The sequence below is a fragment of the Erythrolamprus reginae genome, chromosome 6 (assembly GCF_031021105.1).
Source record: "Erythrolamprus reginae isolate rEryReg1 chromosome 6, rEryReg1.hap1, whole genome shotgun sequence".
Classification (NCBI taxonomy): domain Eukaryota; kingdom Metazoa; phylum Chordata; class Lepidosauria; order Squamata; family Dipsadidae; genus Erythrolamprus; species Erythrolamprus reginae.
In genome coordinates, this window is record NC_091955.1 from 55,024,204 (window position 1) to 55,312,561 (window position 288,358).

General features: G+C 38.5%; 4 protein-coding genes across 18 annotated transcripts; 2 read left to right on the forward strand and 2 right to left on the reverse strand.

Moving 5' to 3' along the window:
• Positions 1 to 45,213: 45,213 nt before the first annotated feature.
• On the reverse strand, positions 45,214 to 74,253 carry C6H12orf50 (chromosome 6 C12orf50 homolog). Of its 2 annotated transcripts, XM_070755780.1 has the most exons (12): positions 73,832 to 73,890; positions 67,536 to 67,655; positions 66,061 to 66,184; positions 59,216 to 59,374; positions 53,768 to 53,845; positions 53,561 to 53,671; positions 51,286 to 51,396; positions 49,339 to 49,446; positions 49,041 to 49,148; positions 48,536 to 48,739; positions 45,938 to 46,027; positions 45,214 to 45,510 (listed from the first exon to the last, which is right to left on the reverse strand). In XM_070755780.1, the coding sequence occupies exons 1-12, from the start codon at positions 73,883 to 73,885 to the stop codon at positions 45,485 to 45,487; spliced, it is 1,293 nt and encodes a 430-aa protein (XP_070611881.1). In that variant the 5' UTR covers positions 73,886 to 73,890; the 3' UTR covers positions 45,214 to 45,484. The 2 variants fall into 2 exon arrangements, with proteins under 2 accessions (XP_070611881.1, XP_070611880.1); XM_070755779.1 differs by lacking the exons at positions 45,214 to 45,510; positions 45,938 to 46,027; positions 53,561 to 53,671; positions 73,832 to 73,890 and adding an exon at positions 74,176 to 74,253 and having other exon boundaries at positions 46,999 to 48,739.
• Positions 74,254 to 78,700: 4,447 nt separating this feature from the next.
• RLIG1 (RNA 5'-phosphate and 3'-OH ligase 1) lies at positions 78,701 to 87,429 on the forward strand. Its single transcript, XM_070755798.1, has 7 exons — positions 78,701 to 78,883; positions 79,809 to 79,926; positions 83,978 to 84,073; positions 84,549 to 84,665; positions 85,965 to 86,162; positions 86,735 to 86,904; positions 87,213 to 87,429. The coding sequence occupies exons 1-7, from the start codon at positions 78,794 to 78,796 to the stop codon at positions 87,393 to 87,395; spliced, it is 972 nt and encodes a 323-aa protein (XP_070611899.1). The 5' UTR covers positions 78,701 to 78,793; the 3' UTR covers positions 87,396 to 87,429.
• On the reverse strand, positions 84,663 to 160,112 carry CEP290 (centrosomal protein 290). Of its 10 annotated transcripts, none has more exons than XM_070755783.1 (56): positions 160,019 to 160,099; positions 151,645 to 151,765; positions 151,481 to 151,558; positions 149,477 to 149,546; positions 148,775 to 148,821; positions 147,961 to 148,104; positions 145,467 to 145,520; positions 141,211 to 141,363; positions 140,514 to 140,696; positions 139,532 to 139,621; positions 139,319 to 139,441; positions 138,206 to 138,226; positions 137,993 to 138,116; positions 137,330 to 137,502; positions 136,585 to 136,747; positions 132,899 to 132,999; positions 132,734 to 132,821; positions 132,028 to 132,140; positions 130,509 to 130,601; positions 130,150 to 130,234; positions 128,881 to 129,023; positions 127,546 to 127,710; positions 126,535 to 126,684; positions 126,049 to 126,164; positions 122,708 to 122,810; positions 122,110 to 122,340; positions 120,794 to 120,967; positions 120,420 to 120,531; positions 119,636 to 119,838; positions 118,234 to 118,385; positions 117,233 to 117,344; positions 116,683 to 117,138; positions 116,154 to 116,318; positions 115,867 to 115,974; positions 115,640 to 115,774; positions 114,602 to 114,865; positions 114,004 to 114,111; positions 109,378 to 109,577; positions 108,084 to 108,297; positions 106,966 to 107,103; positions 104,651 to 104,872; positions 103,661 to 103,786; positions 103,286 to 103,431; positions 102,641 to 102,796; positions 101,402 to 101,525; positions 100,487 to 100,621; positions 99,824 to 99,910; positions 97,750 to 97,914; positions 97,190 to 97,312; positions 96,588 to 96,760; positions 95,083 to 95,227; positions 93,209 to 93,282; positions 93,017 to 93,117; positions 92,224 to 92,312; positions 91,558 to 91,726; positions 84,663 to 86,096 (listed from the first exon to the last, which is right to left on the reverse strand). In XM_070755783.1, exons 2-56 carry the CDS (start codon positions 151,744 to 151,746, stop codon positions 86,056 to 86,058), a joined length of 7,530 nt encoding a protein of 2,509 aa, XP_070611884.1. In that variant the 5' UTR covers positions 151,747 to 151,765; positions 160,019 to 160,099; the 3' UTR covers positions 84,663 to 86,055. The 10 variants fall into 10 exon arrangements, with proteins under 10 accessions (XP_070611884.1, XP_070611885.1, XP_070611883.1 ...); XM_070755784.1 differs by lacking the exon at positions 160,019 to 160,099 and adding an exon at positions 159,994 to 160,012; XM_070755782.1 differs by lacking the exon at positions 160,019 to 160,099 and adding an exon at positions 159,532 to 159,610.
• TMTC3 (transmembrane O-mannosyltransferase targeting cadherins 3) lies at positions 159,783 to 203,962 on the forward strand. 5 transcript variants are annotated; one of them, XM_070755794.1, is made up of 16 exons: positions 159,783 to 160,163; positions 160,512 to 160,597; positions 171,885 to 172,001; positions 174,899 to 175,112; positions 179,073 to 179,291; positions 181,251 to 181,350; positions 182,088 to 182,203; positions 184,389 to 184,561; positions 186,957 to 187,209; positions 192,986 to 193,134; positions 194,217 to 194,337; positions 195,661 to 195,772; positions 197,556 to 197,659; positions 197,878 to 198,047; positions 198,148 to 198,374; positions 200,485 to 203,962. In XM_070755794.1, the coding sequence occupies exons 4-16, from the start codon at positions 174,924 to 174,926 to the stop codon at positions 201,300 to 201,302; spliced, it is 2,751 nt and encodes a 916-aa protein (XP_070611895.1). In that variant the 5' UTR covers positions 159,783 to 160,163; positions 160,512 to 160,597; positions 171,885 to 172,001; positions 174,899 to 174,923; the 3' UTR covers positions 201,303 to 203,962. The 5 variants fall into 5 exon arrangements, with proteins under 5 accessions (XP_070611895.1, XP_070611894.1, XP_070611896.1 ...); XM_070755793.1 differs by having other exon boundaries at positions 160,060 to 160,376; XM_070755795.1 differs by lacking the exon at positions 160,512 to 160,597 and having other exon boundaries at positions 160,060 to 160,163.
• The last annotated feature ends 84,396 nt before the right edge of the window (positions 203,963 to 288,358 follow it).

The following is a 288,358-nucleotide window of genomic DNA, read 5'->3' on the forward strand; positions in this document are numbered from 1 at the left end:
AAAGGAAAAAAAACATGTTTTTTATGTTTTGTTAGAATGTTTTTTTAAGCTAGGTATTCATATATTCAATTTAAATATGGTTATATCTACATAATTAGAAATGACTTCAGCAAATTAAAACTAGACTGAACAGAAGAATCCATTTATTATGAAGTTTCACCTGATTTATAAATATTCATACATTTAAAAACTAGTTTTCAATAAAGAAAATCTCCCCTCAGTATGTAGTCTTTTTTATCCATCACCAACTGTTGCAACTTCAGGACTAATCATAGCAATACTGGGTAGCAATTATCAAGATTGACACACTAGAAAGATCAAATGGAGTTGCAGTGTTATGTTCTTGCCCTCTGTTTCTGATTTTTATAGATCCATCCATTGAATTTCTATTTCCTAAACTTTGGTATTTTTGTAGACAAACCATCCCTTCAGCGCAACTATTTTGGATACCTGTTTCACTATAATATTATTTCTTCATTATTCCAGATTATGTGCAAAACTGCAGAGAATCAAAAAAAATGAAGATGTATCTGGTAGAAATCAGATTGCACTCTTATGCTGACTAGATACCAAGTCAACTGTTGTGCCTTTGAGCCATTGTTGTTGGGCAACCAATGCAAAAAGGGCAAGTCACTGCCGTTTTCTTGGCAAGATTTCAAGGTCACCCAACTGGCTTTGTGTCAAAGACAGAATTAGAATTCACAATCTTGTAGTCTCTAGCTAATGTCCTAACTAATACGCCAATCTACCACCATCATATATCATCTCAAGACAAACCAGGAAACTAGTTTCAGCCTGTGAAAGAACAAAAAAAGATATGTGGCCACCATTGCATTCTCTAATTGCTATGGCTCTCTATAGCACGTAGAATGGTCTCTCCTAAACAATTTGTTGAAGTACCAATTCACAGAGACTATTTTCACAGAGACAATCACACGAAATGATCTCAGGCATGAAATTTGCCAGACAAAACTGCTGCTTCATTGTTGAAATGCCTACCATTGCAATGTTACATTTTTCTGCTGTCATTATTATGGGAAGAACATCTATAAAATTGTGACTGAATCCAGGAAAACCTTGGCACACAGGATTTGTTCTCAGTGTGAATGTATGATCCTGTCAGGTGTTTTGGCAGCTGCCTAAGCTGAAGGGAATTCTTTATTTTTATTTATTTTTCCAGACTTATAAATGGCTCCAATAGAAGTTGATTCATTTTCCATATTCATATATTTACATTAAATGCAAATATTTTACCAATGCAATGGAAGTATAACAAATGAATAGTGATGGGCGAACCCAACAGTGTTCGGGTTCGGCAAGTTCAGCCGAACTTTATGCAAAATTCGGCCAAACCCAAACCGAACCGGAACCCGAACGGGGAATCCCACCAAGAGATTCCGGGGGCAAAGCTTTGATGTCATGTATACCGGCAGGTTGCTAAGGACACCAAGGTGATCACTTCCAGGATTCCATGGAATCCAGGATGTGATCACCCTGGCGTCCTTAGCAACCTGCCGGTGACGTCAAGGCTCTGCCCCCGGAATATCTTCATGGGAGGGATTCCCCAGCTCCTTGAAAGGGAGGTCTTCACGTAAAAATAAACATTGTTATTTTTACAAAAAAAGGATGCCGCAGCGGCACAGCAAGCAAAGGGTGGTCCTTTCATGTAAAAATAACAATGTTTATTTTTATGTGAAGACCTCCCTTTGAAGGAGCTGGGGAATCCCTCCCACAAAGAGATTCCAGGGGCGGAGCCTTGACATCAATGGCAGGTTGCTAAGGACAGCAAGGTGATCACTTCCTGGATTCCATGGAATCCAGGAAGTGATCACCTTGGCGTCCTTAGCAACCTGCCATTGAGATCAAAGCTCCAAACGCCAAACGCAACCCCAAACTTTGCCGAAGTTTCAAAAAAATTCAGGTTCGTGTTCAGCATACTGAACACCGCAAAATTCTGTATGGAGCCGAATTGTGCGGGTTTGGTTCGCCCATCACTACAAATGAACAAAAAGAAAGAAAAAATGTTTAAAAACTGGAAATACTACAGTCAGTGGACTAAAAATTTAAAACTATTCCTCACTAGATGGAGCAGTCAGTCTTAACACTCAGTGATCGGCTCCTACGGCACTGTCAGGTATGCAGAACCGGTAGAAAAAAATGATTCCCCCCCCCCTTCTGGGCTCTGAGTATATTTTTCCTATCACAGTAAATGAGGTTGAATATGTATAATTTTAGAAGAGCTGTGCATGTGTGTAAATACACATACACTTTATATAGTAGATAATGTATATTTTTGTGTGCCTGTGTGTAATATGTATGTACACATATGGCATATATACATAGAATTAAATAGTATGTTTTGGATGTTCAGTAATGGTAAATAGATAGGAAAATTGTATTTCTTTGAGGCGAGGAGAGGCCAGGCACCCTAACCCTAACCCAAACCCTTGACATGAGTGACATGAAGTTGGCCAACTTTAAGCCAGTCACATGACCTTTAAGCCACCCCAGTCACATGATTGTTAAGCCACTCCCACCTGGTCACATGGCCAGCAAGCCACATCCACAAAATAAGCCATGCCCACAGTGTGGTAGTAAAAATTTTGCAACCCTTCACTGTTAACACTCCATATATGAGACCATATGGAGGACTCTTGTTCTAACTGACATGTTAAAAATCTAGAGGGAACGGATTATTTTGATCAAGCCAGGGTTTCTCAATTTTGACAAGTTAAAGATGTGTGGGCTTCAACTCCCAGAATTCTCCAGCTGGCTGGTTAGCTAGATCAAGCTATTCCAAAGCAGGCAAGCTGTTCCAATGATTAACTGTCAGGGAATGTCTCCTTAGTTCTAAGTTACTTCTCTCTTTATTTAGTTTCCACTCATTGCTTCTTGTTCTACCCTCAGGTGCTTTAGAGAATAGGTTGACTCCTTCTTCTTTGTGGCAACCCCATGTAGAACATGCCTTGATCTCCTTCAGTTCATTCACATACCTGAAGCGTGCTATCCTATCCTTTCTCTTGTTCCCAAACTAAGATTTTCTCCTGCTGATGCAGCCTAAAATTATATCTATTTTCCTCAATTATATTATATTGCTGATTTATATGTAATCTGAATAGTTTTCTAAGATCTTTTTCTCATATGATTACTAAGCCTGAAACATCCATTTTATAAAAGTGCATTCAATTTCTGTTTTCTGAATGTATGTTACTAAGACTTGCCTTTAATTTCATCCTATAATTTTCATTACCCATTCTATTATTTTATAACATCTTCTACAATATCAACATCTACAACTCTGGTATCCATCCTTTCCACTTCTTCATCGGGGGTATCAATAAAAATGTGAAAACATTGATAAGTGAGTAGTGTCAGTTGCTATCATTTCACGCCCATCTGTTCCTGCAACAATTCCAGTAAAATTCATGCTTTATGCTCCTTCTTCCAAAATTGTTCTGGCCATTTTTTCACGGCAGAACCTCAGTATTTTCATGTACTGTATTTTGTCTTCATCTTGGGACAAAGATTGTTTTTTAAAAGATCTGAATAGCTGTAATTACCATATGAAAGTAGGTCAGGACACTTTCCATTGGGGCTCTGTAATGTACAACATGCACAATAAAAGCAAAAAGCGCCATTGTGTTTTATACATTTTGCTGTATCAAATTCTTGCTCCTTAATATTTTATTTCTGCCTGTAAATGCAATCATTTCTAAAGTATGCTTTTATTGTTTGCCATATTTCAGATTCATTACTGTCAGTGTCAGCATATTAGATTTCTTGGCATATATACATATAAATTTATGGGAAAACAACATGAATAATAAATACATCTCAATCCTGCAAACTGTAAGTCACTGATCCCTGCTCACTTTTCCCTCCCTCCAAAATTTATACACTGCCTTTATCACTTTCTATATTTTAAATTCACCACTAAGAGCTGAAAAATACACTGCTACATAGAACTCAGACCAAGCTATTGGACTTATTAATAGCCACTTACTAGTGAGAGTACAGGCTCTCTGCAACTCCAACATCTCCGTTTTTAGTCATCCATATGTTTCATAAATAAGGAGACTTCGGTCCTCCCCCGATCTGTCTGTAAGATGTTACAAGAACAGATCTCTTCTATTCACTTCTAACAGTATGAATTTGTGATCTGCAGCTCCTTCAGATTCTGCAGGTTTATTTATTTATTTATTTGTTTGTTTGTTTGTTTGTTTGTTTGTTTGTTTGTTTGTTTGTTTTGTCCAATACACAATAATACACAGTGAAGGTTGTAGAGGATATATACGAGTAGAATGTATCAAAGAGAGTATAGAAGAGAAATATAGGAGTAAAATATAACTAGAGAGAATAGCAGAAAATATAAGAGATAAGAGAGATATAAAAGGTAGATGATGGATAGAAGAGATAGAGGAGATAGAAGAGAAGATATAGGAGATATAGGAGAGACTACAGGACAGGGGACGGTAGGCACTCTGGTGCACTTATGTACGCCCCTTACTGACCTCTTAGGAACCTGGTGAGGTCAACCATAGATAGTCTAAGGGTAAAGTGTTGGGGGTTAGGGGATGATACTACAGAGTCCGGTAGTGAGTTAGGACCATTGAAAACTTAATGTCAAAAATGTAGAATGAAAAGTAGCAAGAAAACCTGCAAATGATATATCTGGAAACAAAGTTATTATCAGGCAGCTCAGATTATTATCCCCAAATCTTGTATCTTATTTTTCTTTCTTAATTTCTAATAGAAACAGCATTTACTGTCTCATGATAGAAGAATTTTGGATTAGTTTGCAAAATGGAGCATGTTGTTGGCTTTATTGGAGAGAATTTTAATTTTTTAAAAAAAATTATATCAGTTCCCACATTTTTGTGAGTCAGTGAATTCCTGTTATAAGCACAGCCTATCCACATCATCTATAAGACCAAAAATGTGATAACTGTGGTTTCTGGTGGATTTAATCCAATTTCCCAAGTGCTGGTTTCCCAAGCTTTCTAAGTCCCTTGAGTCCCCTGAGTCCCATTTGTTGGGGTCCCTTGAGTCCCTTGAATACCATTTTTGGGGGGTCAAGGGAAAGGGAGGGTTTTGCCTTCTCTTTCTGCTCAAGATCCCCATGTACAATTGGTGGGCCACTGGACTCGATGGGCTTTGGCCTGATTCAGCATGGCTCTTATGTTCTTATGCTTTAAATAATAATTCTAATCACCACATCCAGCTTTACGTTTTGTTTGAGATTGTGGTGTCCAAATCTACTTTCTGATAGAAATTTAGGAACTAATAATCCCAAGCACTCTCATTTGCTATTTACTACAGGTAGTCCTTGATTTGTGACCCCAATTGGGACCATTCATTTTTAAGCAAAGAGGTTGTACAGTGAATCATGCTGGATTTTATAATCTTTTTTGCCATGGTTGTTAAGCGAATCACTCAGTTAAGTGAATCATGTGGCTGTTAAGCAAATTCAGCTTCTCTCATTGATTTGTCGGAAGGTGACTAGGAAGATCATGAATGGCAATCACATGATTCAAGAGTATAAGATGCACCCTTTTCCTCTCTAAAAGAGGCTGCAAATTTTGATGCATCTTATACACTGAATGTAGTTTTCAAAGGTTTTTTTCAGCCCTAACTAGGTGCTAACAATCTTCCCAGCTCTTACCTTGCAGGCTCCTTCATTGTTACTCTCTGCAAGGTATGTTTTTCAAGCCCTAAATCTTTGCAGATTTTTTTTCATTGCTTTATTTGCACCAAATGTTTTTTTCCCAGCCCTAACCAGATGCAAACAATGTTCTCAGATCTAACTGGCTTGCAAGCTCTTTCATTATGACTCTATCTAAATAAGGGTTTTTTTAAGCCCTAACCAGGGGATAAAATAATGTCTTGAAGCTAACCAGACTAAGGACGCTAGCCAAATGAATATCTTGTAGACAGATTTTTCCCCTATTTTCCTCCCCCAAAACTAAGGTGAGTCTTATACTCTGGTGCGTCTTATACACCGAAAATATGGTATATGCCATTTGCCAAATTGAATTTGGTTCACATGACCATGGAGATCCTGTAATGCTTGTAAATGTGAGTGCCAGTTGTAAGACATTTTTTTCAGTGCGGTTGTAACTTTGAACAAATGCTAAATGAATGGTTGTAATCAAGGACTAGCTGTAATTCATTGATAAGATTACTGAATAGTAAGGGATAATTTTTTTATTTATTATGTGAATCTGTCCAGCCAGTTATTTAATTTACAACATTGATACAGAAGTCCTAATGTTATGCTTGTTATGTTTACTAGAATCTTTATGCCAGATACTGTATGAAATAGAAAAGAAATAGAGCTATGTAGAAATGTATCATTGGAAAAGGCCATTTAGCCTGTTGAGTCCAATTTTGTCCCTCTTGTGTGCTAGAAATAAATTGAGAATATCCCTAACAGATGACTATTTAGCAAATAGAATAGAATAGAATAGAATAGAATAGAATAGGTTTTATTGGCCAAATGTGATTGGACACACAAGAAATTAGTCTTGGTTCATATGCTTTCAGTGTACATAAAAGGATAAGTTCATCAGAATCATAAGGTACAACACTTAATGGTAGTCCAGGTACAAATAAGCAATCAAATCATATTAGGAATCAGTCAATATAGAAACATAGAAACATAGAAGACTGACGGCAGAAAAAGACCTCATGATCCATCTAGTCTGCCTTTATACTATTTCCTGTATTTTTATCTTAGGATGGATATATGTTTATCCCAGGCATGTTTAAATTCAGTTACTGTGGATTTACCAACCACGTCTGCTGGAAGTTTGTTCCAAGGACCTACTACTCAATCAGTAAAATAATATTTTCTCATGTTGCTTTTGATCTTTTCCCCACTAACTTCAGATTGTGTCCCCTTGTTCTTGTGTTCACTTTCCTATTAAAAACACTTCCCTCCTGAACCTTATTTAACCCTTTAACATATTTAAATGTTTTGATCATGTCCCCCCTTTTCCTTCTGTCCTGCTGTTTCTAAATTGTAAGGATACGAGAAACAAGCTTACAGTCATATAGTCATTAGTGGGAAGAGATGGGTGATGGGAACAATGAGAAGATTAATAGTAGTGCAGACTCAGTAAATAGTTTGGCAGTGTTGAGGGAATTATTTGTTTAGCAGAGTGACATGTTTGGGGAAACTGTTCTTGTGTCTAGTAGTTCTGGTGTCCAGTGTTCTATAGCATCATTTTGGATAGGAGTTGAAACAGTTTGTGTCCAAGATGTGTCCTCTTTTTGACTCGCGCAGTATACAGGTCCTCAATGGAAGCAGTTAGGTAGCAATTGTTTTTTTCTGTGGTTCTGATTATCCTCTGAAGTCTCTGTCTGTCTTGTTGGGTTGCAGAACCAAACCAGACAATTATAGAGTTGCAGATGACAGACTCAATAATTCCTCTGTAGAACTGTGTCAGCAGCTCCTTGGGCAGTTTGAGCTTTCTGAATTGGTGCAGAAAAAACATTCTTTGTTGTGCTTACACTTTTTGTATTAGGTGTCCATTTTAGATCTTGCCATATGGTAAAACCTAGAAATTTGGAGGTATTTATTGTTGAGACTGTGTTGTCTAGTATTGTAAGAGTTGGAAGTATGGGCAGGTTTCTCCTAAAGCCTACCACCATTCCTGGTTTTGAGAGTATTCAGTTCCAGATTGTTCTGATCATACCATAAGGTTAGTTGTTCAACCTCTCATCAATTTCAGTAGTTTAACAGATGGACCATTAGAGATGCAGTCTTTGGTATATATAAAGAAGTGGAGAGGGCACACAGCCTTGGTGGGCCCCTGTGCTAATTGTACTGGCATCTAATGTGATTCTGTCAAACTGGCCTTAACATCAAAAAGTGTTTTTCTTTAAACTGCATCTTTTTGTAGCTTAAGTCTATTATTTCTCATCCTGCAGTCTAGGATATTGGAGAAAAAAAAATTTTTTGGCTTTTTTTCTATGTAACATCCTGGATTGGCCAGACATAAGCCAATAAGCCATTTAAAATTCAAAGACACCTACACCTGGGTGAAAAGCCAGAAGGATTTTATTGGATAACTATTAGCAATCTAATAGTTGCAGAGTTGCAGAGAAAAATACATACCAGTCCATCAGGGGTGGGTTCTAGCTTATCTCGCTGCTGGTTCACTTCCTTCCATGCTGTAAGGCCGCACCTCATGGGTGTGTGCATGCACAGTAGCAAAAAAAATTAAAAAATTAAAAAGCCAAAAACAAGATGGCAATGCATGTGCAGTGATGGAAACTCAGCTTAAGTATATGTGCAGAAGGAAAAAAACTGGATTTTTTTTAAAATTAAAAATATGGTGGCCTCCAAACCAGTTCTGTGACATCATTGTGATGTCACCAGCAGGTTGCTATAGGTTTGGGTGAACCAGTCTGAACTGGCTGAACCCACCTCTGCAGTCCATGTCCCTTTAGCTTTACAAGTACCCTAGAAATGGCAGTAGATAGATCTCTTGGAATCAGTAGTTATTCAATACAGTCCTAGGACTTTGGCTCTAGATTGAGTTTGAAAACCTCGAAGGCTTTTGCTACTTTGATACACTCTTCTTAAAGGACATGAACTGTAAACTATAACACCTGAAGATGGCTTGATAACACCTCTTAGCAGTGACTTGGTCACAACATCTGACAATTGACAGAGACATTTTTTAATAAGGCAGATCCTTAGCAAGCAACACCTGGAGATAGTCTGAGGACATATCTTGTCAAAAACTGCCAGCCAGACAATTGACCCTTCGCTAAAAATATTTTTAAGGGAAAATTCATTTCTAGTGTGTAGCAGCTGTCTTTACCCTCTCCTTAAACAGGTGTTAGACAATTCACATTATCTTCTATCTTTTTCCCCCAATTTGTTATTTTTCTCCACAAATTCCATTTTTATAAAACAACTTAGCTTTCGTTAGCCCATGGGAGACAATCACATTTATAAAGCATTACTCAGTCTGCTCATAGCCCGCGTCACTGGGCCACACCCTTCCCTCCCCTCTGCAGCAAGCCTAATTGTAGGCTTAATCATGCTGGTTAAAGGGGGAACTACCGCTTTTACTCGTGTCTGTTGCCTATTTCCCTCCCCAAGGGAGGAGGTGGAGTTACGAGGCAATGCTTTGGAGGTATTTGATATTTCTTTCTTCCCCCAATTATCGTTGTTACTTTCTATGGTGGTACATGTCTGCTCTTGCAATTTTTTTGCCCATGCCCTCGTCCTAGGTCTGCACTGTTCTAATCCCCCCTTGTCCCCTGCGTTAAACCTGCATTGTGCCCCTCCCCCTCTACCTCCGTGTTGCTCCAGTATGTTCCCTTGTTTCCCACTAGGGGTTGCTCCACCCTCATTTAGCTGGTTTCTATGCCTGACCTGGAGAATTCTGTTAGGGGCTTTATCCAATCCTAATGACCTATCTCCTTTAAGTCGTTGTTGGTGCCTTAAAGCCTGGTATGCTGATGGCATATCAATATGTCTATTTAAAGAATTTTCGTTGGAGAACCAGGCTTCTTTTAGGAGGCGACCTCCCTTGGTTTCATCTCGCGCCAGAATCTCAGTTCCCTGGAAATCGAAGCCATGATCCTGCTCCTCCATGTGTGTCCAAATCTGGGAGCGTTGTTCCTGACGTCGGACCGCCAATTTGTGTTCGTGTATACGAGTTCTCAATCTTTTAGCCGTTTCACCCACATAGTGGTGAGCACAATTATTGCAGTTTATACGGTAAATTACTGAGGAGGACTCCTCCTTCACTAAGGTTTCCTTCGGGCGCATTACTGATTTTCTCAAAGTTTGATCCGGCCTATGCGCTACTTTGACCCCATGGGGTGCCAGTATGCGTGCGGCTGTTTCGGATACCCCTTGTATGTACGGGAGTACCCTCCACGCTGATGTTTCGTTTGCGCTTTCAGTAGGTTGTCGGGGTCTGGGTGTGGTGCACCGTTGAATAAAAGCTCTCGAGTAGCCATGACGTATAAAAGTTTGGTAAAGATACGCTCGTTCTTTTTGTTTGGCTGCCCGTGTGCTACAGTGAGTATTGATTCTGTTAAATAATGTCCGTATACAGCTGACTTTATGTGCGTTGGGGTGATTGCTTTCGTTGTGTAACATGCGGTCCGTGCTGGTGGTCTTCCGGTATACCTCCGTGTCGATGCTTCCATCTGGGTTCCGGTTGATCTGTACATCCAGAAAGGCCAGCACGGATGACCTCATCCAGTTATTGAAATTCTGCCTAAAAACATACTTTACATTCAACGGCCAGATATACGAACAAGTAAAGGGCACACCGATGGGATCCCCAATTTCGGGCGTGATTGCAGAAGCAGTTCTCCAGCAATTGGAAAGAGAAGCCATGGAAATATACAAACCCAAGTTCTGGACACGCTACGTCGATGACACGTTTACCATCATTAAACAACGTGATAAAATTAGGTTCATGGGAATTCTCAATTCCATATATCCGGATATTCAGTTCACGATGGAGGAGGAGGCCAATGGTAAACTGGCCTTTCTGGATGTACAGATCAACCGGAACCCAGATGGAAGCATCGACACGGAGGTATACCGGAAGACCACCAGCACGGACCGCATGTTACACAATGAAAGCAATCACCCCAACGCACATAAAGTCAGCTGTATACGGACATTATTTAACAGAATCAATACTCACTGTAGCACACGGGCAGCCAAACAAAAAGAACGAGCGTATCTTTACCAAACTTTTATACGTCATGGCTACTCGAGAGCTTTTATTCAACGGTGCACCACACCCAGACCCCGACAACCTACTGAAAGCGCAAACGAAACATCAGCGTGGAGGGTACTCCCGTACATACAAGGGGTATCCGAAACAGCCGCACGCATACTGGCACCCCATGGGGTCAAAGTAGCGCATAGGCCGGATCAAACTTTGAGAAAATCAGTAATGCGCCCGAAGGAAACCTTAGTGAAGGAGGAGTCCTCCTCAGTAATTTACCGTATAAACTGCAATAATTGTGCTCACCACTATGTGGGTGAAACGGCTAAAAGATTGAGAACTCGTATACACGAACACAAATTGGCGGTCCGACGTCAGGAACAACGCTCCCAGATTTGGACACACATGGAGGAGCAGGATCATGGCTTCGATTTCCAGGGAACTGAGATTCTGGCGCGAGATGAAACCAAGGGAGGTCGCCTCCTAAAAGAAGCCTGGTTCTCCAACGAAAATTCTTTAAATAGACATATTGATATGCCATCAGCATACCAGGCTTTAAGGCACCAACAACGACTTAAAGGAGATAGGTCATTAGGATTGGATAAAGCCCCTAACAGATTTCTCCAGGTCAGGCATAGAAACCAGCTAAATGAGGGTGGAGCAACCCCTAGTGGGAAACAAGGGAACATACTGGAGCAACACGGAGGTAGAGGGGGAGGGGCACAATGCAGGTTTAACGCAGGGGACAAGGGGGGATTAGAACAGTGCAGACCTAGGACGAGGGCATGGGCAAAAAAATTGCAAGAGCAGACATGTACCACCATAGAAAGTAACAACGATAATTGGGGGAAGAAAGAAATATCAAATACCTCCAAAGCATTGCCTCGTAACTCCACCTCCTCCCTTGGGGAGGGAAATAGGCAACAGACACGAGTAAAAGCGGTAGTTCCCCCTTTAACCAGCATGATTAAGCCTACAATTAGGCTTGCTGCAGAGGGGAGGGAAGGGTGTGGCCCAGTGACACGGGCTATGAGCAGACTGAGTAATGCTTTATAAATGTGATTGTCTCCCATGGCATTTTAATACTCTGACGAAGTTAGCAGCACGCTAACGAAAGCTAAGTTGTTTTATTAAAGTTTTATGTTCCGGTGATCGAGATGGCTGCTGCCTCATCATTCACACATATACCTGGAACTCGCATTTTTAGGACTATTCTTGATATATATATATATATATATATATATATATATATATATATATATATATATATATATATATATACGGATCGAATCCCAGTAAGGAAGGGTGTGGCTAGCTGATGAGGCCAGAACAAGGCCGAAATGGTACCATCCTAGTCTCCCTTAATTTTAAAATTTCAGCTAAAAACATTTGATATATATATATACATTTTCAATATTTCATAAACTAATATTTTATTTTGAATCTTTTTCAACTCTTATTTTCCTCTATCCTCTATCTTAATTATTGCAAGTAGGAATACAGATAAAAGGCTGAAAGATGACAGTGATTTACAGTACAATGGTAGAATACACAAAGCTTGTTTGAGTAATTTTTTTTCTAGACAGAATTTACAGAGCAAAACTTGTTTAACCTCAGCTGCTAAGTAACTTTTTCTGCACAATTATGTCTTAACATATGCAAAGGAAAAAAGTAGTTCGCAGTGTAGCATTAAATACTCAACTTGTCATATATGTCCCCATTCTGACATAAATATAACAGAAGCTGTTGAATGCCTTCCAAGATTCTGTCTGTATGTGTGGGTGTACACTTTTGTCATGTATATATCTGCTGCCATGCAATCAAACTTTAGTAAAGCTATGATGGAACCTTTTCACCCTGAGGCAACAAGTAAGAAAATCAGATTCAATAAACGTACATATGTGGAGTTTTTAAAATACTTTATTGTCAGTTATAACATGCATGAATAACATTGAAGCCAGAAAGATAAATAAAGTTCTACTTATATCCCTTCGGCTTTGAGAAAACTTAGTGGTGACAATAAGGTTCTAGCTGCACCATTGGTACAGCACAATAGTGGGAACTAAAACCCTTTATTACTGATTCCTGTGCATGCTTGTGCACTTCTGTGCTTGTGCAGAAGTGTTCAAGGTTGTTGGGCGAAGCCTCTTGCCACTGGTGTTACTGGTTCTAAGAACCGGGCCGAACTGGGAGCAACCCACTGTTGGTGTAGTACCATTCTTGGATGACCCCATTGTATCCAGAGATTTAAGTTTCAATGTAAACTGCTGTATTTTTTGGAGTATAAGACCTGCATAGGAGCTGGGAACATCATTAGCACCTGGTTAGTGCTGGACAGAAACATTTGGAGCAACTTAGAGCAATGAAAAGAAACTGCAAAGACTTAGGGCTTAGAAAACATTCTTCACAGAGAGTAACAATCAGTGGTGGGTTCCTACCAGTGCAGTCCAGAAAGCCGCATCGGTAGGAACCCACTGATGATGCAATTTTCAGCATTTTTTTTCCCAGCCTCTCCTGAGAAGGAGCTTCTCAGCGGTGCTTCAGGTGAAGAATAAAGATCAGCATTAAGATGAGGGTGGGTGGGAGGGCTTTTGACATGGAGAAGCTGGAAAAAAAGTACCAAAAATTGCACCAACAGTGGTAACAATGAAAGTGCTTGCAAGCCGGTAAAACCTGGGAACATCATTAGCATCTTTTTAGGGCTGGAAAGAAACATATTTGGAGCAAGTAGAGCAATGAAAAAAACCCTGCAAATACTTAGGGCTGGAAAAGCATTCTTCGCAGAGAGTAGCAATGAAAGAGCTTGCAAGACGGTAAGAGCTGGGAACATCGTTAGCACCTTGTTAGGACTGGGGGGAAAAGCTTTGAAAAAAGCTACATTCAGAATATAAGATACACCCACATTTTCAGCCTCTTTTAGGGAGGAAAAAGATGTGTCTTATACTGAAAAATACAGTATTGCTTTCCTTTTTAACTATTCAGTTCTATCTTTTTAAAAATATCTATGTTTATACCACATACCGCATTCATTCCAACATACATGAATAAAGAAAGACCATTCCATTCTAATTCCTTATATAAGGTGGCTTTAAAACAAGCACTTATATAATGCTGTTTGTTTGTTTGTTTGTTTGTTTGTCTATTTGTTCAATTTCTATAGCTGCTCAAGTCAACCAAGTGATTCTGAATAGCTTACAATTCCAAAAGTTCTAAAACACAAAATAAATGTACAAACAGCAGCTTGATGATTAATCATAATCAGAATAGAGATGGAAGGGACCTTAGAGGTCTTCTAATCCAATCCCCTGCTCAATCAATAGATCCTATAACATTTCATACAAGTGACTGTATAGTCTCTTCTTAAAAATCTTCATTGATGAAGGCCCATAATGCCTGAAGGTAAGCTGTTCCACTGGTTAATTGTCCTCACTGTTAAAAAGTTTCTCCTCAATTTCAGATTGCTTTTCTCCTTGAGTAGTTTCCATCCATTGTTTCATATCCTGTCCCCTTGTGCTTTGGAAAATAAATTGACCCCTGTCCTCTTTGTGGCAGCCTCTCAAATACTGGATTACTGCTATCATGTCCCCCCTAGGCTTTCTTTTCTTTAGACTAGCCAAACCCAAATCCTGCAATCATTTGCGGAGAGGGGCGGCATACAAATCCAATAAATAAATAAATAAATAAATGAATGAATGAATGAATGAATGAATGAATGAATAAATAAATAAATAAATAAATAATAATATGTTTTAGTCTCCAGGCCTTTAATCATCTTAGTTTAATCAAATAATACCCTATTTCCCTCAAAATAAGGCATCCTCTGATAATAAGCCCTTTCTGGCTTTTGAGTGCATGGTAATAAGACTTATTTCAGGGTTCAAAAAATATAAGACAGTGTCTTATTTTGGGGGAAAACGAGCTAGTAAAGTCAAGTAATGGGGCCCTTAGCACATTCCAGACTCTAGGCCCGGGTACATAAACCAACTTTTTAAGGCTGTGCTGGTCAGGTGTCCAAAAAATAAAGGTATAGGAAATAAGATCCATTTTAATGCATCAAACAACTTGTTTACAGAATATATTATATGCACATCACCTAAAGCAAAAAAAATCCACATACAGTGGTACCTCTACTTAAGAATTTAATTCGTTCCGTGACCAGGTTCTTAAGTAGAAACATTCTTAAGTAGAAGCAATTTTTCCCATAGGAATCAATGTAAAAGCAAATAATGTGTGCAAACCCATTAGGAAAGAAATAAAAATTCGGAATTTGGGGAGGAGGAGGAGGAGGAGGAGGAGGAGGAGGAGGAGGAGGAGGAGGAGGGCAGTCGCTGCTGAAAGAAGAAGGTGAGGTGAGAGGAATAAAAAAAATCCAAAACTTTAAGCCTTTAAAAAAAAGAGGGACTCTGAGGCGGCGAGGTGGAGCATGTGCCTCCCATACACCCGGCGCGAGGCTGCCTCCCATACACTGCGCCAGAGAGAGAAACCCAGGGGTAATGACAGGAAACTGTCTGGGCCTCCATGCCGCTTCCAAATTTCCTAGGAATCTTTTCTGGGCTCATGCTCTTAAGTAGAAAATGGTTCTTAAGTAGAGGCAAAAAAGTCTTAAACACCCGGTTCCTATCTAGAAAAGTTCTTAAGTAGAGGCATTCTTAAGTAGAGGTACCACTATATATTAGAATAAGAGTACATACTATTAACTATAGGATTCTGCTATAATAAGGAATCTTTTTTCAGATCCATTTGTGGAAGCTATTATGCTAAAGATACGAATCTTTTCTTAAATTATGGACTGATGAGCAGAGATAAACTAGAAAAAACATCCTGTTTGAGATGAACACTCAATGCACATGGATGGAATTGAGCTAATTGATAACCCTTTCATGAAACACAGCAAGAAGTAAATATCCTTCAGTCTCTCAAAAATGCATAAGATAAATCAATAACAAAAATTAAAATCTAACCAAAAACAAAAAAATGCATCCCATCACTAGCACTCAAATACCTATTGAAACAGAACTGTTTTTATTTTTTATTGTTCTGAAATATCAACAAGATTAGGGCCAAATATATCTTGGGGTGGGGAGGAGTATGATAAGATGTGAAGAGAAGTCTGTGTCTGGTTCTTTCTTTCTCCTCTCCTCCCCCCCGCCATCCTCTCTTTCTCTCTCGCCATCTACCTAACTACCTACCTACCCAAAGAAATCACCCTTGGGAAATCTCTTCAGATCAGATGCATTTTTGCTGACTGAGACAATCTTGGAAAAAAGCAGAAGGCAAAAGTAGACCTTTATGGGTTAATACCAATACTTTGAATTGGATCTGGAAACCTGTTAGCAACCAACACAATGACTGTATCACAGATGTTATACAGAGTAAAGCAACTTATTCTCACCAGCAGTCTGGCCACTGCATTCTGAACCAACTGCAATTTCCAGATTGATTTCAAGGACGCCCCGTGCAGCATGTGTTACTGCAGTCTAAACATATATTGAAAATGCATGAGTCACACTCATACAAGCTTAAGGTGGATAATATATAATTTATCTTGAATCTTCAAAATTGTGTGTGTGTGTACGTGCGCACGCACCAAATTCCTGCCAGAATGTTTTACTGCATTGCTATCTGTATATGTAGGTTAGGCTTAGGGTAATACATCAAGGAGTGCAAAGGAACTGTATTCTGTTAAATTTACCCATAATTTCACACTGGCCTAGAAAATCTAAGAGAATTCTGCGAAACAACATATAATATATTAAAGTTGATAAGGAAAGTGAATTATTATCTATGTTATTAAATGCTCCATATAACCTAGTGTTTGCTTTTCTAACAATGCTAGATAAGAGTATGTCATTCCAACCACTGATTACATTTTAGCAAAGACAAAGTCAAAAAGCCATTAAGCAGAATAAATCTAATTGTTTTGCTTACTGACATTTTGTTAATTAATTTTATCTGACTGAATTCAAATGTTATTTTATTACGTAATGCCAAAATGTTCAGCGTTTGGGAATCTTCTAGGTCAAATAAATATGCAATTCCCACTGATAGGACAAAGACCCATTTAGCTGTGTTAATTGTGCCTTTTCCATATCACCATTTATGTATGTTGAAAATAATTCCTAGTGCTTTAAAAATCATTAAGGATTTTGAGATCAATAAATAATTAAAAGTGTTTTAATTCATTATTCAGATGTTTATTTTCCCTTTCTTTAATTAGATGTCTTAAGTAGCTTGTGTTCGTAACATATAAATATATTAAGGTTTAATCTATCTTTTGGCAAGAGGGAAGAGCCTTCAATTTGTGGCAGGTAATTGTGATGGTCTTTAGCTCTGCTACACTTCTCTCATACCTCTGTGACTAAAGTGTATTTCCTCTCATCTTTTTCAGGCTGATCATGAAGTCTGTGGTTTGAAAGACAACCACATGATCCCCCATTCAGGTCTCACAATAAAAATTAAAAAACAAAATACCCTACATCTCAGGTCACTGCCTTTCACAAAATATAAAATTATAGTCATTTTCTTTCTTTTTTTACCGAATTTGTCATTTAGTAGAATAGATGAGCGATTAATCCTAATGCATAATTATTTCACACCTGGACTTTAGGATGGTCCTCAAAAAGGTTTTCCTTGATAATATGGTAATTCCTATAATTGAAAAGGCAGCAGGTCTTATTTATATTAGACTAAAATATACTCTTACCTAATACCAAACACGGGATTTCCAGTTTTATTAGGAAAATAGGGCAAGATTTCACTTCGTTTCAAACTGGTATATTAGTTATTCCTTTGAACTGATGAGCACTGCTTGGTCTCTTACATGTTCAGGGCTGAAAAAATTCCATACCACATGGACTTCTAGAGCCTCATTTTTATAGGGCTTGGAGTTCCCCCATTCCAAATGGAAGTATTTGAATGTGACTATCAATCTATGTAGAGATGGGGGGAAATTTAGTGTAACGGCTAAGGTTGTGATGGCAAATCTATGGTCCAGAGGCTTCAGTGAGGTCTGTGCACATGCACGGAGGGGCAGCATGGGTGGTGGTGGTTGTGCACACACACAGAGTGGGAGGGCATTGCATTATGGGTGTTGTCATGCATGCTTTTGACTCCCAAGCAAAAAAAGGTTCACAATCACTGGGCTAAGGCATCAAACTAGAAACCAAAAGACTGTGATTTCTAGTCCCACCTTAGGCACAAAGCCAGCTGGGTGACTTTGGGTCAATCACCCTTTCTCAGCCATAGGAGCAGGCAATGGCAAATCACAAGAATCTCACCAAGAAGATTGTGGGGACTTGTCCAGGTAGTTGCCAAGAGGTAAGAGTGCTTGGGAATGAAGGAAACGGCTTAACTGAGTTTTGAGACTTAAAAAGATATGTAAGTAAATATTTAAAAATATGTAAACATATATCCATCCTAAGATAAAATACAGAAAATAGTATAAGGGCAGACTAGATGGACCATGAGGTCTTTTTCTGCCATCAGACTATGTTTCTATGTTTCTATGTAAGACATTCATTTTACAAAGAAATAATTTTTAAAAATAAAAAAAAATGCTTAACTTTGAAAACCACTCATACTCTGAATACTAAATTGGAAGTTTCTGCTTAGCATATCTGTGGTATGTTTCCTCCCTCCAGATATGGCCATCTTTGATATTATTTGTTTTTCTGATACAAAGTATCTATGAGCTTATGAAGGTTGATGATCCACTCTGGTTCACAGTCTTGGGGCAAGTTTGTGGATTGAAGGTATCAACAATTTTCCCTGTTTTATTTTGTGCAAATTTTTTCTACCGGTTCTGTGTACCTGACTGTACCAGTAAGAGCCCATCACTGCCAGGACCGCAACAGAGAAGGCTCATCCCCATAGACCCTCCAGTCAGCATTGTTTGTTATAATGTATGTATGCGTGTGTGTATTTATGTATATGCATGAATGTCTTTCTCAATCTTGGGTCCTTTATCAGAGATCTGTATTTTAGCAGTATTTTAGCTGTTCTGAATATTACACTCTTCTGGACAGAGAGCACTGTAGCTCTTGGGCTCTGTTGGAGCCACTCTACCAATTCCAAGTATTACTATCATCGCTGGAACCATGCTGGGCTTTACTTTCCACATCCTCTCTAGTTCCTTCTTCCGGCCAGGATACTTTTTCAGCTACTCATACTCCTTCTTTTGATGTAGCTATACCACTTTATCACTACCAATGTCTTTTGGTACTTTGTCTACTAACACAAAGTAAGATGGCATTCCAAGATTAACTGCTGCAATAGACATGGGAGAAAGATTAAGACGACCAAGTGCCATGGCAATATGAAACTCTACACGGCACTGGTGAAATCCAATTTTTTATACTACCTGTTTTCTGGTCATGGCTTGGTGGGCATTGTGAGGCTTGGTGGGCATGGCTTGGTGGGCATGGCAGAGGAAGGATACTGCAAAATCTCCATTCTCCTTTGGCCAGCTCACTATATCAGTGGATATCTGATGACTAACAGGGAAGGTGGTGGCATGGATTTTGTTCTTCTCATTAAGCTGTCTTTTTAGGGCCTGTCTTATCATTTGTTGATACTGAGATATTTCTGTCTTCCATGCTTCCTTCTCATTTCTCCATATGACTATGGGATACTAACATACTTACTTGTAAGTGATCTGCATGTCAACTATCTGGCCTGATCTAACATTGGTGGTTTAGTCTTAAACTACAACAACTACTATCAGGCCCCATTTCTCTAGCCTGACATCCTGTTATCTTCACTTCAGATCCATATCAGGTGGATCAGCAAGTCAAAATCTCATTCACTTTTAGCATATATCTTGATGTTATACATGTAGAGTAGTTCCACTCGTGAACGTGTCCTTTTTACTAGAATACAATAATATCCATATCACAAGAATATAAATAAGAACAAAATGTATGTGTGGTGGTGATGATGATGATGATTATGGCAATGATGATGATAATGATGATGTTTCTGATTCATACCACTATAAGCCGAGGTGGTGCAGCTGGTAGAGTGCAGTACTGTAGGCCACTAAAGCTGATTGTAGATCTACAGGTCAGCAGTTCAAATCTCATCACCGGCTCAAGGTTGACTCAGCCTTCCATCCTTCCAAGATGGGTAAAATGAGGACTCAGATTGTGGGGGCAATATACCCCATTAAAAAGTGCTATTGCTACATGTTGTAAGCCACCCTGAGTCTAAGGAGAAGGGCGGCATAAAGATAGAATAAATAAATAAGGTGAAGTATGACTGAAGGTTATGGACCATAACCCACCATATTGTTTCACTGCTAGTTAGTAGATAAATGTTTTGAATTTCACTGCCTAGGCTAAGAGAGAATTATTGACCTGAACAAAAACTGTCATTTTTAAAAAAAGAAGCAGCAGGGAAGAATGCTTTGCCAGTGATTTGATTCTTGCTGACAAATATTTCTGCCTATTATTTTCCAAGTTGCTTTGAAATGGATGGTGTTGATGATCTATCCGACCACCCTTTCTGAATAATTTTAGTATTGTCATGGACAGAAAGGAGAAAATGGAATTTGGCTCAGGAGATTGGATTAATGTATTAAATTTATTATTTTTTATGATTGGATTGACCTTTTAAAGAAGTGTTTATGTGCATGTATGTGCTTATTTAAAGACTTAAAGTTTAATTATAGTCACCTCTAAACTTTAATATTGTCAAATTTACTTTTTGATGTAATCCAAATTTCAATTTTTTTCAAGAACAAATGTGGAAACAAATTAATAAATGTTGGAAAAAATGAAAGATTCTGTAAACTTCTTTTTAAATGTCTTAATTAGTGATGAGTGAACCCAACGGTGTTCGGGTTCGGCAAGTTCGGACTAACTTTATGCAAAATTCGGCCGAACCCGAACCGAACCCGAACCTGAACAGAGAATCCCACCAAGAGATTCTGGGGGCGGAGCTTTGACATCACGTATACCGGCAGGTTGCTAAGGACGCCAAGGTGATCACTTCCTGGATTCCATGGAATCCAGGAAGGGATCACCTTGACGTCTTTAGCAACCTGCCGGTGACGTCAAGGCTCCGCCCCTGGAATCTCTTCATGGGAGGGATTCCTCAGCTATTTCAAAGGGAGGTCTTCACATAAAAATAAACATTGTTATTTTTACAAAAAAGGACACCGCAGCGGCGCTGCAAGCAAAGGGCAGTCCTTTCACCTAAAAATAAACATGTTTATTTTTACGTGAAAGGACCGCCCTTTGCTTGCAGCGCCGCTGTGGTGTCCTTTTTCATAAAAAATAACATTTATTTTTACGTGAAGACCTCCCCTTGAAGGAGCTGGGGAATCCCTCCCACAAAGAGAATGGAATCCAGGAAGTGATCATCTTGGCGTCCTTAGCAACCTGCCGGTGACGTCAAAGCTCCGAACGCCGAGCGCCACCCCAAACTTTGCCCGAAGTTTCAAAAAATTTCAGTTTCGGTTTCGGCGTACCGAACACCGCAAAATTGGGTATGGACCCAAATTGTGCGGGTTCGGTTTGCCCATCTTAATTGTTTGTTGAACTTTGCTTAGAGTCCTTAGAATTATAGAATCATAGGACTGCAAGCTCTTCTAGTAATCTAGTTCATCCTCTTCTCCAAGATAGGAATCCTTATTCCATCATGTACAAATGAATGTCCAGTCTTTTTTGAAAACCTCCAATGATGGAGCACCCACAACTCTGTGTGGCATATTGTTCCATTGGGTAATGAAATCCTAACAATGAGAGCAATTAATTTCTTCTTAATTCCAGTTTGGATGTCTCTTAAACATGCTTCTTATCCTGCCTTCAGGTGCTGTGGAGAATATGTCAATCCCCTCATCTCTGTGTTCAGTTTACTGTCTTCCAGATTCAATAATTTGGTTTTCAGAGACTAAATAGTATATTCTTTCTACTGTGCAAAGTTAGCCAGATGGCTTCCATACCTAAGCGAAGACTAGAAGAAAAACTTCCCCAGTTCTAATGAAACACCTTTGTTACTACACACTGGTTGTTGTTGTCTATGCATGAGTATATCAATACATATACACATGACTTATTCAAGTAACATGCCCAGTCATGAATTTATCTTAGCCCTTTTATTTTAGTAGTTGTTGGCTGTTCTTGTTTTTTGAGAAATATTTTTTTAAATGTTTAAAGTATGCTTGGCTTTGAGAAAAAAATATGATCACAAACTGAATAATGTTTTTACAACCACGATAAAAAAAGTCTTCTAAATGTCCAGTCTCAAGATAGTTTTGATTGTTTACAATGGGGCTTGTTTTCAATTAACTGGGTCTCAAGATAGTCTTCAGAATTTTGACTTAGTCTGACATTAACATGCCAATGGTTGTGGTGACATCTAGTGGTAAAATCTGCAGTACTTTGGAAATGTTTTCATGTCTATCCTTCTCTGTGAAAAGCCCTTTTCATTCAGAGCATTTAAATTTGATTTCCCTCATTTGCAGTCCAAAATAATGCAATCCACTTTTGAATTATCTCCAAAGAGCCATTCATGCAGCTTCAAAAGCAGCCTGGAATGTGGGTTGGGGAGATATGAGCTAGCCTCAGAGGTCACAGAGTTTGCTTCAGTGTAGAGTCAGTTTTTCAGCACAGCCAGTTTGTCATGACAACATGGAACCACTCTAAAAGCCTTTTGTGGATTTGAATCTCACAGTGATTTCTTCAAAAGTATTGCTAATAGCATTTTAATACATATATAACTAGCAGCTCTCAATTTCCAGTTTTTAATAAAAAGAGGTTTAGCTAGTGAAATGAAACACTGCTGCAAGCTTTTTATTATTTGGAACCAAGAGAGGAATGATTTTTTATAACTTTTTAATTTTAAATTACCTATTCATGTTCTCAACTGATTAGATTGGTTTATGTAACATCAGGTCAATATCATTCCTTAGCAACCCAATAAATAGACTTTTTCCATGTATTCTGTCCTTAGAATTTAAGCAAATGTTTCTTTATAAATATCATTTAAGTGAGTAATCTTTTTCATTTTTTTATTTGTATATAAAAAGTATCATTTTTTGAATACTTGTAATATAGTGACACCTAGTCTTACGAAATGAATTGGTTCCAGGACGAGGTTGGTAAGGTGAAAAATGTGTAAGACGAAACAATGTTTCCCATAGGAATCAATGGAAAAGCGATTAATGCATGCAAGCCCAAAACTCACCCCTTTTGCCAGCCTAAGCACCTGTTTTTGCACTGCTGGGATTCCCCTAAGGCTCCCCTCCATGGGAAACCCCACCTCCAGACTTCCATGTTTTTGTGATTCCCAGCAGTGCAAAAATGGGTGCTTCGCTGGCAATGGAAGTCTGGAGGTGGGGTTTCCCAGTGAGGGGAGCCTCAGCGAAATTGCAGCATTGCAAAAACACAGAAGTCCTCAAAACCCCACCTCCAGACTTCTGTGTTTTTGTGATGTTGCAATTTCGTTGAGGCTCCCCTCGCTGGGAAACCCCACCTCCGGACTTCCGTTGACAGCGAAGCACCCATTTTTGCACTGATGGGATTCCCCTGCAGCATCACAGAAACACAGAAGTCCGGAGGTGGTGTTTCCCATGGAGGGGAGCCTCAGGGGAATCCCAGCAGCGCAAAAACAGGTGCTTCGCTGGCAACAGAAGTCCGGAGGCAGGGCATCCCAGTGGTGGCAGCTTGGGTTTGTAAGGTGAAAATAGTTTGGAAGAAGAGGCAAAAAAATCTTAAACCCCGGGTTTGTATCTCGAAAGGTTTGTATGATGAGGGGTTTGTAAGACGAGGTATCACTGTATTTATTCTTAATTTATGTAATGATAGAATTATTCTTGTTTTATAAACCAAGTTGTGAAACTCTGAACATTTTCTGTTGTGAGACATAAAACCGTGGTTCATAAATTACACTAATCCACCTTAGTTGGAAGGTTTCACTATTCTGAGGTGGGTAAAATGAGAACCTAAATTATTGGAGGCAATATGCTGACTCTATAAACTGCTTAGAGAGGGCTGTATACCCCTGTGAAGCAGTATATATGTAAGTCTAAGGGCTAAGGACTATTGTGATTTGTTTAATTTTGAGATACCTCATTGTGTGAACCACCCCATTTATGACTGCATGAAGGAGAAATTCAGCCATGATTATCTTCTCTTTCTTCTTAATGCTTTGATCCAATTTTCTTTTCTCTCCTTTTTATTATCTTTCCTTTTCCCACTCTTTCCTATTTATGAAGCAATTTTAATTATTTGTGGCATGATTTTCTACCCATGCCAACCACAACTATTGAATATTCCAACCATCTGTTTAGGCAATGGACATACTGTATTGCAGTTCCCTGAGGTTATTGCTCTAAAGATGTTTTTGCATACTTTCCAGCCCACTTTCAGTAATTGTGGAACAAGAGGAGCACTCAACAATGATACTGGGATCATTTGAACATTGAACAAGCTATTATATTCCTGACTAGTGTTTAACGGGTAAAGATGCCTTTTCTCTTTCACCTTACAATTATGTTATAGAAATGACTTGAAATATTTAGAAAGGTAAAGCAAAAGGTTGAGGATATAACTTTTTATTCTGTTGCAATGGAAAAAAAGGCAGGTCACTAGATTTTCTCCCTTTTTCACTTCTTTTTATGCTTCTTTTTTAACTTTCTCAATTTTTGTTTCTATTTATATTTTATCATACAATAAACTTTAATAAAAGTGATCTAAACTTTATAGTTCAGGCAGTCACCAGGAGTTGGCACTTATATACCCACACCTGTGGTGGGTTCCTACCGGAATGGTCCGGAGAGCCTGTTGGAACCCACTGATGATACAATTTTGGGCATTTGTTTTGGGCATCTCCTGAGAAGGAGCTTCTCAGCTGTGTTTCAGATGAAGAATAAAGTTCAGTATTAAGACAAGGTGGGAGGACTTTTTCTGACACGGAGACACCGGAAAAAAATAGCTGAAAATTACATCATTGGTGGGTTCCTACCAGTGAGGCACTCTGAACTGCACTGATAGGAACTCACCACTGACCCACATCATGCACTCACACAATACGAAAGTTTAATGTACGGCACATGGCTCCCTGAACTCCAAATTAATAGAAATTAAAGAAATGTGGTAAACTCTGAATGCACCCAAGAAAACATAAGACAGAGAGGGATTATAGTCATTATTAATAAATGCTTCCTTATTTTTTTTTTTTGCTGGTTTATGACCAAATAAAAGTTAATTAATGCTTCTTTATTAATTAAAAAGACTCTAAAATGTTTACTTTTCAGAGTTTTGACCCAGATAGTTGTATGCAATCTAAGATCTGGAAGAAATGTTAAAATTATTTTTAATGGACCAGGAACATCTTATTGTGAGCATAGCAAATAACATCTGACTCCTTAACTTCTCACCGTGGGAACCAGTGTCTGAAGAATGAATTGTTGAATTTAGGCTCCACCCATCTGCCCAGATGTCCCTGCACATGCACAGAAGTGCTGTGTACACACATGTATGCACTCTGAAAGCGAACCAGTAGCAAAGGTAATTGAAACCCACTACTGGGCTATAGTACTCTTTATAGGAAGGGAAAGATGAAAAACCCTGTTAATTACAGCCCCATTACTTTTCTATCAATCTTGGAAAAATTCTATGCTTACATATTTAAATGAAAAATTAGCCTCCTACCTTGAGGAACACACTGTTTTAACAAATGTTCAAGCAGCTTTCAGATCAATAATTACCCTGTATTTTATATTAACCTTCCTGGTTTGAAAATATTATATTTTCCTGAAGGCAAATTACTTGCTGCTTTCATAGGTTTTTAAGGTTGCCTTTGATTCTGAGAATAGAAGCAAATTTCAGTTTAAATTAAAGACTTTAGTTCCTGACAGGCATCTTACATATTTAATATAGATATTATATCAAGACAGTATAATGCATGTAAGTAGCAGCACAATGGTTTATTTACCGGCAACACAAGTAATGAATAGGATGTGAGACAAGGTTGTATTTTGGCTCTAATGTCAAAATGTAATGTAATGATATAAATTTAGAGACTACATGATTCCAGGTTATTTATTGCCTATTATTAGGAAAATTTGTGTTTTATTATATAATTTATGCTATTCTTCTGAGATTGGACTTTAAACACCAACTTGAGCTACTAGCCAGATATTGCAAGTTAATACACTATAAACAAATTAGCTATGATAAAATTAAGTCTTGGTTTCTGAAAAACATTTTAAAAGTCAGATGAAATATGTTGCCATCAAATATTTATGCTAAAAGTGTCAAAAAGTTTCCCATTTCTCAGCATTTTGTCCCTATAATGGAACTGACCTTGAAACTGCAAACCATATTTTATTGCATAGTGAGTTTTACAAGAGTTTTACATAGGTTATTATCTATCCTAATTAAAATCAAGACAGGAAGTTATTTTTGATTGTTAAAATTATTACAGTAAAAATCTTAAAATTACAATAGTGACATTAAAAATTAATTAAAGCTATCAAAACAAGGTCTAAATAAATTGAGTTTGAGTTCTTAAATGTTTTATGTGATAAATAATATATACCAATTTATTTTATGTGGTAACCTGTTTTATATTAAAAATTATAATTACATTGTATTTTGTTAATCGGGACATTGAGTTATAAATAAATATATAATTATCTCAGTGACTTTTGCAGCTGTCCACATGTAGTCAGAGACACTACAACAAATTCATAGTACAGTATCTTATATATAATATATTTAGCATTCAAACTTACAGCAGTCTTTGTCATCAGCCAGAAGAATAAAGCAAGATGCAAGATGGTCAGGAATACAGGAATATTAGGAAGTAAGCTAAGCAGCATACAGAAAACATGGAAGAAGAAACAAAAGCAAAACTCCCCTTTTATACTTACAGCAACCAATCATAATATAGTTTGCATCATGCATGAGTCAGCACTCTCAATCTAACTACTCACCTACAACTGTGTATTCTGGCCAATTGTGCACCTTACTGTCCCAGGTACCTGTTTGTTTGTTTGTTTGTTTGTTTGCTTGCTTGCTTGCTTTTATTTGTCAAACATATACAAGATAGCAGGTATAAGTATGAACATGAACGAAGGAAACAAATACAAATTAATGGGGACAGTAGGACAAGGATGGTAGGTACACTGGTGCGCTTATGCATGCCCCCTTTACTTAGGAATGGAGTGAGATCCATTGTAGACTGTTTAAGGTTGAAGCTGTGAAGGTTATATGTCCATTTTTTGAATTCTATTACAGTTCCATATACATACCATCCTGTGTACCTAAAAAGGCAGCTACTGTAAGAAGCTTCCAGAATGTGGATGCTATAGCTATATTGAGTAATACTTCTATTAAGTTTCCTAAATCATATAAGATTTCCCTCACCACTACCCATTTTTGTTTAGTAAAACAGTTGCAACCAAAGTGGCTTTTGTTCATAATAAATTGGTGTAAAAAGACTAACTTGGCCAAGCACTAAATCATTATAAATAACTATGATTTAATTATCCCTCCTCCATATATCAGATTATCTTTCTTTCATTGGTTGAATATTGATTGAGAGGCTCTGTTTAATATTAGCTTTTGCATCACTTTAATATCCTTTGGGAACAGAAATACCCACATCTTACGGCACTTAAATCTGAATCAAAATTATATTTGTATCTTTCCATTATGCTATTTCAGATTTCCTATTTAATATTGATAAAATGCAATACGAGTATGAATAAGAAAATATTTTCTAATTTGGATAATCTGGTTTGCATGCCAATTAAAAATTCTATATTTAATATAATTCCTTGACGTTGCCATATTTGTAAGAGACGTTTGAAGAAAAAATGCTTTGTGTCACTTCTAAAACACTGCTAAAACTTCATTTCTCATAATTTTTTCCTTTGAACTGATTAAACATTTATGTTTCATTTCAGTCAGGCACAAGCAATTAAATTATATGCTCAACAGGTGAGCAGAGGTTTTGGGCATTTTTTGTTCCCAACATGGCATTGAGAAATGAATAACATTAAAGGTAGCTTGCTATTCAGAAATCCTGTCTTCATCTTGTGTTTCACTCTACTACTTTTGATGTTCCAGTTCCCATGTATTCTATGTTGTGTGCATTTTTTCCTTAGTTTTTGTCATCTCTGAGATGCATCTCAAACGGAATTAATGTCACTAATATGGGAGAGGTGTTATTTGAGATGATATTCACAAGTTGTGTAGACTTGTGAAGTGTAGACTTCTCTCAAAAATATAGTCAGGACAAAATACAAGCAAAAGAATTCTAAAATTTTATGGTAACGTGCATTCTTAATTGATTTATACTGCTGAAAGATATTTGTGTTCATTCTTAATTTTCTGAAGGAATTTGTTGGGTGGAATTTTCTGCTATGTTAAAACTATTTCTTTGCTTTTTAAATTATATTCCTTATGTCCTAGACATTTCATTAGGGGAAAAAATGACTCCTTTGTCTGTGTCCTTGCTTCTTGCTTTTTACTCAAACTGCTGGTCAGGTGTTCTGCTTTTAAAAGATTACATTGTGGTATTTTATCAAATATTTATTATTCCTTTTTATAACTTTAATCTGGGTATCTGACTTATATTTCCTCCTTGCCCTATCACAAGGCTAGGCCACCTGATATTTTGGAAGGATGAGAATAGATAATGTCATTGAACTACCTCTAGTCTGTTGAGAAAGTGACCTCTATCTGCCTCTCTTCAAGCACTGTTTCCCCCTTTCTGATGATACAAGCTGGGTAGGCAATCGAGTCCACTTGCTTTGCTTTATTTCTTTATTCCAACTTCTGCTAAACTGCCTGCTTTGAAAGATTGAGCCACAGTTGCTGTTATTTCTTTCTGTAGTCCATTAGCAAAACAATAAAATAAGGGGGGAGGGGTTGCAGCTGTTTCTCTATTGTTCTTTTAATGGGTATAGTTCAGTGGTGAAATCCTCCTGATGCTGTCCAGCATGAGCGAGCTGTTAGCAGTGGCGGCACGTGATTTGAGTAACTGGTAGCAACAGCAGCGTGAAGCTCCGCCTACCAGCCCAAACATCGGTTATTTCCATTTTTTACCCTTTGCGCATGTGCAAAGCCTTCTGCACATGTGCAGTCGATCAAAAATCCAACATAATGTTGGCATGTGCATGAGCATAGTGGCAACCAATGAGGGCACAAGCACTTCCAGACCAGTAGCAAAAGTAAGTAGATTTCACCCCAAGTGCAATTGACATCAGAGCTGCTGTTTCCCTTTAATGATAGAAATGACTGTCAAACTGTTATGATTGTGGTTTGGGTTTGTTTGTTTTAATCTTCATCAATCCTCAAAAGGTATGTCCAGAGAAAGAAAAGCAATTGGTACTTGCTTTCCTGCCATGGATTGGAGGAGAAAAGGGGGAGTTATAACTTGGGAGAGGGAGTTCAAATGTTACTATACTGTATGTGCTACTGTTTCATCATAAGGATGTCACAATATGCTGTTGAAGCAGTAAATAAAAAATATCTGGCTTCATAGAGACCCTTTATCGTTTCTATGGTAGTTTTGACATTTCATTCTATCTGAATTATTCCACTATGGATTAAATGTTGACTAACATGATTTTATGCCTATACAGTGAACCCTCGATCATCGCGAGGGTTCCGTTCCAGGACCCCAAGCGATGATCGATTTTTCGCGAAGTAGCGGTGCGGAAGTAAAAACACCATCTGCGCATGTGCAGATGGTGTTTTTACTTCCACCGCTGCAGCGCGTTGCTGGGGAGCGCGCGCGCGTTGCTGGGGCTGCTCCCCAGCTGGGGAGCGGATCTGGGGTTTCCCCAAGCGCGCGCGCGCCGCCCGCCCACGCTGTTGCCGGCTCCGCTTCCCAGCTGGGAAGCGAAGCTAGGCTGCCCCAAGTGCGCGCGCGTTGCTGGGGCTGCTCCCCAGCTGGGGAGCGGATCTGGGGTTTCCCCAAGCGCGCGCGCGTTGCCGGCTCCGCTTCCCAGCTGGGAAGCAAAGCTAGGCTGCCCCAAGCGCGCGCTCCAGCCCACCGCCGCTGGGGTCTTACCGGGGCAAGAGGGGGAAGACCCAGGGAAGCCTCTGCCCGGCGGGGAAACTCCACCATCTACCCATGCGTGGAAGGGCACGCATGCGCAGATGGTGGAGTTTACTTCCGGGTTGAAAACTAGCGAAATAGCCCTTTCGCGATCCTTGAGGACGCGAAACTCGAGGGTTCACTGTATATCATTCGAAAGGACTATTTTGAGAACCTTTGTAAATAATAAATTTAATACATTAAAATTTAATAAATAAATAAATACAAGAATGTCTATACTATAGTCTTTTCAAAAATCCCCCCATGACAATGTTTTTTTTTAAAAAACACTGAAAGTTTTGATAAACAGCTCTTTTCAGCAGCTTTAATTTATTGCTGTTGTTCTACATTAAACTAGATGCAAACTGAGGAATCAAATTATCTCTTCCTTTTCTCCTCAGAAATACTGAAGAATATTTGAGCAGAGACAGAAGATATATGAAGAAATGGAAAAAGGACTGAAAATGCAAAGTATTCTAAGTAAAGTCTATTTGTATAATCTTATATCTAGTAATTTGTCTGAACTACATACCTCCCTGATGTTTTTGGATAAATTGTATAATATAGGTAGACTTTGCTTAATGATTGCCTTGTTTAGTGAACATTCAAAGTTGCAATAACACTGAAAAAGTAATTTTACTACTTGTCCTCACACATGACCAGGGGTGGGCAGCAGGCAGGATAGGATGGAACGCAGTTCCACCGGCATTAATAAAGCTGCATGTACAGCTCCAGCTGACTGGCGGCAGTCACTTATTTATTATTTGGATTTGTATGCCGCCCCTCTCCGAAGACTCGGAGATTATCAGTTTCAGCTGGGCTCTCCTTTTTTCTCCTGCTGCTGTTGCTGTGTCTGTGCCAGCGTTCCCCGTAAGCTGCATGCGTGCGCACAGGCGCACCCCAAAATACCCCCCACGCACCCTTTTACATGGGCGCGCGCTCCCCATCCCCCTGCCAGCCCATGGGGGGTGGCGGGGAGGTGCCGGCAGTAGAAGGGAAGGGAGCTGCGGCCGCCCCTGCCTCCCCACGGTGCCTCCGGCCCACTCGCGCCCTTGGTCACACAAGGGGGGAGAACACAGGGATGGAAAAAGAGAAGAAGATAGTAATAATAGTAATAGATTTTGGTTTTGTTTTATTATTAATTTCTTTTAATAAAAAAGAAGGGAATTTATTTATTTATTTATTTGTTTGTTTGTTTATACTTCTATGCCGTCTAGTCCCAAAGGGACTGCCGCTCAGACCCTATACTTTTCCGCCCACACCAAAAAAAAAAATTAGAGGGAACATTGGTCTGCGCTCCTCTTTTTTTCCCTCTTTCCTCCTTCCTGGCCTTGGGCTAGCTTCCCTTTCCCCTGCCCAGCTCCCCTCTAGCCTCACACGGCCACCTTCCAAGGCAAGGAAGGAGGAAAGAGGAAAAAAGAAAGGGGCGCGCAGCAGCAGCAGTAGCAGCAGGGGAAAAAAGGAGAGCTGAGCCGAGCCATGCCAAAGCCCTTACTCTGCCCGCAGCTGAGATGAAAAGGCATTGTGTGGTAATAATAACCATGTAACTCTCCCTCAGCTTTCCGATATTTTTAAATCCCTCCCCACATCTTCCTCCTCCTCCTTGGAAAGTGGCAGGGAGATCAGCACCAGCAGGAGTTGTAGAGGCCCTTTTCCTCCCCCCTTTTTTCTCAACAGCTGATCGGCACCCATTCACCTAGCTACCCAGCCTGAGGCAGGTGGGGGGGGCAGGAAGGAAGATCGTTCAAACCACTCCCGCCTGGTCACATGGGCGGCAAGCAACTCCTACCCAATCACATGACCACCAAGCCACACCCACACCCACAAAGTAAGCCGCACCCACAGTATGGCAGTAAAAATTTTGGCAGCCCATTACTGCTTACGACTATCATAGTATCCCCATGATCACATAATCAAGGTTCAGGTGCTTCACAACCAGTGGGCATTTTCAACCATCATAGGATTATGTTGTCACATGTTTACTTCACAACTGACAAGCAGCAATAAAATTGCACATCACCATCATCGTCATTATCTCACTTACTGACTGAAGGTGGTTCCCTTAATGACTGCAGTGGAAATGAGGCTGTGGAAGTGAGGCACTGGAAGTGAGGCACTGGAAGTGAAGCTGTAAGTCTGTCACAGTTATGTCTCATCTGACACTTAGAAACAGAATGTCTCAGTTTTGGTCAAACAAGGACTACGTATAATTTTAAAATATTTCACTAATAGCAGCAATAAAAAATAGGACAGAAAAACAAGCATTTCAAATATAATATTCATAATATTTCAAATTATTAATAGTTTTTTTTTAAATAAACTTTATTAAACAATTAAAATAAACAAAATTAACAGACATATTTTTGTTTTTGGTAGCCTTTCTATAATAGCCCCAGAATAATTTTAGCCTGAAACCTGATAAACCTGATAGGGATCTCCTAAAATATTTTCTTCTTTTCCTTCCTCTTGAAAGTAAAACAAACCTGATATATTTCTTTCTTTCCAAAAGCTATCATTCCAGGTGAATCAGTTTTACATTCATATTGAATACAGTTGAAAATGAACAATAGCATCTCTTCATCTCCCATTTTTGAGCAACCTAGAGACATTTGGTTGGCCACTGTGAATACCAAAATGATGGACTAAGATGGAGCTTGGCCTGATCAAGCAGGCAGTTCCTATGTTCCTTGGTGCACATGTGTCCTCTATGAATGCACTATTGATTTTTTTTTTTTTGCTTGGGATACATTTAAAATATAGTTTCAATGTTGATTTTATCTAGGATTTTTTCACTTTGGAATACTGTATTTTTTGCTGAATGTTAATGTTATTCATGCAGTTAAAAAGCATTAGCAACCTTGGTTGATTTGTTTGTTTTGTTTTCAGAAGCCAGCAGCACCCTCACAGTATGTATAAGCATAAACATTAACAAAGAACAGCACATTTCTTTGGCAGGCAAAGTGAAAAGAAAATGTCAAAATCTGTTGAGTAATGAGGGGGAAATATAATTTCTTACAGACAAATTGGCTAAAGAATTATATTTTTTAGTTTTTTTCTTATCAGACAATCAAAGCATATTCTGGATATAAAAGTTGCTGTAGCTGAATAAAATGTATTATTATTGTTCTGCCGAGCTCTCTGATAGGAGCCTCCCGAAAATTCAAGGGTAAAAATTTCAGACACACACACGTTTGAAAATTCAAAACAATGTTCTTTATCACAAAAGTCAAAATAAACTAAGCACTCTTTTTGTATTGCAAAGAGCACTCTTCCCAAAGCAACCCCCTTTTTCTTCCAACGAAGTGAGACACACACACACGTTGCTCTGCTTTGGTTTCAAAGGCGTGAAAAAGCAACAAAGTCCAGCACACAAGATTCCTGATGAACTGCGAACAGATATTCTTCCACAATGGCCAAACCCACATGCTGCTATTTATAGCAGCAGCCCTAATTACTGGAGCCCCACCCAAACACAGGTGGCCTCCCTTATTTCCTGTAATATGTTCTTACTTGGTCTCTTCTACACATAATTCTGCGCTTGCGTGGGTCCAAAATGTCATCATCTGAAGCAATAGAAGATAAGGAAGATTGACTGTGTGCCAAGCCCTCCTCTACCGAGTCACTCCCACCTTCTTCTTCATCCGAGGAAACTAAACTCTGAACTGACTCTGTCGGCAATAACACAGGCCTGTGACATGTTGAAGTTTCCCCTGCATCCACCTCCCCATTCCCTAGGGCAGGAGCTGGGCCAGAGCCAACCACAACAATTATATACCGAATTATAATGTGTCATTGATCATTATGAAATTTCTATATCAAAGATGATTGATAGATTAGATTAGTCCGATGAACTGTCAGATTTCCTGGATAATTGTAATTAGTTTCATACACCTCTTATAAATTTTAAGATAGCTATGAAAGTCTGTAAAAATGTGCATTTAGTTGATGTTTTTATGATAGTGTACAAATAATATAAAAATAAGGATAGAAGAAAGTCATTGATTAGCTGCTCTAAAATATTATACTACAAGTGCAAAGGAAGCATGAGAACCAGGTGAGTTCAACTTTTGTAGATGTATGTTCTGTCATAGTTTCAATTTAGGCCATACAAAAAAATCTAATTAGCAAGTATCCATTGTCTCCAGATAAGAAATATTATAATAATAGAGCTGTTAGGTTTCAGATTTAGAATAGAATAATAGCTTTATTGTCACTTTGAATGTACACTAATCAGCATACATTAAAGTGAAATTGCATTACGTACAGCTCTCAAAGGGTCACCACTTTGAAACATTGATATAATTTTGTGGATAAATCCATTTTTAGCAACTGGCCTTTCCAGCATATTACAATAAATCACTGGTTTCTTCACATCTACTTCAGTGTAATGCTTTGTTTCCCTTGGCTACAGCCAGTGGTGGGATTCAGCCAGTTCATACCCATTTGGCAGAATTGATACCTTTTGTTGTTGTTTTGTTTTGTTTGATGAACCAGTTAAATCTGTGTTTTCTGGAACACATATGATTTTCATTCAACTTCCTTCCAGGTGGGGGGAATAAAAAGAAAACCCTCCCCAAAAGTCCAAGAGAGGAGCAATAGAAATCAAATGGAGACGCAGCACGTTCTATCACATTACTCAGGCGAAAACTACCGTGTTTCCCGCAAAATAAGACTGGGTCCCCATTTTCAGGAGTTATCTTTGAAGCAGGCAGCAGGGGAGGGGCTTGCGCATAAGGTGGCCACCCAAGGCCAAAGCACCAGTTGAGCACCAGAGGGTCAGGAGTAATGCTCCCTCTAATTTGTTTTCGGTGTGGGCGGAAAAGTATAGTGTCTGAGTGGCAGTCCCTTTGGGACTGAGTGGCATAGAAGTATAAATAAATAAATAAATAAATAAATAAATAAATAAATAAATAAATAAATAAATAAATAAATAAATAAATAAATAAATAAATAAATAAATAAATAAATAAATAAATAAATAAATAAATAAATAAATAAATAAATAAGAAAAAATTCCCTTATTTTTTTATTAAAAGAAATTAATAATAAAGCAAAACCATCTCTCTCTTTCTTTTTTACTCTCTCTCTTTCTCTCTCTCCCCTCTTGCTCTCTCTTTCTTTTTCTCACTTTCTCCCTCTTTCTTTCTATCTCACTCTGTTGATCTCTCTCTTTCTTTTGCTTTCTTTCTCTCTCTCTTGCTATCTCTCTTTCTCTCTCTTTCTCTCTCTCTCTCTTTCTCTCTCTCTTTCTCTCTCCCTCTCTCTTTCTTTCTACCTCGCTCTGTCTGTTTCTTTCAGATTTTGAAGTGAAGGAGGGGATCAGATCATGCAATTAATCTACTAAAGATGATGCCGGATAAAATATTTGTAACTTCTTGGGCAAATTATCAAATAATATATATTATGATTGCTGGAGCTACCAAGAATAGAAGCAAAGACGCCAAGATCAAACAGAGCCATTATCAAATTATGGTAGACATGCCATATGTTAGACATGCCACAGCTAAGGCTGAGAAGCAAACTAAGTCCATTACTATATAAAAGAACAAGAAATGTAGCTTAAGGCCATAGGCTGGATTGTCATACTTTGTGGTAATTGGTGATATTTATTGTTACTTTTCTTGTACTTCAATAAATGCAGTTTACCTGTATGATTATAGGGTTTTAATTTTTTTCTATTGTTAGCTACTGAAGACTGGCTATGCTTCATCTTTAAAATTTTGTAAAAAGTTAACTATCCATTGTATGAAACAACATATGTATACAAGCTTCACTGTAGATGGTAATCAGACTTACTATTCTTTTACTATTTCCCAGGCTACCAATGTCTTTATATGTGATACTATTGCCCTCTAATGGTTATTGTTAAGTAAAAAATAACATTCATTTAACTATGTATTTTTGTCACTTTATAGGCATTTACCAGACGATGCATTTTTAGAATGCTTATATTTTCAAAATGACCCAAATTTCATCATTCACAATTAATTTCAAAAGACAAAGCATTATATCATTTATTCTTTATAGAAATGTTATCTAGATAGAAAATTAATGCCTGTAATGGATCATGTAGGGCAGAGGTCACCAACTGATGGTTCACAAGAAAATTTTGGTGGTCCGCAGCACACCTAGGTGGAAGATTCTGGGATAGCCAATATGGGACCAGCCAGGCAGCTCATGGTGGGGCTGAAAATCGCCACCATAGAAAGAGGTACTATTAAATATTCATGAAGAAGGTTCCAGAGTTCAGAATCTGCATGAAGCCTCTTAAGCCGTCCTGATTGGTTGCTTCATTTGGCGGGAGACTTGTTACCATGTTAGATAGAGTTTGTTACTTTGTGAACCCTATAAATACAAAGCGCGGCACTTTTTTTTAGAGCAATTTTAACTGTAACCCGTTTGCATTAACCCTGTCAGCTCTAGCCGAATAAACAACTGCTAATTCTACCAGTTAACTCTCCGAGTATTTTTCATTGGCGACGAAGGTGGTTGAACCTCCATTCAACCTATCCACCATGGAGACTCCGACTGCCACCTCCATGGCAAAACCTTCTGCCTTGTTCAACCCAGAACATATGATTTGGAAAGCCTATATGGCCAAATTTGAAATTTTCTTAGAAGCGACAGGGATGAAAGATGCTGATGATGGCTGAAAAAGAACAATATTCTTGAACCACTGTGGCACACAGCTCTATGATCTCACTAAAACCCTGACTGACCCAGAGCCAGCTAACTTGGTGGCCTGGGACGTGCTGACCACTAAGCTAGCCAACCACTTCAAGCCGACCAAACCGGCACGCTTATACTGGCACCAATTCTCTAGAATGGCTCAGACGGGGAGACAATAAACCAATTCGCCACCCATCTCCGCACTGTTCTGTCACAGTGCAATTTTGACAACCCAGAAGCGCGCCTAGTCGATGCACTAATCTTCAGCATGCAAAATGTCAAAATCAGGAACAAACTCCTGACAGAAGACGAACCTTCCCTTCAGGACGTGATCAAAGCGGCTCAAACCACTGAAGTGGTCGAAGCTGCCGCTGCTGATCTTAAAAAGAATGATAAAGTCGCGACCGTACATCACCTTCACAACTCCCTGCCACTTGATGTGCCGCCCCCAGATGACAGCAACCTTCTCCATGATCTCCCTGAAGACGGCTGCCTCCAAATCCGAACTCCAGTTACCAGACCTCCACGTCTACAGCCTCAGATCTACTCCTGTGCCGGCTGCCGTGGAAACTACCCACACTCGAGATGCCCATTCCAAAATGCCTTCTGCTGCCGTTGCGACTGCAGAGGCCACATCACGGATGCCTGCAGAGCCATCCTGCCCAAGGACCAACCCGTCTATAAAAGGCCACCTCAACTACAAACCGCATCCTGGCTAAACCGAGACACCCAAATGCTGAGACCCCAATACCACCCACCTGCCAGGCTTCCACTGTTTCCACCACGAGACCAACACCGAGGTAAACCTTGCCCCAGGGAAACCAACAGACTGGAACTTGGCCCAAAAAAACTTTTAATTCCTATCCTTTTGAATAGCCAACCCTGCCAGATGGAAATGGATACTGGCTCAGGTTTTCCATAAGGCCTTGGCAGAAACTAAAACTCTACATGCCAGACTTACTGCCTTCCCAGCTAATGCCTGTACCTGTAATTATCAAAGACTTCCAAGGGAACCCCATTTCTATCTTGGGGAAGGCTATTGTACCTGTCACTTTTAAGGGCATTAACTGCAACTGCCCCCGATCATTGTCCAAGGGGCTAACCACTCCCTCATGCGTCTGGAATGGATGGGCCCATTGGGATTGGCTGTGACTGGGCTACATCAACTGAGGGTGGAGGAATCCCCTAATTTTGTGTCTGAATTTCCCAATGTCTTTGACAATTCCCTGGGTTCTTACAAAGGTCCTCCAATTTCCTTTTCCATAGATCCAGCTGTTCCCCCCATAAGATTGAAACCTCGAAGGGTCCCCTTACCCTTATTGCCAAAGCTGGATCACCAGCTAGACAAACTGATTGCACAGGGAATCTTAGTGCCCGTAGAGCACGCCCCCCTGGGAAATCCCAATTGTAACCCCCATGAAACCAGATGGTTCTCTAAGGGTATGTGCTGATTACAAATCAACCATAAATAAGGCACTGCAGCACAACTCCTACCCTATCCCTATTGTACAGCAGCTTTTGCATTCTCTAGGAAATGACAGATTCTTTGCAAAGCTGGACCTCGCCCAAGCTTACCAGCAACTGCTGGTTGATGAAGCCACCGCATTGGCACAGACACAATTGCATCAGTGAATCAGGGCGGTCCTCACTAGAATGCAGGTCAAAGGATTGAAATTAAGGGCAGTGTGTGGGGGGACAGACAGTGTAGAGTTTTTGGGGTACAAAATTGACAGTGAAGGCTTACACCCCACCTTAGAAAAGATAAGGGCCATCAGAGAAGCCCCTGAGCCAAGAAATAAGGCAGAGCTTCAGGCATTCCTAGGGCTCCTCAACTTCTACTCTGGTTTTTTTTAAACAGAAGGCTACCGCAGCTGAGCCATTGCAGACTACTACACAAGACTACTACACAAGCCTGGAGATGGGGAAGCAGTGAACGTGCAGCTTTCATGAGAATAAAATACCTTCTAACATCTCATAGCGTGGTAGTCCAATACAATAACACCCAACAATACAGCTCACATGTGATGCCTCCCCTTATGGGGTAGGTGCAGTATTGGCCCACCTCTTGCCCAATGGGGCTGAGGCTCCCATAGCTTATTTCTCCAGAACCCTCTCTAATGCTGAGATGAACTATAGCCAGCTTGACAGAGAAGCCCTGGCCTTAGTGGCAGGAGTTAGGAAATTCCATAATTATATCTTTGGAAGAGAATTCGAACTGGTGACTGACCATAAACCACTACTGGGCTTACTAGCCGACAACAAACCAACCCCACCATTCATGTCACCAAGGATGACCAGGTGGGCTATTTTTTTAGCTGCTTATCAGTACACACTGCAACATAGGGCAGGGTCTCAGATAAACTATGCTGATGCCCTGAGTCGTTGCCCCATAGCGCAACCAGTAGAAGACCCTGCACCAGCCAGTGAGGTGCTACTACTGGAGTTAGTAGACCAGCCCATTGTCATGGCCAAAGACATAGCCACTGAAACCAGGAGAGACCCAGTCTTACATACAGTCACGCAATACATTCTTAGAGGGTGGCCAGGAAAGGGCCAGGATCCTTACCTTAGAGAATTCACAGATAAACAGCAAGAGTTAACCATCATGAGGGATTGTATCCTGTGGGGCAGTGATTTTCAACCTTTTTTGAGCCGCGGCACACTTTTTACATTTACAAAATCCTGGGGCACACCACCAACCAAAATGACACAAAAAGACAGTAAATATTATTTATTTATTCAATTTTTATGCCCCCTTCTCTTTAGACTCAGGGCGGCTTACAACATGTTAGCAATAGCATTTTTTAACAGAGCCAGTATATTGCCCCCACAATCTGGGTCCTCATTTTACCCACCTCGGAAGGATGGAAGGCTGAGTCAACCTGGAGCTGGGGATGAGATTTTAACTGCTGACCTTCAGATCTACAGTATTTCTACATGTATTTATACATAGAACATACAATCCCATGTAACATCCCCTTATAAATACAGTCAATCATCAATCATCCCTCCTCAAATTTATACTACTGTCTCATTTCTGTCTCTCCCCCCGCCCCTTATATGTCTGTGTGTACTCAAACCATTTCCAAAACCAGGTGAGGGCTGGGGTTTTATTCTCTTTTATTCTTTTCAAAAACAGGTGAGGGCTGGGTTTTTTTTCTTATTATTTGGGTGCTTTTTACCATGCTTCAAGAATCACCTCTCTCTCTCTCTCTTGTTTCTCTCTCCTCTCATTCTCTGCCTCAATCATTTTCTCATTTCTCCTCCCCTTTTTGTTCTCCTTCTCTCTCTCTCCTTTCCTCTTCCTATCTGTCTCTCTTGCTTTCTTTTTTTCTCTCTCTCTCTTGCTTTCTTTCAGTATCTCTTGCTATCTCTCTTTTTCTCTCTTGCTTTTCTTCTCTCGTGCTTTTTCTTGTTCTTTCTCTCTCTCTGTTGCTCTCTCTCATTCTCTTATTTTCTCTCTCTCTCTTTTCTTTCTCTCTCTCTTAGTCTCTCTCTCTCTCTTGTTCTCTCTTATTTTCTTTCTCTCTCTTGTTTTTTCTCTCTCTCTCATGCTTTCTCTCTTGTTCTTTCTCACTCTCTCTCTCTCTCTGTTGCTCTCTCTCGTTCTCTCTCTTCCTTTCTTCTTTGTGGAGGCCAGCGAAGGTTTCCCTTAGTTTGAATGTTCCGAGCAAGCAGCCCCTTTACTGACAGCCCGGGACGGGACGGTGAGAGGGGTGGGCGTTCCCACAGCGCTTGGAGTGGCTAGCGGCCAGATCGCCAGCGCCGCTGCAGCCACCACTGTGGAAGTAGCCGCACCCCAAAAAAGCCGGAGAGAAGGAAGGATCGGGCGGGCGGGGACAGCCACAAGTGGAAGCCTCAGCCCTGGAGCCCCCTCGCGCCCATGGCTTCTCGTCGATGTCTCTGCCTGCCCGATCCGCGGGAGTGCTAATAGCGGCGGCGGCGGGAATAGGGGGGGCTCCTGCAAGTGGAAGCCTCAGCCCTGGAGCCCCCTCGCGCCCATGGCTTCTCGTCGATGTCTCTGCCTGCCCGATCTGCGGGAGTGCTAATAGAGGTGGCAGGAATAGTGGGGGGGGGCTCCTGCCCACCGCTGCTATTAGCACTCCCGCGGATCGGGCAGGCAGAGGCATCGACGAGAAGCCATGGGCGCGAGGGGGCTCCAGGGCTGAGGCTTCCACTTGCAGGAGCCCCCCCCCCCACTATTCCCACCACCGCCGCTATTAGCACTCCTGCGGATCAGGCAGGCAGAGGCATCGACGAGAAGCCATGGGCGCGAGGGGGCTCCAGGGCTGAGGCTTCCACTTGCAGGAGCCCCCCCCCGCTATTCCCGCCACCGCCGCTATTAGCACTCCCGATGCCACAAGTGAAAGCCTCAGCCGCTGCTATTGCCATCCCGCCGAGTCCCAAGCTCACCTGCTGCAAAGAAGGCACGAAGAAGAAAGGCGCGAAAATGAAGGTGTGAAGAAGCAAGCCGGGACACTCAACTTCCGGTTTGGAAGCGGAACTTCACGGCACACCTGACCTTGTCTCGCGGCACACCAGCGTGCCGCGGCACAGCAGTTGGGAAACGCTGCTGTGGGGAGACTGGGTAGTAGTGCCCAAGAGTTTAAGGGGGAAAGTAATGAACATGCTGCATAAAGGACACCCTGGAATCATTAGGATGAAGGCCCTAGCTAGAGGGCACCTTTGGTGGCCGGGATTAGACAAGGACATTGAGCAGTGGGTGGCCACCTGCTCCCCCTGCCAGGAGTCTAGGCCTAGCCCTCCTAAAACCAAGCCAACAGATTGGGAACTACCCAGGGGGCCCTGGTCACATGTCCATGTGGATTTTGCTGGGCCAGTAGATTCCCAGTCCTTCCTGGTAGTAGTGGATGCTTATTCTAAATGGGTGGACATTATCCTCATGGGAAGCACAACCTCCTGCGCCACTATCAAGGTTCTATGTAGACTCTTTGCTATCCATGGTTGCCCAGACATCTTTGTATCAGACAATGGGCCTCAGTTCACCTCAAGACAAATGGAGCTGTTCCTAGCTCAATTATGGGTCAGGCACGCCCTCATCTCACCCCATGCACCTTGGGCTAACAGATTGACAGAAAGGCTCGTAAGGGTGGCAAAAGAGGCTCTAAAGAGGTCTGAACCGGGGGAAATCCAAGAACGTTTGGATACTATCCTACTATTACAACACATCACACCCAATGCAATAACTAAGAAAAGCCCAGCAGAACTTCTGATGGGGAGAAAGTTAAGATTCCCATTAGATAGATTACACCCCGAATATGCCAACACCCAAGAAAAAACTCATAGGTCCCCTGAAAGGTCTTTGGAGTTGGGGCAAAAGGTTTATGCAAGGAATTTCTATGGGGGACTCAATTGGGCTATGAGAACCATCACTGAGAAACTAGCCCCTAAAACATACTCTGTAAAGTTAGAAGATGGCAGGACTTGGAGGCATCATATAGATCACCTCCGACAGCGCTTAGAGTCCTCAGCCCTACGAGAACAACATCCTAGCAAGTTGGCTAAAAACACTCACTTTTCGCTCCCAGCAGGGAGCACAGCCCAACAAACTCGCTCCCAGTCCCGCTCAGAAATGTTTGAAATGAACAGACTGTTAAATATTAACTGGACAATCACAAAAGAAATGGCAGTACTAGTAAAAAAGGGAGATTTAAGAGAATTTAGAGAAATAAAAGTAGCAGCACTGGAAAGCGCTCAAGCAGTAATTGTATTGGGTTGGAAAGAAGCAGCAAAATGGACGATACAGAATTGGTATCAGTACATGGTGTACCACATTCACTTTGAAATTATGGAGGTAAGGATGAATATGTACAATGAAAATAAATTGAAGAAACTGATGGAACGATGGGACATAGTGAGAGGTTATATGACAAGTAGAATTTGTGATCTAGCCACAAAGAATAAATTAGAATCACTCTTTGATATATAAATAAAATGCAGATCCTAGCTTAGAAGAATGTTAAAGAAGTTTGTACAAACCCTCCAATTGGTGGTGGGGTAGGTATGTTGTTAGGTGGTGGGTGCACCCTCACAGGGCACTGTTTTATGTTGTATGGTGTGCAGTGTGTGTGTGTAACATTTAAAAAAAACTAATAAAAAAATTTCTAAGAAATGTTCGAAATACCCTTGGACTTACCAGGTCTTCAACAGCATTCCAGCGGTGCGGGATCTGTTCCCCTGGTAGCCGGCAGCATGGCTGCAGACTCCTCGGATGGAGGAGCTCCACAGGCAAGGCCTGGAGCTCTCAGCAGCAGCTCAGAGGAGCCGACCTCCTCTTAGCCTGACATCCAAGTGTTGAATGATCTGCGCAGGTCTGAGCGTGAAAGTCGCAGACCCAGCAGATTGGAAGACTTCGTCACATGGTTAAGCTAACTGACCTTCTCCTAAACTAAGAGGGGAGGGGTGTTAAATATTCATGAAGAAGGTTCCAGAGTTCAGAATCTGCATGGAGCCTCCTAAGCCATCCTGATTGGTTGCTTCATTTGGCGGGAGACTTGTTACCATGTCAGATAGAGTTTGTTACTTTGTGAACCCTATAAATACAAAGCGCGGCACTTTCTTTTAGAGTAATTTTAACTGTAACCCGCTTGTGTTAACCCTGTCAGCTCTAGCCGAATAAACAACTGGTAATTCTATCAGTTAACTCTTCAAGTATTTTTCAGGTACATGCAACTTTGAGGTGATAGATGTGTAAGGAATAGGACAGCCTTCGACGAGCAGAATGAGGTAATGGTGCTGTTGCAGCAAGGGGTGTGGGGGTGTAGGCAGGCCAAAGTAATGGGTGTCGGCAACAGCTCTTTCATCCCCCTGCTGGAATATGGAGCGAATCTCTATCACTTGTCCTTCCCTTCTCAGGCCAGGTGACAAGTTGTTGTTGTTGTTGTTATTTATTAGATTTGTATGTCGCCCCTCTCCGAAGACTCAGGGCAGCTCACAGGATACAATATAAAACAGTAAATACAAAATAAATCTAATTAATTAAAAAACTACGCAAGCTAAAATCCCAGTATATTAAAATCAATCAAACAATTCAATCACAGCCATATATCACATTTATTGGCCAGGGGGTCTAGATCTAATTATCCCAAGCCTGGCGACATAAGTGAGTCTTGAGAATCTTGCGAAAGGCGAGGAGAGTGGGGGCAGTGCAAATATCTAGGGGGAGATGATTCCAGAGGACCAGAGCTCCCACAGAGAAGGCTCTTCCCCTAGGCCTCACTAAATGACATTGTCTGGTTGATGGGACCTGGAGAAGGCCAACTCTGTGGGACCAAACCGTCCACTGGGATTCATACGGCAGAAGGCAGTCCCATAAGATTTAAACTGCTTTGGGCTTTCAAAGTATAAAATATTTCTGTAAAGTTGTACAGTATAGAAACTAAAATGCACATTATCCAATTAGGAAGGTAAAACCAATTTTAACAATGTGTTGCCATGCCTGACAGTTAAAAAAATGCCCCCTTTCATTTTTCACATCTTTGTATTGATTTCACAACTGAGACAAATTGCAAGGATCTGTGTTATAGAATTATGAATTATTTCTTTTCATTTTGAAATACAAGATAAATTATTCAATATTACCTAGAAAATTGGAGATGATAAAGGAAGGCATATAAGAATAGGCATGTCTAGCTCAAAACAAGCCCATACCATATATTATTAAATTAACAAAAAAAAGTTAATACAATATATATTGTAAAATTACTGGTTAAGCTAGAACTGTTCTTATTTGTATGGATATTTTTGAAGGCTACACTATCACGTAATTTTGAAGGCTACACTATCACGTAAATTATTGTTGGCGCAACCCTTACACTGGTGATCAAGAAGAAAACTGAACAGAATATCACAGCACAAGCTTGTTTTAAGATGAAAGAACAGGCTCCAAGTATCAGTGGAGGAAACAATTACTCTACATTCTATAAGGGCCAAGGTAGAGCAGTGGTTAGAGTGCAGTACTGCAGGATAATTGAGCTGACTGCTAGCTGCAGTTCGGCAGTTCAAATCTCACAGGCTAAAGGTTGACTCAGCCTTCCATCCTTCCAAGGTGGATAAAATGAGGCTCTAGATTGTTGGGGGCAATATGCTGACTCTGTAAACCACTTAGAGAAGGCTGTAAACCACTGTGAAGTTGTATATGTCTAAGTACTATTGCTATTGTTGTGTAGTCATATATGATGACTTTGATTAAAGCACTTTGCACAGAGTGCACTTTAGATAAACATATCTTTACTTAATTGTTATAAAGTTTTCCACCAATAGCCATCCCTTCCAGTCTTCAGATGGCCACTTAATTCCAATATTCAGAAAATTGTTATTTAAATATGGTAAGAATTAAATATGCTGATTTATATATGCTGATTACTCTCTGGAACAACACAAAATATTAGTAGGATCTATAGTCATCTTTGCATCAGAGTGTTATTAGTAGCTCTACATTAAGAAAGAAGAAAAGACTGGTGTCCCTCTCATTAGTACCACTGTCATTAATATCATGCTAATCTCTATTGCAAAAAGAAAAGTATTCTAAACACCTTTTCTTGTGAGAGAACACACTCCACCATTGTGACAATGCTAAGCAGAACATTTCTGCATGCTTTGAAAAGTAATTAAGAAAGAGCCCAATATTCTCTGCTATTCAACAAATTAGTTCTGCTTTGTTCAGATTTTGACAAAAGTCTGGAAAATAAATGGCTTTATTGAATATTAGAGATGTGCTTGTCCATATCCAAAGCACTTATGAAGCATGCCTATACTTACTCTCAAATAGTAAAACTTTCAATCCAGGTGCATATTAAAATAATTGATTCAGAAATAGCTTGCTTACATATTTTAATGCAAATGTTTTAGCACATATACTTCCTGAATTTTAGAATGTTTTTGTCACCTTAGATCTCCAGTTGGATTTTTCTGATAACCAAATCATTTGAATTTGAATATTTTGTCGTCTTTTGATGGCGAACCATAGAAGAGCAATATACCATTTCTTTATTCCTTCTTTCCTCTCTTTAAAATTAACTTCCATTTTATCTACTTCCATTTCTTCTGGGCTCTGAAATGGAAGCATATGAAAATTTAAAAATGCAATAATATAAAATCTGAAAGTTATAGAGTCAAGGTGGCCTACAATAAACCATAGATTGTGACATCAATAATATAATCTGGATTCCTAGCTGTTCGTACATCTTATATTTTTGCCCTTGATTAATGGACCATTACTTCATGTGTTACTTGCATTATCCACTTATTTGTAAATTAAGTAACTTTCTTCCTTAGTCAGGTTTTAATTATTCATTTATATAAAAAAGGACTACAGACAAGACTGGTCTGTAGCTAAACTTTAGATAGCATTTTATTTCATGAATTCATCCTTTTTCCATTAGCTATTGGAAAAAAATTGATTTCTTAAAAAAAATCCCTCCATATTCTTTTGCTTCATTTTTAATACTTGCAGTATATTACTATCACCTTATAAATACCTGAATGCATTTTTTCAGGTTTAGTATATATTTTAGAATGCGGGCTTCTTTTTCTCCAGGCTGGTATATTATACGCTGAAGCACACCTCTCTTTAAAGAAAAAGAAAAGAAAGTTTTAATTTTTCTCTTTTATAACTTTTACTTCATCATTCACCTTAAGCACATGTACCATAATTGTTACCTTAACCTCTTCTGATATTACATAATAAAAAATCCAACTGAAAAAAGCTTTAATTCTATAAGAAAATATATTCTAGATTTAAGCTGAAATTGTGAACAAGATTTTTGAAGAAATCCTCTTGTGTACTTAATTCCTTTATTTTAATGCATTTTTGGTTAGATATATATTTTGTATATTCTTCAGGAATAAATGTGTGTCTTTCTTTTTTTTATCACTACAAGAATTCTATGTATGGCATAGATTGAGTTAAGAAAGAGCGATTGGTCCAGACTCCAAACCTACATTAATTGGTTTATGTCTCAGGGTTATAAATCTGGTCTGGAAACATCAGGTTGGTCTCTAGATGGCAGCAAAAACATATTGAATATGCAATTATGCATCCAAATGGAAACAAAGAACATAAAAGTTTTATGAACATGATGATAACTACCTGTTTTATGCAATTTATATTCTTTTTATAGTCTTACAAAAATTGTGAAAATTTCATTAACATACTTTTTGTCCATTTAACTTTAAAAAAAAAATTCTTCCTTTTTAAGTAAGGGGGTTTTATATCAGCAATTGTTCATGAGAGTTCAAATCAAATCAAAATTTATTTCCCAGTAGTGACCCAAACCAAACTACAGTGTTAAAAATATCATGGAATTTTTATTCTAACTGGAACAAGCATTTGCCAGGATTTCAAGGTTGACAAGTAATAATTCTTTAATAGGGCCTTCAGTATTAAGATTTCATGAAAAATATTTAGAAATGCACATACAGTATAGTATATGAATAAAATTCATTAGGTATGAAAAATAATTGTAAAGGATATTGTGCTACTGCACTAAGGCTGAACAAAAAAGCACAACAAATAAATCATATTAGGAGAATAAATCTGCTGCATTGAAAATGTTTATTAAGAAATTGTTACATTTCAGTATTCAAAATAACAAGTATTAAATTTAATGTAAGGGGCATTACAACATTAAAACAGAATTATGATATAAAGTATGGATGTAACAAAACTATTTCAAAATCTTTTTTAAACAATTGATATCTTCCGCTGAAAAATTTGCTTTTAACTTTATTAATAATATTTGGAGTAACTAATTTAACAAAGTGAAATAATGATTTATAAAGATAGCAAAATTTCTAAAATAACATGGATAGCATTTTTCTAGTTTGTACAAGGTAAAACTACCAACTTCTCAGATATATTTTGGAAATACACTTTTCAGAAAAGGTGATATTGCTGAGAGTTACAGAATATAAACTTCTAAAAGCTCACAGTAAAATTCAATCTTGGTATGATGGACTGTTACAGAGAAAATGTAAAAAAAAAAATACCTGAAAGTATGTTATAATTAGTCTGAATTATCCCAGTCTCCTATTACTAATCCTTTATGTTATCTACATATTTCTTCCTTCTAAATGTTATTTACCATTTTTAGACAAAAAAATTAAAAGATAAAAAATAAAAGTAGTGAATGGAGTAGCTAAATGAACAGGCAGAGTAGAGGCATGATAGAATTTAGATTAAAATCAGTTATATGAATAAATATTCAATAACAAAGCTAGAGGGGGGGTAAACCTGAATTGAAACTTTCCCTGTATTTTTTTTCCATTTCAAGAAAAAAGATGACCAGTATCAATGAAAAGTAATACTCAACATCCCTACATTAGCTAAAGAAGAGGTAAAAAAAATTCAGCTGATTTATATTTAAGTTACCTCTGATTTGTTTAACCCTGGCTTGTGGGCTAAGCCATAGACACAGTTTGCAAATCACAATTGCTGCATTTACATAACATACTAAGAATTGGGGCAAATATTTCATATACTGTACTAAGATTTAGAAACAAATCATAAATACTAGAGCAAGAAACAGAATTAATGACATATCATTAATGTAAAGTGAGATTTCAAAATAACCACAAACAAAATTAAAAAATAGTAATGATTGCTACAGGTTTCTTTCTTACTAAATATTCTCCAGTGAACAGCACTAACAGTTAAACATTTTAATAGAAAATTAACATTATTGCAGAATTTTTGAATGACCAGTTTCTTATAACCTTGTTCCTCATTGCAAAAACTGAATTGCATAGACACTGTATAAAACCTAGAATCATATTCGTTTAAGAAACAATTTACTTAAGTTATTTTAGCTAGATCTTTCTCAAAATTAATTCTAAAAGCAATTTATACAATTAATAAAATTTAAATGTTATTGTTTCAAATTTATTTGAAACAGACAGAAAATAGCTGTCTCTTCCTTGTAGAGACAAAGTAGCAATTTTGAAACCTTTAGGACACCGCATCACAGCTGAAAAACCTCTATTAATGAAACAATAGTATTATTTAATTAGCGTAGTATCTCATTAGGAGACAACTGATTCCCATAACACAAAGAGATCTTATAAAGCTAGATGCTCACCTGTAGATAAATTCATTTTGGATTCTTTTGCTACCCCAATTTTAGCATAGGTGAGATTTTGAGACCTTCCAGCCATTGGAGCACTCAAGGAAATACTTCTCCCATTGGCTCTCTGAGAAGGAACATAAGAGGCATTCTCAGCATTCTTGATTTGATCATTTTGTTGGCAATTCCCTTTATTTTTAGAGTTTGAAGTATGCATTGCTGCAAGAGATAATAAGACAATCAATATTTTCCCCCAACATGTAAGAAAGTACTCAGGACTCAACCTATACAGCAAGGATGGGAAATCCTTCCAGTTTAGTCATCCATGAACCCAGAACATCCCAGCTGGAAGAAAATCAGCACTCGTGGAGGACTTTATCCATCACTCATATTGAAAAAATAAATTAAATACTGGGTCCTAACAAAGAGCTTCATCTTAATAGAGTGTGCCTGATGACGGAAAATGCTAAAATTGTGCAGACTCTTATTTGGAATAATTCAAAAAGTTCCTTTGAAATACCTTTTGCTGTCAAAGGAGCAGAAAGATTTTTGGATTCCTCAGATAGCCATTTCTTTTTTTTTACTCCCTTAAAATGATGCTTCTTGATGCTTTCTGTATGACTTGTAACTGGAAAAAAATGTTAGGATTGTGTTGTTCAGTTCTAGAGTAATAATTACTAAGGAAGCCAACACTTCTAAAATTAGCAATTTCTCTCAGGTATATTTTAGCCAAAGCCCTTGCCAGAATGTTTTAAGACAGCACATATATTTATTTTTTCCATTGAGAAAAAGAAAGGTGAGACATGAGTTCTGAGTACCTTTAACGTTTAAACACTTTAGCATGGTAAATTGTTTCTCTCCATTGAACATTTTATTTTGTATCCCTTCAACAAATATATTTCTTTGTGACAAGTAACAATCACCTCCTACAGAGAAACAGATATATCACAGAATTATCAGAGAAAATGAAACAATAACAAGGAACATACAAAATAAAGAAATTTTAAAAATAGTATTCTAGATGTCTGTTCTTTTCCCTTTAAATATAAAGGCAATGAATGGCAAAATGTACACATGAAACAAAGTTGTTTAAACTAGCAAACTGAAATGTGATTCCATGGTATGAGAATCAATGGATCCTATGTAAAACCTAAATGGCAATAACTCTTCATATTTCTGATCATTGTAGTGATATTGAAAAACTGCAAGGAGTTGTTTTATTGCTTCTGTTCAAAGGCCTTATTTTTAACAAACTACAACCACATGCCATATCTAACATTAAAGGAAAAGTTTGAAAAATTTTGCAATCAGTAGCCATAGTCAGTTGATGTTACACCTAAAATGCTAACTCAAATCATTCTACTTCTTTTCTGCAATTGTATATTCAGAAGAATTGCCTACAGCAGGGGTGTCAAACCTATGTTGTCATGGCAAAGTCATGCGACATATCAGGACTTTCCCCCTTTTGACTGAACCTGGTGTAGGCGAGGCCAATGCATGATGCCTCTGGCCCACAGGCTGCGGGTTTGACACCCCTGGCCTACAGGGAAGAAATAACCCACCTCACAAGGTATTTTGGGGGAGGGGTAAAGTAAAACATGGGAACATGTTCTCATGATGTACACTGTCTTTAATTATACAGAAATAAAGGGAAGATATAATAATAATAATAATAACAACAACAACAACAACAACAACAACATAAAGTTGTCCTAATAAAGCAGGAACTTAGTTTATAAGGAAGCAGGGGTGAAACCCTTTGAAGTCTACTATTGGTTTACTTTGTGTACACACATGCGCACCACTGGTGCTACCGTGCAATGCTGGGGAAAAAAGCATTTTGAAGCCTTCAGAGTTTTCTAGCTAATCTAGGTTGCATGACACAGCTGATCATCAGATGCACCCATTCTCCATGCATTTTTTACTACCAGTTCGGATGAACCGGTCTGAACTGATAGCATTTCACCTATGTAAAGAAGCCTATGTACATATACTTTATGTAGCTATTTTTTTTACAAATAACTACAGTGAGCGTTTATAAAGGGCTGACATCCAAAATCAAGAATAAGAAATGATATGAGGTTTATCAGGAACGTTTACATATTAAGAAATTTTGGGCTAACGTTTCTTTCAGAACTGTATTGTTTGTCTGGGAAATAACACTGCAGTATTGTAGTAACTGATTCTGTACAAAGCACACGAGAACTCAGTTGCTTGGAAATAATTGAATGGACACTCTTCACCTCCATATTCCATTTTTTCTTACAGATGGTTACACCAATATCCTTGCTGGGGGCTCTTATTTCTCAAAGGTTTATTCAGCAGCTTCCCCCACCCAATATTATCTTGCTTGTTCTGATGTAGAATTCTTTTGTTCTGAAACCTGTGGCATCTCTATTCAGGAACAACAATCCAGGTGTTTTTGTAATATGTTGATTCAAATCCCAAGTCTCTCTCCCTCTCGTTTTCTCTCTTTGTTTCTATTGTTGGTGGTTTCAATAGAGGAAGGATTCAAAAATTGCAGTCTGAGAAGAGAAGGTAAATGTAGCTTGCAAACAATCCCAAAGCTTCTTTAAATAAAATTAAATAAAGACAGATGGCATTGCTTCATTAAATTGGAAAATGAAAAAAGACTGAGCAGAGTTTCTGCAAACTAGGTCATTTGTATATGCATGTGTGTGTGTGTGTGAAAGCAGGTTGCTGCACACTTATTTCATTGTCAGTTATAAGAATTTAAATGTAGAAATTGTTTTTTAAATAATTACCTCCATTTTCAAAGGCATTAAGTTCAGAGTTAGAGCAACTGTCCACTGAGGCTGTTATTTTTGTTTGCCTGTCTATAATGTTAAACTTTGATGGAACTGCAACACCATCACCTAGAATGGTGAGAGAGAGAAATCTGTGAAGAACAAAACTGCATGTAATAGGAATAGTGTTCTGTAGGGACAGCTATTATCATAGCATTACCTACTGTTCTATAAGCTTTAGACCACTACCTATTGACAATATGGGGATCAATATGGGTAACAACTTATTAGATGGATATTATTAGGAACAATTAATAACATACAACTAATGAATATTTTACTTAATTCCATGACTGACGTGTCTGAAATAAATGAATATAATAATAATGTACAGTGTTTTAATACTTTAAAAAGCCATCATGTAGCAAATTTCTACACATAATTAATTGCATAATGCTCAGTTGAACTTAGAGTAAGTAAGCTTCACATATTATGTAGTAAATTATAATAGGACTACTATAACTTTCCATCAACCCATCTAACTATTCAATATACTTTAACTGGAGAACAAAAAGGCTATACTGTATTTCTTTTTTACATACAAAGACACATAGAAAGCTGTCTTACACCTGATATTATTTATTCATGTAATTCAGAATTGGAAAAATAAAACATAGTCTATCAAATCCCCTTTCCTGGCTTCCAGAATACAATAATCAGAAGACCCAAAGCCTAATAGACAGAAGACTCTGAATCCTCTTTCAAATCTCCAGACTCTTCCCCTACTCCCTCAAAGAAAATCAGCCATTTTGAGCATTATCTACTTATTTTGAAATAACAAAATAAGCCAAAATAAGTTACACTCTTGGCACAACCCAATATTTTCAACTCTGACTAGCAGCAAGTTTTATACTTAAGACAGGTTTCTACTCAGATAACTGACAAATACCCCATTGTGAACTTAGAGTATGTTATTTGGTACTTTTAGTTGGCAAGCCCAGAGATTGAATTTGGGCTTATTCCTGTAGTCTACCTCTAAAGGATATGTTAATGTGGATGTTTAACCATGTGGGGTGCCTCAGGGGTCGGTCCTCTCCCCCCTGCTATTTAATATCTACATGAAACCGCTGGGTGAGATCATCCAAGGGCATAGGGTGAGGTATTATCAGTATGCCGATGATACCCAGTTATACATCTCCACCCCATGTCCAGTCAACGAAGCAGTGGAAGTGATGTGCCGGTGCCTGGAGGCTGTTGGGGTCTGGATGGGTGTCAACAAGCTCAAACTCAACCCAGACAAGACGGAGTGGCTGTGGGTCTTGCCTCCCAAGGACAATTCCATCTGTCTGTCCATTACCCTGGGGGGGAAATTACTGACCCCCTCAAAGAGGGTTTGCAACTTGGGCATCCTCCTTGGTCCACGGCTAACATTGTAACACCATCTTTCGGCTGTGGCGAGGAGGGCATTTGCCCAGGTTCACCTGGCGCACCAGTTGCGGCCCTATTTGGACAGGGAGTCATTGCTCACAGTCGCTCATGCCCTCATCACCTCGAGGTTCGATTACTGCAATGCTCTCTACATGGGGCTACCTTTGAAAAGTGTTCAGAAACTTCAGATCGTGCAGCATTCGGCTGCGAGAGCCATCGTGGGGCTTCCCAGATTCACCCATGTTTCTACAACACTCCATGGCCTGCACTGGCTGCCGATCAGTTTCCAGTCACAATTCAAAGTGTTGGTTATGACCTTTAAAGCCCTACATGGCATTGGACCAGAGTACCTCCAGAACCGCCTGCTACCGCACGAATCCCAGCGACCGATAAGGTCCCACAGAATTGGCCTTCTCCAGGTCCCGTCGACTAAACAATGTTGTTTGGCGGGCCCCAGGGAAAGAGCCTTCTCTGTGGCGGCCCCGGCTCTCTGGAATCAACTCCCCCCGGAGATTAGAACTGCCCCCAACCTCCTTGTCTTTCGTAAATTACTCAAGACCCACCTATATCACCAGGCATGGGGGAACTGAGATACCTTCCCCAGGCTTTTATATTTTATGTTTGGTATGTATGTGTTGTTTGGTTTTAAATGATAGGGTTTTATATGTCTTTTTTCTCTTTTAATATTAGACTTGTTCCACTGTAACATTGTTTTTATTATTGTTGTGAGCCGCCCCGAGACTTATTATTATTATTATTATTATTATTATTATTATTATTATTATTATTAATATTTCTTATCTTTAAAAAGATAAAACAACATTTAAGACCCAAAATTAAAAACTTTAACTGTTCTATTCCTTACCTTCTTGTAATTCTCTGCATGTTTCCATAGGTTTAATGAGCTCATTCTCCAGCACTGAAGAATTTTTTGTTAAATTATTTTCCTGAGAAGTCTGAGTTCTATAATATTCTCCTGTTTCATCCACAAAAAAGACAAAAATTGCTATTATTATATCAGCTAAAAAACATGCCCCAATGTTCTTAGTTGTTATAATAATAAGATTCTTACCAGATTTATAACACATTTCCTTTATTGCCTTTTCTTCTTCTATATCTTCTGGTGTCTTTGACAATAAATAAGATGCATCTGTATGGAACAGTTTTTAAAAGTTATTTCTAATAAAATTCTTTCCAGGCTTTTTCCTGTGCCATATAAAGCAAATCTGAATTGCATTTACATTTATAATACAAAATAAAATATTTCTTTTACTGACTGAATAGTTTAAAAGAAAAAGCTAGATGATTTTTTTTCTAAATAAGTCCTATTCCCCACTTTCATTCTTTCCTTCCCAATTGGGCATTAAAAAAAAATATGTAGAAGCTGAAACTATTCTTACCAAAAATATGTAAAGAGGATATTTTGCTGAGTTTATGAGCTTGAAAAGAGAGCCATATCTGACCAAAGTTGCAAAGGAAAATATTCCAGAAAAAAATAATCCCTCAAGTAACAAAAATGGTCTCCTGTGGATAAGGAGATGCACATTTGCTGGAATGATGCTAATTGTTCTAGTCTCAGCCCCATTTTATCCGAGTCCCAAGATAGAATGTAAGCAACCAACTCTAAGCTTTCCAATGCACACAAAGGCACAACATAAGCAAAAGGACATGCATGCACCATGTTATTTCATTACATGGAAAAACAGAGAGATCTTTTTAATAGCTATTGCTGAGAAGAACTTAGAAAGAATTCCCGAATCTATACTTTATGTGCTTTTTTGGAGAGAAATTATATAAAAGATCTTTGGACTCTGTTATTAGTTGAATAAGTCTCTGAAAGCTAGTAAATCAGAGTCAAATTTGGATTAATGGGACAAGATGACCAAAGAAAGTTCAAAGTAAAAAAGGATAAATTTTCCTGGGACTATGGACAAAATATAAAACATTTTTTTTCTTTTAATGACCTTGTAGTCCCTTGCACTGGAGACAGGGTGACTAAATGGAACTGAGTATTTACTGGCCAAATGCTGTTCCTCATGTCTATGCAGAGTTCACAGCAGATAATTACTCATTTTGCCCAAAAAAAGAGATATCTGCTTCTACACTGAACTCACAGCCTCGTGACTGTGAGATGAGAGCGGTACCTCTAAGTCACCATGCTGCTCACAAAATATAGAACAATAGTAATAGAAAAATCCTCATGCAACCCGTTGGAGAGCATTTGGAGAATCTTTTAAGAATGTTTCATTCTAAGTTATCTTCCTTCTTCTTTTCTAATATTTTCTAATAATTCAACCTCCTTCAGTATCCCACCTTCGTTGCCAGTTGTTGAGTCCTGGGACTGAAGAGGCTTCAGACAGGCTTAAGACCAGGGGTGGGCTATCAATTGCAGCCCTACTAGAATGCGCCAGGAACACGCCCCTGTGCGTGCCCACGTCCGGCATGTGATTCAGCTTCTGCACATGCGCAGAAGCCAAATATCATGCAAAGAGGCGTGTGCGTGCGATTTCTGGGAAATTGGAAACAAGACTTGTTGGTCGCTCGCAACAGGCAAAACAAGGTAAGAGCTGCCAGCCCCCACCGTGCTGCTTGCCCTCGCTCCCCCTGCCGTGCCACTGGCCCTTGCTCGCCCTACTGCACCCGTCACCCCTGCTTACCTGGATCACCTCCTGCAGGGGCCATGGCAGAGGGAGCAGGCTGGGTGGTGCCAATTCTGGCTGTGCGGCCTGTTCTGTGCTCTCCTACGCCACAGGCATCTCTCCTGTAGCCCAGGAAATCAAAGAGCAGGCCATGCGGCCGGAGCTTGGGCAGGCCACTTTTGCTGCTGGCCCCAGCTGCTGCTCTAGGCACAATAGCAAGATTCAGCTGCTGCATGTATGCAGCAGCTGAAATCTCTTTCCAGCAGGAAAAATTGCCAGTTTCTTTGCTTCCGCACATGCGCGGAAGCAAAAAACCTGGTAATTTTTACCGGAATCGTGCTGGTGCATGCCGGACGGCAATAGAGCAAACCTATGCACTCCATTTCCATCAACAGAACTGTGTTCCCCCGTTCCACCTAGTAGCCCACCCCTGCTTAAGACAAACAGCTTTGTATTGCAACACCGAGTAAGATCCTGCAGAGAGACAGGTTGACAGCTTCCCCTTTTATAGGGAGCCGTCAGATAGCTCAACCAATCAATAATCTCCATTTTCTCGCTCTAGCAGTGGACCTTGGAGTAAACTGTGCAATCTTAATACTTAACAGTTGCTTCAGAATTGAGCTCCTTTTAAGGGATTGGAAAATTTCCCAAACCATATTTTATTCTACATGAAATATACAGTATGTCATAGAAGTGAGTACACCCCTTCACGTTTTGTAAATATTTAAGTATATATTTTGATGTGAAAACACTGAAGAAATGACATTTGCCTATAATGTAAAGTACTGAGTATACAGATTGTGTAACAGTGTAAACGTGCTGTCTTCTCATAATAACACAACACACAGCCATTAATGCCTACACTGCTGGCAACAAAAGTGAGTACACCCCTAAGTGAAAATGTCCAAATGGGGCCCAAAGTGTCAATATTTTGTGTGGCCATTATTTTCCAGCACTGCCTTAACCCTCTTGTGCATAGAGTTCACAGGTTGTTTCACAGGTTGCCACTGAAGTCCTCTTCTACTCTTCCATGATGGCATCACAGAGCTAGTGGATGTTAGAAAACTTGCGCACCTCCACCTTCCATTTCAGAATGCCCCACAGATGCTCAATAGGGTTTAGGTCTAGAGATATGCTTGGTCAATTCATCCCCTTTACCCTCAGCTTCTTTAGCAAGTCACTGATCATTTTGGAGTGTGCTTGGCATTGTTATCATGTTAGAATACTTCCCTATGGCCATTGAAGGGCTAACAAAACTTTTGCCACCACACTGTGGGCATGGCTTATGCAGGACGCCCTGCATTTTCTTTCAACATCTTTCAGTACAAATTGGGTGCTATGGAGTGGAGCTCTATTTTCACTACCCCACTGCATCCCTCCCCCATCTGGGCAGTAGCCCACCCCTGCCTATGGCCCTATCTCCAAAGGGAGGAGATCAGGCTCTGCTGCAGTATGTCACAGTACATGTTGGCATTCATGGTTCCCTCAATGAACTGTAGCTCCCCAGTGCCAGCAGCATTCATGTAGCCCCAAACCATATTCTCACCACCATACTTGATAGTAGGCAAGGCACAATTGTCCTTGTACTCCTCATCTGGTTGCCGCCACACATACTTGACACAATCTGAACCAAATAACTTTATCATGGTCTCATAGGACCACAGGACATGGTTCAAACAAGTATCTTGGTCTCATTGGACCACAGGACATGGTTCCAGAAATTCATACCAATTTAAGGCAGCATGCGGCATATGATCTGAACAATGACAAGCTGATCCCCCCACCCCTTCAACCTTTGCAGCAATGCTCACTTTTGTTGCCACCAATTTAGACATTAATGGCTGTGTGTTGTGTTATTTTGAGGGGACAGCACATTTACACTGCTATACAAGCTGCATACTCACTACATTGTAGCCAAGTGCCATTTCTTCAGTGTTGAATATTAATAGTTAAATATTTACAAAATGTGAGAGAGTGTACTCATTTCTGTAACATACTCTATATAATAAGCTTTTATTTCTCAAAGTCTGGATTTACAGTAAAACAGACATTCCAAACCATTTATCCACTTTTTAAAGTAGTGGAGTGTTGTTGGTTTTTTTTAAAAAGAAGAGCATTCATCTCCTTTTTAAACTGTCTCCAAATTTAACTAAGCAGTCTTTTAGATCAGCGTTTCCCAACCGGTGTGCCGCGGCACAGTAGTGTGCCGCGAGACACTGCCAGGTGTGCCGCAGAGCTACGGAAGCTCCAGCTGGGCGGGGCGCTGCCGGTGCCGACCTGGAGCACCCGCTCGCAGCTGTCCCCCGGCTCCTGCCCGATGCCGCGGTTTCCGGCGCTCTCCTGCTGAGCCCCAAAGAAGGAAGGCAGGAAGAAGAAGGAGAGCTTCGTTCTTTACGCCTTTTTCCCGTCTTCCTTCTTTGGGGCCCAGCAGGAGAGCGCCGGAAACCACGACATCGGGCAGGAGAGGACAGGAGAGAGCGCGGGCCGGGCGGGGGTGCAGAGGCGGGCCGGGGCTGGGGAGCGCCCGGGGGTTGCCCTTTTGGTTTGCGGCTGCAAGCGCGGCTCCCCGAGGCAGGCGGGCAGGCAGCTTCCCTCCCTGCGCCTTTCCCAGCTGCAGCCGCACCCCCCCCCGGTCCCCCCGCCAGTGCCCTCCCGCCGGGCCCTGGCGTCGGCGGCAAGTGTCCTTTGGGGCCCGGCGGGAGGGCACTGGCGGGGGGAGCGGGGGGTGGTGGCTGCAGCGGCCGCAGGCAGTTGCGGGGAGATGGCGGCGGCGAGAGGGAGCTCCAGGCGGCGGGAGCTCTCTCTCTCTCTCTCTCAGCTGACTGCAAGTGGGAGCCCTGACGGTGGCGATTGGACGTGCTGCTGGACGCCGTACTGCTGGCGCTGCGGGCTTGGCATATACGGCGTCCAACAGCACGTCCAGCTGCCGTCAGGGCTCCCGCTTGCAGTCAGCTGAGAGAGAGAGAGAGAAAGAAAGAGAGACATATAAGAGAGGCAGAGAGAGAGGCAGCAAGAGAGGCAGAGAAAGAGACAGAGAGAGAAAGAGAGGCAGCAAGAGAGGCTGAGAAAGAGAGACATAGCAAGAGAGGCAGAGAGAGAGAGAAAGAAAGAGAGACATAGCAAGAGAGGCAGAGAGAGAGAGAAAGAAAGAGAGACATAGCAAGAGAGAAAGAGAGACATAGCAAGAGAGGCAGAGAGAGAAAGAGAAAGAAAGAGACATAGCAAGAGAGGCAGAGAGAGAAAGAGAAAGAAAGAGAGACATAGCAAGAGAGAAAGAGAGACATAGCAAGAGAGGCAGAGAGAGAAAGAGGAAGAAAGAGAGACATAGCAAGAGAGACATAGCAAGAGAGGCAGAGAGAGAGAAAGAAAGAAAGAGAGACATAGCAAGAGAGACAGAGAGATAGCAAGAGAGGCAAAGAAAGAGACATATAGCAAGAGACAGTGAAAGAGAGAGAGAGAGAGCAAGAAAGAGAGAAAAAAGCAAGAAAGAGATAGCAAGAGAGAAAGACAGAGGAAGGGAAGGAGGGAGAGAGAAAGAGCAAAAAAGAGAGGAAGAAAGAAAGAGGGATGGAGAGAGAGAAAGAAGGGAAGGAAGGAAAAGAGAGAAAGAGGGAGAAATAGAGCGAAAGGGAGGAAGAGAGAGGGTTTTTTTGTCCAAACTTTTCTTTAGCCCACCCCCCACCCCCACCCACCCTTTCAATGTTCCCCAGGATTTTGAAAATATGAATAATGTGCCGCGGCTCAAAAAAGGTTGGGAAACACTGTTTTAGATGTATGTAGATAAGCAAAGGGGGAAAAAAGTATTCATGTTGGAATTTAATTTTCATCTCTTTGAAAAAGACAATATGCAGACAAACATGAATGTTTGAAAAAATATTTACATTTTTCTTCTTGTTCTTCCTCTTCTTCCTCCTCAAGATTGATGGTAATAATAAGTGGAGGATGAATAGGCCTTAATGTATTGTCCTGACCTTTTGTGGAATCTTGATTTTGAGCAGCATGCAAAATTCCTTCCTGAACTTCCCCTTGCAATGTGGAATCTATTGAAAGTAACTTTAAATTCAGTATAAAACTTTTGAATTGAGACTTTGAAGAGTTTAACAGGCTTAACTCAAAACAAAATATAATAATTGTATTTGGAATGTACGTTATCACTTGAACCATTAATCAAATAAATAAATCAATAGCATGCAATCCTATTCACAATGACAGAGGATAAAATTCTTACATGTTCAAATTGGAATAATTTTCCAATTTCAGCCTTGGTTCTTTAAGTGTTCCAGACAGTTAATGTATATTATTCTAACTGGTTCCAGTGAAATTTATTGTGTCATATGTCTATGGCAGCAGCAAAGGAAATAAAATATACATTAACTCTGAAATAAAAGATGCTTTGAAGGAAATGTTTCTTTTAAGATGCTATTCACTCCCCAAAGTATACAAAATTAATTACACATTACAAAAGAGCAATATTAAAGAAAAGATTCCATATCGTGCTAAGTATAGATTTTCAAATACCCTATTTTTCAAAGTATAAGATGCACCTCCCCCCCCCCCAAAAAAAGAGGGCGAAAATCTGGGTGTATCTTATACTCTGAATGTAGCCTTGTCCGAACAGAGGTTTCAAAGGGTGAAAAAAGGTTCAGAAAAAAAGCCTCTAAAATGGAGGTTTCAGGGGCAGAAAAAAAAGCAAGGCTCAGAGCTCACAACCAATGAACCTGTTGCTAAAATTCACCTATGGGAACAGCTTATTGGGGGTATTCCGAGAGGCCAACCCACCCACGAATCAACTTTTAAAAAATTTTCCTTATACGTCTGCGCTTGATAGTCTGAAAAATATGGAATGTTCTGACCAATCATACATTGCACTAATCCATATTCCAGGGTTTATCATTTGTAATGACTAGGTCCATAATAAAGCCCCCAACTAAATGAACAAAGTCAGATTATTAATTTTGTAATAAGTGAAAGGTCTATTACCTTAGAGGCTAGTTATTTATTTGCCTGAAATGAAAACAGTCCTGAATTTAAGATGATCCCCGGTCCACGAAAAGGAATAAACCAAACTCACGCTGCTTGCAAAAATCTTGTGCAATGCCCAGATTTTTCATTTATATCTTTAAAATCCTATTTTTAGCTAAAAGTAATCCTCAAGCTATATACTCATGAACATAACAATTATGTTCATGAGTATGAAACAATTGGTCCATTGCAGGGAGAAAACAGCAAGAAGGTGATAAGCAGCAGGGAGAAGCAGACCTACTCAACATGTTTTTTGCATCTGTCTTTACAGTAAGGGAAAAAAACTGCCCAACCTATCAAAAACAGCACCACAAAAAACATATTAGGAACACAAGTTAAAATAGGGAAGAAAATGGTAAGGGAGCACCTGTCCACCCTAGACAAATTCAAATCACCAGGACCAGATGGATTACACCTCAAGGTTCTGAAGGAACTGGAAGATGAGATCTCAGAACCACTGAACTATATCTTTCAAAGATCCTGGAGCACCAGGGAAATTGCCAGTGGACTGGAAAACAGCTGATGTAGTTCCCATCTTCAAGAAAGGAAAAACAAAACAGATCCAGGAAACTACACCTATCAGCCTGACCAATATAGCAGGGAAGATTTTGGAAAAGATAATCAAGCAACGAGTCAACGAACACCTAGAAGCAAATAATAATAATAATAATAATAATAATAATAATAATAATAATAATAATAATAACAACAACAACAACAACAACAACAACAACAACAATATCCAAAAGCCAACATGAGTTTGTTAAAAACAGATCATGGCATACTAATCTTATAGCATTCTTTGACCAAGTGACAAAATTAGTGGACCAGGGGAATGCTGTCGATATGATTTACTTTGTCAAAAACCTTTGTCAAAGGTTTTTGAAAAAGTAGACCATAACCTTCTACTAAATAAAGTAAAAAAATATGAGATGGACAGCAACACCACCAGATGAATTCAAAACTGGCTAACTAACCACACTCAATGGAACTACATCTACATGGAGGGATATATGCAGTGGAGTACCCCAAGGCTCTGTTTTATATCCAGTACTCTTCAACATCTTCATTAATGACTTGGACGAGGGGATAGATGGGGAACTTATCAAATTTGCAGATGACACCAATTGTGTAGGACAAGGCATTCCTGCCCAGAGTTGATATGGACAAATATAAAACTTAAGTAAATAAGTAAATAAAATAAACTGACTTTAATAACCAACATGTAACAGAAAGAGTGAAAGAGAAAGATGCTGCAGGCATTGATCACAAAGTTACTTTTCCATCATTGCAACTTCCTCTAATATTATATAGGCGGTTACAACTTTAATTATTTATTTATTAAATTTGTAAGCTGGTTCACAAGCGAACAAGAGCGAAAAAGGAAAACATACAATTAGTTAAAACCAGAGTAGCAGAAAAAAATATATCTAAAAAGAATAGTGCTGTGGCAAAAAAAAAAAGCAGAGCTAGACCCCCCAAATAATCAATAATTAAAAGATATCGCGTAAACTATTCCTTCAAAATTGATTTCCCATCTTCACGTAAGCCTCTTTTTACATACATTAAACATGATCACCAATAGATCACCACACAAACCTGAATTCCTTCTTTTGAGACGAGACAAAACAAAGAAAGAAACATTTTATTACTATTTGCTTGTTTGTCAAACATGTACAGGTTTACAGATAGCAGGTATAGGTATAAACATAAACATAAGCAAAGAATGTACAGATAAATGAGAACAATAGGACAGTAAGGCACGGATGGTAGACACAATGGTGCGCCTATGTACGGAAGACAATTATTATGCTTATTATGGAAGACAACAAGGACAAAAGAACCAGGATGTAAGTGGTATCAGAGAAAGGAGTACAGATAATCCTTGACTTATGTTCACAATTGAGCCAAAAACGTTTGGCTCTAAATGAGACAGTTGTTAACTGAGTTTTGCCCCCTTTTACGACCTTTCCTGCCACAGTTGTTAAGTGACACACTACAGTTGTTAAGTGAGTATACAGTTGCTAAGTGAATCTGGCTTCCACCTTGATTTTGATTTTGTTGCAAAAGGTGATCACATGGTCATATGCAAGACATTGCAACCATCATAAATATGAACCTGTTACTAACCTCCCACATTCTGATTATATGACTATGGAGATGCTGCAATGGTTGTAACTGTGACAAATAGTTATAAGTCATTTTTTCCAGTGCTATTGTAATTTAAAACAGTTACTAACAGAGTGGTTGTAAGTCAAGGACTGCATCTAGTGGGAAACTAAAGGTGAGAACTAAACTAAAGCTGAAAAACTAAACTGTGTGGAGATGAGGCAAAAAGAAGGCATAAAAAGACAGCAAAGGGAAAGAATTACAATACTAGACCTAAACTCCCATTTTCTTACTAAGTTAACCTGCAAGTACATCCTTAGAAGTGAACTCTTATTCCCAGGGAAGGCAACGTGTCCCACTCTCCCTAATCAAAATGTGAAACTCTTCTTATCAAATAAATATGGCACACTTTTTGCAATCGGTTTTCTGAAATGTTTGCACACAATTAATATATGCATCAAAGTTTTCCTTTCCCTAAGCTTCTACAGCTCTGAAAATACTAACTCCTTTTGCCTTTATTGTAATCTTAACATGATTTATTTAGGCAAGGCATTTTTTCTCCACCTTTTTCTTATCTAGCTAAAGCTAATATGAAAGAAATTACCTTTCTTTCTAAAACAAAATTCACATGATTCCATTGAGAATAACAGTAAAAAAAGAATCTCATTAAATTTGCAGAAGACACACACGACTTATTCCATATGTAGATCTTTCTTGTAATATTCAATTGCCTTTTATTTTTAAAGCACTTTTTCCACATGTATTTTTCCATATAGAGAATAACTGTATATTGGAACCATACTTTTAGTATTGCCATAAAATGCACCATTTATCTTTTCACCATTTTATAAACATTTATGCCATTTTTTTAAAAAAAGGCAAAAAAGAAGTTCCTGCATTATGCAGTACATCAGTTATTCATATTGCCTCTCATCCCCACTTTTTCTGAATATTATCCAGGAAAGAGGGCTGAATACTTAATGTATCTTTGCAATACTTATTTTAGGCAGGAATTACAGAATATAAAAATGATGATCCAGACAACCTAATTCAACAATAATATGTAGAATATAAAAACTGTTTTTCTCCATAAACGTTTGGAGATCTGTACCAGAGCAGGCAAAATAAGTTTAGGCATTCTAGAGCCCTAGCAGATGGGTATGAATCAAAAAAGTGCTTCTCAAACCTTTTTCTTCATTACTCAAAATTGCTTATCAGAAAGACTTACTGAACTCTGAGGACCAGTCATAATTCCTTCCTGCAATACTTCAAACATAGAACAAATACTCATAAACTGAGGATTACCAGCATTATACAACCAGTATCCACTGAATGATTTTTATGTCATTTGATTGTGTATTATATTAGGGTTTTTAGTAGTTTTTTAAAATTATTAGATTTGTGCTACATGTTTATGTCTGTATCTACTCTGTGAGCTGCCCTGAGTCTTCAGAGAGGGGCAGCATACCAATCTAAATAATAATAATAATAATAATAATAATAATAATAATAATAACAATAATAACAACAACAACAACAACAACAACAACAACAATAATCCCCACTGATGGGTACGCCTTGTTGTGGTAGTGGGGCTTGTGAGCTTCAATGAAGCTGAGAGCTGTGCCAGTGGTAGTGTAAACTACTGGTAAGTGTAACCTTGTAGGAGTGGTCAAAGCAGAGGAGCCAGACTAAACGTACCTAACCCATTTAAACTAATGGAGAGACAAAACAAAAAGAAATCCATACTGGCTCGGTCGTCGCCCAGGATTAAAAGGACCACAGTGGCTGCTGTGGAATCTGGGCAGCCATCAACAAATTAGTTACAGGAACAAAACAAACAAAGCTGACAAATCAAAAAGCGGCAGAAATTCTCAATGTCAGAGAATTGCACAATCAAGAAGTGTTATTACAAATCAGCAAAGAGTACATCCAGAGGACCAGAAAAATTTTGAAGAGCAAACTGAATGGTGGCAACACTATCAAGGCTATAAATTCTTGGGCCATACCTGTCATTAGATACACAGCTGGCATAGCGAACTGGACTCAAGCGGAGCTGGACAACTTGGACAGGAAAACCAGAAAATTAATGATGATCCATCATGCACTACACCCCCGCAGTGACGTTGACAGGCTGTATTTACGAAGGAAAATAGGTGGCAGAGGACTTTTGCAAGTGAAGCAGACAGTGGAAGAAGAGAAGCATGCATTAGCTGACTATGTGAAGGAGAGCAACGAGTCAGCGTTGATGGAGGTCAACAATAGGAAGCTTCTCAAGGTGAAGCAAACTAAGGACCAGTACAGAAAAACTGTAACTGAATGTCGTATGGACAGTTGGCGGAACAAAGCATTGCATGGCCAGTTCTTGGAGAATATTGAAGGCAAAGTGGATAAAGAAAAGACCTGGTCATGGCTTACAAGTGGAACACTCAAAAAGGAGACAGAAGGACTAATACTGGCGGCACAAGAACAGGCCATTAGAACAAATGCTGTCAAAGCCAGAATTGAAAAATCAACAGACAATCCAAAATGCAGACTCTGTAAAGAAACAGATGAAATAATCGATCACATACTCAGCTGCTGCAAAAAGATCGTACAGACTCACTATAAGCATAGACACGATGCTGTGGCACAGATGATCCACTGGAACTTGTGCCAGAACTACCATCTACCAGTGGCAAAGAACAGGTGGGATCATAAGCCCGAAAAAGTGGTTGAAAATGAGCAAGCACTGTGGGACTTCCGACTTCTGACTAGCCAAATTCTGAAGGATAACACACCAGACATCCTGATTGTGGAGAAAAAGAAAGCATGGATCATCAACATCGCAATCCCAGGAGACAGCAGAATTGAGGAGAAGCAGCTAGAGAAATAAGTGAAATACGAAGATCTAAAAATTGAGCTGCAACAACTCTGGCATAAGCCAGTGAAACTGGTCCCAGTGGTACTTGGCACGCTGGGCGCAGTGCCAAAGGATCTCAGCGGACATTTGAAAACCATCAAAATTGACAAAATCTCCATCTGTCAATTGCAAAAGGCTGCTTTACTGGGATCGGCAAACATAATTCACCGCTACATCACGCAGTCCTAGGTGCTTGGGAAGCACCCGACTGATGATGAAATATGAAATCCAGCATAGTGATTTCGTTTGCTGTGTTGTATTGACATAAATAATAATAATAATAATAATAATAATAATAATAATAATAATAATAATTTGCAATTGGTAATTTCATTGATTTTCCTCTTGATAGGAATACTTTAGAGATTTTCAAATATAGTACTGTATATTTTAGCACACATGGCAATCTTTACATCAATTATATGTCTCTGTTGTGATGGCTAATGTATTTGTGGGTGTTGGTATTCAAAGGAAAAAAACACTTTTACCCAATTTTGAGTAATTTATTCAAAACAAGTGGTAATTTATTCAGGTTTGAGAAGCACTGGTTTTAAAATATCAGATTATGAATGAGAACTTTGACTCAATATCAAAAATCAATTTCTAGTATGATGTTGCTCATCAATGATAACAGAAGTGAAACATATATAATTGTCTCTATCTCACTTACTAGAACATGAAAAAGATACTCACCATTACTTGGGGGCAAAAAAAGTCCATTGATATTACGAGGTTTCCTGTGATGGAAGACACAACTGATCCTCACACAGCCTAAAGGTTGTGTTTCCCAGAAGCATGAGATGCTGTTGTATTTTTGCTATAGAAGAAAACATGGGTGGTTCCATACTTAATGATTCAATAGAAATTGTCAAGAATGAAATTTTGAAATTCATAATCTAAACTATGAAACAGAAATAGAACCAAGCATTCAAAAAAGACCACATTTTTCTCTAAAGGATTTGCAATAAACTCCCCTATTACTGTCTATATGACTTGCTGAAATAGTTTGGACTTGCTGAAATTATTAAAGATCTGATTGGCATTAAATTGGTATGAAACACCAATTAGGTTTTTTGTTTATAATATGTGCTATAGACCTGAAAAAAAGAGTCCTCCCTGTGGGGAAGGCTTTTTTATATTTCACACTAAATTGCATATTAAAATTTCAACCACATCCAAAAGTGTTTCACTTAAAGAACAGTCTAGTTCCAAACAGTGAGTATTGCTATAGAACCTTCTTTTCAATTGATGAAAATTTTAAAATAGGAAAACAGTATTAGTGCCTATTTTTCTTCTATTAATGTATTTGCATCAAGCTATAGAAAACATCTGAAAAGAAACTATTTTTTCTAATATTCTTGGAATCACAGTAAGCATAAGCCAGAATCTACAGATGTTGAAGAACAGTTTGGCATTAAATTTAATAAGGCAAGAAAGATAGTTCATTTTGTTTCTTGGCATTACTTCAATCTCAGCTTCAATTATACCTCAAAGCTACTAAATGATTTGGTTTCAAAGTTACATGACTGAATTTTGGGCACTTAGCAAATGCATTTATGGCTGTTGGCAGCATCCCTTAGTCACATGATTATGATTTACAACATTTTTGTTGGAAACCAAAGTTTACTTCTAGTTTCCATCAAAATCTTTTCCATTGAAATCAAGGGGTTTGCTTAATAACCATGGCACCATCACATTTGCTTAATGGCTGAGGCAAAAAAGATAATAAAATTTGGTGGGATCATGTGGTGACACGCTTAACCACCATAACAACTTACAATAAGAATTGTGACCTCAATTATTTTCTACTATCATTCTGAGCAGAACAGATTATGGGAACAGAAAACCCAATTAAAGTACAGATGGAGAGTTACTTAAAATTCAGTGTTTTTTATTGGTTTTCTAAACTTAGTGTAAAGTGTGAATGAGTGCAAATCACAGCTGATGAAATTTCTGTGTGACTGGGTGTCAGAAGAACACGGTATTTCTTAAATGTGAAAGTAAAATGTCAAAGTCCAATAGAAGAGATTTCAATGGAAAAAAATAGAAGAGGTGTGAAATTGACATGACATACTTTCAGTAACAATAGCAGAGGTTAGAAACAGGTAGTGAATTCTTATAATAGTTCTAGTTCAAGAGAGACCATTTAAAAAGCTTGTTATTTCTACCTGTATTTCCATATGTCTAAATTTGCAAAGTTGATGGGAACATTTTCCCTCTCTCCATAATGAGCACACAATATCACTGCCAATGGCTTTTTCACAGTGACGGAACTTGCACTTTGATCCCTGAATATAGAAAAATGAGAGGTTTGAAAACATTTCCTCTATTTAAATATTTTAAATATTTTTTCAGGTAATTAAACTATTGAAACAACTCTTTGAAATAAGAGTCAAGCAGACCAGAAAAACAGAAAAAAGCCAGCAGAACTAATACTTCTCAAAAAACAAAAATCCATTCTAATACCTGTGGAACTAAAGAGTTGATTTAGTGTTGGAAAATACTGGATTTGAATCAAGCAGGGCAATCAATAATCATATATCATCATTATACAAGATCTTTCTCCAATCATATCCATCCAATTTTAGAAAGCAGGGAAGATGATTATGTCAGGTATAAAGTCTGAATAAACCTTAGCCTATCAATTTATTATAGTTTGGCATTGTGATTTTGTTATTCCTGCAAAAATATAAACAGAAAGCCCACAGAATCTACAAATTAATTTATATATTGTCAAGTAAGCTCAGCTACTGTACAATTTTCACTAAAGTGAACTGAATAAAATTAAGTAGTAGCCAGAAGTTTCATCATGGATAATAACTAGAAGATAAACATCATTAACAACAAGGTGAGAGATACAGTACTTTATTGCTACATATGTAACATGTCATAGATATTTCAAAGTAAGCAAGTAAGTAGAAAAGTAAGCAAGTAAGTAGAAAATTTATTTAGGAATCTAAATATTTCAAAGTAAGCAAGTAAGTAGAAAATTTATTTAGGAATCTAGCACCAAGCACAAAATCATCTCTTCATCCTCCAATTTGGAAGTGGTGAAAATAATATAAAAAAATAGCAACATGGTGATATGATTTCATAATTGAGGAACTGGGTATGAACTTTTTTTGGATTAGCTACCAGAACCAGGTAACTTTGAACATTATGCTGTTGGTTTGAGCTCTGAGCTCGGCGATTTGGTTGCAAATGTTTTGGCACGATTCAAGGAGACATCTTCAGTGTGCTTTGGATTGTGCTTGTCTAGGGGAGTATTGTTTTTTAAATACCTTTCCAAGTCCTGGTCATTAAAAGGCCAGTACAAGCACAATTCAAAGCACACTGAAGATGTCTATTGAATTGGGATGAAATGTTTACAACCAAATTGCCAAGCTCAGAGCTTAAACCAAACAACAGAACTGCCAACCCAATCTACTAATATTCAAAGACATTGTTTAATACAGTACCTATTTTAAAAATATTACCATATATCCAGTTCTTTCTTCTGAAAAAGGTAGTCTCTCTTCATGAGCACTTATGAAGATAGATCCAGAGTTTGATCTAATGGTTAAGGCATCAGGCTAGAAATCATAACACTATAAATTCTACTCCTGCCTCGGGCACGAAAGTTGGCTGAGTGACTTTTGGTCAGTCACTTTCTCTCTCAACTCATCTCATGCGCTGGGCATGATGGCTGATCATGCTTGTTTGCGCAATCACCCCAGCTCCCTTGGACCTCACCGGCGATGGCCAGGTTGCCTGGCCCCGCCACAACCGTCAGCCAGCCTCAAGCGGCCGGCCTTCTATTTCTGATTGCTAAACCTCTCCCTAAAAGATATTCAATTTTATGTTCCTGAAGCATTTATCTACGCTATTTCTTTTTTACTGTCGCATTGTACCCCACTCCTTACCTTTGTTACCCTACTTGTCTATATAAACCAGAAAATTATCCTATGTTCAAAACAATCACCTATTCTGGAAATGATTAATATATAATCTGCAGTCTTAGAACAACTGTTTATAAACTTCTTTATTTCAGTCAGTAACTCTAGGATAATAGTATACTAAGTCATAGGAATTGACTCCAACAATATATTTTATTATTTATTATTCATACACCACCTAACTCATCTAGGTGACTCTGAATAGTTTGCAAATAAAAACCATGCAAAAATAAATGAAGTTGGGACTTCCAAGGAAGGTGTGGCAAACTGAAGATAGTGATACCAGGACTCACAACCATGGTAAAAGCCAAGGAATTTGTAAGATTCTTTGCAAACTTTTCAGATATGAAGAGAATGGGAAATTGTTCATATGTGCTCTGTATGGCTGTTACTCATAAGGAGACAATAGGACAATGGTCTGTTGTCAGTTTGAGCACAGAAACATGAAGGGATTAGCCATCTTGCTCAAACCACAGCAAAACCTTTAAAGCACACCAATTTTGCAAACCTCACTTTGTTAGTTTATCTTGTTAGTTTACTTTATTGATTAGTCCTTGGGCCCTTCTCAAAGTGCAGAGTTCCAGACACAAATTATTACTAAAATCTGAAAAAAATTCAATTTAAAGTGAAATTGGAATAAAATACTAATCATTTTTGGAAATTTCCTGATAACCATTTTAAGTATCAGGAATATTTGGAAGAACCAGTTTGAAAAGCCTTTATTAGGGAGTTTATCTTGAGCTCTGAACAAAAGGGGGGGGGAAGAAAAACTATAACATCATAAAACTAAATAATATTAAATAAACAGCAAAAAGCCAAATAAAATTTGGCAAATATAACTTAGAAAATTATAAATGAATTAAGGATCCAGATAAACTTGGAATATTAAAACTTTTGTGAATAATGTGTCATGGGAATACTGTGAATCTGTCTTATATACATATTGTATTTATCTATTTTATATTGCTTTATTCAATTCTATACAAAGGTAACCAATTTCATGATTTAAAAACTGGACAATAGAGAGGACTAAAGATTTTAGGTAGAGGAAAAATATTTAAGTCTATAAAATTCAAAATGCTATAACAATGAAAACACCAAAGGAGATTTTTGAAGAATGGAGTCAAAAATTAATAGTCACAATCTTTATAATGTCAGTAATGATGTCAACTTCCATGAACAGACTTTATTCAAAAGATGTCATTGAAGAAATAATAGATGTAGAACAAATAGATGTAAAGATGATGTTGAAAATAGATTTACAACTGACAGACCAAAAGACTTGGAAAAGGTTGTTTCACTGGATTTACCAAAGAAATTGGCTATTAAAATTCAAAATGGAAATTAAAATAACTCAGATTTACAAAAGCAGTTTATTAGAACCTGTGGCAGAATATGGTACAGAATTGCAGGAGAACACATTCTTTCCCAAGGAACAAAGAGGCAAATCATACAGGAAATGTTGATATACAAAAAGAGCCTTGGGGGTGTACTCTTCCTAACTTTTTTCAAGGTGTATCTATTAATTATGCAGTGTGTGCTTTAGTGTAACAAGATTCCTTGCTATGGGCAATCAGCAATAAAGAAATCATTCTGAGTAAAGAAATCATTCTGAGTAAATGACATTCTGTGTCATTCTTGATTTCTTGCACCTGACATTTAAATTGGGAGAAAGAAGAAATGAATAGTATTGTTGTCATAGATCCTATGACAACATTTGAATGAACCAAATATTAGAGGAAAGGAATATAAAGCTCGATTATTTGATCAAAGTTAAAACAAGATATGTTATTGCTTTTGGCAACCTTTTATGGACTTTCTGCTGATACTGATGATGCTTTATGGATTTTTCTAAAACAAGTGATGGCTTAAATGTGGTGAAGAGATAATTATTTGTAACCTTAAAGGTTACTAAATTTACTTATGCTTGTTGTGATGAAAGTTGGAAATTACCTCTTTGTATATTTCTCTCTTTATTATTTGTATGTTTTTCTCTACCATTCCCTTCCTTCTATTCATTCATTTTCTTGCTTTTCTAACCATATCAGTTGTGCTAGACTAGGGTTGTCAAAGTGGCGGCCCACAGGCTAAATGCTTCACACATAGGCCATAATATGTCACATGATGGCAACATGACACGGCAAGTTTGACACCCATGTGCTAGACAATAGTGTGTCTGCTTCCTTAGTGTCTCTGAGCAACTGCAGGAAAAGAATGGTAGTTATACACCTAATAAAAAGTCGTAGAAATGTTATCTATTTTTTTATTTAGAGTGAAGGGGGATAGTATAAATATATGCTGAAATTTAGTTTTTAGAATTCTGAATATCAGTATGTCATTCATGAAGATTAAATATGGCAAAATGGTTGAACAAACCAAATCACCACCATCCCAAAATAGGTGACCGATACATCGCCCTTTTGCTCTATGCAGATGACGCCGTGATCCTCTCCAGGACACCAGTAGGCCTTAAAAGAGCCTTGCGAGCCCTTCTTCAGTATTGTAATAACAATAACCTGAGTATAAATTATGAAAAAACAAAGATCATGGCCTTTGTAAAAAGGCCAAAAATTTACTCATGGTAACTTGATGGGCACAAAATAGAGCAGGTAACCACCTTTAAATACCTGGTGGTGGTCTTTCAGGCCAATGGCTCAAGGAAAGCACATGGAGAATATGCAGCTGCCTTGGGCCAAAGATCAGCGAGCTCCATTCTCACTTTTTTTCGCACAAAGGGAGGTTATTATGTTCCTGCTGCTATCAAGCTTTTTAAGGCCAAGTCGCTAGCTCAGCTTCTTTACGGGTCATTGCTTGGACCACCAGCTTCAGCTTTACACTTTACACCACTAGAATTAATTCAATCTAAATTTATTAGAGCAATTCTCCAGATGCCACGTTGCATCTCAAACGCACTTGTGTGCCTGGAGACTGGACTGATAAACGTCGAAGCAACAATCTGTATAGCGTCTCTAAATATGTGGTTAAAGCTTAATTTTTTTCCGCAAGGTCTTGCTCCATTAATCCTTCACAATGAATTTTCCTCCTCATGGATTAAGGCCATCGAATTCAATCTTCACAAATTAGGCTTCTCCCCAGATTTAATACTCAAGATGAACTATGATCTAGCACAGGGGTAGGGAACGTTGGCTCTTCTATGACTTATGGACTTCAACTCCCAGAATTCCTGAGCCAATCATGCTAGCTCAGGACTTCTGGGAGTTGAAGTCCTCATGTCATAGAAGAGCCAACGTTCCCTACCCCTGAATTCTAGCAGGACAGACGTTGCGACAAAGGGTGGAGGACATCGAGAGGCAGGAGGACTTGGGTAGAGCTCTGCTGTTTCTGGCCCCAGATGCCTCTAGATATGTTGTGACTCCTGCAAGATACCTGGGACAGCTAGAGTCAGCAAGCCATCAAAAGGCATTTGCTCTTGTACGGTGCCGTGCGCTTCCATCCGCTGTTTTGTACGGCAAGTACAAGGGAACTCCAGCCACTGAAAGATTTTGCCCTTGTGGCTCAGGAGAGGTGGAGACTGAGGGACACATGCTCCTGAGATGCTCCTTTTATTCTGACATTAGGAGAAAACATATTCTACCACTTATTGAGGGATATCCTGGCCGCTTGGACATTGCCTATCTCCGGTGATTGCTTGGGGATGAGCAGGCCAGGACTACGGCACAGGTGGCCAGATTCTGCGTGGCAGCAATGGGGATTCATCGCAAATGTGTGCCTTCATAGTGAGATATGTACATCTCTTGTATAGTTACAATGGGTCAATCTTGGTTGCTCAGCCAAAAGTCCTGTTTCCTGTTCTTTTTCCTTTTAATTATTATTAATATTATATTGATGGTCTTTGACCGTAAATAAAATTTATATAACTGCAGGAAAGGAATGGTAGTTATACACCTAATTAAAAGTCGTAGAAATGGTATCTATTTTTTTCTATTTAGAGTGAAGGGGGATAGTATAAATGTATGCTGAAATTTAGTTTTTAGAATTCTGAATATCAGTATGTCATTCATGAAGATTAAATATAAAAGAATTTTCAGGCTTAAAAAGGGATGAGAGAGAAAAACATGGAAATTATTGGCAGTTTTAAATATACGAGAAGCAGACAGAGGAAAATAGACTGGACTGAGAATTCAAAGAGAAATCTGTGGAATGCAGATGTAACTTTGGAAGAATAAAGGAAGGTTGCTGCAGCCATGACTCAATCTGAAATATTACTGATTGTTGAAGGAATTCCAGCTTCCTTTTGATGTGCCATAGAATTATTATTGAAAAATCTCCAATGATAATTCATTCCAAGGTAATTCAGGCTGCAATTTTATAAGATAACCTTTACTGTCACTTTTCTGTGTAGACAATGGAAATGTATACACAGTGAAAGTATTTGCAAATGATTTTCAATTAAAAAAGATTTTGATTGTGCCTGTGACAGTCTTCCTGGATTTTCTTACAAGTTGGAAAACTGGGAGGTACATGACAATATAGTAGATGCAATCCATTATAAATTATGCAGTATTTACCTTCGCACAGGTTGAATGAACATAGAAAAAACAGTCATCCCCAACTTCTGTCATTTCACCTCTTGTGCTTCCACTGCCTTTAGAAAGATCTCAGCATAAATGTTGGAATTATCAACATGTATGGGAAGAATATTCCCTTTTGTTCTGAGGACAGCTGAATTCAGGATCTAAGTTCTATTTCCTCTTAAAGGGAAACCTCCAGTTGATAGTTTTAACCAAAAAGCTTCTTATACTAATTGTAAAACAGACGGTACCTTCTTAAGGTTTGTTGAAGAGCTCACAAATTGAAAGTGGTTGCTAGACAGTGCACAAATTCAAACTTCCAGAATTTCTTTCATTGTTACCTTAGTTCTTATGACATCATCACAAAGGACATCATATGACCCCTCAAACTGGGAAAGCTCACTTATTTTCATTGTTCCTAAGTGCTGGAAAACAGGGAGAAGACAGCAATTTCCACTTGGTCTACTCATCTGATTATTCCAACATAACATAAATGTATGAAAGAGTTAGAACTCGGTTAAGAGAATTTCTGAAACTCATAATGGACAGAACTGAGAATGAGACAAGAAGGAGAATAAAGATTCTCATCCTTTCTATATCAGTAACTCCCAATTTGCCAGGATTTTAATTATTTAAATGATTTGATTCCTAAACTTATCATATACACTACTAACACATATATCAGTCAATCAAATCTTTATTATGGTCATAGCATAATACACACATATGTAGTACAGAGATCATTATTAATGGCGTGTGCATCAGTAAGTCTCTGAATAACTAGTAATATTGCTAGGAGTTGAATAATTACTAATATTGCCATTAGAACTACTAATATTCCCATCAATGCTTAATTGCATGAAAGTAACTGTAGTCCTTTGCATGTTGTTTCTTTGGCATAGTTTAAATGCAGATCCTGAATGGCTCTTTGTCTGGGGATATTTGGGTTGGTTGAAAAAAATAATCTGTTAGAGAGAAAAGCACAGAAACATTGGAAAAAATATTCTAAGAAGACCAATCAAAAGGGTTAGCTTTAATTTTTCTACTCTTGTGGGCGGGAGAAAGTCTTACTGAACAGTGGCAAAAACATTTACCATGGTTACAGGAACTCTTAAAGCAGATTCATTATAAAGATTCATGCAGTACAAAGAATGGGATGTTCATAAAAGAAACCATGATGTCATATGAAAGTAAACCAATTGATTTCATGGTATAATACATTAATATTTGCAGCTTGCATTAGTGCTACCTATGTCTAATAACAAAGCATCTATTTACTTAAATATTCATGCATTCATTTATAAAGCAATGGAATCAATCAGTTCTCAGTTGTACCAATTAAGAATTTACCATAAAGTTTTAGATACCATAAAGAAAAGATTTGTTACAATATATGGGACATGAATAAAATAACAGCAGTACATTATTTTTGCTGAGTAGGTGAAGGTCCCATCACAATATTTATGTTATTAATTTGTGAATTGACATTTCTTTAGAAATTTTATATTTAGAGTTCAAGAATTGGCTATTTTTTTTTCAAAGAAAGGAAAGCATTTTAAGAGCATATTAAAAATTTCAAGGAATCTGAAAATAATCATGAATGTGATTATTTACTAGCTTAAGTTATCAGACCAAAAACCAGGAGACTGTGAGTTCTAGGCCTGCCTTAAGCATTAAAGCTGGATGGATAACTTTGGGCCAGTCACTTTCTGAGCAAATCCACTTCAGAGGATTGTAGGGAAAACAGAGAACAGAGAGGATTAGGTATGTTTGTGCCTTGAGTTATTCACAAAAATAACTCAAGATAAAATTAATTAATTTAAAAAAAAACCAAATAATTCCTGATCTAAATGTAGCTAAGTAAGTATACAAGAGCTACACCAGAGATAAATGTTAGCAATGGTAACAATTAAACTTGTAAAATATTGTAAATATCTTTCTACCATATGGGAGTGGTAAGAAATGATGGTTTAATTAATTCTAATTATTTTCATTATTTTAAAGCAATTTGGGAAGCATGGTATTAATGCACAGACAGAAGCTTTACAAGCAATGTTTATGAATCAATGGTTTCCAGTGAAGGGCTACCAAAATTTTTACTACCACACTGTGGGAGTGGTTTATGCAGGATGCCCTGCATTTTTTTTCAACATCTTTCAGTGCAAATTGGGTGCTCGGGGTGGAGCTCTATTTTCGCTACCCCACTGTGTCCCCCACCCCCGTCCGGGCAATAGGCCACCCCCGATGGTTTTACACGACTGCTTTTATATCTTACAGACACCATCAGTGTTCCCTCTAATTTTTTGGGGGGGTGGGCGGAAAAGTATAGTGTCTGAGCGGCAGTCCCTTTGGGACTGGGCGACACAGAAATAATAAACAAATAAACAAACAAACAAACAAAAACCCCACCCTGTTTTGCCTCAGAGAATTTCAAAATAAAATACTGTACTGTGTGTCTATAACAGTGAGCTCATAATAGGGCAACTCTATCAATATCAAAATGCCACTTAAATAGTTGAGCTTGTTTCAAACTAGATTTTGATTTTCTTTCTCTCTTCCTTACTCCCATTCTTTTTCTTTCTCTTTTCCTTTCTCTCTTTTTTCTATCTGTTTCTCTCTCTTCCTCTCTTCCTCTCTCTCTCCTTCCCTCTCACTCTTTCCCTCTCGGCTTCTGGGCAGGTCTGGAAAACTCTGAGTTGATGATGATTTTTAAGTGAGCGATTGCTCACTGCTCAGCTTAGAGGGAACTATGGACACCATGCACAATTTATCAAAGGAGGCCTTTGTATAATGAATGCAGCATCTCTAAATGGCTCTTCAGATAAAGAGCAGCGTCACCCTGAAGATTTGGATGGCTACAATTCAGTTACACTTTGTAAGGTATTGAAGACTTGGCTGTTTCCCCAAGCATTTGAATCAGGTAAACAGATAAACTCAATGTGCTTTTTCCCTGTGCATGGGGCTATTTATCTTTGGGTGCCTGGGGTTATATGTGGTGAATTTTTCTTTTTAACCCTTAAGTGATTCAGTCATTTGTATAAAGCGATAAATCCTGACCTTAGGTAATATTGGCCATTTCTGACAATATAAAGAACAAGTGCAAAAGTGTACATTGCTGTTCCGAACTATATACAGTGATACCTCTACTTAAGAACTTAATTCATTCCGTGACCAGGTTCTTAAGTAGAAAAGTTTGTAAATAGAAGCAGTTTTTCCCATAGGAATCAATGTAAAAGCAAATAATGCGTGCAAACCCATTAGGAAAGAAATAAAATCTCGGAATTTGGGTGGGAGGAGGAGGAGGCAGAAAAGGAGGAGGATAGTCGCCCAGAGCGAAGGGAGCATTTCTTTTCTCTGGGCGCTGGCAGAGAAAGGAAAATGCTTTGTTCGCTCTGGACTGCCAAAGCTTCCTTAAGCGCCACTGAACATCTCCTCTGGCAGCCCAAAAAAGCCCAAGATGGCCGGGATTAAAGGGGGAATGGCAGGAAACTGGTTGGGCCTTCATGCCGCTCTCAAATTTCCTGGGAAATTTTTGTGGGCTCGGGTTCATAAGTAGATGCAAAAAAATCTTGAACACCTGGTTCTTATCTAGAAAAGTTCTTAAGTAGAGGTACCACTGTACAGTAGTCCCTCGCTATACCGCGCTTCACCTACTGCGGCTTCACTTCATCGCGGGTTTTCAAGAAATATTAATGAGAAAAATCATTCGCGGATCTTCGCTGGTTCGTGGGTTTCTGAGGAAGTCGATCGGCAGATTTAAACAGCCCGCCGAACTCGATCGGCAGGTTTTTCAAAAAATATATAGCTAAAATTGTAAATACTGTATTTAAATACTGTATCTAAAATAAATACTGTGTGGGAAGGGTTTATAAACACTTAAAACAATGAAAACTTACCAAACAATTACAATATAAATACTTAAATAAGTACTATCAGTCGATAAATTCCCCATCGCGGATTTCACCTATCGCGGCCAGGTCTGGAACGTAACTCCAGCAATAGGTGAGGGACTACAGTACTGTATAGCTCAACCACTGTAGACATGCCACCTTTGGGCTGAAAATATCTTAAGGACCACTAGATGGCATTAAAGAATTTGCTGCCACCTAATTTTGGATTTGGATTTTTTATTTGGTCTTATACAAATTGCCACCCTAAATTTCATTGTATGAAAGAACAATACAATGTAAATGCAAACAGGTAAATTCTAAAAATAATGTAAAGTTTTCACTGATAAACAAAAATAACTATTTTCAAATATTTAAAGCAAATGGAAAATGATTCTAAATGGCACAATATCTTGATTTCAGAACCAAAGTATTACAAGCTAAGTTAATTTTTCAGGATACAAAACGATAAACATTTTTTATTTTATCGCAAGATACATGATTTTTAATTGTTTTTCCCTCTTATTAAATATTAATAATCTCCGATTGCGTGAAATGCGCCTGTATGAATTCTTCATAGAACCATTTTAAAAAAAAATAATCTGTGAAATGTTTTAAGGGTTAAACCACAAAGATCGAGATCAGTTCTTAACGCTAACTCAACTTCTACAAAAAAGCTGTGATGAAGTAGTTATTTGGGGCGCGCATATTACGTATTATTTCCCCGTTTCAGATTAACATCCTAGTCATGCTGTCTGGGAGTTGTAGTTTTTAATACATCGGATGGGCACCTGGTTTGGTAAACGCTAATGGAGGGACAATGGATGAAAGCTGCGATCGAAACAATTTGCCGCCTCTAATTCAGCGAGTAGTTCACTCGGAAAGGCGTGGAGGCTGTCTCGATTCAGCCTTGGACTACATTTCCCAGAGATCTTTTCAGCGAGACTTACTCCCACCGCGTCTGTTGTCCGCTCAAGTAGGGCGGCCTCTGGGCTAGGAAGCGGCTTGCAAGGAGTTGAGAATTGGAGGCTTCCCACTTATAGGGGGAGCGAAGGGCCCTGTTCTTGGGGCCATGAGCCGCCTGGGCTCGGTGCAGCAGAAGGTGCCCTGCCTCTTCGTGACTCAAGTGAAGGAGGAGCCCTCGGCCAAGCGGGAGCGCCAGGTACTGGGGTCAGAGTTACCCGCCGGGGTGAAGGGGGAACCGTGCGCCTGTCAGGGAAGCAAAACAAACTAATCTGGGATGTCTGAATCGGATAATGACTTTTCCGGACCGGTCGCGGGTCTCAGTAGAATCGGACCCAAGCCTGGCTGCGCGAAAAACAACCTGCGGCATCTGCAGGGGGAATTTATTCGCGCCGGTTTCTCTCGCCCAGTTTTACAGCACGCCCACGTGAAACTGCCGTGGATGTGGGGCAAGGAACGACTTTGGATTAAGAGGTAGGAGTCCCTTCACCTCTTCCAAAATCTCTGCCACGTTTGCTTCGCGGAGGTATCAGAAACTGCTTTATACGCAGGACGGCATGCTTGTGAATCGCTTAGGTACTGATGGGCCTTTTTTTTTAAAGGTGCAAATACAAAATAGCGAAATGCAATGCGTGAAATAGTCTGGACACTTCAAAAGGAAGCTGGCACATTGGAACTCGCCTCCTAAGATTTTTACCTCCTTGTGGGGTTGTGTTTTTCTGGGAGAATAATGTATCCTGAGTTACTCTTTAGCTGGCAAAATATTGTTCCACCAAATATTTCTGCTGGTACAAAACTTTAATTAAACTTTAATTGAATTTTACTTCATTTCAAAATTTACTTCGTAAAAGCTCTTAGGACAAGTAGATTTTTCTGAAGATTTAAACTTTATCCAATCAGATTTCACTTCATTTCACTTCATTTCACTTCACTTTCATTTCACTTCACTTCGCTTCCATCTGTTTTTAATTTTCTGCTGGTTAAGTTTCTAATTTCAAACTCAGCTACTTTATTACTTACTGGGGTCATCCTTTTTGGGGAGTGGGGGGAAGGAACCCTTGTTAGAATTTTTTGAAGTAATAAAGAAGACTACAAAAAGTTTACAATGACCTCTTTTTTTCTAGACTTTTAAAGTGTTGGCCACCAACTCAATTAATAAGAAGGCTTTAGCTGCAGATATATACAGTGCAATCCCAACAGAAAAGGTGGATGGAACTTGCTGTTATATAACTACATACAAAGGTAATACAGATTAATGCTAGGTATTATGTATGGGAACAGATAGTATAAATATTTTTGTACAAGACTAATTCAAAATGTTAGGATGTTTCTCTTCCATGTACACAAAAATGCAGCTAAGTTCTGCTGCTCAACATGGTTGTTTCCTAGTAACACTTCAATTTGAGGAGTATAATGCAGATGTCAATCTACAGTCATGTGGAAGTATATGCTATTTTAGCCATAGAAGTTTGGCTATAAAGGTCCTGAATGTTAATACAGTCATACCTCGTCTTACGAACCTAATTGGTTCCAGGGGGAGGTTCGTAAGACGAAAGGTTCGTAAGACGAAACATTGTTTCCCATAGGAAACAATGTAAAGTCAATTAATCCGTGCAACCAAAAAAAACCCCCGCAAAAAAATGGCTGTCACCTTTTAAAACAGCTGGGGGGCTTCCCAGCAGCCTCCCCAACGCCGGTTCGTAACTCGAAAAAAGTTCGTAAGAAGAGGCAAAATTTTTCTGAACCCCGGGTTCGTATCACGAGTTGTTCGTAAGACGAGGGGTTCGTATCTTGAGGTGCCACTGTATTAGATGAGTACCTTGCCTGAAGAAATTCCAAATATAGCCATATCTGAGAGTTTTAACTTGCAGTTTTTTAGTTAAATACCATTATACTTCAACAGTACATCTTACAACCATTTCCCCCCTTCTTGATGTTTTCTCACAGGGTTATTAGAATTAGAATTTACCACAATTTGTTGTGATCCACACAATCAAAGGCTTTAACGTAGTCAATGAAGCAGAAGTAGATATTTTTCTAGAACTCCCTAGCTTCCTCTATGATCCAGCATATATTGACAATTTGATCTCTAGTTCCTATTTCTTCAATATCCTGTCTGTATTTCTGATCATTCTCGATACTGCTAGAGCCTAGTTTGTAGGAGTTTAAGCATAACTTTATTAGCATGCAAAATGAGTGCAATGGTACAGTAGTTTGAACATTCTTTGGCATTGCCTTTCTTTGGAATTGGAATGTAAACTAACCTTTTCCAATCCTGTGGCCACTGTTGAGCTTTCCTGATTTGCTGGCAAATTGACTGTAGCACTTTTACTGTATCGTCTTTTTAAGATTTTGAATAGCTCAGCTGAAATACAGTCACCTCCGTTAGTTTTATTGTTGCTCAGATTTCCTAAGGCCCATTTGATTTCACATTCTAGGATGTCTCGCTTGAGGTCAGTGACCACTCCATCGTGGTTATTAGGGACGCTAAGCTCATTCTTGTATAGTTCTTCTGTGTAATTTTTCCATAGCTTCTTAATCTCTTCTGCCTTTGTTAGGTCCCTGCCATTTTGGCCCTTTATCATGCCATCTTTGCATGAAATGGTCCCTTCCTATCTCCAACTTTTTTGGAGAGATCTCTGGTAGTCCCTATTCTATTGTTTTCTAGCTATTCTCTGGAATTCTGCATTCAGTTATGTGTATCTTTTTATCTTTTGCCTTTCGCTTTCATTCTTTCCTTAGCTATTTGTAAAGCTTCCTCAGATAACCATTTTGCTTTCTTGCATTCCCCCCCCCCCCCCTCTTTGGGATGGTTTTAGTTGCTACCTCTTGTACAGTGTTGCAAACCTCTGTCCATAGTTCTTCAGGCACTCTGTCTATCAGATCTAATTTCTTAATTTAAATCTATTTGTCATCTCTACTGTATATTCATCAGAGATATGATTTAATTCATAGCTGAGCGGCCTAGTGTTTTTCCCCATTGTCTTCAATTTAAGGTTAAATTTTGTAATGAGAAGATTATGATCTAAGCCAGTCAGCATCTGCTCTTGTTTTTACTGACTGCATAGAACAAGCATCCTCAAACTATGCCCCGCGGGACAGATCCGGCCCACCAAAGCCATTAAACTGGCCCGCACAGGATGGAATGGAATAGCAATAGCAATAGGATGGAGGAGGGATGGGAATGGAATGTGGTATCCCAGGGCACTGCCAGGATTGAAGGGGGTCTTGCAAGTAAATCCTGGTATCCTGGTTTCTCTTCCCCACCCCCACTTGCTAGCATACTTTTTTTCCTTTGATAAATAACAGGAAAGTCTTTGAACGTGGAATGGAATGGAAATAGGAGAGAATGGAATTGGAATCGGAATGGGAATAAAAACAGGAAGGGATGGGATGGGATAGAATAGCAATAAGATGGAATGGAAATGGGAATAGGGTGGAATAGAATGGAATTCAGCAAGGTTTCTCTTCTCCACCCTCATTTGCTATTGTAGAAGAGAGAGAGGGAGGGAAGGAAGGATTAGGTGATATGAGAGATGTTTATTGAGAAGAATTGTTGCAAAACTGAGTTTTCTGAAGTGGATCACTAGACTTGTAAACAACTTAACAAATGATTTAGCCCACCTAGCCAATCTGGCCCCCCAACCGTCTGAGGGATCATGAAATGGCCCCCTGTTCAAAAAGTTTGACGACCCCTTCTCCATCTTTGGCTGCAGAACACATAATCTGATTTCTGTGTTGACCATCTGGTGATGTCCATGTGTAGAATCGTCTCTTGGGTTGTTGGAAAAGAGTGTTTATTATGACCATAGTTTTCTCTTGACAAAATTGTATCAGCCTTTGGCCTGCTTCATTTTGTACTCCAAAGCCAAACTTGCCTGTAATTCCGGTTATCTTTTGGCTTTCTACTTAAGCAATCCAATACATAAGGATATAATTTTTTGGTGTGAATTCTATAACGCACTTTAGGGCTTTATAGAACCAGTCAACTCTATCCTCTTCAGCACCAGTGGTTGGGGCATAGACTTGGACTACTGTGGATGTTGAATGGTTTGCCTTGGATTCGAACCGAGATCATTCTGTCATTTTGGGGGTTGTATCCCAGTATTGCTTTTTCTATTATTTTATTGACTATGAAGGCCACTCCATTTCTCCTGAGGGATTCTTGCCCGCAATAGTATACCTGATGGTCATCTGAATTAAATTCACCCATTCCTGTCCATTTTAGTTCGCTGATTCTGATGTCGATGTTCAGTCTTGTCATCTCTTGTTTGACCATGTCCAGCTTGGCTTGATTCATGGAATTTACATTCCAGGTTCCTATGGAGTATAGATCTTAACAGCATCAGACTTTCCTTTTGCCACCCAATACATCCACAGTTGAGTGCCCTTTTGGCTTTAGCCCAATTGCTTCCATTAATTCTGGCGCTTGTACCAGCCTTCTGCTCTTCTCCAGTAGCATATTGGACACCTTCCTACCTGAGGGGCTCATCTTCCAGCGTCACATCTTTTTGCCTTTTGTCCATGGGATTTTCATGGCAAAGATACCGGAGTGGGTTGCCATTTCCTTCTCCAGTGGATTACGTTTTGTCATAGTACTCTACTATGACCTGTCTGTCTTGGGTGGCCCTGCACAGCATAACTCATAGTTTCATTGAACTATACAAGCCCCTTCACCACGACAAGGAAGGGAGATATATGCTAATCAATTGCACTTATTTCTGACATAGGCAAACTTTGTCAATATGTTACTAAGAAAAATAGCCATGCATGGAATATAGCTTAAGATAATGTAGAAAACAACATTAAATAGGTTTATATTTGTTACATTGGGTATAGCAAGATCTTTGATTTTGTGAATCATGATTGAATATGGAATATATTAAAATCAACAGAACATGTGATCATTCTTAGGACACTTTACTGTGAACAAATGAGGTACTACAAATTACTAAAATTGGAACTACAGCAATTGAGAATAAGAAAGGGTATGCATGCGATAAGGATTATTCTTGTTTCCATTTTCTTTATCTTGTCACTAAATATAAGAATGAGAAGACTGGAAGGCATGATAGCTATAAATCAAAACACTAACAATTGACAATGTGTAGATTACAATACAGAATTATAACACATTTACAAGACCCAGGAAAGCAAAAGTGTAGAGTGAAAAATCTGGATTATGCTTGATTGCTGTTATTTCAATTCAAAATGGTGCATCCAGTTACAGACTCTTAAGTATGAATTTTATGAAATAATTGAAAAAATAATCAAACTTTCAATCTCATTGTAGGCCATCCATACCTTTGGGCCCGACTGGATAGAAAACCAAACAAGCAAGCCGAGAAGAAGTTTAAGCAGTTTATGTACTCAGCAGAACACTCAAAAGGTAGGGGATTGTTCTGATATACATTGTAACAGGAAAAAAATGATAATAAAGGCATTTCATCTTAGATTTCCTTCTGTCCTTGAAGAATTATCTAGAGAATATCAATTCTTGATTAGCAATAAATTGAAATGTTTTGATCAAGTTCTGATTGTAGCTACAATGTAGTTTGTAGTACAATTGTAGTTTGAATGTATGATACGACATATGCTAAATAACTAAAGTAGCTTGAAGATACTTTGGTTGTCACTTTGTCAATGGCAGTAATGAAAATACACTTCAGAAACTTTAAATGGGACAGCAAAAGTAGATGCAAATCAGCAGTTGTCACATTTGCAACCTAACCAATGAAAAATACACACACACACACACAAATTCCCTTTGCTAAATTGTTTCTTGTTACCCTAAATTGTAAATCTATTTAAAGGCAGGAAATAGATGTTAATTTTTACAAAGGTGTTCATATTCTTGTCTACAGGATTTACATGGAATATTGAAGAAGATTTCAGGTCTGTCCCTGAATGCTGGATTCCAGCCAAGGACATAGAATACTACAATGGAAAGCCTTTTCCTGATGAAAACGGACACATTCCAGGTATATAAATATTTAATATGAGAAATTCTATTCTAAACATCTAAAGTCCTCTTTCATTTTAGAAAAGATTTCATTTACAGAGTTAGAAATTACTTCGAAAAACATATTTTTAGAAAAATATCTATGTGGTGATTTGTTCAGCATCAGATTGGAAAGTACAAAGTTAATTCTACCTACTTGATCAGAAGAAAAGGAACTGGGTGCTCTTTTTTATCTTTCTTAGGAAAATCTATTTCTTCCTGATCTTCAAAATATGTCATGAAAAATGTTTTCTTTCATTTTGAACTTTTCTTTCATGAACTTTCAAGTTTATTTTTCCCTCTTCCAAAAAGAAAATATTAGGCAAAAAACCCCTTTTGTTTTCTTTATCATTTTATCAGTGATGTTAACACCTCCCTTCTTAGGAATTGTTCACCACAACTTCAGAATGAAAATTGTTAATGGACTGAGGTCTGTACTATACTAAAAATAGAATTATTTCCAAATAATTTAATAATGCTGTCAACAAATATATCAATTACCCCAAATTGGTAGAGGCAATGCTATGGTTATTTACCATAACCATAAGATTAACCTTTTGCAGTCTGTGCATTCTTCAAGCCCCAAAATTCCCAGCACTGACTGCTGGTTGTGCATTCTGAAACGTGAAATCCACATGCTGTATCTGTAAATCATTCAAATTTCAACAGTTGCACTAGTTCTTATATGTTTAATGTTCTGTTGTGGTACTGTTTGAAAGAAAATTTCAGGTTAACAAATCATGCTTTAAATATTTCCTTGTTAAATTGACAGTAGAATATTACCATGAGAATCCTTTTTATACACACTCACATTCATTATTCAAGATGTTTTAAATTGTACACTAGCCAAGTTTAATTCTGATAGTGAGAGGATGGTTCCTAAAAAGTGCATTATAGTATGGTAGGCAGTTTCTTCTTAAATTATTGGTGGTGGTTTCTAAATTAGTTCGTTTTTGTGAGTCATGTAGTTCCTTGACTTCTGAGTTAGTGGGAATACTTAATCTTGAATATCTCTGTGCTCGAAGTGGAAAAAAACACGTTTCATGATTTTTTTGTATTAGAAAGCACAAGCAATGAAGTTTTTCCTTTTTGAATTGAAATAAAATTGGATCTTAGTAGAATCCCACTGTTGATTAGTGGTTATTTTTCAATCACTCATTTTTGTACAATAAAACTTACATTTATCTCATTAATATTTTTATTCATATATCAAGTCAAATCAATCTCAAGTCAATCAGTCTCTCAAGACAATACTAACATTGTGTTTCATAATAATCAGGTTGGGTGCCAGTAGAAAAAAACAGCAAACTTTATTGTTGGCATTATTCTGCTGTTGATTATGAATATGAACTTGCTCTCATTCTGAAGCATCATACTGAGGAACCTGATCTTCTAGAAATCTGTCCAGTACCTTTAAGTGAATTTACAGAGCAGACATTGGAACTTATTGGATCAAATATTAATGCAAATCCATATGGTAAGCACTTCAACTCATTTTTTTTTAAAAAATCAGACAATATAACAAAACCATTACACTAAAATTATTAATGTAATAATGTAGAAATGAAAAATGCACAGTAAAAGTATAATTAAGTTAATTAGAAAGGTAATGCAGTGTTTCATATTGTGAACATAGCATTTGTCTAGAATTGTTTAAAGCAGCATGGCCTTTGAAAGGGTTATCTATAAGAGTTACAGACATCACAAATGAATTAAGCAACAGGAATAATTTTCCCAATTAGTTTCCCTATTTTAGTATTTAGGTTATTTTCTGAATGTGTTCAATTGTAGATATAACATGTTGCTCTATGACTTTGATGAAATAAAGGATTGTAATAAACTACAATCCTGTAGTTATTACAGCTGTAATAATTGAATCCAAATGATCTCTTAGACAAAATAATTGAAAAACCTAGATACATATTGGTTGAAATAAATATATTATGGAAACACGTATTATAATATAATGGGATTTTAGAGAAGGAACAATTCAGATTGTGAGTTTCTGTAATAAAATAAAATATGCTAATGTTCTGAATGTTTTAATAGGTTTAGGAAATAAGAAACATCCTATACACCTTCTTGTGCCACATGGAACATTTAAGATTAAAAATGCACCATCAATAAATCACAATGATATATTGGCTTGGCTTGATGGATGCAAAGAAGGGAAAATTGAAGGAATTGTGTGGCATTGTCCTGATGGAAATTTAATCAAGGTAATCCTGCAAGTTTCATTAAGAAATTGTGACACACACACACCCTTCAGAAAGCCTAGTGTCCTGGAACTTTGGTTACTCTTACCTCCATATATGTGCCAAGACTGCCAGGAAAGGAAAATTTCTGTGTGTGTGTGTATTTATTTGTTTGTTGGACTTTTATGCGGCCCCTCTCCGAGGACTCAGGGAGGCTCACAAAATATGATAAAACCATGTATAACATCCTAAATCCAATTAATTAAGTTCTTTGCTTGTTTCTTCATAAACATTTCTGTATTTTAACTGTTTTTATTTCCTTTTTCATATAGCTTCACAGACATCATCTTGGCTTGTCCTGGCCAATTGCGGATCCTTCTTTGGCATCAAAACCAGTTACTGTCACTTTCAGTAGAGCAAAGTACAACTTTGAACCAAAGACTCTCTTTCATTATTTTTCAAAGTTGGATGGACAAAGATTTAGTAGTCTTAAAGATATAATAAGTGACTCATGACCAAGTCTGTTCAGAAAATACATTGAATCATCTATGTGTCTGCTTCTTCATTTATAATAATCTAAAGATATTTAAAATATTTTTTGAACTGTAATATAAATTGTACAGTATTATGTCTACATATCCTCGACTGTAAAATTAATTTTATATAGCACTTTTATTGTTTCAATCCCTAAAGATGAAATATGCAACATGTTTTTATTCAAGCAGTGAAAGTTAAGTATTAGTCTCACAGTTTAATTTTAAACATACAGATACCTCATTTTAAAAAAAACTAATAGTGCATGCATTTTTGCTGGCACTGTAATATTTTACTTTAGTAGATTTTATACAGTGAAGGCATAAAAAAGAAGGAAACTGATGGAAACTATAGTGGTACTAGTGGTAGTTTACATGCTACTACCAGCATTGGAAAACAACATTTCAATATTAATCAGTCATTTTACTTAAAATATATATAATCAGTCTGATTCTTTGCTTCCATGCATTTTTATAGAAAGGAACACCTGCACCAGGGGTGGAGTCTAACTTACTTCTCTACTGATTTGTTTTCTCCTGGGATGTGTGGGCATGCTTCATTCGAGATGTATTTATAAATGAAGAGGCAACAGCCATTGCAATCTCCGGAATGTTTAAAATGTATTTAAAATTACTAAAATTAACTAAGCTTTCGTTAATCCTCTACTAACATTGTCAGAGTGTTAAAATCCCCATTGAAGACAGTTGATTTTATATAATGCTGCTCAATTTGCTCATTGCCCAGGTCACAAGCCCACACCCATCCTTCCCTCCTGTAATTAGCTTTGTCGTTGCTAGCTTAGTCACTTAAACAGGTGAAATTGCTATTCCTTCTTTATCTTTTGCTTATGGCATCTTTCTCTCCCCAGGGGGTAGAGTAGGGTTATGAGGCATTACTTTGGGTGTACTAATCATTACTTTCTCCCCCTTGTTGTTATTCCTCCGTTCCTTAGGTACCCACATTGTCTTCTCTAACTTCTTTTTTGCCCATGATCATGCATTGGGTCTGCATTGTTCTACACACACACACACACCGGTCTCTGTGCTCTTCCAGTGTGCTCTCTTGCCTGCAGTTTGAGTTTGCCCCACTGAAAAACTACCAGCACGGATCGCATATTGCACAATGAGAGCAATCACCCTAATGCGCATAAAGTTAACTGCATACGGACATTGTTTGGCAGAACAGATATCCATTGCAGCACATGGCCGGCCAAACAACAGGAGCGTGCATACCTCTATCGAATTTGCATGTGCAGTGGTTACTCAGGGGATTTCATCCAACAATGTATTACACCCAGGGCCCAGCAGCCCATTGAAGGAGCAAGTGGAACATCAACGTGGAGGGTGCTCCCATACACACCAGGGGTATCCGAAACAGCTGCACATATACTTGCACCACATGGGGTTAAAGTGACACATAAACCTGACCAAACACTGAGGAAGAGAGTAATGCACCAAAGGAGGAAACTTCCTCAGTAATTTACCGTAAACTGTAGAAACTGTGCAAGCCACTATGTAGGAGAAACGGCTAAACAACTAGAAACCAGGGTGCACAAGCATAAATTAGTGATCTGACGCTAAGAACAGTGCTCCCAGACCTGGACCCATATGGAGCAGCAGGGCCATGATTTAACTTCCAGGAGACTGAGGTTCTGGCCCACGACGAAACAAAGGGAAGCCGTCTCCTGAAAAAAGCCTGGTTTTCAAATAAAAACTTACTTAATAGACACATTGAAATACCACCGGCGTATAATTGTTGGTGCCGGTGGATTATACGCCAACAACTTAACCAACACCATATTTATCTGATTATTCACATCACTACCGCAGGAAGACTAGCTTTTGCTGAAACGTGGAAAAAAGCAGAAATCCCCCAAGATGAATTGGTATTAGAAAAAAATAACTCAATGCGCAGAAATGTCAACTGACCCTAAAAATTAAAGGTAAAGATGACTCACAATTTTATGATTGTTGGAATTTACTCTATCACTGGTTAGAAAAAAGAAAAAATCCTTGCTAATTACAATATGAACATGTAAAATATTTTTATATATATATATATATAAGAGGCAAAAAAGGAGCTGTGATGTTCCTTCAATATACCAGGGTGATTCGACACAAAATGTAACCCTTCCCTGGTACAGAGCTGAAGGGATTGGATACTGTAGCCTAGAGGATAATTCTCTGCCTTACAAGGCAAAGGTTGCAGGTTCAAGTCCCAGTGGGTATGGCTAGCTGATGAGGCCAAAATAAGGCCGAAATAGATCTATCCTAGTCTCCCTTAATTTTCAAATTCAGCTTAAACATGTGACATATACATATATATATATATATATATATATATATATATATATATATATATATATATATATATATATATAATCTATCCCTGATTAAAACAAAAAGAGCAAGTAGGATAATGTTATGATTTACCAAATGAGTTGAATGTCTAAAAAAATCATTTTTTCTTTTTCGATAAAAAATGTTACTGAATCTAAAGAAATTTACATAGTTTTGGAAGAATATAGATACTGATTACACGCCTTTATTTTAATATATAGGAAGGGGTTTTTTGTGTGTTTCTTATGTAATGTTTTATGTATTCTATGTACCTTGTATTATATTTGTAAATAAACTTTTTTTTAAAAAAATGAAATACCACCGGCATACCAGGCGTTAAGACACCAGCAAAGGTCCAGGGAGGATGGATCATTAGGGTTAAATGGAGATCTGAAAAAAATCCCCCCTCATGCATAGGGAACAGCCTAATGAGGGTGGGGCAAACTCAAACTGCAGGCAAGAGAACACAGACAGGGATGCAGACCCAATACACGATCATAGATAAAAAAGATGTTAGAGGAGACAATGTGGGTACCTAGGGAAGGGAGGAATAACAACAAGGGGAGAAAGTAATAATTAGTACACCCGAAGTAATGCCTCATAACTCTACCCCCTGGGGAGAGAAAGGCAATACGCAAAAGATAAAGAAGGATCAACAATTTCACCTGTTTAAGTGACTAATCTTAGCAACAAAGCAGCTAATTTGTATGCCGCCCCGAGTCTTCGGAGAGGGGCGGCATACAAATCCAAATAATAAAATAAATAAATAAATAAATTACAGGAGGGAAGGAAGTGTGTGGGCCTGTGATGCGGGCAATGAGCAAATTGAGCAGCATTATATAAAAACTTTTTAACAGGACTAACTACAGCTTAGTTAATTTTAGTAACTTTTAAAACATTTAGTAAATTTTAAACATTCTGGAGATCTATATAGAGATATATATAGGGCACTGACTGAAACAGATCTGAGATGTCATTGTGACGTCACCAGTGGGCCACTTACCAGTTCCGGTGAAACAGACTGAATAGGGAGAAACCCACCCCAACCTGCACTACTTATGAACAGTTAAGGAACAACTCCCCATTCCGGCATCTCTTTTAAAATGTTTAGATAAGATTCCTCATTTATAGAGATGTTAATTATCTTAAATAACTATAATATTTGTAGAACTTTACTGACATTAGGATCATGAACAGATATCTGCTTATGCAGTGACTTATGCTATGGCCCCTTTGGGGCTCCTAAAATCTGATGTAGAACATCTAATTTTCTGGAACAGATATAAAGAAGCACAACTCTAATCCTGTCAAAATAAAGTAGCATTTTATCTTATTCAAGAATATCTAACTAATGAAAAATTAACTTGAAGTTTGTAACACTTTTATTCAACATAACTTGTCTTAAACATTTTAAATTAGGAATGTAGTATATTGTTTTATTCACAATTCATATATTATTCAAACAGAAAAATATACTAATAAATTAGCACCGTTTAAAAAACTAGAAATTTTACATTATTATAATTCCTTTCATCTTTCTTTTGTCTTTAAATTTATGGAATTACTAAGAAGATTAATGAGGCAGGCACTTTGTTAAGACTTGAAAGAAACTATGAGAGTTACATACAACAGAAATAATCTGTATTTTATTGACTTTAAAATAAGTGGGGAAAATACCTCACTAATGAGCATGGTTGTCTTCATTTTCCGTGTCAAATATTTCACTTATCACTTAAATGCACAGTATTTGCCAAGTTTCTTGGAAACGTTTCTTCAAGTATTATTTAGTCAATAGAAATTTTACCTGGAATGTCTACTTCAACTCCAAATTTTTCAGAAAGTGTTTTCAATTTCTCTTCTAAGACAATATTCTTTTTAACTTCTTCATTATAGTTATATTTTAAATCTTCAATTTCTTCAAAAAAGGCTGGATCAAAGTGGTCCAATTCATTTTTAAGCTTTTTGATTTCTTCCTAATAAGAAAAAAAACTTTATAGATTAATTATAACATATACACACTCACACAAACATAAGCATGTTCAGCACAATCAATTTCAACAAATATAATAAGCTATTATATTTTGTTACATTTTTCCTATTTTCAAAATTTATTCTTGTGTTTCTTTAATGCTCTATGAATAAAAACATACATATATCTTCAAATTCTAGTTCCAATCTGGAATTTTGAAAAATGGTTTTTAGTACAAAAGATCAATTTAACCAGGAATTAAAATTGTATTTAATATATTCCTCACAACATCAACTTAATTTTGTCTACTTTTTACAGTTACAATCCAATATAAGAAAAATTTGTCTTGAAAATTTTATTTTGCTTAAGTTGAAAAGTGACTGAATGTTTAGCAATGAAATGCTGTATAGTGATCTATTTCAATGCAACAATATTTTCTAAACCCGTAGGCCATATGGATAATGACCAATGACCAATGAAATGAAAAATTACTGTACTAACATGAAGTCGCTGCTGTTCCAAATCTGAAGATTTAAGCTGTGTCTTGAGACCTGTTACTTCTGCCATTAGTCTGTAGTCTCCAGTCTTCCCTAAGTATTCAAATAGAAGTTTACAGATAAAATGCAAATGAATACACAGCTGTGTGGTATTAGCTTTTTTATTCAAGGTTTATTCTGTACATAACTGATAATTGACTGGAAACAGTTATGCAAAAGAGCTACTGCATAACTACGGAGGGGACTTCAGAAACCTTATATGAACTTATCATAATTAACAAATATAGCAACACTGGCTATACAGTATAGGTAATATTTAATCACAGTTAACTGGTTCTATTTAATGTTTGCACAGGTAAGAGGTAAGAGGGTTTTATGTGCTATGGGAGAATCACAAAACCCCACGTCTCCTGATCTCAGCAGTAAGAGATTTAAGTACATTAGATCTAAACACCCACATAGATTATTAGGTTTTAAAACAATTTGGTAGAATATATTTGCAAAATCATTGAATTTAACTTTTATGTTCCAAAGAGTAAAAATTCCATTCATGTTATTTATTCCATTTTATTCTCATTAAAGACATTTTACTTAATAGTCTCTTATATGGATTTTGTCTCCCTCCTCCAAATATAAACATTCATCAGATCTTATCACATGCAGCAAAGTTTCTTGATTATCAGGAATAATTTGTTGGGAACTGTGCCGAGTATGCTGGCAGCCTTTGCCTATGGATGAAATTCTGCTAATGGTTCTTTGAAAGCTTTCTTTATTTAGAATATATAAGTATATATTACCAGATGCAAGGTCATCTCCTTTAAGTTTTCTTTGATTTTGAGAAGATTCCATCAAGTAAATTAGTTCTTCTTTTTCCTTTTTCAAATGATCATTAGTTAATCTATAAGAAGAAGAAAAAAGAGCAGAAGCTGATGCAGCTTTTGCTCATGTCTTTGTTTTGTTTTACCAAAGAAAAATTTTGCGTGCTTTACCTGAGAAGTTGATTTTCTCTGACATATTCTTGCTCTGTTTTTGTACCCTCAGGAACACTTTTGAGGACCTCCGCCTTTGCATGAAAAGAAAAGTTTCATTTTAATATTAAGAACTTCACAGTGAGAAAATTCTAAGTTAAACAATGGAATAGACTTCAGTGCAATGATTCAGATATTGGACTGAAGTGGAGGGAAGCCCTTCTAAAGTCCACATTGATAATGAAATGTACAAGATGATTTTGATACTCTGCCAGTTTAATACACCAAGTCAATTCAATTTTCATGTTTGCCACTTTCAGCTTACAAAAATAAAATAACAAATAAGCCACTTTTGCGGAAGAAATGTGTCATTTCTTTTTTCTGCCATTCTTTAACTTGTAGAGTTAGTTGATAAAAATAAAAGCTTACTGCAGAAGAAGAGCTTGTCCTGTTATGGGATCGCTATCCCTGTACTGTTATGGGATCTCATAAACTAATTTAAAAAGTATATAAAAGAATTAAGTGACAATTGTTTTGCGAAGTGAAGCAAGTGAGTACCGTATTTTTCGGAGTATAAGACATCTTTTTACCCCCCCCCCCCCCAAAGTGGGTGAAAATTTGGGTGCATCTTATTCGCTGAATGTAGCCACACCCATCCATCCCCACTTTGGTCTCAATTTACCTCCTTGCAGCAAACAGCAGCAGCGCCTGATTAGCACAAGCCACTGATTATCTGCCTCCTGACACTCAGCTGATTGATTGAAGTTGCCAGCAAGCCCATGTGGGAAAATGAATGAAACTAAAAATGCAAGGAGGCAAATTGCTGCAGGGAATACAGGGAATGCCTATAGAATGTTCAAATTATAGTAATTATTAGACTTATTTTAAAAAAACTTATTATTTCTCTAGACAACTTAACAAAATGAAGAAGCTTTTTAAAACAAATGCTTAATTAAAGAGGCCAAATGCTATTGTGCCTCCTTTTAAATAGCGGAGAATACTCCCAGAAAGCCACATCAATTTAAAAAATCTGTAAAAGTATTGTCTGAAATGTCCTGTTTTAGTATTAAGTATTAGTATTAATATAAGGCAGCTGAGTTAAACCCTGACTTAGTCAAGTTTGGAGTAAATTTATTTAAATAATCGGGAGGAGTTAGATTACATTTTTAAAAACTTTCTGGGATTAATATAGTGTCATAATGTACATTTCTCCAATTCTTTGCTATTCCTATGGGTCAGGCACACATGCACAGAAATACACAGCAAACAGTGTATATCATCTCTGCTGTTTGTTGTTTGACAAATTGCTCGGAGGCAGAGGCCTTTTTTCTTTGTTTTCTTCCCCCAAAACTAAAGTGCTCTGAAAAATATGGTAATTGTGAAGGAATGAGCTTTCAGATGTCCTCTGTGACTTGTATGTATGCCTCATCCCAATTCCATAGTAAACAATACTACGATATTAAAAGCAATATACAATAAAATAGCCCATGCCAATCAGGAACAATTAAAATGATAGGATTCTAAAAAGTTTAATAAAGCTTTAATCTCCTGATCAGAAATGTCCATTCTAAAAAGTTTTTTTCCCAGTAATCACAGAACCTGGAGTGGAATGGAATAACCTGCTCTCTAGACATCAATCAGAAAAAGAAGAACAATGCACTTGCAAAGAAACTGCATTAAAACATCTTATCAGTAAAATATAAATGCCACATTTCCCATTATGACCACACTAAATTTTACTTTAGTTTGGCATAGTACCTCAGGCACAAAGTTAGCTGGGTGACCTTGGGCAAATTACTTCTGAAAAAAAATGTACTAGGAAAACAACAGGGACTTACCAGGCAGCTGCCAGGAGCTGACCTGAAGTCACCAAATAAATAAAAATAAAATCTTACTTGTTCTTTAAGGTACTCTTCAATACAGTTTTCATTTTTATCTCCACTCTCTGTTGGCTTTTGTAATTTCTGTTTAAGATCACTAATGGTTTGGTTTTTTCTGGCAATTTCAGATTCCATTTCTTTGAGTTTATTTTCAAACATCCTGAAAGTAAAATAATAATACAGTGGTACTTCGTGATACGAACCCCTCGTGATATGAACCCGGGGTTTGGAAATTTTTTGCCTCTTCTTACGAACTGTTTTTGGCTTACGAACCCACCGCAGATCGCAAAATGGCGTTCCGCTGGGCGCCGCTGCCCGGCTGTCACCTTTTAAAACAGCCGGGGGGCTTCTCGGCATTCTCCCGAACCCGAACTTTTCGGGTTCAGGTTCGGGAGGCCGCCGAGAAGCGCCGCCGCCTGGCTGTCACCTTCTGAAACAGCCGGGGGGCTTTTCGGCATTCTCCCGAACGCTGTACCCGTGGCCTCCAGGAAGGACGTCTTCATGACGTCAAAGCTCCGCCCATGGAATTCCCTATTGGGATTCCCCACCTCCTTTCCAGCCTCCAGATCGGCCCGAAAACGCTGCCGGCGATCAGAAAAACGGTGCACCGCCGGGCAGCACCGCCCAGCTGTAACCTTCTGAAACAGCCGAGCACTTCTCAGTGGCCTCCAGAACCCGAACCCGAACTTCTGGGTTTGGTGTTCTGGAGAACGCCGAGAAGTCCCCTTGCTGCTGCAGAAGGTGACAACTGGGCAACGGCGCTTCTTGGCGGCCTCCCAAATCTGAACCCGAAAAGTTCGGGTTTGGGTTCAGGAGAACGCCGAGAAGCCCCCCGGTTGTTTCAAAAGGTGACAGCCGGGCAGCGGCGCCCAGCGGAGTGCCATTGCGATTTCCCCCCCCCCTTTGCATGCATTAATGGCTTTTACATTGTTTCCTATGGGAAACAATGTTTCGTCTTACAAACTTTTCGCCTTACGAACCTACTTCCGGAACCAATTAAGTTTGTAAGACAAGGTATTACTGTAATAATAATGGGCAGTACTGATTCCAACTAATCTTATTAAAAGAAAATATTATTCAAGTAAATAAGATTGTAGATGATGGTTTATGTCAGATATTCATGAACTGGGAGAGTCAATGGTAAGGTCAGCCAATGAATAGACATAGCAACTAAGTCAGCCAATGGGAGCTAAACAAATCTGAATCTGCAGAGAATCGAAAGTGAAGCTAGAAGACTAGGTTTAGCTCAGTCCACTCTGAACCGCTGAAATGAAACTAACTTCTCTCATGCCTGTAACTACTACAGTGTTACATTGAAGAACAATCTGTTGATATTGTCAAGTGTCTAATCACATATGATTATGGAGGTGCTGTAAAAACTGAAACTCCAAGGATTGGTTGTAACTACCACTCATTTAGTGCTTCCACAATTTAGATTGTTGAATAAGTGGTTGTTAACAGACAATCCTTGAGAAGGGCGGCATAGAAATCTAATAAACAAACAAACAAACAACCTGTACCTTGTTATAACTATGGATTTCCAATTCTTGGTGTCAACATCTTCAAGTTTTGGGATTCTGCTTTCTGCTAAGTTTAATTTCTTTGTTGTCTCTTCCAATTCCACATTCAGTTTCTCATTTATTATTTCAAGGTTATTCTTTGCCATTCGTAGTTTTGCTGCATTTTCTACTTCCTATTGACATAAAAAAATATTAATCAAATTGAACATTTCCAAATTACACTTGGAATGAGTCCCTTTCTTATCACTGATGCATGTGCCAAAACAAACCATATTTCTTGAAACTAATTTTCCATTAAATCTGAAAGATGTGGTTTAGTTTAATTATTCTAATTTACTCATCCTTATTAATCAGGAAGTCATGATTTGCTTGTATATCAAGATTAAGGGTTCTGTTTTCAAAATGGGAAAGACTAAGTCCTGCTTATCAATAATTTCAAGTATTATAAATAATATACAGTATATAAATAATATAGATTAATAACACTGCAATATTTTTAAAAAATATTCCTCAAAAATGCAATCAGCGTTGTCATCCAACCCTAGAGAGAATCAAACTATATTGAAAATTTGTCATACAATATTTATACATTATATATTTACCTTTTTCAGCTCTTTACGTATTCTATCATTTTCAGCAATGATTTTTTCTGTGCCTTTAGTTTTTAGTTCATATCGTGCACTTAGTTCACTTCCAAAGTTAAGTTTCAGTTTTTCCATTTCAGACTTAGTATTTTATAAATAAATGAAAAAAGGAATATGTCACAAATTGTGTATATTATCTGAAAAAGCATAGTATCTATTTGTATATGGTAACGCTCATCAATTTCTACAGAGCTGTATTGTAGTCACTTAAAATAGTTTTTTTTTAAATAATTTTTTCATGTACACTGTATTATCCAACCTTTAGAACAACTAGCATGATCCTAACTTGTATAATTTATAGAAGTTCTAAAAGTAGAACTAAAACAGTAAAAGAGAATAATAGATGAAAGGATATTAATAAGACAGCTACCTTATGAGTTCTGGGATCTCGAGGACCTCAACCAGGTCTTCAGGGACCTTTGTAAGCTCAGGAGTAATAAGACCACCTTCATAAAGCACTGTATGTTTTTCAGATTAAATATTAAAACAAAAAAGGCCTTTAAAATAGCATATGTTACCCTTAAGTCTTCGTTTTCTTGCTCAAGTCTGGCAACCTTTTCATTAGAGACTATTCCAGGGGCCCTTTTAAGCTCTTCATTTTCCCTTTGGACTCTCTCTACAACTTTTTTCATCAAGCCAATTGTTTTCTCTAATTCTGGAATTGTTTTCCCACTTCTTCCAGCCTACATGAAGAAATAACAGATGAATATATATACATTCACATACCTTCATTGACTTATATGTTAAGTTGATTATGTGGTTATATCAGGTCTATTAATCCAGAAATTATATTTTCATTATATAAAAAGCCCCCAATAAAATATTTTCTAACTACGGTATATTAATTTTCTTATTTGTGATATCTGCTTGCCATAGATATTTAGTTCAATATTAGATAGCATTGTTTAGAATACATGATTCTATCACTGTATAGTTACATAATACAAAAATATGAAGTATAATAATAAATGCAAACCAATTATTTAGCAGCATTTTTTTCTACTTTGTTCTTTATAACATTGCAGGATGTGAAGTACTTGTAGGAGCAATGTGAACAAATTCTTTTGCAGTGAAACACAGATGAAAGCAAACCTATTTTGGCTTCATGTTATGACAAAGAAAATCTATAAAGCATAACTTACACCCACCCGTATATTAATATCCCCATTAATCATCAGAGAAAATTGAATGTGCAGATGTTGCTTCATTCCCACATATTTCTAATATAGTTAAGATTTCTGGGTTCTTATTAAAATTTACAGTTAAATGCAACTATAAGGAAAAACACTTTACATGATTACGGTTAGAAATACTGCAGCCTGGACATCTGTGGGAAGACGATTTATCCCATGTGATAATATATGCTTATTCTGGAATCAGAGTGTATGCTGTCTGTTTGAAGAAACAGAATGCTGTCTACTTGAAGAAACAGAAGCTAAGGGTTACAAATAACTGCTCTATTATAATCAGATTCAATGTTCTGTAACTCATTTTGTATGTTTTATGGACTCAACTACAATAATTATACTGTGATTATGAAAATTTGCCTGAATCTTACAGGCTTATTTCCTCTAAAAACCTGGACACGACTAGCTACCTAAGAGCCAGGGTGGCGCAGTGGTTAGAATACAGTATTGCAGGATAATTCGGCTGACAGTTTGATTCTCACTGACTCAAGGTTGACTCAACCTTCTATCCTTCCAAGGTCAGTAAAATGAGGTCTCAGATTGCTGCAGGGCAATATGCTGATTCTGTAAACTTAGAGAGGGGCTGTAAAGCAATATAAGTGCTATTGCTACTACACCAACTCTGCTTGCTGTGAGATAATGATATACCACATAGAATTCAAAGGGTTTTTGGTTCTGGACTGTTAAGGTAAAGGTTCCCCTTGCACGTATGTGCTAGCTCTTCCTGATTCTAGAGGGCAGTGCTCATCTCTGTTTCAAAGCTGAAGAGCCAGTGCTGTTTGAAGATGTCTCCATGATCACGTGGCCAGCATGACTAAACACCAAAGGCATACAGAATGCTGTTATTTTCCCACCAATGGTGGCCCCTATTTTTCTATTTTTACATCTTTTCAAACTGCTAGGTTAGCTGAAGCTGGGACAAGTAATGGGAGCTCACTCCATTACGCTGCGCTTGGGATACAAACTGCCGAACTGCTGACCTTTCTGACTGACAAGCTCAGCGTCTTGGCCACTGAGCCAACACATTCTTTCTGGATTGTTACATTTAAATAAATGAATACTGGTGAATTTGGTGTGAATAGAATCTTCTGGTTTTGTTTGTTTTTTTGACATAATACAGTTCTTATGTACTAAGAATTGTAAAAACCAGCAAACAATATTTTTGTAACATATAACCAAATACAACTGATATAGTAATTGATACATTATTAAATTTGTCTCAGTTTTTAGTAAATCTTATGTTCTACTATTACAGGCAAACCAAATTATATCTCTACCTTGGGATAAGAAACTCTTCATTGCTGAAAGCCAAAGATCTTCTATATTTTAATGCAGTTAACTTCTAGTTCTTAGTATTTATAAAATTCATTCCTGTACCCTTTTATAAATTCACATATAATCTTACCCCTCTGACATTGCCTAATTTCCTCTCAGCTTCTCCCTTTTCTCGCTTCAGGAGCTCACACATTTCTTTTAAATCAGCTACTTGATTCTATTGAAAAAATAAATGATAATCTCATTCTACAGAATACTTCTAAAAATAAAAATGTACAGTAAAATGGAAAATTCAAAATATGCATGAATACAATGTTATTCTGTGTAATAATTCATAAGGGATTACTAGAGATTCCAATATTCCAAAGCTTTTGGAAAAAGGAGGAATCAGTGACAAAACCAGTTTATTATAATCACAGTAAAATAGTATGAAGACAAATGCCATAACTTAAGAGAACATGTACCCAGAAGATTTCTATATGTAAATTCATAATCTAATCAAAAATTGTATAAACATTTGATGTTAAAATGCATTGCCTGATCAAAATTAATTTCAATGAAATGATGAACATATGAATTTCTTTGAAAGAAAGGCTATTATACAATCTACAATCACAGTCATATCACATAAAACAATTTCATTGTGAAATAATTTATTTCTAACAACAATCTAAGATATATACAGAAATTCATCCATTGAGATATCTGAGCAGTTGTTACCGTTTATTTTTTTAAAAAATGTGAAACACAGTAATTTTCTGCAAATCATCAGATTTATAAAATAAAAATATACCTTTAATCTTGGCAAGTCTTTATTGGCTTGTTCTAACTGGAATCGTAACTCCATATTTTCAGATGATAATATTAGATTCTCCTTTTGAAGCTCTTGTTCTTTTTGATGTTGATCATCCGATCCTATCCCTGATGTCTCCAGAAAAAGTTACAATAAATGTTTAAAAGCATAATAATTGCATTTTAAGATATTTTACAAATAGCAATAGTATTAAAGAATACTTAAACCATTAAGTATTAATTAAAGAAATAATTTTTAATTAAGTATTTAACAATACTCAATGGAACCTTAATTATATTACCCATAATTTTGATGACAGGAAGCAAAGAAGCAACTGCTACTACAAAGAAAATGTATATACAATCCCTCCAAACGTATTTGCACTTTTTATTCAAAATATGATTTTGCCAAGGCAGCATACAAAACCTAAGATGTCTAAAAAGTAAATCTACAGTATAAAAGCCTGATATCTATTATTTAAAAGACTTCAGCAACCTGAATGGTTTACAGAAGCAACATAAATACAATAATATTTTCCTTCCATTCAATCATATCCAATGCTGGACAATTGCAGGACAATTTCCTGTACTTTTTTTGACAAACTTTTTCAAAAGTGGATGGCCACTGCCACTTTCCTAGGAGAAGTGAATAGGCCAAGATCACCCAGATGCTTTGTGCCTAAAGTGGCAAAGAACTCCTGGTTTCCAGCCTAATACCTGATCAATTATACAAGGTGGCTCTAAATAATAAATAGCATAAAATATATTATTATAATTATTGGTTCTATGGTCAAAAATATAACACAAAAATATTGTACTAAAATAATCATAAACTAATGACAAAATCACCAGAACTTATAATTTACTGTAGCAATGAATTTTATCTTGGAAAAGTATGATTATAAGCTTAACTTACTGATGGCCTTGAATAAGTGTCTCGGTGAAGCTGTTTCTCTAGTACTAGTAGTTTTTCTTGTAGATATCTGTTTTTTAAGTGCAAATCTTCTACAACAGTATCTCGAGGAACAGCATATTGTGTTCTTGATATACAAATGAAAAAATTATTTAAGAACTGCACAATTTGACATGTGATTCATATTTCATACAAAGAAATGGCTTATATTTGTATCATATATGCCTATGTAATAAGGTTGGTTTCTAGATTGCAAGAAAAAGTCTTCTTTGAGTTGAATTGGACTTCTGATTTACATACATTATAATGAATAATTATTGGCAAAAATACAAATTGCCATTCCTTTCAGTTGCTTCTCAACTGTCCTTAATCTATAGTCCTGAGATTTCATAAAAAGTGCTCCATTCAGATATTTATGCAGCGCTTTAGACCGCACCGATAGGAAACCACCACTGGTCACATGTTTTTCACTTAGTAATTGTTTTGCTTCACGACAAAGTCATCAGTCCCAATTTTGGTTGCTGAATGAAAACTCAATTTTCATGAACTATAGCTGACTTGCTCGGATGCAAGTTGCATCTGTTATTCCTTTTTTAGTAAAGGGGCTGTCTGAAAGAGATGCTTGCCAAAGAATGTCAGCTTCCTTTTTGTGGGCGGGTGGAAAAATGGATTCAGATCCTGATAATTTCAACTCCATTTCTGCACCCTACCGAAGGAGTTCTCTTCTATGCATTGAGAGGCTCCTAACTCCTTCAATGGGATAGAGAAACAGGACTCAGATCCTGAAGATCTGAGCTCAGTTCCTGCATCCTGCTGAAGCTTCCATCCAGGGAAAGATGCTGGTATCCTTTAGTAGCCAGTTCTTGTAGCCAGCCTCTAGACACAAGACAATCAGAAAGCAGACAGCTACCACCATAAGTAAGGCATGTGAAGTACCTTAGGTAGGGTATATTTAATTGGCTTGGTGCAGGCTGTGTATGAATGTTCCTCAGGGACTGAAAATCCTGCTTGATTTGGGCAGGGGGGGATTTTCAGCTACTGAACAGAACCTTCCAGAGTCTACCCCATCTTCCTGAGGCATCCCACACTCCTTACCAGGGATTTCACCTGGTGTGATCACTTAACATCAGCAACTAGAAGTGCCAGGATTGTGGTTATTGAGTAAAACAATTACATGGGCAGTCACATGACATCTTAACAACAGCTTTACTGTAAGATAATAACATTGATTTATTTTCTTACTTCAGGTGAACAATCTCATTCTCCAGATCCATATTTTGTTTACGAAGTTCTTCTAATTCTCGTTCTGATTCAGATGCTCTGACTCCCATAACATGATCAACAGTGACACTGCAGCTTTTGAGTTTCTTCTGCAAAGTATTTTTTTCTTTTTCAGCCCTGAAATATGTAATTTTTCTGAATGCAACAGAACATTTGCTTTCATGTTGATGAAGTAGGTAAAATTAAATGTGTGCATATATGTGTGTGTGTGTGATATCCATTAAAATAATTATATATTTGATATATATATATCCATTAACATAAACCTTTTACTTCCTCTTGTAGCTTTATTCATTTTTTCATGTGTGCTCTAGAAGCAATTTCTTTAAAAAATACATTGCTAGTCAAGTTAATATATTACTACTGAATGATATACATGAATGTTTTGCACCATATTTAATTTCATTTTTTTGCTAATGATTACTTTTAGTAGTTGCTTGTGATTTCTGATGAAGTAGTAAGATTGTAAAATGCATTTATTAATGTAGAAAACATATTATGGTTCAGAATACATTTTTCATAGGAGATCAATTCTTATCAAATATATTTAAATTACAATAAGTTTTGATATCATAAATAATAAAAATGGAAAAAAATCAAACTAACTTGGAAAAAAGTTCCTTTATTGTGTTAAGCTGTTTGCTTAAGGATTCAATCTCCTTTTCTTTTTCTTTCAGCTTGTTTCTCATCCCATCAGCTTTGGTCTGCCATTTTTTACCTTCCTCCCATTTAATTAATTCTTCCCTTGGGCTCTTATAAAGTGAAGAAAAACAAAATGAACAACTTTCCCCTTTAAAGGTTGGCAATTTATCTGTCTCTAATGAAGAATACATTTGTTGAAAATATTTGCCTCTGCATGTATAAACAAATATTATAAATAACATATCTTTCAATAAAAATTCCACATATAATTACAAAATATGGGAGGAGCATAACAAGTCAGAGATAAGTCATATTGGCTAAGGACATTTTATACCATACTTTTAACACCTTGTCTTCTCTTGGATTCTTTTTTTCTGATTCATCACTCTTCTTTCCAAGCTCCATTTCCATTCTTTTTATTTTTCTTTGAAGTTCATCTATTACAATTTTCTCATCAACCTTGCCCTGAAAAATAAGGAATAATTTAAATTATATAGTTTCTATACATCACAAGTGGCATAGTACTACAGCATTATATAAAGGCATTCATATAAATATAATCCTTTATATTAGTATAAAATGTGACGTATGAGTATTTCATAATAAGCAATTTTGCAAGTTTGTTTGAAAAAAGTGAATAACGCATAAATATTAATAGTTTGTGACTATAAATGTTGTTATATATGTAATTGGAATTTCACTTACTGAAATGACATAGAACAAGATGCAAAAAACACGTGAAAGCATTTGTCAACCCTGAAGTTGCCCATACTGTGGCCATTTTCTCTAGGGGGGGTTTCTCTGCTCATTGCTTCAGGGCTGACACAGCCTGGAGTGAAGGGGCCAGGGAGGTGGCCGTAGAGATAACTGGGGCATCGTAACCTAAATGAAATTCTTTCCTCTGAAAATCAAGGACATTATTGCAGGTGTTCGAAAGGTGAAGACTGAGGTCATCTAGCAACTGGATTGTATGCTGATTGGACCATGTGACTGGAGACTCTGGGGGAAAGTGACAAAGTTTTACTTTTAATTAAATGAAAAACAGGTGGGAACTTAGAGCCGTTTTTTTTACCAGGAACATGCCAGTTTGATATGTCCCAATAAAATGTTTTTGAGGAAATTGCCTGCCTTGGAGTTCTTATCGAATGGGATGTATTACTTGGAACCCTGACAGCATTCTTCAAGCTTAAAAAAGAAACCTAAATAATGTAACAAAGGTGCTCTAAGCAGTGACTTATTTCATGGCTGGATGATCAATTGCAGTGCTAAAAAAATCAAAATAGCTAACAAAACCTCAAAAAATGTCCTGTGACAAAAAGGACTATTTACCTCAATTGAACTGGTTAATCTTTTATTCTGCTTTTTCAGTTGTTCATTCTCTTTTTCCATATCATCTTTCTCCCTCAGAACTTTATTGTAGGCTTTCACTTTTTTCTGAAGTTCTTGCTTTAAATCATCCATGTCATCTAACAGAGAATTCTCTTTATTTTTGCTTAATTTAAGAGCATCTTTAAGTTTCAGCAGTTGGTCATTCAAATCTTCAGCCTGACTCTAAGAAATTAATACATATATTAGTATTATTTAGGACAACAAAAGAATGAATCATAGCATTAAATTCATGGGATGGGGAGTGGGGGGAGGTTGAAAACATTAATTTCTGGCAATAGAAGGTAGAGTTTTATCCTAATTGCAAAATACAGGAAAATTCAGTTGTATTTATGGCTCTCAATTCAAAGCCATTGCTTTTTATCACTGCATCCATTTTCTCAAAGTTATCTACTTTTGCTGACTGTGACTTTACAATTCTCTTTATCTGAGGGCTTTCTAGTTTCATGGTTCCTGCTTGAATAGAAAATGGACACCATGACCAGGAAAACCTCTGTCCAGATCTGTATCGAATGCAGCTATTCCTACAGTAGGAAGAAACAGGTAAAAACATTTGCTACAAGGCCAAGAGAAGAACATTGGGGGCAAATGTATACAAGTATCTGGTAATAATATTTTCTTTTATGGATTAATAATTACTTTATGAGTGTCTGTTTTGGTTATGTTTTTCTTATGACTTTATTGTTGTGGGCCAGGGGTATCAAACTAGCAGCCTGTGAGTCGGATGCATCATGCACAGACTGCACGCACCCCGGCTCCACAAAGGCAAAAAAAGTCATAATGCATCACGTGACATCACATGACACAATCGAGTTTGACGCTCATATTGTAGGCCATCCAAGATCAATGACTGAGGTGAAGAACTCTTATAGTGGTGCTTAAAAGTTTTTGAAACCTTTTGAATTTTCAATATTTCTGTGTAAGTATGATTTAAAATGATTTTTTTCCCTAAATCCTAAAACTAAATAAAGAGAACTCAGTTAAATGAACCAGTTAAAAATATTATACTGAAAAATTCAAAATGTTCACAAACTTTTAGGAACCATTATATTTGGGGGGGTTTAATTTACTTTTTCCCTCCTTCCTTTTGTTTTATTTTTTTGACTAAAGCTATAATGCAATTGAATTGAACTGCTAACCCATTGGAAAAACCGAACTGCAATATTCTAATTCAGGTAGATTTATTTAAACATTTGAGATATCTTGATATAGCAGAAATGTGTGCGACTGTGATTATTATATCATACTGATATATAATCTTTTGATACCGTTTTTCCTGTTTAATCTGATATAAATATGCTTCGATAAAATAAAATGATACTTCTGCCTCAAATAACCATCACACAATAAATACTGTTCATCTAAAACCCAGAAAGATGAATGCCCTTTGGAAAGGTTGATGAGATGTCCTTCAAAAACTGTATCAGATAGCTATTAATAATTTAAGCCGAAACTTTTGAATGAATAGTAATCACTCAGACCTTGCTTTCTTAATTTGAAGTTTCAGAAATTATCCAAATAATTGCCCATTCTTTTATTTTAGCATGCCTCTTTTATTAATGATTCCCTTTTATGAATAATTGCCATTAAGTTCTTAATTTTTGGCTAGAAAAACTTTTGACCAATAATTTTCCTAGCTTTCCCTCAATTATTTAAAAAAACAAAACAAAAACAACCATTGTGTTTTAGCAGATTGTAATATCCAATTTCAAAGATGTTGGGTAGGTAGATATGTAGGTGGGTAGTAGGTAGGCAGGCAGGCAGGCATATATATCCTACCCTATAAAGCAAATATATCCACATTTAATGAAAAAGTTCTGTTGCAGTGACTTGGTTGTTAGACAAAATAGTCGCTAAGTATTGTATACCATGCAGAGTCTCTTTGAGGGAAATGGGCAATACAATAAATTCAAAACATGTAACTGAAAGCCACTGAGAATTGCTGATTGCAACATCATTCAGATAAAGTTCTCATATAGCTACACCAATATTGCTTTCATCTTGGCATGTGTTGTTGACAGATGAACAAAATTTGGTAGTAGCATTAGTCAGAAAAAAAGAAATTACCATATTTGCAAATGGTCACTAACTAAGGTAGTTGATAAATGAGGAACAGGTATAGTTTTAGTTTGTATCCATTCCAATTGTGAATTTTTTTAAAAAAAATTAAAAATGCAATTTTCAAAGTGGGATATATTACTGCTAGATACTGTTTTGGTATGAAAACAAAACAAATAAAAATTCTGGTTCCTTTTTACCCTCAATTCATTTGTGTGCTTGTCAACAATTTGCTGAATGTTCATATGCGCCTCCTTTTGTGATGCTACAGAAATTATCTGTTGCTCTGCAGCTGATGTCATTTCTGCTCGGAGTTCCAGAAGTGCCTTACTCAAAGCCTAAAAATATCATTAAAAGATACAAATTAACTGCAAATTAAAAAAATAACTGTCATTGTATTTGTATATGTAAATAAACCTAGAATTTAACTTTCTGTAGAACTGAACTTGTAATTTTTTAGAGCTGGGTTTTTTGAGTGGTATCTTTGGAATAAACTCCAAAAATTAATAAACAAGGCTACAGAAAATATTATTTTATTTATAAGTAACTTTATATGTGTATGTATAACCCTGTGTGTATCCTCAACTTACAACTACAATTGAGCTCAAAATTTCTGTTCTTAAGTGAGACATTTGTTAACTGAGTTTTGTCCCATATTATGATCTTTCTTGTTTCAGTTGTTAAGTGAATCACTGCAGTTAATAAGTTAGTAACCCAGTTGTTAAGTGAATCTGGCTTCATTGATTTTGCTTGTCAGAATGTTGCAAAACCTTAGTCATATGATCACAGAAAGTCACATGACCTTGGTATACAGCAATGGCCATTAATATGAACCAGTTGCCAAACATGAGAATTTTGATCACGTTATCATGGGACTATTGCAAAGAGCATAATTGTGAAAAATGGTCATAAATCACTTTTTTTCAATGCTGTTGTAACTTTGATGGTCACTAAATGAACTACTGTAAGTTGAGGAGTGTGTGTGTCTATGTGTCTCTGTGTGACAGTCAGTAAGGCATTGCAGGCACTGGATAGTTTGGGATAGAAAGAAATGAAAGGGCTGGCTCTATTTTGCAACCAACATGCATCATGAAAACCAAGTAGGAGAACAAAGGGAAAAAATGCCACACCAGTTTTGAAATTCTGAAGTCTGCCAGATCTGTTAAAGAGTTGGGAGAGAGGTGGCTTTTAGTATGACTTCTAAAAGCCATTTGCCTGTCTTTGCATAATATACTGTACATCACCAAGAAACTTGTCAATGTTTGCACTTATCCCCTCCCTAGATCCAATCTCAAAAAAATGTGAAATAATTACTTACTTTTTGTTGCTTCTCTTTTAAAGCCAGTTGATTCTTTAGTCGTTCCACTAAATTCTTCATTGTAGTTGTTGGAGACCTGTTATTTGCTTGTCTTTGTATCTCCAATTCACTTTTTATATTCAGTAGTTCTTTTCCCATTTTTGACAATAAACTCCTTAATTCTTCTATTTCATCTTGCAGCTTTTTAACTCTACACTGATGCTTCTCCTCAAGCCTAGTGCAACAAAATAATATATAAAGCTATATTCACTATTCAGCTGAGCACAGCCAAGTAGACTAAGAAATATTCAAAATATTATTCATAAATATTTTTCACACTTGCCTAAATTGATATCAGAATTTACTAAACTAAACTAAAAATATTTAGCTCTAAAATGTTGTTCAACTGATTTTAAATTTATATACAGTGGTACCTCGGTACTCGAACGCTTCCTTTCTCGTACATTTCGGATAACGAACAAAATTTTCGGCAAAAAATTGCTTCGGTATCTGAACAAAAATTCAGATACCGAACAGCCAGAGAAAATTTTGTTCATTATCTGAAATGTAATCCCGGCAGCTTCAGGGGGCTGAGGAGCTCTCTAAGAGCTCCAAGCTGCAGGAAGGGTGGGGGCTGCTGCAATCTTGGCAGCTTCTGGGGGCTCCTTTCCTCATTGCTTCCTCTTATTACCTGTAAGCAGCTTCAAAAACTTTCTCCTTCCTTGTGGCTGCAACAGCGGCGGCTTCCCTTCCAGTAGCAACAGCGCCGGGAACGTCACGTGATGAAGGGAAGCCGCCGGAGCCATCTCAGCAGTTGCTGCCGCTCCAGCAGCTTCCCTTCATTACATGACTTCCCGGCGCTCTTGCTACTGGAAGGGAAGCCGCCGCTGTTGCAGCCACAGGGAAGGAGAAAGTTTTTGAAGCTGCTTACAGGTAATAAAAGGAAGCAATGAGGAAAAGAGCCCCCCAAAGCTGCCGGGATTGCAGCAGCCCCCACCTTTCCTGCAGCTTGGAGTAGCAAATTTATTTATCCCATTGGAAATAAAGAAAATAGATTTAATTGGTTCCCAGCGAGTTAACAGGGGCTGGGAACCAATTAAATCCATTTCCATTATTTCCTATGGGATAAATAAATTCGGTACTCGACCAAATCGGTTCTCGACCACACTTCTGGAACGAATTGTGGTCGAGTACCGAGGCACCACTGTAGTGATAATCAATTCAAAATTTAATTATTAATGCAATACAAGACTCGGTTATAAATCAAGAAAACAGGTAAAGAATTTATAATATCGTGACTTCAATCTAGACTTACTGGGCCCTGATGTTATCAAACTCATTGATTTTTACTGCAGTTATCTGCTTTTGCTTCTGTAAATCAGATGACGTTTTCTTTAATTTGTTGAGAAGGGAATTAAGGGAGCTGTCCTGTTCTGCTATAGTTTGTTCCAGTTCTGCCAGATGAATTAAATGTTTACTTGCCGAAACAGCTGAAGGTGGCTTTTGAATCAACTCCTGTAGAACAACAAAGATTGAAATAAATCTTTCTGTACTCATTTATTACATTTTAACGTCAAAAATCAAAGTTTTTGCCAATACATTTGTAAGAGGAGATTAATTTAGCTTGTATAATTCTCAATTCAGAACAAAATTAGGAACTTTCAAAGTCACAAGAATTTCAATAGTTGATTTAAATATTTTCCTTAAAGTCATCATTATGATGATATATTTTTTCCCAGATCACACATTTTACTCCTGACCCTAAAGAAAAAAACCCTTTAAGCTTTCTTGCTAGGTAAGATATATTAAGGAAGGCAACTTACCACCACAATTGGCCCGAAAATTTATGTTGCTAAGTGAGAAATTTGTAAAGTGAGTTTTGCCCCATTTTATGGCTTTTTGCCATACTTGTTAAGTGAATCATTGCAGTTGTTGAGTTAGTAACACAGTAAAGTGGTTCTGGTTTCTTAATTGACTTTGCTTGTCAGAAGGTTGCAAAAAAGTGATCACATGACCCCAGGGCACTGCTACCATTATAAAATAAATGTATTTATTTATTCATTCATTCATTCATTCATTCATTCATTTCTATGCTGCTTTTCTCCTGGGACTCAGGGCGGCTTACAACAAGTATAAATCTGCATAATATCACAACTAAAAATTCCCATAGTTAAAAAACCAACCAAACAGATTCAGACATCATGCTTCAAACATTCATTCAATGGGCAAGGCAAGATATAAAAATTTCAATGGCCCCAGGCCTGCCGGCAAAGGTGGGTCTTTAAAACTTTACGGAATCAGTTGTCAAGCATCCAAATGTAAATCACGTAACCATGTGGATGCTGCAATGGTGATAAGTATGAAAAATGGTCATACACCACTTTTTCAGTGCAATTGTAACTTTGTTCAATAAGCGAACTGTTGTAAGTCTAGGACTACAGTGATCCCCCGGTTATTGCGTCCCCGACCATTGCGAACAGGGTAATTCGCGATTTTTCAACCCGGAAGTAAACTCCACCATCTGCGCATGCGTGCCCTTCCACGCATGCGTAGATGGTGGAGTTTCCCCGCCGGGCAGAGGCTTCCCTGGGTCTTCCCCCTCTTTCTCTATGTTGCTTCTTCCTCTCTCACACTCTCTTCCTCCCTCTCTCATCTCTTTCTTTCCTTCTCTCTCTTTCTCTATCTCTCCCCCTCTTGCTCTCGAGCGGCCGCCTAGCAGCTGATCTGCTCGGCAGCGCAGCAGCAGCGAGGAGCCGAAGATCTTCGGCTCCTCGCTGGTGCTGCGCTGCCGAGCAGATCAGCTGCTAGGCGGACGAAGGAACCTTCCCTGGGTCTTCCCCGCCCGGATCTTCGGCTCCTCGCTGCAGCCGCGCGCCCCTCGCCTTCGCCTCACCTGGCGGGCGAAGGAGGGCGCAGCTCCGGCCGCTCGCCTCGGAGCCGGTCTGCCTCACTGCCTCCAGTCCGCGGCAATTCCCCTCAGCACGCTGCCGGATCCAGCGGGGGAGGGGGGGAAGCGAAGGCGCGGCGATGGGCAAGGGCTGCCAGTGAGCCTTCTCCGTCCCTTTCCTGCTGCACCGGTCTGGGGCCAAGTGGGCGGGGGGCGGCCGGGACCTCGCCTGTCTCCGCCGCCCGCATCGCCCCTCCGGCGGGCCGGCCTCCCCCGCCCGCCTCTGCTGCAGCCGCCACCGCCTCCCCGACTGGCACAAAAGGGCCCCGCCCGCCCCGCCCCGAAGCTTACCTTGCGGCGGGATTCCCTCCCCCCGCAGCCAAAACTAAAAGCCTGTCTCTTTTTTTTCTTGCGGCGAGCCCAAGCCGTTTCTCTCTGGACCGCAGCCGAGCTTCCCTCGGCCCCCTTTGGCCCCGTCGCCTCCTCCCCGCCTGCCTTTCCTCGCCAAGCGCACGAAAAAAAAGAGAGAAGGCTTCTACCAGAAGCGGGTGATGGCGGAGGAGCTCCGAAAGCTGGCTAGCGGCTTTTCCCCCGCAAGAGATCCTTCATGCCCCTGCCCGCCGTTCCCGGCTTCTGGTAGAAGCCTTCTCTCTTTTTTTTCGTGCGCTTGGCGAGGAAAGGCAGGCGGGGAGGAGGCGACGGGGCCAAAGGGGGCCGAGGGAAGCTCGGCTGCGGTCGAGAGGGGAACGGCTTGGGCTCGCCGCAAGAAAAAAAAGAGACAGGCTTTGAGTTTTGGCTGCGGGGGGAGGGAGTTAGGAAAGTCCTACTTCTCTCCCCGCAGCCAAAGGCGTGCCCCTCTCCCCGGCATCTTTTTGCCTGGGAGGGAAAGTGAAATGCCACTCGTAGCAGCTGCTAGAGCCGCCGGCATTTCACTTTGCCTCCCAGGCAAAAAGATGCCGGCATTCTGGGATGATGGGGCCGGACTTCCCAGGCGGAAGGCGTGCCCCTCTCCCCGGCATCTTTTTGCCTGGGAGGGAAAGTGAAATGTTGGCGGCTCTAGCAGCTGCTACGAGCGGCATTTCACTTTCCCTCCCAGGCAAAAAGATGCGGGGAGAGGGGCACGCCTTCCGCCTGGGAAGTCCGACCCCATCAACCCAGAATGCCGGCATCTTTTTGCCTGGGAGGGAAAGTGAAATGCCGCTCGTAGCAGCTGCTAGAGCCGCCGGCATTTCACTTTGCCTCCCAGGCAAAAAGATGCCGGCATTCTGGGATGATGGGGCCGGACTTCCCAGGCGGAAGGCGTGCCCCTCTCCCCGGCATCTTTTTGCCTGGGAGGGAAAGTGAAATGTCGGCGGCTCTAGCAGCTGCTACGAGCGGCATTTCACTTTCCCTCCCAGGCAAAAAGATGCGGGGAGAGGGGCACGCCTTCCGCCTGGGAAGTCCGACCCCATCAACCCAGAATGCCGGCATCTTTTTGCCTGGGAGGGAAAGTGAAATGCCGCTCGTAGCAGCTGCTAGAGCCGCCGGCATTTCACTTTGCCTCCCAGGCAAAAAGATGCCGGCATTCTGGGATGATGGGGCCGGACTTCCCAGGCGGAAGGTGTGCCCCTCTCCCCGGCATCTTTTTGCCTGGGAGGGAAAGTGAAATGTCGGCGGCTCTAGCAGCTGCTACGAGCGGCATTTCACTTTCCCTCCCAGGCAAAAAGATGCGGGGAGAGGGGCACACCTTCCGCCTGGGAAGTCCGACCCCATCAACCCAGAATGCCGGCATCTTTTTGCCTGGGAGGGAAAGTGAAATGCCGCTCGTAGCAGCTGCTAGAGCCGCCGGCATTTCACTTTGCCTCCCAGGCAAAAAGATGCCGGCATTCTGGGATGATGGGGCCGGACTTCCCAGGCGGAAGGCGTGCCCCTCTCCCCGGCATCTTTTTGCCTGGGAGGGAAAGTGAAATGTCGGCGGCTCTAGCAGCTGCTACGAGCGGCATTTCACTTTCCCTCCCAGGCAAAAAGATGCGGGGAGAGGGGCACGCCTTCCGCCTGGGAAGTCCGACCCCATCAACCCAGAATGCTGGCATCTTTTTGCCTGGGAGGGAAGGTGAAATGCCGCTCGTAGCGTGGGCGGGCGCGCGCGCGGGGACCCCAGCTTCGCTTCCCAGCTGGGAAGCGGCCCCAGCAATGGCGTGGGCGGGCAGGCGCGCGCGCGGGGAAACCCCAGGCGCGAGCAACGGGGTGGGCGGGCGAAGGGCGGTGGAAGTAAAAACACCATCTGCGCATGTGCAGATGGTGTTTTTACTTCCGCAGCGCTACTTCGCGAAAACCCGCTCGTTGCGGGGGGTCCTGGAACGGAACCCTCGCAACGAGCGGGGGATCACTGTACATGTACAAGTTATTGTTTATCTGCAGCATGAAATATCTTTTTTTTTGGTATTTCCTCACATGAATTGCTCAAATCAAAAGCTAATAGTGTCAGCTCAACTTGTTAGTTCCATCAATAGCTAGCCTAATAATAATAATAACAACGAACAAGTATGATAAAAGAAACCAGATAGTATCACCATCAGTTAATTGCAAAAGGCAGCTTCTTTTACCTGACGTCCTGCACTGATACTTGCACTACCAACCAACCTAGCACCCTTCCTTCCATTTAGGACCTGTATACTGCATGAGTCAAAGAAGGCTATGAAAATATTTATAGACACCTCACACCTGCTAAACAAATAATTCCCTCAACACTGTCAAACTATTTCCTAAGTCTGCACTAATATCTCATTGTTCCCATCACCCATCTCCTCCCACAAATAACTGTAACTTTGTGGCTTGTATCCTTACAATTTATATTAACTGTTAATATGATTTGATTGGTTATATGTACCCAGACTATCATTGACAAATTATCTTTTCTTTTATGTACATTGAGAGGGGCTCGATAGATGGACAAAAATGCAAAATCCAATCTAAACTTCTGGTTTGCTGCATGATTAACCATAATAATTTTCCCATTTTATCTTTCTGTCATAAGCATTTAGTTTAGAAACAAATAAAATGTATGATACTTACTAAAGCTGTTTGCTTGAATTTATTAAAGGAACTGTCAACATGTACATCTAATTTCTGATGCAGAACTCTGAGCTCTTCTTCATGTTTCTTTGCAATTTCTTCTTGTTCCTAAATAATACATTTATATTTCTTGTTATAATAACTTTATTGGTAATTTGCACTATTTTGTCTAATTAATAAAAACAAGTAATGGGAATACACACACATATATTCGTTCATTTGTTGATTTAGACTCATTTTGTTTCTGCAAGCTTATTCCTTCCAAATCTATTCAAACACTAAATCAGATTTAATACAAAATACAAAGAAACCCAAATTAACTCCATATTTTCCATTTTCAAAATAAGATTACTTATGTGACCTACTTACGTTTCTTTTTTCTTCTTTATCCATTACTTTCATTCTTTTGTATACCTATCTAAGAGTGTTTTCCATGAATGATACATAAAAATATTCAAGAAAAATAACTAAAATAATAGGAAGAAGGCAACAAAAAGTATTGGTATATAAAGTTTTTTCCCCCCATGCCTAGCCACAAATCCCATTATGAAACCTAAATATCCCATCATTTTTATTGAAGTGTTCTAAATTATAATACCTCTCGTGCTTTGGCCAAAAGATGTTGGTACTTTTTCAGAATTTCTTCTTTCTGATTTAATCTAGCTTGCATATTTGCAATGGTCTGGTGTGCAATTTTCAGAGCATGGGGGTGGGCATTATCATCAATTTGATCTAACTGTGCTACCAATTTCTCTCTCTCGGAAGATGCTGGCAATTGCAGTCTTAGTTCATTTATGACTTTGTCTCGTGACAAGATGTTTTGCTCTGCTTTCCACAAAGCAGCTTCTTTTTCTTTAAGCTTCTGAAACCAAGGAAATCCATATTATTAAAAAATTAGTTAGAATCAGTTTTAGCAATACATCCATTTTACATGACATTTCAATCAATTATGCTTCTATTGTGATATGATCAGCCTTAAATATAAAACGTGTGCAGATTAAAACAAACAAGAAAAACCCTGCAGCCTTATAACTTTAGGTTTAGGGTGGTATGGGTAAAAGTGGGGTGATAATGATAGTGGAGGCAACTGTAAGAGAAGAAACTCAGAAACAGAATATATAAAGCTGGTAAAGTTGCTAAGGACATTTAGTTTTATTTCACTGCTTAGATCCTGTACAATTATACCCAGTTACAACATTCAAAATACATGTATTTATTTATTGTCATCGTAGCTAAAAAGGAAGATTAATTTATTAACTAGTAAGTTGACAAGTTAAACTATCACAAATTAGTTTAAATCTGTAGATTAAGGCTTAAATGGTCAGAATTTGATCATCCTATTAGTTAAAGGTAATCACAAAAATGAAAATGCTTTCATCAAGAAATCAAATTAAATTGATACTTTATGCTAAATTTCATGAACAGTATTTTGAATTTTTCCATTTTCCTAAAATTTTGGTTTCAGTTAGCACTTCCAGGTTTGCAGTTTATATGCCATTTAAGTGATAATTATTGTTAATTATTTGTGAAAAGTCACTAAAAACTCAGTTCCTAAGCTGGCTTGAATAGAGATAGTTTTCTCCCTCTATTGGTCTGATAAGAGCAGAGTATTTAATTAGGTGAGTAGTTCTAATACCTCTTCCACAGATTTGCAGGTGGCTTGCATTTCCAGAATTGTTCGACTTTGTTCTCTCACTGTTTTAAGAGCTTGCTCAAGCTGATGTGGAAGAGACAAACTAGGATCTGGAACTATACCTGCAGCGTCATTAAACTGTAAAAGATAGAAATAAATGGAAGATAAAGAAAGCAGCTCCCCACCAAAAACTATGGCTCTGTTATATAGCATTAAATCAATGTAATTACCTTCTGAGCTGTACTTAATATGTCCTGTTTCTGACTGTCATATATATCCAGCTGACGTTCTAATTCTATTTCTCTTTTATCCCAGGCCATCTGTCGCTCCTCGTGGAACTACAATTAGATAAGAATTTCATATGAAGAATGACATCTAGGAACGACAGCACTATAGTACACTGGTATAAATAAACTTAAATGCAAAAAAATGTTTTTATGAAAGATTAACAACAGTAATATTCTTAAGAGTATATAATTTTTTGGGGAAAAAATTGACAGTGGTATTTTTTCTGTACCTGGCCCTGCTGAACAATTTCTTCTTCCAAATGATTGATTGTCTGTTCATATTCAAAGATGATATTTTTAAAATATTTAATCTCCTCATTTTTCCTGGATAATTCACGATTTAGTTTAAGTTCTTGGAGGCGAAGTTCTTCAATTTTCACATGCCACTCAATTACCTGATAATTTACAACAAGTCAAATCTCAATAGTAATTTAAACAATGCAATTAATTAATTCCAGCAAAGTAGCATAATAGTCAAGAATTGAACAAATGTTATAGCTTTTTAGAAATGAACAAAAGGCTTTGAAACAAGGAATTCTTAAAGTACCTATACAAAGTTTAGTGCACATCTAATCACCTCTTACCTTTTAGTCCTAACTAGCAAGATGACTTTATAAAAGAAATATAAATCAATGTGCATCACTAAGAAAACTAGAAAGATGCTCAAAGACAGGAGGGATTTGAATAATATCTAAACCCTGATCTGGCATATGCAGGATTACTGTAAAAGCTTTCAATTTAAGACTGAATTTATCAAACCTTTTGTGCTCCTCTTGCATCTTTTAAAGTGGCTATTAGTTCTTCAATTCCTTTTAATTTCATTTCCAATTCCACTGCTCTGTCCTCTGCATTTCGACGTTCCTGTTGAGCTTGTTGAATATCTTCCATAGTTTTAAGTTTGTCATTCTGCAGTTGAATCATAGTCTTGGAAAACTTCTCCTGTTGAGCTAGGGGCAAAGCACCACTAAATTGCCTCCGTAATGACTGAACAGTTTGGCGTAAATGTTTGACTCTATTCTTCCCTTCAAGTCTTGTATAATATAATGCTTGCTCCTTATCATCCAATTTTTGCTCCAAGCGCATGTTAGCAATCTCTGTCTTCTGAAGTTTTGATGTTGCAGCTGCCAACTTAGTTACAGCTGTAGCCTCACTAACCTGAAGGGCTACAATATGCTGATGTAATTTTGCAATAAGTGTTTTTTCATCTGATTGTACCTAAAATCCAATAAAATAAAAATAAATTAAATATGTTTAAAAGAATAATGCTACAAAGAATACTAAAAACTATGCTGAGTATCAGAAATCACACCTGATAGTCCAAAATCTGCATTCTGAGTGATTCCACTTCTTTATCTCTCGATTGCTGCCGATTCTCCAGTGCAGTAACTTGTGTCTTAGCAATATCAGAAAGCTCCTTTAGCCTTATAACAGAAGTAAAAGATACTATAAGAATTAGCAATGTTATAAAGAAAGGCCTAAGATTGGAGTATTTAAATATCGCGTTTCCCTAAAAATAGGACATGCCCTGATATTAAGCCCAATAGGGCTTGCATCGAAATAAGCCCCACTCTCAAAATAAGCCCCCAACTACTTTCTAGGGAAAGGGGGTATATGAAAGAGAGAGGGGGGGAGGGAGGGAGCGACGGAGGGGGAGAGAGAGAGAGAGTACCATGCTTTCTGCCTACTGCACCCCCAAAATAATCCATTCCCGATAATAAGGCCAAGGCCATATTTTGGGGGTCAAAAGAAAATAAGACCCTATCTTATTTTCAGGGAAACACAATAACATTATTATTATTATTATTATTATTATTATTATTATTAATTAGATTTCTATGCCGCCTTTCTCTGAAGACTCAGGACGGCTCAATATACCAGTATAATCATTCTATTCATAAACAAATGGCTCTCAGTTCACTGCAACATACAGAACGGAGAAAGTTGTAATAGTTCAATCTTGAATATATTATGTAAATAGTTTGAGTTAGCTTGCAATACTGATTTACTTTTATATTAAATTAAAAAGAATGAGAATGCTTGCTAAAGAGACATGAAGACTTCCTTTATAATAATCCCCAGCTTCCGAGAGGGGCGGCATACAAATCTAATAAATACAAATTTGTAAAACATCTTGGGAATAAAAAGAGGTTAATTTAACAATAAAACCCTGTCTTAATATTTTTCCATTAAAAAGATCCTGTGACATACACACACACACACACACACATACATATATATGAAAATGATCTGCTGGGTAAATATCAGCACACTTCCTCTTTTTTCAGCAAAGGGATACAGGTTAAAACTCACTTTGATATCTCAATCTTGAGTTCAGTTTCACTTTTCTCTAGCTCCATTATCCGACGTTTATCCACCTCACTTATTCCTTTACTCACACTGTTTGATAGTTCATCTCGCAAAGACTGTTCTACCTTCTGTGCTTCAAGGTTGATTTTTGTAACCTAAGAAAGACCAAATTGAAATGAATTTCACTGAGGTAATACATAACAACATCTAAACACACAGCTCCTTAATTTATATATATACATTTTTATGATATTGTTAAACATGAAGAATGAGATTTAAAACACAGACATCTGGCTTGGGTTTAGGATTTAAATGTAGCTTTGTTTTCCAGTTGCATTTGTAATTCCTTGTGACTTACTAAACTAGAAGGAAACACACTTCAAAACACAATCATTTTATATCAATTGCATATTTCACTCAGTGTTAAAAACATCTAGGTAAAGTGTTTTCATACAATTACATTACAGATTTCACAAGAATACTGTTTTACAACCGCCTGTCTAATTAAGGAATTATGTATGAAATCATCAAATACATTCTACATATACTGAAATAAAGATCTAGTGAAGTGTGTAGTACCTAGGCTAAATCTAATACTTCAGACAAGAAGTGAAAAGACATTATATATACATTTATGCTATTTATACTGTTAGAACTTACATTACATTACAGCATACCCCACTTCTCTTTGAAATACAAAGAGAGTATTTCAAAGGGCAGGGTGTATAATTTTATTTGTAATTTTGTATTGATTTTATGCTGTAAGCCACCCTAAGTCCCCTGGAGAAGGGCGGTCTAGAAATTAGATAGATAGATAGATAGATAGATAGATAGATAGATAGATAGATAGATAGATAGATAGATAGATAGATAGATAGATGCAGGAGTTTGACATTTTTATATCAAATGTAGCAAGCAGCATCATAAAAATAATTTATAATATATTAAATCTAATCTAAACGTAATGTTTGATGTTGCTGTTTGTTTTACAAGAGTTATAAGTTATTGCAATCAAAGCTGATGATACAAAGTTGTAATTCTTTCATCCATTCCATTATCAAAAAGGCAGGAATGAATGGCAGAAACCTGAAGCAGCAATGAAATCCACTTAGTTTACAAAAGCAAAACTCACTTAAAGTACAATCCTTTGCCTGTTTACTTGAAATACAGTTCACTGAATCAATGGAAGCTATTCACAGGTAAACATGTATATTATTGCATCTTTTACATCAGTATAGATTTTGAGCATGTATGTGCTCCCTATTTTAATCAATAGCCTCTAAAAGCCTTTTTCACCATGAATTTTTAAAAAACAAATTAATGACAGATAATTATAAATACAACTGTAATCTATAATTGTATCAAACACTTTATACAGGCTATGTAAATAAAGCTTAATAAATACCTCAGCAAATTTTGTTTCCAGTTCAAAATTACGTTCTTCTGCTTGTTTTAATGTATTTCGTAAGTGTTCATACATTCTCTGACAATGCTCTGCTCTCTGTCGTTCATTTAGTTCCTTCATTTCAAGCATAGTAATTTTCTTAGAAATAGAAACAATCTCATTGTTGGTTATGGCCTTTGTAGCTTTGTCTTTAACACTGTCTCCTAATAATAATAATAACAATAACAATAACAACAATAATAATAATAATAATAATAATAATATCATCATCATAATCATGTACAATAAAATGCTACTCAGATGCACTACATACCTTAAACATAAATAAAACATAATACTAGTGTTACAGAGGAATAATACGTTAAATTTTCCAAAATGTTTATTCTTTCGATATAAAAGAAAGCAGAAATATGACCCAGCAATCTAATCATTGTTTAATCATAGCAGATTAATAATCTGTTCTGTCTTAATCACATTTGTGTTTGAAATACTAATTTTTTTACTGAAAGCAGAAGAAACCAACTTTCCCAAATAGGACAAAGCATCTAACATGTTAATGTTCTAATACAAGAGAAAAGAAACCGAGATATCTAAATATGATGTTCTTTGTTCAACCCAATGCGGTGTAATTAAGAATCTTACTCTTGCACATTTAGAATGTAAAATTTGTATTCTATCACCTTCCACATAAAAAGAAAAAATATACAAACTTGTCAACTTTCTAGTTTTATAGAAAAAAAGTAAAACGCATTATCATATTGTTTTACTGTAACTATGCGCTTACCAAGTTTTGCTGTTTGTTCCCAGGCCTGTTCAATTATATGAAGTTTCTCCTTTGTAATTTCTAGTTCCTTATTTAAAGATTCTATTTGATTTTTCAGAGATGTGTTCTCATGCTGTGAAGGAATATGTAAAGGTATGTTATAGTTCTAATGTACATATAATTTGAATGGAACAACAGTACTGATGTTTCTATGTTGATCTGAATGAAATTGACTTTAACAGCAGTTTCAAGGGGCCATGTTATAAAGTTCCCTTTCTAATTCTTGATGATAATGAAGCATCCAATTGGATTTGCTAATAGCTTAAAAAGTAAATGAAGGGATGAAGGGAACAATATAAAATTTGTTCAAAGTAATATAATATAAATAATATCACCTCTAGGTGTTCCACATTATTAGTTCTTTGAATAAGCAAGTTATCTTTTTGAAGCATATCCCTGTATTTAGCAGTTAACTCATTATATTGTTTATTAGCCATTTCAAGGTCATTTAGAGGTACACTATCATCCAATGCTTTTTGCAATGCTGCTATCTTGAAAGTTGCCATTTCCTAAGTTGAAAAAGAAGAAAAGTTTTTTAGAATATAAAGGCTTAAAGACTGATTTCAGGAAAATTTTATAAATGGTCAGAAGGAAATTATTATTCCAAGAATTACTAGAAATATATCTGTAGGTGTGGTAGAGTTTGGGGGTGGAATCAAAAGAAGCAATGTAGAGTTTCTATGTTGCCAAAAGCTTAATAAATACCTCAGCAAGTCCAAACCTTCATGAAAGCCAGTTGGGTGACATTGGGCCAGATATTTTCTCAGTCCAATTCACCTCACAGGGTTATTATTGTAGGGAACATAGAAGGAGCAAGATGTGTTGGATATATTTGCCACCCTGAACTATTTATAAAAATAATAAAAATTAGATACATAGAATAGAGTGGAGTGGAATGGAACAGAATAGAATAGAATAGGACTTTGGAGGTCTTCTAATCAAATCCCTGCTTAGGCATGAAATCCTACATCATTTCAGACAAATGTTTATCCAACATCTTAAAAACTTCTAGTGTTGGAGCATTCACAACTTCTGGAAGCAAGTTGTTCCACTGATTAATTATTTTAACTGTCAGGAAATTTCTCCTCAGTTCTAAATTGCTTCTCTCCTTGCTTAGTTTCCACCCATTGCTTCTTGTTCTACCCTCAAGTGCTTTGGAAAACAGCTTGACTCCATCTTATTTGTGGCAGCCCCTGAGATATTGGAACATTGCTATCATGTCATAATAATTTATAAATAAATTAAATAAACTCTAATCTAGTGCCAAATTAGTGCTAAACATTAGTTTACTGCATTCTCATGTATAGGCATGAGCAATAAATCAATTTAATTGGAAATTAATGAGTGGCCCTGTCTTTTGCGCCTGATATTAATCTATTCAATTCCTCTCTCCAAACTTTTCAACGGACTGCAATAAAAACACCAGAATGGCATCTGAATTGCAGGCTGGAATAGCAGCTGAGCAAGTGACTTTGAATGCTGTTCTACACCACCAAGATGATTTGGAAACCAAGATATGCAATATGTTAGCCAAAATGCACAATGTCAGTTATGATGCTTCAAATTGGTCTAACAAATGCAGAATTTGCCTCAGTTTGTGCCTACGCCAATAGCTCCAGCACCAATACCTGCTCCGGAAAGTAACACATACTTTGAACCTTTGCAAAGATCCAATCTTCTCTCGAACTGTCACCTCCATTGATATCATCTCAGTCTTCATTTTCTCATTTTCTTTGCGAAGATGCCTTTCCATTTCAAGTAATGTTGTGTATTGTCTTGCTATTGATCTTTCATTGACTCTCAGAACAGTTATTTTTCTACTATAATCTGCAAATAGTTGTTTAGTATCATCAGTATCCTTTTCAAGTGTTTCCAATAAATCCTGTGGAAAGTTTCTAGCATTATCGACATTGTAGTCAACATTTGGTAAACATTTTAGTCATGCATAATTAACAGATTCAGGATTATGAAGCTTTATTTATACCATCAATCTACTCCACCTTTCCTCAGACCCAAGTGGTTTTTTAAAAAATCTATTTAGAGAATAAATAGCTAGGAAAACAGCTTTTCCTTCCTCTTTATGTATAGTGATAAATATGAGGCAAAGTGAAAACCTCAGCAAATCAGCCTTCTTGCTAATACTGTAGTGAAATAAATTAAATGATATTATTAGGATTATAGTTGATTAATATTTATTGTTTTCATGTAAATTAAAATTTACTATATCCAAATGAAAATAATTTCCTTACAGTATATTGCTTTATTTTTATATCATCTTCTTCCTTTTGATACTCCAATCTTTTATTTTCCTGTAGTATTTTCTCATTAGCAACTTTCCAGTGTTCTTTTTCACTAAAAAAAGAGAGAAGCTTTTCAATAAATGCATGCATACTTAAAGACATTCCTTTTTATCAGCCTGTACAATATATTTTTAATTAGGTGGGTGCTTCAGTTTGAAAGTTTATATAAAAAAGTTAAAAACAATTTCTCAAAAAGAACTGATGAACAAAATGGAACTTGTGAGAAAGATAATTACAGCATTAATTAAATGTTTTGGTATCACAAATTGTTTTGTTTTGCCTATCACATTTAGTCCAAAGAAGTTTACATTATTTTCTAAATAATCAATATTAGAATACCAGAGCACTATACAATGCAGATGGTCTAATTTTATAGATCCATAATTCAACACATTGTGTAAATTTAGCCAAAAAAATAAAAATAAAAATCCCACGTCATAAATCAAATGAAAAACACTATTTTATTTCAACAAGGAGAGTTAATGCTTTGTTTAATTAAATTTTTAAATGTTCAGGGTTACACCTTGGATCTAAAGAGACGAGAAAGGAATTCTTATTAGGTACTGTAATAATTGTGAACACATATGTTCAGAGAATATTTAATCCAGACAGAATTTGGAATCTTATCTAATGCTGAATATAGAAAGATACTGATTGTCCTGTTCATTTGCCTCTTCTTTTATATTCAACCAGAATAAATATTTCAAGTCTTAGGCAGAAAAAATTAGTATTATCATGATTTGAAAATGTTACTGTATTTTTTGGAGTAAAAGACGCACTTTAGTTTTGGGGGAGGAAAACAAGGAAAAAAGGCCTCTGCCTCCCAGCAATTTGCTAAACAGCAAACAGCACAGATGATATACACAGTTAGCTGTGCATTTCTGTGCATGTGTGCCTGACCCATAGAAATAGCAAAGAATTGGAGAAATGTACATTATGGCAATATATTAATCCTATAAAGTTTTTTTTTAAAGAAGATACAACAAGCACTGGGCCCCTTCAGATCAAGAACTTATTTTAAGAAGCTTCTTCATTTTGTTAAGTTAATAATATACTGTAGTAGTCTTTAAAAAATTAAGGATTGTAACCTCTGATGAAATGGACAAGGTCACAGGAGCGATGAACGCCTCCACTTGTTTGTTGGACCCGTGACCCTCCTGGCTTGTTTCGGCTAGTAGGGAGGTGACATGAGGCGGGTTCCAGGTATTAGTCATCACGGCTTTGAGCAAGGGGTCCTTTCCGCAACCTTTGAAGGAAGAGGTTGTGAGGCCTCTCCTCAAGAAGCCTTCCCTGGAGCCATTATATAGTTATCATCCGGTTTCCAACTTTCCCTTTGTAGGAAAGGTTGTTGAGAAAGTGGTGGGGCTCCAACTCCTGCAGACCTTGGAAGAAGCGGATTATCAAGACCCATTTCAATCTGGCTGCAGACCCTGTTACAGCACGGAAACCGCTTTGGTCACACTGACGGATGTTTTCTGGTGGACCCAGGAGAGGGGGCACTCCTCTATCCTGGTGCTTCTTAACCTCTCAATGGCTTTCAATACCATCGACCATGGTATCCTTCTGCGATGGCTGGAGGGGTTGGGAGTGGGAGGCACCATTTTACGGTGGTTCTTCTCCTACCTCTCTGGCCAATTGCAGTTAGTGTTAGTAGGAGAACAGAGATCGACCCCTAGGCCCCTCCTTTGTGGGGTTCCTCAGAGGTGGGTCCTCTCTCCTCTCCTATTCAATATCTACATGAAACCGCTGGGTGAGATCATCCAGGGTGGGTTACCAGCAATATGCTGACAATACTCAGCTGTAAACCTCTACCCCATGTCAGTTCAGTGAAGCGGTGGAAGTGATGTGCCGATGTCTTGAAGCTGTAAGGGTCCGGATGGGAATTAACAGGTTAAAACTCAGGTGGGTCCTTCCTCCTAAAGACGATTCCATCTGACCGTCTTTGGTCCTAGCGGGAGAAGCAGTTTCCCCCTTGGATAGGGCTCGCAACTTGGGTATCCTCTTAGATCCACAGCTGAGGCTAGAGCAACATCTCTCAGTTGTGGCTACGGGGGCTTTTGCACAAGTTTATCTTGTCTATCAGTTGCAGCCCTACCTCAACCAGGGGACACTCTGCACAGTCACTTACGCCCTCATCACCTCTCATCTTGACTATTGCAATGCGCTTTACATGGTACTACCCTTGAAGAGCATTTGGGGACTTAAGCTGGTGCAAAATGCAATGGTGCATACAATAACATGTGTACCAAGGTATACCTGTCTCCATCTTTAAGCAAGCTGCATTGGTTGCCAGTCGGTCTCCAAACTCAATTCATGATTTTGGTTATTACCTTTACAACCCGAAATAGCTCAGGGCCAGATTATTTACAGGATCGTCTCCGCCCTCATACTTCACTGCGGCCAGTAAGGACTTTCTCCAGGTCCCGTCTGCCAAGCAATGTCAGTTGGCAGAACCTCGGGGAAGAGCCTTCTCTATGGTGACTCCTCACTAACAGTCTTCCAGAAAGCCATTAAGATCTGGCTTTTCCGGCAGGCCTGGAACTAGATTGACTTTAATGTATGTTTGGTTCTTTTTATGATATTATTGGTTTATGATATTATTAATTTTATTGTTGTATTTTGATTGCATTGTACTATTGTTGTATTTATGTCTCTTTTTAGTCACTCTGAGTCCATTTTGGAATGAGCGGCATAGAAATACAATCAATCAGTCAATCAATCGATCAATCAATCAGTCTAATAATTTGAACATTCTATAGGCATTTATAGTTATTGATTTACTTCATTGCAGCAAAAAGCAAACAGCCAGTTTCAGCACAGTCTGATCCCGCTAGCAATTCGCCTCCATGCAGCTTTAGTTTCACTTTCATTTTAGCACGTGGTCTTGCCAGCAACTTCAATCAATCAGCTGTGTCAGGAGGCAGATAATCAGTGACTTGTGCTAAGCAGGCTCTGCTGCTGTTTGTTGCAATGAGGTAAATTACTAGCAGGCAGAGACCAAAGAGTAGGGGATGATGGGTGGGGCTGCATTGGGTGTATAAGACACACCCAGGTTTTCACCCTCTTTTGGGGGGCAAAAAGGTGCGTCTTATACTCCAAAAATACAGTAATTTTTTTTTGACACAAGAATATCAATTTTAACATTTGTAATTTGGCAATATGAATCCATAAAGGAGTAAAACTACTAAAAGCTGAATTGAATTCATTATAGGGCAACATTCTCATTTCTTCCATTAACAAAGATATCTTGACTTTCTAATCAGAAGAATCAGAAGGAAAAATCACTATACCCTTGATATTCTTTATACAGCAAGCCTTGTTGATGGCGAATAACTGCAAATTTTCTCTTATATTCTTCTATTGACGCTTCTAATTTTTTGAAGAGTTGTTCTTTGTTTTCAAATTCCTAATAATACACATAAATTAAAAATATGATACCTCTCTACTTCAATTCCAATATTAGTGCTTGGAACTTGACTTCTTGGAAGTTAAAGTTAGCGAATTAATATTTAACAGAAATGGATTTAATTGTATAAGCATATGTTAACAAAAAAACCTATGCTCATTTTATGTAGACATACTATTTGTGTGTGTGTGTGTGTGTGTAATATATATTATATAGTAAGCATACTTGTCTATAAATAGTTTTAGGAAAAAATATTAATTGAAAAGCTGATTAAGTTTAATTCTCATGAATGAAGAAACTATATGTGCATATTCTCCCTGAACAGATTGGACATATAGAAATACATATGCCACAGTTGAATGTTATTTACCTGCAAAAGGTGTATTAAATATTCATTCTGGGAATTAATTATGTTCACACTAGAAGGAGACATCCCTTCTGGAAGATTTGGTGATTTAAATATTATGTTGCCACCTTCAGATTTTTTCAGCATATCAATTTCATTTTCTAGATTTGCAATCTGAAAAATATACATTAGAAAATAACATTGCAGAGTGGAAAAAATCTCAGAAATCTCTGAAGTTTTATCTAGCCCATCTCACTAAAACTATTGTTCCATGGTTATAAACTAGAAAACATTCCCAAGAAGTCCATAATACCAATTCATATTATACTATATATAAAGCTTCATATATTTTAACAGCTTTCAAATACGTACAGCAGAAGAGCACTTGGACCATCACTCCTTCAATCACAACAGATATAATAATAAATAATAAAAAATTATTATTATTATTATTATTATTATTATTATTATTATTATTATTATAATTCACTAATGAAGTATTTGTATTTGTATTTATTAGATTTGTATGCCGCCCCTCTCCGAAGATTCGGGGCGGCTAACAACAGTATAAAAAGACAATGTAAACAAATCTAATATTAAAAACAATCTAAAAAACCCCAATTTAAAGAACCACTCATACATACAAGCATACCATGTATAAATTCTATAAGCCTAGGGGGAAGGGAAATTTCAATTCCCCCATGCCTGACGGCAGAGGTGGGTTTTAAGGAGCTTGCGAAAGGCAAGGAGGGTAGGGGCAACTCTGATATCTGGGGGGAGCTGGTTCCAGAGGGTCAAGGCCGCCACAGAGAAGGCTCTTCTCCTGGGTCCCACCAAACGACATTGCTTAGTCGACGGGACCCGGAGAAGGCCAACTCTGTGGGACCTAACAGGTCGCTGGGATTCATGCGGCAGGGACAAATAAGCAATTCCATTAAAAGCAACTTGAAACACAAATAGCTCTGAATGGGACCCCTCTTAACTTTTTTCCAATAGTAGCAGAGATAATTTTGAAAGCCAGGGTAACCTACATACCTTTGTACTTGCTTTAGCAAGCTGATTGGAAAAGTTTACTGCTTCTTTTCGAGATTCTCTCAATTCTTTGCGCAATTCTTCATTTCGGCCTGTCAGTTGATCCACTTGGACCTTCAAATGCAAACTGGCATCAAAAGGTCCTTCTGCATTCTTTAATTCAATCGCCTGTCAACAATTAATTAATGACAAAAATAAGTATTTTCAATTAAATTATGGAAAATTTTCAGTTCCTCCCAAATAATAGAACTCTATTAGTAGTCCAAGTACTCCACAAGACAATGGTCTCCAAAACTTTTGGGACTATGCTTCCTATCATTTGTAACTTCCTGGATTCATAGATTAAAATAAGTTCATTTAATGTTCTATAGAGCTTAATTTAAATGTAATTTAAATTTAATTTAAATGTAATTTAAATTTAATAGAGCTTAATTTAAAATCTTGAAGAATAATTTCTATGATGAAATGAAATATATCACTGAATTGCAATGAATAATATATGAAATCAGACACCAACATTATTCTATAACTCTCTTGGGAAAAAAATTATAAAGAATGAGGAAAACCAAAGGAATCAATTGGTTTGCAAACTGAAATACCAGCATTATCCTTTTCAAAAGATTACCATGAAAATTAAAAGAGAAAAACTCCAAGATAAGATATGGAGATCTGGCAGGTAATTGATTTTGGTCCCTTATGTAAGCTTTTTCGATTCATCTTTGTCTCTATCTCATCCCAAGCCATTATTACTTAACTTCATTAACAAAATAGCTAAAAATAGCTTAATAAGATTCCATCTATCGAGGTAGAGCAGCATATTAATAGTAATGATTAGGGTTATAGGCACATTCATGAAAGGCTGCTGAGGCACAACTCACTTACATAAACATTACAATAGCTAATTTACAATGCAAAGTATGATCAGTTTATATTTTTGCAGAATGGACCTCAACAGTCTCAGCAATTGCCCATTACCTCTTTTTTTTTTTTTTAGTCTCTTCTTATAAGAGTAAATGCTTGGCTCCTCCAGATAGATTCTAATGCCAAACTATTCAATATAGACAGGAAAAGATGGTACATGCCTTCTAGGTGACATTAGAGGAGAATCCTATTCTTAGGAATTCTGTCAGGAGGTTGTAAACACTTACAGGAGTTGTTGTCGCTATAATTAGTTTCACAGAATTTCTATATTCAGCTGGAGGCATAACTGATATTATCATATCAAAATATTTTCATATTTTCATATGCTATTTTTAACAAACTCATTAACATGAAATCCATTGAAAAATGAGAGAAATTTGACTAAACTAAATAATTAAAATCAAACAAGAGACTTACATTTACTAACCGTTCCAGACTAGGAATTATAAGAGCACTTTCTCCATCTTTCACACCTGGATCCTTTTGCAAATCCTTTATCGCTTGTAAAATTTCTTTCATGCCTTGTTGAAAGTGCTTGTTTTCTTGTACCAACTCTTTCACTACAATTATAAAGTATATTGTTCACATCAGGGCACCACAGAATGGAACAAGTTCACATTCATGTGCATTTTTATTAGATAGGCTTGAAACAGCAGCTTGACTCCTTATTGCCACTTAGGTGTACTATTCTATATTGGGATTTGAAATTCGTAGAGAAGTTTCAAATTAGTCCCAAAAGCAACAGCCCAATTGTTGGCAAGTTGTGAGGGCAATTCAGTTGCAACAAGTTAAAGGTTTGGAAGCTCACAACTGTTGTTTCTCTGTGGTAATGCAAATGCCATGGAACTCCCTGTCTCTTGAAATCTGACTAATTTTAGTAAGGCTTTAGAAAGTTGTTAAAAACATGATTGATTGGTTTAAAGATGACGCAATTTAGTTCTATTTTTTTGGTTGCTTTATGACTTTATCTGTGATTTCATTTTTGAGTTGCTTAGAACTTATTGTTATGTTTGTGGATATTTCTCATGACATCAAGTCCCTCAAGGCAGAGTTTGCCTTCCTCTAGTTTATGCAAAGGTTTGCCAGATTTAAAATAGAGACCAAGTTTAAATTGATTGATTCACTAACTGTTGAACAGTTTACACGTAGTTACATTTCTTATGAGAACTATAAACCCTTAGATATTCATTATCAAATTTACAGTTTCAATTTTCCTATCTTTCAGTTTTATCGATCAACAATTATTTTGACATTTATTTCTCTATTAAGCCTCAAACCTACAATTAGAAAGATTTAGATCTATACAGAATTAGAAAGCTATATTCAACTAATATCAAGACAGAAACTTGCTTCCCCTATTAGACAGAATTCTGTTATACTTTCAACATTAAAAGTTGCAAGACATATTTGGAAAACTTTGAGAAGCAAGTAGAATTCTGACCATTATTCATGCAATTGACTTACATTTTGGGATAACCCAGCTTACTATTATTGAAAAAAGGAAGGTGGGTTATAAATTAATACTTTTAGATTGCTAATATTCACTTTTTACTTGTGAAGTGACAATTGATATAATGAAAATATTTATCAATATTATTCAGAAAACTGAGCAATTTCCTCTATGTATTTTTTTTTAAACCATTTTTTAAACTTTAGACTAAAGCAATTTTAAAAAATTCAGCTTACAATTGGATTTCAATTTCATTATTGCAATCCTGTTTTGTTCCAAATCTTTTTCTCGTTCATTTAATTCTTTGGCAAGGTAGTCATTCTGTTAACAAAAATGACATAAGCATAAAAAATAGAATTCCAGTTTTAAAAATTGAATTAGTTAATAAATCATTCATTAAGAGATTGAAGAATCATAATTAAAACATACATGTCATACATTTTCAACAATGCACACGATCCAGTATATTTGAATATATGGATGATATAAATACCTCAGGCCAGGAAGTAATTACAGTCACAAAATATGAAATAATTTAATTGTTATCATGCTACAAACAGCAAGCTTTTGTATTATATTTGGAACCTTGAACTACCTCAAATTTCTGGCTCCTGCATCTTTCAAGCTCTACCTCTGCATTTTTATTCAGTGTGTTCTTGGCGAATATGCCTCTTAATATCTGCTCATTCTGAAGAATAAGTAATAATTAGTGCATAATTATCTATGTCTTAGCATAAATAAGCTTTAATATTACCTATGTCTTGTCAACCTACGGTTGCCTATCAACTGAATACTAAAGAATTTCTAGATTATCAACATTTGTTAATTGTAGGGCACATACAAGGAACAAAGAATTAGATATTTGGCTACAAGCTTAGCTATTCTTTATTAATAAGGTTATGAAGGCAGATCTATATGAATCTCTTTTTCCCAAAACATTTACTCGATAGATTAAGATAAGACTTGCTGGATAAGTCTAACACAGATTCTCCCATCTATAGAGAGATTTTTGTATATTCCCTTTCTTTCTTAGCCTCAGCACAATCTTATACAACAGTATTACAATTCTGCTATAAAAATAGGGAAATGCCCATTTGTCCACTTAAGATCAGTCGGGCAATGACAATTTATTCAAATAAATATTATGATCTACCCATTATTATGATAACTAGTGACTGTGACATAGTAATCTAAAAGTATATATGGAAGGTGTCTCACCTCTGACCTAAGGAACATTATTTCACTCCTCAGCTGTCTTATGAGATTTTCAACTCGATCTACCTGATATGCTTTCAATGACTGACCATATTCTCCTTCCAAGAATTCTACTGGCCATGATTCTGAAAAATACAGGTCTTTGCTGGTGTCTTGCAAATCTGTTCTCAAATCCATCAATTTTATTTCAGAATTGTCTTCCTCATTTTTTAACAGGATTTCCTGCACTATATAGGATGATATAGGCTTCCTGAGGAGAGAAGATGGCAACCCTTCCTGAAAGTCCAAGGGTTGTTTCTGTACAGAGCACAATGGCATTTGGGCATAACAAGAAGCTTCTGTTTTCTTCATCTCCCTTTCCTCTCTTTGTACATGATGCTTTTTATCAGCCCTTTCAGTTCTTTCCAGCACAGAAAATGAAAGTGGACAATCTACGCTGTTCGAATTCTTATTGCTGACTGAACATAACGCTGTCCCTAGAATTTCTGTGGATGTTTGCTCTAGTGAACTGTAAAACTCATCTACTGCAAAAGCCTTAGAACTATCACTGTTATCTTCCACTTGTACCTGTGGAGCAAGTTAAGAATGAGAAAAGAAACTTTTTTCACTTTTTCAGACAAACGTGGAAAAACTCAATTTAATTCCACAGGTCTTTCAGAAAAACAAATAAGTATTTCATCCTAAAGTATGCTTTCTTTTCCCTTTTAAATATATACTTTCATTCTCAATATGAGTAATGCTTAATACTCTACTCAGCCACACATGGAAATAACAAAGTATTACACATTATGAAAGAGTGTTTAAAATAATTTTCTTGTATACAGTGTGTGATAAATAGTATTTCTAAACTGTATACTTTCAGAAATTGAGTCAAATTGGAAGTTCAAAAGAATGGCTACCTTTGTTTTAAGTTTATCAAAGTTAGATGTACTCATTAATTCAGATCTCTCTCTTTTTATCTTTAAATCTTCAGTAAAATTGTCAATCAGCTGTAGATCATCTGCATCCAGTCCTATTTGGAACAAAATTTTCAGACAAAATTAACTTCAGGCAGATCTGAGAAGTAAAAGTTGAGAAATAGACTTTACCAAAGCAAATGTAAAAAAATCCTCAATGTTTTGCTCTCTTAGATTGATAGGAGATGTCAACATCATATTAAAAAAATAGCAGCTCAAACTTTTATCACACTGTACAAAGTAAGTGAAGAATCGCATAAAGCAAAGGCTAGAACTATCAACACTGATTAATCTGATGTAAATTATAGAACTAAAACTACTTAAATAAAAAAAACATGTAGCAACAGATCAGACACAGTACTAAGATTTAGCAAATTCTTTTACATATAGTTTAATGGAAAATACTGTGTTTGCAATGAAATACTACATTATACTTGTAACATGCAATAAAACTAAGAATTTATTTCTTTTTTATTAAATTTGTATGCCACCCTCTCACTATTCAAAGGTGACTTTATTATTATTAAATAATAGAATTATTCAGTCTGACTCCTAAATATTGGAAAATATTTTTAGATTGATCAAAGAATGATAATCAATTGTTTATCTCATTGCTAAATTATGTTTTAAAAAATAAGTACCAGCTTACCTAAAGTTGCAGCTCTTCTTCCTTTCTCCTGAGCCAATTTACGGATTTGTTGTTTCAGGGTAACTCTTTCTTCTTCTAATCTTTCAATCTGCATTGAAGTTACATGGCATTATTTCTTTGTACCTTAATTTTTATGAAAAGCATTAAGTGAACATTATGACTTGCCTCTTTCAGCAGAACTTGATTTTCAGCCTTGTATTGTTGTTGCTTTAATGCTTTGCTATTTTTCAGTTCAGTTAAATCAATCATTGTTTTTGGATCAAGCCCTAAAATGAAACAGATCATGCTTAGAGATTATCTGTAGATTTGATTATACTGTACACCGTAATCCCTCGCTACTTCACGGTTCAGCTTTCGCGGATTTGCTACTTCACAGGTTTTTTCAAAGGGGGCTTATGCCCACTCTATCGCGGATAACGGAGGAAAATCCAGGAAAACTGTGAAATATGAATATCGCCCCCCCCCCCTTCAATCCCCATTCCTGGCAGAGGCATTACGCCTTAGAACGGTGGTTTGTGTGTGGGGGGAGGAACTGCAGCTGCGGCTTCCTTCAGCCCGCGCGTCACGGGGAAGGCTCAGCTTGTCGTGTCCTCCAGTTCGTGGATGTTTCTCAACTCTCGGAAGGTCATCCGCTGCCGCCCAACTACAGGAAAGCCACTACCACCGCCATAGTTCCCTCTAAGCTGAGCAGTGAGCAATCGCTCACTTAAAAATCATCATCAACTCAGAGTTTTCCAAACCTGCCCAGAAGCGGAGAGGGAAAGACTGAGAGGGAAAGAGAGAGATAGGAAGAGAGAGAAACAGATAGAAAAAAGAGAGGAAGGAAAAGAGAAAGAAAAAGAATGGGAGTAAGGAAGAGAGAAAGAAAATCAAAATCTAGTTTGAAACTAGCTCAACTATTTAAGTGGCATTTTGATATTGATAGAGTTGCCCTATTATGAGCTCACTGTTATAGACACACAGTACAGTATTTTATTTTGAAATTCTCTGAGGCAAAACAGGGTGGGTTTTTTTATTTGTTTGTTTGTTTGTTTATTTATTTAATATTTTTGTGCCGCCCAGTCCCCCCCCCCCCCAAAAAAAAATTAGAGGGAACACTGACCACCGCTGCTGACCACTGAGAGAAGCTGGTCTCTCTCAGCAGTCAGCAGCGATGGGTTGTTAACAATACAGGGAGGGTTTTAAAAGCCCAAATAAAAGTTAAATACATAAAAAATATCTTTCCTCTACTTCACGGAAATTCGTTTTTCGTGGGTGGTCTTGGAACGCATCCCCTGCGAAAGATGAGGGATCACTGTAATTGCTGGACTGGGTGATATGGAAAGGTGTATTGAGGGAGATCAAGATCCCTTATAGCATCTTGTTGACGCTTTGCATGTTTCTTAGTTAAGTATTTATACTGAGCGTAAACCTCAGCCATTCGTTTTCTTTGTCCTCCAATATTCATTTCAGTTATGTTGAAAATGCAGGTTCTTATTAAATATGGCAAAAACAGACCATCTTTTGATAATAGTAGCAGCACTGTACTAATTCTTTTAAACTTAACTATTAGGTTCTTGGTTTTGTTGGAGCTTGGAAGTGCACTAATAATGTTATTTACTATAGTTTGGTAACAAAACATCTGAAAGAAAATCACCAAACTCGGACAGTACCAAAAACCCTGCAGTTAAACCCTGAGCTACAAATATTCTCTCAGTATTTCTGTGTAAAAACATATACTGGGGTGGAATATAATTTGGATTCCCATGATAGCAAGTGATAGCAAAGTTTAGATAGTTTGGTTGAGAGAAGGAGGATCAAGATAGCTCCTCCATACAACTTCTGAATATATCTTTAATGATGTAAGTAATTGTTTAGTTTGGTAAGATTTATTTCCATGGGTGAGGAATAATAAAGGGAACTGCTTAGAAGTAGTAACTCCATGTTGTTTTTCTTGGTTTTGAAGGCCACGTGTTCAGACATGCATAAACTAAAACAGCCATGACAGGCTTAGTTTTTTTCAGAAAGATTTCCTTACCCTAACACAGTGATGGTGAACCTTTTTTGGCTCAGATGCCAAAAGACTGCGCGCATGCACACTCTAGTATGCACACGGGTACCCACACCCATAATGCAATGCCCTCCCCCCATGCATGCGCACAAACCCCCCACTGCTCCTCTCCCACAGGTTCACAGCTTCACTGAAGCTATGGAGCTGCCCTACTATTTATCTTCAGTGGAGATGCCCTACTACTTACCTTCAGATAATTGCAACCAGGCCTTGCACATCTCAGCCCATTTTTTCTGCAGCCTGCAAGCTTTCCTTCTATCCAGAGCACTGTTATCAGCTGCAGAGGCCTTTCCTAAAGGCCCTTTCGGTAGCTGATAACAGAGGTCCAGATCGATCTGAAGCTCTGTTATCAACTGCAGAGGCCCTTAGGAAACCCTTGCTGGCTGCAGAAGAAATAGATCAAGGTATGACAGACCTGGCTGCAACTGTCCAAAGCCAAAGAAGTTCCTGAAGACCCTTGACAGTGAAAAGGAGGCTGGGGGTGACACACAAAAGTGAACTTTTGGTTGGCCCATTGGGCCATTTTTCACCATCCCCAAGCCTCTGGAAGCTTTCCTGAAGCCCAGGGAGAGCAAAAATGGCTGAAAAGACAATCAGAAAATCAGATGGCCAGTGTATGCATGCTGGAGCTGAGATAGGACAATGCCTCACTTGTCCTCAGATATGGCTCAGCCACCTGTAGCACGCATGCCATAGGTTCACCATCACTGCCCTAATAGAAAAACAGTGTGATCATGGATGGCAAAAAATCAGTGGGAGACAACGAGGTCAATTTGGACAAATCCAACTGACCTAGTTAACATAGAGCTCCTTAATATTAACAACTTAATATGTAAACTTAATAAAATGAAAATAAAGATCAAAAGCTAAAGAAAGAAATCCCTCTAAGTTAAAGAATTCCTCACTTTTCATTCTACTCCCAATTCCTATTATGTGTTCTGACCTAGGTTTCCTGAGACAGCATAAATCACCAATGTAGTCCCAAAAAGCCTTCGTTTTATTTCAGTGGCTGTGAATTATGTTCATTCGCAGCCATAATGAGTCCCAAACAGTTTTAATTGGTACAACAGAAGTCTGCCACAATCTTTCTGGGTGCTATTATCACAAGGCTGATAATAGCACCCATCTTTATCACTCTTGGCAAGCTGTCAAAGGCCAAACGGGAGCAGAGTGTCAAAACAAAGCTGATGAGTTAAACCAACCTGACTGAACCAAGTTGCTTCCTGCAATGGCTCATGTCTGCTTGCTCCTCTTTTATGTCTTATGAAAGGGGCCAATCATCTCTAAGCCTTACTCCCAAGTATCTCTTTTTTTCCTTAACTGCTCTTGCCTTATGGAAGCTCTGTGCATGTGCGCATTGGGAACAGGCTCTCCCTGTTTCTCTGCCTCACTGATGTCCGGCACAGAACTCTCAGTTGGCTCTGGACCCATCTCTGTCTCTGACACAGACCCCTCTCCAGACATGCCCATGTTCATCACCAGCCTCCTCACTGTCTTAACTCTGCTGCATCCACAATGTTTTATCGAATAACACTACCAATGTAATAAAAGTGTCATTTTACTAAACATCTTCTCAATGCTCTTAAACTCCAGATAAAAATTGCTTTAATTAGAATTGCTTTAATCATCCATTCTCTCTACGAAGAATCAGAAGACTTGTTGCTCAAATTTACCTACGAAGAATTTATCAGTTCTACTCAAGACAGCTAAAAAAAAAATCCCTGAAAAAACTAAGTAATGAAGACATGCTAAATATATTATTTAAATACCATGTTATCTAATCAATCTGATATGGTCATACCTAGCTGTTCCCGAAGATCTTCATTTTCATCAAGAAGATCATTGATTTTAAATTCAAGTTTATTAACTTCTTTAATTAATGTTTCAATTTCACTGTTTCTTATTTTGAGTTGCTTTTTTAAACCTTTTATTTCAGCAACAGCATCTTCCAGGCCGTATATTCCCTTGGAAAAGAAAAGATTAGAAAATATTATCAATATATCACAAATACATATAAAACATATAATAAAATATTTAAGAAACTGGAATTATGATCTTAAGTCCATTAATTATCTTTCAAACTCAGTTTTAGCATATTTTTCAGCCAACAAATAAAATATGGAAGGAGATAGAGAGAGAAAACCTGCAGGACAAAGACTCTTCCTTTGCTGGCGTATTTGCACATTCATTAAATTCAAAAATAACAAATTAAAAACAGATGAATGTAAATTGTGTATGTGCATGTTTGTAAGAGAAGTGATGGTATGCAAATTGTGACTGCATTAATACTACAATGAAATGAGTGAATTAATTAGCATGTGCAAGAATAATAAATGAACAATGGGTGCAGAACACAAAAAAGAAGAGAGAATAGCATAAGAAAATTATGTTTCTGAACTTTTGATTCTGGCCCAATACTTCCCCAGCTCCTGTCCCATCAGTTGCTGGCATACATTTCCCCCTACTAGTAAGGGAACACCTCTCTCAATTTTAAGGACATTGACTGCTTCTGCCTGGAAGATATTTTCTTCAATCAAAAGACATACAGTTTCATAATCTTTCACTCGTTTCAGAGTTTCAATAAGTTCTTTGTCCTTTTCTCTTGCATCGGCTTCTGCAAGTTCTGCTGTCCTTTCACTATCCTTGAATTTCTCTTCCAGCATCCGTAACTTTCCTTGCATTTCCTCAATACGATTCTGTTGAGTAATCGATAGCCCGCCTGAAATAAAAATAAATGTTTAATTAGTTAATATTTCTATAGAATTGAAAGGAGAAACATATTCAATACATGACATTAAAAGTAAAAATATAGTAGAAAATTAACAACCAGTAAATTATTTTTAAAAAAATAAGATCAGCTTCCTTTCCACTATAAAAATTTAATCCAAGAGAGTCAAGGACATTAAATCCAAGCTTAAAGTAGCAACAAGTCCTGAAAAATTTTGATATGTGGACAGCATAGTCTTTCAGTGGAAAATATCTTACTACTTCGTGTATGTATGTGTATATGTGTGTATTTGTGTGTGTGTGTTAAAATTCCACCTAATATTACTCAAAGTTAAGTGTCAGCATATGACCTGATTACTGAGGTGCTGCTTTCCTTCTTAACTACATTTAAGGCTATAATCAAACACTGCAAATTCAAACAGTACTTCATTGTTTATTGTTTACCTATTGACATTAGGACAGAAACACTTTCAAATATTTACTTTTATCTTTCTGGAGTTCTCTTTTCATATCCTCAATGATCGATACATTTTTCTCCATCTCCACTGTATATTGTTCAATCTGTTCAGTGAGCAATTTGATCTGGCTGTCTCTTTCTTGCACACCCTAAAGAGAGTTTTTTATTTAATAAATAATACATGGAACATGCTCTTAAAGTACACCAAAATGATCAACAGAAAGACAAATGTACTTACAACACAGAGTTCGGATATTATCTAGAAGGATGAGCAAAGGGAGCAAAAAAATAAATAAAGCAGAGAAATAAAAATAAAATAAATTGCTTACAACTTCATGACGTCAACTAAATTAATCACAACTAAATGCTATCTCCCAAATGGTTTCATTTTCTTCTAAACAGACATGAGGTACATACAGCAGTATTTCACGGGCGGATTCCCATTTGCTTCTCCTGTGTGCAAGCACACGTGTCCCAGCGAGATTTTGCTTCTGCATATGCGCAGGAAACAAAATCTTGTATGGGGATATGCATGCAAGAGTGATTTCGGTGGGTGTTTTTTCTTTTATGCAGAAGCAAAAAATTGCCAAAACCTCTCTCGCACGTGCATCCCATCACCAGATTTTGCTTCCTGCAAATGCACAGAAGCAAAATCTTGCCGGAATATGCACATGCGCACGCAGAAGATGCAAAATTGCATGCGCGACTCAACTTTTACTACTGGTGTGGGGTCTTTTACCATTTGGGTAGCAACCCACTACTGCAGTATTTCAGATTATCATAAATTCAGGATAAACTAATGCATTAATTACTACCATGAGCTCCCCTGTAGGCAAGAAGTAAGACTGCTAAAGGGAGAAAACCTGGCATGGGATTGAAGGGGAGAGGGCAAGAGTTGGGAATATATCATTATAAGAGGAACAACCAAATAAGCTTTGTTGAGCCCATGCAATTAAGCTGTTTTTCCTAGTTCTCCTTATTCAAAAAGGAACTATGCAATGCTCCATTCTCCCACCCCACCCCACTCCATTTCAAAATTTCAAAATGTATTGTGTTAAGGAACCAATTAACTTCCCAAACATATAATGACCTCCTCACCAAACATTTCTGTCCCTTCAAATCAACTATGTTAATAGATTTTAAAACTCATATAGTACATTTTATGGGGGGAAATGATTAAAAGTAATGAATTTAGTGGTAAAATATTCAAAATGCTGCATAAATACAGTTCTGTAAAACAGGTTTCTAGATACGGCCATACAAAAGTGGGTTTGAAGATAATTACTGCATTATATTTTCTAGTAATGTGCATATTTATTTCATAAATGTATGGATACAAACATGTGGATACCTGCTGGAGGGCAAGAACATTGCTCTTGTCAGCATCCATCTGGGCCATTTTCAGCTTCTCTTTTAGAGTCAACAACATTTCCTGATATTCAATTATTTCATCATCTTTGGAAGCCAAAATTCTCTGCAAGATAAAAGGAGACAAAAAGAATCTTAATTATGGCAAAACACAAAACAAATAGCTAAAACGCAGTTAATGTTAGTTGTGAAATACCTTCCACTCCTCCACTTTTTCATTTACAGCTGCAATAAGTGGGTCATCTTCTTCATTCTTTGCTTTAAGTTGCTCTGACAGCTCATGCACCTGCATTGAGATACAATTCATAATATAAGCCAGTGAAGGTGAACCTATGGCATGCGTGCCACAGGTGAAACACAGAGCCAAATCTGAGGGCAGGTGAGACTAGACAAAGTCTATTACCACAGACATGTGAATGATCCTTCTAAGCCAATGATGGTGAACCTGTGGCATGTGTGCTACTGGTGGCACATGTGAGGAGGGCATGTGAGATGCCGTCCTATGTCAGCTCCAGCGTGCATGCGCAGGCACAGGCCAGCTGATTTTCGGCCTTCTTTCTGGCCGTTTTCGGTCTCCCCAGGCTTCAGGAAAGCCTCCTGAACTCTGGAGATGGTGGGAAAATGGCCCAATGGCCCAACTGTTTGGCCTGCTAGGCCATCTTTTGCTCTCTCCAGGCTTCAGGAGGCTTTCCTGAGCCCTGGGGAGAGCAAAAAACAACCCAACGGTCCTGAGGTTTGAGTGAGATCTGTGCAAATGCATGGAGGGGCAGTGTAGGGGGGGTTGTGCATGCACATGGGGCAGCACAGGGATTGTGTGCATGTACAGGAGAGGGCATTGAATTACGAGTGTGGGCACATGGACAGTATCCGGCGTGCACATACCCTTTTGGTACCCAAGACAAAAAATGTTCACCATCACTGATATAAGCTATTGACAGACTAATTACCAATGGGAATTTTCCAGTACACATAATTGGACCTAGTTGCTTTCTTACGATTTACACATAAAAGATACTAATATCTTTTTCAAAGGATAAGGCCCTGACAAGTGCATTGCAGATAAACTTCAAATTTGGTACTATTTAGCTCTCTTAAAATCAACATAACTAACTTAATCCTTTGTATTCTAATTTTAATGCTTTGTGCATCTGCTTTCTTGTATGCAAGGTGCCTCATACCTGTAGTCTATATTGCTCTTTTTCCTTGCTTAGCTGGTCCATGGCAATATCAGACTGTTGCACCACAAATTTCATTTTATTGTATTCATCAGTCATATTCTCCATTTCTTGCACAGATTCTTCTAAATTCTTCCTCATTTCCTGGTTTTGTGCTTCTAACTTTTCATTAGCTTCTGTCAAATTCTACAAATGTAAAACAGACGTTTTCCCATGAAATGTATGTTTTGATATAAGAAGCAATTCTTAAATTGATCAAGCTATATTAAATTGTCCCCTAAGAAAGTCTAGAAGATAACAATATAATAATAAGCAAAGTTCTTAAATGCAGGGACATCCAACCATAAAATAAATCATTACAATTAGTTCACGAAACAACATATGGATTTTGGCAAGTTTTAGAATATCTGAAAAAATATATTCTCATTAGCATGATGGCTGACATGCAATGCTCTAATGAACAACCAAGCCCTTCATTTTATTTTAAAGTTTCTCCTGAGTTGCCCCATCATTAGTTTAATTTGATTGACTAAATTGGCAGGACTTTTCCTACTAGATTCATCATGGCTCGATTACTGCAATGCAGTCTACATGGGGCTACCGTTAAAGAACGTTCAGAGGCTTCATTTAGTCCAGAATGCAGCCGCGCGAGCTGTCATGGGTGTACCCATATAAACCTATATAACTCTCTGAATCTTACCTGAATTTCATCTAGGTATTCAACAAGCTCAAAATTCTTTTTTGATAACTGTGACCTGTAATCTGAGTCTTCTCCTCTTCTTGAGAGAAGTGTTTCCTTTTGTGTTTCTAACTGTCTCTGATAGTCAATAGCATCCTGATGAAGCTGCTCATTCTGCAGAAAAAGAAAATTAAAATATGAAACTGCTGAACATAAGATATTAATATTTTCTGCAGCTGAGAAATATGCTAATAGATCTAGAACTAGGAACTAGAAGTAATAAACTAGAGAGACTTCATTTCATTAGATCTATTTAAGTGGAGGCTAGATGGCCACTTGAAATTCTTTAATTTTTATTCGTGCACCAAGTAGGGCCAGGGATGGGATATGATAATTGGCCCTTTCACCTTTAAAGAATCTATTTTTTAAATTAAGCTATTAAAACAAGCTAATACACTGAACACAGAAACTAACACTAATCCTCACCTTTTTCTTCATTCTTTTTTTCTTAAAAAAAAATAAGGCCAAAACAAGAAAAAAGAAGAAAATTTAAGAGATCAAACTTAGCAGGCAAAAAGAGAAAAGAGAAAAATATAAAGGAAGAAATAATACAGCATTATCTTAACAAGCAAGCACATTAACAACTTAACATTAGGGTCATTCCGTGTGAAGTGGACCAGTGGTCCCCATTTTACCATCTCAGATTTTGATGAAATTTGGCTTATAGTTTCTTTGATATAAAACTATGCTGTGCAAAATTTTAGTTCAGAAGAATAAAAATTGGGAGTTCTAGGAGACCTCAAGTAAAGGGTTACAAAATGCTGAGTGGGCAAAAATGACATTTTGGGCCAACTTCCAGAAGCTGTAAACGCGGCAGTTTCAGTAGTATGTTGGAGATATTTGGAAAACCTGCACACCTTGGAAGGCTTTATAAACTGGCAAAACCCCATGGACCTAGTCCTCTTACTTTTTACATGGTTCAGGCTCAAACCTTCCAAAAAAAAACCTCTCAAAAATGAATTTACAGCAATCTTCAGGCTGCTGTAGTTTCAAAACTACTTGGCCTTTCAGACTGATTTTTGGCAGGTGTACTAAGTACACAGCTGCAATGAGGACTTCCAATTTGCACCACTTTCCTTCAAGTTGTTGAAAAAATATAAGAGTTCAAAGTTGGTACTTAACGCATTTTTGCCAAATTTTGGCTATCTTTGATGCCCTGATTGATCCTGTGGGACCACTTCAATCCTGTTCAATTTAGCACCATTAGAAAGAGCAGATTCTCTTCTTTAAGAATATATTGCATCTTACACGAGGTTCCCAAGCCTCTTTTGGGTGTCTTTGCCTAGGTTCCCAAGCCTAAAGGATGTGCCTGAATGGTTCCCAAGCTGTAGTAAAACATCAGTACTACAGAGACAAGAATTTTTCTCTTTTAGCTGGGTTTTTTGGTAATTTACATTGTCATCCAAGTGCTGTAGTTGCTGGTACTGGAAGAACTGCTAGAATATGCTGTTCAGGAATCCAACAGGAATCTCCTCTGCTAGGACAATGATATGATTGTGCATGTCCACAGGAATGCATAAAGTTGATCAAGGCATCATGTTTTACAAATGATGTGTCACATACTTTGCCAATCCACCATTCATTGTCATAAACACAGGCAACTTATTGACCAAGCTGAAGTTCAGGAACATTTATCCCAGGTTCACTCACTGCGTCTTCTGACTTACAAAGCTTGGCAACAGATGAGGAAGAATCATTTGACCCTCTACTTAATGAAATTTGGTTCAAGTCAATTGGAATAAACTGGTGATTTTCACGAGTCCCAGCAACTGTGGAAGCTTTACTGAATCCTTTCTCTTGCGCAGATCGTGAAGATTCAATTTCATCATTGGAAACAAAAATGAACTTGATTTCATTTATTTTTTGTTTGCAAAATTCAGACAAGCCTTTTGCTGTGAAAATTTGGCTTTTTTAGGTCGTTGCAAACTAGCCTGAGCAGCTAGTTGCTTTACTGGGTCTTTTCTCTTGCGCAGATTGGCCTAGCAGAAGAGATTCCTGTTGGATTCCTGACAGGATATTCTAGCAGTTCTTCCAGTACCAGCAACTACAGAACTTGGATGACAGTATAAATTACCAAAAAACCCAGCTAAAATTATCAGTGAAAAATTCTTGTCTCTGCAGCACTGATGTTTTACTACAGCTTGGGAACCATTAAGACACGTTGTTGCAGTATAGCATAAATGTTAGAATAGGATTTATAAATCTGGACCTCTAGCATAAAAATACTCTGCTTACCCTAATTCTATAACCCAGGACAGGAAGGGCACTAACCTGCCTAATCTGCATTTCTGGCAATTACTACAGGGAAACAAAAGGGCTCAAATAAACATCTCACAATAAACAAAGTTTTCATCACTCCAGACAGGACATTATAGGATCAAAGGGGGGGGGGGGGATTTACATTGCCTGAAGCATACAACAGGACGACAGGGTAATTAAGGAAGATTAGTGAGATATGAAGACTTCAGAGAAATTAGGTGTGAGAAACATCTGCTGTTAGGAAGTTTCTAGGAAATTGTTTCTTGATATCTATGGGAAAAGGAAGAACTCAAAAGATACGTTTGAAGTTATGTTATTGGATGTATCATTTGACATGTACTGTATATGTAATTATCCCCCATTTCCTTATGTTCCCAAATAAAAAGGGGTACATGGCTCTACACCATGTCACTTCATCCAGAGAGAGAATGTGTCCAGTTTTTCTTTCTAGGATTCGTGTTCGTGAGTGACCCCACACGGCTGGGTTGCTCTTAGCCCCTTATTGAGGACATTGTCTTCACTAGGGACTTTGACAGCATCCACAACACGTCCTTTAGGCTTGGGAACCTAGGCAAAGACACCCAAAAGAGGCTTGGGAACCTCGTGTAAGATGCCCACCTTCAGGCTTGGGAACCTATGCCAAGTGCCCCACCCGTGGCTGGACATGCCTGGCTATCAGGCGTGACCTCTTGCCGATGAGCCACCATGGACCAACACATCTTTAAAGCACTGATTGACTTATACATCAATGGGTCTGTTTCCTCTATCATGCAACAATGCTTATTTAAAACCTGGTCTCACCCTTCCATTTCCTAACAAACATTCGTTTTTTAGTTTTCTTGAACACAGTCTTATAACATAATGTGTTCTTTATTTTTAAAAAATGCTGCTTATTGAAAAAAAGAATCACTTTTACTGCACTTGTATCAAGGGTGCAGTGCAGAAATCACAGGCTGCCCGCAAACAGTTGAGGACATTTTTCCAATCCTTATATGAAGGGACACCAAAATTAAAACAATATATTCTTAAAGAAGAGAGTCTGCTAATGGTGCTAAATTGAAGAGAATTTAAGCTATCCCACAGGATCAAACAAAGCATCAAAGATAGCCAAAATTTGGCAAAAACATGCTAAATATCAACTTTGAACTTTTATATTTTTTCAACAACTTGAAGGAAAGTGGTGCAAATTGGAAGTCCTCATTGCAGCTGTGTACTTAGTGCACCTGCCAAAAATCAGTCTGAAAGGCCAAGTAGTTTTGAAACTACAGCAGCCTGAAGATTGCTGTAAATTCATTTTTGAGGGGTTTTTTTTGCAAAGTTTGAGCCTGAACCATGTAAAACGTAAGAGGACTAGGTACATGGTGTTTTGCCAGTTTATAAAGCCTTCCAAAGTGTGCAGGTTCTCCAAATATCTCCAACATACTACTGAAACTGCCACGTTTACAGCTTCTGGAAGTTGGCCCAAAATGTCATTTTTGCCGACTCAGCATTTTGCAACCCTTTACTTGAGGTCTCCTAGAACTCCCAATTTTTAGTCTTTTGAACTAAAAGTTTGCACAACATTGTTTTATATCATAAAGAAACTATGTGCCAAATTTCATCAAAATCTGAGGTGGTGAGGTGGGGATGATCTTTAAAATTGGTCCACTAGACACAGAACAACTTTATAATGAAGAAAATCCCTAAACTGAAGCAGAAATTACCTAGATTGAAAGAATAATCCTGTCTTTGCAGAATATTTTAATCATTTGTTATGACTGAATTAAACTAAATTAAATGGCCTTTCTTCTAAGAAATTGGAAATACTTAGGTCTAGTATACATGGCACAGATAACGAAAGATGGAAATAAGGAAGCACAATAGCAGTAGTAAATCAAAAGTATACCAGGTGCAACAAATAAGTAGGCACCAAGTACAAAAAATTATTTTGTGTCTAATTGTTATATTGACATACCAACCTCTCTTCTTAATTTGCTGTTTTCATTTTCTGTTTCTTCACTTCGAAGAGTAAGCTAGAATGACAAATTGGTTAGCTGAAAATATATAGTATGATCCTAATATAAGACATAAGCCTCTTTCTAGGAATGTCATCATTATTCATATTTGCAAAACCTATATATACTGTATATATAAATCATCAACTGAAAATAATAATCACCTCTACTTCAATCCAAACATTTGTTTAACCAGTTTTCTACTAAAACTATATAATGCTACATTTTCTCAGAAGTACGCAGCAACAGAAGTTATTACCTAGGTCTTCATAATTTACCAATTCCAAAATGTAGTGCAGTCAATCTGCAATGTATGGAATAAACTCTAATTAGTTCCAATCACATACAGTGGGGAAAAATAGTATTTAGTCAGACACCAATTGTGCAAGTTCTCCCACTTAAAAAGATGAGAGAGGCCTGTAATTGACATCATAGGTAGACTTCAACCATGAGAGACAACATGAGAAAACACATCCAGGAAATCACATTGTCTGATTTTTAATGAATTTATTTCCAAATTATTGTGGAAAATAAGTATTTGGTCAATAACAAAAGTTGATCTCAATACTTTGTTATATATCCTTTGTTGGCAATGACAGAGGTCAAACATTTTCTGTAAGTCCTCACAAGGTTGGCACACACTGTTGCTGGTATGTTGGCCCATTCTTCCATGCAGATCTCCTCAAGAGCAGTGATGTTTTGGGGCTGTCGCTGGGCAACACAGAATTTTAACACCCTCCAAATATTTTTTATAAGGTTGAGATCTGGAGACTGGCTAGGCCACTCCATGACCTTCAAATGCTTCTTACGAAGCCACTCCTTTGTTACCTTGGCGGTGTATTTGGGATCATTGTCATGCTGAAAGATCCAGCCACGTTTCATCTTCAGTGCCCTTGCTGATAGAAGGTGGTTTGCACTCAGAAGCTCACAATACATGGCCCCATTTATTCTTTCATGTACATGGATCAGTCGTCCTGGTCCCTTTGCAGAGAAACCACCCCAAAACATGACGTTGCCACCCCCATGCTTCACAGTAGGTATGGTGTTGTTTGGATGCAACTTAGCATTCTTCCTCCTCCAAACACGACGAGTTGTATTTCTATCAAACAGTTCTACTTTAGTTTCATCTGGCCATATGACATTCTCCCAATGCTCTCCTGGATCATCCAAAACTTCTCTAGCAAACTTCAGACGGCCCCGGACATATATTGGCTTAAGCAGGGGACATGTCTGGCACTGCAGAATCTTGAGTCCCTGGTGGCATAGTGTGGTAGCCTTTGTTACGTTGGTCCCAGCTCTCTGCAGGTCATTCACTAGGTTCCCATGTGGGTCTAGGATTTTTGCTCACCATTCTTGTGTTCATTTTGACCCCACAGGATGAGATCTTGCGTGTAGTCCCAGATCAAGGGAGATTATCAGTGGTCTTATATGTCTTCCATTTTCTAATTATTGCTCCCAGAGTGGATTTCTTCACACCAATCTGCTTGCCTATTGCTGATTCAGTCTTCCCAGCCTGGTGCAGGACTACAATTTTGTTTCTGATATCCTTCGACATCTCTTTGGTCTTCACCATAGTTGAGTTTGGAGTGTGACGGTTTGAGGTTCTGGACAGGTGTCTTTTATATTGATCACAAATTCAAACAGGTGCCATTACTACAGGTAATGAGTGGAGGACAGAGGAACCTCTTAAAGAAAAAGTTACAGGTCTGTGAGAGCCAAAAATTTTGCTTGTTTGTCGGTGACCAAATACTTATTTTCCACCATAATTTGGAAATAAATTCATTAAAAATCAGACAATGTGATTTCCTGGATGTGTTTTCTCATGTTGTCTCTCATTGTTGAGGTCTACCTATGTTGTCAACTACAGGCCTCTCTCATCTTTTTAAGTGGGAGAACTTGCACAATTGGTGTCTGACTAAATACTTTTTTCCCTACTGTATATATAGTGCTTCTTATAGATACATAATGCACTAAAAACAAGAAATTGTTAAACTAGACACAGGAACTACTGAAACTAGTAAATTTGAGAGCATCTCTTTCAGTTTACTATACATATTAGATTGTTTCTTATAATTTTACACTTTTGAAACAGTTCCAGGGCTTCATTTAAAAAAACACACACTTTATGATCAGATGTATTTTTAAATCAAATTTAGATAATATTCAGTATTGCCAATAACAGAAAGAATTTCAGATTTAAAAATCTTATATTTATTTATCTGTGAGTAAATTTATTTGACTCAATTGGATCTTCTTCTGTATAGATATGTTTACAATTTCATTAACAATTTTATTTTTCTAAATTTATAGTATTTATCACTACTATTATATTGAAATAAATTTGCATTATTTTTTTAAAAAATCTTGCATTATTAGGTCTTCTTTTTCCATTTCTATTGTTATTCTAACATTAATTTGTTCAGAATAAGCTTTTACTCTTTATAGAGATGTAATTTACCTGTTCATTAACTTTTTTCTCTTTGTCTAGGTCCTTTTCCATGTCTGCTAATTCTCTGTCTTTTTGTGACAACTGTTTTTCCAATTGGCGAATTTCATCACGCAGAAATCGTGTATCACGGCTTCCAGTGGATCGCTGTGCTTTCTTAGCAAGTATTAAAATAAAATTAGTTATATATATTTCATTATATTAAGTTATATAAAAAGTGCATATTCTAAACAATATAAAACTTATGGAAAGGTTTTAAAATATAGTAAATATGGAACTAAACAATGTAATATCAGATTTAGCTATTTATTCTGTGGAACTATCTGTTTGGAATCTAAATTAAATTTAGACTGACTATACTGAAAAATAATTACTAAATTAACAAATATTGAATTAATTCATTATTTCTACCAGTATAGCAGCACAAATCAAATTTCCAACTATTAAAATAGACTTATACTTTATGATTCAACATATTCTCTGCAAGTATACTTTTTATTATATTTATATTATATTTTAAAAATGCTTCAAAAATCTGATTTCTCAATTAATAATTAATGCAAGGAAATTTTCTAAAACATGTAGTAGGATCCTAACTTTTATATATTGCCCATATTTAAAATATTATGCAAATTAAACAGTTGCGGGATTTAAAATTACCGACAATAATATGTGAGTACCAAGCCTCACAACATGCTGTAACTTAGAGGATTCAGTGCCATACAAATTAAGCAGGTTTAGAATAAGATTCATAAAGCTATTTAAAGATAATATTTTATCTCAAAAAGGATATTCAATCTTTACATTAGGTGCAATTTAAACATACCTCTAATTCTTTTTCTAGCTTCATCACCTTAGTTTTTAATTGATTTTCTGTTTTCATAAAAAAGGACAAAGTTATCAAAATATGACCAAAACACTGAAATTAGACCTAGAATCACATGCTTTACTAGCATTGAAAACAGTTCCTTCTTTAAAAAAATGTAAATTATATCTTTGTGTAGTATAAATTATATTATATATAGAAATATCATATTTCCTAATCGAACGTTGCACATCCCATTTTAATACCTCTTCTTTCAGAGAATTAAAAATGAGTGAACTTAATTGACCATTAATATCTTTCCATTTATTTTAAAGAAACATTTTTCTTCAGTTCATAAACTGAAAATTCAATTCATTTTAAGTTGAAATTGTGTGATGCTTTGGGCCCAGTTTTAGAAGTTGGATCTCATTAGTCATCTTCATATGTATGCATTCAATGTTTCTGCATTTGACATAGAAGAACAGAATAAAAGAAACATATTTCTACTAAAACTAAATATAATCTCTATTCCAACTGAGTAAAAGGTAACAGTTCAACAGATAGCAGCAAAGTAAAAGCAAAATAGTGAAGCCTATAATATTGAATTCTGAATTCTAAATAGAGTTTCCTCTCTATGGAACTGGAAATTTCCTTTTATTGATACTTCAGTATTTTTCCCCAAGTGTCAAGATATTTACAAGTTGGTATCTATAGAAATGTTACCAAATTTAGCTTGCTCTTCTCCAGCTTTTTCAACTTCTTCTAGAGCCAGTTCTACTTCTTGATTTTTCATCTATTAGAAAAAATGCAAAATAAAACTAGTAACTGCTGCAAACAAAATAAAAACATGGATTGAAACATAATGTTTAAAATAATCTAGTTTATTACAGATAAACCCTAATATTAAGTTATATACGATCTAAGAATAAGCTTTATGTAATTATGCTCTTTTATCTAGAACAGTGGTTCTCAACCTGGGGGTCGGGACCCCTTTGGGGGTCGAATGACCATTTCACAGGGGTCGCCTAAGACCATAGAAAAAGAAAAATCCCCATGTTGTTAGGAACTAAAGCTTCTATTCTGGCGCCTTGGAACATATTTTTACAATCCGACCAACCAGGCATTTACTACTTTATCTTTCTAAAGTGCTGCAAAACTATTGATATACACCTGTAAATATTTTAGACATTCTAGGAATATTATAAACACAAACAGAATCTGTTCCAATGCTTACTTATGGGATTATAATGCAAGGGAAGAAGAGCCTATTCAACTCGCCTGTCCGGGCAACTGATGGATTTCATAAGCTTTCAGAGTGAACCAAGAGTTACTCCCAAAGCTCTAGTACATAGTTCAACTGAGTCCTTAGTCACAGCTTGGAATTAATGTGTGATGAAGAACTCAGATTGGATCATGCTAATGTGGACTCTCTCTTTATGGATTCCACAAACTTCACACCCCAATTCATAGTGAAGCTCTAAGAGATAAAATAATGCAATGGATGTCAAGAAGAGTAAGTCTAAAAAGCTACAAGTGATCATCTTTATTAGGACTTACCTTGTTATTATGTCTGCAGATAGCCCACCAGCGGCCTTGTTTTGAGTAACCAGTCTTTTTGGAGTTAATAAAGAGTCTGGAGTGCCTCTGAATGGCCACTGTGAGGGCTATTAGAAGATTCTGTCGGATAAAGTTATTTGGATTTGTTCTAAATTGCACTCTTGTTGGGCAGGTCCCATGGAAGCAAGTGGGGCACAATCTTGCTCCATTATGTGGGATGACTTTCAGGTCCTGAGGAAATGCACAAGGCCCTTGCAGTTGTGAGCTATGTGTAATGCTCTTCCTAGCTAGTTAAGATTTTTGGGAGATGGCATGTAGTTGGATATAAATACAGGTTAACACCTGTTTACAAGAGGGGATGAGTTAGCCTGCCTTAAAGAAAGCAATATGCCACTCAGTTCTCAAAAAGCTATCCTTGGATCTAACAGGGTTGAACAAATTTTATTGTCCCCAACTTTAAAATTATTAGGGAAAGTTCAAGCTTCAAAGGACTCTTGAAGAAAAGCAGATCAGGAGGACCCTTTTCAATCTGATTGTAAATGAGGTTATAATACAGAGATAGTGTTGACCTCACCTGGGAGCTTCAACTACTCCAGGATGCAGTGGCACATATAGTTCTGGGCTGTCTGAGGACTGTCTATGTTAGATTACTGGGAAATTAATTTATATTATCCGCCAGGTACAATTCTATTATAACACTTAAAGCCCTGAATGGCACAGAGCCAAATTATCCATAGGACTACTTTTCCCTGTGGTTCTGTCCATCCCGCGAGATCAGATAAGGCAGGTGCATTCAGATCCCTTTACTAAACGATATCATCTGCTGTGCCTTCTCTACAACAACCATCTATCTTATAGAACAGCCTTCCCCCTGAGGTCTGGAAGGCCCCTGCCCTATAAGCTTTCTGGAGGGCCATGAAGAGCTAGCTGTTCCCTCAAAAGCTATATCAGTATAGGAATAGAGCCCAGCACATATGTGCTTTAGTACAAAATTACTGTGACATCTTGGTGGCATGTGATGTATTTTTGAGGGAGGGGAGGATTTTTCCTCTATTAATATTGATGGTTGCTATACATTTAGGATTATATATATTGTATATATGTAAATGAAGTATAATAAAGGTTTATAAAGATGCTATTTAGAAATCTTAACGATATATCAGAACTGACCTTCATTAGAGATTGAGAAATTTTAAAAAGTTGAATTAAATGTGCAGGAGTCTCATCTTTCAAAGCATTACCATCAACCTAAAATAAATAAAACATAAATATTTGAGAAGTACACATTAAAATACCTTTAACTACTGACATATTGAAAACATCATACAAAATACCTTGGCCACAGTGTCAAGCAAACTATCTGCTAGTTCCTCCTGATGAGGCAAAGCATCAGGATCTACTCTCATAATTTTCTTCCATTCCAAAATAGGTGCCATCCTGAATATTCATTTACTTCTGTAAAAGAAAAAAAGTAGTCACGTTGAAAACGTTACATTACATTTACCATAAATATTTAATATAGCATTTGTAGTATTTTTATTTAGTAAGTTATTATATCTAAGAAAAGTACAGGAGTTTCCATATTAAAAGAAATTCTGTGAGGCAGGTTTAGTCTGAACGGTTATTGATTCACAGGCATTCACTAAGCTTGCATTAATCAAGGGTGGAATAGAACCTCATCTTGCCCTTCCTAGTCCAACCTCTTAACTACTACGCTGGTTCTCAAATGAAATGTTACTAAATACAAGGAGTCAAACAAATATTTTAAGACTAAAAACCAATTTTTTAAAAAAATTATGAACCCAAAATATTTCTCTTTATTTTTCTAGGCATAGTTCCTTAATGAACTCACTAAGAATTCCATAAGATGAGATGGGAGCTACTGTAAAAATTAATAATAAAGCATTTAAAACAGCTTTTACATTTGAAAATGAACCAATTTCAGTTTTTCTATGTATTCTACTCCTTGAACTTGATATTAGGTTAAGGAATTCCTTTACCATTTCCTTTTCAAATTCTGTTTTTAATCTTTATATTAATAAAATATTTGATTACGATAAGTTTGGGGAAGATTGTAAATGAATGCAAGCAATAACTACAATGTCTGAAATAACATTTCAGAACAATTATCATTAATATTTTGGAATTCTCTTGTTGGGAAGGCCATAAATTCAAAAATTTCATTGCACAAATTGGTTCTATGTCTGTATCTATGAAAACTAGGTTTGCCTATCTTGTTCCTCTCTAAACTAGTACTATTAAATTCAATTTGATTTACAAGAAACTGCATAAAATTATAACGAATTATATTACATATGGTTTTGTAACATGCTTAAACCTGTTAATCTTGCAGTGTAAGACTTTGAAATTACAGTGCTATTTTGAGACAAATATGTGTTACTTATCATGTTAAATTTAAATATAAATCAAATTTTTAGTTCACATCTTAAGTGCTCTACTAGTTTTTTGGGGATACAGTATAGGCAGCAGTACACTGGTCATCAAGTAATTGTAACCCTCAGCATAGGAAATGTTCTATAGCTCTAAATTATCAAACTATAGTTTCTGTTGGAATATTCTATTCAACTTCCTCCCTCCCGCTTTCTTCTGTTTTCATTTTTTTCTTCATATCAGTAAGCATTCCATAATCGAATGCATGCCTGAATAAATGAGTAAATAAATAGACTCCTCTTACATTAAGCAGCTTTGATTTTCTAGAAAGTTTTACAATGTGTGGAATATGTTGATAGTTTTCTCAAGCATATCAATTATAAAAATAGTAAATTTTATTTTTGGTTTGGGGGTTTTTTTCCCCACCATGACTAAAATTAACACACTATTAGTGCTCTTTTTTGTTTCATTTAGCTCCAACTGGATATCACAATACAGTACTTGTAGGAAAAAACAGATTTTTAATGGTTTTCCAGAAGATTAAGAGGATAGAAGTCTGCCAGATCTCAAAGGGAAGAGAGAGGGCAGGATCACTATGAAAAAGGAACATCTTCTAGATCAGTAGTGGGTTTCACTTCCCTTTGCTACTGGTTCGGGAACATAGGCGCAGAGGCAGAAGCTTCTGCACATGTGCAGAGAATTTTTGATAATATTCAGGTGCATGGGCGGAGCCCCCGCTGTCATCGCTACCACTTTTCCTGAACTGGTGCAAACTGGTAACAGCCTACCACCAATGTCCTCCATAATCTGCACGGTCATGTGGCTGCGCAGGCAACGAGGAATCTTAGCCACGGACTTTTCAGTGGGTGTGCAGTCATGACTTCCACCTGCCGCGGTCTGGTTCCTCCCCGCGCCACCCCTGCTGAGGGGGCAGGCCAATGCGCATAGCGGGGGTAGTCATCGTCCTCACCGGCAGCCAAGAAAGCCTCGGCGTTAAGGATGGGCCAGGGGAAAGTGCCGTGCTGTCCCCTGAGCCACCTGGCCTGGGCGCCAGAATGAACAGCTGGCATCAGGTGCAGACCAACGGAACAAGCAGGTGGTGAGTGGAGTCATCCCCCCCTGCACAAGGGGAATAAGGGAAAATCAGGGGGGTAGAGAGAGGAAATCCCGGGGGGAGGAGGAGTGAAGATCTTGCCCTTCTTGCCGCGTCCGCCAGCACTTCACCAGTGCCTCCCGCAGTGCCTCTATGGCCCTCCAGCCCCGGGACAGAAGGGGCCTGAAGGTCCATCCCCTGAGAGAGTCTGGGCAGCGGCACTTCCAGCCCACTTTGCTTGCCCGCCCGCCCGCTGAAGTTCAGCCGAGTCGCCTCTCCACCATTTGGGGTCTGCGGGGCTTCTTCCACCCCCTTGGTGCTGGGCCAGAAGCAGGGTCTTGGGGTAGGGGGGCTTCAGAAATAGGCTCCCTTCCCCAGCTGGCCCTCCTTCCGCCTTCTCCTCAGGCCCCAAGGCCCCCTCCGCAGCTGCTCTCCGCCTTTGCTGCCTCTGCTAACTTAGGTGGCATTCCCCCCTTGTTCCTGCCACCCAGAGGCCCCGTGCAGCTGCCTGGAAGGCAACATTTTGCTGCTGCGAAGAACCAGGCAAGGCATCTCCTTGGCACATCTTGGGAGTCCTGTGGGGGCAGAGCTCAGCCAAGAGAGATTTTGCAGAAGCAAGACTTCTGCCTTTTGCTTTTGCGAAATCTCTCTCTAGCCGGCTTGGTCCTGTACCTTGGACTCCCTTTCCAAGCCAGCCCCCAGCAAAGCCCAGGCTGGGGGAGTGGGCTCAGTAGCTTGTTTCCCACCCCCCAAAAGGTGAAGGTGAAAGCCTGGGGGAGCACAGGAGAGGAGTTGATCGTGCTCGGTTGGCTCGACTGGCTGTAAAACCAAGAAGTTCTGCGTGAAACCAGAGGATTAGCTCAGAAGAAGTGGGGTAGGCTGCTGGCTGTTTCCCAGAGAGACAGAGACAAAGGCAGAGAGATGAGAGGGGAAAGGAGAGGGGGGGACAGAAGATATGATGGAAAGAACGAGGGAGGGGAATAACAAACAAATGAGAGAGAGAAGGGGAGAGAAGTAAAAGGAGAGGGAAGAGAAAAACAAAAATGAAAGGGAGAGTGAGAGAGAAATGAGAGCAAAAAGGGGTGAAAAGAGAAAATGATTGAGGCAGAGAATTTGAGGAAAGAGAGAAACAAAAAAGAGAGAGAAGTGACTTGATTTAAAGCATATGGTAAAAAGCACCCAAAGAATAACAGAAAATCCCGCTAGGCCTCGCCTGTTTTTGGAAATGGTTCAAGAGTTCACACACACAGAGAAGGGGGAGGGAGACAAGGATGGAAAAAGATGAGAAGTTAGAGGGGGAAGGAATGAGAGAAAAAGGGAGGAAGAGGGAGAAATGAAATAAATGAGATAAAAGGGGGGAGAGAGGGAGGGGTACCCATAAATGAGACAGTAGTAGAAAATTGAGGAGGGATGATTATTAAATATGGACTGACTATGGAATGATGGTAAAATATATATTTAGGTGTTGTTTAATGTTAGGATGTATTAATTCGTAAAATTGGATTAAATTTTTTATAAATTGGAGTAAAATTTTTAAATGAGGGGTTTTAGATAATTCTTAATATTAGATTTGTTACATTGTATACTGTTATTATTATTGTTGTGAGCCACCCCGATCGGCATAGAAATCTAATAAATTATTATTATTATTATTATTATTATTATTATTATTATTATTATTAGAATTGTACATAGAATTACATAGGTAAAATTAATGGAAGATACATAGGATAAATAAGAGGTTTGTGATATGTACTGTATGATTTTATGACTTTGCATTATGAATTTAAAATATACTTGGAAATGTAGAAGATTGATGAAAGTTAATAATAATAAATGCTAAGTGCCTGAAAATTAATTGAGCTTGGAAATATTGAATAAAATTATAGAAAAGTAAATATGGAAATATATTAATTGATGCATTGGTGTTCAGATAGATTTTCATAGTATTATTAGATTACTATACTATGATAAATATTTAAGAAATGAAGATTTTAAAGCATGGATTTATTAATTGTTGTGGTTTTGGTTTTGCTGGTTGTTTTAGTTTTTATAGTAATAGATTTTGGTTTTGTTTTATTATTAATTTCTTTTAATAAAAAAGAAGGGAATTTTTTTTCCTATTAATTAGGAAAAAGTTGTATAAGAGTTTTTTGTTTCTTTTAAGAAGAATGTATAAGAAGGACGAGTAGGCATGACGGCATACAAATCTAAATAATAAATAAATAAATAAATAAATAATAAATTTATAAGAGGATAATGATATTAATTGAAATATAAAATAACAGAATAACATAGTGGGAAGGGACCTTATTCTGCCCTTGCACCGAGTCCCAAATAATTACACAACAAGTTGTCTTGGGTGACATCTGTAAAAAAAAATCAGGCGCTCAGGCATGGAAATTTATTTGTTTGTTTGTTTGTTTATACTTTTACGCCGCCAAGTCCCGAAGGGACTGCCACTCAGACACTATACTTTTCCGCCCACAACGAAAAAAAATGAGAGGGAACATTGCCTACCACTATCCAAGATCACAGAAGTGATACTTCAATATGAGCTCATTATCACCGTATGACTTAACAGAGAACCATTATACTGTACAGTTAATTTCACATAGATTACATATCGTGAGACAAACTTCAATTTCAAGACATTTATGGAATACAACCAACTGTATTGTTTTAATACTATATACCAGTGTTGGTGAACTTTTTTAACACTGAGTGCCAAAAGGGGAGTACTGCGTGCGGGAGCACCAGAAACCAGAAAAGTAGCTCTGGTTTCTAGCATGCATGCGAAGACTAGCTGGCCGGCTCACATGAGTACACCAGAACCCAGAAAAGCAAGGACCGATGGCTGACATGCCCAGAGAGATTGTTCTGCGTACCATAGGTTTGCCATCATGGTTATATACTAATTAAGAAAAAATACTTTGGACTTTTCAAATACACTACTCTCTAGGATTCAAAAATCAGCTTTTTGATCCTGGGAAGTAAGATCCACGTTTTTGTTGAAGAAGGGAAAGTTTATTTTTTCTTTTTCACCTTATCTTATTCTTCATTTCCTCAATTAAAGATTCACAATTTGGAGATAGGGTTCATACACTGAACTAAAACATGGTTAATGTAGCAGATAGCCAAGTACATAGAGTGGAAAGCTGAAGATCTCAAACTCCTTTCCCAGAGGCTCTCTAAGCATTCACATTGTGATTCTCTCTCCTACTATGAGGTTATCAGTTTGATTATACTTGCTGATATAACAATCTTCCAAGGGGCATCTCACCTGACAATGCTGTTATGTGAGAAAGATATAGCACTCATAACCTGTGTTGCCTACATGGCAATTAAAATGTAAAAAAATGAAAAAAGTCAATTTAAATAGTGCGATCTTCCATCATGTAATATTAAAATTCCATTCTATTCTGTCTACAAAGCATAGACTGTTCATTTATTTAAAACTTATTTTGTAAAATATACAATAGATTATACCAATAACAAATAATAATTAACATGATAATAATATAAATTGGTCTCTGAATCGCAGCATCTGGGTTCCCATATTATGAATAGCAAATACCAAAGCAATTTCATACTTTTAAGCTCCAATCATAGATCCGTTCGGTTATTGAATCCAACCTACCGTTTAGTATAGAAATCCAGTTTAAAGCATTCCAAAGAGGTCTGTTTTCCAGCCTCTACCTTAACACATTCAATGAAAGATATTTCCTAACATTTTTTTTAAAAAATCTACCTTTCTATAAAAGTTTTAAGACCATTATTTGGGATGACACAGCAAAAACATGGATCAATATTTTCCACTTCACAGGATTATGAGTTTCAAAATTTCAAAACCTGTTTCTTTTCAGGTATTTTTTATAAGCAATGGAGAAGCTAAAAGAATATTTTTCCACGTTATTTTATTTGCTGTTCCTCCATATGGCTTCTGTCATTCACCTTTTCTTCACAAATTTAATGTTTTTTCAGAATGGTCCACTTTCTCCAAAACACCAACATCAATCCCAACACTTGTGCAAGAAGGCAAGCAGGAAAACCTGAGATCACACTAGCAAGATGTGGTATTCTTCCTTTGGAGATATTGTCCATCCAATGCTTCTTTCTCTCCAAAGAACCTGGCTGGGCATTCAGGGGGGTGGGGGGAAACATTTTGCTGTTTTAGGATTATCTATACTAGGGGAGAGAGACCATTATGCTGAAAGCATTGTGGATTAGCGACTGTTTCACCAGAGGCCGAATACATGCAGGCTGTCATTTCACATGCACAGGCAGTCCTCAACATATGACCACAAATAGAAACATAGAAACATAGAAGACTGACGGCAGAAAAAGACCTCATGGTCCATCTAGTCTGCCCTTATACTATTTCCTGTATTTCATCTTACAATGGATATATGTTTATCCCAGGCATGTTTAAATTCACTTACTGTGGATTTACCAACCACGTCTGCTGGAAGTTTGTTCCAAGGATCTACCACTCTTTCAGTGAAATAATATTTTCTCGTGTTGCTTTTGATCTTTTCCCCAACTAACTTCAGATTGTGTCCCCTTGTTCTTGTGTTCACTTTCCTATTAAAAACACTTCCCTCCTGAACCTTATTTAACCCTTTAACATATTTAAATGTTTCGATCATGTCCCCCGTTCCTTCTGTCCTCCAGACTATACAGATTGAGTTCATTTAAGTCTTTCCTGATACGTTTTATGCTTAAGACCTTCCACCATTCTTGTAGCCCGTCTTTGGACCCGTTCAATTTTGTCAATATCTTTTTGTAGGTGAGGTCTCCAGAACTGAACACAGTATTCCAAATGTGGTCTCACCAGCGCTCTATATAAGGGGATCACAATCTCCCTCTTCCTGCTTGTTATACCTCTAGCTATGCAGCCAAGCATCCTACTTGCTTTTCCTACTGCCCGACCACACTGCTCACCCATTTTGAGACTGAGCTCGAACATTCTATTGTTAAGTGAGACATTTGTTAAATGAATTTTTCCTCATTTCATGAACTTTCTTGCCAGTTATTAAGTGAATCACTGCAGTTGATAATTTGCTAACATAGCTGTTCAATGAATCTGGCTTCCCCTTGATTTTGCTTGTTAAAAGGTTGCAAGAGGGGATTGCATGATCTTGGAACACTGCAACGGTCATTAATAAGTGTAAACTATTTGCAGAGCATCTTGAATGTTGATCACACAATCATGGGGACGGCTAGGAAGATTGTGTGAAAAATGTCATTTTCCCCCAATGCCTTGTAACTTTGAACGGTCACTAAATGAACTGTGGTAACCTGTATTTGGAACATTTGCGCTTCTAATCATGCAAAGTTTTATTTCACCAGAGGTCTGGACTGGATGACATAAACTGCAGGTTAGGCACATAAAGAACCATCCTAACTCGACCATGAAGGATTTGTTCCCCAAAGATTTTTAAGAAGTTTGTAAGGAGCGTGCATAAGCGCACCACTGCGCCTGCCGTCCCTGCCCTACTGTCTTCTTTTATCCTTACTACTACTTCCCTATACATGTTTGACAAACAAATAAATAAATAATAAAATAAAAATAAAATAAAATATGATTCAGTACCCCAAAGGATCAGTCAGAAAGCGGAGGATGCCAGGCATAATCCCAGCGTCCACTTGGTCCTCTTTCCCTCAACCCCGACTAGAAGTGGGAATGCTGCTGTCTCTCCCTGCTGCCCGCGCCGCCCTTTGCTGGCTCGCTTACTTTGCACCGCCTCTCCTCCCACCTTCAGCCTCTTTCCTTTGTCTTCCCTCGCGACTTCCGCAGTCGTTTAAGGTGGGGACGGTCGCTGCTAGGCAACGCGATCAAACAACCCTCGCCCACATTACAGAAGAGCCCGGATATGCTTCCAAATTTGCACCGAGCGCCCGGTCAAAACTCCCGCGGGACTACAATGCCCAGAGGGCAGTCCGCAAAGAAAACTCCAAATCCCAAAATGCTTTGCTCGACGAATCGTTGACAAACGCTCCGAGTCGGACAAAGCACTACCTAGCGCGGGTAGGAAAACGAATTGTAGGCAATAAGGAGAACCGCGCTCCTTTGGGAACGGAACTAACGGGACTCTCGCGCACACAGGACAGAAAAAAAGCACGGACAGCTCGACATTAAGGAGCGAAGTATTTCCCTTCCCAGGGAAAACGTCATAAGGAAAAAAAAACAAACTACACGCCCCAGTCAGCCCAACACCGACCTGGAGACAATCTCTTTTCGATATCCGCCGCTTGGAATGCTGGGAAGAGGGAGGTGGGGTAGCGGCCGAAAGCCGCCTCCACCAGCGCTCTACTGGGAGCAGAGAATGAATGTCTGCGCATGCGTAATTGAAGAGGGAGTCTCCGGTTCGTTCATTCGTTCTGATTTGAAGGGGTAGGGGGGTATTATGTCGAGTTAAGTCGGGAGCTGCTATGGAGTAAATCATGGCGGGGAAAGGAGTCCATCCACGGCAGTCCCAAGTAGAAGAACCTGCGGAGTGAAACACGCGGGGACAGAGTCTATCGGGATATTTTGGGAAGCTGGGTAACTTAAAGCGCGTGCTGATTTTCCGTGCGAAGGTAATGGGAAAAGAAAAAGGACGGGGAGGGTGGAGAAGGGAAAGCACTAGAACTTGTCCGTCAAATATGAAGTTTAAGCCCGAGGGACGATTTTGTTTCATCTTTTTGTAGGTTGCATTCATTTTCTCTTTTAAGGTGAACAAGTCCCCTCGCTTGCCTGTTATTGATTTCCAAAAAGGCTAGCAGGCTTCACACGTGACGTTTATAAAGACCTGAATTAGGTACTGTAATGGTATCTTTGTGGGCTTGGCAGAATCTGTAGGTACTGTATATTCAAGTTAAGTATTACCTAGCTGCATAATTCATATGGGCCCAACTTCATATAGTGTATAATGAAATACTGTTAGTGTTCACTTTGAAGGGCCAACGCTGGATATTGTTAATTAAAACCCTTCTGAAATTGACCTGTCTGCTTCATTTATAGTTTACTTCTTTGGCAAAAGTATGACTTTTTCTAGGTTTGGAGCATGCCGTCTTTGCAAACTTTGTGCATGGCTTATATTTTGTAAAGATTGTGTGAACTTACCCAAATTAAAAGAGTATGAAGTCTGCTAGTGTGATGCATGGTTCTTAATTTTGGGTAATTTGGAAATGGGATGAAGAAATACTTCTACATGCATTAATTTCTTACTGACATAGATAGTTGGGTGTCCTGAAGGGGTCATTTATAAGCAAAATTTAATTCTTGGATACAATTTAGATTTCAGTAGCATATATATTTTACAGTATTCATATTGGCATGAATCTGATATGTTTAGGTGAAAGTTATTCTGGCCACTGGGTTTCTTCCCCTCCCCACACACATTTTGTCTACTTTGGGCTCCTTATTTCATTCTGATATATTGGACTTCATTGTGCTAAAACAGTGTTTTAATTTTTTTGTAACATAGTTCTCTTTATTCATATTTATAAAGTTCTTTACTTCTTTGTAAGTCTGGAAAATATCAAAGCTGTGGTTATTAAGGCCTCAGCAAATTATTGCACCTGGCTGACTTTGTTCTTAACTCTAAGAAACCTCTAAAAAGATTGAGGTCTGAGTTGTATCTAAGTGGGAGAATCAGGAATGTAGTGTAGACTGGGAAGTTTGAGGGGGAAATCCCCAAAGAAACTAATGACTAACCAATTTTTTAATTGATGCCAAGTGAGCTACCTGGAAATAATCAGAGATAAAGTTCAGCAGAAAGAAGAATTTGGGTTTTTAGTGCAATGTTAGAGAGCCAGTTTGCTGTAATGGTTAAGGTACTAGGCTAGAAAACACTATCAACTCTAATTCCACTTTATGTATGAAGCCCATTCTGTGACTTTCAGCTAATGATTCTCTCTCAGCTCCAGGAAGAAGTCAAACCACTTCTAAAAACATTGCCAAGAAAATTGTAGAGACTTGTACAATCACCAGGAGTAACACTGATTTGAAGGCACAAAACTAAAAAATGATTCATTATATAATCAGGATGAGACATAAGTTTGTCTGTGCCATTGTCAACAATGAACCAAACACTAGAATTCATGTAGAACAGCATCACTGCTTTGTATAAATATTCTGGATACATCAGCCCTTCATTTTCTGTCCTAAATGCCAATAAGCAAATTACAGCTGCCACATCAGTACAATTTTTTTAAAAACAATCAGGCAGATGGTCACATAGCTAATTGCATGCATATGTAAATGTTGAAGCAATTAATGCAATTTAGAACACCTAGCAGTAAGTACAAAAATAGCATACAGTATTTCTCAATTCCAGTACTATAGAGTTGGTTGCCTTGAGGGCAGGGGTACTTTATAGCTGTGTAGAATATTCAAGATACAGTAAGAATCCGAGACCAAGCTACAAGAAATAAATTGGAATCACTCTATAATATGTAAACAGATATATTGCTCTTGGGTTAAGTGGACTATACAAGAAACACCCCCAATTTGGTGGTGGGGAATGTGTGTGTGTCGGGGTGGTGGGCACAATTCTCTATGCACTGTTTTATGTTGTGTGATATAAAAATTGTTAAAAATTTAAAAAATTATTAAAAAAAAAAAGAATATTCAAGATACAGTCTTCTACATATACCAAAGCTTTCATTTCCCTAGGTGGGGGGCGGACACGACACTTTATATCCCACATGAAAGATTGTTTTTAAGTTTATCAGAATTTTTTAAAGGAGAAATGTCATTTGGAAAGACGGCTCTGATAGGGATATCTTCTTGGAACAAGTACTGTACTGTAATCTGGCATGAATACACATCACTGCCCTTGTAGATACTTGCCATATATTTTGGAGCATAAAACACACCTGTTTCCTCTCTAAAAGAGGCTGATAATTTGAGTGCGTCTTTGAATGTAGCTTTTTTTCAGCCCTAAGCAGCTGCTAACATCTTCCCAGCTCTTACCTTGCAGGCTGTTTCATCGTTTCTCTCTGCAAAGAACATTTTCCAAGCCCTAATATTTTCCAGGATTTTTTTCATTGCTCTAACTTGCTCCAAATATGTTTCTTTCCAGCCCTAACTGGGTGCTAACAATGTTCCCAGCTCTTACCAGCTTGCAAACTTTTTCATTGTTACTCTCTGCGAAGAATGTGTTCAAAACTCTGTCTTGTAGGGGGGGGGGGGTCATTGCTTTACTTGTTCTGAATGTTTCTTTCCAGCCCTAACCAGGTACTAACAATGTTCACAGCTCTTATCGGCTTGCAAGCTCTTTCATTGTTATTCTCTGCAAAGAATGTTTTCCAAGCCCTAAGTCTTTGCAGGGTTTTTTCCATAGCCCTACTTGCTCTAAATGTTTCTTTCCAGGTGCTAATGATGTTCCAGCTCTTACTGACTTGCAAGCTCTTTCATTGTTACTCTCTCTGAATAAAGTTTTTTAAAAGCCCTAACCAGGGGATAAAATAATGTGCTGGCTAAGGATGCTAGCCAGATGAATACCTGGTAAGCAGATTCTTTTCCCTATTTTCCTCCCCAAAAACTAAGGTGCGTCTTATATTCCAGTGCGTCTTACACTCTGAAAAATACAGTATTACATGCTGCAAGACTCCCTACCCTATTTGATTTTATTGTTTACTATAAACAGAATTTGTGATGTTTGAAGTCCAAAAGCTTATCAGCATATTCTAATGCAAATTATTCTTGACTCATAGAAATTCTTAAAAATATAAATATAAATGATAGTTGGCCAATTAGTGGAAGTCACATGCCATGAATTCGGAACCTTAGGTTAGAAGGGGTAAAATGTGAAATCTAACTTTGCAATTACCTCTTGGTGACTTGTGAGATGTGATTTTTCATGTTGAAAAATAATATTGTATTATGCTTCCAAACTCCTCTTAATTGTTTCAAAGTTTTGAGGGTCATCTAGACCAGTGATGGTGAACCTATGGCATGGGTGCCATAGGTGGCAAGCAGGGCCATATCTGCTGGCACACAAGCCATTGCCCTAGCTTAGCTCCAATGTGCATGTGTGTGCCGGCCAGCTAATTTTTGGCTTGCACAGAGGCTCTGGAAGGGCATTTTTGGCTTCCAGAGAGCCTCCAGGTGGATGAAGAAGGGCGTTTTTTCCCTCCCCTGGCTCCATGGAAGTCTTTGGAACCTGGGGAGGGCATAACATGAGTCTACTGGGCCCACCAGAAGCTGGGAAACAGGCTTTTTCCGGCCTGGGGAAAGCGAAAGCTGTTTTTGCCCTCCTCAGGCATTATCATATTTTTCAGTGTATAACACGCACCTATTTACCTCAAAAAGGTGCTTTAAAAATTGGGTGTGTCTTATACACCAAATCCTGCCAACGCTGCATGGCAATAAGTCTGGGGAACCCTACCGCCAGCCCGGCTACCTCCTCGAGCAGCACAGGCAGGACTGTTGACATGCAGCTGGGAGGCAGGTACGTGAGCAACAAGCCCATCTGAACCCCTAAGTCCAACTTCACCAGGAGGGACTCACAACCCGCAATCTCGGGAGCAACTAGTCTACGCAGGCAAAGGCACTCTCTGGCTATAATAGCCACTCCTCCCCCCCCTTTCCTGGGGTTGAGGCTGATGCCATATCTGAAATCCGGCTGGGCAAATTTCAGAGTGAGGAACTCCTCCCTCTGGGCCCAGCCAGGTTTCAGTCACGCATGCCAGGTCGGCCTCCTCATCCGGGATCAAATCCCAGATGAGGAGAGCTTTATTTACCACCGACCTGATATTGAGTAGCAGCAGCCTGAGCCCAGGGCCAGAATTACACTCATCACCTACTGGTTGAGCTGGGTTGAGCTCACAGAGCCGGAAGAAGGGATCGCTATTAAGCAGCGATCTCTCCTTCCCCTGGAATGGCTACCTTATACACTGGTGTCTTATACACCAAAAAATACAGTAAGTTTTAGGTGTGGGCACTCGCGCATGCGTAATAGCATGCATGCATGCATGCTTTTTCAGTACCCGAGGAAAAAAGGTTCGCCATCACTGATCTAGACAGTACTGTGGGATTCAAGAAAATCCTTATGAATAACACCATCCAAGAAAACTGTATCCATGAGTTTTTCTGCCAAAGCATAGGGTTTCTTCCCTCTTATTGGAAAAGTTTTATGACAGTGTTCCATGGATTAACACTTCATGTTTATGTCATAATGAAGTGCCCATGTTTTGTTGGCTGTCGCAATGTTGTGTAGACATTCCTCACTCCCATTCTTGTAGTTTGAAAGCAATTATTGACAAATTTCATTTCTGGAAGCGTTCATCTTTATCATCAGCATATAAGGAACCCATCTAGCACAAACTTTCTAATATTAAGCAACACATAATCTGTGAAATGCCAAGCTTGACAGCAATTTCCCTTTCCATGATCTATTGATAGTTCTCAATCAGATCATCAACATTGCTCATATAAAACTTGTGGGTTGCTATTACAGGTTGCCCATTTGTTCTTGATTCACGCATATCGGCTCTTCCTAGTTCACCATCTTTACATTTTTGAGGGGCCAGCTCCGCACAGTACATATGTTAACAGTCATTGTCATAAATCTGCATTATGCAGTAAATTTTAATTATCTGTCAAAAATTCAAACACAATGCATTGCCTAAAGCCCACTGACCAGTACTCACTGCAGGTTTAGTTTCCGTGACAGCACAATTTTTTCTCATATGTAAAGGAAAAGAATGGAGATGTAAATCACATCAGGGTTTCTAGTTTGTTAATGCTGTCATTGTTGGTGATTTATAAAATTGAAGGCAATCTTCATTCATCCCTTGTCTGTCTGCCAGCAATTATAGTATAGTCATCTGGATTTTAGTGACTAGGTGAAGGATGGTACCATATGCCCACTTAGATCTAATATCCTATTTGAGCATTCAACAATATTGGATTACTTAAGGCAAATAGACATGGTTGGCTTAATATACCGTGTTTCCCCGATAGTAAGGCAGTGTCTTACTATCTTTTTACCCCCAAAAGCCCCACTGTGTCTTACTTTGGGGGTATGTGTTATATTGTCCCGGGCACCGGGGCCGGCTCGTCTTCGGGCTTCGGCCCGGGCGAGGCCTCTTCTCCTCCGGGTGGGCGGCGTTAGGCGGCGTTGCGCGGCAGGCGCGGCTGCCCGTCGGGCCCGGCCTCCATCCCTCCTGCGCCGTGGCGGGGCCGGTCCGCGATGCGCGTCCTGGGGGCACCCGGCTGGCCGGCTCCGGAGGCTGCGGCTCTTCCCGCTGCCGCCCAACGCCGAGGATGCCCCGCGCCCAGCCCGGCTACGGCAGCAGGCAGGCAGGTAGCCCCAGGCGCGGCGGGGAGAGCAAAGGCGGCTTCGGCCCGGGCGAGGCCTCTTCTCCTCCGGGCAGGCGGTGTTAGGCGGCGTTGCGCGGCAGGCGCGGCTGCCCGGAGGAGAAGAGGCCTCGCCCGGGCCGAAGCCGCCTTTGCTCTCCCCGCCGCGCCTGGGGCTGCCTGCCTGCCTGCTGCCGTAGCCGGGCTGGGCGCGGGGCATCCTCGGCGTTAGGCAGCAGGCAGGCAGGCAGCCCCAGGCGCGGCGGGGAGAGCAAAGGCGGCTTCGGCCCGAGCGAGGCGTCTTCTCCCTCCGGAGCCTGCCGCCGCCACCGCGCTTCCTCCGCCGGCCGAGGAGGCTTGAAGCTGGACTTGTCCTCGGCGCCGATGTCGCTGAGCTGCAAGCATCCGCCTTTGGACGTCTCTGTCGGCGTTGGGCTTGCGCAGGAAGCGCAGTCAGAGCTCCCGCTCATGCCGCAGGCAGAGCCGCGCTGTTTCGGCCAGGGCCGCCGCCTCGCCCGCCGAGGACAAGTCCAGCTTCAAGCCTCCTCGGCCGGCGGGGGAAGTGTGGCGGCGGCGGCAGGCTCCGGAGGGAGCTCGGGCGGTGGCCGCTCCGCCGCTTCGGCCAGGACCGCCGCCTCGCCCGCCGGGTGGCCCAAGCTGGCGGTGGCGCGAGCTTGGGCCACCCGGCGGGCGAGGCGGAGGCCCTGGCCGAAGCGGCGGAGCGGCCACCACCCGAGCTCCCTCCGGAGCCTGCCGCCGCCGCCACCGCGCTTCCTCCGCCAGCCGAGGAGGCTTGAAGCTGGACTTGTCCTCAGCGCCGATGTCGCTGAGCTTCAAGCGTCCGCCTTTGGACGTCTCTTTGTCAGCGTTGGGCTTACACAGGAAGCGCAGTCGGAGCTCCCGCTCGTGCCGCAGCCAGAGCCGCGCCGCTTCAGCCAGGGCCGCCGCCTCGCCCGCCGGGTGGCCCAAGCTCTGGGCGCAGCGCACCACCGCGCACAGCTCCCTCGCTTTTACGTAGTACCGTGTTTCCCCGAAAGTAAGACATATGTCTTACTTTCGGGGTATGGCTTATATTAGCCGACCCCCCTGAAACCCCCCATATGTCTTACAATCGGGGGGGTCTTACTATCGGGGAAACACGGTACCAGTTAAGCTGCAATTTAAGATTTCTGCCTCTGAATATTTAGCTTTGCATGTGGGCTTATATAAAAAAAGACCTTTCCTGGCCCCTTTTCTTCCCATCATAAATTTTATTATTTTATTATTAAATATATATGTCACTAATTTCATGAATTCAGGTTACATTTCTGTAGAGATTCCTGTGATAGAGGAGACAAACCAGGAATGCCTGGAAATTGGACATGATCATGTAGATGTCGAATTCAAGGCCCATGGGCTAAATCTGTTCCACGGGGCTATCAGGCAGACAGCGAATGACTGTTTGCCCAGTCAGCCTTAAATCCACAGGACCACCCTGAAGCTGGTGAGGAATTGCCCTGCTCCCTGGGCGCTCACTGCTTCCTGTGCGTATGCCCAGGTGGCAGGCTGAGATGGCAGGACTGACCCCCAGCTGGCTCCAGGAGAGCCTCGTGGATCTAAGGCTCACTGTGTTCCTGGCCGGATGGTCACCATCCAGTTATAGATCAGCACTGCACCTACCACCAGGGCCTGTTCTTGCAGCACATGTGCCTTCCCTTTCACTGGGATTGCCCCTGTGTCGCCCCATGTGAGAAAGCCACAGCTGTGGTAACCACGGCCATCAGCAATACTGTCATACCTCTCCTTGTCCCTTCCTGAATGTGGAGAAAGGAAGGAGATGGAAATTTGAAGGAGGGAAGCAGGAAAAGAAGGAGGGGAGGGAAGGTAGGCAGGAAGGCCAGAGAAAGTGAGGCAGCATTCCTTGACTAGGAAGCGGGCAAAGGCAGCAAACCTCAGTCTCCGCAAACCAAGTGCAATTTTGCTGCTCACGGGAAAGACACCATTTTCCTCCTTCTTTTCCCACAACAGCCCTGTGAGCTGGACTGGACTGCCCCTACTTATGTATTTCAGAACAAATCTAAAGAAAAAAAATGATTAATCCAGATAAGCTATACATTTATACAGAAATGTTACTTTTGGGAGGGAATTTATGAATAGTTTGATATTCAGGTAATTAAACAAGTTATAGTAATATACAGAAAAAAAATAATTATGTTTATTTGAGCATGTAGTATGCACATGAATGTCTTTCTGGTTCATTGTGAAGCAGTGAGAAGTTGATTAGCCTATGAATAGGAAATTCAGTTAAGCAGTGGAGTTTTATTTATTTTATTTATTTATTGGATTTGTATGCCGCCCCTCTCCGCAGACTCGGGGCGGCTAACAACAATGATAGAAAACAACATGTAACAATCCAATTTAATAAAACAACTAAAAACCCTTATTATAAAAACCAAACATACACACAAACATACCATACATAACTTGTAATGGCCTAGGGGAAGGAATATCCTAACTCCCCCATGCCTGGCGACAAAGGTGGGTCTTGAGTAATTTGCGAAAGACAAGCAGGGTGGGGGCCATTCTAATATCTGGGGAAAGTTGATTCCAGAGGGCCGGGGCCACCACAGAGAAGTTTTCCCTTTCTCTTTGCTGCCATCTAATGAATATCTAGATATTTGCAGTGTGGTAGCCTTACATCCAAATGGGGTATTACAGTCTCATTACATGGGAAAAATTAATGTATATTCTTCTGTGCTGCTATATTGATAAGATTTGTGGGCAGGAGAAAAGATAAAACTTTTTGAAAAATATATAAAATGAGGTAAGAATAATCACATTAACCTACACTTGCTGTAAGGAAGACCATTTAAAACAGGTCTACCCAGTACAAAGAGGAAAGATCAGGCCAACATAACTTCAACCAGTCTACTGAGTGTGAACAGGAAAGATCAGGCCAATGTGGCTTCGGCCCGGTCTACCCAATGTGAAGAGGAAAAATGCTAGAAGTTTTGGGACTGGCGTCAAGCTGGCCATGCCCACCAAGTTGGCCACACTCACCAAGTCAGTTATGCTCACCCCGCCCCCGGAGATCAACCACAACCCTGATGCGGCCTCAGTGAAATTGAGTTTGACACCCCTGATTTAGAAGAGGGTTTTATAATACCTTTATTCCTACTTGAAAACCACTTCTGGACTTTGTGCTTGAGGTGGAAAAAAATGAAACTTTGATTTTGGGTATTACTGATTAGACAGATTAGACACACACACACACATGGAGGGGTAGAAGGTAAGGATATACAGTGGTACCTCGACGTACGAGTTTAATTTGTGCCAGAGCTGTCCTCGTATGTCGATCAATTTGTATATCGAACGAATGCATTTAGATTTGGCTTTTCGCGCCAAGATAACTGGAAAAAAATGGAATTCTTGCGCCACCTAGTGGACGCTTGGCTCGTATCCCGAATTTGAGCTTGGGTGTCAAACAGAAATTTCGCTCTCGTCGCGGCTCGTAACTTGGAATACTCGCATGTGGAGCAGCTCGTATCTAGAGGTACTACTATACATCATACATACATAAGTGTTCGGAAACTTCAGATCGTGCAGAATGCAGCTGCAAGAGCTATCATGGGCTTTCCTAAATACGCCCATGTCACACCAACACTCCACAGTTTGCATTGGTTGCCGATCAGTTTCCGGTCACAATTCAAAGTGTTGGTTATGACCTATAAAGCCTTTCATGGCACCGGACCAGAATATCTCCGGGACCGCCTTCTGCCGCACGAATCCCAGCGACCAGTTAGGTCCCACAGAGTTGGCCTTCTCCGGGTTCCGTCAACTAAACAATGTCGTTTGGCGGGACCCAGGGGAAGAGCCTTCTCTGTGGCGGCCCCAACCCTTTGGAACCAACTCCCCCCAGATATCAGAGTTGCCCCCACCCTCCTAGCCTTTCGTAAGCTCCTTAAAACCCACCTCTGTAGTCAGGCATGGGGGAATTTATACTTCCCCTTCCCCTAGGCTTATAAAATTTATGCATGGTATGCTAGTATGTATGATTGGTTTCTAAATTGAGGTTTTAAATTAACTTAAATATTAGATTTGTTTACATTGTATTATTATTGCTGTGAGCCGCCCCGAGTCTGCGGAGAGGGGCGGCATACAAATCTGATTAATAAATAAATAAGTAAATAAATAAATACATACTGTACATGCATGCATGCATACATACATACATTTGCGACCTACACTTCCAGGTATATCTGCCTACATTTTTCCTTTCCATTGCCCAGAAATCCCCTATTCACATGCACAGTTACTCTCAGTGAGTAACTATGCAAAGATAATAGTGAAGAGTCTTACATAATTATTTGGGTTGGGGGAAAAGGTGTGCACCAAGAAAAACTCATTGTTTTAAGCCAAATTATATGTTTAAGTTGAACCATTTTTGCTTCTGTTACAAAATTTCTTACTTTTGCCACTCATTTTTTAACTTTACTTTTTTGTTTTTGTGATACGCAAGGGTGGTTTGGATCCTTTCGGAAAACATTTAGATTTGTTCATATTCTTACCTACTACCCTTTTTCAGCTAGTCATCACTGTGAATCACATTTAGAATATATCTGATAGTTCACCAGTTATATAAGAACATGACTTGCTGCTAATTCATTATTGTCTGACAATATACCTGACAACATTCTTATGGCTCCAAGAGAGAGTTTTTCCATGTCATCTACTACTTGAAAAAAGCAGACACTGAAATGTTTTGGGAGACTTTCGCATACAAATCTTATACTCTATTATGAATCACAGCCTTTTCACTAAGCATTCTTTCTTTATAAGCAACACTCTTTGAAATCATGTCATTATTTTGTCATTTTAAACAATGAATGAAGCAAATGGAGAGGAATGTGAGGAGCTGAGGTACTAAAGGTAGTTTCTGTTACTTTGACAGGGAAAAGTAGAGATGGGGATGGTGGTAGATGTGATACTTTGGATGTGCACGCAATATTTTTTTTCATGGTGAAATACAATACTGCTATCCCCACTTTTTCCTACCAAAGTAGCAGAAAATGCAAGGAATGATTAGTCCATCAATTTTTGCAGAAATAAGCAGAAAAATCATATCCCAGGCTTAACAATAAGCTTTGCAGATAGTAGAAACAGAAAGGAAGCCATTCTTAGCATGTATGCAAAATTGCTTCATGCTGAGCTTCTAATGAAAATCTGATACACTACTCTTATATTTGAACTGGACCAGTCTCTTCCACTTAGCAATTGGCTTAAGGTCTAATCAGTTTCAGGGAGCCATCCAGAAGGAGGGTTCTAAACATATTAAGGTCAGAGTTGAGCTTGTTAATTTATGGTTAGGAAAGGCTGAGCTGGGGAGAAAACAACTCGAGAAGTAATCTCTGCACTGTGAGGAGGAAAAAACAATGGGGAAAGGGGGTCAGGCAAAGGATGCTATATGAGAGAACTTTATCTGAGTGAGATTGTAGCAACCAGCAATCATTTCAGGATCTATGTATCTATCTCTACACAAAACCTCACGTGGTTTAGTTAGTGGTGTTAGCTCTGTGACCATTTTGCCAAAATCAATTGAAGTCACTAAATGATACTATATTAATATTAGAACTGGCTTAATCACATGTTTATATTTTTGGATAATCTTAATATTGTTATGCAATATTTTGCATATCTTAAGAATGTATATGTATTCTACAATTCCAACAGTTTAAGATAACTGAGTTAAGGTGACGTAAATGAAATTGACCTAAATATGTTTCCTAAGAATTTCTTATTTTTCTTTCCCTTTGTCCTAGGAACAATCCTTGTTACCAGATCACTTACTGGTAATACTACAGATTGGAAAAAAGATTTTTAGGAATGGCTTCTCTTGAAGAAAATACATAAATAAAAAATTATGCTTGACTGATAAGGTAAATATTTTAAAAATGTTGATTTTTGGACACTCATCCCAAATTCTTTAATCATTGCTTCTTTGTAAGATAAAATGCATGACTGAATTTTTGGCATTGTGCATTATAATTTTAATCTGGGCATAAAAAACTTGGTGAATAGATCAAATGTGTTAATTCAAAATTACTGATAAAATCAAATATTTGTACAATCCTTTTGAAAACTTTTTTTTTGTAATAGTGGTTGATCTCATTCAGTAAAAGAAAATGCCTTTTTCTCTATGTACATTTTGATATTCTGTTATTGCAAGATAGAAAAATTAGGTAGTAAATTTAAGAGACCATAATTGTCGCCTTGCTTTGGAGACTGAGTTTATATAACTTTACATAAGTCATTATCTCCTAGATAAGGCTCTGTCATAAAAAACATCCAGACTAATGTGATAAGTTTTAATTAAGGGATTATCTGACAAGATAAATATTTCCTACCAATTTCTTTTTCATGAGAAGAGTTGTTTTATTTTATTTGGTTAAACTCAGTACCACTAGTTCCAAGTACCCATATATTTTCAGCAATTGCTGATTCACTAAAGAGTCTTAAGGATTTTTATTTCAATATTACAGCCAGAAAGGATATTAACAATTGGTACCTTTCAGTGGATACCAAGATGTCAGCACTTGCTAGCAGGTTAAGATTTATATGGTCTGAAAAGATCCATCTATAGTATATAATATTATATTTTAATAAATCAATTTCAAGTTTTAATCTGTTTAATAAGACCTGTGAACTTTAAAAAATATTTATGGTATGGTATTTAGCTGAAAAGTAAAGACTTCAGAAATTAAGTCTTCTGAGGACTTAATCTAAGAAATTAAGGTATTATTATTATATTGGTAGATAGATACAATATCTTTCAGAATAAAATGTATTTCAAAGGAGACATTTTCATTGCAAATTATCTATTTTACTTTCTGATCAATAAGTAATATATTTGATTTTAATTTATCTATAATCACCTGTTACTCTTTGAAACATAGAAACATAGAAGACTGACGGCAGAAAAAGACCTCATGGTCCATCTAGTCTGCCCTTATACTATTTTCTGTATTTTATCTTAGGATGGATATGTGTTTATCCCAGGCATGTTTAAATTTAGTTACTGTCGATTTACCAACCACGTCTATTTTCCCCTTGCTATTTATTCCAATATATAGGAAGTGTGTTCTATATATTTGTGTACCCAGAGTTAAACTAGAAAACATAACTTAAATTCCTGATCAGTTTTAATCCATATGTATGGCCAGCAGCCTAGTAGGGAGACTGCTAATTTTAAGAAGATTAACTCTTAAAACAGAAAGTAATATTTGAAGGAAAGATACCTCAGTTCAAAGAAGGGCAACTCAGTTCAGAGTAGGTGATTTGGTCCCTAAGGATGACATGCTATTTCTTTTGAAGTCAAAGCTTTCTTTTCTTGTCATTGAAAGAGAAAGAAATGAGATATTATAATTCCTGGGACTAACAATACAAACCCACGTGTTTCTCTTTAAAAGTGAAGCTCAGTAGGTAGGCTTGTATAAGGTAGTAGCTTTCCTTCTTCCTACCCCCAAACCATTAGTGAAAGGATTGTTGGAATAGATGTGTCAGGCCGAAGCCATTTTATTTGGAGTCTTTTGCCTGCCACATCATATACTGTACTACTAGGCATTTTCTATTGGGGAAAAATGGGATGAGGGAGATTGGAATATGTAGTCATAACTCTGACCTGGGCTGGTTCACCCCAAAGCACTTAGGGTAACCTCCTTCTGGCTCTTGGCACCTCACTGGCTGGTAATTCCCAACAGCCTCCAACCGTGAGCTCAAGCTATCCATGCCAGTCTCAGCCTCCACACACGCTGTATTACAGGCTCATGCCACCAAGCCCAGCTGTAACCATTACAAAAATTCCTTTCTATAAAGTCAAGGTCTCTGCGGCCCTGTACCTGCACAGAAGGAGATGGGTGGATTCTGCCAGCCGGGTACTTGGTGATTGGAGAGCATGATGAACCTGGGGGCATGGGTTTTAACTTTCAACAGGGTGATTAAAACCTAGGGACTTCAGATTCGGATTTCACTCAGATGTACCAACATGGCTCTGAGAATAAATTGGGACTTTGAGGTTTTGACTTGGGCTGGATGTTATTGGGAACTTTGAGAAGCTGATTCTCTTCTAAGCAGTTATAAACCAGTCCAGGTTTTTGAATATATATTTTTTTTCAAAACCATAATTAGCAAAACACCAGATGTTATCACTTTTTGAAGTCTTGATGGACGCAAATGAGTGGAATAATTTGCTAGGATATAAAGCTGCAGCCTTTATGCTAAAACAGTGATGGCGAACCTATGGCACGGATGCTACAGGTGCCACGCGGAGTTATATCTGCTGGCACGCAAATCATTGCCCTAGCTCAGCTCCAATGTGCATGTGTGTGCCAGCCAACTGGCTTTTTTGGCTTCCAGAGAGCCTCCGGGGGGGGGATGGGGAGGGCATTTTTACCCTCCCCCAGCTCCAGGGAAGCCTTTGGAGCCCGGAGAGGGCAAAACACGAGCCTACTGGGCTCACCAGAAGTTGTGAAACAGGCCATTTCTGACCTCCAGAGGGTCTCTGGGGGTCGGGGGAAGCAGTTTTCACCCTCCTGAAGCATTGAATTATGGGTGTGGGCACTCACGCAAATGTGCAATAGCGCATGCCTAAAACCTTTCGGCACCCGAGGAAAAAAAGGTTTGCCATCACTGTGCTAAAATGTGTCCATTTTTTTGTGAAGAATTTTATTTACTTATAAAGATAACCAGCAGTCTTCTGGTTTTTGGTTAATCTTCACTGTATATATTTATGTTGACGAAAGCAGATGTTTAAAACATGCTGATATTTGTTTTACAGATAGTTTATATGAGTTCTGGAGAAAATGGCTTATGTTAGCCCAAAGGAATTTGCACTAATATTTGGAATAGTGGCCACTTGCTACTGGAACAGTCTCTTTTGTGGCTTTGTTTTTGATGATGTTTCTGCCATTTTGGACAATAAAGATTTGCATCCTTCAACTCCAATTAAGAATCTTTTTTTGAATGACTTCTGGGGTACACCCATGTCTGAGGTAATATCTCTACAGGACACTTAAAGCATTTTTATAAAGCATTGAGCCAATGTGTAAGAGCTAAAAAATGTCATTTCAGCTTTCAATGATACTTTACAAAATACTGATACAGTATTTTATTTTCCATTCATTTTAATTTACAACATATATGATGACCGGGATACAAATCAAAATACTAAAGATTATAGGAAAAATAACACTGTTCTACAGGTAAAAGGTTGTGAGCATGAAAACAGCTGTTCATACATAATTTTGGGGTTCTAAAATCGAAAATAACATTTAAAATGTGTATTGGCTCTAGTTTCCATGATATAAGCAATCAACTAATGAAGTAAGGTTTATAAAATGCATGATGCAACTTATACCATAGATTACATAGTCAGTATTAGTGACCAATAGAAAACCGCCACACGTACCAAGATGATTCAATATTAGCCAATAATCCGTCACCAAATTCTATAAAAGTCACAGTATCTGTTGCTTGGTGAGTTAGAAAGCGTCTTTAAACATTGTTTTATGTTAGTAAATTTAGTTGTGCCTTGAAGCAGATAAGATAATTTCTGCTATATTTGCAGTGAAGTTACTTTTGAATCCCAAAAACAAAGGAGCACAATTGTGATTAAGAAAGCCGACAACTTGTATTTTGGTTGCAAAATAGGAGACCAGGACCAAAACTGGGCGCCATGCATATCCTGTAATTCATGTGGATCGAGACTTCTCCAAAGGTTGAATGGGGGAAAAAAGCCTTCTATGCCTTTCGCAGTGCCAATGATTTGGAGAGAACCAACACATCATGTTAATAATTGTTATTTTTGTATGGTGCCTTCAATTTCTTACTAAGGAAAAAAAGTTGTTTGTGCAGTATCCAAACATTCCATCAGCAATAGGTATTGCTGCATAATGGCAATCGGCTATCATCTGTTCCAGTTGCTTATGCAGTTGCAATGAAAGAAACATATGAAAACCTGAAGAGCTCATAAGATGCATTAACTGCAGTCAACATCAATGATCAATCTGTGGTGACCTGAAAGTGGTTGCTATCTTACTTGGTGTTCAAGGTGGATATACTGAGTATTGCTGCTTTCTGTGTGAATGAGACAGTCATGCGAAATAATTGCTCTATATCATAAAACTGTAAAGCATCCAGCACTTGTAGATAGCAGCAAGATTTTACTACCTCCATTACACATCAAGTTGGGATTAATGAAAAACTTTGTGCAGGCAATGGACAGGAATAAAGCAGCTTTCACATACCTGATAAATAAATTTCCATCACTTGATGCTGCAAAAATAAATGAAGGAATTTTTGTTGGCCCACATATCCGTGACATGAAATTTTCTTGGAAACAATAAAGCAGCAAACTACAAGAAAGTGGTTGAAAAACTCATCCAGCCTACAAAAATCTTGGTTGTAACAAGTCCTTAAAAATGCATTTTCTGCACATCTGAATTTCTTTCCAACAAATTGTGGAGCAGTGAGTGACAACCATGGGGAGACATTGCAGCTATGGAAAAAAGATATCAAGATAAATGTAGCCCATCATTGCTTGCAGACTACTATAGGGCAATTGTAAGAGACAATCCTTTCCTTGAATACAAAAGAAAAGTCAAGGGAAGCAAGAGGGAAACAAACTAAAGGCAAGATTAATGAGAAATTTAAATTTTTGAACATTTTAAACTTGTTTACTGATTTAGTTTTTTCTTGATAAACCTATACAGTAGATTATTTCATGTATTCACTGTTGCAAATATAATTCACTTAATTTTAATAAAAATATATGGGTTTATCTACTGCAGCGTTTCCCAACCGGTGTGCCGTGGCACGAGACACAGTCAGGTGTGCCGCCAAGCTCCTAGGGAAGCTCCAGCTGGGCGGGGCGCTGCCGGTGCGTCCAAGCTCCCACTCGCAGCTGTCCCCCGGTTCCTGCCCGTTGCCGCGGTTTCTGGCGCTCTCCTGCTGGGCCCCAAAGAAGGAAGGCGGGAAAAAGGAGAGCTTGATTCTTCGTGCCTCCTTTTTCCTGCCTTCCTTCTTTGGGGCCCAGCAGGAGAGCGCCAGAAACCACGGCAACGGGCAGGAGCCGGGGGACAGCTGCGAGTGGGAGCTCGGAGGCACCGGCAGCGCCCCGCCCAGCTGGAGTTTCCTGGCGTCGGCGGCAAGTGTCCTTTGGGCCCGGCGGGAGGGCACTGGCGGTGGGAGCGGGAGCGTGCCGGCTGCAGCGGCCCCAGGCGGTCGCTGGGAGATGGGGGCGACGAGAGGGAGCATCAGCGCCACCCCTCTACGAGCAGCAAGAGCCTCAGCGACGGGGCACGCCGTTTGCCTTTCGGCTCTGTCGCTGAGGCTTTTGCTGCTCGTGGAGGGGAAGGCGCCGATGCCCAAAGCCTCAGCGACGTTTGGCTGCCGGGGGGGGGGAGGAGAAAATCCTCCCCCCCCCTCCAGGAGCAGCAAAAGCCTAAGTGACAGATCGCGCCATTTGCCTTTCGGCTCCGTCGCTGAGGCTTTTGCTGCTCGTGGAGGGGGGGTTGGCGGTGCCGATGCCAAATGCTTTCCCTCCGCGGTGGGGGGTAGAGGGCAGGCGCAGTCAGCCCCAGGAGACAAAGAGGGAATGAGAGAAAGGAAAGAGACAGAAAGGGAGGGAGAGAAAGAACAAGTGAGAGATAGAAAGGATAGAGAGAAAGGGAATGAGAGAAAGGAAAGAGAGAGAAAGGGAGGGAGAGAAGGAATGAGGGAAAAAGGGAGGAAGAGAGAGAAATGAGAAACATGAGAGAGAAAAGGGGGAAAGACAGGAGAAGTACCCAGAAATGAGACAGTGGTATAAATTTCAGGAGGGATGATTGATGATTGACTATACAGGTATTTATAAGGGGATGTTACATGGGATTGTATATATGAGGGGGTTATTTATGTATGTATGTATGTATGTATGTATGTATGTATGTACAGTATTTATTTATTTATTTATTTATTTATTTATTTATTTATTTATTTATTTATTTATTTATTTATTTATTTATTTATTTATTAGATTTGTGTCATTTTGGTTGGTGGTGTGCCCCAGAATTTTGTAAATGTAAAAAATGTGCCGCGGCTCAAAAAAGGTTGAAAATCACTGATCTACTGTATACGTATTAAATTTTGGTGCATTATTTGCCTTACTTGCAGTTGAAAAATGTAAAATGTCTGCTGCATGAAAACTAGAGTCAAGTAACAAATATTATATTTAAATTCAGCATATGAATTTCATTAAGAAATGGTACATTTCATTTCTGCAACTAAAAAAATTTAAAATTTGTAGAACTAATTATAATTCAAACTAGATTATCTGAAATTCATACTCCTTTGTTGTTCTTATAAACCCTCCTCATATATCAGAAAAAAATTGGAATGATACATACACAGAGAACTTGAGAGCGAAGATTTGATAATGTTTTTGAGCAAAGAAAACAAACAAACAAAGCAAACAAAATTGGCGAGTACCCCCAAAGCTCAGGGGGACATTGACAATTTTCCAAATCTCCTATTCATATTATTTTGAAGTTTGAAGAGAAAATACGATGTAATCTTGCATTCTTAGCAATGTACAAAGCATGAATTTGTGCAGTGTGCATATGATGAGAAGAAGAGATTGATTTGAACAAATTTTCCTACTTTGTCTATCGGGCTATTCATTTAGCATGATCTTTAAGGGGAAAGACACATATACAGTGGAACCTCTGCATAAATAATAATAATAATAATAATAATAATAATAATAATAATAATAATAATGGGTTTGCACACATTATTTTCTTTTACATTGATTTCTATGGGAAAAATTGCTTCTACTTATACACTTTTCTACTTAAGAACCTGACCACGGAACAAATTAAGTTCTTAAGTAGAAGTACCACTGTACTTCTTGTTTAGCTTTTATTCCTTTTAATCTGCGTGATGGTATTTATTTCTTTGTTTTGTCTTTTTAGGAGAGAAGTCATAAGTCGTATCGACCCTTCACTGTCTTCACATTTCGCTTGAACTATCTTTTCACCGAATTAAATGCTATTTCTTACCACTTCCTGAATGTCATCTTTCATGCAATTGTTTGCATCATCTTCCTCAAAGTCTGTAAGCTTTTCTTAGACAACAAAAGCAGTTTGGTTGCATCTTTACTGTTCGCAGTGCATCCCATACATACTGAAGCCGTAAGTAAATTTAAAATTCTTACTAGTTCTGTGGAAAGTTCTTAAACAGTGTAGGGAAACAATGCAGAGTGATGATAATGAGAAAACAATTTAAAGAAATGAGAGGAGGAATGTTAAAATAAGGTGTGTGTGTGTGTTGGGGGGGGGGGGGTTATTCTCAAATGCAACTACATTTAAACCTATCATTTACTTCCAGACATCACCTTTCCAGCTACCACACAATTGTGTTAATGCATTTGAAGTGTGCTTTAGGAAATGAATTGGCATAAGCAATGAATGTTCTCCCTTGTTAAAGCTGTGAGGCAGCTTGTCCTCTTGAAAGCTCTGTGCAATTGTGTCAAGAACGTTCCAAGGTCATCTATTTGGCAATGCTTCTGCTTCTAATGTACATACACAGTACTCAGATTACATCATGTCTTTTGAATCCAAAGAGCTTTTTCTAAGCACATATTCACAGAGCAATCAACATTTTCCTTCATTCTTGGTCTCGGAATGAGTCAGTCACTTTTTATTCTATTTTCTCTTTCCGACCTATTCATTTATGTCATGCAACCAAAAAAGAAAAAAAAAGTTTATTCTCAGTCACATTTGCTTGGAATAATGCACATTTTTCTCCAAAAATCATTCCTGATATGGCAACTTGCTTGCTTTCTAAGTTCTGCAAGTTAAAGCCAAGCAAATCAGCCATGATTGATCTGGGATGTGGGCTGAGGGTTGGAAAAGCATCCTGAAAAAAGGCAAGGGCAATATTATATATATACCAGTGATGGTGAACCTATGGCACGGGTGCCACAGGTGGCATGCGGAGCCATATCTGCTGGCCGATGAGTTGTTGCCCTAGCTCAGCTCCAGCGCGCATGTGTGCATTGGTCAGCTGATTTTTGACTCGCACAGAGGCTCTGGGAGGACATTTTTGGCTTCTGGAGTGCCTCCGGAAGGATGGGGCATTTTTGCCCTTCCTAGGCTTCAGGGAAACCTCTGAAGTCTGGGGAGGGTGAAAAATGGGCCTACTAGGCCCACCAGAAGTTGGGAAATGGGCTGTTTCTAGTCTCCAGAGGGCCTCGGAGGGCAGGGAAGCAATTTTCATTGTCTTCAGGCATTGAAATAAGGCTGTGGGCTCTGGCGCAGGCGTGATAGTGTGTGTGCACGCACTTTTGGCACCTGAGAGAAAAAACGGTTCGCCATCGCTGATATATGCTATATATAGTATCCTCAGGAAAAATTCATGGATGTGTTACAGCAGTTGGGCTTCACTTCAGCGCATCACTTCAGAGCATGTTTCTATGTTTCTATCTTCATTTATTTATAATACTAGAAGTCTGACGGCAGAAAAAGACCTCATGGTCCATCTAGTCTGCCCTTATACTATTTTCTGTATTTTATCTTAGGATGGATATATGTTTATCCCAGGCATGTTTAAATTCAGTTACTGTGGATTTATCTACCACGTCTGCTGGAAGTTTGTTCCAAGGATCTACTACTCTTTCAGTAAAATAATATTTTCTCATGTTGCTTTTGATCTTTCCCCCAACTAACTTCAGATTGTGTCCCCTTGTTCTTGTGTTCACTTTCCTATTAAAAACACTTCCCTCCTGGACCTTATTTAACCCTTTAATATATTTAAATGTTTCGATCATGTCCCCCCTTTTCCTTCTGTCCTCCAGACTATACAGATTGAGTTCATGAAGTCTTTCCTGATACGTTTTATGCTTAAGACCTTCCACCATTCTTGTAGCCCGTCTTTGGACCCGTTCAATTTTGTCAGTATCTAATTTAGAATAAAGGTATTTTCTTGTTTATCCACATGATGGCAGTCTAATTCTGTCCTTGCATACTTCATCGAAATAATGGAAAATCAAAACTTGAATATAAATATATGTAAGGGTTTTTTTGTGCATTATTTTAATACTTTATCTCATTTTGTTTACATGATTTATATTGTTGTATTTTTTTATTTAGGTAACTGGTGTGGTGGGCAGAGCAGAACTTCTCTCCTCAATCTTTTTTCTAGCTGCTTTTCTGTCCTATACCAGATCCAGAGGGCCTGAAAACACTATAGGTAAAGTAAACAATGAGTGGTCAATAATTCACCCCCTACGTCACACCTTCAATGTGGTTATTTAAAGCCCAGATAGGGAAGCTGCAGTGGTATGTGTGATTTCAAATCACTGTGTAACTAGTCAGTTCAGATCTATCCCTTTCTTTTCTCCTGTTCCATGGATAAAAGTGAAGCATATATTAAAATGAAAGCATTTGAGGTGCCAGAGAGAGATATGTCCCAATCATACCCTTAGCACAGAGGTCTTCAACGTTAAGACTTGTGGACGTCAACTCCCAGAATTCTCCAGCCAGCATAGCATAGCTGGCTGGAGAATTCTGGGAGTTGACGTCCACAAGTCAACTTGTGCCTTAGCAGTTGAATCAGTTATTCTTTACTGCAGCTCTGCCACCCCATGTCTCACAACAAGATATTTTTAAGGAAAGCCCACATCTGTAAAAGGTCACCCAATCTTAATTTAAGGAAACAAGAGCAAAGGCCATATGATTTTGAAGTTGTGGAATGGCCTCTGGATGGCACCGGATTGGGGAACTATACCGTGGCATACAAATTATTGTTTCAATATAAGATGGCATTTCTGTTCTTAAATAGCTAGAAAATGTGGTCAGTCTTCAACAAAACCATCTGTACATTAAGTCTTCAGAGAGTGAGGATGTAGTTCCTGGCTGACAATTAAATTGCAATTTTGCTTTTCCCAATTTCACAAAGACTAACTATTTTTGTATCTTACATTGCAGTGTGGACTCCTATTGCAGCAACAGTTTTTTTGGTGGCTGTTGCTACATTATGTAAGGAACAAGGAGTAACCGTGGTGGGGATATGTTGTGTCTATGAAGTATTTATTGCTCAAGGGGTAAGGAATTTTATCTGATTCAATTTCAAATCTGAAATTAAAATATGTCACTTGGATGCACTTGACTATGGGATCTTTAGATATATTTATACAAGTTGGTGATATCACACACACTATTCACAGGGGCACGTATTACATTGAATGAATATATCTAGATCAGTGGTTCTCAACCTGGGGGTCAGAACCCCTTTGGGGTCGAACAAGTGTTTCCCAGGAGTCCCCTAAGACCATGGCAAAAGACATTTTTTTTCAAGGTGTTAGGAACTAAAGCTTCTATTCTGGCACCTTGGAACATATTTTTACAATCTGACCAATCAGGCGTTTACAGTAGGAGTGTCCCTCTGACCTTCCTGCCAATCAGTTTAAAGCTCTTTTGGGAGAATTGGTGCTAGACTTATGGTTGGAGTCACTACAACATGAGGAACTGTATTAAGGGGTCACGGCAGTAGAAAGTTTGAGAACCACTGATCTAGATGAATAATTTAGTCTCGGCATTTTTATTGCAACATAGGACTGAAAGTACCATAAAGATTATCTGGGACCTGTTTGTGCTGTAGGAGGACATTCAAATAAATTCAAGACTGACTAGATCCATGGCAAACCTATGGAATGGTACGGGAAGTGGCACATGGGGCGTGCAGCCTCACTGAGTCCTCTTCTGTGTTACCATGCACACACACATGCTGGTCAGCTGACCTTTGCATATGTGGAACGCCAAAACCCGGAAGAGCAGTGTTCCGGGTTTCCATCACATCGATACGCGAAGGCCAGTTGTTCATCAGGCGCGCACCTGCACTGGAAATTGAAAGTTTGGATGGTGGGGCATGCATACACGATGGAACGCTGCTGTTCTTGGTTTTGGTGCTCCCATGTGCACGAAAGACAGTAAGGCTGTGCGGTCCAGGCAGGATGGTTTTGTGTGCCATTTCCGGCATGCGGTAACGTAAAAGGTTAGCCATCACTGGACTAGATCAATGTTTTTCAAACTTTTCAACCTGAAGATATATGGACTTCAACTCCCAAAGTTCCAAGTCATATGCTGGGTGGGGAATTATGGGAGTTGGAAATCCATACAACTTAAAGTTGCCACATTTGAAACATGCAAATGCAAGTTACCAATAGGTTTTGTCCAAAGCTAAAAATACAAAATGAAACCTCTACTGGCAAATGAATCCACAGACCTCCCAGTTCTTACTTATTAAAATTATTTCTCCTGTACCCCATTACTTCTAGTACATCAACACTAAAAATAATATATTTTTTTAAGTTGGAGACCTTTCCACGGTAACCAAGTCAGTGAATAAGAAATGGGTCAGTAGAGAACAAGTAAACTTCAGAATAGACTGTAATACTATTAAATTGCCACAATACAACAACTCATTTTTAAGACTGTTCTAAATCTAGAAGGTAACACGGACTATCTACAAGACGGATATGTAAAGATTATGGCTTTAGAACCTAAGCATCCTAGTACACATAGAATACAGACATTGTTGTGCTAATGGATACTTGAAATGCACTAAACATTGGATTTATGTTAAATGTATTGGCAGTGAATATAAGTTTAATAGCTTATTGAATTGAAATATATTTTGATATATTAGTAAGTAGAACTTAGTATGATAGGTGAATAAGTAGAACTTAGTATGATTGGTGAATAAAAGTCAAAAGTCTTATTTAAAACTGGTTACGTTAATCATGAGACAAGCTTGTTTAAATATTTCCATTTGAAACAAAGGGGGCAGAAAGGGTTTTGAAACTGTTTGAAGGCTCTCCCCCACCCCCACCCCCAATTTGGTGGGTTTCAGGTGACTGAAAGCCTTCTTTGTTTCAAAGGGAAATATTTAAACAAGCTTCTCATGATTAATGTGACCAGTTTTAAATGAAACTTTTGAGTTTTATTCACCAATCATACTAAGTTCTGCCATACATCAAAATAATTTTCAATTCAATAAGCTATTAAAGTTATATTCACTTCCAATACATTTAACATAAATCCAATGTTTAATGCATTTCAAGTATCCATTAGCACAACAATGTCTGTATTCTATGTGCTACCTTGTTTGGGAATTGAGTTGTAGACCTGCACATGTGGATTGCATTATATTGAAGAAGTTTGCTTGTGTGATACATAGAGTCAGAAGATTCATTTGACTATTGTTTATGTTCTTATTTTTTTGTCCAGTATACTGTGCCAATTCTTTGGTATACAGTGTTACACATTCTTCAAGGCAAAGGCAGCATTCCCTACTGTATGCTTCAAATGCTATTGAAACTAATTGTTCTGATGTTCAGTACCCTACTACTTGTTGTGATCAGAGTTCAAGTTATTCAATCCCAGTTACCGGTGTTTACAAGGTAAATTCCACTGTTTGTAATAGTGGGGAAACTTGGGGATAAATATTTATGTTTGAACAAATACTCCTCCTCCTTAGCTTTGTGCTAAGGGTATACAGTGATCCCTCGTTTTTTGCGGGGGATGCGTTCCAAGACCACCCGTGAAAAATGAATTTCTGTAAAGTAGAGGAAAGATATTTTTTTATGTATTTAATGAGTATTTGGACTTTTAAAACCCACCCTTTGCATTAAACAGTCATTCTATAATGTTTGTCAGCTGGAACTACATGTGATATCCTACCAGTTTCTTTAATAGAGTACAGTAGTACTGTAGAAGAATTTTATGAATTTTTAATGGATTTAATGGATTTAAGCCCCCTTTGAAAACCCGTGAAATAGCGAATCCACGAAAGATGAACCATGAAGTAGCGAAGGATTACTGTTTATTTTATCACACTTATCCATTAAATATTTTGTGATCTTTTGTTACGTTTACTTTTTCAACAAACTCATAAGCCTATTCAGGAATTCCCCTGTAAGTATAGGGATTGAAATTGGATAGAAGATCAAGTATGCATTGCTAGTCTCAGGTTTGCTCATCTGCAAAAGACAGAGTGCATGCAGAGTGCCGTCTTCTATCATGTTTCCTGATCTAGGATTCAGTCCTAGATCTCCAGAAGTCAACTATTTACAGTTTAATTTGTATGGCAGGTTTGAACTCTGCAGAAGTTCTCAGACCCTTGACATGCTGTAGTTAGATAAGAATGTCTACTGCGAATAGGCTGAAATTATATTAAACAATTGAGGTTTCTCTGTCAACATAACTATTTTTTCTTTCTTATACTCATAACAATTTATACCTTTTCCATATTTCAGTGGATGCTTTGCTCTGCACTTGCTGGCTTGAAGCCAAGCAATTGCTGGCTTTTGAGTTAATTGCTATCCCTGTCCTGAGTATTTGTTCTCATAATTTTGGGGTGGACTTCTATGAACCCTGTAGTCCACTGACTTGATGGTTTCACTTAATATATATTTATACTGTTTACTACATAAAACTCAAAGCATTTTACAACATACAAACTGTATAGTGTATAGTAAAATAATAAATGTAAAAAACCAATTACAGTAAGGAGGAGTGAGGGAGGGGGCAGCAGACAAAAAGCATTTGTCTAACTTTTATGTGAACTTGGTGAAAAGAGAGAGCATTTTAACGTATTTATCATAAAATATTACAGGCATGAGGACTACAGAATAGCACTTTGCAGTCCTAGATGTCTCTTAGTGATCTCAGCAGTTAATCATGCCAGCATCAGCAAAGCAATCTGATGGGCATCCCGACCTTGTGCATGATACATGAATCATGACCCAGTAAGGTTCTGCTTGCACGAGTCTTTTAAGAGGATGCCTAACCCAATTTAAACAGATTAGCTGATCAGTTTAATTTGCTTACTTTGGACCTCAATTTCTAAATTATAGAAATGGATAAATTGTTGTTTTCCTTGGTTCAATAAAAGGTCGAGACAGCTTTGCAAGAATTCTAACTAGGGCTTGACTCTTCATGAATGGAAGGACTCCTTCCCTAGGCAGAGAACACAAGAATCCAGTTAGGTTGGGGCCACAATTTTCACCATTGCTACTATCCCATTTTTCACACTGTTTTGAATAAGTCTTCTGCCTTCAAACATTGCTGTTGGGGAAGGAAGCAGAAGGAGGGGGGTTGGGGGGGGTACCTTTGTTTCTCCAAAAAGAAGGCAGGTCTCATTTTCTTTTGACCCCGAAAAAATGGCTAGGTCTTTTTTTTTTTTGAGGTTTCCAATTATTGACTCACCTCGCGGTGGTGGCACCAACAGCCCCGCCTAGCAGGAGCCCATTGCTGGCCCACTTCTTCTGGGGACGCTTGCCACCACTTGCATGTATCACCCCAGCCTCTGTTTTAGAGCTCTGTTATCAGCTGCAGAAGTCTTCTGGCTGGCATCTGAAGACAAAATGGAAGCCAGGGCGAGGCATGCAAGTGGCAGCAGGTGGCTGTAGAAGAAGGCGAAGCAGGTGTCTGGGTGTGCGAGGCCTGGTAAGTAAGGCAGCTTCACCTCCCCCATCCCCATCCCCACCCTAGCTTATTTTTTACCTGTGCCTCACGCTGTACCCTAGGGTGGAAAGGGTCTTAATTAGGGCTAATTTTGGAGGGGGGCTTAATTTGATTGCATGCACTCAAAAACATGATCGGGCTTCTTTTCAACATGGGTCGTCTTTTTGGAGAAGCACGGTAATAATTTTCCCTCCAACCTTTCTCTTTAGGTCATCCACTTCAAAAAATACTTTTTCACTCAACCCTAGATCTAAATCAGAGATTTAACATAAGTCTCCTGCTATATGTCATGTCATATGGCTGCACCTCAACTCAACTTTTTCTTTCTAGGTTTGATAACCCAGCTGCCGTGAGTCCATCTCCTGTGAGGCAGTTGACTTTCAATTACCTTCTTCCAGTAAATGCTTGGCTGCTTCTAAACCCTTCTGAATTGTGTTGTGACTGGACAATGGGCACTATCCCTTTGGTAGAATCCGTACTAGATGTAAGAAATATTGCCACTGTCAGCTTCTTCTGCTTTTTGGGCACTTTGGTGGTCTTCAGTCTCCGGTATCCTGGAGATTCCTCCAAGACTGTATTAATGGTAAGTGACATTATAGGGCTACCTATCAAGACTAATTGAGACTGAGCTTGGAGGAAAGAAATGAGCCAGCATATAACTATGTCAGCCACCCCCAACTCACAAAGTCAACCCCAAAAGATAGCACGCTCAGTGGTATCAAAAGTCACCAAGAGGTCAAAACGAGCTAAGATGAATGCACCTCCTGCATTCCGTTACCACCCAAGATCATATTTGTGTGTGATCACTACCATTTCAGTCCCAAAACTTGGCCTGAAATTTAGTTGAAAAGAATCTAGATAATTTATTTCCTCTGTAACACTACCGCCTTCTCAACCATCTTTCTTTGAAAATTGTCCAGAATGGTATGTTACTATGGATTCTTGAGGAGGGATCTCACTAGTGCCTCTTTAAAAAGATCCAGGACACCCCTGCCAACAAGGATAAATTCACTATCTATCTCCTGGGCAGTCTTGACCAGCCAGGAGGGGCAAGGATCTAATGCACAGGTGGTGATATTCTTCCACTGCTCTGTAAATCACATGGAGCAGCATGACAGATGGACCAAGAGAGGCAGCATTCCCTAACCCTAGCTTCTCGGTTCCCTTACCTGGTGGATCACCCAACCCAAACACCCAAGCCAAATACAGTGAACCTGGGGTAGGACTGAGACCTGTAGTACTTCAGCGCTCACACTCATTCTAGGCACAAGGGGGGGCCCTCTTGTATTATTTGCAATTGTACAGAGAGATTTAAATGCTTAACTGAATTAGATTACAGTGGAACCTCAACATACGAGCAGCTCACCTTACGAGCAACTCGAGATAAGAGCTTGGAGGCGAGCAATATTTTTGCTCGCCTCCCGAGCTCAAACCCGAGATACGAGCGGAGAAGAGCCAGGCTGGCTTGCTTGGCTTCCTTCCCCGCTGATGCAGAGCCGAATACTGTAAAGCGTCCCGCCCCTCTGACGCTTTCGGCGGCTTCCCAAGCGACGCTGGGCTGTTTTGCTGCCAAAAGCGTCAGGGGGGCGTGACGCTTTATTCGGCTCTGCAGGGGAAGGAAGCAAAGCAAACCAGCCTGGCTCTTCTCGCTTGGTGAGTCCTTGGCTTCTGCTGGGGGTGGGGGGATCTGAACGCTCTCCCTGGCTGGGAGCACTTTCGCTGCGAGAGAGGGCTTTCCCGAAAGGGACGGAGCCCTCTCTCACAGCGAAAGTGCTCCCAGCCAGGAGGCTGCGAGAGAGGGCTTTCTCCGCCCTTTCGAGAAAGCGCGCCTGTCTGAAAAGATCGCCGCCGGTCTGGTGGAGTTTTGCAGCAACCTCCGAGCAACCTGGGCTCGGAGGTTGCTGCAAAACCCCACCGGACCGGCAGCGATCTTTTCAGACAGGCGCGCCGATTCTCCGCTCACTGCTAAAAGCGGAGAATCGGCGCGTCTGTTTAAAAAGATCGTAGCCGGCACGGGGGGATGTTCCATGCCGGCTACGATCTTTTTAAACAGACGCGCCGATTCTCCGCTCACTCCGGGTGAGCTGCGAATCGGCGCGTCTGTTTAAAAAGATCGTAGCCGGCACGGGGAGATGTTCCATGCCGGCTATGATCTTTTTAAACAGACGCGCCGATTCTCCGCTCACTCCGGGTGAGCTGCGAATCGGCGCATCTGTTTAAAAAGATCGTAGCCGGCACGGGGAGATGTTCCATGCCGGCTACGATCTTTTTAAACAGACGCGCCGATTCTCCGCTCACTCCGGGTGAGCTGCGAATCGGCGCATCTGTTTAAAAAGATCGTAGCCGGCACGGGGGGATGTTCCATGCCGGCTACGATCTTTTTAAACACACGCGCCGATTCGCAGCTCACCCGGAGTGAGCGGAGAATCGGCGCGTCTGTTTAAAAAGATCGTAGCCGGCATGGAAAGCCCCCCCATGCTGGCTCCGAAGCACCGGGCACCCCTCAGACGACGTCTTTTCCCCTCAGCCCTCGCGCTTGCACGCATTAATCACTTTTGCATTGTTTCCTATGGGAAACAATGCTTCGACCTACGAGCTCTTCGACATACGAGGTTCCTTCCGGAACCAATTAATGTCGTATGTCGGGGTTCCACTGTATTCTGCATTCAGCACATTTTGTTTAGACTTTTTTTTCTTCTTTCAGGAGCTAGAATTTAGTCCCAAATCAGTGTAAGTGATAGAAATATTCCCAAGTCTATTTTGCTGCATATATGAAAATAGAGATCCTATTTATCACCACATTTTATTGAATTGGCTAACTTCTGTTGCGTGTTCTACTGTGTTATACTTAAATGGGTACATTTAAATGATTATTTTTTGTAATGTGCATAATTGTGTACGTGTGGAGTTAATTATCATTCCCACTGTATCTCTACATTGCTTTTTGTCCTTGAATGTTGTAACACTTTTGAGTTGCGTTACTTCAGCACTCAGGAAAGCATTGTCGGATTTCATCAAGCTGATACATTGTACAGTATCTGTAGTCAAAATTGTAAGGAATGTTAGATGTATCAAGAATGGGGTTGCATGATGCATATTTTATTTCTTTGCTGAATTTTAAAAAGTATTTCTTGGAGCATCTATTTCATAGTGTAATTTTGTATCTGAAAATTTTGCTCCTCTATGCTTATGAGGCTCTTTTAACATACGCATGCAATGTGGGCTTTATTGACAGCAACAGCATGATTCTGAATTAAAGGGTTTTCTCCTCCTCGCCACCCCCATCCAATACTTGATCTATGAATGAAATTAAATCTGTCATTAGCAAAAATGCTGGAAGTCGCTTGACTACCTCCTACAACCATTGCTGTTCTAGCAGTAATCTAGGAAAATAAACACAATTAAATAGATTGCCAAAGGGGAGTCCCTTGGGGTAATTTTGTGCTTTATGTCGATCACCAAGTCATGTTATTTGTTATGTAAAAAGGTTATATGGGCTGCATACAGTCGGCATCACAATAACATTAGGATGTCATTCGGAAACCCTGTGTTTCCAAGCCATCTGGTTTTTCAGCAGATAGGAATGCTTTAAGGCAGGGATGGGAACAATGGCTCTTCTATGACTTGTGGATTTCAACTCCCAGAATTCCTGAGCCAGTAATGCTAGCTCAGGAATTCTGAGAGTTGAAGTCCACTAATCATTAAAGAGCCATCCTTCCCCACCCCTGCTTTAAGGTGAACCAAAAAAGGTAGCATTTTGATTTGGAATATACGACCAAAGTAAGACACTTAGTGTTGTCTACATTAAGAATGGATTTCTGTGGGCCTTCCTCTTGTGTGAGTTATTCAGAGTTACTTAGGGTGAGTGGCCATATAAATCTTTTAAATAAATAAATTATAAGTTTAGCTATTGTTTCTGTTGTATCCTTACTATTATGAAATCTAGACATTTGCATACTTTTTAATTTCATTTTCTAAAAGCTTATCGGCATTTTATGTTTAATGTTGAATTAATAGTAGGATTGTGAATAAATTGCCTTCGCTCTCTGCTGAAGGAATTGTTTAGATGCGGCTCAGCAGCAAAAAAGGAGGAAAACTAAAACAAGAAAAAAAATGGCGGAGAGACATTTGGCTGTGTATTTTACTATGAAGAAAAAGCAAATAGCTCATTCCTTTTCCAGGAAAGCCTGTTTTTGTTGTTTTGGGTCCAGAAAGAAGCTTATGAATTATTATTGATCTAAATTAAACACATCAGCTGAGAACCTGAGTTACTTCAGGAGGCAGAACTTAAAATCAACCTGAGTCATAGATTATAGTGCCTTGGGGATCGCAACTGATGGTGATGGTCATTGAGAGATATTACCCAGTGTAATCATCATCTTCATTTAATTACCCCATAATCCCTTGCGGGGTGGAGTCTGGGCAACTGAATGGAACTAGCAGAGTGTTTTAATGGCCGGATGGCTGTCCTGTTGCCAATGCAGGGTTTTGTTCAGCAGATATATTCTCAGTGTGCCCAGAGAGATAAATATATGCCTTTACCTAGGATTGAACTCACAGCCTCTTGATTGTGAGGCAAGAGCTCCCATCTCTAGGCCACCGCACCATTCCATATTACCCAGTGTAATGCATGTATATAGGCACTGGCCATATTGGATATGATATACCTGGCATCAGAGTCTAATAAACTTGCACATACATTATGCTGCTATAGCAATGATTTCTCAGAGCAGTGTATAACTTACATAAAATGTGCAGTGGTGGAAGCAAAAGGACTGCTGCCTGCCTTTAAGCAGGTTGAGGCAGATGACCTTACAAAGAGCTAGGAGTGCAACAGAGGTAGCTAACCCAGTTGCTTGCATGTGCAGTGACAAATGCAGATCTATTGTTTGCAATTAAATCTTTGGTAAAGTTTTGCTAAAGCTAAGCAGACCTAGCAGAGTAAACTTCAAGGAATTAGAAAGGTTGTGAATAAACTCTCCCAATATTGGCACTGCATACAGATGGATTCGGTTTGGATCTCCTACAGCAGTTTAACTCCAACCTGAGTGGCCTCCAAATATGAGGAAATCAACTCATAGATTTTTCTCTATGATAACTATGCCAATTGAAGAATTCTGGGATTTGAAATACATCAATCTGGAGGATGTTTATACTGGCAAAAGCTGTTCTGTAGAATTAGATATATACGAAAATTATACTGCTTCAGTTGGATTCTTGTCTCTTTTTGAAATAATTATGTTTGTTTATAGTATGATTCTGACAGTCTGATAGGTCGGTAACATGAGGTCCCAGATTGTTGGGATCAATATGTTGACAGTGTAAACTGCTTAGAGTGGCTGTAAAGCACTATAAAGTAGTATATAAATCTAAGTGCTATTGCTATTTAATTACATTGTACATAACAAATTGTTTATATACATAGATGAACACAAGTAGTTCTTGACCACAATTGAGCCCAAAGTTTCTGTTGCTAAGTTAAACAATTGTTAAGTGAGTTTTGGCCCTCTTGCCACAGTTGTTAAGTGCATCTGGATTTCCCATTGATTTTGTTCCTCAGAAGATTGCAAAAGCTGATCACGTGATCCCAGGACATTGCAACTGACATAAATACGAACTGGTTGCCAACCATCTGAATTTTGATCATGTGATCATGCTGCAATGGTAATAAAGTATGAAAAAATGTCATAATAAGACACGGGCACACAACAGATACAAACTTAAAGTAAACTGCTCCAAACCCGACTGCAGGAAATACGATTTTTGCATGGAACTCACTACCAGACCCTGTAGTATCAACTCCTAACCCCCAAAACTTTACCCTTAGACTATCCACTGTTGACCTCTCCCGATTCCTAAGAGGTCAGTAAGAGGCATGCATAAGTGGACGAGCATGCCTTCCGTCCCGTCCTAATTTTTTTTACTAGTATCATGTATATGAATATTATTATATTTTTACATATCCCCAATATGTACTTGACAAAACAAACAAACAAACAAAAGACTCTTTTTTTCAGTGCCGCTGTAACTTTGAACAGTCAATAAATGAACTGTTGGGAATCAAGGACTATATGATTTGTAAAGAAATAGAGTTTATATAGCTTTTAAGAAGTAGCTTTGAAAATATGCTTTGTAGACATACTTTGAAGGAACACAAGTTAAATCTAGTTTTGGTAAGAGCATAGAATAACAAGTTACCGATTCCATCAGAACTCTAGAGGGGAAAATAGGGATTCTAAATGTAAAATTAAATCAATGCCTCTTTCACATACATGTATGCTGTAGGTCTGTATAATGCTTAAGTATTTATTCTTTGGGTTACTAGCTAGTGTTCTTTTTTTCCACTTTTATTGTTTTAGGCACTTTGTTTAATAGTTTTGCCATTTATCCCGGCGTCGAATCTTTTTTTCCCTGTTGGCTTCGTAGTAGCAGAACGAGTGTTATATGTTCCCAGCATGGGATTCTGCATGCTAGTTGCCCATGGGTGGAAAAAGCTGTCAACTAACAGGTAAGTTAAAAAGAATTGCTTGGGGGAAAGGGGTGGGGATAGCATGAATGAGAACTAAAGGTGAAATTGCTTGCATGGAAGAGTTGTCTAACTCTACTCTTTTAACATGTTTTCTTGTTAACACATAAGCTCTGTCAATTCAGATGTGTTTCTAAAATAAAATACTCGCTTTTTCTGTATAACATAACCCATAGTTGTAACTGGCAAAATTGTTGTTATATGAAACATCAAAACTAAATTCACAGACAGATCTTAAAGTAGAGTCTTGATTTTCCTTTGGAAGGGAAGTGACTCTCAGTTGTTTGACTTTTTTTGTCCAAGAAACGAATATTTTATTTTGCATTGCTTTCTTTTTAAGAATGAGAATAAATATTGTTTCATACAATAAAATAATTTTGGTTGCCTTCATGATTTTTTTCTCCATTACCTTTTATGCCCTCATAGCAGCAAATTAGAAATGAATGTTGAAACTATAATGAGAGAGAGAGAGAGAGAGAGAGAGAGAGAGAGAGAGAGAGAGAGAGAGATGATAGATAGCTAGATAGAGACAGACAGACAAACAATATGTTCCATAGTTTCAAATGCCCACGTATAGGCAGCTGTATTTCATTTTGGCAATGAAGTCTAGATTCCAATTATTCCAAATAATGTCCCATTTTGCAAAAGTAGCAATATTTAGTTACTCGTAGGATTCAGCAAGCTCCTAATGGTTCGAACATGCTAGGAACAGCTCAATGGATTGAATGACAAATATAGTCAGTTGCTATACTGATAACAGAAGCAACTTCCGTCTAAATAGGTTTCATTATCTCTTTGTGTATCGTATTACTGTTTGTTTATAACAGTGTTAAATGCAAAATGTCATTGCATTTAGCAAAACTGCCATAGTATTTTTTTTCTCCTGTCAGCATCTGTTCTGCTTCTTGAAGCAGCTAATTGTGAAAATTTGGTTAGTGTTAAATTGGATCCAGAATTGTAAACTGAGCTTCTATTAGTTAAATGCCCTTATTGGGGAAATATGCTGTTAGCCTGGAAAATCAAGAATTACATTAACCACCTCTTTCTTCATTTTTACTTATTAGTACCCTGAGAAAACTATCATGGATTTGTTTGTCTTTGGTTTTGTTCATTCATGCTTTAAAAACTTTGCAGAGGAACTGGGATTGGGAATCGGAATATACATTGTTTATGTCTGCTTTAAAGGTATAGTATTATTATTCTAAACTCTTATTTCTGATAATAATGCATTCTTGGTGGATTTATACTTTAGTTTTCAGAGCTTTCCCCTTCTCTCTAGGAAGGATACTGGGAATTGATAAATGTAGCTTGTTCTTGGTCAACAACTATTTCAGCAAGCATTGAATTTACAACAACTGAAAATGTAGATTTAAAACTGGACTACTTGGGCACCTCGCAACAGCAAGCATTTCTGATCGCTGCAGCATCCCATGGTCATGTCGTTTACATTTGCGACCTTAGTTGGCTTCCGACAGGCAAAGTCAATGGGGTAGCCTGGAAAAAGCCACTTAGGGTCATGTGATATCATGTGTAATGATTTCAGATTATCTGATAAACAACCACATCTGAAGTGATATAAACTGGGTACTGTCACATGATGTTTCACTTAATAACCACATTGTAATCCCTCATCATTGCCATACTGGCCTTGGCTGACAGAACCCAGAGATATCTTAAAAGCATCCTTTCCCCACCTCTGAATTAAACAGCCAACTGGTCTAAACAAAAATAAAGCAACCATATTTTTTTTCTGTAATGAGTACAATACGTGTGTGTTCTATATTTGAAACACTACAAAATGCTTGTGGTTTTGAATTAACAACAAAATTATCAGTCCTAGTTGTGGTCATTAAGTGAGGACTGTCTGTAGATGAAAAACTAGGGTTGCTCTACCACTGAAATAAAAGTCTTAAGACGTGTCTAGCTGAAATAGTGAATGTAATACTGAGAAATCTCTGTTGCCTGGTCATTTTTAGTACGTTAGAAGTGAGAAATTATTTAACGTGCCACTAGACAGTAATGTTAACTTACTAAAAATCAAATTTACTTTTTGTCCTGGTTCCTCCCACAATTTTTCTTACTGTATCCACTGTCATATCGTTTCAATCTTTTACAGCTGCTGTCCTTAAATCACATGTCTCAGGAAAGTCAAACTGTAACTGTCAGAATTCTCAGTATGGCTATGACAGATAGAGAATTCTGGGAGTTGACATCCATGCACCTCGAAAGCACCAAGCTCAGGGAATCTGTCCTGAGCAATTAATCCATTTACTATCACCTATCACAACTCTTTCGTATTTTACATTTTATATAAATGAGTTCATCTCCAAATGTCCTTAACATTAACTAGTGTGCCCTTAAAGCCTTTAGTCTATGTATAGGCCAGGTCTTTATGAACACTATCTTAAACATTCCACATTGATAGATTATGCTTTCATAAATGAGTTATTCATTTTGCATAGTACTTGTTTGTTTCTGATATGTCATCCACATGCTTTCTATGTTCAGGTAAATAAGAACAATGCCAAACTCTGGAATAATGTGGGTCATGCTTTAGAAAATGAAAAGAACTTTGAAAGAGCATTGAGATTCTTCATACAGGCCACCCAAGTGCAGCCAGGTGAGTTGTAAAAGCTAGCTAGCATGAAAAGCAATAATATGAGAACTCACTTTGCATAATATTTTCCCCATGACCAGGAAAGCTTTTGCCTCGCATTAGTTGGCATTATTAGCTACTGCAACTTGGACCAGAAAGCTTTAATGGCTCACATCGTTGTCCCCATGCATTTTACTATTGCAGTGCTTCCTCTGAGGTGCTGCCTTTGAAGACAACTCAATAATCAACACCAATGGTGGGCTGCTCCCATTTTGGCCCAGTTCTGCAAACCGGTAATGCTAGTAGCAGGTTTTAGAACCCACTACTGATCAACACAGATATAGGAGGTTTACAGAATATCTTTACAGGATACCATATTTTTTGAGGTATAAGATGCATCATTTTACCCTTCAAAAGTTGGTGAAAACGTGGGTATATCTTATACATCGAATGTAACCACACCCAGCCACCACACCCTTTGGCCTCTGCCTCCCAGCAATTTACCTCCTTGCAGCAAACAGAACAGAGCCTGTTAAGGCAAGCAACTGATTATCAGCTTCACAACCCTCAGCTGATTTGAGGTTGCATGATTGAGGCTTCAGGCAGGGCGGCCATGTTCTGAACTGAAAGTGAAAATAAATCTGTAAGGAGGCAAATTGCTGGGAGGGAGAGGCAGGGGCAGAAGCAGAATTTCATGTTTCATATTCTAGGATGCATTGGGGATCATTTTAACCATGTGTTCTGTCATATCTGTAAGATCATTGAGAGAGGGGGGGGGTTTCTTTGCCATTACAAGAGATGAAAGGACCATGATTCAGAAGGACAAGCAATCTCCTCAGTTGCTCCAGCATTGTAAAACTTGTTGCTTGCAGAGATAAAACTTCCCATTCTTGGCACTCCAGAAAGCCCTAGAAATTCCTCTTTTTATGCAGGAATTTGTTCTGAGCTAATAATGACAGTTGACTCTTCTTAGCAAGGTTATTTTCATCTGAGAGTATTGAGTTTTACTATGAAATGTTAGTTTATGTTTTTCTGTTAACTACTCAGGGTGATTCATTGGAGTAATACATAAACTCTGTAAGTGAAATAAATGTTAGTGTAAAATTTTAAAAATGTATATAATTTTATAAATGTATCTAATGTGTCCTGATTCCTTAAATGCAATGTTTTAAACAGCTGTTTAAAGAAATTTCCTGCTCCATCTAGCTATTATTAAGTTGCATATTAATCTTTCATGGCTGATTTTCCTAAAGGAAAGCTCTGTAATTTAGGGGCAGAGGTTATATTTTACATACAAAAAGTTCCATGCTCACTCCTTAACAATGCTTTACAGAAAAGACTTCTGGATGAGATTCTAGGAACATTGTATTTATCTAAGTAGCCTTTGCTTGGAGGCAATGTACATCTCTCTGATTGATGCAAAATTGTAATCCCTCATCATTGTCATACTGCCTAGGCTGACAGAATCCAGAGGTATCTTAAAAGCATAATTTCTCGCCTCTGAATTAAACATCCAAATGGCCCCAAAAAAGATAAAGCAACCATATTTTTATGTAATGAATACAATATGTGTGTGTTCTATACTTGGAACATTGAAAAATTCTTGTGGTTTTGAATTAATCAAATGAATTTCTTGAGACTATTTTAACAAAATTGTACAACGTATGTCATATCAGTCACACTTTACTTAGAAAGAAGGGAGGATTTAATATTTATTTGATTTCTAGTTTAAAATTGTTGTGACTAAGGTTGGAATTTTAGAGGGAAAGAAAGTACTGAAGGTCTTCCTTATCTTGCAATTTTGAAGATGATATTGGTGCCCATATGAATGTAGGAAGAACTTACAAAAATTTAAACAGAACCAGAGAAGCAGAAGAATCCTATTTAGTTGCAAAATCATTGATGCCACAGGTAAGTGGAATCTACGTTTTGTTTAAAAAGTTTCATTAGTCTTGGAATGGTGTATTCTTAATTCAAATGAAATGTGTACTTAGTTTTAAAAAATATATAATTTAGACCTTTCATTTTAAAACTACAGTCTTTGACGCTGTTACAACTTTCATTGTGCAGTTCTGATAAATTTGTGGTTAATGCTCCTCCAAGCCTAATATAATTTATTCTGCTGTCAGATTATTCCAGGTAAAAAATACGCTGCACGAGTCGCTCCTAACCATCTGAATGTTTACATAAACCTTGCAAACCTGATCCGGGCAAATGAGTCTCGCCTTGAAGAAGCAGACCAATTGTATCGTCAAGCCATTAGCATGAGGCCAGATTTCAAGCAGGCCTATATTAGCAGGTACTTTATAAGACTCTACTGTCTTAAACAAATGGTGTTTTAATAGCAAGAAAATGGTGTGAATGGAAACCACATAATTCAAAGTTTTGATTCTCACTAGGGGTGAATTGCTTCTAAAGATGAATAAACCTCTGCAAGCTAAGGAAGCTTACTTAAGGGCTCTTGAATTGGATCAAAGCAATGCAGACCTATGGTACAATTTGGCAATTGTTTACATTGAACTGAAAGATCCCTCTGAAGCTCTGAAGAACTTCAATCAGGCATTAGAACTGAATCCTAGTCACAAACTAGCCTTGTTTAATTCTGCACTATTGATGCAAGAATCTGGTATGTATACCTAGAACTTTAAAGCAACATTTTAAAAGTTGTATTATGTTTTACTATTACAGTGGTACCTCGAGATACGAGTTTAATTCGTTCCGGACCTGGGCTCTTAAGTCGAGCAGCTCTTATCTCGAACGACTTTTCCCCATAGGAATTAATGTAAATAATTTTAATTGGTTCCAGCCCTCAAAAAACTCAGAAAGTTAGTCTAAATTATGCAGAAAGACATGTTTTTAATGAAGAAATGTACATGTACATATAAATGAATAATGAAGTTTCTTTCACTTAACTTGTAAACTTTCTTAAACTTTTAAATTTACATATGTTCAACTTCTCTGCCACCCAATCCTGTAGGACAGAGGTCCCCAACCCTTTTTGCACCAGGGACCGACTTTAAGCGATCAAGAGAGGAATGGGTGAATGAATGGACGGAGGGTGGGAAGGAAGGAAGGAAAGAGGGAAGGGACAGGAACAGAGGAAGGAAGCAAGGAAACTTATGAAAGGGGAGAGTAAGAGAGGAATGAGTGAAGGGAGGGAGGGAAGAAGGTGGGAAGGAGAAAGAAAAGAAGGGAAGGTAAAAGGGAAGGTAAAAGAGAGAAAGAAAAAGAGCAAGAAAGAAAGCTGCAAGCCCCCCCCCCCGAGCCCCCCAGGCCGGCTGCAACCTTTTAAAACACGCGCGCCGCTTCGCAGCTGTCTCCTGAAGCCGAACGCGGAAGTTAGCGTTTGGCTTCAGGAGACAGCTCCTTGGCGCTTGTATCTCGAATTTGGGCTTGTAAGTAGAACAAAAATATCTCTCCCCTCCCAGCTCTTATCTCGAGTTGCTCTTAAGTAGAGCAGCTCTTATGTCGGGGTTCCACTGTATTTATTAACATGCTCTGTGGGGGAAGAAAGACAGAAAAGAAAGACCAGGGGAAAAATGCATGAAGAACTCCAAAAACAAAACAAAAAAGATAGATATATGTCATATAATAACAAAATTCCAAATCAAAATTAGTAATAATCAATGACTTTCTAGCACAGAGGACTTCAAACTTGGCAACTTTAAGACTTTAGTTTTAGTCCACAAGTCTTAAAGTTACCAAGTTTGGGGACCCCTCTTATAGCATGATCAAATCACAAAATGACATGAAATATCATTAAATTTATGCCATAAAAAAGTTATTTTTTTTAATCAATAGTCAGGATTGCTTTTTCAAAAAAAGGATAAGTCACAAAACTCTAGAATACAATCCTGCCTCAGAAGTACAAAGTATAAGCAAGTTAAATATTTCCCTTTCAGGATAGATTGTCTAAAATTTTACCTTTGAAAAATACATTTGCAGAACTGAGTTCTGTTTTATTTACAATTTTCCCTTTTAAGCCAAGTTCTAGCTCATAAGTAAAGTACTCCTTACAATTAAACACAACATTGTATCCTTGCATTTTGAATTGTGTCTTCAGTGCTTTTTCTACAATGATTGAATGTGATTTTTGGTGCAGTGGTTAAGATACTGAATAGACATCTAGGAGATGCAGCTTCAAGGCCATATTTTGTCATGGAAAATCACTGACTTCCAGCTCAACTTACCCTATAGAGCTGCTGTTACAGGAAAAAGTAGGAAGGAGGAAGTAGTATATATTTCATTTTGAGTTCTGGAGGAAAGGTGAGATTTAATCCTAATAGGTTATTTTAATAAGTTGCATTCCAATGGGGAAATACAAACAAGATTTAAAGCAGGAAATTGTAATAATTTTAAAAGCCTTGGGATGGAATCAGTGGGGTTATTTTCTTGGGCCCCATCCAATTGAAAGTTGTTATTTTCCATTCAAATCAATGAAATTAATCAATTAAAATCCCAAAAATTATATAAATATTCCACATCCTTTACCTCAATCGGGCATGCTTTATCTTGACTTCAGTTGGGCATTATTGTAATAATGGATATTGGGGTAAAAAAGTGGGTATGTAATACGCTTCCTGTGGATCTTTCAGATCCTTCAGAAAAGAAACATCAAATTGAAAAAGTAGAGTATCGTGAGTCTAAATTTGCAAATATAAGTAATAAAGACTGTTGATATTGTCCTGTTTACACAGCCCTGAATAATGCATATTAATGTTCATTTGTTGTTTCAGGTGAGGCCAGCCTTAGGCCTGAAGCTAGAAAAAGACTTCTAAGTTATATAAAAGAGGAATCTCAAGATGCTAATGGTTATTTTAACTTAGGCATGCTTGCAATGGATGATAAAAAAGATGATGAAGCTGAGATGTGGATGAAAAAAGCCATAAAACTACTTCCGGGCTTCCGCAGTGCTTTGTTCAACTTGGCCTTGCTTTACTCTCAGACTGCAAAAGAGCTGAAAGCTTTACCCGTGCTGGAAGAGTTGCTGAGGTACTACCCAGACCATGCCAAAGGTTTGATTTTAAAGGGAGACATTTTGATGAACCAAAAGAAAGATATACAGGGAGCAAAACAATGTTTTGAGAAAATTCTGAAAATGGATCCAAACAATGTGCAAGGAAAACACAACCTTTGTGTGGTTTACTTTGAAGAACGAGATTTATTAAAGGCAGAAAAATGCTTGGTGGAAACACTGGCATTAGCCCCACATGAGGAATACATCCAACGCCATTTAAGCATTGTCCGAAATAAAATTGCTTCCTTCAGACCAGGGGATTCAAGTGTGACTCATACAGAAAAAGTAGCATCTGTGGAAGAAAAAAAAATTCCGTCTGAACATTTAAAAGAGGTAAAAAATGAGCAAAAAACCCCTCAGACTACAAACACTAATGGCAGCAAGGAGAAGAGGAAATCCAAAAAACATGGAAATAAAAACTCTAGAGACAAAGAGACAAAAAAGAAATCGACAAAAGAAATAAAAGAGATAGAGAAAAAAAGAGTTGCTGCACTGAGAAGACTGGAAGAGATTGAACGTATATTAAATGGTGAATAATCATTTGGAGCACCATATTAGGGAAAATGGCATCTATTCTGCAGACTTTACATGTGCATTGCATGTGTTTTCAGTCAAAGTTGATCACAGAGTGCTTTTGGATTTGGAAAGAATATTGAAACGTTAACTAAAATTGAAGAAGCTACACAATGAATAGGAAAAGCCATGGCTTTTAACCAAGGATGCTTGGTTAAGGAGTTGCACATAACTGACACACAAGGACTTTTCCGGTAATGGAAGCTATGTTGTAATTGCTGGTTAGAAGAATAGTTTATTATTCCAGAAACAACTCTCACTAAACTCCTTATCTGAAAGCAAGCATGTAAAGAGCTTGGCTGCAAAATACTTGCAACCAACTATGCTCAGTTATTTCTGTTCTCAAAGAACGGTCAAAATGCTGATAGATAAATATTAAAGAGAGCCTCAGGTATATTGGTCACCAGGCTAATTTTACTAGAGAAAACCATTGGTCTGAGTATTTAAGCATTACAAATTAATTTGGATGACTATTATTTTACTTCATACATCAAATCATTTTTTCTATGTAAATGTATGTGGCACATTCCCATTTTTTCTTCCTGTTTCCCTGTAAGTATTAATGTTCCAGAATGCATTGGGAATTAATTAACAACTACCATTTGTGTTTTTGTATGTGCATGCATGCATTTGATTTTTTTTTTTAAATAATAATTAATCACTCTGTGATTTTCTGTATCATGGGGACGAGCAGGAATACTCATCCCCAAAAGATACCCCTATCACAAAGCTTTGTCCTGGTTGGTTGGTTGGTTGATTGCTTTATTTTATTAACACCATCTTGTAATGCTTCTAATATAAGAAAATTGTAACTCTTTCTGAACTGTCATCTATTTTTTAAGCAAAACATATGGAATCATTTCTAAAACAGTGGATTTTTTTACCTCTTTTTATGGTTGAATGCAACATCTCACAATATATACAGTACCAGGTATCTTTTTAAGCTCCTTGCCAATAAAATTGCCTTCCTGTGATAATGCATTATAATGCATTGTAATGACAAACCATTATAGTTTTATTTGCAACCATGGTAATTAAGTTTTAATATGGAAAGTGTAGACTTGTACCACATAATATCAGCTACCAACGGCATAGGTGACTTTTATGGAGATTGAGGTTGAAAAAAGAGAGCGGAATGTTTTAGCTCCTTGGCAAATTGCAGGATGTATCTAAAACGAATAAAATCATTTGCAACAAGAAACCAAATGTTTGACATTTTGAAAGTCCCAGGATCTTAAGGTACACCTGCAAAAGAATCCTGGAAAAAAGTTTTTGTCCTGGTATAAGGTAGCTAAATAAATTATCTGACTTGGTATAAGACGATTTCTTATGTTCCTGCTTGGCAAAGCAAAACAGGTATACAAACAAAATTAAAATAAGACCGAAAGAAAAAATGTCTGAATTTCTTATAATTAGAATTATAGGGACTGAGTCCATAACATATGGCAACTCCAAAAAAATCCTTGAGGTAAATAAATCTGATAAAAAAATATGTGCCCTGAAGCATCTTTTCTTCAGATACTTCAGCAAGCTACTAGCTGGAGGTGTCCCTCCCCTCCCCCATCATCATGTTATATATGACAGATTGTCATGTGACAATCATACTTGTGACTTACACAAAGATTACTTGTTGCATTAAATCTTCATATAAATTCAGAATTTGTTTTCAGCTTGAAAATTTCTGGTATAATTCCAAACATGATTTTCTGTTTTTATTGCAGAAATTTGGGCATTACAATTGTTTTGCTAAATGTCCTATAATTTTCACTGACAGCTTTGTTGGGATAAGATAATTAAATATCTTATGTGAAACTTAAACTCATCATTTTTATATCTGTGGCTACATATTCTTTCTCAATTTGTCTCTGGATTACTTAAGACTGTTTTAGTTTTTAGTTTTTTAAATCATTTTTGTTTCAAATATGTTGACTCTATGCATGTTGAAGAAATGTTTACACAAGCAAACTTACTGAATTCTTTATTAGTTTGTCCCTTTCTTTATAACATGTCAGCACAGATTGTGGTTATTATGAACTCCAGAACAATCAGAATTGTTACTTTAAAATAAAAGATGTGTCACAAGCTCAGGAAATCCTAGTAGTTTCTACAAGATAAAGATTTCAGGGGGGTTTTTCAATTAAAATACTGAATGGAAGGAGCCACACCGGCTAACTTAAACATGGATTTGGGTCTTAGTACAGTACAAAGCACTTTTATGCACATACTGATAGATGCTTAAGTACAAAGCGAGAGCATCAGCAGTTACTCTGATGGCAAAGCATCTCATTGAGGTGAATTGTGAAATATATGCCAGTTGAATGTTGACATATATATCACTATCAACTTGACTGATGTCTTGGTTTCATCCATAGACAACCTGACACTACCCATCGGCAACACTGAACATCATCCAGTTTCTCTGCCTCATTGCCGCTGGTTGGCTTCATCCCATGTTATTCCACAGATTCTGTTCTGGGGGGAGGGATGTGCAGAAGAGACCATAGTGGGGAAGGAAAATCTTACTGTGCATGTGGACTGCTACCCAGTCTTGAGATAATTGTATATGTTAAAACATAAGTTGGAATGTGTGAGAAATAATAAACAGTGGCTTGGTATGTGCTTAATTTATGTGTGGGGATGCTGTTTTCTAGTTGACAACTTAATAGCACAGACTTTTTTCAAAAGTGGGAAATATAAATTAATGACATGATGAATGTATAGTAGAATTAAGCAATACTCTCAAATAAAAGGAAATACAGTGGTATTTCTACTTAAGAACTTAATTCGTTCCGTGACCAGCTTCTTAAGTAGAAAAGTTTGTAAGTAGAAGCATTTTTCCCCATAGGAATCAGTGTAAAAGCAAATAATGCATGCAAAACCATTAGGAAAGAAATAAAAGCTTGGAATTTGGGTGGGAGGAGGAGGAAGAAGAGGAGGAGAACAGTCGCTGCTGAAGGAAGAAGGTAAGGTGAGGGGAATAAAAAAAATCCAAAACTTTAAGGCTTTAAAAAATAAACCCTGCTTCCTCTTCCTTCCCATGCTGAAGGGCTCCCCTCTCCTCTTGCTCGCTCACTTTGTAGCCAGCGCCTTTCCTTCACTGGTGACTCCTCGGTTTGGCTGAATTCGAGTTGATCCGGCCAGGGCAAAGTGCCCCCTTTTGCCTTTCCATGCCCAGACACTCCAGGAGGCAACCTAGCAACGAGTGTATGGGAGGCAGCATGAGGGAGTCACCACAGCGAAGTAGTTTATTCCCTCTCCAAGCACCCAGAGAAAGGAAAACGCTCCATTCGCTCTGGGCTGTCCAGAGCGAAGGGAGCATTTCTTTTCTCTGGGCACTGGCAGGGGTTTATTCCCTCTCTAAGCGCCCAAAGAAAGGAAAATGCTTTGTTCGCTCTGGAATGCCAGAGTCTCCTTAAGTGCCATTGAAAGGCTCCTCTGGCAGCCCAGAAAAGCCCGAGAGGGCCAGGATTAAAGGGGAAATGGCAGGAAACTGTCCAGGCCTTTGTGCTGCTCTCAACTTTCCTTGGAAATTTTTCCGGGCTTGGATGCTCAAGTAGAAAATGGTTCTTAAGAAGAGGCAAAAAAATCTTGAACACCCGGTTCTTATCTAGAAACGTTCTTAAGTAATGGCATTCTTAGGTAGAGATACTATTGTACTAGAAAATGTAAGTAAATTACCCAATGAAAGAACTGTGAGGCATTGGTCTATCAGAAATTTACTTAGTATTTCATATTTCTCAATCATCAAATTCTGTAACACGAAAGCTTCGCTATCGTACTTCTCGGTTCATTGCTAGTGAAATAATAATAGTCCTCTAAGCTTTATTCAAAATGAAAGGTACATTAGCAGTTGGAAAAGAAGCTGTATATCACAGAAATCCTGCAAAATCCTCCAAACTATCAAAACAACCAAGGGCTTTCCAATATTTGCATCCTCCAAACTAGTAGCAAATTTATCTTGCAAGTTGATCTTAACAGGCAACAAAATTTTAATGTGAAAGTAGATTTTTAAAATTACTTCATAAGATAACCCATTTATTATAACATAAATTAATATGAAAAAAATGTGTTGCTGTTGAAATAGTATGCTGGAGTTAGCGCACATCCCTGTGCTTCAAGAAACATACTGCAATTGAATTTTTGACTGTCAAATGTCCTTCCAGTTGAAAGTCATTAAAGTTTTCCTAGGCTTGTAAGATCCTCTTTACCAGGGATCCCCAAACTTTTTACACAGGGGGGCAGTTCACTGTCCCTCGGGCTGTTGGAGGGCCAGACTATAAAAAAACCCCTATGAACAAATCCATATGCACACTGCACATACCTTGTTTTAAAGTAAAAAACAAAATGGGAATGTACTATTTAGAGGGGGGGAAGAAGTCTGAAATTCATATATGTTTATGTTTTATTTTTAATTTTCTTTTGTTAACATCTGATTGGCTATACAAGGTTTCTTGGCTTATAGAAAAATGTATAAAGAAAGAAGGAAGCACTTTGGCATAATGGTTAATAAGTTAGAAAAATAATTGGTGTACTTTTTGAAGGAACATTAAGGAGGGAATTTAATTTAAAAAATGAATGTAACTGGATGACAAAATTAGAAAAAAAGTTTGCAACTTTTTTGATGATTGATATTAGTTACTAACAAAATACCACATTTTATTCATGGAAAATTAGATGGTACACTGTATTGTTTGATAAGAGAAAAATTAAAAAAATTACCCCCAAAAAAACCAGTCCTTTCCTCTGTCCCTCCATTTTTCTTCCCTCCTTCCTTCCCGCCTTCCTTCATTCCTTCTTTCCTTCCTTCCTTCCTTCTTTCCCTCCTTCATTCCTCTCCACTTCTCTTTCCCTCCCTCTCTTTCCCCTTTCTTTCTTTTTTGCTCTCTTTTCCCTATGCTCCTGTCAATCACCGGCGGGCTGGATAAATGGCCTCAGTGGGCCGCATGCAGCCCACGGGCCATAGTTTGGGGACCGCTGCTCTTTACCAATTCAATCTTTAGAAGTTTGAATTTTCTTTAAAGTGTGATACCCAAGGTGGACATAAAATGTATGATGAAGTCTACTAATTTAGAATAAAATGAAGTGAATACTTACCCTGGGTCTGAAAATTTACATTTCTATGGATGCATTTGCTCCCACGCCACCACCACTTCAAAATACTCATCAGTATGCAATCAACTGTTTAGAAATATTTGTCACTGTTCAATTCCCGGTGTATTCAGATTGAAACAAAAGGCAAAAACTACATTTTAATCTTTGAATTACAATCTTTATATGAAAAAGCCACATTTACAAGCAAAAGTCAGTCTCTGAAAACTCACTGCAATAGGTTTTCACAGCTGCATAGTTATCAGATAGGCTTCTGGGAAAGACGCCAGAATCAGGGCTAATTGCATTCCAGCAAGATAAACCAGGCATGAGTCATAGGCAATACAATCAGTTCATCACATTCTGGCAGGACAGGCAGCTTCTAGGAGATGAGTTTTGCAGAGCAGAAATCAGGTATTTTGGGGAACATTTCTGGAACCTCAGATCTACCATGGCGTCCATGAAAGTAGCGCTGAAGCTCCACCCAGAATTGTCAGAAGGCCTGGCTTATATACCTGCTGGGAGTGGTCAGCAAACATGTAGAATTAAAACTACAAACTACTTCCTTTTACCATACATACAAGTGTAATTTCCTGAATCAAACATTTAAGAGTGGCTCATTATCACTAATGTCCCCTTTATCCTCTGACTTGGACCAATCCCTCATTGACATATCTGCCACCTCGGGTAGTCCCTCGGGTTCATCTAGGTATATTTTTCCTTCATTCTCACTCTGCATCAGCTGGCAACACTACTGGCCCAGAGTACCCATATGGGCCTGGCTCATCCTCCTCAGAATCTCATTACCAGAGGTGGACGAGGAGCACTCACAATAGTCACAAGATTCTTTTATTAATTTTATATCAATCTTCTAATGTACCGGTGTTAGCCATCCATCTTTATCACAGAATGCTCACAATCCAGCCACATATATCTCAGCAACCAGTCAGAGGTCACAGAGTTTGCCTTCTCCAGGTTCCATCAGCTAAGCAGCGCCATCTGGCAGGCCCTAGGGGAAGGGCCTTCTCTGGCAGTTCCGACCCTCTGGAACCAACTCCCCCCAGACACTCTTACCACCCCCACTCTCCTGGCCTTCCGGAAGATTTTAAAAACTCACCTTTGCTGGCAGACTTGGGTCCGTTAAGCTCCAAAATTTGCTGCAGCCATTAGTATGATTGAGATGAGAATGAATGTGATTTCATGATTTTATGACCTGGTTCTTAGATTGGTTTAAATTTTATAACTTTTAATAATTGGGCTTAAAAATTGTTGTTTTGTATTATTTATATGTTGTGAGCTGCCCTGAGTCTTTGGAGAAGGGCGGCATATAAGTCAGATAGATAGGTAGGTAGGTAGACAGACAGACAGACAGACAGACAGACAGACAGACAGATGTTCCTACTTTAAAAATGAGATAAAATTAGTCTTGCAAGTCTTGTTCCTGATAAACCCATGGTGAATTCTAATTAAAATGTGTTTTTAAAACAATATTTTTAAATCCACCTTTTTATAATCTGCAGAATCTTCCCATGCATTAATGTTAGACTGACCAATATAAGTTATCAGTACAGTGGTACCTCTACTTAAGAATGCCTCTACTTAAGAATTTTTATAGATAAAATTGGGTATTCAAGGTTTTTTTGCCTCTTAAGAACCATTTCCTACTTAAGAACCTGATCCCGGAAAAATTTCCCAGGAAATTTGAGAGCAGCACAAAGGCCTGGCCAGTTTCCTGCCATTCCCCCTTTAATCCTGGCCATCTTGGGCTTTTCTGGCCTTTCGGTGGCGCTTAAGGAGGCTTTGGCAGTCTAGAGCGAATGAAGCATTTTCCTTTCTCTGGGTGCTTGGAGAGGGAAAAGAAGAAAAAAGAAACGCTCCCTTCGCTCTGGGCAGCCAAGGAGTCACCACAGCAAAGGAAAGGCGCCAGCTACAAAGCGAGTGAGTGAGGAGATGGGAGCCCTTCAGCATGGGAAGGAAGAGGCAGCAAGTAGCAGCAGCAGCCATTGTATGGAGGCATGTGCTCTTCCTCACCGCCTCAGAGTCCCTCTTTTTTTTTTAAGCCTTAAAGTTTTGGATTTTTTTGATTCCCCTCACCTCACCTTCTTCCCTCGGCAGCAACTGTGCTCCTCTTCTTCCTCCTCCTCCTCCCACCCAAATTCCGAGCTTTTATTTCTTTCCTAATGGGTTTGCACGCATTATTTGCTTTTACATTGATTCCTGTGGGAAAAATTGCTTCTTCTTAAGAACGTTTCTACTTAAGAACCTGGTCACAGAACAAATTAAGTTCTTAAGTAGAGGTACTACTGTATTTTAATAATAGTAATTTATACTTTATTACATTAATATGCCACATGACTCCCACCAACTGTAGGTTTAGTTGTTTTAATTTGAATTATTAAGGACATTTTTTCCTGCACGTACTCATCAACTTCCTGATAGTAAATTAAAGACAGCAGTTTTGGTTTCAAACTTTATTTCAGCAATATTGTGCTATTTAATGACTGTAATAAAATTATTTTATTTCAGTGACATAAATATGTGTAAAATCCTCTTGGGGCAATATAGTCCTTCTTCATATGTGGTAAGCTCATAGCAGGTAATTGTTTGAATGTCCTGGTTTTTATTACTGTACCCAGTCTTCTTTCTCTCCTTCCTGGCTTCCATGCTTTAGTTACATCTAAAGGAAGATCCTGCCACTTTTTTTTTTCAAACTGGGAAGAATGATGGAGAGATCTTTAAAATAACAATGCCAGTTCTAACTTCTTCAATCTCTTCTGTCAACAAGATAAATTCAATAACACCACTTAGAGAATGTTGAAAGAAATTCTTAGTCACCATGAGAAAAAATTCAAAACTCTTAAGAAAAAAAATACGAGACACTTCCCTTAGGATAAGAAAACATTTGAGACATTGCAAAAAAAAAAAGGGGGGGGGTGTTAAATAATTTTTTTATTTCATTTAATTGCTAGTAACTGGTATTTCTATTCAATATAAAGCTATGCCCCACCTTGTGATTTGCAGCAAGAATAACTGCTGCAGATATTTATCCATAAGTACTGTCTATTTCATTTCCAGCTACTGTGAGGAATGCAGCCAAGTTTAAGAAACAGGGAAGGTTGAGCAGGATGGTAGATGGTGCTATTATCCCTGCTAATGCAATTTTTAAGTCCAGGCACTTTGTCTCCCTGACAAAATAGCTCCATTACAACACTAGTCCCACTGGACAGTGTTAAGAGAATACCTTTTACTAGCCATACATTTGGCAGACTTGTAGAGGATTAAGGGACATATCTTCCTAGGCAGCTGTGTGTCCCTACTTTCTTCCCAAAGTAGATGCTTCACTGGTGGATAAAAGGGAGCTGGGAGAATTGAGTCATAATAATACACATTGTACTTTGCATTTACCCAGCAGGCTGTTTTTATGTTCATTGGTGTCTTGTGATATGAAGTATTTTAAGCTGTAGTTAGCAAAGTACAGCTATTTTTGTTCTTATTCATGCGCACAATAGGGGAGATCAGGAAAGGAAAGGATCACAATTCTAGGAAGCAGTATATTGTGTATGGAACTTTGGGGTTCCAAATATTTTAAAAGTATTCTCACCTTTGTTTGATTTGAATTGTTAGTATCTATTTTGTAATTTTGAAACCTCGCATGTACAAACTTTTATCAAGGCTGGAAGTTAATGTCCCCTAAAGCCTAGATAGAACAGAAGACAGCTAAACTGAAAACCTAGGGGTTTTTTTTGGCATACTCTTTATGTCTAAAAAATATTTAATTCAGAATCTTTGAAGCTAATTTCTCTTCGCCAACTGCTGTGTAGCAGCTTCTGGTGTGTGGGTGTATTGCTGTGAATCAGCTAAAAAATACCAATTCTGCCAAATCTAGAAAGATTTAATGACTTCTCCACTATTGTTAAAAGTGTGCACCCTTTCATTAGTAGTCAGCAGAGGTCTTGGATATAATATGTGCATAACTACAGGGGTGAAAAGAGAGCCACAGATAAACTAAACTGCTAGGCAATACTCCCTGCTAAGATGCACAGAATTAACAGAAATTGGGGTGGGCAAACGAGAGTGGGGGAAAGAAAGGTTCAAAAGCTTGCATTATCAGTGTATACTAGCACCATTTAAATTCAATACAAAAATAATAAAATTATTTAAGGTTAAATTTTTACGTTTTATGTTTCCAAGGTGCTGGCCTTAGCAAACTTTCATTTATTTATGTCCTCAGTGTGTTGCTAAAATACATTTCATCAGAAAATGTGATGAATTATATTTTATTAAATACCATTCAATTTGTTTGAAAATAAAAGGGTTTTTTAATCAGTTCAGTGTCTAAGATAAGACTAATAAATTCTCTTCCTGTATCATCTCATATTTTTCAAGTAATTGAGTAAACAATAAGAATTATATAATGATAATACAATTATAAGGAACATGTATAATTTAGAACAATTATGGACAGGACGTTTTACACACTGGTCTCAAACCTAAACCTTTATTTGAGCCAACCTATCCAAACTTTTTTGTGGATCACATCAAGTCACTATTACAGTGCTTGCGGAGTCTATACAAGGATATAAAACATCAAATATGTTAAATGGTTTAGTATCTTCATTCAAATAAACTACATTTTATTAGGACAAGGATGTTTTAGTTGGAATATGCAAGAACGGCGATGATACGTTGGGGAAAAATTACGTGTATTGTGTAATCTACTACTTCTCTAACTAGTGTGCTTCTCTCGGGAACAGTAAGAAAGAGCTACTTTGGGGAATGGCTAGTCCAGCTTCAGCATGAACACTGATTTGGGGCAGGGGTGGTTTCCTACTGATCCAGTCCAGTGCGGGTACTCTGTCTTTTGGGCTAAAACATCTCTCTGAGCATGCGCAGAAGTAAAATCGTGCAAGGGGACCTGCATGTGCAAGCATACCGCAAAACATCATGATGCGCACCAGTAGCAAAAGGTAAAAGGAACCCACCCCTGATTTGGGGTCAATTAATTTATTTCAGCCTAACCTACCTCACTTGGTGGTTGTGGGGGAAAATAGGAGGAAGAAATATTGTGGACCATTTTTTTGAGCTTGTCTCTACAAGACTACTATTAAATATTTTAAATTAATTATTTCTCTTAATTGGATTTAGGAGTGTTTTGTATATTATATTTTTATTGAAATGTTATAAGCCACCCCGTGTCACGCTGTGTATTGCCAGCCCCAGAGACATTCAGAGACATTCAGTAATTAAATAGTTAACTGTGTGTATGTTAATTAGCTCCACCCATGATGATGTAAAATCCTGTCTGGACAGCCAGCATCACTTCCTTTCTTCTTGGGAAGAATCCATCTTTTTCTAAGTCTTTAACAATGTAAGATGCACGTTAATTGCCTGGGACCAGGCTTAGCTGGTTTTTTTGTTTTTATTAATAAAAGTAACTTCGTTTGAAGCCGATTCTGTAACTTAATCCGTTGCCTCCAGATTTGATTTATTATAGCTCACGCGGGCTATGATTTATCTACAAAATCTGACACCCCGAACCCATGGAGAGGGGTGGTATATAAATCCAATCAATCAGTCAGTCAATCAATCAATAAATAAATAAATAAACAAACAAACAAAGACAGGGTGTACATGTAGCTAATGAATAAAGTGTGATTCAACTGTCACTTCAACTGGCCCAGGGGTGGGTTCCTCCCAATTCGGACTGATCACCCAAACTGGTAGGGACCCACTGATGATGTCACAATGGTGTCACAAATCCGATTTGGTCAGTGCCGGTCCGGGGGTGCTGCCATCTTTTTTTGGATTTTTTATTTCATTTTTTTACTGTTTGGAAGATTTTTTTTCCTCTGCTGCTGTTTGAAAAAGGGCCCTCCCACCTGCCCCTAAGTTTATACTTACCTTTATTCCTTTGCCCAAAGCACAGCTAATCAGCTCCTCAGCAGTGTTTCGGGCTGGTTATTACTACTGAGCATGTGCAGAAGCAGAATTGCACAAGGGGACAAGCGTGTGCGCAAGAGCGGAGCAATCGAATGCATGCAAAATGTTGTGATGCAAACCTGTGTTGAAGATAAGTGGCACTGACCCCTGAACTGGCCATCTTCATGATACTGGAGAAGCACTTGATCATACAACAAAGAGGTCATTAGTTCCTAATTGTAATGTGTTCTTTGGGAGGGGTTTGAGTATGCTATTAATTTTGATGGCTGAGAAATAAGATAAAGTCCAATACTTTGGAGAGTACTAGATTGAAAATGCTACTCATCTTTGACACCATTTGTAAGTATATCTAGAACATTAATAAGAAACTAATAGCAGGATGGAAACTAAGAAGGTTCTGAAGAAAGAAAATTGTAAATTGTCTTAGATTATTAAACATCCTCTATTCAAGGAAAAAGGACCCATCCATGAATAGGCAGACACATTGAAACTAATTGTTAATGACTGTATGGTTCATTACCTTAATCCATTGTTGAACATAAAATATTTCCCAGTGCCAGCTTCTGGTGATTATCAAAATTTATGTGGTTCTTTAAAAATGAAACATAGAAACATAGAAGAAGACTGGCGGCAGAAAAAGACCTCATGGTCCATCTAGTCTGCTCTTATACTATTTCCTGTATTTTATCTTACAATGGATATATGTTTATCCCAGGCATGTTTAAATTCAGTTACTGTGGATTTACCAACCACGTCTGCTGGAAGTTTGTTCCAAGAATCTACTACTCTTTCAGTGAAATATTTTCTCACATTGCTTTAGATCTGTTCTGTCTGGGTCACTCCAGAAGCCAATACCAACCCAAAAAGAGAAGCCAGACACACTGGTAAAAGGCAAAGGCAGTTTATATAATTCAAGGAAAACACAGGTAACAGAAAATGTCCTTACAAACAGGAAAAACGCTGGAACTTCAAATATATACACGAAGGGAATAGTCCATGAAGCAATTCCAGATTCTTGCTGCCAAGATGAAGCTGTAGATAGCAAACAGACGCCTCCCACGAGTCTGCGAGGCCACAAGCCAAGATCAGAGATGCTGAGAATCAAAACAGGTCACCGCAACTCCAATTGATAACAGTCCACATGGCTTCAAGGCCTTGCCTGCCTTTTAAACCCTGCTGATGAGGACCACACCCAAACCCAGCTGTTTCTAATTCAATGGTGAAAATATCTCTTTAACTGCTCCTTTCGTTGCTCTGAACGTCTCTGTCTCATGTCAATGACAGCTTGTGCGTCATCACCTAATGACTCCAAGCTACTGGCTGGGGAGAGACCCCCCCCCGGGGGCTCTCATGCTGTTCTCCTTCATCCCATTCCTGACTCTCCTCTCCCCCGTCCGACTGTTCAGCCCCCTCCTCTGTGCTGTCATCCTCCTCCGGGCATGGAGCCAGCAGAGACACAGCTGGTCCCTGAGCAGCCTCAGGCTGAATCACAACAAGATCCTTGCCCCAACTAACTTCAGATTGTGTCCCCTTGTTCTTGTGTTCACTTTCCTATTAAAAACACTTCCCTCCTGAACCTTATTTAACCCTTTAACATATTTAAATGTTTCAATCATGTCTCCCCTTTTCCTTCTGTCCTCCAGACTATACAGATTGAGTTCATTAAGCCTTTCCTGATACGTTTTATGCTTAAGACCTTCCACCATTCTTGTAGCCCGTCTTTGGACCTGTTCAATTTTGTTTGTAGGTGAGGTCTCCAGAACTGAACACAGTATTCCAAATGTGGTCTCACCAGCGCTCTATATAAGGGAATCACAATCTTCCTCTTCCTGCTTGTTATACCTCTAGCTATGCAGCCAAGCATCCTACTTGCTTTTCCTACTGCCTGACCACACTGCTCACCCATTTTGAGACTGTCAGAAATCACTACCCCTAAATCCTTCTCTTCTGAAGTTTTTGCTAATACAGAACTGCCAATGCAATACTCAGATTGAGGATTCCTTTTCCCCAAGTGCATTATTTTACATTTGGAAACATTAAACTGCAGTTTCCATTGCTTTGACCATTTATCTAGTAAAGCTAAATCATTTACCATATTGCAGACGCCTCCAGGAATATCAACCCTATTGCACACTTTAGAGTCATCGGCAAATAGGCAAACCTTCCCTACCAAACCTTCCCCTATGTCACTCACAAAGATATTATAAAGAATAGGACCCAGAACAGACCCTAAGGTAATGCAATTTATTTAGTGACCTGAATAAAATTAGCTCATTTTGAGGAAAAGAGTTGCTTTATTTTATAGCTAGGTAGGAATACTTGGACATTATTTCCACCATTTGTTGTTATATGGAAATTAATTCCGATTTAGAGTATCTTGAAAGTCTGTAGAAATGCTTTTGACCACCTTATAATCTAGATATATCCTTCCTTTCTGGGGTCTGGGGAAAGTGAATATAATTGCAGATCTAGTTTTCATTTAACAACTCTCTGGGTTCAAAAATAGCATTCAGGTGCGTCAATTTTATAACTTATAAAGAAAATAAACCTCTCTATTTGGAGCTATGGATAAAACATTCTTCCCAATTATTCCTTTTTTAATTTTAGATAAACATTTTTTCAACAGACTATATTTTCTATTAAACTGATTATCTAAATTATTGTTACTTGGAAGCTTAGTCATGAAGGACATCTCATGATTGTTCTAGATATGATTCCTGCCTCTAACATAGGAGAGTGAGCTTTTTCAAATATTTATTCCTGTTATGAGAGAAAGTAGCAATGATAATAATAAAGTATATTGTTTATAGGCCATAAATATTGTCATAAACCAATGTGGGAATAATTTTTGTTCCTAAAATACAATTACTGCAAACTTAATGCTCAGTATAAGCCAATTAATTTAGGAAAATACAGGTACATGGTTACTACCTTTGCTATGTGTAATTATCTTTTAAAATCAGAAGATCATACAATTGTTATATTACCAGCATATTAACCTTGTAAGGTTGATTTCAGACAAACATTCTCCATCCAAACACAAGGGAACATTGGGAGGTCATCTTCAGTTCATAAAATTTCAAATAGCAATTGAGTGGCTAAAAACATCCAATGAGTAATAGATATCACAGTTTTATTTATGGGACAATTAAGATTTATGGGCAATTAAGATTCTCTCCATATGTTGAAGGAGCTGCAGATTTATTATATGAATTATTTTAAGTTCCCATAAAATTATGGAAACAGGTAGATATGGAATACTAAGCAATATTAATGGAAAATGCATTTTTAAAGGAAAAGACAATTTTATTAAATACTTACAGCATATCTTAATGGGAATTGAGCTACTTCATTTAAGAGCCAATTGCTTCTTGATTTATTACCTTAGCAGACAGAGACATGATGTAATTCAGATATCTATTATGTGGGATAGCAATGGTCAAATGAAGTCAAGAAAGTTAATAAATTTAATATTTTACATTTTAAGATGAAAAGTAGAGTGTGACTTCAGAAACAAAAGGAAAGAACTGATTATTTGCTTTTCAAAACTCTTACAATAGAAATATTAGCAAAAACAATCCAAATAAAAATATCAAAGCAGTTATGTAGTGAAATGTTTCAACTGAAACATAATGAAGAGATACTATAACACAATAACAGAGCTGGAAACAACCTTGGAGATGTTCTAGTCCAACTGCCTGATTCAATCAGAAATCCCTGTAACACTTCAGACAAATGGTTGTTCAATCTCTTCTTAAAAACCTCTAGTTATTTTTCTCTTTGATATCTTGAGCTATAATAGACTCAAAATATAGTAGGTCTCAACTGATGACAGCAGATAATAATGTAGAATAGAATAGAATAGAATTCTTTATTGGCCAAGTGTGATTGGACACACAAGGAATTTGTCTTGGTGCATATGCTCTCAGTATACATAAAAGAAAAAGATACATTTGTCAAGAATCATGTGATACAACACATAATGATTGTCATAATGGTAGACAGATCATGCAGAAGGCATATTAACATCTCCAGGAGTCCTTCTGAACATGGTTACTATTTTGCATTTTGTACTCTTCCTTGTTTATGAAATTTTACAGGCAGATCAAGTGAAGTCTTCCATTTATAAATCCATTCATGTTTCTGAGAGCTTTACAGTATTAACAGTGATTGGCCCAAGATCATCCAGCTGGCTTTCATGGCTAAAGTGGGACTACAACTCACAGTGTCCAGCTTTTCCAGTTCAGTATCTTAGCCTCCAGACCAAACTGGCTAAACTAAATGATAACAAATTAGGGTTTATGCTATTTGTGTTTGAACTGTAGGTTCCAATTATTTGCCAGTGTGGCTTAGAAATACTCTTTTGTAAAAATGCAAATATTTTCAACTCTTAATTTATATTTTCTTAGCCTAGAATTTCTGAAACACTGTTTTATTAAAAGATTGCCAGATTCTGGCAGTGGGATAACAGAGTTCCAAAATATACTGTATTATACTAATTTCCACAATTGGCTTAGTAAGACTGGGACTTAGAACATAGATTAACTTTATTGTCACTTTGAATATACAGTAATTAAATTAAAATGAAATTTTATTACATATAGCTTTTAAAGGGTCACCACCTCCAATATACACTACATAAACATGAATAAATTAATCTATCTATCAATCAATACAAAATTATACATATATCCACATATATTATGACACAGAGAAACAACAGCCTAGTTCAGATGTATACATGTGCGTGGCAAGAAAAACAAATCTTGTCAGTTTACCCGATGGATGGCATACGGAACAAAGCTGTTACAGAATATGGTAGTGGCACTAGAAGTACTTGGAAACCTCCTCCCAGAGGGGAGCAACACAAACAGATCATAGAGTGGGTGTATGGGGTCTCTAATGCTTTGAACTCTAAGTACATAGCACTTATACGAAGTATCCTGAATAACAGGAAGTGAGCTTCCTATAACCTTCTCAGCTGCCTTTACCATTCTCTGAATGGACTTTCTACCTGAGGCACCAAACCAAGCAGTGATGCAGTTTGTTAAAAGACTCTCAATTGTGCCTCTGTAAAAAGTGACCAAGAGAGAAGGAGAAGATGATCTCTCCTCATCTGATACAGGGAATGCATACACTGGTTTGCACACTTCATTAAGGATGAAGTGTGGGGAGATCAGTTAAGATTGCTAGTTATCTGCATCCCCAGATACTTGATACTTAATAAAAGGTGCACCTAATTTTTCATTTACTTGGCACTTCTACAATATATTATATATTATAATAGCAAGACTTTGAAGAAAGTAAGAGCCACAGAAGCAATATGGCTTGTGCTAAATTAAATAATCTTAATGTGAGCATTTATACTCATTCTGGCCTTTAATGAAGATACTAAAGCCTCATCAGAATGGGACTCTGTTCTGGGGAAAAACTATAGAGACAGTTCTATAGTTTTTAACAGACCATGACGCATTCTTAAAGGTCAAATTTTTGGCAGGCTCTTATTGCATGTCATATTAAAATAAGTAAACATAGTCAGCAATTCATTCCTTTTCTAAAAAAGAACAAAGGAGTAGTTAAGGAAGCTTCTGTTTAAGAAGTGTGTGGAAACCATTTATTTACTATACTCTAATTTCATGACATTTCATCAGGAAAAAGCTGAAGAACAATATTTTCATACAGAGAAGCTCTACAATTGTTGTACAGGGAGGAAATAAAGTTGAAAATAATTACATGCCTGATTATTTCTACTCTAGTTCATTAAATAAATAGTTATTTGCTATTTCATTCTCATAATACTTCAGGGTTAATTACATGTTCCTTCATGTCTACTTTTTACTGATTTTTTGAGGTAGAGCAATATCTTATAGCTATGGGCTTCATAAATAAATGGTTTGATTCTAGTCCAATTCGCTAACATTTTGACTATCTTCTCTCCCTATATTTTAATTTAGCAGATACCTGTGAAAGTAAACATACAGTTCAAATATTCTGTACTTTAAAATTAACTGGTTTTGTTCTATGCTACTATGAATATTTGAATGTGAACAGCTATAAATTGGAATGCTAAAATAAAATCCAGGAAAAAAAATGAAAAAACCAAAGTCTATTAATAAAATACTACAGTAGAATCTAGGTAATCAATGAAAAGTAGATAAAGTCATGATTCATATAATGTAAAACTGCTTACCAGATTTACCAAGAGTTCATGTACTCTATGTATCTCCTCCCCATCTCTGCCCGTCTTACACAAGATGACCTTTGACAGTATATAATAAAACAAGCAATTAAAACATATTATAAAACCATGCAAAATACATAAATTAAACATAAATAAGAACAAGATTGTAAAGGGATTAAAATCAGAATGTAATATAAGCTCCTTGATCTGACTGAATCAATTTGTATGAGTTCTAAAAATATTTCTTCTCCAAAAGAATTTGAAGTTATTTTGTGTTGCACATTTAGTTATGCAGGTTAAAGGAATTGAATTATATTCCTGCCCATATGTATTTACAGTATATCAGAAAATAAATAATTGTTCTGCAAGGGTATAAATTATGGTATCCCTTAGTTTAGAAGAAACAACTTACTTCCAATTTTAAGATCCAAAAAAGTGGATTTCTAAGTCATGGGGGGGTTTTTTGCAAAGAATTTTTTTATTTTTTTTCTCCAATCACAATACAATATAAAATACCAACAACATCAAATTGCTTCACAATAAATCAATTTTAAGATTATGGTATACAGATCCTTACTTTTGACATCTGAATGAAAAATAGCTGCTCAGGTTTCTTATATTGTACTAATACGCTATTAACTAAAACACCTTTTAAGCTGTTCCAAATCTTGATCACCTTGAATTGGCTGTAGTAATTCAAATTTCTCCATATCTCCTCCATATCAATTTTCATGTATATTTATTAACATTTTTTGAGTAAATGCCCATTAAAAAAGAATTTCTAAAGAGAAACCCCCCAAAAAACTTCCAATAACAAAATCAAGGAGGGGAAAGCCAAATAGTATCTCCCAATATCGCCTAATTAGCCAAATTTCTAAGTCATGTTGATGTATGAAAAGTTATCCATAACAGGAGTCTCCAACCTTGGCAACTTTAAGATTTGTGGAGTTCAACTCCCAGAATTCCTCAGCCAGCTTGCTTTGCTGGCTGAGGAATTCTGGGAGTTAAACTCCACAAGTTGCCAAGGTTGGAGACCCCTAATCTAGAAGGCCTGACATCTCCACTATACAATATACAGTTACAGTATGCATACAGTTTCAGATGATGTTGATTCAGATATATTTAATTCAACTGAAAAAGTATACCTCTATACCTTTTGACCTGAGAATCTGTTTATATATGTCTCTTGGGATCCTTAATTCACCAGTATAAAGCTCTGTTAGATCAGATGTCACAATGCTGGAGAATCAAATCGGTGGTTTGGCTATCATCAATTAAACTTTTTTTCCAGGGGGATCTGCTTCAATTCAAGAGGCAACTTGTTTCTTGACAGATATTCATACAGTAATGTCCAAAGCTTGGTCCCTAGGTTAGTGGCCTTCTTGTCAATAGACAAATCTAAAAAAAAATAAAAAAATCTGTCCATTCTTGTCAGATTAAATATTTTCACAATATGAATACTTTTGTCCCAATTCAAGCAGTAATTTGAGAAAACCACAATAGCTGAAGAAATATTTAAACTACGGTAGTTTTCCTTGATTGGTTTTGTTTCAACACGAAACTTTACTATGTTTACTATGAACATATAGTTAAGTTTCATATAAATAAAAACAACTTTTACATTGTTACATTCAAGCTGATAACAAAAAGTAGTATAAATATAGAAAAATGAAATACCAAAGGCAAGTTTTAAAAAACAAAGCATTAAAATAATCTTAAAGAAGGCACTCCTGTTAACTCATTTCCTCTTTCCTGTCCATTATCACCAGCCAGTAGTCAGTAATTAAATATTTTTCTTTTCTTGAAATTGTGGAAATTGTTGCCTACATTTATTTAAACTGGTATTTTAAAATTAAATTAACTCTTCTTTTATCCCCTTATCTAGATCAATTATGAAAATGTTGAAAGCACTGGGCCAGTAGTGGATTGTAAAAATGTTTGTGCACAATGTTTCTGTGCATGTGCAGAAGTGTCCCGGCTGCGCTGCCAATTCTAAGAGCCAGTCCGAACCAGGAGCAACCCACTGCTGATTGGGGTCAAGAGAGAACCTTGAGGTATCCCATTGCATGCTTTCTTCCATGTAGCCTTCTCTGTGAAGTGTGTAAACAGAAGTAGATGGGGGCTCAGATATAACCCTCTGTGAGTGGGGAACCTGGCCTGCTGGGAAGGAGGAGAGCCATAAATGTTGGGGAGGGGATCTCTAGGGTGTTTGAGACCATTATGGTCATAACTGGGTGAGGCAGATATGGTGAGAAAGGAGTAGGCCACTCTCGGGGAACTAGACTCTCTGTTTCAAAGCAATTACCTGTTCCAGCCCCTCTCCTATACAGTGGTACCTCGTCTTATGAATGCCTCTTCTAACAAACTTTTCGAGATACGAACCCGGTGTTTAAGATTTTTTTTGCCTCTTCTTCCAAACTATTTTCACCTTACAAATACAAGCCACTGCTGCTGGGATGAAGGGGTTTATTTTTTTTTCTTTTTTGAAGAAAGAAAAGGGAGGGGCGGTTTGGAGAGGGAAACAGTTTGCATTAACAAAGCTAGGAGAACCAAGTGCTTGCAGAGGCACTGAAAGGGTGTCTTTTGAAGAAAGAAAAGGGAGGGGCGCTCCCTTGCCTTTCTTCCTTCCCACTCACCCTTTAGCCTAGCCTTGCTTCTTTCGCTGCTCCTCCCTGCCCTCTGTTCACCTCCCTTCTGAAGTTTGGGATTTTCCTGAAGGATTTGCACGCATTATTTGCTTTTACATTGATTCCTATGGGAAACATTATTTCGTCTTACGAACTTTTCACCTTATGAACCTTGTCCTGGAACCAATTAAGTTCGTAAGACAAGGTATCACTGTACTTGGTGACTTGGGATGTCAGAGCCCTGGCCTCAGGCTGCTGTTGTTTAATGCCAGATCTGTTAATTCAGGACTTAATTCTAGAGGAAAAGCTGACCTGACATGCATAACTGAGACCTGGCTGGGCCAAGAGGGGGGGGGGTTCCCCTCTCAGGTTTTACATCAGCCACGACTCCAGGGATTGGTGGTGGAGAGGCAGTCATTGTCTGGAAAATCTTTGTCCTTGTAGGATCCCTGCCTCAGAGATTGTTGGATATGTGTCTGTCCTGTCTCTCCTGTTGAGGCTGGGCTCAGGGGTTCAGTTGGGCTTGTTGCTAATGTACCTGCCTCCCAGCTGCCTTACAACAGCCCTGCCTATGCCGATAGATGCGGTAGCCGGGTTAATGGTGGAGTATCCCTGGCTAATGGGGACTTCAATTTGCCATCACTTGGTGATCCCTTGGATGTGGGTCAGGAGTTCATGGCTTCCATGACAACCATGGACCTGACCCAAGTAGTTCAGGGTCTGACTCATGGAGGGGGACATACACGTAACCTGGTGTTCTTTTCGGGGCAGTGGAGACATAATCTGGAATTAAGGGATATAGATCCTTTTCCCTTGTCATGGTCAGATCATTTCCTGCTGAGGTTAGACTTTAGGATGCTACTCCCCCACCGCAATGAGGTGGAGCTGATTAAGTGGTTCTGCCCCAGATGCCTAAAGGACCCTGAAGGTTTCCAGAAGGAGCTTGGGGTGATACCAGATTCCTTAGTCTACTATCCAGCTGAGTCCCTGGTGGCAGGATTAGTAACTCTGAGTCTGACGAAACACTTTTAAGAGTCTTTATTAGGACTTATTTAGTGATGATATGGGTGGCAAAACATTCACTGCATCCGCTGATTTGTGGCCAGCTGCCCTATTTAGGGTGACTCATTTCCTCCTTAATGTAGGGGGAACAGAGGAGCCCCTGCAGGGTAGAGCTGAAGAGTTTGTGTAGTTTCTATTGGATAAAGTCGCTCAGATTTGAATGGACCTGGATTTTGATTGGGCAATTCCAACCACGACCTAGTGGTTGTGAGTACCGCCTCCTAAAGAATGTATCGACTGTCCATCCTTGGCTCCGGGTGGGGGAGAGAAATTGTCTCCCTCAAAATGGGTCTACAATTTGGATGTCCTCCTAGGCCCACAGGTAACATTAGACCAACATATAACAACTGTGGCTAGGGGGACATTTGCACTGGTTCATCTGGTGCACCAATTTATTTATTTTATTTTATTTATTTATTGGATTTGTATGGCGCCCCTCTACGGAGACTCGGAGCGGCTAACAGCAACAATAAAACAGTGTACAATAGTAATCTAATATTAAAAATGATTAAAAACCCATTAATATAAAAACCAAACATACATACATACCATGCATAGAATTGTAAAGGCCTAGAGGGAAAGAGGATCTCAGTTCCCCCATGCCTGACGGCAGAGGTGGGTTTTAAGTAGCTTGCGAAAGGCAAGGAGGGTGGGGGCAATTCTAATCTCTGGGGGGAGTTGGTTCCAGAGGGCCAGGGCCGCCACAGAGAAGGCTCTTCTCCTGGGTCCCGCCAAGCGACATTGTTTAGTTGATGGGACCCGAAGAAGATCCACTCTGTGGGACCTAACTGGTCACTGGGATTCATGCAGCAGAAGGCGGTCCCTGAGATAATCTGGTCCGGTGCCATGAAGGGCATTATAGGTCATAACCAACACTTTGAATTCTGATTGGAAACTGATCGGCAACCAATGCAGACTGCGGAGTGTTGGTGTAACATGGGCGTATTTGGGAAAGCCCATGATTGCTCTCGCAGCTGCATTCTGCACGATCTGAAGTTTCCGAACATTTTTCAAAGGTAGCCCCATGTAGAGAGCGTTACAGTAGTCGAGCCTCGAGGTGATGAGGGCATGAGTGACTGTGAGCAGTGACTACTGGTCCAAGTAGGGTCGCAACTGGTGCACAAGGCGAACCTGGGTGAACGCTCCCCTTGCCATAGTTGAAAGATGTTTCTCTAATGTGAGCTGTGGATAGAGGAGGACGCCCAAGTTGCGAACCTTCTCTGAGGGGGGCAGTGATTCTCCCCCCAGGGTAATGGACGGACAGATGGAATTGTCCTTGGAAGGTAAGACCCACAGCCACTCCGTCTTGTCTGGGTTGAGTTTGAGTTTGTTGACACTCATCCAGGCCCCAACATTCTCCAGGCACCGGCACATAACTTCTACTGCTTTGTTGGCTGGACATGGGGTGGAGATGTATAACTGGGTATCATTGGCGTATTGATGATACCTCACCCCATGCCCTTGGATGATCTCACCCAGCGGTTTCATGTAGATATTAAATAGCAGGGGGGAGAGGACCAACCCCTGAGGTACCCTACAAGGGAGAGACCTAGAGGTCGACCTCTGACCCCCCCACTAACACCGATTGCGACCGACCAGAGAGGTAGAAGGAGAACCACTGAAGAACAGTGCCTCCCACTCCCAAACCCTCCAGCCGGCGCAGAAGAATACCATGGTCGATGGTATTGAAAGCCGCTGAGAGGTCAAGAAGCACCAGGACAGAGGACAAGCCCCTGTCCTGGGCCCGCCAGAGATCATCCATCAACGCAACCAAAGCAGTTTCCGTGCTGTAGCCGGGCCTGAATCCAGACTGTTGAGGGCCTACATAATCAGCTTCTTCCAATGACCGCTGGAGCACCACTACCTTCTCAACAACCTTCCCCATAAAGGGAAGGTTGGAGACTGGACGATATTTGTTGAGAATGGCTGGGTCCAAGGAAGGATTCTTGAGGAGGGTGGCGCACAAGTGCCTCCTTGTAGGGAGCCAGGAAGGACCCCCTCCCCAAAGAAGCATTGACAATCTCCTGGACCCAACTCCGTTTCACCTCCCTACTGGCCAAACCAGCCAGGAGGGACACGAATCCAGTAAGCAGGTGGTGGAACTCACAGCTCCAATTGCCTTGTCCACTTCATCAGGTGTCACCAGATCAAACTCTTCCCAGACAGATGGACAAGTACAGGCCCTAGTCACCTCGATTGACTCATTGTCAGTCAACTCTGTTATCCAATCAGAGTCGAGGTCCACCCGGATCCGAGTGACTTTATCAGAGAAAAATGTGTTGAAATCCTCGGCGCTACTCTGTAAGGGCTCCCCAACTCCCCCCTGGTTAAGAAGGGAGCGGGTCACCCTGAACAGAGCTGCTGGGCACGATTCCGCTGATGCAATCAAGGTGGCATGATATGCGCATCTTGCCGCCTTGTGTGCCACTTTGTAAGTCTTAATATGAGCTCTTACAACTGTTCAGTCAGATTCGGACTTACTCTTCCTCCATCGCTTCTCTAAATGTCTCTTCTGGCATTTCAACTCCCAGAGCTCCTCGGTAAACCAAGGAGCTCTCCGGGGTCTAGTGCCACAGAGAGGTTGCAACGGTGCAATCCGGTCAAGAGCCTCCGTCACAGCCTTATTCCAGGCCACGGCAAGAGACTCTGCTGAACTGTGGACAAGTGCATCTGGTATAACCCCAAGCACCCTTTGAAAGCCCTCTGGGTCCATCAGGAGTCTGGGGCGGAACCACCTAGTCAGTTCTGCCTCCCTGCGGGGGAGGATTTGAGCCAGGAAGTCAAGCCGCAGTATAAAATGGTCTGACCATGACAAAGGCAACACTTCTAAGCCCCTTAGTCTCAGACCATTACTCAATTGCTCAGAGAGGAATACTATCTCTGGAGCAATGAGTCTATGTAGGCAAAGACTCTCCCTGTTGTTTTACATTTAGAACTACATGTTAAATAAAAACCTGGATTTGACAGATTTTACATTTCATTTCAAACAATCCAAGCTTTAGTGGCAAAATTATTTCCCCTTTGAAACTTTTAAATATGTTATGCCTTTTGCATGATGCATGCAATATTAGTTAAGATTGGTATTAGTTGTTGAATTTTCTGTTCAGGAATTTCATGCTATAGATTTTCAGAACTGGCAGGAGTTTAGTGATTAAATAACAGTGTAGATTTACAACACTTTCTTGAAAGATAGCCATCTACTCTCTGCTTAAACATTGCCAAAAGTGGAAAAGATACTTAAAGCAGAAGCTATGTTTCTGTGAGACCTTAGTTACTCAATTATCCATTCTACATAACTTCTGCTCCAAAAATGGGATGAATATTGTGGATGTTTGGAAAGAAAGCAACACTCTCTGCCATAATGATAAAAACAGTGGCAACTGGTAAAATCTTATGATATACAACAGGATATCATTAGATGGAAATACTTTTCCCTGGGACTATTTTAGTAACAATAAAATATTCTAACTTAGATACAGTTGGTCTCCTTGATTTTTTTTAAAATTCAAGATGATAATCACATGTAACTTTGTGAAAGTTATCCAATAAATAAATAAATAAAATCAATTTCAACATTTTGGGGGTTTGTATCATTAGTCTGAGGCAGCATCTTTCCATCTTAAGTATCCACCATAAAAGCTAGAGAGAGATTAATGACGGTGTACTCATTACAGTATTCAGTAAATACTGTCTGGCTTAGAACTGTATGTATATTCTATTTGTTGGGTTTTTAATTTTTTTAAAAAAATTCTGAACTGATCCCTATTTGGGAGACATCCCACCTTCCAACCTACAAGAACAAAATGGACCAACATGTTTGCTGATAACAATAGTATTTATTTTTATTGCTTCACAATATTTCAGAATTGCCAATAAAAACTTGATTGCATAAAGTCTCCATGTGTATTGGAAATTTCCTTGTCAAGGACGTAACTAAAGAACTTCCTGGTTTCTTTGACACATTTTCATTTGACTCTTAGCATACATAAACTCCTCAACCTGGGCCTCAGGCAAAACTGTACAGTCATATGAAATGACTGTAACTTTGTCAGGCTCAAGCCATTTTAGTTGGGGTCTTTGGTCTTCCATACTTTACACTATTTTAAAATGTATTCTTAGTTGTGGGAATTTGAGAGGGGTAGTTGCATGAGGGATGTCTGCATGAAGCCATAACAAATTCCTTCTAGATAGTCAAGGCCATCCTTTGTCTTCACACTTCTGCACCTACATGGAAGGAGATGGAAGTTTCTGCCAAGTTGGCAAATGAATATTGGTCCATGTGATGGACTTTGGGGTGTGGGGACAAGGGATTGAACTTTCAACTGGGCGGAGAAACACTTGGGACTTCAGATTTGGATTTCTCCCAGATGTGATAACATGGTTCTGCTAACAAATTGTAACTTTGAGGAAAACTTTGCCTCAGGATCTGATTGATTTTTGATGCTATTTGGAACCATGACAAACTTGTTGCTTGTATCCTTACAATCCTTATTGATTGTTTCCTGATTGCTTATTTGTACCCTATGACCAGTGATGGGTTCCTACGGGTATGGTCAGGTATGCAGAACCGGTAGCAAAATTTTGGTCAGGTACATAGTACCTGTAGCAAAATGTTGATTTTTCTTTTCTTTTTTTCCCTTCTGGGCTCTGGGTATGTTTTTCCTATCGCAATAAATGAGGTTGAATGTGTATAATTTTAGAAGAGTTGTGCATGAGTGTGTGTATATACACTTTATATAGTAGATAATCAGGGGTGGGCTACTGCCCTGGGGGGGGGGGGGGAACACAGTGGGGTAGCAAAAATGGAACTCCACCCCAGAGCATCTAATTTGTACTGAGAGATGTTGAAACAAAATGCATAAGCCATGCCCACAGTGTGGTAGTAAAAATTTTGGTAGCCCATCACTGCCTATGACAATCATTAAGTGTTGTACCTCATTATTCTTGACAATCAAGAATTCTTGATTCTTTTTGTTTATGTACACTGAGAGCATTCCAAGAAATCATACTAGGCCAATAAAGAATTCTATTCTATTCTATTCTATTCTATTCTATTCTACTCTACTCTACTCTACTCTACTCTACTCTACTCTACTCTATTCTATTCCATTCCATTCCATTCCATTCCACTCCACTTCATTCTATTCCATTCCATTACAATTTTGACTGTCTCCACTTTCCCTCAAGATTTTTCTATCACTTCTTGTTCCCCACCATAATCTCTCCCTTTCTCATCAATTTTCTTCTAATTCCTTGAGCCAATTAAAATATTTTGTCCCAACAGATAGACATATTTGCATGCTTTTATCACTAATTGGTACATGAGAAATCTTGCGACCCAGCCCGCTTTAGAAATGCAAACATGAGATCCTAGAGCTTTCTTTTCACACCATCTTTTGAACTCATGCTTTTCTCTTGTTATGATAATACCACAGTAATGACAGGCAGACAGATGTAATGACAATAATGTACATAATCATAGTAATGTAAAAAAATAGTAATGACAGACACATATAAGCATTTTCTAAAGCAGTATTCATTCTGGGTAAAAACATCAAAAACACCAATATTATTATATTCTCTTAAGTTTTAGGAATGTGTAAGTTATTATTTGTAAGGAGATTATCAAGAGTCATTAGTACATCTGGATATTTATAAAATAAGCTACTTGAATCAGCTTGTTAACAAGGTTATGCATCCTTTGAAAAGAATTTGAAAGAAATACTCTAGACCTGTGATGGTGCCACAGGTGGTATGCAGAGCTACAGTATATCTGCTAATAATGCAAGCCGTTGCCCTAGCTACGTTCCAGTGCACATGTGTACCTGCCAGCTGATTTTTAGTTCATGCAGAGGCTCTTGGAGGTCAATTTATACTCCTAAGGGCCTCTGAGGGTGATGGGGGGAGCATTTTCACCTTCCCTCAGTTCTAAGAAAGCCTCTGGAGCCTGGAGAGGGTGAAAAATGGGCCTATCGGTAAAATGGGAGAGGGGCAGGGTCGTGCATACATGTGCAGGGGGATGGGGAGAGTGGGGGGGGCTTTGAATTATGGGTGTGGGCACAGATGTTCACACTATTTCAGCACCAGAGGAAAAAAAGGTTTGCCATCACTGCTCTAGACTTTGTACCAATGCAAACATGTTGACATTTTACTACTGTATTTATTAAAGAAGCTTGATCTTTTTACAAAGTTCAGGGAAAATGGTATCATTTACATCCTACTTGTAATACAGTGATACCTTGTCTTACAAACTTAATTGGTTCTGGGACGAGGTTCTTAAGGTGAAAAGTTTGTAAGACAAAACAATGTTTCCCATAGGAATCAATGGAAAAGCGATTAATGCGTGCAAGCCCAAGCTTCACCCCTTTTGCCAGCCGAAGCGCCCATTTTTGTGCTGCTGGGATTTCCCTGAGGTTCCCCTCCATAGAAAACCCCACCTCCGGACTTCTGTGTTTTTGCGATGCTGCAGGGGAATCCCAGCAGGGGAATCCCAGCATCACAAAAACAAGCGCTTCGCTGGCAACAGAAGTCTGGAGGTGGGGTTTCCCATGGAGGGGAGCCTCAGGGGAATCCCAGCAGCGCAAAAACGGGTGCTTCGCTGGCAATGGGAGTCTGGAGGCGGGGCATCCCAGCCTCGGCAGTAAGTTTGTAAGGTGAAAATAGTTTGTAAGAAGAGGCAAAAAAATCTTAAACCCCGGGTTTGTATCTCGAAAAGTTTGTATGATGAGGCGTTTGTAAGATGAGGTATCACTGTATTTTATTACATGCTTTGGAGTCAAATCAATTGCTGTGATGCCAGTTGGTTGATTTCTCTTGGATGTAGTTGCTTAGTCAGATACAAAACAAGATGGATCTCTGACTGATTCACTAGGGCTCTTCTTGTGACATTTTGTTACTTCATCTAATCTTTTTATTGGCACCGAGACTGTGTTCTTTCTGTACTCTTCATTAAAATGAAGCTTTGTTTTCCTAACAATTTCTCTTTCAAGTTGTGGTATAATTCTTAAAACAGCCTTTCTTTCTTTTTTATGGACTCTGTAAATCTTTCAAATTTACAAATCTTACATTTGTCTTTAAATGCTGTAGCACAATAATCTGTAGTTCTTAGGGCAGGGAGGATCCAGTTGAAGACGACTTTAATAAATCATTGCACTTCCTAGAATAGATATTATTCAGTCTCACTTTGAAAAGTAAATATGCCTTCAGTTTCTTGTTAACAAAGAATTGTTTCTTGTTTTCTTGCAAACATTTCATTATCCAACCTCGTAACATCATCTGTGCTAGTAAGAAGTGGAGTTTGTTCTCAGTTTACATTCTAGTGGCTTGCCCTGGGATAGTCTTAAAGATCCTTTGGTTGGGCAGTTTACTGTTGGCTTGTCTGGCAGTTCCTTAATTGGAGTATTGTTTATTTGGTTGTTGGCCTGATGTTAATCATGGAGTTAATCTATCCTCATCTGGATGCTGATTGATAGTGGGGGGGGATGTTTTGGTGTTCCCATTTTTGTTCATTGATTTTCTCTTTTGATTTCCAACTTCTTGTTATGAGTTTCCTTGTGGAAAGCTGGTGGGAAGCATACTTAAATCTCCCTCCTTCCTGTTGCTTCCAACAATTTAACAATCTTCCATTGTAAGAACTCTCCCCGGAGATTCGCATTGCCCCCACCCTCCTTGCCTTCCGAAAGAGTTTAAAAACTCATCTTTGCCACCAGGCTTGGTGTTTTTAGATCTCCCCCCCCCAACCAATTAATGTTTTCTGTATGATTGTTGAATAATTGGTTTGATAGGTTCTCTTTTAATTAGAATTTTAATGATTGTTTTAATGTATTATTAATTGGATTCATATTATTGTTCTGTTTTTGTGCATGCTGCGAGCCGCCAAAGTTCTCGGTGAGGGGCGGCATACAAATCTAAATGAATGAATGAATGAATGAATAAATAAATAAACTTCAGAATGACTGCCTTAACTATGCTAGGTATAAATTGGAGAATTGTTTGGACAGAATTTCAAAATTAATATTATATCCTTGGACACTGTCAAATATAGAAAATAAAAACCACTTTTGGTATCTCAAAATATCTTTATTGCTTGCCTGCTAAAGAAAGTTTCCAAGTCAACTTATACTTGGCCTAATTAAGGTGGAGTTACTTAAATAATAATAATGTAAATCATATTTGTTTCATCCAAAACATGTTGAGAATGAAGCCATTTTATTGTTATTGTGATCAAAGAAAAAAAGTCACTGGGTTAACTGCAGGTTTCCTAATTAACTTTATACAATTTAGGAGATTTTGAAAGAGCCCCTTAGATATCAGCAAGAAGCTGAATAAGAAAAGGGTCAGACAAATAGGTCGAGTTAACATATCACATTTGTTTGTTTGTTTGTTTGATGTATTTATATGCCGCCAAACTCCCAAAGGACTCTATTTAGCCAGATGATATTTGTTTAAATCAGAATTTGTTGAAACATCAAAATGGATTGCTTTGACATAAATTAAGTCATAAAAACTATGGTTTCTAAACCACAATATTTGCATTTTCATAACACTGGATGATGTATACTTGATAGGTTCTCTTTTAATTAGAATTTTAATGATTGTTTTAATGTTTCGATGAAAGCAGACTTCACATCTCAAATGTAAGTTCCATTGTTACATAACAATGGGAATTTAGAGTTAGAATAGCTTATATAACAAGGACTATTTAAATTTTCAGAAAGAATCAACTAATGAAAATGATCATTTTCTTTTGATTGCTAGGTCCATGGAATGCCATTGGATTTTGTGACAGTTCTGTTTTTATCTCATCTTTGGAAAACTACATGTGAAATTAATATCATGGCCTTGGAGAGCTCTTTGTAGGACCAAATATTAGATACAGACATACTTTTGATACAGCAATTTAATCAAGGCTAAATTGGTTATCTGGGTTCCATCTTTTAACATCATTATATAGATTATTATAATTATATAATTAATTATCTTGATGAGGAAAATGTGGTTTTGGAGGGGGGGTCGTAAAGGAGAATCACTGCAAACTAGAGGTTCCCTTTAGATATGCACAACTGTGTTATAAGTTATAAAAAAGCCAATAAAGTGATTCTCTATCTTAGAATATTTAACAATGGCTTCCACCAACACTGACAGTAGCAATTTAGATAAACCTATAATAGGATTCAGGAGAAGGCAGGGGAAACTTAGGGACCGCCTTCAGCCACATGAATCCCAGCAACCAATTAGGTTCCACAGAGTTGGCCTTCTCCGGGTCCCGTCGACAAAATAATGCCGTCTGGCGGGACCCAGGGGAAGAGCCTTCACTTTGGTGGCTCCGGCCCTCTGGAATCAACTCCCCCCAGAGATCAGGACTGCCCCCACCCTCCTTGCCTTTCACAAACTCCTAAACACCCACCTCTGCCGCCAGGCATTTTTAATTTATTTTTATTTATTTATTTAGTCCAATACATAATACACATTGAAGAGAATAGAAGAAAAGATATAAAAGTATAGGTGAACAAATTGGAAAGGAAGAAAAGATAAATGAGATAAGGAGAGACAATTGGACAGGGGACACAAGGCACACTGGTGCACTTATGCACGCCCCTTACTGACCTCTAAGGAACCTGGAGAGGTCAATAATGGATAGTCTAAGGGAAAAATGTTGGGGGTTAGGGGTTGACACTGCTGAGTCAGGTAATGAGTTCCATGCTTCAACAACTCGGTTGCTGAAGTCATATTTTTTACAGTCAAGTTTGCCGCGGTTAATATTAAGTTTGAATCTGTTGCGTGCTCTTGTGTTGTTGCGATTGAAGCTGAAGTAGTCATTCACAGGTAGAACGTTGCAGCATATGATCTTGTGGGCAATACTTAGATCGTGTTTTAGGCATCGTAGTTCTAAGCTTTCAAGACCAAGGATTGATAGTCTGCTTTTGTAGGGTATTCTGTTTCGAGTGGAGGAGTGAATGGCTCTTCTGGTGAAGTATCTTTGGACATTTTCAAGGGTGTTGATGTCCGAGATGTGGTATGGGTTCCAGACAGATGAACTGTATTCAAGGATGGATCTGGCAAAGGTTTTGTAGGCTCTGGTGAGTATTGTGAGATTGCCAGAACAGAAGCTGCGTAGGATCAGGTTAACAACTCTAGAAGCCATTTTGGCAATATTGTTGCAATGGGGAAATTGATTCCCCTCGGCCGTCCCGTTTTATGTATGGTTTGTTTGGGATGTATGATTGTTTTTAAATCAAGGGTTTTAACTGTTCTGTTTTTAATCATTGGATTTATATTGTGTATTGTTGTTGTGAGCCACTCCGAGTCTTCGGAGAGGGCCGGCATACAATAATAATAATAATAATAATAATAATAATAATAATAATAATAATAATAATAATAATAATAATAATTATTATTATTATTATTATTATTATTATTATTATTATTATTATTATTATTATTATTATTAATAACAACATCCACAACAACCCTTTGTTCTTTTTGGACACTGAATATAAAATACTGGCATCAATACAGTTGTTTCATTTAAAGAAATAAATCTTGCTGCTTATTTTGATTTTTAGCAAGTGACATTTAAAACCTGTCCTCATTTGCATATTAATTTGGATTCTGTTTTCACATAAAAATAATGAAGTTGGGTTTTCCATATCTTTCAAAAATGCATTTCATAAATTTAAAAAGAAGACACTGCACACATATGTTTTAGCATTGATAAACTGGTTTCTGCAATTAAATATTGATTTGCTATATTTACTATTTTAATGTACAGTTTTTTGTATGCTATTCTGTTGTCTTTTAAGGAGAAAGGGCAATATATAAATTAATAAAAATATCAACAATAATAGATAACATAATGTGGAAAACTCCATATTAAAAATATTATTTGCCTATCCAAGCATTTGCCTGGATAGAATTTGATGCATTATGAAACAGGAGAAAAGCCACTAGGAATAAATGGTAGATTTCTTGGCTTGGGACCAACAGCAACTCCTTTGCTTGCCATTTCATACCTACTGAGATGAAGCAATCTAAAAGGACCTAATAAACAATAAGTGACAGAACCAAAAAGCTATTTGAATTTTATACTTTTTACAAAAAGGCATACAATAATTTAATTGTTGAAGTTCATATACCAAGTTACAATGTAAACTAAGGTGTGCTAAGACTATGTTCCAAGTTCAGCATATACAATCAATGGAAAAATCCTGCAAGCAACTCTAGCCTGATTACAGACAGACCAGGTTTTTTGGTTTTTTGATTTTATTTATTTATTTATTTATTTATTTATTCATTCATTCATTCATTCATTCATTCATTCATTCATTCATTCATTCATTCATTCATTCAATTTTTATGCCGCCCTTCTCCTTAGACTCAGGACGGCTTACAACATGTTAGCAATAGCACTTTTTTAACAGAGCTAGGCTATTGCCCCCACAATCCGGGTCCTCATTTTACCCACCTCAGAAGGATGGAAGGCTGAGTCAACCTTGAGCCAGTGATGAGATTTGAACCGCTGACCTTCAGATCTACAAGTCAGCTTCAGTGGCCTTCAGTACAGCACTCTACCTGCTGCGCCACCCCGGCTCGTTTTGGTATCTAAAGAACATGCTGGGAATGAGGATCCCTGATATCCTAAACTAGTTTGGGAGTGATGTCTCTATAGGGTGGTTCTATTGTATTGTTTTTCCAATTATTATAGGATTTGCATTTCTCTTTTCTTCTTAGGAGAACTGAATATTGTTTTTTATTGTAGCAAATTGGATCCACATAACTGAAAGATATAGTAATATGATTTCTTTCAACCCATTCTTCTTTATGTTATGTTATTAATGGGCGGCAGGAAATAAAATGGTGAAGGTTATATTTAATGTTTTAAAAAATTGCTCTAGCAAGCAGTTGAGTCCTATACCTACTTTAGAATGAGATTAACTCCAGATTTTGTGGGACAGGTTGGGTTAATTAAATGTGCTAAATTCTAATATAGCCTTCTATCTTAGTGTGATATAGGAGTCTAGATGTGATTTATGAACTCGGTGTTACCTAAGATTTATTTAACAAATAATGATAAACAATGGGCTTGTATCTGCTATGAATCTAGTCATTGATAATATTGTGTTGTAAGATTGCAAGACTAAACTGACTTATTGACAGAAATGAAACTTAAATCCAAGAAAATATTTAATGGATCAGTGTGGCATGCTATATTTTCTGACACTGTTTCAACAAAGACTCAGGAGGTCTCTTCAGGAAGTATTTGAGATACAGTTCCTCATTGTGCCAACAAAACAGATTTATTTCATCAGGCTTGTCGAGTGTCAAGTTTATTATGATTAATTAAAACCGATGCATTCCCAGCTGTGCCACAATTAAGTATTTACATAAAATAATGAAAGACACATACTTTATAGCAGACCTGGGCAAGGGGTGGCCCGCGGGCTGCATCCAGCCTGTCCACTGTCTGTGACCGGCCCACCCGCTATCTGTGACAGATCCGTGGAGGTTGGGGTCTGCTCCAGTGCGAGGATGAAAGAGCTCACGGCGTCTGCTGGGACTCCTCTGGTTCCTGCTTTCCTGATGAATCATGAGGAAAGCAGGAACCGGAGGAGTCCTGGCAGATGCCGTGAGCTCTTTCATCCTTGCACTGGAGCAAACCCCGACCTCCTACCAAGAGCGGTCGAGCACAGAAACCACGCAAACAATCACAAGCTGGTTACAGTTCATCATCTCATCATTAAATAATGATGTAATTAGATAATCCATATTTTCATTGTATTGTAAATCTTTGCATTGTTTAATATATACTGTTTGTTTATGAAAAGATAGCATACGTATACTATATAGAGTATTGGGTAGAACTAAGTTAATTATATTAGTCCGGCCCTCTAAAACCATCCCAATTACTCATGCGGCCCCATGGCAAAATTAATTGCCCACCCCTGTTCTATAGGATAGTGCAGAGTGAGAAAGATAAAGGTTGTTCCCATTTAGGTAAACTCAAAAGGAATCTAGGTTTCTCTACTTCTCAGGAATTTTATAAAAAGCACATATGCAAGAAATGATTCAATTTCTTGTTGCTTTTGAGTTCTGCAAAACTGGAAGTTGGAGAGCAATCAAAACTGGCACATGAAGCAAGCTAAAAAATAACAAGCGCTTGTTGCAGATGTCTCATGTCACACTCAGAATCACTGATATGTTTATTTCTGTTTCCTAGGAAATCCTTGCACAAAGGATTACAGCCTAGCTGTCATAAAAAGTTACAGCCCTTTATACAAGCTCAAAATATAGAGTTTGTATACTTCATGTAGGTACTTATTGACTGTCTATGAATTCTATGCCTCCCAATTCTGAATAATTATATTAAAACAAAAGGATTAAAACCAGCAGCAGAAACAGCAGACAGAGTGAACACTTTAAAAGTAAATAGAAGGCTTCATTATATACAGTGTTACACATATGTGTGTTCCTTTCGTGAAAATCATTCACCAAAAACCTGAATAGTTCCTATTTCTTTATCATCATCATCATCATCATCATCATTATTATAATTATTATTATTTCAACAATACAACACAGCAAACAAGATCACTATGCAGGATTTTGTATTTCATCACAAGTCAGGTGCTTTCCAAGCCCCTAGGACTGCAGGATGTAGTGGTGGATTATGTGTGCTAATCCCAGTAAAGCAGCCTTTTGCAATTGACAAATGGAGATTTTGTCAATTTCGATGGTTTTCAAATGTCCACTGAGATTCTTTGGTGCTGCGGCCAGCATGCCAAGGACCACTGGGACCACTTTCACTGGCTTATGCCAGATTCGTTGCAACTCGATTTTCAGATCATCAAAATTTGTTAATTTCTCTAGCTGTGTCTCCTCAGTTCTGCTGTCTCCTGGGATTGTGATGTTGATGACCCATACTTTCTTTTTCTCCACAATTATGCTGTCTGATGTATTATGTTTCAAAATGCGGTCAGTCTGAAGTCGGAAGTCCCACAGTAGTTTTGCTTGCTCATTTTCGACAATTTTTTCGAGCTTATGATCCCACCAGTTCTTTGTCACTGGTAGATTGTAGTCCTGGCACAAGTTCCAGTGGATCATCTGTGCCACAGCATCATGTCTATGCTTGTAGTCAGTCTCTGCAATCTTTTTGCAGCAGCTGAGTATGTGATCAATTGTTTCATCTGTTTCTTTACAGAGTCTGCACTTCAGATCGTCTGTTGATTTTTCAATTCTGGCTTTGATAGCATTTGTTCTAATGGCTTGTTGTTGTTGTTGTTGTTGTTGTTGTTGTTATTATTATTATTATTATTATTATTATTATGTCAATACAACACAGCAAACAAGAGCACTATGCTGGATTTCGTATTTCATCACCAGTCGGGCGCTTCCCAAGCACCTAAGACTGTGTGATGTAGCGACGAATTATGTTTGCCGATCCCAGTAAAGCAGCCTTTTGCAATTGACAGATGGAGATTTTGTCAATTCCAATGGTTTTCAAATGTCCGCTGAGATCCTTTGGCACTGCGTCCAGCATGCCAAGTACCACTGGGACCACTTTCGCTGGCTTATGCCAGAGTCATTGCAGCTCGATTTTTAGATCTTTGTATTTCACTAATTTCTCTAGATGCTTCTCCTCAATTCTGCTGTCCCCTGGGATTGCGATGTCTATTATCCATACTTTCTTTTTCTCCACAATCAGGATGTCTGGTGTGTTATGCTTCGGAATTCGGTCAGTCTGAAGTCAGAAGTCCCACAATAGTTTTGCTTGCTCATTTTCAACCACTTTTTCGGGCTTATGATCCCACCAGTTCTTTGCCACTGGGAAATGGTAGTTCTGGCACAATTATTATTATTATTATTATTATTGTTGTTGTTGTTGTTGTTGTTGTTATTATTATTATTATTATTATTATTATTATTATTATTATTATTATTATTATTAGAGGAAGGCTATGAAAACTTTACTATTCAGTTACAGCTTTCAGTTTCAACCAGCAGTGGGTTGATCCTGGTTAAGTGAACTGGTAACTATGGTGATGGGAGGCTCCACCCACCCACCTGGGACACTTCTGCACATGCGCAGAAGAGGTGCGCACATGCCTGCATGAGTGAACCAGTAGCAATAAGATTTACAACCCACTACTGGTTTCAACCATTGTACTGATAAATGTCTGGTGTTATTATTGCTTTTGTTACTTTTATTGTATCATTCTTATTCTGTGGGATTTCCTTCCACATTATGCTAAGCTTTAGTTTAGCGGGAAAGCAATAATGAAGTAGTCATTATTACATTTTGTTGTTCAGTTGCTAACTCATGTCCAACTCATGTCCAACACAAGCCCATGGATCACAGCATATCAGCCCCCTGCCATCCTTCATTGTTTCCCTGAGTATCCCCAAACTCATGCTCATGGCAATGATGACACTATCTAACCATCTTATCCTCTGCTGTCCTTTTTTTCTTTTATCTTTCCCAACATTAGTGCAGTATCTGCTCAGTTACAGCCGCAGATTAGAGCCGTGCGATAGGCGTCCCTATCCAAGGTACTGATTGGCCGCCCGTCCCTAGTTACAATGTAAGCGGCAAGTTTCTCTCTGTGTGGATTGGGTGCTGCCTCAGGCAGTTCGTTCATATATAAGCCTGTATTCTGTTTTGCTCTCTAAGCTTGCACCTGCCATGTCTGGCATGTGTCTGTAATAAACAGTTTGGTTTACTGAGGCCTCTTTACACTGGCGACGAGGAAGTGAGCCTGTCGCGGAAGACTGACAGTTGTGACAGTAAGTCAGGATGTCTGTACAATTAACGGTTGCCCCCTTTGATCCTCAAGGGGAGACGTGGGACTCTTATGTCGCCCGTTTCGATTGCTTCCTGATCTCCAATGGATACATGGAGATTTCAGGGGATAGAAAGAGGTCCTATTTTCTGGGGTTTTGTGGCCCTGACATGTTCGAGACAGCTCGTGCCTTGTTTGCCCCAGTTTCCATCCATGATGTGCCTTGGGAGGATTTTTTGAAGATGTTACAGGACCATTATGCCCCTGACCCTTCACTGTGTGCGCGGCGTTATAAATTCTATCAGCGAAACCAAGCCGAAGGGGAGTCAATTAATGACTTTGTGGCCACTCTCCGCCGAGCGGCTTTATATTGTGAGTTTGTGGATCTCAATGACTACCTACTGGATAGATTAGTTTTTGGAGTGCGGGATGGTCGCCTCAAGCGGCGTCTCCTGGCTATCCGGGACTTGACATTTCAGGCGGCGCTGGCAGAGGCTCGCGCTTTCGAGTTATCTACTCAGTCATTGGCCACGATGGACAGCTCCATAAATGTCACGCAAAAAGCACCTAGTGTGGTGGATAAGCCCAAAGTTTCCCCAGACGAGGAGAGCACTGTGGGGGCGGAGGAACAAGAAGTTTGCAGGTTGGCTGCAAATCGAGGTCGAGAACTGCCTGCTGGGCGCCCCCGTCCCCCGCTGTCGCCTTGCCGTGGATGTGGGGGTAGTCATTTTAGATCCAGTTGCCCGTCCCGGGAAGTGGCGTGTTGGCGCTGTGGCGCTAAAGGCCACCTTGCCAGGGTCTGCCGCTCTCGCAGATCTCCTACGACCGCGTTCAAAGAGCAGAGGGAGTTCCAAAGCTTCAACCCCCGGGGACAACGGAGATTTCTCCCGGGTCGGAGGGAGGACTGCAATGCTGTTTACAGCCGCCCTCATCCATCTCCTACTTATGTCAGGAAGACATCCGATTCTGCCGAAAAAATTTCAGTTGTGGTTCAAGTGGGCAGCTCAAGGTGCCACATGCAGGTAGACACGGGCTCGGCTCGTTCGTTGGTTTCTTGGGCCACCCTGAAGCGTTGTTTCCCGGCCATGAGCAAGAGTCGCCTGCAGCCCTGCGCGTTGAGCCTGAGGGACTACCAAGGAGCTCCGATTCCACTTCTCGGCGAAGGTCGTTTTGCAGTCCGCTTCAAGTCTTTTGCCGGCAGATTACCACTCATTGTGGTAGATGGACCATTTGCAAACCTACTAGGACTGGACTGGTTCACTTCTCTTGGACTCTCTGTTATAGGGGTAAATGTAGTTAAGGGGGAGTCGGGTTTTGACAAGTTGGCACGGGAATTTCCTACCGTCTTTGACGGCAATTTAGGTTGTTATACGGGGACCCCGATTTCTTTTAGTTTGGATCCGCAAGTTCCGGCGGTGCGCTTAAAAGCCCGCCGTGTGCCTATTCCCCTCCGACCGAAAGTGGATGCTGAATTGGACAGACTGATTGCTCAGGGGGTTTTGGAGCAAGTAGATCAAGCGGTGTGGGAGACCCCGGTGGTGATAGCATTCAAGGGGGATGGAGGTATCAGATTGTGTGGGGACTACAAGTGTTCCGTGAACAGAGCATTGGCCCACCATTCATACCCCCTGCCTGTAGTGCAACAGTTACTGCACACTCTGGGGGAGGGTCGGGTGTTTGCGAAGCTTGATCTCTCTCAAGCTTACCAGCAGCTCCCCGTCGATTCCTCAACAGCAGAGGCCCAGTCCATTATAACCCATCGGGGGGTATTCAAATGCCATAGGTTGCAATTCGGGGTTTCCATTGCCCCAGGGATTTTCCAAGGTTTGATGGAGCGGCTGTTATATGGGCTGGATGGGACGGTGCCGTACTTTGATGACGTCCTGGTGTCAGGGAGTTCCATAGACGAATTAATGACACGGGTGAGGAAGGTCTTGTCCAAGTTCAGGGACTCTGGTCTGAAGCTGAAAGCCAAGAAGTGTGTGTTTGGTGTTCCCCAGGTGGAGTTCCTGGGCTTTACTGTGGATGGGCAGGGAATCCACCCGACCCCTGATAAGACTCGAGCCATCAGGGACGCCCCCAGGCCACAGTCCAAGATGGAACTCCAGGCTTTCCTAGGACTGCTGAATTTCTATGCGGTCTTCATCCCGCATAAGGCGTCGGTAGCCGAACCTTTACACCGGCTGCTGGATAAACATTCTAATTGGCATTGGGGGGAAAGGGAGGAAGTCACGTTCAAGGGGGTCAAGGAAATACTCACCTCTAACAATGTTCTGGCACAATACTCACCTGGGTTGCCCTTAGTGCTCACATGTGATGCTTCACAATATGGGGTGGGCGCAGTCTTGAGCCACAGATTGCCAAACGGTACTGAAGTCCCCCTGGCATTTTTTTCCCGCACTTTAGCCAAGGCGGAGAGGAACTACGGTCATATAGATAAGGAGGCGTTGGCTTTGATAGCGGGAGTCCGTAGGTTCCACGACTACCTGTATGGCCGTCATTTTGAACTAGTGACCGATCACCAGCCTTTATTAGGACTATTATCTGGCACCCGGCAAAGTCCGATAGTGTTGTCCCCCAGAATGTCACGTTGGATCGTTTTCCTGGCAAACTATAATTACACCTTGTCCTACAAACCCGGGCGCCATATAGCTCATGCAGACGCCCTCAGTAGGTGCCCCTTGGCCGATGTACTAATTGATCCTGCACCTGCATGCTCAGTTTTCACCCTCTCCGAAGGGGCTCTCATGCTGTCTGCATCCGATGTGGCATGGGAAACAGGGCGGGATTTCACCTTATCTCAGGTAAGGCAATGGGTGTTGAGGGGGTGGCCAGTTTCTGCCCCAGCCGAAGAATATGTTCCCTTCCTCAGATGTCGGACTGAATTCTCCGTGGAAAAGGGTATTCTGCTGAGGGGGTGTAGGGTAGTGATTCCAGGTAAACTGCACAGCCAGGTGTTGGCACTTCTGCATGATAGCCACCCAGGTATCATGCGCATGAAAAGCCTGGCTCGGGATTATGTGTGGTGGCTGGGGTTGGATAGGGAGGTGGAGCAAAGGGTGGCGGCGTGCAGAATATGCCAGGAGAACCGGCCATTTCCTCCCCGGGCCGAGCCGCTGGCATGGGAGCCGCCTGCGGGACCATGGGGTCGTCTACATATAGATTTGGCCGGCCCGTTCATGGGGCAGACGTTCCTGGTTGTCGTGGACGCACACTCCAAGTGGGTGGAGGTCGTCCACCTGAGGTCAACTCAGTCCCAGACTTGATGACTTTATTTGCCACAGATGGGTTCCCAGACCTCCTGGTCTCGGACAACGGGCCGCAATTTACGGCGGTGCTGTTCGAGTTGTTCCTGGCATCGGTGGGCATCAGGCACGCCCTAACATCGCCTTGGCATCCGACCAGTAATGCCCAAGCAGAACGGGCAGTTCGTTCGGTCAAGGACTCCCTCAAAAAGATGCCACAGGGTTCATGGCAGAAAAGGTTGGCAGATTTATTATTAGCGCAGCACTCTACTCCCTGCGTGGCTACCGGCAAAACCCCGGCGGAGTTATTAATGGGTCGCAAGCTACGGATAGTTTTGGATAGGCTCCATCCCTGGTATTCCCAGTCAGTGCCGTGGCCGGAAACCCCGGCCAGGAAGGTAAAGGTGGGAGATGCGGTGTTGGCACGCTCATATTCTGGGGGACAGAATTGGGTAGAAGGAATAATAAGCAGGGAGTTGGGTCCTAGGTCTTTTGAAGTCACTTTAAGTGATGGCCGGGTATGGAGAAGTCATTTGGACCAGATCCGTTTAGACATTGGAAAGAGTTCGGGCGATGGAAGGGATTGTGGCCACCCCGGGGAAGTCCTTGGAGAGAGTTTAAACCCGACCAAAAGGTTTGAGGAAACAGACATATCGGAGGAAGCTTTTCCGCTTCCAGGCAAGGAAGCCAGAGTGACGGCCCCTGAGGCTAGAGCCGAGGAATCTATAGAGCCACGGCGGTCCGGAAGGATTTGTAAGAGACCAGAATACTTGAATGATTATGTATGTGTTAGCGAAAGGGATAGGAGTGCAGTATCTGCTCAGTTACAGCCGCAGATTAGAGCCGTGCGATAGGCATCCCTATCCAAGGTAGTGATTGGCCGCCCGTCCCTAGTTACAATGTAAGCGGGAAGTTTCTCTCTGTGTGGATTGGGTGCTGCCTCAGGCAGCTCGTTCATATATAAGCCTGTATTCTGTTTTGCTCTCTAAGCTTGTACCTGCCATGTCTGGCATGTGTCTGTAATAAACAGTTTGGTTTACTGAGGCCTCTTTACAATTAGGGTCTTTTCCAATGATTCCTTTCTTCTTATTTGGTGCCCTCAGCTTTAACATCTGTCCTCCCAAAGAACAATCAGGGTTGATTTCCTTTAGGATTAACATTATTACTGGGGGAAACATTGAATTCCATGTGGAAACAATACCTCTGAAAATGTTGAACAATAGCCTGCATTTTTTGAGACATAGTTATGGAACTGTTCTTTAATGAGCCCATAACTTCAAATTTAGCAGCTCTATTAATAATGACAATTGTACAAATTGTGTTTTCTCTTATGGTTACAAGAAATAATTTTTTACATCTACAGAGGCAATGAAGTATTAGTAAAGGAAAGTCCACACTTTCAAGTGTTAAAAATTCTTCCCTTGGCAATTTAGTTAGAAAATAAGAGGGAGGGAAGAGACATGTTGTTTGTTCTACAACCATAACTGTACAAGTTAAATTGTTGAGTGGTATAATGAGGAGCCTTCTGATATTAAACTTGGTTTACCAGGTACAAAGTAGCATTAAACACATGAAATGTCTCCCAAAACTTGCTGACACTAAGCAAGAAAACATATGCTTTTCAAAACTTATAGTGTATATATGTGTGCATGTATGTGTCTGTCTATATCCCAGCTGTTATGAATTGTTTCCATTATATGTAAGATCCACAAATTACTTGGCTAGTGGAAAACAGAAGAAACATCAACTTGGCAGCTTTTATATTAACAAAGGTGGATTTAATTGGAGCTATACTAGGTAACAACAGATGGTCAAATCTAAATTCATTGATTGAACTGATGCAAAAAAATATAGTAAAAGGTGTCCAGTAAATCTTCTTGTATGGTTTGACAGGATCAGTTTCAATTTCTGACATCCAGGAATTGGACATCAATGCTGGCTGGGGAATTCTGGGAATTGAAGTCCACAAGTCTTAAAGTTGCCAAGTTTGGAGATCCTTGAACTAGATAATTCAAAAGCCATATTGGTAATGCTGTCAACACTTTTTGTTTCATAAGTAAACATATATTAGAAGTTTGATTTGGTGCCAGATTTTTGTTGTTTAATGTTTTACTGTGTTTAGTTTTATAATTAAGTTATTTTAACTTCTGATTGAGATCCACCCAAAGATAGGTATAAGATGCACAACTATATAAATGTTTTAAATAAGTAAATAATTAAATGTTGTTTCAATTTCATTACAGGGGCTGACTGTTTCTAGAAAGACACATCGTGAACTCATTAAAGACACCTTTAATGAATTTGGATTTGGGTTATCTGAGGGAATATCCTCTTCAAACTTATGCACCACCACTCCCCACTGAGGTAAATTCATCTCACAATCAAACTGTCGAATTGTGCACCTGCAGGAGCAGAAGGAAAGAGTTTTGGGAACACAGATCTTTCCCACAGACAGGCCTGGAATAAGAGGCCGCATTCCCAAGCTAGAGAGAAAAGGGGGTAATGTGCAGGGTAGTCACATCCTACAATCTTTCAGGAAATATCTAGCTCAGTGGTGCCAAACTCACACCCTGTGAGTCGAATGCATCACACACTGGGCACGCCCACCCTGGTTTAGCAAAGGGGGGAAAGTCACAATAAGTCATGTGATGAAAATGTGACACTGTGGGTTTGACACCCCTGATCTAGCTGATTAGAAAGTTATAGCTTTAGTTTGGCAAGATTCTGTCTATCGAACAAATGAAGAATTGAAGTTAATTGGATTTTGCTTTTTGACTTCTAGGCTTGGGCATCAACCTTTTAAACTCTTAGAAAGTGTTTGTTGATAAACTAAAAAACCTACCCTTCTTTTTCACTTGAAAACACATTTTTTTTCAGTAGTCAGTGGTATATAAAGTCAAAGTAACAAACTAATATTGGGTTATGGTAAAAGGGAATGCATTGTCCACTCTGCAAATATTTTTTCCCTCCAGTCATTCTCCTCTTTTCTTTTTTCTTTTTTCTCTTCCTCTCTCTCTTTCTCCCCTCCCTCTCTGTCCCTCTCTCCCTCCCTCCTCTCTCCATATTATTTGGTAAGGACTGAAGGTGCTAAGGAAGGAGATGAAAATGGGTATAATGTGTTCTATATGTCTGGTCCTATTTAAACCTTCTGCTACTACATACTGAGCCATCTGAAGTTTTGGACTATCTTCAAAGCGAGCTGAAAACGAACAATGAAGCCTCAGAACAAGCTACATATATTCAGAAGTAAGAACATATGCCCACAATACTATTAAAGGGACTTGCAGGAAGTAAAACGTGAGCTGGATAAACTGAATGCTCTGTGCCTGAAATCAATGGAGAGGCTGTTTCTAAAATCAGGTCACCATTTACAAAATAAAATAGAGTATCACTATATGATCCGTTGAAGCATTGCACATCAATCCAGACAAGAAAAATATCTCTATGAAGCATGCTCCTGTTAACAAGCTTAATTCAGGGTTCAGTTTTTCACAGTTTAGATCAATTCACCTGAACAGGTAGTGACCTTCTGGTGACATCATAATGATATCACCAAACAAGATCGGTTGATGCCGATTTGTGGGTGCCGCCATCTCTTTTTCTATTTTTTTACTTTTTACTTTTTACTTTTTTTCCCTTCTGAGCATGTGCAGAAACCAGCACTGTGCATGTGTTCACCATCTTTTTTTTGCTTTGTTTTTTAAAATTATTTTTTATTTTTTTTGTTATTGCACATGCGTATGAGTTGTCCATGTGGCATGGGAGGGAGCAAACTGGCAGTGAGATAGAAGGCTCACCCATGCTTAGAACCCAACCCTTCATTCATTGCTATCTCACACAGCAAGAGAGGAATGGGGGCGGCCCCCTATCCATTGCCTCGCTAGGCATAACAGAGCTAACTTGACCCTTCCAGATAAAGCATCCTGCAGTCTCATCTACATGACAGAATAGAGAGATAGAAAGAAAGAGAGAAAGAGAGAAAGAGAGAAAGAGAGAAAGAGAGAGAGAGAGAGAGAGAGAAAGAGAGAAAGAGAGAAAGAGAGAAAGAGAGAAAGAGAGAAAGAGAGAAAGAGAGAAAGAGAGAAAGAGAGAAAGAAAGAGAGAAAGAAAGAGAGAAAGAAAGAAAGAAAAATTAAAGAGGGTGAGACAAAGCAAAATCCAGATTTGTAATGCTGTCAACATTTTTTGTTTCATAAATAAACTTATATTAGAAGTCTGATTTGGTGACAGATTTTTCTTTGACTCTTTTTAGTACTATAATTTTAATATGGTTTTCTAGGTTATTTTAACTTCTGACTGAGATCCACCCTAAGGTAGTTGTACAGCTATATAAATGTTTTAAATAGTAAATAAATAAATGTTGTTTTAATTTCATTACGGAGGCTGACTGTTTCCAGAAAAGATACATCGTGAATTCATTAAAGACACCTTTAATGAATTTGAATTTGGGTTTTCTGAGGGAATATCATCTTCAAATTTACCCACCACCACTCCCCGCTGAAGCAAGTTCATCTCACAATCAAACTGTCAAATTGTGTTGGAATGTGCACCTGCTGCAGGAGCAGAGGGAAAGAGTTTGGGGAACACAGATCTTTCCCACAGAAAGGCCTGGAATAAGAGGCTGCACAGTCCCAAGCTAGAGAGGGAAGGTGAAAATGTCCAGGGTAGTCACATCCTACAATCTTTCATATCTAGCTCAGGGGTGTCAAACCTGCGCCCTGTGGGTTGAAAACATCACACACTGGGCATACCCATCCCAGTTTACCAAAGCATTCTATTTCACTTGAGAATACAACTTTTCAGTAGTCAGTGGTATATAAAGTCCAAGTAACAAACTAATAAAGGGTTACGGTAAAAGGGAATGCATTGTCCATTCTGCAAAGATTTCCTTTTCCTCCTATTATTTTCCTCTTTTCTTTCTCCCCCCCCCCCATCGCATTTTCCCCTTGTCATTGCTGCTTCCTTTATTCTCGTCTCCCATCACTTTTCTTCCTGCAGTCTCATCTTCCAGTTACTGCTTTTTATTTTTTCTCCCTATTATTGTTTTCCTTTTCATCACTGCTTCTCTACTATTGCAAATCTTCTTATGGCAAAAGTCTGTCTCCACCATTTCTTCAGCCATTTAAAGATAAATGTTGCTGACCAGCCAGTTGAAACCTCAGCTGTATATATGAGGCTTTAAAAAACCAATCTGCTGACTTTTTGAATACATGCTGGCAATGGTGACATATTGGATTCCCTTTCTGATAGATGAAGAAGAGAATATTATTCTGGTATGACCTGTCTAAATATTTAGTTCTCTCCTGCCCATAAGATCCCAGATAGGTGACCAGACTCAAATAGCACCACTGCTGATGGTAAGAGGAATAATGCAACAAGGTTGGTTTCATATGCAAAGTGTAAGAATTATACCTTGTATTTAGAATTAAACCTGTTTCCTTACATTGTAATCAATATATACTGCTAACTAAATAGATTATTTTTGTATAATTTTATTCTCTCTCTCTCTTTCTTCTTCTTCTTCTTCTTCTTCTTCTTCTTCTTCTTCTTCTTCTTCTTCTTCTTCTTCTTCTTCTCCTCTCTCTTTCTCCCCTCTCCCTCCCCTCTCTCTCCATATTATTTGGTAAGGACTGAATCAGAGGATGCTGAAGAGGATGGAAAAGGGTATAATGTGTTCTACATGTCTAGTCCTATTTAAACCTTCTGCTACTACATGCTGAGCCATCTGAAGTTTTGGACTATCTTCAAAGGGAGCTGAAAACGAACACAGAAACTGAGCCTCAGAACAAACTACGTATATTCAGAAGTAAGAACATATGTTCACAATACTATTAAAGGGACTTGCAGGAAGTAAAACATGAGATGGATAAACTGAATGCTTTGTGGCTCAAATCTGTGGAGAGACTGTTTCTAAAAACATGTTACCATTTAAAAAATATAATGGAGTATCATTATATGATCTGTTGAAGCATTGCACATCAATTCAGACAAGAAAAATATCTCTATGAATCATACTGCTGTTAATGAGCTTAATTCAGGGGTGGGTTCAGAGCAGTTCACCTGAATAGTTAGTGACCCACTGGTGACATCATTATGATATCACCAAACCGAATTGGTCAGTGCTGGTCCATGGGCACTGCCCTCTTTTCCCCCCTAATTTTGTATTTTAATTTTTTTCCTTCTGAGCATGTGCAGAAGCTGAGTTCTGGCACTGTGCATGTATTCGCCATATCTTTTTTTGGCTTTGTTTTTCTAAATTATTTTTAAAAAAAATTTATTACTGCTTTTCATTTACTGTTACAATTTTCCAGTCCCAGAAAGCAAAAATGCCCTTCTGTTTTGTAGCCATGCACCAATTTGTGTCCTTGGCTCCTTCCCATTTTTATTTGCTTTTTCCTCCTACCCAAAAAGAAGGTTCAAGAAAAAGGAAGTGAAGGTGGGGGGGAGAAGGATCTGGGAGTGGTGTGTGTGTAAGAGAGAGAGAGAGAGAGAGGAGGAGGAGGACGAGGAGGGAAGGAGGGAGGGAGGGAAGGAGGGAGGGAGGGAGGGAAGGAAGGAAGGAGACAAAGAGTCAAAGAAACAAAGAGGAAGGGAGAAAGAAAGAGGAAGAGAGGAAGGAAGAGAGGGAGACAAGAAAGAAAGAATGAAAGAAAGAAAGAAAGAAAGAAAAAGAGACAAAGAAAGAGACAGAGAAAGAAAGAAAGAGGGTTGAAGGGAGAGGGAGAGGGAGAGAGAAGAGGTAGGAAGCAGCACAAACCCTGGCACTACATGTGGTTCAGAAGACACGTTGAAACAGCATAGCAATTCAGGGCTGGAAGATGACTTGGAGGTCTGTAGTCCAACCTCCTGATGCAGCAGAAAACTTTACACTGTCTGGATTATTTTGGTGCCTCTAACAGAGAGGAGAATTGTTAGGAAGAAGAAGGAATTTACCACAAGGCTGCCATACAGAGAAAGACAGAGATAGTCCTTGACTTATGACCACAATTGAGCCAAAGATTTTGGTTGCTAAACAAGGGCGTTGTTAAGTGAGTTTCACCACATTTTACTCAATCCATGACATCTCCTGGCTCTAACAATCATGTGCAAGCTAGGGAAGTACATCTGAAGGCATGTGTAATGTTCAAATGTACAAAGATGATGGTTAAATATGGCAAAAAGTGTACTCCGGGCGTGTTTTTCCCAATGCAGTAAGTGAGGTTTAATGTGTATAATTTTAGAAGATCTCATCCTCTCCCTCTCCCTCCCCCCTCTCTCCTGCTCTCCCTCTCTCTCTCTTTCTCTCTCTCTCCAAACACATGCAGTATATATATATAATAGATAATGTAGCCTGTGTGTAATATGTATGTACATATGGTATATATACCTAGGATTAAATAGTATATTATAGATGTTCAGTAGTAGTAAATAGATAGGGAAATTTTATCTTGTTGAGGCCTTTGAGGTGAGGAGAGTTTAGGTACCTTAACCCTAACCCTTGACATGAGTGATGTCAAGTTGGCCATGGCCACCCTGTCACATGATCACCAAGCCACCACAACCAGTCACATGACTACCAAGCCACTCCCACATGATCACATGACCATCAAGCCATTCCCACCCAGTCACAGGACCGTCAATCCACTTACACCCAGTCATATGACCGTCAACCCACGTCCACAAAATTATGCCATGTCCACAAAATTAAGCTAAACCCACTGAACCATTAATTTAAAAAATTGGAACCCACCCTTGGCTTAATTAATATAACTCACCTCTGATGCAAAGATTATAGAGTTATGGTGTTAAATAGATAAGATTAAAGTAATTTATTCCATTGTGCATTCTTATATTGTGTATTCATGTGCTAAGGCTAAATAAGGCTGAGAATTTTAAAAAAATATTTAAAAGATAGAGTCAAAGAAGATGGCTATATTTAAGTCTGTTATATTCCTGGCATAAGCTGTTTTTTTAAATCACTCCATTCCCACAGATAGTATTGAAACTCCCCAGCTGCACATTATGGTAAGACCAGAAGAATCCTGCAATCCATGACCATTGCTTCTGTTCTTATATATTGTTGGAACCACCACTACTTTCAGGCACAGTATGAATGAGTTTGACTGGAATGTCTTGACAGATTCTCATGGATAATTTCTTTAAAAATATTATTCTGGTGTTGTTTTTTGACACAACGGTTGAAAAACTTCTGTTTGAATTCATATTTCTGGTCAGGTACCAGAAAACACAGTCATCCCATTTTGCAGTCTTTCCAGCTTCTTAAAGACAAGCAACATCTGCTGATTATCTGACTAGTTTCTGTATAGAATGGTTTCTATAGCCTTTCTCTTTCAATTCTTCATAGATTCAGCCTCCTTTGATGTCAATATTTATTTATTTATTTATTTATTTATTTATTTATTTTGTCCAATGCACAATACATATTGAAGAGGATAGACATGAGTTATTATATATAAAGAAAGGATATAAAAGTCCAATACACAATGAGGGTTTTAGTGGGTATATATCAATATACACATAGTAAAATACATGATGAAGGTTATAGAGGAGATACTCATAGTAAAATATATCTAAGAAATAATAGAAAAGAAGATATAGGAATAGAATATATCAATGAAAGAATAGAAGAAGAGATATAGGAATAGAGGAAAGGTATATAGGAGATATAGGAGAGCAATAGGACAGGGGACGGAAGGCACTCTAGTGCACTTGTACTCGCCCCTTACTGACCTCTTAGGAATCTGGATAGGTCAACCGTAGATAATCTAAGGGTAAAGTGTTGGGGGTTTGGGGATGACACTATGGAGTCCGGTAATGAGTTCCACGCTTCGACAACTCGGTTACTGAAGTCATATTTTTTACTGTCAAGTTTGGAGCGGTTAATATTAAGTTTAAATCTGTTGTGTGCTCTTGTGTTGTTGTGGTTGAAGCTGAAGTAGTCACCGACAGGCAGGACGTTACAGCATATGATCTTGTGGGCAATACTTAGATCTTGTTTAAGGCGTCTTAGTTCTAAACTTTCTAGGCCCAGGATTGAAAGTCTAGTCTCATAGGGTATTCTATTTCGAGTGGAGGAGTGAAGGGCTCTTCTGGTGAAGTATCTTTGGACATTTTCAAGGGTGTTAATGTCTGAGATGCGATATGGGTTCCAAACAGATGAGCTGTATTCGAGGATGGGTCTGGCAAAAGTTTTGTAAGCTCTGGTAAGTAGTGTGAGATTGCCAGAGCAGAAGCTACGTAGGATTAGGTTTACAACTCTTGAAGCCTTCTTGGCTATAATGTTGCAGTGGGCTTTGGCACTTAAATCTTTTGTTATTAGTATACCAAGGTCTTTAACCGAGTGGGGATTATCTGTGATAATTTGATTATTCAGTTCGTATTTGGAGTTCAGGTTCTTCTTCCCAATGTGTAGGACAGAGCATTTGCTAGTTGAGATTTGGAGTTGCCATGTGTTAGACCACTCAGAAACAGCGTCAAGGTCTTTTTGGAGAGTAGTTGTGTTATCGGTGGTGTTGAAGAGTTTTACATCATCGGCAAAGAGGACACAGTTGCTTGTGATGTAATCGCAAAGGTCATTGATGTAGAGAATGAAGAGCGTTGGTCCCAGTACACTACCTTGGGGAACACCGCTTTTAACTGGGACGGGGGTGGATATGGTGCTTCCTATTTTGACCACTTGTTGTCTGTTTGATAGGAATGCTGTAATCCAGCTGTGGAGGGATCCTGAGATGCCATAGGATTTGAGTTTTAGGAGTAGTTTGTCATGGACCACTGAATCAAAGGCTTTGCAGAAGTCAATATAAATTGCATCTGTAGATTTCCCTTGATCTAGATGAGTTGTCCATATATTTTTGCAGTGGAGGAGCTGCAGGTTGCAGGATAGTTTTTTTCTGAAACCAAATTGTTTATTAGAGAGCAAATTATTAGTTTCTAAATGGAGAGTAATTGATTTGTTTATAATTGATTCCATGACTTTGCATGGGACGCAGCATAGTGAAATTGGTCTGTAGTTATCTACAAGAGAGGGGTCTCCTTTTTTGAAGATGGGGATGACCATTGCTTTCGACCATAGCTTAGGAAGTGTGCTGGTTCTGAAGGATTTTTCAAAAATTATGCTTAGTGGTTCAGCTATGGCAGAAGAGAGCTTTTTTAGAAAGTATGCACATAGACCATCTGGTCCAACTGATAGAGAAGGTTTAAGGTCACGTAATGCTTTTTCAACTTGGTCTTCAGTGAAGTCTACTTGGGTTAAATCATTGAGGGAGTTTGAGGTGCGATTGATGAAATTGGGGGATGAGCCATTGCTGTTAACAAAGACAGAGCCAAAGAAAGAGTTGAAGAGGTTGGCTTTGGATGAATCATCATGGTATTCTTTGTTGTTGGGTCCTTTGAGAGGTGGGATTGGTCTAGAGTCTTTGAGTCTATTGTTGACAAAGTTGTAGAAAGCTCTATTAGATTTGGTGCGTAGGAGGTTTTCCTCTTGTTTGCTGTAGTAGTTAAGGCATTCTGCTTTTATTTGATTGCAAATGCTTTTATATCGGCTTTTGAAGTTGGAAACTTGTCCTTTTTTGTTTTTCCTCCAGAGAGATTTTTTTCTTGTTTGTAATTTTCTTATTGAGATGGGGAGGTTATTTTTTTTGTTTATGGTACATGTTAGAGGTACATGAAGTCTGATGATAATTTTCATTTCGAGTAGGAATGTGTTGTAGAGGTCATCAGTAGTGTAGCATTCAGAGAATAGAGTTTTCCAGTTTAATGTTGAGAGGTGGGCTTCAATGAGTTCGTAGTTCGCTTTTTTGAAATTGAATTTTGGTGTTGTATTATTTTGGTGGTTCATAGTGTGGCTTAAGTTGAGACTGAAGTTTATCATGCTGTGGTCGCTGTTGGAAAATGGTTCTGTTATTTGTAAGCCATATATTGTACTTTTGCTGTTACAGAAGATGAGATCCAGACAGTTATCAAGTCTGGTATTTTTAGTTACTAGTTGGTCAAGTCCCAGTTGGGTGACGGTATTATATATAGTAGAATGGATGGGTTCCGTGCTGCATTCATTTAAGGACCAGTTGATGTGTGGTAGGTTGAGGTCTCCGAGGAAGATAATGGGGTATGGGCAGTTGGTTGCCCACGTTAGTAATGTGGATAATTTGTTAGCATGTTCGATGTCGTAGTCCGGGGCTCTGTAGCAGAGTAAGAAGCGAATTGTGGTATTTAGGGATAAATCACAGACAATAATTTCAGGTACCAATAAATCCTGTGCAACTTTAAGGATTTTTAGGTTCAGCGATTTTTTGTAAAATATAGCTACTCCGCCTCCTCTGCGGGATTCACGGTCTGATCGGAAAACATGGTAGTTTTTTGATGTGATAATGGAGTCTGGGTAGGAAGCATTTAGCCATGTTTCGCATATAAAAATTATATCAAAATTGGAGGTGTCAAGTAGAAGGAGGAATTCAGATATCTTGTTGACTAAACTTCTAGCATTTAATAGTTTACATTTGAGATTGGTCTTGTGTTGAGAATTGGTTTTGGGGTGGTTAGAGGAAGTAAGGAGCACGCTTTCCTATTCTTGGTTTGAGGTGGTAGGGTTGTCCATTTGTTGTTGTGGAATGGTGGTCTGGCTGGTGTCAGTTTGATGTTGTGAGATGGTAGGTTGAAAGTTAGACCGGAAGATGTGGGGAGAATTATGGGTTTTGGGTTTGATGCTTTCTGTGCGGTAATCTATGTAAAGGTTTGTTTCACCAAGTTCATAGCGTCTCTTGAGTTCTGCCCGTAGTTCGCGAGAGCGAATACGTTGGAGGAGAGAAAGATCTGGTCTGGATCTGAGTTTGTTGAAGGACTTGTTATTTCTGGCAATGTGGTTAATGGTGTTGATGAATTGCTGTTTTATTTGTTCAGTTTTGCATACTACTTTGCAGAAGCGGGGAGCTATTGAGCCATCGTTATACTTGTGCTCAGGTCCAATTCTGGTAACTTCCAAAATGTCTTCTTGGGCGAATGTTTGTGCATGTGAGTGATGTTGGTGGATGATATTTCTTATTCTTGTTATATCTGATTCATGACTTTCATCAAGACCAAAGAGGATAGCATTCTGGCGTTTTTGTTCACGTTCCATGGCATCCTTGACTAGGGTAGAGATATCAGTGGTAGAATTAGTGGGTTTTTGGAGTATTGGAAGTGGTTGAGGTTGGGGTGGTGGAGTGGTGAGTGGTATTTTGTCGGGTGGATTCAGTGTTTGGATATTTTTCTCCATGGATGAGAGTCTTGATTCAATACTTTTTTTGAATTCTTCTTGCGTTTTGAGAAGTCTTGGTTCAATACTTTCTATTAATGTTTTTTGGGTTTTGATGGCTTCTTTTAAGGTATTAATCTCATCAGACAAGTTGCTAAGTATATTTAGCTTGGGGGCACAGGATGAGCACATATAAAGAAATGAGGAGTTTGCTTTTAGGAAGGTGTCAATATGTTTAGAAATATTGAAGCAGCTTTTGTGAGCAGACTGATTGCAAGTCTGGCATTTTATGAAACCATCATGATCATTGATAATGTCTTTGCATTTAAAGCATTGATAGCTGTGATTATCAATTGTTGCTTGTTGTTCTTTTTGTTCTTGTTGTTGTATATTCTTTTTGATTGGCATTTCTGCTTTGATTTGAGCTGTTCTGTGTCAGCGTCTGTCTACCAGGGTGTGTGTGTGTGTGTGTGGGGGGGTGTTAGTGCTTCAGGAAAGTCTTTTGGTTACCCTGCCTGAGTTTCTGGCTTCCTGCTCAGTGGGCCTCTTTATGACTTTACAGCCTGTTGAGGGAGAGGCAATTAGGAGTTTGTAACTTTAAGAGAGAGGCAAATAGTTGAAACAGGCAAGAACAATGGCTTTTGAATGCCCAGTAACCGCCCTTCTTCCTTCGCAGCCAGCACCTAGTAGTTTAAGCTTGCCTTGTTAACCCAAATGGTGTTTGATGAGGTGATTTAGAAGATTTTTCAGTCTCTCTTTGAATGGAGCGTTTACAGGTCCTTTTGTTGTTAATAGGACTCCTAGCGCTTGTTCAAACTAAGGGTTTCTCTCTTGGTTATTCACTTGGCTTACAAGCTTCAGATGCTCCAAGCCTTGGTTGATAGCTCCGCTGATGGCAGGGTAAGCTTGGTTCTGCAGGGGGTTCGGGCAATGGCAAGAAGTTTGATGGTGCTAGGGTGCTGGAGGTCCTGGGGTGCTGGGCAGATTGAGGCTTTGTGGTGTTTAATGGGCAGTAGTGATCAATCACTTACGGTTTGATGTCTTGCCTTTGTCTTGCCTTGTTTCCTCGTGGAACTTTTCTCTTCTCTTCTCTTCTCTGCTCTGTTCTGTTCTGTTCTAATCTCTGACTACCTAATCTCTACTGCCCTTGTCTCTTTCAGATTCTAATTTACAGCTGTTTGCATATAGCAAATGGTTTCAATCAGTTTAAGGGCATATGAAAACAACATAGTAGTATTTCTTTTTTATCTAGCACAATATTTAAATGAATCTGATTTTTAAAGTTCATTCAAATAGCTCTAACAGTGAAATTAGGCTGCACTAAACATTGTTACCCTCAGTATTCCTTTTACCATGCCTCCAGAATGGGATTGGCAGAGTTGCTGCCTCCCACAAGGGGCGGGGAATGGTGACCATTGTTGTTTTTGATAAGGAGTAGTCTCAGGAAACCTGCACATAATGGCCAATACAGCTAAGGAGGTAGGAGTAAGGAAAGGGAACATTCTTGCTAGTAACAATAGAAACTTTTACCCTGTAGAAACCTAGATTTTGGTCTTCCAAGGCGGATATTTCCCTGACCAACTCTTTGCACACACACACACAAAGATAACCACAATTAATTAATTTCCTTTCATATAAACTTTTCTAAGTCTCCTTTACTTTTACTAACAAATAACTGTTACTAAACTTAACATAATTTGATAGCGTTGTGACCTCCAATTTTGATCCTAACCTTCATCTGTTCCAATCTTGGTATAATATAAATTATAAATTAATATAATACATGACTGTTACCTCCAGTTTTGATCCCAATCTTCATCCTTTCCAGCCTGGAGATAATATACATTTATAAATTAAATAACAATGCATACAATCCAGTTCGCTTCCTCTTAAGCCGTGTGGGCGCACCTCTTGGGTATGCGTGTGCTTTGCATGTGTGTGTGCATACACAGTGCTGAAAAAACTGGGGGGGGGAGGCAAAACGAAGATGGTGGCTGCATGCACAGTACTGGAAATTTGGCTTCTGCACATGCTCAGAAGAAGAAAAAATCGATTGTTTTTTTTTTATGATTTTTTTAAAAAAAAGATGGTGGTGCCCACAGACTGGCACCAACCAAACTGGGTCAGTGACATCATCATGACATCACCTGCAGGTCATTACCAGTTCAGATGAACCAGTCTGAACCCATCCCTGATACAATCTAAATTTTGTCTAACTCCCATTCTTTTGGAATAACCACTCTGAAACCACTCTGTTTCTCCAAGTTCAGTTATTACACTAGTATTTTGATCATCGAAAAGTTCCTCAGAAGAATAAACAATGGTCCACTATAATAAACAATGGTCCACAATAAATAACCAATGGTCCACTATACCCTCTAGTCTTAATATATTCACATATTGGAATGACTTATACATATATTGCTGTAATTAATAAAGCAAACTTTCATTTTATATTATTTTGCTGTCACCGTTATCTATGTAATGTAAGTTAGCAGATCTCAAATCCTTTGCCTCTTCTTGTAATTTTCAATTTTGGCTTTATTCTTTTTTATAAGATTAAAAATAAAACCACAGCTTGCATAAAGAATTAATGCAGGTTTCAAAGTTTTGCATATTCTCTTATAATTTTTTAAGCATACAAATAAACACCAATTTCTTTTTCATCTCTAGCCATACAATCTTGGTAGTTATTTTCAGATACATTTTCATTTGTTAATGAATTACGTTCCTCACCATATTCTGTCTCTGGAAATGTTTCTGTTATTCAGGGGTGGGCTACTGCTTGGACGGGGGCGGCATGCAGTGGGGTAGAGAAAATGGAGCTCCATCCCAGAGCACCCAATTTGCACTGAAAGATGTTGAAAGAAAGTGCAGAGCATCCTGCATAAGCTACGTACCCAATGTGGTAGTAAAAATTTTGGTAGTCCTTCACTGCTGTAATTTGAGAATTCCATTTTTAAAAATGTTTTTCACTTGCCTCTGTTAACTTTCTTTCTTGATTATGTTATTTATACTTTAACTATTAATTTTCTTGGATTTTTTTTCCTGAACTTTTAAAATATATTTCCATCATTTTTCCCCCCTTTGTTTATTGACATTCCTGGCTGAAATAAATTTCACTGTCATTTTGATGGAAATCTACATTTAGTGTAGGCAAGCAAGTACTGTAAGTTTAATAGTTTATTCTGTATAAACTGTCTTGGACAGATGTAATTAAATTATAACATCACAAACAAGCCTAGAATTTGTTTAGAAAACCCAAGTAGAGTCAAGAATATGTTTGCTTCTTATTCCATTGAAGTATCATAACAGCATGTATGCTTTTGGATACACTGGATAGAGTCAAATAGACATTTCAAGCTAGCTTTTGCAATGTTATTAAAATGTTTACATTCTAGTGGACATATCTGGAATTTCTCAAACTTCGCAAATACTCAAATGTATTATATAGCTAATATAAAGAGTGTCCATTCACAAATGTTTGCCATCGTTGGCATAATCATAAAACACTTTCTTCTCTACAATAACATGCTTGTAATGTTACATTTCAATTTTCCCTTTCCCTTTCTATCCCAAGATAGGATTGTCTAGTGCAAATCCTATCTTCCCCATTTTCTTTCCTTAGTTGGACTATTATCATCTGTTTTGAAGCCTTCTATTTCCTTTTATCACCTATTATTCATGTCTCAAACCATACCACTTTATTATCTTCAATTTTTCATTTTCCAATACCATTACTCCCTGCTGCCCCCTCTAAATTTCACCTTTCTTCCTCCCTGGCAATGGGATTATTTATTTCTCATTTGGGAGATTTAGGAAATAAACAGGCATGAAAAGACCAGAGTTAAGTAGTGAGATGAAATTGCTTTTCATTATAAAGTACTGCTTTAAACAAGCAGACTTGACCATAATTTTATACTTTAAAAACTGACCTCTATATTTGTCTCCCAACCTTCTCACCCCACACCCCTGCTTAGCCCTAGAGAGTAATTATATGAATAGGAAGACATTTCCTATTGATCTCTAGGATAAATAGGGGATGCAGGGAGCTGCTTTCAGACATAAGATTCTATTATACCAACCCTATAATAAAGGTTTAGTATTCATCATAACTTTGGTTTCCAAATCTGATTTACTTTGATGGTAGATGGAGAATTGCAGATTAGAAGCAATTGTGGCATTCTGAAGTGTCAGGGATAATCACTGCTAGACCAGATGAAATGGCTGCTGAACCATATCCCTGGAAGAGTTCATACGTACACTGTCTTCTGCCAGAGTTTGTGGGGAGAGTTTGTGACATTTTGCAGCTGGTCAAAGAAGAGCAGCCATGGACAGGAAGGCACTCAGCCAGCTGGAGAGAATTCTCTTGTTTATAAATTCCAAGAATCTTGGAAAATTTGGAGCATCCTGGGAATGACAAACTTCAGATTTGTGCAGCGTGTTCTTGCCCTCACTGTAGCACAGTTGGTGCTAGGAAATAATGTGGCTATGTTCTGGGATTTAGCAATTGTTTTAGCCAATGACAAATTTGAATTGAATTTTACAAAGTTGAACAAGCAACACTTTAAAACTGTAATTAACTGCAAACATATTTCTGTTGTTAAAACTATCAAAGCTTTAGGAAGCAGAAATAAACAATATTTTGCATTTCCTTTGTTCCAGAAATAAGTGATGAGTTTTATTAGTGCTATTTTTGTCTAGTAATTGATCATCCTCCCACTTCTTGAATGTTTTCAGTGAAAAACATTTAACATCTGTTGTTAACCCTTTGAAGATGGATTAAGATACTGGATTAATATTAAGAACAATGTTCTCAGAGAATCAAAAAATACAGGAAACAAAATCATTAACATAAAATGTAAATATACAATTAAGAATATTTTTTAATGTTTTATTTTTTATTTTTTATTTTTTTTAAAATAATTTTTATTAATTTACAAAGAGTTATATACAAAGGGAGGAAGATACATCTTAGTTGACAACATTATTATAACATGTACTTGCGAGTATAATATGATTGTTCTATTCCTTTACACTTTGTCTAGTCAATATACATATCAAAATCATACCCTATTATGACTAAAGTACTATATTTCTATAGTTCGATTTCCTTTAAATCATCCGGGTCTTCCTCCCAACCCCTTCCCCCCACTGAACTATAATAGTTCTAAAAGGTTTAGATTGTTAATTGGGCGGCATATAGTTGCCGCGGTTTTGTTGTTATTTTATTTTTATCCATGTATTTCTAAGTTATACTTAAGAAGAAATCATGCTGGATTGATCTGAGTATTCATAGTAATCCGATATAACCATTCAGAGTTTTATGTTATTTCTTAGTCTACTGTATTATTATTACTATTACAACTATTACTTTCGTTTCTTTCTCTTCCCTTTCTTTTTTCTTTTTTTTCCTCTCTCTTCTCTTTTACTTGTTCTCCCTAGTTTACTAATCTCCTTTTTCCCCTCTCTCTTTTCTTCCCCCCTCTTCTAATTAAGATTAAGATTAAGAAATCCCATTTCTTTCCCCATTTGTCTCTATTTAAGAATTAAAAGTGATTAATTGATTATTTGCTTAGTGGTTACACCAAGAACCTTAAATTAACTGACATTTGACAATTGATATTAATTAATACTATTAAGGATTAACTATTAATTATCAGGTATAGTGCTTATAACAGTGCTTATAGAACGTTGTAAGGATTTTTAGGACCAGCTTAGAAGTAACTTAAGGTAGATTTATACTATTTATAATATTTATACTATTTATTACTTTCCACTAATTGTTAACTAAGAATTAATTAACTTACACAACTCTGACTATTATTAATATTAGAGTATATTTTAAGAACGATTAATTATTTATCTCAATTGTCTATTTAAATTTTATTCCTATCCATACCTTATTTATATTTCCATTGAACACTGTTGTATACTATTTATTTAATTGATTAACTGGTAACAAGTGAATAGTCAAGTGACAGATATAGACATAATCAATTAGATAGTAGAAATCAGAAATTTTATATTTGACTCTTCTTTTTACTAATATTGGAGAATTCAGCTACGTCAGAACGAATTTAACTATCCCAACTTGCCAAACGAGACTAACCTTGAATTGTGATTTAAATAACATCTCCTCCTTTACTAATTAATTGAATACGTGGAAAGGACATTACTTTGGACAATTTGTTAACCACTTTTGTCTGGATAGGGAGTATGACAACTAACTTCTCTAAATACCAAAAAAAATCTACACCAGGAACTCCGATGATGCAAACCACAAAACCAAATACAGAAATGGCAACTACTGACAAAACTTCTCTGCAATCGATCCAGGCCTCGCTAAACTTGATTCAAGAGTTTATGGTTCGCAGCCAAGAGGCAGCCACAGTTACCCAAGAAACCATAAGACAAAACCATGAGGAAACAAAACAAAACTTTGAAAAGATGTCTGGAAAGATTGAAGGTTTGGAAAACCAATTGGAAGGTATACAAGAAATTATAATTAACCACGAGCAGAGGATACAAAATATTGAAACAGACACAAAAAGAATCGATGAAAGAAGAATTGAAGCAGAAAGAAGATTAATTGCGGCCAATAATGAGCTCGAAAACTCAATCGCAATCCTGGAGATGGAGAAAGCAGCTTACTTTCTCCGCTTTCAAAACATCCCAGAAAATACAGACGAAGATCTATTTAATAAATTAGCCCAGCTGATCACTGATAATACACAAATCGAATTAGACGAGGTCAAAGACCATATTGATGAAATCTATAGAATACAAACAAACTATGCCAAGAACCACAGATTACCCAGAGAGGTCCACGTAAAATTTACTAAAAAATCCATTAGGGACGAAATATATAAATCAACAAGAAGTGGGAAAATTATGTACCAAGAAAAGGAAATTATAATCCTCAAACAAATCCCGAAAAGAATAAGGGAGAAAAGGAGAGAATTCCACTACTTTACAGCAAAGCTATTGAGAAGGGGAATCCCATTCCGATGGCTAATTCCGGACGGTCTCTTGGTAACATGGAATGGGAAAAAAATCAAAATAGATTCGTTCGAGAAAGCAGATTATTTTATTCAAAAAAATCTAGAACAAGACACAGAGATTCGTCAAACTATAGAGGATCTATCACAGGAGGAGAGACGGACGGAGGATAGAGGAGAGGAGGAACAAGGCAAGGAAGAACAACAAAAAGAACAAAGGGTTACAACAAGAGCGGCGGCTAAACGTCAATAAAGGAAAGGAAAGTAACCGGAGAGGAGAGGGAGGAAAATGACGTGAAAGACACTTGAGTTGATCTCTGTAAACATCAATGGATTGAATTCTCCGATAAAAAGAAAACAGACAATGACAAAATTATTAAAACAAAATTCAGATATATCATGCCTTCAAGAAGTACACATTAGAAAGCAGGATTGTAAACTAGGTAAACTATTTACAGCTTTAACAGACTCAAAAAAGAGAGTGATTGCTTTATACATTAGGGACACATACCAACCGGAAAAAATCTATTCAGATGAAGATGGAAGAATACTAATCGTAAAAATTAAAATAGGATATAGAGAAATAGTGATAGTGGCGATTTACGCTACAAACACAAAACAGAAACAATTCTACAAAAAAATTAGCTGAACAGCTAGCACAGATACAAAAAGGGGACATCTGTATCATTGGAGATTATAATGCAGTGAGTGACATCAAAAAAGATTTCAAATCTATGAAGAAAAAACTGAAAGATAGAAAAACACTACCATCAGAATTCCAGGAAATAGCAAGGGAATATAGATTGGTAGATATTTGGAGAGAAAGACACCCTTCTGCCCGGGAATATACCTTTTATTCACCACCCCAAAAGTCGTGGTCCTGAATAGATATGATCTGGACAGACCAAATTTTTGGGAAGTTAATCCATGAGATTGAAATAGGCCCAAATATATGGGCAGACCATCAACCAATATTGATGAAAATTAAAATACCGACCCCAGGACAACACCGGTGGTCCATAAACCAACTGCTATTTCAAGATCAGGATTATATTAAACATATCAAACAAGAACTCAACCTATTTTTAAGAGATAATTGGAACACTGACACTACCATTCAGAACATCTGGGATACAACAAAAGCATTTATGAGAGGCATAACTATAGCTTACCTATTTTTGTTTTTATTACATAAAGAAATATATCAATTTACAGATCATTGCCCATTTTTGGTATACATTCTTTAAAATGTTCAATTATATATATATAGCACATAGGTAGAAACACACAATGGGAAGGGATGGATCTTACATCAATCTCAGTTATTATGTGTTAATAATTAAAAAGAAGGGAGGAAGAGAAAAGAAAAGAGATTTTTAACATGTAGCCATCTTACATGATTAATCATATGGTGAGATACTCAATAATTCGATACAAGTGTGATCTAAGGCTTACAGTTCTTCTGTCTTATATCTTTTTGAATCAATTTATACCAATTCTCCCATATTTTAGTTAAGGGTATATTTTTACTTTTCCAAATCTGGGCATAAGCTATTCTGGTGGCAGTAATTATGTGCATAATTATATCTAATTATGCACATAATTACTGCCACCAGAATAGTACATGTCTAGGATTTTTTTTTTTCCAGATACCAAGTAAAAATCCCTCTGAGGTAAATTCTATCTCCTTTTCAGTTATTTCAATTAGCCATTTATGTATATTTTTCCACATCCATTGTACTTTGGGGCATGTCCACCACATGTGGTAAAAGGAACCTATTACTTTACTGCATTTCCAACATGTAATTTGGAAACATTTTGGCGATTCGTGAGAGAGGAAGGTGCCATCTGTAAAATATTTTGTCGAAGTTCTCCTTATATGCCACCAATACGGTTATTTTGCTGGTGATATTCCAAGTTTTTCCCCATTCTGCTAGGTGGATGCTTTGGCCTATGTTTTTGTCCCATGCTAACATTGGTTCTTTTACTATTTCTTCCGGATTATCATTTTCCAATAGGTAGTTGTATATTTTTGTTATATATTTTTTATCTGGACCCAAGAGAATTTTATCTAATGTGTTGAAGGATTTTTCTATACCTATTCTGTTTATATCTTTAGTGTATCTAGATCTGATTTGGGTGTAGGTCCACCAATCCATTTTAATGTTTTGAATATCCAATTCTTCTCTAGATTTTATTCGTCCATCCAGGTGTAGTGTTTCATCGTAGGTTAAGGATTTCATATAATAGCCTCCATCGTTGAAAGCCAAAGGGGAATTTTTATATAATACTTCCTTTTAATTTCATGCCATGACCTTAATAAAGATTTTCTTATTGTTTATTGAATGTGTTTGATATTTTGTGATCGTCCTTCCACAAATGGGCGTGCCCCCTATTTGCAGGTCATGGCCTTCTAATGTTAGTGTTCTTTTATTTGCTAATTGTATCCAATCTTTTATCCAAATTATAGAAGCCGCTACATAATAATGTCTAAAGTCTGGGAGCCCTAATCCACCTCTTCTTTTGTTGTCTTGAGTATATTTTAACTTGATTCTGGGTTTGGTTTTTTGCCATATAAATTTTGAAGTAATTTTATTAAGTTCTCTGAAAATTTTTGTATCTAAATAAATGGGGGCTGTTTGAAATAGGTATAAATACTTTGGGAGAATATTCATTTTGATAGCCGCGATTCTTCCTAGGAAAGATAGTTGAAGATTTCCCCATTTTTCTAAATTTTTCATTGTTTCTAGTGTTAATTTATCATAATTGTCTTTTTTGATCAATGATACTTTATTTGTTAGATTTAAGCCCAAATATTTAATATTTGTGTAACTTGCAAATTTAAAATTTTCTCCAATTCTGAGTTATTTTTTGGGGTTATATTTTTCGTCATAATTTTAGTTTTTTGTTTATTTATTTTTAACCCCGAGAACTCCCCAAATTTTTCTATTTCCATAAGTAATTTCAGTCCAGAATCTGTTGGGTCTTCAAAGAAAAATACCATATCGTCAGTGTATGCCTACATTTTATACTCCTGGTCTTTAACTCTAATACCCTGTATCTCCTTATTACCTCTAATCCTATTTAACAAAATTTCTTGTGCAATTATGAATAATAGAGGTGATAATGGGCATCCTTGGTGGATCCCTTTGTTTATGTAGAATTTTTCTGTGAGGTCATTATTTATCATTACTCTAGTGGTTTGTTGTGAATATATGTTTTGCATAATCTTTATAAAATTGTTCCCGAAGTCTAGTTTTTGGATTAGTTCTAAGAGGTATTGCCAATTAACATTATCAAAGGCCTTTTGTGCGTCTAGGAAGACCAATGCTATTTTTTTTGCCTGGGTGTACATCACAACATTCTAAAATATCTAAAACTGTTATGTACAGTTTTTAATTTGGCAATGTGGGAGAAATCTGTTTTGATCTTGATTTATAATTTTATTTAGTATTATCTTTAGTCTATCTGCCATGATTTTCATTAGAATTTTATAATCAGCATTTAGTAGAGATATAGGCCTATAATTTTGTATTTTGTCTCTTTCTGTTTCATTCTTCGGGATAATTGTTATATAAGATTCCCTCCAAGTGTCTGGTATTTCTGCTTGATGAAATGTTTCGTTATATAGTTCTAATGATATGGGTTCAAATATATGGTTTAACTTTTTGTAAAATTCCCCTGGAAAGCTGTCTGGGCCCGGTGATTTATTCTTCTTCTGATTATTTATTTATTTATTTATTTATTTATTTATTTATTTATTTATTTATTTATTTATTTATTTATTTATTTATTTATTTATTTATTTATTTATTTATTTATTTTATTTGTATACCTCCCCTCGGGGCAGCTCACAACAACAATAGAACAATTCAAGACAAATCTAATAATTTAAAAACATTTTAAAAAAAACCCCATTATTAAAGCAGACATACACACAAACATATCATACATGAATTGTATAGGCCTGGGGGAGATGTCTCAATTCCCCCATGCTTTATGGCACAGGTGGGTTTTAAGGAGTTTACGAAAGGCAAGGAGGGTGGGGGCAGTTCTAATCTCAGGGGGAAGCTGGTTCCAGAGGGTCAGGTCCACCACAGAAAAGGCTCTTCCCCTGGGACCCTTGTTGTACTTCCTGAATAGTTATTTCGCTGTTTATTGTTAATCTATCTTGTTCATTGATTAGCACAGAATTATTTTCTGACAATTAAGAATTTAGCAGAGGCTCAGGATTCATTCTGGATTGTGTCTTAGGCTATTTAGAATTATCTCTGGTACTAATCCATGTTTTATTTCAGAATTAATGACCTTATGTGCTAAATTATTTTGAGAACATTGGGAATATATTTTTCACTTAATCTTTGATGTGAAAACCATGCATTTTAAAATATTTAGTAGCATGTCTGATATGCTTTCTGACAGAATGGATAAAATAATAGCAGTTGACTTTTCTCATAAATGTTGCTCAGGAAATTCTCTTATAAAGGGAGACTAATTAGAAGAATATAATGAATAAGTTTCAAATGATAGGCTCAAGGATGACCAAAATTAGGATGAGGCATTGGAAGATAAAATGTGCCACATGCTTCAATCTGAACATTGACTGTTCAGATAAGATCTGGCTGGGATTGGCCTGAGATCCAGGACAGTGGAAATAAAAATAACAACAGAGTTGGAAGGGACCTTGGGGGTCTTCTAGTCCAATCCCCTGCTTGGGAGGAGACCCCACAGTATTTCAGACAAATGCTTATCCAACATCTTCTTAAAAACTTCCAGCATTGGAGCATTCACAACTTCTAGAGGCAAGCTGTTACACTGATCAATTGTTCTAACTGTCAGGAATTTTCTACTTAGTTCTAAGTTGCTTCTCTCCTTGATTAGTTTCCACCCATTATTTCTTGTCATACCCTCAGGTGCTTTGGAGAATAACATATCTCCCTCTTCTTTGTGACAACCCCTGAGATATTGGAACACTGCTAACATGTCTCTCCTAGTCCTTCTTTTCATTAAACTAGACATACCCAGTTTCTGCAACCGTTCTTATGTTTTAGCCTCCAGTCCCCTAATTATCTTTGTTGCTCTTCTCTTCACTCTTTCTAGAGTCTCAACATTCTTTTTACATTGTGGTGACCAAAACCCACCCCGTCTGGATTCTATCCCTCTGTTAATGCAGCCTAGAACTGTGTTGGCTTTTTTGGCAGCTGCTGCACACTGCTGGCTCATATTTATCTGGTTGTCCACTAGGACTCCAACATCCCTCTCACAGTTACTACTGTTGAGCAAGTTATCATATATACTGTACCTGTGTATTTTTGTTGCCTAAATGTAGAACCTAACTTTTTTCACCTTTGAATTTCATTTTGTTTGACAGTGCCCAATGTTCAACTCTGTCAAGATCCTTCCTGCCAGTTTGGTGTCATCTGCAAATTGGATCAATTCCCCATCTATCCCTTCATCCAAGTCATTGATGAAGATATTGAAGAGTACTGGGCCAAAAACAGAGCCTTGGGGTACTTCACTACATACTTTCCTCCATGTATGGATGGGAGTTAACAGGCTCAAACTCAACCATGACAAGACTGAGTGGCTGTGGGCATTGTCTCCAAAGGACTGTTCCATCTTTCCATCATTGGTCCTGGTGGGGAGAAGACATTAACCCCCTCAAAGTGAGCCTGCAATCTAGGTATCCTCTTAGACCCTCAGCTGAGATTGGAACATCATCTCTCAGCTGTGGCTAGGGGGACCTTTGCAGAGGTTTCCATTGTGCACCAGTTGCGGCCCTATTTGGATCAGCAGTCTGTTCTCACAATCACTCATGCTCTTATCATCTCACGACTCAATTACTGCAATGCACTCTACATGGGACTACCCTTGAAAAGCGTTCGGAGACTACAATTAGTCCAGAATGCAGCCATCTGAGCTATTGTGGGTGTGCCTAAATACACCCACATCACACCAGCACCTTGCGAGCTGCACTGGCTCCCAATCAGTCTCTGGATGTAATTTAAGGCATTGGTTATCACCATCTTCTGCCATATATCTCCCAGCGACCTTCTCCGGGTCCCGTCAACTAGACAGTGTCGATTGGTGGGACCACGTGGGAGGGCTTCTCTGTGAGGGAGGGACCATGTGGGAGGGCTTCTCCAGCTCTCTGGAACCAACTGCCCCTGGAGATCTGCACTGCCCAACCCTCCTAGCCTTCCAAAAAGTCATGAAGACCTGACTTTGCCAGGAGGCCTTGGGCTATTGAGCAATACCATCTAGCTCCAGCCAAGAAGAAATGAATGGTTTTATTTTTAGGGGTTTTAATTGTTTATAATTGTTATTTTAATTGTTGTATGCCACCCAGAGTTTAGAAGGAGTTGGGTGGCTTAGAAATCTAACAAATTAATTAATTAATTAATGTAGATACAGTTCCCTTGAGCACTACGTGTTGAGTGCAGTTGATTAGACAGTTTTGAATCCATCAGGTGGTGTTGCTATCTAACCCACATTTTTCAAACTTTGTCTAGTAGTAGATTATGGTCTACTCTATCAAATGCCTTACTGAAATCCAAGTCAATTAAATTGACAGCATTCCTCTGGTCTACTAATTTTGTCACTTTGTCAAAGAATACAATTAGTCTGGCATAATCTGTTTTTGACAAACTGATGTTGGCTTTTGATTATTATTTTGTTTGCTTCTAGGTGTTCATTGATTTGTTGCTTGATTATCTTTTCCAGAATATTGCCTGGTATTGAGGTCAGACTGATAGATCTGTAGTTTCCTGGATCTATTTTTCCCCTGTTTTGAAAGACGGGAACTACATTAGCTCTTTTCCACTCCTCTGGCAGATCCCAGGTCCTCCAGGATCTTTGAAAGATATAGTTCAATATTTCTGAGATCTCGTCTGCCAGTTGCTTCAGAACTCTGGGGTGTAATCCATCTGGTCCTGGTGATTTGAAATCATCTAGGGTAGACAGGTGTTCCCTTACAATTTTCTTCCCTGTTTTAATTTGTGTTCCTGAAATGTTTTTTGTGATATTGTTTTTGATAGGTTGGACTGTTTTTTCCCCTTTAAGTAAAGATAGATGCAAAAATACCCAAGTTAAGTAGCTTTGCTTTCTCCTTGATTGACAACACATTTGCACTCTGAACATGAATCCAGACTAGACCACAAAAAAGGATATTTGGTTCTTGCTGTTCTTTTTGAAGAACATTGCAAATACATCTTTATAGTTTCTTTGATAGATTTTCAGAGTTCTTTTGTTTTTTTAAAAAAATTTATACAAGAGAAAAATATTGAAATATTAATTTTAATACTTTTAGTATATTTTAATGAATGTAACAATATATGAACTAAGTTCAAATTTTCAATAGAGCAATAAAATGAAATCCATTTTATTTATTTAATCTTCTCTTCTTCTCTTCTTTCTTCCTCCTTCTCCTTCTCTTTTTTTTCTCTGTCTCTTTCTCAAAGGCTCTATGTACAGTATGTATGCATGTATGTAGGTATGTTCCAACATAAAACAGAATGCCTTGAGCAATTTCAACCAAATCTGGTACACAGATGACTTACTATCTGGAAAATAGTGGTCCCAGAGACCAATAAGAGCTCACAGAGTTGGCATTCTCTGGGGCCTGTCAACTAAGAAATGCAGGTTGGTGGGTCCATGGGGAAGGGCCTTCTCTGTGGCTGCCCTGGCTCTATGGAACCAACTTGCCTCCGATGTCCATACTGCTCCCACCCTGCTGGCCTTTAATTCAAATGTAGTTGTCTTGCTTTGCTAGCAGGCCTGGGGGCCATAAATTTACATCTTCGATGGCCAATTGTATGTATGGTATGTATGTATATGAGTGTGATTGCTTTTTTTTATAATAACTTTTTATGGGGTTTTAGTTTGTTATGTTTTAACCTTAATTAATGTTCAACTTCTTTTACTGTTTTGTATCTATTTATATTGTACTCATACTATTGTTTTAAGCCTCCTGGAGTCCTTCGGGATTGGGCGGCATAGAAGTCAAATGAATAAATAAATAAATAAATAAATAAATAAATAAATAAATAAATAAATGAATGAATGAATGAATGAATGAATGAATGAATGAATGAATGAATAAATAAATAAATAAGTAAATTATTGTGGGCGTAAAACACACCTAGGGATGTGTGTGTTTGTGTGTGTGTATTCCAGCATAACTCTGGAACACCTTGAGCAATTTCAACCAAACCTGGTACACAGATGACAGGCCCCACACGCCTCCACCACTCAGCTCAGCTACCTGTCACCCACAGGCCATCGGGGGACCCTCTGAGGTGTGGTGGAATCTCCCTGTCTGCCATCAGGGGGCATTCTGTTGGGACCCGTGGACAGCATTGCTCAGAAACTGCAGTCGTACCAAAGCCCCTATAGCCAGAGGAAGCCAAACAGGCAGCAGCAACAGCAGGTCTCACCGTGGGCTGTGCTGCAATGACCCTGTCAGGATGGATGGCTGCCATAGAGGAAGTTGAGCATCACTCGTGGATGGCCAGACAGAGCCTGACGCAACGAAGGAGCCCCAGCTGCTCAACCCATCACTGCTCTGCCGGCCAGAGCATAACTCTGGAATGCCTTGAGCAATTACAACCAAACACACAGCCACACCACTAGGGATGCTATGGGTGTCTTATCCCCATAGTAATTTGTCTAATACAGGATTGGGATAAATAACTATCCAGGAAATGCCCAGTTAAAGCTTCTTTTGGCTCAAATTCTGCTTCTTAAAAATGTATTGTCAATAACAGTTGTTACCTTAAAATAAAGGAACTAACATCAAGCATTTTGACTATTGAATTGGATTTATGATTATTTCCTTATTTGGCTGATGAATTGAATAATATTCAAAATAAATAGCTTATTTAGATAAGTGACACAAGACAATATTTTAGCTATTCTTTTTAGTTTGTGATAAATTCAACTGTGCAATTCTACCTTAATCCAAACTTCACAATTTTTTGGCAAGCAGAGCTATTCCCACCAATAAATTGTTGAATTTTGTGCCTCTCTCTGAGCCATTCATTGCTTAGTGGGCAGCAAAATACTTCTGTTGAATTTTAATCATATAGTCTATGGTAATTTCAGTCACTGAACTGACCATTTCTTATTATTTAGCATTAATACTGTATGCACTATTCAAGAAAACTGATTTATAAACTGATTTAATTATTTTGACTGTTGAACTAAATTAGGATAGAAGATTTTGATTTTCTGAGGATCATCAAAAAGTTCATACTAAAAGGTTAAGGTTAAATATTGGAGCCTGGAGCCACCATTTTCTGATTGAAGACTAAATTCCTAGGTACTATAGACTCCCAGTGAGTCTATGCCTTAATCTGGACCAGGCTACCTCTTCTTGCTCTCACTGAACGTTTCCTTCAATAGTTTCTTCTCTTGGGGCCTCACACTCTATTACTTTTGTAGCCACAGTAATATTCTAACTTTCTTAGAAGTAGGCAGTATATAAACTTTTTTTAGAAGTTGGCAGTATATTAACTAACAATAGTGGAATACCAGCTATCTAGATCAGAAGCTACAATAATGGTAATCACATATGGGCCATTTATATTCCTGAAATATCCTAGCATGCATTTATTGAAATGAAGTAGATGACATTTAAGTTGGAGCATCTTATTTTTGTTGTCTGTGGCATAAGGGGAAAGGTTACAGATGCTAAAATTTTGAGCATGCCATACCTGTTTTCATTTTGTAATAGAGATAAGAGTGTTTGTTTCAATTAAGACAGACTCAGAATATAAAGAGGTTCTCCCAGATAACTGGCTTACCATTGGACAGTCTTAAGTTGAAATTATCTTGCCTATTTATGCAGAGACAAGGGGGAAACTGTAGTTATGAATAATAGAAAATGAAATGATTTATTGCTGTCCTACAATGCCTATTCCTCCTCTATGTCAGTGACTAATAAGCTTTAGGCATATGGTCTCCTTCCTCGGAACAATTTTAAGATGAACTTTTCTGTCCTGCTTCCCAGAAGAGTTATCTCAAGATAAATCAACAGGGAACATAATCTTATATACAGGAGTTTGATGCTCTCCACCTGTATCATTCCCTACATATAGTGTAGCCTTGCATTCAGAGGAGCTTGCTTCTGAGATGGCATGTGCAGAAGTAAAAAGCTTGGACGGGAAAAAGAACATTATTTATGTATGAGAGAGAGGGAGGGAGGGAACAGGATAGTGCATATACCATGAAAATATAGCTAGTTCAAACATGCCCAGGTAGTTTCTGTGGCTGATATTGGCACAGTCATAGTGGCATCAGTCATAGTTCAATATCTTGACCACATAACTACACTGGCTACTATTATATCTGTAAATTGTGTTTCCTGAATTCTGTAAATCCAGTCTTTTTCTCTGTCACTTGCTCTTCTATATTGCATATTCCTGTGCCGGGCTTCTTTTGCAGCCTCTAATAAATAATCAATATTCCACTAAGTAATGCAGAATTAATTGAGTACTCCCATCACACAATGTTAGTCTTTTGTAGGTAGTGCCAAAGCTGCACTTCTGCAAAGCTTCAGGCCTGCTAAATCGACGAGGTCCCACTCGTCATCTTCAGGCTGGTGTTTCTGTCCTTTTCTAGGGCGAACACAGCGAGACCTGAGCTGCCTTCCTTCTATAAATACTGGTGGCTGGGTGTGGTTTGATGGCTCAGCAATTGCCTGCTGTGTAGAAACTTCCTGGTGAGTCAGTGGGGTAACACCTGGGGTCATTGATGTAACTGAGGTACGCTGATTAGTTAATGGTTGTGGATTAGGCGTGATATCCTGAGTAGTTGGAGCTTGCTGGCTACTTGATTGTTTTGCAATGTGTGTTCTGAGTCTGGTATCAGTTTCTATGGCTGGAATACGTTTGAGGGCTGGTTTCCAGATGTCTGGTAGGCGGAAGGTATCATCCCGCTTGTTCATATTTTGGGGGTGCTTTTCTATCTCGATGGCTTCCATGATTACTTTTTTGCTGTAGTGTTCTGTTTTGGAAATTAATTTAGTATTGTCAAAATCAATTTCATGTCCTGTAGTTTTGAAGTGTTGGAAAAGGGAGGAGGTTTTTTCTTTTTTCCTTAATGCATTCTTATGTTCTGCAACACATGCATTTACTCTCCTGTTAGTTTGTCCAATGTATGTGGCTGGGCAGATTTTACACAGTATTTGATAAACTCCCTGGTTTTCTAGCTGGATATTATCTTTGGGGTTTCTTAGGATGTTGGCTATTTTTTTATCTGTACCAAAGGCCGTCTTGATGTTGTGTTTGCGGAGAATTTTGCTGATTTTATCTGTGGTGCCTTTGATGTATGGGAGGAGGGCGATGCCATTGTCCTGTTCTGTGTCTTGGTTCTTGGGGGGTGTCTCTTTTTGGATTAACTTGGTGATTGTCTCTCTTTGGAATCCATTGGAAATTAATACATTTGTGAGACTGTGTAATTCAGGTTCAAGGTGGTCTTTGTCGGCTAGGCGTTTGGTTCTGGAAATGAGGGTATATAAGTTACTTGTTAATAAATTGTTTTTGTTGTTTGAAAATTGCACACAGAGTCTGACTTACGTCTCGCATCAAAAGTTTGGGAACTGGGGCACGGAGGTGCTATTTGTACTCTTTCAGACTCAGTCCTGATTGGCTAAGGATGGTGTCTTTTCCCATTCTTGGATGCTAGCTCCACCCTACAAGAAAGGGCATATCAGGTAAGTCTGAATGCCCCTTCTCTCAGATTTTACTGACATCTATCTTCAATTTAGGCTTCATATCACAGGTTCTAATGATGGTACAGGATCAAATCCTCAAAGGCCTCCAAAAGATTGCAAGCTTCTCTAGTTTCCAGAAGACCATTGCCAAAAATATCAGTCTGATTTCCAGAGAGAAGTTGTTCCAATTCATAGGCAAATGGAGCAAAATGAGGCACAACCATCAATTTCTCCCAAAAGGATGTGGTAATGCTAGATAAATAATAATGTTGACTCACACAGGGCAGTGGAGCAAAAGTTATTTTGTTGGATAATAGAAAATAACACTTCTTAACTATTTTTAATAGTTTTTACAATTTGTTTGAATGGGTCATGCTTGATTGGGCAATAAGGGATATTAGTTTAGACTGTTTTTTGTGTGTCCTACTTAATAAAGGAGTTGGGTAACTGTTAGTTAAAATTGAAAGTTCCCACTTGTGCCAGTGAAAGCTATCTTGCTGTTTATTTTTGAAATATGAAGAATACCTTACTTACCACCGCCACATTCACTCAAGTTATCTTTAAAATATCTCTTGTTTTTTGAGTGCTTATCTCAAAGACATACTAAGGCTATGATTATAACATAATAGACATTTGCTACTGAAAAACAGGTCCCCAAAACATTTGAAAGGTGTTGACTTTGCCCACTCCAGTGATTGTGTTGTAATTGACCATATCTCCTGTGGTTCCAAGGTGAAGGGGAAACCCCCCAATAATGCTTTATGTTCTTTTCTGTGTATCAGTAATTTTTTGCAGATTTTTCTTTCCATGCTTAATACTCATGACTAGTAACTTCTCTTTTGAGTGAATAATTATGTTTCACCATTCACAAACCATTAGCAGAACGAACTTGCATAAATCCTACAACTATCTTTTACAGTTTCATTGTTTGTAAAAAACATAGGAGGTAATAAAATACTGCTCAGGAAACAAAGATGATGCTACATATTTCCTTGGCAATAATCTAAAGTGAGATATTGGAGAGAAAATCTGTCAAGATGCCTCTAGATTATTAGGTGTACTATATTATTGCAGTCCCAGAGGAAGCAATTAATGTCATGCTTTCATCAGTGTTTGTTCAGGTGAATTCTTTCTTCCCCTTGTCTGGTTCATCATAATTCTTTTAGTATTATAAATTACAGCAATAAGAAGACAGAGGCTGAGGAGGTTTTGTGCTCATTCTTCCTTTCTTACTCCAAAAATAACATATTCAAAGTTTGAGTCCGGAAATGAATTCTGCTGAGATCAATCCTTGAGTTCTGCTGAGATCAATCCTTGAGGAACAATTATTGCAATATCAAGGCAGCTCTGATTCTTCATAGCAGTCTAGGAACTACTGGGAACTACTTTTAGTATTAGCTGCAGTGTCTCTGAGATATATCCCAAGGGCTACAGTATATTGTACCTGGAAAGAGATTCTGAATCCTCCCAGGAGCTCTCATTCCATCATTAATAGATTATTAGACCTTCAAACAGGAGATTCAGTTTCTTGTTTTATCAAATGGTTCTTCCTCTGTTAATGAAGAAAGGCTGACTTTTCTTCTACATAGAAAAATAGAGAGATCTAGTGTTGGGGGGAAAGAAAGCTGGCTTCCTCTAAGATCAATCTGCTGCCCCAGGTTGGTCAATCCTTTCCTGCATCTATAAAGACCCATGTATAGAATCTAAGGGAGTGATTTCCCTCTATGTCTCTGCTGTAGTGAGGACAGTGCAAGTTGTCCTAAAGGTGCTTTTTCAGGAGGGAACTGGACTTTCATGTTTTTTCTTTGAAGATGTTTCACATCTCATCCAAGAAGCTTCTTCAGCTCTGACAGGATAGTGGGGAATGGAAGGATTTATACTCCTTGCAGACAGCTGGTCATTTACATTCTTTTAGACAGTCATGTACCAAATCCTATGTTTTCTTTCTTCAGCAGTTCCTTCTATGTTTCTGTCTTTATGAATGCAGTGATAGATGGAGTGATAAAATGTTCAAGGAATGATAAGAGTGACTTTTCTGTTTTGGCACTTGCCTTATAGAACATCATGTCTCCATAATTATGGGTGACCACAACTCTGTTGACCTTCCAGAAGGCTGTGAAGACCTGGTTTCCCACCCCCCCAAGGTTGAGAAGAATGGAGCTCTGGCATTTCTGAATATTTTGGGTTATGGTTTTTTTTAATTGATACAGAGTGTGTGTTGTGACTGGCCCACATCCGGCTCATCTGGTCATGGATTTTGAGGACCAGGTGACAGATGTGTATTGGTATCCTAGGCCCATGTTCTTGGCATCTGAGTCTGAGAGTGAGAGTGAAGGGGAGTTAGAGACTGAGGACCCAACAGAGACTGTAGCACCCCCAGTTATGGGATTGTGTGAGTCAGAGGATGATAGGGAATTAGAGGAGGATGATCCCCTATTAGATGCAAGGGTCAGGAGGACTAGGTCAAGGCATGAGTATCTCAAAAGAATGGGGTCTTGGTGTTAGTAGATCTATAGGACACTTGGCCATGCTTTGTCAGTATATAAGGGACATTCTGAGGGGAAGTGGGCATGGTGAACAACATTTGTCATCATGGTGGTTGGTGAACTGAAGCTGAGAGAACTTTATGATTCCAGAGACTTTTTATCTCTGCCAGTTTCATGTTCTACAGAGCCTTACTGAATTGTAAGTTGGGTCAAACTGCCAGAAACACTTCAAAGACTGAGATTAATGACCCTTTGGCTCGCAGCCTGGGTTTTCTTATCTCCGGCTCATTATGCCAGGAATGCGCTGGCATGGGCTGAAACGTAACCGGTTTTGTACTGGATGTTTTAATAGCAATGTAGTTTTATTTTCTCTGAGTGTGTTTATGTGCTTTTTATTCCGATTGGACCCAGCCCAGAGAGAACAGTGTACTATATTTTTTATCATTGTTCACCATCCAGAATTCCACTGGTTAAATGGGCAGCCAAATGAATTTGGCAAACAAACAAACAAACAAACAAAAATAAACAAAGCACTAAACAGATATTTCTTTGTTAGAAAAAAATGTGTGCCTTGCTTTCTTATGTATAATTGCATCCTTATTTAATTTAATTTAATTTAATTTATTTGTCAGACTTGTATAGGATAGTAGTAGTTTGTAATAAACATAAGTAAAAAGGAACAATAAAAGAGGACAATAGAACAGTAGGCACAGTGGTGCACTTATATGTGCCCCTTACAGACCTCTTAGTTATGGAGAGAGGTCAATGTAGACAATCTAAGGTTAAAGTATCTTCCATCTCTTTCTTTCACACAATTATTTAGATTGATTGATTTATTCGATTTTTATGCCACCCTTCTCCTTAGACTCAGGGCGGCTTACAACATGTTAGCAATAGCACTTTTTTTTACAGAGCCAGCATAGTGCCCCCACAATCCGGCTCCTCATTTTGCCCACTTTGGAAGGATGGAAGACTGAGTCAACCTTGAGCCAGTGAAGAGATTTGAACTGCTGACTTACAGAACTACAGTCAGCTTCAGTGGCCTGCACTACAGCACTCTACCTGCTGCACCACCCCGGCTCTTGTGTCTTGGAAACCATATAAAGTTTTGAGTAGCAGTTCCACTCATTAGAACAGACTTTTGACTGCCTCTTCCAGAGATCAGAACTCTTGGTAAGATTTCTAGATTAAGGAAAAGCCAAGACATGTGTCCATTTTGCTTTTCTTTAAAAATCAAGAAGCCACTTTGCTTCCTGTAACAGCCTGAAAGAAAGTTTTGCTCAATGCATTATTGAAGCACAGCACTCCTTTGAAGATCTGCACAGCCTTAATCTACATGCACTATTCCAGGTACTGTATATCACAAGCCAAGGGTGGGTTGCTGCCTGGATGGGGTGGAATGCAATGGGGGTAGCGAAAATGGAGATCCACCCCAGAGCACCCAATTTGCACTGAAAGATGTTGAAAGAAAATGCAGGGCGTCCTGCATAGCCATGCCCACAGTGTAGTAGTAAAAAAATTGGTAGCCCTTTACTGTCACAAGCACAAGAATATGTTGCTTAATTTACTTAAATGTAAATGCTACTAGATTTTTCTCTGTATTCCAAATATCACAGTTCTGTAAAATGTAATATATATGCAGCAATTTGTTAAGTTCATACTTTATAGCGCTTATTACTTAAGGTATAAATAATGTATTAAGTTTCTCTTCCAATTTTAACTAATAGTTGTGTCATTTACTTTGCATATTCAGTAATAAAACCACCTCTTTAGCAATATTCTTTTCCAAAGACAGTGATAAAATGGTGTTGCTTTTGATCTAAACATATCTGTCTTAGCTACTTAATAAAATCATTATTATTCAAGAAATATACATTCAGATAATATTTGAAAAAAGTATGTAAATTATTTTCAGATGGGCTACAGACTTCACTAGTACCTGATCTGAAAATAAATGAAATGAATGTACATTGAAAAGAATTAACAAAACTTCAAATATTTTGGACCCAATCTGGGTCAGTCACTGGAACCAGAGAGATTTAGTTTAATTTAAATTATTTGACTTCTATGCTGTCCAATCCCATAGGATTCAGGGCAGCTTTCAATAATAAAAAACCAATACAATAATAAAAAAGAAGTCGAACAACAATAGTAAATAAAACCCCATAACCCCAACAACCCATTAAAAAATCCCAAATCAATCTGACAACATACACAAACATAATTCGGGCATGTTTGATGTTAACTTCATGGCCCCCAGGCCAGTCAACAAAGCCAGGTTTTAAAAGCTTTTTGAAAAGCCAGTAGAGTGGGAGCAATGTGAACATCAGGGCGGAGTTGGTTTCATAGAGCCAGGGTGGCAACAGAAAAGGCCCTCCCCTGCGGTCCTGCCAACCTACATTGTTTAGTCAACGAGACCTGGAGGAGGCAGATTCTATGCGATCTAATAGGCCTCTGGGAGGTATTTAGTTGTCCGAGCTTTTGGACTCATGCTGGAGCCCATCCTCAGGGAACTTCTCTGAGAAGTTCATCTACACTTGGATTGGATTCTGCAACATTATCCTGGGACATGTATATTTGCCTTCATCAAATGTCCATTCATTTACAATTTAAGTTTTATCAACTTCTCTAGTCAAACTTTGAAAGATTTACTCCACACCAATGATCAGGCACCAAAATTTTAATTCAAAAATGTTATTACATTTGTAATTGTTAATTTTTCCAGATGTTTTATTTAGTTGTATTAGTTTTATTGTATAACAAATTTGATTAATATTACTGGTTTTAATTATTTTCTTTTATTATATTTGAAGAAAAGTACATGTAAATTTTAAAATAAAACTTCTGTTGTTTTGTGAATAGACAGAATATTTCACTTCAAACAAGCTTTTAAAAGGGGCGTTTTAGTTAAGAAAAAAATAATGTATTTTCATGAACCCCTCAGGAAGATGGGGCCAAATCGGCAAGATGTTGTATATAGGAGTATGATATATTCCTCCTTCTTGTTCTCTGTGCATTTGATGTTAAATGTAGTCCCAAAGTCCCCATAATAGACCAGATTATTAAATTAACTCCATAGGACATCTATAGTTACTTGTGTGTTTGTGTGTTTGTTTGTATGTATGTAGATTGGCTATAATACAGAATTTTACAAGTCTGATTGTTCTATACTTCCACCTTCTTATAGATTGATGAATCTGGGATGGTCTTCTAAATTTTATCTGTTTGTTCTGGAATTAACAATACCTTATCCCCTGTTGCTTAGATAACAGAGCCCATTTCCTTCAAGGTCATTTTCCTAACACTCTGCAGTAATGTGGGGCCTCATTTTATTGTTTTATTTGGTTGAAAAATATTTTTAAATATTGCATAAAACTGAATGGAAATGAAACACCTAACCAGGAAAAAATGGGACTTTGCATTGCTTAAAAGATTATTTTTTGAGAGGCAAATAATAATATAAATATACTCAAACTTAATTAAGTTTTGGAATTTTATCTCAGGATAAGATTGAACTGTCCCCCCCCCTGCATTTGTATTTCTTCATCTAGTATAATTTCACCCTTAAATCATCCCCCACCCCCACTTTCTATGTAGTTATTATATTCTAATATGTTTTAAGGCAAAAAATATTGAAGGTTGTATCTTTAAGATGCTTGGAAGTCAGGATAATATGAATTAGAAAGCCATTTTATAGCTAATGGTCCCCAGAGTAAACTGCTGTAGAGTAGTTTTAAATGAAGTCTAACTGAATCTGGAAGTATTTAAGTACAGTTAATAGGTCCTGTTTCTAAAGATCAGAGGTATAATTGATCATCTGATTAATGCTAAGCTGCTTTTACTGAATATCATTTGCTCTTTCTTCCTAGATGGATCATATATTGCTCTGTATATCATATAAAAATCTTGTTGCTTAGTGCAAATTCACATCTGCCTTGGAGTCTAGAGCTCAAACACACTACCTTTTTCTCAGAAAAGACAAGCTCACTGTTTCACCATGAAGCCTGTTACCCAGAGATTTCAAAGCATTGCAAAAGCAAGACAACTAGTTTTGAATTATAAAGCACACAACATTACATTAAAATAGGAAGATTATATAAATTTAGAGTTAAAAACTAAATTCTAAAAATGTCTGTTTGGAAAGTTTAGGGATTGTTATTCCAGCAAAATTTAGGATATATCTCCATAAAAATCAATATACACATACTGCTATGATTTCAAGTACATATGAGTGAATGGTCTTCTAAGTAATGTTCCTATACTCACTGACAATATAAAAGATTTTGGATTTACCTTTCATACCACAATGCATAACAGTGTGCCTGTTACTTTAGATTTGGCTTTTATATGCTTGCTTTCCCCCTAATATTAGTAGAACAATTGCTAATGTGTAATGTCATTGTTGATTCTTAGCAATCACATAGATTTTCTTTGCTTGACAATCTGTCCTAATCTGGCCTTTTATATCTTCCAATGGTACACCCATTGCTACTATCATGGACTTGTCTTCTCTTTACTTCCACCTTTCCCAGCATTAGAGCCTTTACCCAGAGAGTTGGGTCTTCACATAATTACCGGAAGTAAGATAGTTTGAGTTTGATCATCTCTTCCTTGAGTCTAGCACAGTGCTTCTCAAATAGTGAGGCATGCTCCCTTGGGGGAGGGTGGAGTGGTGCCAGGGGGTGCATGTGACCCCAGGGAACATGCTTGCTCCCTCTCGATGAATTCCCCCAGACAGGGAGTATTTTCCCAGTTGCAAACTCTTCCAAGCCCGGAAGAGAAGGTGGCCAGGCAGGGTGGGGTGGCTTCGTGGGTTCTTGTTGTTCTTGGCTGGTGCCACAGTAGCCATGAACAATGTAGTGAACCTGCTGCTGGACAAGGAGCAGCATCCTCTGTAGCTGGGTGAAAGCTTTGAATAGCACCCTAAAGCCTCCTTCCACGCCATTCGCTGTGAGTGCCCGGCAGAGGTGGCGCTTATGGGCTGGGCCAGCGACTCAAAAACATCAGCTTGATTAAGCTGGCCTGGCCCTGTCTCAAAAGAGAGCCCTAACCATGGTAGCCTATGTCTGCCTAACCAAAAACAGTATCCACTGAGTTCAGTGTGACTTCCTCCTAGTCTCCCTAGATTCGCCCACGTTTCTGCAACACTCCGTGGCCTGCACTGGCTGCCAATCGGTTTCCGGTCACAATTCAAAGTGTTGGTAATGACTTTTAAAGCCCTACATGGCATTGGACCCGAATACATCTGGAACCGCCTTCTACCGCACGAATCCCAGCGGCTGATAAGGTCCCACAGAGTTGGCCTTCTCCAGGTCCCGTCGACCAAACAATGTTGTTTGGCGGGCCCCAGGGGAAGAGCCTTCTCTGTGGCGACCCCGGCCCTCTGGAATCAACTCCCCCCAGAGATTAGAACGGCCCCCACCCTCCTTGTCTTTTGCAAATTACTCAAGACCCACCTTTATCGCCAGGCATGGGGGAACTGAGACATCCTCCCCCAGGCTTTTATATTTTATGTTTGGTATGTATGTGTTGTATAGTTTTAAATTGTTGGGGTTTTAGATATGTTTTATTTTAATATTAGATTTGTCTCACTGTTATATTGTTTTTGTGTTACTGTTGTGAGCCTCCCCAAGTCTTTGGAGAGGGACGGCATACAAATCTAATAAATAATAATAATAATAATAATAATAATAATAATAATAATAAATAATAATAATAATAATAAGTGGATAGTGTAGCCTTCCCCAGCCAATAGTTTGCTTGCAGCTTATAATAAGTAAAATAATAAATATTAACACTAAAATTCCATTGGGGCCCAGATCGGAGAGTTGTGGGGGGCACTAAATGTTTATGTCTTCCTGGGGGGGCATAACAGAAAATAATTGAGAAGCACTGTTCTAGATTAGATTAGATTAGATTAGATTTATTGGATTTATATGCCGCCCCTCTCCGCAAACTCGGGGCGGCTCACAACAATAATAAAAAACAGCACAGTACATAATACCAAATCCAATGCCCACCAATCTAATTACAATTTAAAATTAGGACTATAGCCACAAAAAACAGGGGGGAAAGACTTTATATCTTAGATTTTAATAGAGCCTCCCTTGCACTGTTATGTGAATTACTTCAGCATAAACATTATTTGAGTAGTATTTATAGTATAGGGGAAAAACTTTTACTATACCCATGACCCTCATATATTTTCAATATATTTGTTTTACTGCTAAAGTCAAAGATTTTCCACATTGGTGAATCAAAGTGTATATAGGTCAAATATGATTTTTAAAAATATAAATGTTGCTTTTAAAATAATTACAGAAAAATAAAAAAGGAACAAAACACAAGGATACATACATAATGAAAAATACATAGCAAGTGCTTAATATAAGCGAAAAACTCAATAAAAATTTAAATATACAATCTAATATGTCATTACAAAAGCAAATATTTGCAATTCTATATATAGTAAATACAAACATACAAGATTGTACCTACTACATTTTGCATGAATGAGTCCCATTTTTTATTATACTTTTCCATATAAAGTGTATGTCCATAGGCAATCTGCTCATAAGTAGCAAGTATAATCAGGTCTTCAATCCACTGAGTAGATAGCAATGGGATTTAATGATCTGGGCTGTTTGTTGTGGCCAGTATTATCGAATACATACATCTGAATGGTTATTTAGGATCCCTGTGGAATAAAACATTGCATAATAGTCCAATTCTAAATTCCAGAATTGCACCACCTGTCTTTACTATGATTTTATTAGACACCTAATTTTAATTATATAAATCCACACTAAATTAATATTTTTCATTTATGATACTTTAAGCAGGAGAAACTTATATTGTTACATGTAGTGTAATTGCCAGGACTATTTCTGGCTCGGACAGATGAAAAACCTTATTTCTGAATGTAAAAGTATTGTTGTTCATTGTTTCTGAAGCTATCTTTTAATTGGGTTTAGAACAGTGTGCCAGAATACAACTAATCAAGATAATACATTTCCTACATTCTGTGTTTCTTCAAAAAGCGATCAGTACTTGCAAACTTCTCCCAAAATGGCAAAGTTCATCGGATTTCCATGGACATGATTTTTTATGAAAAGTTTTACAGTTGCTGAATAATCCTTCCTTTCACAAGTATGTTTTCACCACCCCTTTAGTTCTACTGTAAAATGTCCTTGGTTCTCAGGCGCTATGACACTTCCTTGGCAGAGGCATGTTCTGTGGGACTGACATTATAAATCTTAGCAAAGGTTCAGTCAACAAAGCTAGTCAAAGGTATTCCCTTATATATGGGGGCTGTTTTGGCTTTTCTCCCCTAGAGGTTTTGCTGTCTGTTTTTTCTCAAGTGGAAGAAGTATTCATCCTCATTCCACTGAAGTTTATTTACATTAAGAATTCTGTATTACTAAGGCTGAATTTAGAACTGACCTGGTGTGCTGCTTCACCTTCTTTGGCATATGCAAAGTATTACAGACCATCTAAACAGCAGATAAAGAATTAAAATGACTCCACCATTTTTAAAGCAGTTCCTATCCATTCCTTCCACTCCAATTTGGTGCACATATGCAGTATCATACTCTCATTAACCACTTCCATGCAAAACTGTGATTTGTTTGTTTGTTTGTTTGTTTGTTTGTTTGTTTGCTTGCTTGCTTGCTTGCTTGCTTGCTTGCTTGCTTGCTTGCTTGCTTGCTTGCTTGCTTGCTTGCTTGCTTGCTTGCTTGCTTGCTTGCTTGCTTGCTTGCTTGCTTGCTTGCTTGCTTGCTTGCTTGCTTGGTTGGATTTCTATGCCACCCCTCTCCAAAGACTCAGGGCGGCTTACAACATATAAAACAGTAAAATACAATAAAAGCAATCCAATTAAATTAAAATTACAAAGCAATCTAAAATTCCTATTTAAATTAAAAATCAATCAATCCTAAATGAGTCTGAAGACTGTTATGAAAGGTGAGGAGGGGGGGGTAGTATGAATTTCCAGGGGGACCTGATTCTAGAGGGCTGGACTAACTTTTGGGAGGACAGAGAGACAAGTAATAATACAAATATTCCTGTCCTATATTGGATCATTGTTATGAATTTGATTATGTAATAGGCATAATAGGAAGATATTATAATTTATCGATAAATTAGAAGACATTACTGCTTGCTTACATTTGTAAAAAAATCATAATTTCTTTCTGTACATATTAAACAGCTTTCCATGTGTTTGGAAGATCTCAATTGTTAAACAAAACTATGTCCTAAACATGATGGAGAGGAAGCTGAGTAATGGATATCAACTACCACTAGTGAGAAGAAATAAATTTCAGAAAATGTATTTTTAAAGAAGCAGAAGAAATTAGGCAAGTATAAATAGTATAAATCCCATAATTATTAAATCTGTATTTATTACTAAATGAGTATGTAAACAACAAGTCTTTTGCATGATATTTTATGGTTGCAGCTTGTCAAGGAATTGATAATTTTGGAAAGAAACAATTGGATCTGATGTACAAGATTGAGAATTTAGAATAACAGAAAGCCAATCTGTATTAAAATTAAAATCATATATAATTGCAACTATGTTTATGGAATTTCTTTTTCATGACAATGTTCCCAAAGGAATACAAAAATATAATCATCTCTTTATTACTTTGTTTCATTTAATTGTCTTAAATAGTTTTAGGATGTGCTTGAAGACAATTTTGCAATAATAAGGATGATCTAATTATATGATTAAGGAGAATGGAGCCATTTATTTATTTATTTATTTTATTTATTTATTGGATTTATATGCCGCCCCTCTCCGCAGACTCAGGGCGGCTAACAACAGTAATAAAACAGCATATAATAAAAATCCAATACAAAAACAGTTAAAAACCCATTATTATAAAAAAAAAACATACATACAGATATACCATGCATAAAATTGTAGAGGCCGAGGGGAAAGAGTATCTCAATTCCCCCATGCCTGGTGGCAGAGGTGGGTTTTAAGCAGCTTACGAAAGGCAAGGAGAGTGGAGGCAATTCTAATCTTTGGGGAGAGTTGGTTCCAGAGGTCCGGGGCCACCACAGAGAAGACTCTTACCCTGGGTCCCGCCAAGCGACATTGTTTAGTTGACGGGACCTGGAGAAGACCCACTCTGTGGCACCTAACTGGTCGCTGGGATTCACGCAACAGAAGGCGGTCCCTGAGATAATCTGGTCCGGTGCCATGAAGGGTTTTATAGGTCATAACCAACACTTTGAATTGTGACCAGAAACTGATCGGCAACCAATGCAGACTGCGGAGTGTTGGTGTAACATGGGCATATTTGGGAAAGCCCATGATTGCTCTCGCAGCTGCATTCTGCATGATCTGAAGTTTCCGAACACTTTTCAAAGGTAGCCCCATGTAGAGCGCATTACAGTAGTCGAGCCTCGAGGTGATGATGGCATGAGTGACTGTGAGCAGTGACTCCGGGTCCAAATAGGGCCGCAACTGGTGCACCAGGCGAACCTGGGCAAACACCCCCCTCTCCACAGCTGAAAGAGATTTCTCTAATGAGAGCTGTGGATTGAGGAGGACGCCCAAGTTGTGAACCCTCTCTGAGGGGGGGGTCAATGATTCTCCCCCCAGGGTAATGGATGGACAGATGGGATTGTCCTTGGGAGGCAAGACCCACAGCCACTCCGTCTTGTCTGGGTTGAGTTTGAGTTTGTTGACACCCATCCAGGCCCCAACAGCCTCCAGGCACTGGCACATCACTTCCACTGCTTTGTTGACTGGACATGGGGTGGAGATGCATAACTGGGTATTATTGGCATATTGATGAGACCTCACCCCATGCCCTTGGATGATCTCACCCAGCAGTTTCATGTAGATATTAAATAGCAGGGGGGAGAGGACCGAACCCTGAGGCACCCCACAAGGGAGAAACCTAGAGGTTGACCTCTGACCCCCCACTAACACCGACTGTGACCGACCGGAGAAGTAGGAGGAGAACAGTGCCTCCCACTCCCAACCCCTCCAGCCAGCGCAGAAGGATACCATGGTCGATGGTATCAAAAGCCGCTGAGAGGTCAAGAAGCACCAGGACAGAGGACAAGCCCCTGTCCCGGGCCCGCCAGAGATCATCCATCAGCGTGATCAAAGCAGTTTCTGTGCTTTAACCAGGCCTGAATCCAGACCGTTGAGGACCTAGATATAGGCTTCTTCCAAGGACTGCTGGAGTTGGAGCGCCACCACCTTCTCAACAACCTTCCCCATAAAGGGAAGGTTGGAGACTGGATGGTAGTTATTAAGCACGGCTGGGGACAGGGAAGGCTTCTTGAGGAGGGGGTGCACAAGTGCCTCCTTATAAGGAAATGGAAAGGACCCCCTCCCCAAGAAGCGTTGACAATCTCCTGGACCCAGCTACGTGTCACCTCTCGACTGGCCGAAACCAACCAAGAGGGACACGGATCCAGTAGACAGGTGGCGGAACTCACAACTCCAATGGCCTTGTCCACTTCATCAGGTGTCACCAAGTCAAACTCTTTCCAGACAGATGGGACAAAGACATTTAGCCCCAGTCACCTCGACTGACTCATTGTCAGTCGACTCTGTTTTACAATTGGAGGTCCGCTCAGGTCCGAGCGATTTTATCATAAAAAAACGTGTTAAAATCCTTGGCACTACTCTGCAAGGGCTCCCCAACTCCCCCCTGGTTAAGAAGGGAGTGGGTTACCCTAAATAGAGCGGCCGGGCGGGATTCCGCTGATGCAATCAAGGCAGCATGATACGTGCATCTTGCCGCCTTGAGCGCCACTTTGTAAGTCTTAATATGAGCTCTTACAAGTGTTCGATTGGATATGGACTTACTCTTCCTCCATCGCTTCTCTAGACGTCTCTTCTGGCGTTTCAATTCCCGGAATTCCTCGTTGAACCATGGAGCTCTGCGCAATCCAATCAAGAGCCTCCGCTGCAGCCTTGTTCCAGGCCTCAGCCAGAGACTCTGCCGAACTGTGGATGAGTGTATCTGGAATAACCCCAAGTGCCTTCTGAAAGCCTTCTGGATCCATCAGGCACCTGGGGCGGAACAACTTAATCGGTTCCGCCTCCCTGCGGGGGAGGATTAGAGCCAGGAAGTCAAGCCACAGTAGAAAATGGTCTGACCATGACAAAGGCAACACTTCTAAGCCCCTTAGTCTCAGACCATTACTGAGTTGCTCAGAGAGGAATACCATGTTGGGTGCGTGCCCCCCTCGTGAGTCGGACCCTGTACTACTTGGGTCAGGTCCATAACTGCCATGGTGGCCATAAACTCCTGTGCCAGTCCAGAGGTTTCTCCGAGCGATGGCAGGTTGAGGTCCCCCAAGACAGAAGTCTGGGGAACACCACCGCCAGCCCAGCTACCTCCTCGAGTAGCACAGGCAGGGCTTGTGCCATGCAGCTGGGAGGCAGGTACGTGAGAAACAAGCCCACCTGAACCCCTTAGTCCAACTTCACCAGGAGGGACTCGCAACCCACAATCTCTGAAGCAACGAGTCTACGCAGGCAAAGGCTCTCCCTGGTTGTAATAGCCACTCCTCCCCCCCTTCCCTGGGGTCGAGGCTGATGCCATATCTGAAACCCGGCTCAGCAAATTTCAGAGAGAGGAACTCCTCCCTCCGGGCCCAGCCAGGTTTCAGTTAAACATTTCTCATCCTTTCTTCTTGCTTTTGTTTATTATTCTTGGTGTTTGTTACTATTACATTAATTTGAATAAAGATAACAGTTTTAATAACATCTTCATCAAAATGAAAAGAAAATCTCATAAAATGTATGTGTTGGAAGATATGTTAAATAATATTTATTTCAATGCCTTGCCCAAGGTAACTTCTGTTCCATAAATGTTTACCAGTAGGGTAATTTTCCTGATGTTTACCTAAAATTATTATTTTTTGTTACTTAAATCATTCTTTCCTTGATTTTGGGGAAAATTCTGAACAAATTTGCTCTGTTTGTCCATGTGATAGATTTTCTCTAACTTGGGACAATTTTCTCTTTTGCCAAACCAAATGTAATCACCATCTCAATCATTCTTCCTAAGTTTCCCCCCTTCCATTTCAATGTATTTCTTAAAATATAGTACTGATTGTAATGTTCTAGGTGTAGTTATTCATCACAGAAGATGAATATCTTGATGTTATCTTGATTTTGATATTACCCTGTTGTTGATGTAGCAAGGAGTACATGAGTTGTTTTTGAGCTATTGTTTTACACTGAACTTATGATCCATCAAAACAGTCAGAATGGGTATTCAGAGAGAGGGGAGGCAATTATCTATCAATCACTGGCTAACCTCTTTACTGCTAGATCTCTAAATATCAGTCCTTGGAGAGAACAAGTATGCAAATATATTACTGTGATATTATTTGGTTTCCTGAAAGATTAAGTTGCCTTTAGTGAGAATTAAGGTGGTAAATGTGGTAGACCTTTGGTTCCAAATGTGCTGATAATGAAGTAATTTCAAAAACATGAAATACATAAGGATTTGCAGATTCACAAGCTGCAGTAACTCTTTATCTCCCACATACTTTTAAATTTATTTATTTATTATTTATTCAAACCTATATAATACTACAATAAAAATACAAACATGCATACGTGAGACGATTTTGAGTACAGAGGAACATTAGGACAAGGACAGTAGGCATGTTGGTGAGTTTATGCATGCCCCTTAGGAATAAGGTGAGGTCAAAAATAGACAGTCTAAGATTAAAGTTTTGGGGATTTGGGGATAAAGCCACAGAGTTAGGTAGTGTTTTTCAGGCATTGACCACTCTGTTGCTGAAGTCGTATTTTCTGCAATTGAGTTTGGAGCGGTTTACATTAAGTTTGTATCTATTGTGTACTCATGTGGTGTTGCGATTGAAGCTGAAGTCGTCATTGATGGGTAGGACATTGTAGCAGATAATTTTATGTGCTACACTTAGGGCAAACCTAAGGTGGCATAGTTCTAAATTTTCTAAGCCCAGAATTTCAAGTCTGGTGGCATAAGGTATTCTGTTGCAAATGGAGGAGTGGAGGACTCTTCTTGTGAAATATCTCTGGACATTTTCAATTGTACTAATGTCTGACATGTAGTGCAGGTTCCAGACAGATGAGCTGGACTCAAGAATTGGTCTAGCAAATATTTTGTATGCTCTAGTTAAAAGTGCAATATTACCAGAGAAGAAGCTACGCAAGATTAGATTAACAACTCGTAATGTTGGCAATGTTGTTACAGTCGGTCTGACATTTAGATCATTAGAGATCTCCAAGGTCCTTAACAGGGGGAGGGTCATCTGCAAGGTTGTATCCATCTATTCCCTCATCTAAGTCATTGATGAATATGTTAAAGAGTATTGGGCCTAGGACCGATCCCTGTGGTACCACGCTGCCTACCTCTCTCCATGTGGACATAAACCCATTGAGGACTACTTGTTAGTGTGGTTGGTCAGACAGTTTTCAATCCATTTTGTTGCCTATTTGACAGGAACGTAGTTGTCCATTTATGCTGGGGGCCAGAAATGCCATAAGATTGCAGTTTTAGAAGTCGTTTGTCATGCACCACTGAATCAAAGCCTTTACAGAACTCGATGTAAATTGCATCTATTATTTTGTCTTGATCAAGTTGGGTAGTCCATATTTTTTTGCAGTGTAGGAAATGCAGATTACAGGATAATTTTT

Coding starts and splice junctions, on each gene's coding strand:
- C6H12orf50 (XM_070755780.1), bottom strand. CDS start 73,885: ATGACAGAAGTTGGGGATGACTGTTTTTTCTATGTTCATTCAACCTGT. Junction 51,397..53,560: donor ATGCAGAGAATTACAAGAAG/GTAAGGAATAGA, acceptor TCACCATTCTAG/GTGATGGTGTTGCAGTTCCA. Junction 49,149..49,338: donor AAAGTGTTTAAACGTTAAAG/GTACTCAGAACT, acceptor ATTTTTTTCCAG/TTACAAGTCATACAGAAAGC.
- RLIG1 (XM_070755798.1), top strand. CDS start 78,794: ATGAGCCGCCTGGGCTCGGTGCAGCAGAAGGTGCCCTGCCTCTTCGTG. Junction 78,884..79,808: donor CGGCCAAGCGGGAGCGCCAG/GTACTGGGGTCA, acceptor CTTTTTTTCTAG/ACTTTTAAAGTGTTGGCCAC. Junction 84,074..84,548: donor CTCAGCAGAACACTCAAAAG/GTAGGGGATTGT, acceptor TCTTGTCTACAG/GATTTACATGGAATATTGAA.
- CEP290 (XM_070755783.1), bottom strand. CDS start 151,746: ATGGCACCTATTTTGGAATGGAAGAAAATTATGAGAGTAGATCCTGAT. Junction 114,866..115,639: donor CCTGCAAATCTGTGGAAGAG/GTATTAGAACTA, acceptor CCTTGGTTTCAG/AAGCTTAAAGAAAAAGAAGC. Junction 96,761..97,189: donor TACGTAAAGAGCTGAAAAAG/GTAAATATATAA, acceptor TTATGTCAATAG/GAAGTAGAAAATGCAGCAAA.
- TMTC3 (XM_070755794.1), top strand. CDS start 174,924: ATGGCTTATGTTAGCCCAAAGGAATTTGCACTAATATTTGGAATAGTG. Junction 184,562..186,956: donor CAGTTACCGGTGTTTACAAG/GTAAATTCCACT, acceptor TTTTCTTTCTAG/GTTTGATAACCCAGCTGCCG. Junction 194,338..195,660: donor TGTTTATGTCTGCTTTAAAG/GTATAGTATTAT, acceptor TTCTATGTTCAG/GTAAATAAGAACAATGCCAA.